At 45.7% G+C, this 288,358-nt stretch overlaps 1 protein-coding gene and 1 long non-coding RNA gene across 8 annotated transcripts; one reads left to right on the forward strand and one right to left on the reverse strand.

The window, feature by feature from the left end:
• The first annotated feature begins 6,333 nt into the window (after positions 1–6,333).
• LOC109551579 (uncharacterized) lies at positions 6,334–16,539 on the forward strand. Its single transcript, XR_002178390.3, has 3 exons — positions 6,334–6,582; positions 12,190–12,428; positions 12,508–16,539. It is a non-coding gene; the product is annotated as an uncharacterized lncRNA (long non-coding RNA).
• A 25,105-nt stretch (positions 16,540–41,644) lies between these two features.
• EXOC2 (exocyst complex component 2) lies at positions 41,645–197,109 on the reverse strand. 7 transcript variants are annotated; one of them, XM_073810234.1, is made up of 29 exons: positions 196,873–197,108; positions 165,737–165,855; positions 161,705–161,881; positions 159,594–159,720; positions 148,599–148,712; positions 147,032–147,156; positions 137,369–137,449; positions 129,459–129,604; positions 129,243–129,324; positions 128,403–128,505; positions 124,625–124,743; positions 111,057–111,182; positions 106,307–106,431; positions 100,669–100,734; positions 100,338–100,495; positions 99,848–99,969; positions 98,685–98,746; positions 92,391–92,471; positions 92,065–92,124; positions 91,322–91,383; positions 89,518–89,584; positions 85,644–85,760; positions 75,393–75,534; positions 54,280–54,335; positions 52,202–52,324; positions 46,946–47,007; positions 44,747–44,806; positions 42,899–43,030; positions 41,645–42,683 (listed from the first exon to the last, which is right to left on the reverse strand). In XM_073810234.1, the coding sequence occupies exons 2-28, from the start codon at positions 165,852–165,854 to the stop codon at positions 42,922–42,924; spliced, it is 2,790 nt and encodes a 929-aa protein (XP_073666335.1). In that variant the 5' UTR covers position 165,855; positions 196,873–197,108; the 3' UTR covers positions 41,645–42,683; positions 42,899–42,921. The 7 variants fall into 7 exon arrangements, with proteins under 7 accessions (XP_073666335.1, XP_019800547.1, XP_019800546.1 ...); XM_019944988.3 differs by having other exon boundaries at positions 165,737–165,896; positions 196,873–197,107; XM_019944987.3 differs by having other exon boundaries at positions 165,737–165,896; positions 196,674–197,107.
• Between the last annotated feature and the right edge of the window lie 91,249 nt (positions 197,110–288,358).

The raw sequence follows: 288,358 nt of genomic DNA on the forward strand, positions 1-288,358 counted from the left end.
AGGGCAGAGGCCTTGATGCCGTCAGCAGGCATCTGCCACAATATATCATAAAGTTCATTTTACCCCAGTCCTTGAGCGAATGGTCAGAAGTTTGGAATCTGCGGCCACTTCATGATCCTTGAAAGCTGTTACTTTGCTTCTTTAAAAATTACCATTCTCAGTTTCCCCCCTTTCCCATCTGGCGGGCATGATGGTGGCTTCGTAGAAAATCATCCCAGCAAATAAAACATCTTTGCCTCTTTTGTCCTCTCTTTCTGGGTCAGGTTTCCACAGCAACCTTCCTCTGGAGGAGAATCAGCAGGTCATCCAACACCTCGGTCCTCATTTCTCACCATCTCCTCGGTCCTGCTGAGCGGCCGCAGGGCCCCAGGCCCCTCCTCTCTCCTGGAAGACCTCTCCTGCTGCCACATGGCCACCCCTTTCCTCCACCAGGTCCCAGCTCTGACGGCGTCCCTTTCTGGAGGCATTTCTTCACCCCCAGGGAGCCTTTCCTGGTTGCACCCGCTGTTTGGCTCAAGGAAGGGTGATGTTGAAATACTGGAGAAACGCTCCTTCCATGTATACCCACCTTGCTCACTCGCAGGGCAGAAAGAGGACACTGTGGCTCTTGTCCTCCAAAGACACTGGCTCTTGTTGAGAAAGGAGTGGACTCAAGGAGACTGGAGTTTAAGAAAGATCAACCCTTTCAGCCCTTCTGGACTCAGATGCCCAGAGCCGAGGACAGAAGACAGAATGAGAAGAAGTGAGGGTGCAGTTGTCAGTGGCTCCCAGGTGAAGGAGAGCTGTCCTCTGTCTCCTGGAAGGAGGCTCTAGGGAGTGGACCTGAAAATAGCTTGTTGGAGGAGCAGTTCGCGCAGGTTCAGAGGGTGGGGGGCTGGACGGGAGGAGAGCTCCACGCACTCTGTGCGGGCTGAGCGGTGGACACTTGGGTGTGTCTGAGTGGAGATCAAGCTGAGGACCAGTGCCCCACACTTTCTCCCCTGCCCAACCACCTGGCATCACAGACGCAGCACCAAATGTAGTGCCAACTCAAGGAAAGGGGAGCGATCCAAAGTGAATTGAGATTGAAATTCCCTGGGGGAGTAAGAGCTAAAATGAAAATTACACTGTTAAAGAAAACATGAATTATATTGCTTGAAAACATTAGCCAAGGCTTCCATTTGTACCTGCTGCGTCTGTAGTATGACACTGGCCATTCTTTGTTGTAGTCGCCTATTCATTAATTTTCTTCCCTAAATAAACTGCTTGAAGACGGGTGTTGGGCCTCACCATGTACAGTAAATCCCCTACATACGAACCTGCAAGTTGCAAACTTTCAAAGATGTGAACGTGCGTTCACATGCCCAATCACGTGAGTTAGTTCACGTGTCTGGCGTACATTGTCACGTGCCTGCATCCTTGACAAGTGGTTGTACTTTTGTGTACTTTACTATACAGAGTATAGTAGTACAGTATCTTTATTTCAAGCCCAGGATGTCCAGAAGCAAGTGTAAAAGCTGTAGCTGGTACTACTCTACTTTCCAGAGTCCTGTACTGTAAGATTAAAAAGGTTTTCTTTATTTTCGTGTTTGTTTTTTATGTATCATCTGTGTGAAAAATATTATAAACCTATTACAGTACAGTACTACGTAGCCAATTGTGTTAGTTGGGTACCTAGGCTAACTTTGTTGGACTTACAAACAAATTAGACTTACGAACGCACTCTTGGAATGTAACTCGTTCATATATAGGGGACTTACTGTACCTGGTACCTGCAGGGCACCACACACGTGACTCGGAAGGATCTGTCCACTACATCCAGCAGTGTCCAGGGCTTGTGAGCTAAATGAAGGCCACATATAGAATGGGACACCATGTCCCATTTCAACATGTGCAGTGGAGAAATGTTTGTTACGTGGTTAGGTGAAAAGAAAGCAGGTTTTACAGCAATGTGATAAATGTTGAAAATTTTTATGAAATCCATGTGTGAAATTTTTTTGAATAGTCAAAAGTGTAAATTGTAACTCTGAGTGTTGGAGTGATGGAGATTTTTATTTTTCTTGTCCACTTTTCTGTATTTTCCAAAGTTTCTCCTATGATCATATATTTAGTACCAGAAGGGAAAAACAAAAGAGCACAAAGTGTAGTCCTTCTAGGTTGGTATATCCTTTTCAATGTGTGTGTGGGGGGTTTCTTTCTTAAGTCGCTATATGGGGTCCCCAGTGGTCCCGTTTCCAGGGGACACAGAGCACAGGGTGGCCTTCCTGCCGGGAAGCAAGGGACCCCTGGTGCTCAGCTCTCCCCTGGCCCCAGGGGCTGCCAGTATCCCACCTTCCTTGGGTCCTTGTCTTCCTGCTATTTCCCCTGGAAAGACGATCTCCTCAGAACCATCTGTTCTCCACCATGGACGGTCCATATTATGCTTGAGGCCCTCTCTGGTCCCTCTGAGGTCCTCCCTAAGCCTCCATCACATCCACGCTCCCTGGGGGACCTGCATTCCTCCTCCCCCCCCGCCACCAACCCTATTTGCTCCTGCAGCCTCACTCTTTGCCTTACTTCGTGTGAATGGCAAAAGGTAGGGTTGCTTGAAAACAGGAAAGAAAAAAGCCTTGATGTATATTTTTAATTGTGGTAAAATGTATGATCTTTAAGCCCACGGCTCAGTGGCATCATGTACGTTCACTTAACGCTGTGCAGCCTTCACCACCATCATCCCCAGAACTCTTTTCATGTCTCCAACTGAAACTCTGTCCCCAATGACACTAACTCCCCCTCCCTCTCCCTCAGGCCCTAGAAACCACCATCTACTTTCTGTCTATGAATCAGACTCTAGGGGCCTCACGTAAGTAAAGTCATTCAGTACTTGTTCTTTGTAGCTGGTTGATTTCATGAACATAATGTCCTCGAGGCCCGCCCGTGTTGTAGCCTGTGTCAGGACTTCCCTCCTTTTTAAGGCTGAATAATGTTCCATTGTGTGGATGGACCACGTGTTGACTATTCATTCACCCTTCTACGGATGGACATGTGGGTTTCCTTCACCTTTCAGCTACTGTGGCTAATGCTGCTGTCAATATGGGGGTACAATACCTGTTCGGGACCCTTCTTCTAATTCTTTGGGATGTATGTGGAATTGCCAAGTTGCCTGGTAACTCACTTTTAATTTCTGAGGCTCCTCCACACCGTTTTCCACAGCAGCTGCACAGCCTCACACTCCCACCACCAGTGCACGAGCGTTCCAATTTTTCCACATCCTTACCGACACTTGTTATTTTCTGAGGAGCATTTTTTTTTAAACTCTGTTCATTAACAAACACCTCCTGAAGATCCACTGTGTTCCCGGCCCTCTGCTGGCCTGCACAGCCTCCACAGGGCAACACCCAGGCTGTCGAAGGAGGGGCGTGGACTGAACAGGCGTTGTGGGCAGGCATCTCCACTGGCTGGGCGGCAGTGTGGCTTCCAAGAAGGATGCATTTTCATCCTTCATTTTTAAGCTGCAGAAACTGAGGCTCAGAAATCCTGAAGTCACTGCCCAGTGTTGGACAACTACTAAGAGGCAAAGCCAGGACTCTAACGTAGACCTAACTTCAAGCTGTAGTCGAGGGGCAGAGAGGCTGAGAGCGCCCATCCGCAGCCATCAAACCCAGGCTTTCTGAGACGTTTGGCCTTTTTCACCAAGACAACACCCACAGGTGGGGGCCGATCCCTTTAGATGGGAAAGTGACCAGAAGCAGAGACTTCCCTAAAGGGAGAAGAACCAAGGATGCGGGAGCACGTGCTGAGGTACGGCAACCCTCTCTCGGGTTCTCTTTACTGTTTCCCGGGTGCTAAGTTCCTGTGATCCTTGACGGAATCCTAGCGGACAATATTGTATTTCTCGCCTGTTGTTGGGGAAACTGAGAGCCGTGGAAGTAGGTACCTTGTTACAGTTGTGTGGCCAGCAAGTCCCCGGGAAGGAACCCGACCCCAGGTCGTCCTGCACCGTGGCCCCATCGTCCTGCTGTGAAATGCTCTGTTTTTGAGTTTCTTTTTTTTTTTTTTAATTTTAATTTTTTTTTTTGGCTGCGTTGGGTCTTCGTTGCTGCGCGCGGGCTTTCTCTAGTTGCCGCGAGCGGGGGCTACTCTTCATTGTACTGCGCGGGCTTCTCATTGGCTTCTCTTGTTGCGGAGCTCGGGCTCTAGGCACGCGGGCTTCAGTAGTTGCAGCACGTGGGCTCAGTAGTTGTGGTGCACAGGCTTAGTTGCTCCGCGGCATGTGGGACCTTCCCGGACCAGGGTTCGAACCCGTGTCCCCTGCATTGGCAGGTGGATTCTCAACCACTGCGCCACCAGGGAAATCCTGTTTTTGAGTTTCTTGAGCATCATTGCGCTAGATGCTGAGAGTTAGTGACGTGGAGATGTTGGTGGTTGTTAGGTTAAGCTTGGTACTTATCATGAGCTCCTTTGAGGGGAGGGAAGGTATCTTATTTCAGTGTTTCCTAAATTTTAGTCACATATATTCTGCCTTCAAAATTTTGTTTATAATTATGTAAATATTATCGAATTAACATTTATGATGACAAATATTATTTATTCAATATGCTATTATCTATGTAAAATGTGACTTCTCAAAATACATTTAAAAGTCCTGTTATTTTTTTTTTTTTTTGCGGTACGCGGGCCTCTCACTGTTGTGGCCTCTCCCCTTGCGGAGCACAGGCTCCGGACGCGCAGGCTCAGTGGCCATGGCTCACGGGCCCAGCCGCTCTGCGGCATGTGGGATCTTCCCGGACCGGGGCACGAACCCGCGTCCCCTGTATCGGCAGGCGGACTCTCAACCACTGCGCCACCAGGGAAGCCAGTCCTATTATTTTTAAAACAATCTTTAGGTTGACTCACTTTTCAAGTTTAAATGTCTGTTTTAGCATCATTGTAAGCAATGAAAACTTGTAAATACACAAAGTGGATGTGCTTGTTATATATCTATTTTCCAATATCCATTTAAAATAAATAATAACGACTGAAATAAAAAGGTCCACCCCTGAACCATCTGAAACACCCCTCCCGGGGAGACACCAAGTTCCTCAGGCCCCCATCTTCCCACAGCACCCAGCATGGTCTTTGTGTCAGTGTTTATCAAATGAATGGAGTATTTAATCAATTAGAAAGAATTAATTTCTTGATTGACTATTGACTTCATGGGAAATACATTCTATTCCTAACCTGGTCACTTTCACAAGCAGTGACATCTCCTATTAATGAAAATGCTGTAATACACTTGTTTCTTTTTTTAAAGAAGGTTCAAGGGTTCAGTTTGCAGAAATGGGACATGGCAGGTCCTAAAGACACGCCTCCCCCGGGGACCACGCGCCGTCTGCCCACTGGCCTCTCCAGGGCCCATGGGGCTCTCTAGCACTCAGGCGGGACAGGCTGGGACAGGCAGGCCCCTCTGACCCCCCACCCCCACCCCGCTCCAGGAGCGACCTCACCCCGCGGACTCTCTCTGTGATTCTGGTCTCACATCCCTGCTGCCCGGGGCCTGGATGGCTCCCGGGATGCAGCTCAGCGGCTGCTTTCCATGGCAACAAACAGCTGCAGCAAATTCAAGGTCTTCTGACACTTAGGGTCCCAGTCACCGTGTGGGACATTAAACTCTGAAGGAAAAAGAGAACCGCTTAAGTTTGGATAAAAGTGTCTCTTCCTCTTCTACTTTTGAAGCAAGTGTGAGGGCTGGCGACGGGCAATTAATTCTCTGTCCGTGAGAGGTGCCCGCCCCTCGGGCCACTTTCCTCCTCCCTCATCTGTGACCCGCGGGCGGCCCTGGGGTCCAGCTGGAGCCAGGGCTCCCATCACCATGATGACCAGGATGGGTTACAGAAGAGAAGGTTCTGCGGAGGGCGCTCTCCGACTTGAGGGTCTGGGGGGGTGGGGGAGGGGGGAGAGGCAGGGGTCGGCACACCTCCACTCATCCCACATGCCTTCTTCTGCCCCGACGACTCTGAAGGCAGAAGGGCCCTCAGAAGTCCCACTGGAGATGCCGGCAAAACACCCAGCTATTTAGCACAGCTATTTGGACAACAGCGAGATTTGTGGGACCAGAATATTTGAGTGAGAATAGGGTGGGCCCTAAGCATCCTGGTCAAAGCTTCCTTCTGGGGACGTTGGAGAGGAATATGGCCCCTTGAAGGATGGACCACAGGGGAGGAGAGAGGGGTTCGGAGGGGGGCGTCGGGGGCAAGGTTGGGGGAGCAAACCCGGTCCTTCCCAGGACGTTGCCCAGTGAGCTCCAAGGAACTTTCGGCCTCTTCCGCTGACAGGGAGTCGGAGAGGGTGGGGTTAAGGCCCTGGCAGGCTCCTCCCCCCGCCCCGCCCCGCCCCAGCAGGCGCCCACCGGGGACCCGCGGGAGCACAGGGTGGGGCGCAGTCGGCGTCAAGGCGCCCGCCGGTCGTTCACTCTTCCCGGGCTCCTGGAGGTTCCCTCACCCCCGCCTGCCGAGGCCGGGGCGCGAGCGAGAACCCCCGGCCAGCCTGTTCCTGGAAGCCCAGCGGAACCCCCCTGCAGCCCGGGGCGTTGAATGACTGCCTCGCAATTAGAAAGCAGCAGCAGCAACGAAAGCAAAACCTCAGGTCGGGGGAAAAACGGCCCTCTGCTCATCCGACAGCCCAGGCCTCGGGCCTCCCCGGTGCCAGCAGCGTGGGCCCCCTCGGGGCTCTGCGTCCCTGGGGGCCTGGGGCGGAGCCACCCTCCCCCGTGCGAGGGTTCTGCCTTTCCCCTGCGACCTCCCGCCTGGGTCTCCTCCAGGGTCTGGAGCCCTCGGACCAGGGCGCCCGCAGGCTTCCTCAAGCTGCGAGGGCCCCCGTGGGGCTCGGCAGGGAGCGACCGCCCTCGCGCTGCGGGGCTGCGGCGTCAGCGGGGCTGCGTCGGCGCGGGAGGGCCGCGGAGGGGCGGAACCTGAGGCCGGAAAGACGGGCCGGCGGCCGAGCCCGCGGGAGCCGCCCGTATAGCTCGGGCGGCGCGTGCGCTGCACAGAAGGCAGGAAACTCCGCCGCTGCCTTCTCCGGTGCCTCTTTGCATGTCTCCTGGGGTCAGTGCCGCCTCCTCGCCGGGAGGGGAAAATGAGTGCCGCGCGGGGTTTCCTGTGAGTCAGAAGCTGGTGTGCGCGCTGCTCTGGGTGGTGGGCGCGAGAGCACAGGACGGGGAAGGCCGCGGCGACACCCTCGGGGGAGGACGCGCCGGCATCGCTGGTCCAGCCTCTGCCTCCTGCCCCCGGCGCCGGGTCTGCTGGGTCCAGTGGCCGCTCCACAGAGCCACTGCGGAAAATTAAATTATATAAGCGTGTAATACACCATATTAAAGGAAAGACAGCAGGTCCTCCAAACACTCAGCATTTCCAAATTATTTGGCTGCCGTTTACTGTCGTCTCTGCCCTGGGGGCTATGTGCGTAACCGTGTCCGTGCTGCGGAAGCACCACACGGCCCTGAGCCGCCGCCCGGGTCTCCCGACTGCGCCCCTGTGACCACGGTGGGAGCGTTCGCCCCACGGCACTCGGGGGCCGTGGCACCTCCTCCAGCCGGGCCCGCGGAGAGGCAGGTGCAGGTGGGAAGGACCCGGGGCCTCCCGAGCGGGCCCAGGGGAGGTTTATAGGGGCGAGGGGAGAACGGGAGAATGCGTGCTGCTCCCAGCCTTGAGGCTGCCCCCCCTCAACGCCGCCGGCCACCTCCTTCTGCGGGGCCTGCTCTTCCACATCCGACGGCGGCCGCCCCACACTGTGGCTCGCTGGCCCTCTCTCTGTGGTCCCCGTTCCTTCTCTTGGCCATGGAAATGCGCCACGGACCTCTCCCCGGTGCGGACTCTCCAGTCCTCCCAGCAGTGTGTTTCCTGGAGCCCCTCCCTGGGCCAGGGCACAGGAGAGGCAGCCCACACCCCCCGCCCCGGGGCAAGGGACACACAGGCGTTGCCTAACGTGCAGTCTGTCACCCTAACCCTCTATGAGGCAGGAGAGGCGGTAGGGACCTGGGCAGGGTAACCCCCAGATCACTTCCCCATTTCTTTCCTAAGCGGGCTTCTGCTCGTCTCTGGTCACTGGCTGCTTCACCAGCCCGGTGCCCCACAAATAAGAGAAGAGCTCGGGAGAGACGGGGTGTAACGCGTGTGCTTCCGGGGAGGATGGGCTTGGATGGACCCTAAGCATCCCTCCTCCGTGGGGTGGGGCAGCTGCAGAGCGCCTGGCACAGGCTTGCGCGGGCTCACCCTGGAGAGCAAGCACGAAGCCTCTGCCCGTGGCCCGCACGTGGTGAGTGTCCTTCATCGTAGCCGTATTTGCCATCAGAAAAGGGACCTCCAAGGGCGGGGCCACGGCCACGTTTGTGCAGTGCCTCAGTGGGCACACATGCTGAGGAGCTCTGTCCCTTGGTGTTTGTGTGCGTGTTTTGGGGGGGAGGGTTCAGCAGGGACCACCCACTCCTCCAGGCTCATCACTGCCTGCAGCGCAGCAAACCTGCCCCCTAAGAGGAGGTGCCCCTGCAGGGAGGCCTGGTGAGAGGGCTGTCGCCTTCGCAGCCCCTTGTGGTGGGAGGAGTCACCAGGGCGGGCTCTCCAGGACACAGGCCCAGCAGCCCCGAGAGGCTATCCTCCACCTGTGGACTCTCTCGGAAAGGTCCAGGGCCCCAGGTGGGGTCAGCCAGCAGGAGAGATGCACCACGATGGCCTGGTTAGAGGGGAGTCCCTTGGGCCCAACAGAGCAGGTCACACCCTGCTCTTCCCAGACCTAACGGTTTAACTAGGGGTGGGAAGAGGGCTATACAAGAGGGCAAAAATATACAAGGGAGAGTGGCCCAGATGGCAGGCTCAGCCCATCTCCCAGCTGTTTCCATGGCACCATTGGTTCTGTCCCATGCTTGTCACCCAGGCCAGGAAGGCACGTGGCGATGAGGCGCCCAGGTGAGCGGCGTGGCTTTCTGGGGTGAGGACTGCCTCAGACCCCAGCCCTTGACCCCGAGACAGGCTTCACACCTTCGAGTGGGTCGTGTGCACCGCACGGGTGACCTGCGTTCTGTTCTGTCTGCCATAGCCTGTTCCTGAAACACTGAAGGTCAAGGCTGATTCTCCAGATGCAAACAGGGCCGCGTGGAACAAGGGGAGACTATCGCGTTGCTGTTTCTACAGGCCAGGTTTCTGCCAAGTGGCTGAAATAATGTTCGAACTGTCGTGTAGACAGAGGGGCCCCTTTCAGAGGGTGTGCATCTGGGGTCTGTTTTCCACATCTTTATTCCAATGTTATTCTCCTAATTTGGACACCTTAAATTCAGCTGCGTACCCATACCGCCGTTATGTCATTATTAGTAATCCCAACTTCTTGTTTAATTTGCATGCAAGATAGGGCTTGCCTGTAAAATGCATTGACAGAGGCAGTGTTCTATTTTTAGTGAAAGAGATGTTATCTCCAAATTACAGGGAAATGATTACATCAAGGTCCTCTGTTGATGAAATAAATAAACCACGAGAAAGAAATAATGTGTATGAGTCGCTGAGAACCGAAGCTCGTTGGCTTTCTTGCATCTGAAGGTCCCTTTGCCCACAAGTGTTGTCCAAGTCACATGGCCGTGCGCCCTTCGTGGTTCAAGGAACGGCGACTGTGACGATCCTCTACGTCCCAAGAAAGTCCTCGACCACAACCCACCAGGGCAGGTGACTGTGTTTAGGGGGACGAGAAGCAATATGTCCCTTTGGCTTCTACGTGCAAACTCGCGGCGGAGGTCCTTCCACTCTTCTGGACCCAGAGACGGAGGTGCAGGGCGGGGAGGCTGTGAAGACAGAGACCCCTGGACGCGGGGTCTCGAGCCCCAGCGCCACTTCTGCAGGGGTAACCTTGACAGTCTTCTGACATCCTTGGGCTCAGATCTCCCCAGGTGCAGAGCAAGGACGGCCTGGTCCCCTCCGCTGCCGTAGCCACACTCTCCCTGGGGCGGGGTCCTCCCAGGGTGACCTCCCTCCAGGGTTCTGGGAAGGACGCCCCTTCCTCAGAGGACCAGTCAGGTACTTCGAGTTGTTAAAAGTGTGTATCAGAAAGCTCCCATGTTCCATCTCTCCGATAATTGGTGATGTGGAGCATCTTTTCATGTGCTCTTTGGTCCTCTGGGTGTCTTCTTGGGAGAAACGTCTCTAGTCTTCGGCCACTTTTTGACTGGCTTGTTTGTTGTTTTGACACAGCGCTGCATGAGCTGTTTGCACGTTGTGGAGATTAATCCCTTGCTGGCCGCTTCGTTTGCGAACGTACGCTCCCGTTCTGCGGTTGTCTTTCTGTTTCGTTCCAGACCGGCTTGGGTGCGGGACTTGATGTTTACAAAGACGCGGCTCCTGTGAGGGGATGGGGTGGGAATGCTGGACTCCCTGTGCCTACGTTTCCTGTCAAACCTAAACCTGTTCTAAAAGATAAAGCCTGTGGATTAACAAGAAGATGGTACCACTGTCGTCTAGGTGATTGCAGTCCGCGCCATGCTTAGCCTGCTGGGACCTTTGTGCAAATTAGACACACATTTCTTTCTTAAGGCATTTTATTGCCAGCAACCAGGGAGTTGTGCTGGTAAATATATAAATGCTGTATACGTCTGTGTTTATAAATATGGACACAAGACTGAGGGCCGCGCAGTGTAAGACCTGCACGACAGTGCACGGAGGCGCTGCTTCTCCATCAGTCCACGGGGGAAGCAGACACACAAGTTAGTTACTTGACAGAAAGGCAGGATGAGCCAAGTCCAGTACGAGCGGAAAACAAAACCACGGGAAGGCAGAGGATGAAGGGAACTGCACGGCCGGGAAGACAAGTGTCAGAGGCAAGAAAAGAAGCGGGGCCGCTGAATGGACTGAACCCTCGCCGTCTGCGGTCACTGTTCGGGCAAGCAGAGGGTCTGCTGACGGGCTCCTGGCCCGGCTCTAAGGGCGAGGGTCTGTGCAAACCTCGAGGCCACGCAAACATGAGACACTGAGTGGCCTCACAACTCTCCTGGGCGACACACCAGGAAGGGGCTGTCCTCTTCACTCTGGCTGTCACAGCCCCCAAAGCAGCCTTGAAACTCACTCTGCCCCGCAGGGCTGAGGCCGTGACCGCAGCACAGGGCGTGCGCGGAACTGTCTCGTGGTGGAGCCTCGGCTCCTGCGCTCGCCTTTGCCCAGATGCCCACGGAAACATATTTGGAGACGGCCGAGCCCCGGTTGGCGCCCACTGGTTTCCGGGTCATGGCTTTAGCCTCCCTGCCCTCGTTCACGAGACAAACACGCTAAACCAGCCTGGCTCCACGGAGAGCGGCCCCGGGTCCGTGTCCGAATGAGCTACCAAAGCTCACGCCCAGTGGGGGCAGAGGCACCCCTGGAGCCCCCGCATGGTGTCCTGCAGGGCAGCCAGCCAGGGTGGGATCCAGCCCACGTGGGAGCGGGGCAGCCACGGCCGGGCAGAGCCCTGGGCAGAAACAGGGTGGGGGTGTCCCATCAACCTGCACTCGCCTGGCATCCCAGCCGCCCTGTCGAGGGAGAGGCTGCAGGAGAAAGGCCAGAGCTGCCGGAGCCCAGAACACACGAGCTGTCCTCACCACGGAGGCTGGGGAGACGTGGGCTCGAAGAGGTAGATCTTTAAAATTAGTGGCACTCTCCACGTCCATTGTGTTTTTCCAGAAATATTCCGTTTTCACTCTGACTCTCTAGCTATGTTGTTTGTGTATATTTACATGTAAGGAGTGAATGAACAGAAACAGTCATAGAAATTACACTCATCAACTTCAGGCCAGAAACTAAATCTTCTAGACGTTAGTGGGGGGTAGGCAGATGGGCTTCTGTTGTATTAGTATCTGCGTGTTTGAAATATTTCATTAACAAACAAACCTCCACCAAAGAAGCTATACGGATGGCAAGTAAGCACATGGATAGATGTTCAGTATCATTCATTAGTCATTAAAGAAATTCAAATTTAAACTATAACAAGTTCATATGCCTACTGGAATGGCTAAAATAAGAAAGAAAAAACCTGACAAGAGCAAGGGTTGACAAGGATGCAGGGCAAACAAAACTCTCATAGGTTGTTGGTAAAAAGGCAAATGTGAAAACCAGTTTGAAAAACAGTTTGGTGGTTTCTTATAAACATACACTTACCATATGACCAAAGTATCCCACTACCAGGTATTTAACCAAGAAAAATGAAAACTTATGTTCACATAAATTATTTCTTAAATGCATTTTTTAGGTGAAAGGAGCCAGACTCAGAAGCTACCTACTGTGTGATTCCACTTACATGACACTCTGGAAACGTCAAGAAACGATCAGGACAGAGAAAAGATCGGTGGACACCAGGGGTGCAGGTGTGGGAGTTTGGGGAAGGCTGACTGGCGGTGGCCACCCAACTGCATTTGTCAAAACGAGAACTGCACATCAAAAAGAGAATTCTACTGCATGCACATGAAGGGGAAAGAATCTGCATCTAAAGTAGGTTTACCTAGTGGCTTCAGATCTCAGGAAAATCATTTTCCCTTCTGAATGTCATAGAATTCTGTTTTCCTAATAGGTAACATTCCTCGAAGTGCCGACTTAAATTTCAGAAAGAAAAGCAGGAAAGAAGCTGACGTCACTGACACCTTCTGTGGGTCCCAACATGGAGGGTCAAGAAACGGTCGGAAAAGAGAGGCCAGCCTCCAGAGGGCCACGGCGAGCCCCTGAAAGCCACAGGAGGTTAAGTCGGAAGCATTTCTGAGATCGCAGTTTGTTTCTCCGTCAGTGTGGGCTGAGGACGGAGCGGGGAGAGTGGACAGCAGGGCAGGTGCCCCGAGGCGTGAACCTGGTGCTCCTCCTCTGTCTGTCACCAAACTCCCATGGCCCCTTCCCTTCCCTTGGCATTTCTCTCTTGCTGGACAAAGTTTCAAAATGCCAGGATCCAAGAAATCTTCAGCAGCCCCAGCCAGGTCCCCCGAGCATAGAAAAGTCAGAATCCCATGGTCACTCCTTTCTTGGCCTGCCCGCCTGCTGGCTCCCCCAAGACTCTGTGGGAGCCCGCGGTTTGAAGATGCGGTGGGGTCCCTGGGCGGTCGGCAATCTCCCTTCACTATAGTCCTGGGGCTGCTAGTGCTATATGGGCTGTGTCTCATTCATCCCACATCCCCAGAGACCGACAGATCGTTCCGGGTATCATTGATTTGTGAAGACGTGCAGAAAGAAAGAAAGAGCAGGGCACCTGGGCTCGGGCTCCTGCCTCTGGCTTTGCCTCTCCCAGGAAGGGGGAAACTCCTGAGACAAAAGAGCAGATCTTCTGGGGGAAAGCTAACTGATCTTCGATGGGTTATTTGCACAGCACCTCAGACCACACACACTCAGAATGAATATTTCATAACTGAAATGAGAATTACCTTAATTGCAGAACCAGCCAAGTGATTTCTAAAGAGAGTGCGTTCAGTTCCCTTTGGCCCAGCTAGAACACACAGGGGCTCCTGTGTGATGTGCTGTCTCTCCTCTATGCCGGGGGCCTTGCCGATGAGACCACTGGTCGTGCGGGGCAGCAGAGACACAAGGAAGAGCCGCGGCCAAGACAAGTGGTCAGAGCAGTGACTCATCTCACTCGCTGCAGGACTGATCAATGTTCGCTTTCACAGGGAAAACGCCCAGGTTAAACTCGGTTCTTCAGTTATTAGAATTGCCATGTGGTTCCCCAAATCCTTGGCCTTAGTCACTGGCATGAGCTGAAGTGCAAGAGGAGGTCTGCCTGGAAGCTGGCCTCATTTGTTTCTGATTAAGATGAACTTTGTGTTAGAAAGGGAAAAGAAACAAGTCTTTCTGAGGTCTTCGGGCCGGAGTGTGGGCTTGGGACCTGCAGAGGCAGGAGTTCTGGCCCAGAGGCTCTCCTGCTCCACAGGCTGCAGGAGAAACCTTGGAGCCGTTGCCCCGAGGGACGGGCACCTGCCAGCCCGGCTTGGCCTCCCAGCCTCTGGGCCCTGTGGCCTGGCCCAGGCTCCAGGTCTTGAGACACTCTGTGGTGGCCCCACGTGTGGGCCTCAGAGCTAAACACTGTCGTTGACGGGAACCTGAGTAATGTTTGGTGGTTTCCCCAAATTAATCTCTCCGGCAACTATTGTGAATACTCAAAGTAATGCATTATGTTCTGCTCTGGAAAGAGTTCCAGAGGAGGACACTGGCTGTGGCTCTGAGGTTTTATACACAGACGTAAAATTGACCATCTTGACCACTTTCAACTGAGAGCTCAGTGGCCTTACGTCATTCACACGGTAGTGCAGCCATCACCGCCGGACTCTCTGAAACTGAACCTCTGTCCCCGTTAAACTCTGACTCCCCACCCCCTCCTCCAGCCCCTGGCACCTACCCTCCTGCTGTCTGTCTCTGTGAATCTGATTCCTCCAGGGACCTCATGTGAGTAGAATCACACAGTACTTGTCTTTTTGTGGCTGGTTTATTCCACTAGGCATCTCGTTCTCAAATTTCATCCCTGTTGCACCAGGTGTCAGGATTTCCTTCCTTTCTAAGGCTGCAGAATATTCCATTGTTTGGATGGAGCACGTTGTGTTTATCCGTCATCCTTCTACGGATGAACACGGGGTTGCTTCCACCTCCTAGCTATTGTGAACAATGCTGCCGTGAATATGGGGGTACGAATATCTCTTTGAGACCCTGCTTTCGTGTCTTCTGGGTACACACCCAGATGTGGAATTGCTGGACCACGTGGTAGTTCCACGTTTGAGGAGGCTCATACTGGTTTTCCACAGTGGCTGCCCCGTGTCTCACTCCCATCCTGCCTTGGTCAGTGTGGGCTGCTGCAACCAACTACTGGGTTTTTAGAAACAAGAAGGATTTACTTCTCACGGTTCTGGAGGTTGAAGGCCAAAGGGTGATGCAGGCAGGCTTGGTGCCTGGGGAGGACCCTTCCGGGTTCACAGACAGTCATCTTCTGGCCGTGTCCTCACATGATGGATGGAAAGGGCATGGGAGCTTCCTGGGGTCTCTTTTACAAGGCCACTAATCCCAGGAGGTGAAGCCTCAGGACCCAGTCACCTCCCAAAGCCCCCACGTACTCATTCCCTAAGCCTAACCCTGACCCTGACCCTAACCCTAGCCCTAGCCCTGACCCTGACCCTAACCCTGACCCCATTACTTTGGGGTTAGGATTTCAGCATATACGCTCAGGGGAACACAGGCATTCAGACCACAGCACCCCAGGACTGAATTTTCTTTAAGTTAGAGACATACAGGTGCAGTTTTAAGCGAATGGAGTTGGTGGGTAACTGGGGGCTGGGGAGCAGGAACCCCGGATCAACCCACCACCAGCCATCCGGCATTTTCAGGGGCCTCTTCAAAAGATGTGTCCTTGGTGGAGTTTTGAAGGAAGGCACTTTGTCAGGAGGCAGGGAGGGACGCAGAGGTGCTGTGCAGTGTGCCCATTCAGAGTCCCCGGCGGAGTAGGGCCCTCCACGTCCTCAACGTGGACTGCGGGGAAAGCCCAGCGGGTAAAGTGCAGCAGCCTGAACCTGGCAAGAGCTGGGGGGCTCAGTGCACCTGGGGACAGATTGGGTTTTCGGGTTTTGGGGGTTTTTTTGGCAAGGAGGGTAGATCTAGGAGAATCAACTGCAGGGACCCGCTGATGTGAATTCAGACGCTTTGAGGATAATGACCACAGTACACATGCAAATAGCCACGATTCGCAGGTGTTAACTTACTGATTCCCTAACACAGCTCCACGCAGGAAGAACTATACGCCGCCACTTTACAGAGGTGAAGTGAGTCACCCAAGGTCACGTGGCTTACGGGGAGGAACCCGGATTCAACTCCAGGCTGTCTGGCTTCAGAGCCCAGGCCTCTGCGCACTGCTCTGTCTTCTCTGCAGAAAAAAGCGCCTTGAAAACCCAGACGCCTGCCCTCGAGGTGAGGGCGATGCAGGCGGGGAGACAGAAACGAACGAACAAACAAACAAGATACATAGCACGGGGGCTCAAATGTAAATATTTTTGGCTCTACAGGCCAAAAGGAAAAGCCGAGGGTGTTCAGTCCGTCTCTGTGGCAGCTACTCGGTGGCCCCACTGGGTCGAGATGGCATCAGACGACACAGCCGAGAGTCCCGTGACCGTGGCTCCAATTCAAGTCCGTTTATGGAAACTGACATTGCATGCCTGATGGGCTTGGGCCCCCAGAACGGGGGCGAGGGGACTCGCACCTTCATTTTTGTCTTAGATGCGTCTCTACCTGATACTATAGGAGGGTCTGCAAACCACAGTCCGTGGGTCCAGTCCCACTTCTTAGTTCCACCGTATTTGACCTCACTGAACAATTTCCATTATCTACAGCAGCACCAGGAGTTGCTCTGGTTGCCTTAAATGACCTTGTCGACCCAAAGTGTAAATAAAGTGACTTTTAAACCAACTATACCACATGCCAAGCACACAGCCTGGGGCATGTGCTCAGGGCAGCTCCAACAGTTCCTGAGGTTGGGGGGGACTCTTGCTCCATCTGTGACCTTCCTGCTACCCCCTCCGCCAGGATTATTGCAAAATAAATCCCAGGCATCACACCAAGAAATAAATTGGTTTTAAAAACACATATGCCTTAGAAAACTTTTTATTTAACATAAATATATCAAGCAAATCAATTAAGGGTTATAGTAAATGTCCATGAATTTGTATTGCTTTAGATTCATCTGAGTTTACCAGAAAAATCCTCAATATTTCCTGATATAAATGCACCAAAGACATCTGACTAATCTAGTTGAACTGAAATCAGATTCCAGGGCACATTCATTTAAAAAAAAAAAAAAGCCAAGGCCAAAGAGAACATCACGCAATATTAGAAAACACAGGAAGGTTTAATTTCCTCGGAGAGCCCTGCTGACCTGCGGGCGGGGTATAACGAAGCCACCCCTGCCGGAGCTGGTGCGTAACCAGAGGAGGCCCAAGGACGGGATGCTTGCAGCCGCTCCCCTGAGGAAGACGGGCTGACACACATGCAGCTCGGGCCAAAGTCGTCCCTAAGAACCAGCACGCTGTGACCTGTAACCTGTGGCCTGGGTCGCGATGGAGTATCCTACGTTCACCCAGCACTCTTCAGCCAGCAGGGCACTTTCTCTCCCACATCATTTCACTTGCGCCTCTAGGAACCTTGCTCAGAATCAGGAGAGCTTGGATCACAGCCTGTCCCTGTAAACCGCCGCATCTGGACACAGCCTCTCCCTCGCTGGGAAGGCCCCTTCTGGTCACATCTTTCTGCTGAACTACATTTGTCCTCAACAGCCTGGCCAGAAAGAGGCCTCCGACCTCGGGGGACGGGGCTGGGGCAGGGCGGCCACGTGTCCTGGAGAGGACCAGCCGGCAGTGTCCCCGGGCGGCAGTGTCCCTGCCTGCCCGGGGGATGGGGGGCAGGTTCCGGTCCCTCCACAGTGGCCAGTCAGGGCCTCGGACACCCCGTTGCCTGTGGTTGAGGGTGCACCTGCGAGCCTGTCCCAGCGTCACAGGCAAAACCCAGTCACCGTCGCGGACTCTTCAGGGCTCCTCACCTTCTTCCTTGCAACGGATGAGATGTGAGAGGAACTGCCACGAGCCACCCGCAGTGGCCGCGCAAAGAGACCGGCTTCGCTCTGCCCCGCGTCCGGGCTCAGTGTGGGGCCTCCTCCGCCCGAAGAGACGGGCTTCGCTCTGCCCCGCGTCCCGGCTCAGTGTGGGGCCTCCTCCGTCGGAGGCTGCAGTGGCCGAGCTCCGCAGCCTCGGGCTCCGCGGGGAACACCCGCTTCAGCTCCAGACGCACTTTTCCACCTGCGGACGAAGGTCGAGTTGGAAAGGGTGGTTTAGCAGTGGGGCGCTGTGGGGCTGCGGGCTCGGTGCGTCCTGCCCTGCGGGACCCGCGCGAGGGGCGCTGGTCTGCATGCTCCACAACGGGGCACACGGCCACCGGGACACCTTGTAGACGTGCGGCGACGGCCATCCCGCTGCCCCGTACATACTGAGGGGCGTTCCCGGACCCAGGCAATCTGTCTTAAGAATGGGACGGTCCTGGGCCCGTCTGGACAAGTTGGTCACCGCCACATGTCTGGGGACCCTTCCCTGCACTGCCTGCTCCCCCCGGGCATAGTTAACCCTCTCAGAGGGGGAGGGGTAACACTTTTCAACCCAGGCATATTCTTTTCCTCCTCCTACGGTACGCCGTTCCCTTTGTTTTCTTCCTCAGAATGAAGAGCCACGTGCACGGCGAGGAGCAGTGCCTGTGGCTCAGAAAGCGCGGGGCTGGGACCCCGCCCGCTCACGAAGGTCCAGACCCCTCTGTGTGTCCCGGAGCCCAAGGATGCGCGTGACGCCCCTGGTCCCTGGAGTCCACCGGCCACAGTGGCCCTGAGGATAAGCGGAGGGGCAGTGCAGGCTGCAAGTCTCCCCCCGTTCCGTCTGCTCCCAGACTGTGTCCCCAGAAAACGGAAAGAAGGTGGCTAAGTGCCCTCCTGCAGCACGGGACCAGGGAAGCTCTGGGCCGGATGACCCTGTTCTAGAGCTTTCTCGCAGGTGAACGGTCGGGGGAGTGCTGCCTTTGGTGTGGGGGGACGTTCCTCAAAACTCCCAGTTCCACCTTGGCGCCGGGGCGGCGTGGGCCCTCTCGCCATCTGTCTGTACCGTGTCCGTGCTGGACACACCACGAACGTGCAGGGTGACCAACCAGCCCCCGGCCCGAGCCCGCGGGGCTCCCGGGACGCAGGCTGGCCCCGCACGGAGGCTTTCTGCGCGTCCAGGTGCAGGGACACCGGCTCTTCACGGCTTGCATCGCTGGCCCCGTGGCAAGACCGGCCCATCGTCGATCCTGTCCGTGGACATGTGGGGCGCAGATGGGTTCAGGACAGACGGAGAAGCAGGGTGGCGGGAGCTCGCCTGGCACCTCACGGGGGGTGGGTGCCCATCTCACGAGAAGGTCAAGGCACGGAAGCAGGTAGCAGAGCCTCCCGGGAAGCTCTGTTCCCTGCCCGGCCAGCAGCTGGACACCACCTGTGAGCAGGGGTTCTGCCTGCGGCGCACACCTCCCACTCGACGCCTCACGGCCAAGGTCGGGCTGCTCCCGGGGCTGAGAAGCACCGCCTGCGCCGTCCACGTCCCCGACCCCGTCCCCGCTCAGAGACGCACAGGGAGGCAGCTCTTCCGCCCCCGCCCCCAGCTGCACCCACCTGCAGGGACCCCAGGCTCTTTGCCCTCCCCCGCTCCTGGCTCCGTGCCGTCCCTTGTGCCCCGCGGTGCCCACTCACCACTCCGTACCCCACAGACCTTCCCTCAGTCATCATGGGGGCCCGTCACTGGTCAGAGCACTTAGAGCCCTGGGAACCCGTCTGTGTACTCGTGTCGCCGAACTCCCAGGCCCATGAGGCTCCGGGCGGCCCTGCTCGGCCTGTGAAGCACTCCTTCCTCAGCCGGTCCCCCGACCCTTCACCACCGCCCCGCCCCGCCCCGGGCTCCCTCCTTGAGGGGCTGGCCCTTCTCCGTCTTCACATTTTCTGGCCACAGACCGGCTCGGTCCATCCGGCCGCTGTAGCAAAGCACCACGGACGGGGGCGGCTTGAACGGCAGACATTTCTTTCCCACGTTTCTGGAGGCTGAGCCCAGGTCAGGGTGCCACCCGGGCTGGTGTCCCGTCGCTCGTCCTGCTTGTAGCTGCCAACCTCTCGCTGTGCCCTCACAGGTCCCCTCGGAATGGCTTCGCATAAGGACACTAATCCTATCTCGGGGGACCCACCACGCGGCCTGATCACCCACAAAGGCCCCTCCTAGCTGCACACCTTGGGTTCAGCCTTCAGCATATGATTCTGGGGGGACACGTTCGTCCCATGGCAGAGGTGTCCCTCTTACAAGCGTCCCTCTGTCATCGCACGCTTCCTCCTTCTTCCAGTCATGCCTCCCGATGGCCGAGGCGGGCTGGTGCTTTGGTCCCACCTGGAACGTCGGGCCCAGGCACTGTTGAAGGGGGCACGCGCACCCTTTTGCTTTTCCTCATTCCTCTCCAGTGTTTGCCCATAGTCATGCCTGTCTGCGTGGCGGTCACTGTAGAATAAATTGCGGTACAAGTGACTCGTAATACAATCAGCATTTTCCGTGTTGCTGCAGAGAACTCGAACTGTGTGGCGTTAGTTCTCTGCTGTTAGCATGCAGTTTCCTCCATCACCCGCATTCCTGTATGTCCGCGATTATTCCCAGATGGTCACGTGGCGCGAACGATTCCCGGGAGGCCCGGGGCTCTGCAGGGCAGGCGTCTCCTCACCTCATCAACCTTCTCCCGCCGTTTGAATGGCTCTCCGATGTCTTCCTTCGTGTATCTTTAGTTTTGGACTGTTGTTTACGTTTGTCCTCCTCCTCCTCTTGGTGCTGGAAACACGCAGCTCATAAAACACCAAAGCACGCGCTGCTCTCTGACTCTCTAAAGGACCCCGGGAGGGAGGCGAGGCAGGACTGGTCACCCAGGAAGCCATCGCCCGGGTGATACCGCCTGCTGCTAACTGGCGAACCGAGAGTCCGGTTCCTCTGATTCTTAGTTCTCTGGTCGGTCTTTAAAAATAGTCATCAAGGTGACGGGCACACGTGGTAGAGACCGAAGGATGCCGCGTGGCTGCGGTGGAAGCCACACGGGCCGCACCTTGTCCCCGCCAGCCCCGTGTTCTCTGACCAGCTCCTGGCGGACGCCCCTGAACCCCGTCGTTTCCCACCGCCCTTCCCCAGGGCATGGATTTTAAGCGAGTTCCTGCGCTCCTGCCTGGGGGCCACAGCTGCTGGAGCTTTGGCTGCCTGTCTCTGAGACTCAGAACCATGCCCCCATCTGGCGGAGCCTGGAGACCCTGGCCTCCTCTGTGAGCTGCATGGTGGCCCCAGGGCCCACACATTCCCTCCATCAGCAAACTGGCCCTGAGGACGCGGACGTAATGCTCCGCCAGCCCTGTCCCTGGGGGGCTGACACAGCAGCCCTGCTCCCCTGGGCCATGGGCTCTCGCAGGGTCCCTGATGGACTCCTTGGGCCCAAGGTGGGACACGGTGGGAAACAGGACCCGGAAACGCTGGTCTTCGTTTCATCCCCAGGCTCAGCAGAGACCAGCGAGGGCCTCCTCGGAGCCAGAGGGCACGAGGGCACCCCTGGGGTCTCCAGCCCTGGAGGCGAGCGAGCCCGGAGGACACAGCTATGGCCAGGAAAGGCACGCAGATGGGGGTCACGGAAAAAAGGACGACTCACTGAAAGAAACGTTTGCACGTGAAATGACAGGGCTTCCTGGAGGCTGCAGGGGTGACCCCTCAACGCCCTGTGAGGCCCTTGATCCCACCCTGGACCAGAAACAACCATGGTCTTCTTTTCTATCGAGAATGTTAGTGAGATGATTGGTGAAGCCAGAACATTGCCTGGAGAGCAGATTGCAGGACCGAGGTGATGATTCTCGACGTGGGTAACAAACGGCGCCGGGCTGTGCGGGATGCCTTTGTCTTTAATTTTAGGGAACACACAAGAAGTTAGTGGTGAAGGAGTATCATGTCTGAGCTCCCAAATGGTTCAGGAAAAAAAACGTGCAGAGAAAGAGGTGGGTGGGGAGAGGTAATGGGAAGCAAGTATAAAACACCAACTCAGAAGCTGGGTGGAGGGAACATGGGAATCCTTTATACTATGGTAGCAACTCACGTGTAAGTCTAAATGGTTTGAAAATAAAATGTTGAAGAACGACCACACAGACAGGATGGGGTCAGACGAGGAACCCAGCCCGCAAGCCGTAGCGCGGATGCGCGAGCTAAGGGGCGGCGGGCGCCGGTGGGTGGGAGGTCCCGGGCTCAGGGACCCTTGTGGGGCAGGAGCTGCGGGGAAAGAGGCGGGTGGGCCTGGACCCTCTTCTGGAACTCAGAACGCTCTCCGCTGGGGACCCCACCACGCACAGTCCTGACTCTCAGGTGGTTTCCTTCCCTTCAGCTGAAGCTGTCTTTTTCCTCCACTGTCAATCCATCGGACTGGAGTTGATCCTTCCTCCGCCGTGAAAGGCTCCCTAGTTACTCAGCCCCTAATCTAACCTCATCTGATCTGATCTGATGCTCCCTTAGAAACCAAGGCCCAGCTCTGCTCCTGCACCGGAATCCCACCAGGGGACTTATTTGGCTTTTCGAGGTGGCCCCAGCTTCGTGGTCAGGCCTGTGTGCCTTTGTGTCATCCGAGCTCTGCTGCTGACCCACTGGGGCGACCCTGCTGGGGCTCTGCTGTCCATTAATCTGCCTGACAGTGGACCCCAGCCTCTCCCACCACTAGACGCTCGCTGGGACACAGCTGGGCCCAGCGCCAGCCTGCCCTCTCGGCCCTGCCTGGTGGGAGGATCCTGAGGGGGACAGTTGGCAGGGGAGAGCCTGGGGAGGGACAGCCTGGGGGTAGAACGGCGTGGGGAGGGGGCAGCCTGGAGGGGCGGCCTGGGGGACAGTGTGGGAAGGCGGCAGCCTGCTGAGGCACAGAAGCGGGTACGTGGGGAGTCCATGTGACAATGTGCTGAATGAGTGTTGAATGAACTTGAAATCAAAGACGAAACCACAGCCCGTGAGAGGAAATGAGGATGGTTCTAGAGAGAGTGAGGCTGCATACACAGCTCAGAAAGGATGGAAAAGCCGGGCCGGAGGGTGGGGTGTAGGGCAGGGCGGGGCGGGGGTGGGGGGCGGTTCAGAGGCCCAGACTGTGTGAGGCTTTGGTTTTTACTTTTCAGATGACGGCGGTGATTGTTTTCTTCTTTTTCAGACTTTGAAGTGACCCATTAGGGGGTTCATAAGAATCATGGTCAATAAACAGCCTGGGCACATCTTCACGACCTGCTGGTGGCCACCGGTTTCCGCGGTCTCTGCGCCATTGTTATGACACAGAGTCTGGAACAAACACGGGTAGGGGTGGAGAGCTACACCCAGGAGCCCAGGTCTGGGCCTTTCCAGAAGCCGTCATGGGAACTGATCAAAGAAAATGGCAAAAAGTGGATTGGCAAAGACAAACGCATCTTTCCTCAATAAAGTCCATCTTGTATTAAAATTAGAGATTCCAGTTGGGAAGCCACAAGGGCCATGGGCCCCTCAGGGAGCCAGGAATAGAGACGCCCTGATCCTCTGGGAGCGGACAGGCCCCCACCGGGGTCCCGCGCATCAGGAAGCTGGGGCGGTGGTCTACAGCAGGTCTAGCCCTTCATGGACGGGACAGCGGGCGGGGGCCATGGACACTGGGGTCACGTGGGCGTCCAGAGGTCTCCACGGGCTCAGCACCAAGGCACATTTTTAATGGAAATATTTGGAACCTGTCCCTTAACTCCTGCCCCAGGTTCCGATCTTGTGTGGGCCGGCCCGTTCCGGCTCTGGGCCTGGGCTTCCAATCCCTCTCCACCTGATTCCCAGGACCTGGCGCCTGCCTGCCCTCCAGAGCTACAGCTCCTCCCCCCAGCCCAGCCCCCATGCCACTCAGCAGGACGGAGAGCTGGATGCCCTCCGTGGGGCTGGGGGAGGGGCCCAGGCAGGGGAGGGATTGTTTTAGCTGCGGCACCTAGAAAATTCTAGAGCAGATACAAGTTAGCCGTGGGGCGTGAGGGCACGCAGATTTGAGTGACAAGAGGAAGGCTCCACTTTTGTCCCCTGGCGGCTGCCTGCCCGGGTCCCTGGCCTTCCGTGGCTTGTGCGGGCGTGGACACGGCATCACCCCCAGCCTGTCCTGAGCGGCGGCGCCGGGGCGGTGGCTGAAGAGGTGGAGCTCACCTCTTCCAGCCTCTACTTTGTGACTGACGCGGTCTTCACAAACGCACAGGACAGACACACGCAAAACAACCCCGCCCCCTGATGGCCCTGGGAAGGCGAGCGTCTCAGTGGAAACAGTGATGGAGCCGCGTTTGGCCGGCTCGGCAGCGAGCGCGAGCACCCGGCCTGACTCAGGGGAAGGAAGTAGTGTTTCCACTCAGCTCAAAACAAGTGGTTTGAGGACGGCTTGTGTGTCACTGGCATTTCCCTGTTGTGTTTATGAGACGAGGTGGGAATAGGCCTCGTGGTTACTCTAATCTCGTCTTTTACAAGAAATAAGAAGCCCCTAGTGGAACACTGGCGGGGGGCTGTGCGGCCCGGGAGACGCTGGGGAAACCCGAGGGCGCCCGCGGGGAGGGGCCCCATTTCAGGGTGGAAACCTGGGCCGCCTTCTCGGGCTGGGCCGTGCAAGCAGCAGGTGTCCGGGGATGGCGTGCAGCCAGCGGTGCCTTGGAAGACGGGTCAGCACGCAGCAGGCGTGCGGGGCGCAGTGACCCCTGTGTCCTGGGGACTCTTGCTGAGGTCGGCCGTTTCCCCAGGAACCAGATCCACGGTCCAGAGGTCCCAGTTCCCACTCTGCGGGGACAGGACTGCATTGATGAGGGTTGACGCGAGTGAACTGCCCCAGAGATGGGTGGACGGTTTCTGCATCCTTGGGGAGGCCGGGCCACATTCCAAGAATGCAGCGCCAGCGGAGGCCCAGACACAGGCCCGGGCTGGGGGCCGGGGGCTGGGGGCGGGGTGTCTGGGAGCCAGGGGGCTGGGGGCGGCAGGGCTGGGGACCGGGGGCTGGAGGCTGGCCTCCTCTCCCTGGAAGGCAGACTCCACCGGAATCTCCCAGTCCAAGCAGCCCCAAAGACTAAGCTGCCTTTGAAGTGACATCTCGGGTTCGTGTCTATATTTAAACTGGAGTGAAAGAAAATAAACCAGATGAAAGAGTTCACTAAAAACAGCCACCTCGGCGAGCAGCGACACCTGCCAGCCACGCCGTCTGGGCGACGCCCACGTTCCACTCACCTGTTCGGGTTGTGATCTGGCAGCAAAACAATGGGAGGAAAAAATCCCCCCATTTTCACAGGGAGGTTTAGTGGAAAATCTTCTAACAAACAGAGTCAGAAGCACAGCACAGCAATCTCGAAACCACCTTCTCATCGTTGAAATGTTGTTTTCAAAATCGCCCCTCTCCTCGGCCACCTCTGGTGGTCCGGCGGTCACACGGCCGCACCCCAGGCTGCACCGATATCACCCGTCAGGGGATGAACTTGTCCCCCCAAAATTCATACGCTGCACTACCTCAGGAGGTGCTGTGTTTGAAGACGGGGCCTGTAAGGAGGTGTTTAGGTAAGATGGGGTCACTAGGGTGAGGTCCTAATCCCACAGGACTGGTGTCCTCAAAGAGGCGATGAGGACACAGACAACAGGACACACACAGGATGACACCACCCGCAGTCATGGGGAGGAGGTGGCATCCCCAGGCCCAGGAGAGAGGCCTCGGGAGGGATCACCCGGCCGACACCTTGGTCCCGGCCGTCCAGCCTCCAGGGCTGAGTGGAAACAACCTTCCTGTGTGTTTAAGCCTCCCCGACTGTGGAACTTAGTTATTGGCGGCGGCCCTAGCAGACCCGTGCCATCTTCCTAGAGACTGTTTTTATTAAAAAAGGAAGCTTGGAGGTCAGCGAGCCCCCTCACTTTACAGATGAGGAAAATGAGGGAGGCCCCAAATCTCGGTGACTGAACCCACAACCACTGAGCAAACCGACAGGCTCCCTACTGTACAGAGTGGCCAGGAGGCCCCCGCAGGGTCCAGGCGAGGGTGGACAGGGTGGAAGGGAGGGTGCCAGTGGGGGCAGGTTGTGGACATATTTTAAAGGTAGACTTAACGGTATTTACCAGTAGAGCAGATGTGGGTGCAAGAGAGAAAAGAACAGCCAAGAATGATGCCAAGGGTTTGGCTGGAGCGCAGAGACCTGAGGTCCTTGGCTCGGACAAGGTCACCAAGGTCCCAGATGGGCCAGGGGCTCGGGCGAAGCTGAGCAGAGCCACAGGGCCCGGCCGTGGCCAGGACGCAGCAGAGGCCGAGACTCAGGGGCTGAGTGCCTGCTGCGTCCCTCCCACCCAGACGTGGATTCTGGGTCACGACACACGGCCATCCCTCAGTGTAAGAAGGTACGTTACCGTTTCCTCCTTCCCATCTGGTGCTCCCGTCATAAATCTTCTTCTACATGTTACAAAACCCCGTATTACCTTTTCCTACTTTTGGTTTAGACAGTCTTTTAAAGCAATCAAAAATAAGAAAAATGTCTTTGATGTATATTCTCATTTTGAAAATGTGCAGGGTTCTTGAGTGTGTGTGTGTGTGTGTGTGTGTGTGTGTGTGTGTGTGTGTGTAGATAATTTCCACCTGGCATCTTCCTTTTGATTGAAGAATTTCCTCTAGCATTTCTTGTAATGTAGGTCTGCTGTGCGTTCTCTCGGCTTCTGTTTGCTGGAAGAATCGCCTCAGCTGCCGTTTATCTGGAAACGCCTATATTTTAATTTTGCCCCTCATTCTGGAGGGAGACTTTGATTTGGTAAGAAATGCTGGATAGGCAATTGGCTTCAGTACTAAAGATGTTTACCCACTGTCTTTGGCAGGATTAGTCCTCCTCTAGTTTCCGCTCATTAAACCTACCCGTTTAGGCTAAAAATAAGTTCAATACATCTTGTACGTGATAGCCCTTCACATACTTGAAGACAAACATCATTCATCAGTATATTAATTTAAAGACTTAGTGCCAATGTGCCAGATACGAGAGTAACAGAAACTAGAGTCAGAGACGAAAACAGTAGAATTCTTGCTTTCTGGGACCTCGAGGTCTAGCAAAGACAGAAAACTATTGCAACATGGTAGGTGAACTTCCACAGAGAATTGGGGAGCGCAGAGAAAGGATACCCGGCTGGAGGGACCAAGAGTGTGAGGAACAGGCGCCTGGGAGGGAAGCAGGAGCTCGCTGGGCCTGGGGCAGGGGGTGGGGGCCCCTGGGCGCGGACGCTGCGACACAGCTCACGTGTGGGGTGAGGGCGGGGGAGCGGGCCTGGACCACATCGCGGGGCGCTGCCGTCTCCCTCGTGCGGCGAGAGCCGCTCACACGTCTGGGCAGTGGGGCAGCCTAGACACTGGGACAGACACACCTGTGACGGTGTTTCCGCGTGCAGAATCAGAAGGGCGCTGTTCCCGGCTGTGCTCTCAGGGCTAAGTCCGCTCCTTAGAAAGAGAATCTCTACACGCATGAGTCCGAACAGGGTTTCACAGGCAGAACAGCGTGGGGGACGCCCGGAGACGGCATTCAGTGGGCTGGGCCGGGGCCTGGGATGCAGAGACAAGCGCCATTGGACAGAGACCCAGGTGCGGGCAGCCGTCTTGGGAAGCCCCCGGGAGCAGGCGAGGCCGGGCTTGGGGCACAGCTACGGGTAGACCTGAGGCTGGGAGGGAGGAAGACGGTCATTTTTAGTTAAAGCTTAGAGGGTGAGGGGAAGCCGTGCCTGAGGACCAATACAGAGAAGGCAGGGATGCCTGGCACAGAGAAGGCTGAGCGCGTGGCCTGGGGCAGAGGTGACGGCTGAGGCAGCATCCGGGACGTGGACAGGAGGGGGCAGGACAGGACTGGTGGTCGGCCTGGGCACCAGCTGGGCGTCCGGCGGGGCCCACACGCCGCACACACCAGGGTAACTGCTACCATGGAGGCCTCGGGGAGACAGGGCTGTGGGCTCCTGGGGGTGCGGGCCGCAGCAAGCCCACCTCGTGGGAGCCTGGAAGGAGGAGGGTGCAGAACAGACTCAGCAGCGAGGCTGGAGGAACGTGGCTCAGGTCAAGGGCAAGGTCGCCCTCACCGCAGCTCCCGCCAGGCCTCCCGGTGCCCTCCACCTCCGGAGCCACAGTGGGGCTGGGTAGCGGGGCGGTGAACCGGGCAGGTGCCGTCCTGTTCCTGAAGCTCTCAGCACTCCACCACCTTCCCCACCCCCGTCCTTCGCTCTCCGGGCACCCTCTGAGCCCCTTTAGGTGGTGGTGGGGGGCGGGGGTGGGGGACTCGAACTTCTGGCATGTTGAGAACATGGTCCTCAAATTGCCCCCGAACTACTTCTTCTGAAATAATTTTAGGCTTCAGGAAGATGGCAAAGACGGTTCGGGGAGTCCACAGCCGGCGCCCGGTTCCCCTGATGTCAGGATCTTACACACGTGTCATCAGTGACCAGAACGAGGCCCCAGGCCTGTAGAAACGCGGCTTTCTATGCAGGTCTGGCAGCCGGAGGAGTTTGCGCACACCCATCCCAAGAGAACAAGCCCCAGGGATGGAGCGAGAACAAGCCCCCTTGATGTGGCCCTCGGGGAAGAAGCCGGTAGCTTCCACCCTGGACGGCGCCTCCCCACCAGTGGCTGGGGAGAGACGGGCTGCCCAAAGGTGCAAAAATGACTGAAGGGGCAGGCTCACCTCTGGTGGCAGGAAGGGCAGCTGGAGGCCGGGGCTCCTGCGGGGTCACAGCCCAGGGAAGCAGCTGCTCCAAGTTTCCAAGCCCATTTCTGTTCTTCTCCGTATTTCCCGGCTCAGGTGGGAAAACTCACATCGACGAGAACAGAGCTGATGTGACCGGGTCTTCTGGGCGTCTTGGCATCTGAGGTGCGGGACCGAGCGGGTGCAGGACCCGCTGCCACCCAGGCCCAGGGCAGGGATGCTCCGGGCTCTGGGCCCAGATGCGGACCCTTGATTCCTGGTTCCCGAAGCCCCTGACTTCCAGGGGAACCTTCCCGCTAACGACCGTGCTGCATCTTGATGTTTTAAAGATATCCCGAAGCACTTGAGTCTCACCTGTACGTGAAGGAGCAAACGTATCATCTATTTTTGTAAAGAAACTTTTCATTTTCTGAATGAAGTTGTGTTGGGATCTTCTCACAAGTGAAGTGACACAGAGGCTCCCCGAAATGAAGGAATGAGGTCCGCCAGGGTGGATGAGCGGGGCCTCAGCCCTCGCCTCGGGCTCAGCTGGAGGGAACCACACACCAGAGGCCGTTAGACGGTCTGGGCTGAAGGGCGATCTTCACCCCCGCTCAGCCGGCTGCCCCCCGCACCCCCTGTTCCGCAGACGCCGCTCTTCTCTAGGGTCTCCTTGAAAGCGGGGAAGGGAAAACCAGGGTCTTCTCTTGGCCAAGCCCCTCCCCCAGCCCCTGTTGTAAAACGCGGAGGTGGACACGGGGGGAGGGGCCCGGCTGGTGAGGCTGATTCCGGGGCTTTGGCCTCCTGCTCCTGGGGACGCCCCAGCCTCGCAGGCAGAATCGTGTATCCAGGTGAGAAGCCGTCTCAGAGGCCGGCCGGGCCCCACCCGACCAGGTTGAGGTTGGAGGAGAGGCTCAGAATCCGGGAATTTACACCGGAAGCCTGGCTGGAGCCGTTTGGGTCCATGGACGTGGATTTAATGAAACAAGATCCCTGCAGGGAGGAAGGCAAAGTAGAGGGGAGTCCGTTCTGGGGATAAGTGTGTGGCCACAGCACAGGTGCTCAGAGCAACGCTCGGGTCGGGTCAGGGACCCCAGAAATTCTAGGACACGGAGCAGCTAAATGACTAAGTTTGAACACGTTTTCTAAAAAGTAGACTTCGGTGCAATCCCTTCCTGTCGCCTTGGCCCCGGAGCCCCTGCGCCTGCTGGGTCCCCTGTGTCCTGCACTTGCCCCAACCCATGACCCAGGAGTCCTGTCCTGGACCTGCCCGTCTTCCTGTCTGACATGATCCCATCCCTCCGTGGCTTTCTTGCTCACAGCCCTGGGGGTCCTGAGTAGTACATATGATTTCTTCAAACCCAAACAGAAATGTCAGGGAGTTGGGGAAGAAGAGAATAAATGCTTACGTGTGAACTCAGAACAAGACTGACAAAGGGTAAGTGCTCCAGGCGATCAAGGTGCCCGAGGTCAGGGCGCCGAGTCTGGGAGGGCAGATGCTCAGACCGTGTGACCAGGGTCACCCAGTGCCTGGGCCCCCGGCCCGTGGACGCTGCGCATACTGACGTCAGAAGGTAGGCGAGTGGCTGGGCGTTGGTGCCCACATCCTTTTAATCAGCGGGAGGGAGCTGGAGAAGCCGGTGACGGGGACAGTGTGGGAAGCACACCTCACCTGTGTCTCCATATGTCCGGAGACACACAGGCAGTTTTCAGAGGTTCTGATGAGGAGCCTGCAAGTGTCATTCACACGGTCAGTGCAGGTAACACACCATGCACTCCCCCCCTCCCCACCGTGGAGGGTTTCCTGCTGTGCCCTGGCGCTGTGACGCTGAGGTGATGGGCCTCAAAGACCCCCCAGCCGCCTTCTCCTCACAACGGTCTCCCGTCTGACGAGGATGGAGGTTCTGTGTGAAGTGACAGGACCGGTCGGAGGGGCCGTTAGGATCTTGCTGGCTTGGATGTCCGCCCTCCCCATTGACCATCAAATCCAGGGCTAGGGGCTCAGTTTGATCACAGAATCGCCTCGTTTTAAAAAGCGGTTTATGTTTCCTGTTTCCTCCTTCTTTCCGGGCTCTGTCTCTGCTTCTCACGCCGTCCACCTGGCCTGTCTCTGTCCTGCCTTTGGACCTGGCCGTCCCCGTTGTATCTGTTTCTGTTTTCTTTGGGATCATTAACTTCTTCCTTTTACCTTCTGAGTTTGACACTTAGCTCATGTTCGGTATGTCTTCCTCCTAAAGTTTTTCTTCAGCTGCATCTCACACTTCGGTGTAAAATTTTTCATTAGTATACAGCTCTCGATTTTTTTCTAATTTTGTGATGGCTTCTTCTTTGACCAATATGTTCTTCAGAAATCTGTTCTAGAATTCTCACACATGTATGGGGTTTTAAAAGTTATCTTCTCATTACCGATTTCTATAATAAACTTTTATTGTGGTTAGGGAACTTGACACTGATTGTTTATTTCTTGAGGCTCTGTGGCTACTATGTGGCCAATTCTCTAATTAATGAATGTAAGCTTCTATACATTTCTGCCAGATTGTCTTCTAATTGTGCTTTTCAAATTTTCTTTAAATTTGATAATTATTTTGCCTACTTAATCCATTAATACTGGAAAAAAATGTGTTAAAAATCTACCAATCTGATTTTGGATTTCAGCAATTTAAAAATTATATACCTTGAGGTTATATTATTAAGTGGACCCAAATTTAGAACTATTTTATCTTCCTGGCAAACTATTACTTTTATCACTATGTAGTAGTTATTTTTATTCCTGAGCACATTTTGCCTTAGAGTGTCATTTGATAACAAATTAGCACTACTAGCTTTCTTTTTCATCAATATTTTCATGGCATTTTTTTTTTGGCCTGGCATTCTTTTGCTTTCAACCTTTATGAATCTTGATCCTTTAGGACCCAGAAATACCATACAGACGCAATTATTGTTGTTCTAATCTGAGGTTCTATTTTATCTGAAAACATTCGTTTGTGACATTGTGTCAATTCATTTAAAAATATACTTACCTTCGTGTTCACATTTTCCATTTTCTCTTTTTTGTGCTTCACCTCCCCCCAAATTAATTGTTTCTACTGTTTTTTTAATTCCTCACCAATATACACTGATTTGAAAGTTTTCTGTATTTTTCTTTTTAAAAAATTAAAACACAATTTTTCACTTTTAAATAATTTAAGACTTACAAAAAAGTTTCAAAAATAGTATAAAGAATTTGCGTATTCCTTCTCTTCACCCAACTTCTCCAAATATTAATCACTGCACAATGACCCAAACCAGGAAATTCACACTGATAGGATTAATTATTAACGCATCTGCAGATCTTATTCAAACGTCACCAAGTGTCCGCTGATGTCCTTTTCCCGGTTCAGGATCCCATCCAGGACCATGCATCACAGGTAACTGTCGGGTCTCTAACCTGGGACAGCGCCTGGTCGTCTTCTGTGACTCGACCCTCTGGAGACGATTAGTTTGGGATTTTGTGTAATGTCCCTTAGTTGTGCTTGTTTCGTGTTTCCTTGTGATTAAATTCAAGTTATGAGCATTGCTTCTCTGGCATTTTTGCCAAAAAATATGTTAATGCTGCCAGTTGGCAAACTGGAGGTGTTTCACTCCAGTGTGCGTTCTCCTCCAGATACTCTGCTCATCACGTCCTGTTCTGGCCACACCCCCGAATTGGCATCTGGAGGAGCGCAGGCCCAGGCAGCCCGCTGAACCCCACATGTCCAGAACTGCCCCGCGTAGCTGCCTGGGGTGTCTGACGGGGCGGCCTCTTGGGAGCCGGTCTGGAGAACTTAACTTGAGACGGTCCAGTACTACTCAGAAGGATGGCGATCTATTAAAGTCTGAGATTTCAGTGATGTGCTTCCTCCTGGACATCAGAGCCATATTCTAAATTGTTATTTTAGGAATCCAGTAACTTTAAGAAAGAACCTTATTTAAAGAGAGCTGGGGGCATATTAGAGATGCTCCTTGTGCCTGTCTTATCAGAATTTATTTTGAGGCAGAAAACATTTCACTTTGCCGAGTGTCTGATTAAATCTTAAAAATAATGCAGACAACTCATAAAGGGAAATAGACCCAAAGAACAAAGACAATGATTTTCCAAGGGCCTCAGGAGCAAGTCAAACAGAAATCAACTTGGACCTCCTACCCCTGGTTTGCAGTGACTGCGAGCACAAAGTTACCAGCAGGTAAGTCAACGGTCTTGTGCACGAGGCAGAGCCAATGTTTGTGTCCCATCTACGTCCCTGGAATACATTCCTGAGCGCTGAGAGAACACAAACCAGTCAATCTCACGCTTGGAGACGTGATCGCGTTTTGAGGCTTCATTTATTCAGCATCTTTACTGTGCAACTGCCAGTACATACCTATGGTTAACATCCCACTTCTGTTCCTTTTCAGCCTCGGAAGCACCTAGAAATCTAGAGCAGTGTGTGTGTCATCTGAGCCCGAACACTTGCTACACAGATGAGTAAACAGATGCATCGAAGGGTGAAGAGCTTTCCCAGCATCTGCAGAGCTGAAGCCGGAGGCTGCATGGAGCGGCCAGCTCAGAACCCTCCCTTACTGTCCTTCATCCCACCACGTGGGGCTTCCTTTTCCCTTCTTACCACGGGATCTTAGGTCGGCAGTTGACATCTGTTTTCTTATCTAACACAAGCATGTGAAGTCCGTAACTCTCCCCTAAGCGTTCCTTTAGCTGCATCCCCCAAATTTTCATGTTTAATGTTTCATTCCATTTATTTACTTTCCATTCAGTTCAAAATATTTCCTAAATTCTCTGGTGATTTCCTCCTCGACTCAGGTTATTTAGAAGTGTGTTAGTTTAACTTCCAAATATTTAGCTTTTCTAAATATTTTGTTGACTTCCAATTTAATTCTCTGTATGATTATATGCTATTATTTTTAGATTTGTCTTACAGCCCCATGGTCAGTCTATCCCGGCAAATGTTCCATGGAACTTAAGAAATAGTGTGTACCCTACAGCTGCCGTGTAGTGTTTCATAAATGTCGCTCAGATCAAGGTAGCTAGTAGTATTACTCAGAACCTATGTCTTTCCTGATTTTTTTGTCTAGTTGTGTCAATTGCCTAGGAGTTTAAAACTCTCCAAATAGGAGAATAACAGAATCGCACATTTCTCCCTTTAATTCTGTCAATCTCTGCTTCATGTATTTTAATGCTCTATTATTAGGCCAGACACATGTAGAATTATATCTTTCTGACCATTTTATAATTATGAAAAATTCTTCATCTGACACTTTTCGTCTTGAAACACCTACTTTCTCTCATATTAATACAGCCACGCCAGCCTTCTTTATGCTTAACTGTGTGCATGGTGTATTTTTTCCATCCAGCTACTTTCAACCTAACTGTGCCTTTCAATATAAAGTGCATCTCTTGTATATAGCATAGTTGGTTTATGCTGTTTACAATCCATTCTGACATCCTCTGCCTTTTAATTGAAATGTTTAGTGCATTAATGTTTGATGAAACTGTTGCTATGGTTTTGTTTGGGTAAACCATCCTGTTGTTTGTTTTCTACTGTTCTGTTTTCTGTTCTTCCTTTCATGCCTTTTAAATATTATTTGAATATGAAATACTTCAAATTGTAACTGAATTTTTCCGTTACAATTTTCCTATTGCTTTTTAAGCTATACTTCTCTATGTAACTGTCTTATTGATTGTTGTGGGATAATAATTTATCCCCTTTGCACAGTCCATTTGCAGTCAATTATTATTTCATGTAACATGTAGAAATCTTACAATCACATGTCCATACCCCCTTCTCTCACGTTACACCTGTAGGTGTTACAAACCCACATCAGACATATTACGAGTATGTCACATATATCATAAGAATCTTTAGAGAAGAAAGAAGCAAAGAAAGTTTTGTATCTCTCAGCTCTGAGACGTATTTATATCATGCACATAGGTGTCTGTACAAATGCTGAGGTGTATGTACCATCTCAGATGCTCTCTGTCCATTTCTGAAGACGTGAGGCTCCATCAGATGTCACCTCCTCTCAGTTTGAAGAACTTCATCATTTCTTACGGTGCAGGTCTGCTGGCAACACGTTCTTAGTTTTATCTGAAAATGTCTTTATTTTGCTTTCATTCTGGAAGAATATTTTCACTCGACATAGAAGTCTGGTTGACAGTTTCTTCCTTCTGTCACTTCAGACGTGGCTACTTCACTCTCTCCTGGGTCTGTAGTTTCTGATGTGAGGTCAGAATGAATTCAAAACCTGCCCCACCTGTGACAGCTTGTTTTTCTACTGCCGCTACTGGAGTTGCTCTTTATCTTTTTTGCCTCTTACTTGTTCTCCTTCTAGAACTCTGATTAAACATACGTCACACTATCTGGTTACATCTAACACTTTATCCTAAACATTCTCCTCTCTATTCTACGTTTTAGATGATACCCATTGGTCTACTGAGGTTGGTCTCAGTTGATTTTCCTGTTCTCTTGAAAATGTCCTCCATTTTCCGTGTTCTTCATGTGTCAGGTGATTTTGGGTGTTAATTCTAGACATTAGGAGATAAGCTGCTAATAATCTGGATCAGCAACCAAATGCAGTTGATTTGACTTGAATTGCAAACTCAGTCTTTGCATGTTTCTTGACCGGTAGCTTTCATCTCAGGCTGCGTCTTCATCTTTAGCTGAACTGTTCTGCTTCATTCAGCTGCTGTTCAGGGGTGTCGGCCAGAGAGTTAGACAAACAGAATTTGGGGGTCTCTTCTCTGGTTCCTTCTTTTCTAAAATTCTCCCTCTCTCTCCAGTAGCTGCACTTTTCTGGATACAATCTTCTAAGAGCAGAAACACACCAGTTTTCCCACCGGCGCCCCTTGTCACCCTCTTCACACCGGGTGTGCCAACTACACCTGGTTCCCAGCTAAAAGCCACAAAAATGGGAAATCACTCCATGTACCTCTGATAATATGAGTGTGGATTCTGCCTGCTCTGCTCACTCCTTAGTGCCTTCAGGTTGTTGCTTTATGAATTATGGCTGTAGTTTATGGTTGTTATCTGCAAGAGTGTCATCTGATAGGATTTCATCCAGCAAGGAGAAGAATCAGAACTCAGTACCTTTTGAAACATTAAGCTTTACTCTGACTATAATCATTGCCCCCTAAAATACTAATACTCCTAGTGTGCATAATGAAAGGGAAATACGTTCATTTTTCTACGTAAAATCACCTCCTTTTATAGAGATCATCCTTTTTCTGAGACTTACTTTGAAAGTATACCCACAACGATATGCTGGAACCTATGCCTGTCGCCATAGCAGCAGCCACCACCGCCCTACTTATGCTAAGACAAGACTGCAGCTCTGATTCCTCATGACGCGACCCAGGAAAACCTGCCTTAGCAGAGCTCAGCCCGCACCTTCCTGTTCAGCAGGACGTGCAGGCACACAGTGGTCCTCACGGTGCCTCTCGGCCCCTGCAGGCGTCTGATGCCCACTCACTCTCCAGTCATCTCTTTCCGGTCATGAAAGGGTTCGATATCAATTACCTGTACTTGTTCAGTTGATGACACTTTAGTATAAATGAGCTGGGTTATTCAGTGGCTATCTTTCTATGTCCATCCTCCTTAAAAATTTTTACTACGGAAAATTTCAAATATATCCAAAGTGAAGAGAATGATGTATGTCTCTCACTTTAAATTATTAAGCTTAGTGAGGAAGGCACGTCGAAAGGTGAGATAAGGCCCCTGTGCCAGTTAGCCAAGTTGTGAAGGCAAAGGAAAAGTTCTTAAAGGAAATGAAAAGTGCTCCTCCAGTGAACACATGAATGGTAAGAAAGTGAGACAGCCTTACTACTGATACGGAGAAAGTTTTAGTGTCTGGATAGAAGATCAAACCGGCCACAACATTCCCTTAAGCCAAGTCTAATCCAGAGCAAGGCCCCAACTCTCCTCAATTCTATGAAGGCCGAGAAAGGTGAGGAAGCTGCAGGAGAAAAGCGTGAAGCCAGCAGAGGCTGGTTCCGAGGTTGAAGGAGAGAAGCCGTCTCCATAACAGAAAAGTGCCAGGTGAAGCAGGAAGTGCTGATGGAGAAGCTGCAGCAAGTTGTCCAGAAGATCGAGCTGATATAATTCATGAAGCTCCACTGAACAACAGTCTTCAACGCAGAAGAAACAGCCTTCTACTGGAAGAAGATGCCATCCAGGACTTTCAAACCTTAAGAGAAGTCAATGCCTGGCTTCAAAGTTTCAAAGGACGGGCTGACTCTCGTTAGGGGCTCTTGCAGCTGGTGACTTTTAAGTGAAACCAATGCTCATTTACCATCTGAAAATCCTAGGGCCCTTAAGAACTATGTTAAATCTACTCTGCCTGTGCTCTATAAATGGAACAACAAAGCCTGGATGACAGCACATCTGTTTACCGCATGGTTTACTGACTATTTTAAGCCCACCGTTGAGACCTACCGCTCAGAAAGTAAGATTCCTTTCCAAATATTACTGCTCACTGACAAGGTACCTGATCACCCAAGAGCTATGATGTACAATGAGGTTCATGCTGTTTTCATGTCTGCTAACACATCCATCCTGTAGCCCGTGGATCAAGGAGCCATCCTGACTTTCAAGTCTTACCATTTAAGAAATACATTTCGCAAGGCTACAGCTGCAGTAGATAGTGACTCCTCTCATAGATCAGGGCAAAGGAAACTGAAAAGCTTCTGGGACGGATTCAGCAATCTAGATGCCATTAAGGATCTGTGATTCATGGCAAGAGGTCAAAATGTCAACATGAACAGGAGTTTGGAAGAAGTGGATTCCAACCCTCATGGATGACCTTGCGGGGCTCAAGACTTCAGTGGAGGAAGGAACTGCAGATGTGGTGGAAACAGCAAGAGAACCAGAATTAGAAGTGGGGTCTAAGATGTGACTGAACTGCTGTAATTTCAGGATAAAATTCGAACAGATGAGGAGTTGCTTCTTATGGATGAGCAAAGAAAGTGGTTTCTTGAGATAGAATTTACTCCTGGTAAAGATGCTGTGAAGATTGTTGAAACTCTAAGAAAGGATTTAGAATACTGCCTAAAGTTAGCTGCTAAAACAGTGGCAGATTTTGAGAGGACTCCAATTTCGAAAAAAGTTCTACTGTGGGTAAAATGCTATCAAACAACATTGCAGGCTACAGAGAAATCGTCCGTGAAAGGAAGAGTCAGTCCATGTGGCAAACTTCATTGTCTTATTTTAAGAAATGGCCGCGGCCATCCCAGCCTTCAGAGACCACCACCCTGATCAGCCTGCAGCCACCACCAAGCAAGGCAAGACCCTCCACCAGCAAAAAGATTATGACTCGCTGAAGGCTCAGATGATGGCTAGTGATTTTTAGCAATAGAGTGTTTTTTAATCAAGGCATGTACATTTTTTTTTTAGGTATAATGCTATTGCACACTTACAGTATGGTATAAACACAACTGTTATATGCACTGGGAAACCAAACAATCTGTATGACTCTCCCTTTTACTGCAGTGTCTGAAACTGAGCCCGTAACGTCCCCGCGGCCTGCCTGCAGTGACTCTGCTGGCTGTCCATGGATATGCTCTTCTAGCCCCTGTGCTTCCTGTGGATTAAGCAGATAGATCTAGGGGTTCAAGTTTGACTTTCTGGTAAGACTTTGTCGTCGTTGTATTGTGAGGCTTATTTCTAATCATGGGATAAAAGGTGTTTTCTGCACACTAAGGCTGATTTGGTACTGTCACCCCTGGGGGTGGGGAGTGGTGTCATCAGAACAGGAGGCCATGGCTCCTCTCCCCTAATATGCCTTTCAATTTTTGAAAGTTGCAGTAAATGATCATGTCTTGTGAGCAACAAACCTGAAGACCATGCACATGTAAGGAGTTTGGTGTTATGATCAAACAAAACAAAGAAACAAAAAGTTAACCTGAACTTTCAGTTACAGATGGCAGACTAAAACCGCACATTAACCTTAGCTCTAACCAAAACCCTACGAAAATGACAGTGCATTTGTGTGTGTGTGTGTGTGTGTGTGTGTGTGTACGTGTGTACATACAGCATCCATGCCCAGTACATGCACACAGTCCATCTACTGCACACAACAGTACAGATGTAGTTATACAGAGATAGTTAATAATACAATTAAATAAATATATATGTATATCTGCAAAGAAAAAGGAGAACAGGAGACGAAACAGCCACAGGAGTTTAAAAGCTGCCGAGGATATGAGTGAGTGGAAACTGATGTAGCTGACCTAAAAGTCAGACCCTAAACTGGCAGCATGAAAAGCAAGGATGCAGCCTAGTCTACATGGCAAAACTGAGCCCCAAAGGCTCAAGAACTTGTGGTGTGGAAGCTCCTGAAAGTGGGGATAAAGTTGGGCTAAAACTGAATGGTCGGCTCAAAGGCTGATAAGAAAGAGGCAGATGTTCCCAGGGCTCCTCACCTGTCCCCCTCAGCAGAGCCTGGGCTTCCTTCTCCGCGATGGTAAATGCAGGAGCTTGTGCGATACCAGGTCCAGGTGAGAGCAGGGGTGCTGCCCTGAAAACGTGACCTCCCAGCCTTCTTCCTGCTCTTGCTTCCAGACGCTGAAGGCACCTCATACCCACTTGGCATGAGATCAGAAGAACCCCCTCTGGGAAATCTGATCAGCCCCAGAGAAGTGACCTAAATGTATCAATTTAGGGGACTCCCCAATGAAAAGGCCCATCCAGACCACCCTGGTTGAAGCCCACAGTTGATAAGCCCCTTCCACCGCAGGGAGCTCACGATCCAATCCAGCTTTATAGTGCTCTACTGCTAAATATAAGTAGATATCCAAGCTTGCTACAGAGCTGAAGAAAGCTTATGATGTTTATTCTAATGCATAAGACAGAAGAATACAGCAAACTGGAGACTATGAAAAAAGAAAAAAGAAAAAAACTTCTAGAAGTGTATTATTATTCCCAGAGAAATAAGAAATAAACAGGACTCTACAAAAAAGAATATTCAGGGGACAAAAAACTCATACATTAAAATCAACATAGCAGAAATGGAAAACCCAACAGGAAGGCTGGACAGTAAATGTCAAAGTTTCCCAGGAAGTAGGATAAAGGCAAAGAGAAAACAAGAGGGAAAAGATTTTTAAAATTTTAAAAAGGTCCAGGATAGGAGATCCTAATACTAAAAACAAAGAGAAAAAACCAACAAAACCACACACACCAGGGGCAGAGGAGATTCAAAGAAACGATTCAAGACAACTTCCCAGAATCTAAAGACATTCGATTCAGCACTAGGAACCAAAAGGCATCACAACCCAGAGCAACGTCAGGAACTGAGAACTGGGAAAAGGAGACAATCCTTCAAGCAGAGAGCGACGGAGCCGGGCACTGGGGTCGACGGTGCAAAGGCTCGAGAGCTGGGAAGGAGGCCTCCAAGCCAGAATCCTCACGCGGCTATCACGGTCTCAGACACTCTCCTCCGCCCACCCTTCTCAGGGAGCTGCCAGACCAAGGAGGGATGGAGCGGTGGCTGCTCCAGCAGCGGCCGAGGCAGGGACCTGAGGGCACAGGCTGGGCACAGGCTGGGCGACCTTACTTACTCCAGGCGAACCTGAGCCCGTCTGCAAGGCCCTCCGTGGAGCTGGGGTGGAGGGGCTCTGGGGTGAGGGAAGACTACATAGAAAACGCAGCAAGGGCAGCAGCAAAGGCGGCGACCCGACGGAACTGACCGGACACCCGGAGCCCAGGAGGGGCCTGCAGGCTGACCCAGTGGCCGGTGGGCAGTCGGTGCCAAGTCTCCAGTTCCTCCGACTCCTTCCCTGTTGCTCTCTGGTCACTCAGGAAACCAGGAAGCTGCCAAGCCCAGCCACCACCTCTCCGCACTCATCCCCTGGACCCCCGCCCCGCCTGCCGACGGCCTCTGTTCTTCCCATGATCCCGTCGCTCCGTGACCGCTGTGGCTCAGCCCCACTCAAGTCCCTGGGCCTCCCGGGCAATCAGAGTCAGCAGTGGTCTCTGCTCTCAGGGGCTGCTGGTGCCCAGCTGGAGGTCTGTAGGCAGGGAGGGCGGGAAGGGAAATTCGAGAAAAACGTGACAGAAACAACGAAAACCAGCACAATGGTCAACAGTGGCCACAGTCACAAGCCGGGACAGTCATGGTTCCACAATGAGGAGGACAGTGCGGCCAGCTCCAGGGCCAGCCGGTCGAGGGGCGCTCCTGGCTTTCACCAACAGGCACACCCGCAGACCCAGCTCCTGTTTGGAAAACATTTTTGTTATGTATTTATCACCTGGCCAGGCACAAAAAGCCTTTCCAGTGATACCTACACCGAAACTGAATGAAAAGTGTGGGTGAACAGAAACTGAGGTGACATCAGTGCACAAAGAGCACGATGAACCTCATATACAACAAATATGCAACCTGCATTTAAAGCAAAGCTAGTCACTGAAATTGATGTTCTGTGTTATGCGTATCGGACATTCAATCCATGTTTTAGATTGCAGAGCGTATTCACCTTCACGACAGTACTGGTAGGTAGTTTTATGACAATTACTTTAACCACGTATTAAATAAAACCTAGTTGACTCTTACTTTAGAACCCTCATCTTGATGTAAAAGCTGGTTCAAACACACTGTGGCTCTCATACAACCACCAGCTGCACGCCTGACAGCACATGATCAGGACAGAGACCCAGCACCGTCTTGAACCAAATCAGAGTTGCAAGTGCAAGCTCTTTAGTTCTCCTCCTTCAAGAAAACTGGATGAAGGACGGGGACAGGACAGTGACTTGGGTGCCGCGCCCACCGCAGGGATGCTTGTCTGTGACGAGGGAATCATGTCTGGAACATGCACTTTCACGGGACACAGATACGGGGAGTCTCGGCAAGCCCAGACCACTGCCAGTACCTTCCTGGTGCTGAAGGCCAGGCCGACGTGGCTGTGCTGGACCCAAGGGCCTCTGGGCGCCTCGTGTCTTCTCGGCGCCTGTTTTCGCCTCTCGGCTTTCTTCTAACTTCACTACAGCCAGCAATCTCGTCTTAACCACTAAACCGTCTTCTGTAGCCCAAGCAGCTGTTCTTCCAGCAAGTCCTCCGTGAACCCCCTCCTTTGGGTTTGAGGTTCTCATGCTCCGACGCTCCATTCCGAGCCACAGAAGTGCTTCCCTGGTCCTCTTCTGCTTAAGTGTTATTGTGCTTCCCTGAGCCATGAAGTCCTCGTCTTGGCTCCTATGGGCCTGACAGGGCGGGGCCCCCAACAAGAGGCGAATCATCGGGACCCCTGGTAATGCTTTCCAACGACGATCAGACAAACACAAGGTAAACCGGGATTTAAGCACTGGGTTGGCCCAAAAGTTCCGAACAAACTTTTTGGCCAACCCAATATTTATTGTGAGGGTTGTAACTAGACATATAAAAAGTTACACAGCTAATGAAAATGCTGAAATGAAGATGCTTAGGGAAAAAACGTCAACTAACTTACATCTCGTATTAAAGACACACTCTTTATTGGCTGAAGGCTCTGCATCAGATATTTAAAATAACACAAACACTCAGGATTGCAGTTTTGTAATTTAGTTCTCAGCCGTGGCAGATACAATGGTTAACATGCTTAGGACAGATGACAGTCCGTATATTTCTTAATAAGCTTATCCAGCACATCTGTACAAGGTGAAACGTCCCCTTCTAGTTGCCACGCCCCATCCCCCAACAGCAACAAATGCACAAACACAACAGGGACTCACTTCAAACGATGGACACTGCACATGGCCATGATGGACCGCAGAGCTCCCCGTATTAATACAGACCTTAATGCCAGTGTTGAAAAGGGGATTCTGTGACATCCCTGGGAAAATCTAAAACCCTGACTCAGTTTTCTGAAGCAAACGGTGTGACGAAGTCAGGTCAGGGAAGCTGACTCTGAAGGAGGTCGCGGCAGCCTGACCTGCTCTGGTAACGGTGTAAGCGGCAGCTCCCACGCCTGGTGACACAGATGCCACCAGAGCAGACCCCCCGCGGCCACCAAGCAGGCCACTCGAGGGGCCAGAAGTGGCGCGGAAGGTGCCAGAGGGACAGCGCGGACGAGGCGCCTGGGCCCACCGTTCCCCACGCGTGCAAGGGGGTCCTGGGGCAGGAGGCACGATGCCGCAAGGCTCACGTCAGGTTCAGGGCGAGTCACACAAAAGAGGCCCGATGTCACGAGCGCTGTGAACATAGAAACCGGCAGCAGTTAACTCACGGATGGAGGACCACAGAAAGCACAGCCCAAATGTCACACCTTTTTATTCAGACCACACGTTTTTCTAAAAGTCTACTTGAATCGGGAGCCATCTGTATGAAATAAAGGTTTTAAGCACAGCTGCACAATTTAGGACAGCTGAAGCTCCAGATGCTCGCATGTAACTTCCCGATGAATCTCTCGTCGCCGCCCCAGGTGCCCTGGAAGCTGCAGGAGGCCCCGGAAGATGCTTCGGTGTAGGCCTGAGCCGCCCCGTCTTCCGCAGCCTTCACCATGCAGCATGCAGCTACGAGAGAAAACGCTGTGTTTTAAAAAGGCATTTGAAAGTCATACGGGGCCTAACGTAATAAAAGCGACAAAGCAAATGCCGCTTGGACGTTTTATATCAGGTCATTTTGGTTGAAATATAACACATACCAACATCTTCCTAAGCTACCAATTCAAGGGAATGGAAAGAGAGAGAGATCGCAAGCCTAACCGGAGCTTTCCGTCCAGATATACCTGTGGGTGTTCGGGGGAGCGCGTCATCTGGAAGGCACCTGCGTCTTCACAGCAGGCGGAGGGGCGGCCTGGAAGCAGGCGAGCTGCAGGTGCACGCCGCTCCTGACCCGGCTCAGCAGCAACTCCAGCAGCCTGTGGGGAGAGGCGCTGACAGCCACGGGCGGGCGGCGGGCGGGACCCAGACACGCTCACCCGGTCCGGTCCGGTCCCCCACACGCCCTGCCCCACGGTGCCTCCCTGGGCCAGGAAAGTCACTCATCTGTGGATTTTGGACTCAATGACAGAAATAAGCCGACCAAAGAAGCTAGCTGCAAGGACATACACGTGCAGACGTCTTCACCTTACACATAAAATCGCCCTCTGTCCCCTTCCCCTAGATTAGTTAGATGCTCCCCCAAACAGACTGATGTTTGGGTATTTGAGCCTCTAATTTTAAACACTTCACATACACTGAAATGTACTCTTTTTGGCATCAGCTCTGTGCCCGTTGCTAAACGCACCGCAGCAGCCTCAAGACCCCCGCCGTCGGGACAGAGCAGTCCCGTCACCTCCAAATCCTCCTGTGCTGCCCGTCTGTCGTCACCTTTGCCCTCACCCCACCCCGTGGCAACTACTGGTCTCTTTTCTGTTGCTCTTATTTTGCATTTCTGCCTTTTGCAAACACTGGAGAAGGGGACTGAAGGGGTGAATGCAGCACAGGAACACCCAGGGTCAGTCCCAACCCCAGCAATAACCTGCCTGGTCCCTGTGCTGGCCAGACAGAGCCGCATCATTCTGGGGCCACAAGGGACCTTACAGCTCGTCTGGCTCAGAGGAAGCAGCCAAGAAACGAGCTTACTGGGGTCAAGAGACTACTTCCTGGTTTCACGGCGCTCCCCGCAGATCTGAAACAGCCCCCGTCCTGGCCTTCACTGTGGTGTCTGCTGCTCCTGACTCCCTCAAAAGCACTGGTCTTTTGAGCCTAGCGAGCACTAGCTGCACATGTTAACGATACGTGGCTGCTTCAATCTTTCATGATGTTCATGCTAGAGGAATGGACAGCATTTGAACCACGCAGTCAGCGAGAGGAGCAGGAGACTAGGAAGGTCTCTGCCGCCCGTCCTCCCAGCCCCGTCCACACCCTACAGGCTCCCTCTGCCCTCTGAGTGTCCACAACATCCTCTGTGCTGCCCCAGGCCACACCGAGGGTGTCACGCAGTCAGGGCTCCGTAACTGTCTGCCTTGTCAGCCAGCTGCAAGGGTGGGCGGACCTTGGCCGGGCTGGGGAAGGGGCCCAGGCTGGCGGTGTTTCCGCTGTCTCAGGTGAGGGGAGCCCGGGCACTCGTGACCTTTGCCTGGCCTAGACTTTGTCTCGGGTCAGAATTTCCTGTTACGTGAGTAGCAAAGTTTGAGGTCAGGCTGAGACCATTAATACAATATTAGCGAAACGTATATAACTTTATGATGTCATGTCTACAAATTTAGTCTTAACACTTCATATTATAGAGCACAAAATGTACACTGCTGACCTACTGGAAGGAAAAATCAGTGAGTCCTGCATTTTACTATGCTGTCCTCTCCTTTACGGTTCTCGAAGTATTTTCTTAAAAATTTCAGATAAGAATATAGTTTACTGAGTGAGTCAAAATAAACTTTCTTATGGACGTTTAAGGGACTGGTACGGTCACTTAAAACAGTAAAAGAACCAATTTCTGAATCGTCATGAAACCCAGGTTTTACCTCCTTCTGCCGCGTGGGAGACAAGCTAACAACGCGTACCTGAGGGCCACCGAGTACCGCCTTCCTCAAGGCCAAGTCTCCACCTGAAGAGGAGGAGTTTAGGTCCCTGAGACCAGCACCCAGACTTACTTTCTGTCCGCTCCGCTCGAGAGCTGCGGTAGGGCTTCCAGAGCCTGCTTGAAACTGGATCTGGAACACAGACAGCATCCCAGGCAGGGACACGCCGGCCCCACCAGGAAGAGGAACGTCAGAAAAAGCGCATCTTACATACAGAGAAACATACAGCCCAGTAGAAGCAGGGGGAAAAGTGAAAGTGAAAGTGAGGGTTTGTAGGAGCTGGGCCAGAAGAATTCAACCAGCAAATAAAACACAACTTGAAAAGCAAAGGAGAAGCTGATTTTTACACAAGGGTGCTACTCACCGTGGTAGGTGAGAGCTTCGTGTGGAGTCATTAAATTTAAGGAGGTCTTTACTTTCAAAACAAAGCTGAAGTACACAGATGAAACAGCTGGTAAGGGAGGAAGAGGGCTAAGTAGAAACAGGGATGATCTTGTGCAACAGTATACAAAGGGGGTACTTCTAGAATTGACCTGTGCAGGGCCTGATTTCCAGCCAACTTCTTATAATAACAACATGTCTTAAGAGGATTTAGCTGTTATCATATTTAAAATTTGTACGATAATGGAGAGGGGTGTGTGTGTGTGTGTGTGTGTGTGTGTGTGTGTGTGTAATTCAACATCATTTCATTTCATGAAATACAGAAAAGGGAGTGGATTTAAAAACCACCAATTTGGTATGTTTAACTTTTTAAAGTAGAAAGTACCAGAAAAGTTACTAAATCAAATGAAAAGCATTTTAGGGGAGATTATTTGGTAATAACTTGTATTGTTCACTAAGGAACAGTTCTCATCTCTTTTTGTTTTATGACTATTGACTAAAGTAAAGAAATAAATGTAATTATTTTGACTTCAAAGTGGCCTTTGATTTTTTTCTTTTCGTAAAAACGTCTGCATCAGTGGACCAGGAAATAAACTTCTGAGCAATGTTTCTCAAACTAGGGGCAGGTATCAGAGCAACACACAGAGAGACAGCAAAGTACCAACAGGGCCCCAGAAATTGGCAGGGTGCCCAGCTGTTCCTGGTGGGTCAGGTATGGGGGGGTGGGGACAGGTCACAACTTGTGGGCACTCAGTCCTCTTCCCTGACGTGGAGAGAAGTCTCTACCGCCGCCTCCACTGTCACCTGATTTCCTGTAAACCTCTTCTCATTCGATGAAGAGCAATGTGAGGCCACTGCTATTTTTACATCACGACCAAGAAGAAGAGGATGAAGGTGACCCCACCAAGAGTTTACTGGGTGGTTTGACATAGTTTCTCATTTAATTCCCCCAAAACTTTGCCTAGAAAGTACTATTATCTTCCTGTCACAGATGAGGAAGCTGGGCTACGAAAGGTCAAGTCAGTGGGAAAGAACACACAGGTCTGTCCTCATGCAGAGCACCTCACCCATGGGTCCTGGGCGGGTGCTTTCTGGTGTCTATCACTCAGCACTTGTGCAGAGCAGCAGTGGTGGGAACGAACCAGAAAGGCTCCCGGTCAGCCGCCAGAACAGAAGTAAGAGGCTAATAACCTCATGTGTTAGGAAAAAATGGAAAAGTTTTCAGCTGTAGCAATGACAGTCAGGATGACGGCACGAGCACACCGTCTAAAGCTGGAAACGAACGGTAAGTACATCGCACATCGTGTTTAAGCAGTTCCCCTGTGGACCCAACACTTCCCAGGCAATACTGCCAATGGGGTAAACAATCTTCTGTAGGTAGTGCTGTTTCAGTTCACCTACTGATGTTTCAATGATAGGAAATCCTGACTTTCATTCAAAACAGCTAAGAATTATCACCAAATTTCCACTACAAAATTCTGCAGAGAAACCACAAGGTCTTCCTCTTATGCTGATACTCATGATGCTTGAACTGTCCTTCAGAGTCTGTGATGAATAGACTGACTCAATTCTTATTTTCTCCTTTTCAAAAGAAGTATGCAATGCTCTGCTACACCGCTTATGAGACTAAGACTTACCTCAGTGAATGAGAAACATGAAATTACATTAAACCTTTTTTCCTTCTGTGCTACAAAGGAGCAGTCTCTGGAATCCTTGGCTCACTGTAGGTTTGTGCTTTTAACAAAACAACTGATCGCACATGAACTATGAGACCACAGTCACAAGCGCTCGCTGTGATCAGTCACCTTCACCTGGGACCTCACGCCTGTACGACGAGCTTTACTACAGGGGCTTTCGGAGCACTCACGGCACGGCCACGGAGCATCTCACCTGCTCTCTGGCGTCAGGTGAGCAGCCACGGTGTCCCTCAGGGTGCAGATTTCGAGCCTTGCCTGGAGGTGAGAAAGGGACAGGTGACCATGGGAACTATGTTGTCTGTCAAACAGAAACAACGCGAGGGTCGGCCCCCAGCCTGCTCCACGCAGGGCAGACCCCCATGGCCACAGTGGCAGCTCGTTACGAGTGAGCAGACCTTCTAAATCAGCCCAAAGAAACCGGCCACAACAAAGTTCCCTTTCACTGAAAACTGTCTGAGAGTCAAGTCTGACTGTGTGGAGGCAGGTGTCCTGCTCTGAAAGGTAGGGACTGTGCCAGGGCCGTCCAGCCACCAGATGTCACCCTCCAACCAGTGCATCCCCTGGTCTCCCTGGGGAGACCAGGACTGTCCTGTCCTGAGACTGACAGGAGGTGGAAGGACGCGGGCTGCCACACTGCCTCCTGCCCTGCCCTTCCAGGCTCCACGATGCTAACCTCAGAGCTAAGCTCTGCAGACTCAGTGCAGCGCTATGAAAGTCACAGCTGGCTTTTCTCTTTCTTTTCTTTTTTCTTTTTAAAAACAAAACTTGACAAGTTGATCCTAGACACAACAATATGGAAATGGAATAGCACAGCTGGAGAAACTCAGACCTTCTCATTTCAAAACTTACTGCAAAGCTACCATAATCCAAACAGTGTGGCACTGGCACACGGACAGACATGTAGATCAACAGGAACATGGCTGCGTGCCCAGAAACAAACCCTTACATTTACGATCAGCTGACTTTCAACAAGGTGCCGAGACCATTTGGTGGGAGAGGTGGTCTCTCCAACACATGGTGCTAGGGACAGCTGGATAACTGGACGTCCACACTCAAAAGGACAGAAGGTGGGTCCCTTCCTTAAAAACTGACTCAGAATGGATCACAGACCTAAATGTAAGTGAAAAAACTATAAAACCCTTAGAAGAAAACAGGAGTAAACCTCTGTGACATTAGGCCAGGCCTGCCTTCTTAGGAATGACAATAGAAGTACAAGTGACAAAAGAAAAATTAGATAATTTGGGCTTCATCAAAATCAAAACATTCTGTGCTACAAAGGACACCATCACAAAAGTGACGACCCCACAGAATGAGATACTGTTTCACACACACGGGGACGGCTACGACCAACCAGACAGTCACACGTGCCGACGAGGATGTGGAGAATTTGGAAACCTCATACACTGCTGGTAGGAAAGCACATGGTATAGCTACTTGGAAAACAGTCTGGCAGCTCATCAAAAGACTAAACACAGAGTAGCCACATAACCTAGCGATTCCAGTCCCGGGGGTATCCCCAAGAGAAATGAGAACATGTGTCCACAGAAAACTTGTACACAATCGTTCACAGAACCTTTCTTTGTATCAGCCAAAAAGTGCAAACCCAAATGTCCATCACATGATGAGTGAACAAATAAAATGTGGCATATCTATACAATGGGACGCTATTCAGCCACAACAAGGCATGACACAGGCTGCAATAGGGACGAACCTTGCAAGCATTACGCTCAGTGAAAGAAGCCCGTCACAAAAAGCCATATTCTATGATCCCACTTTTATGAAATTTTCAGAAGAGGCAACCAGAGAAAGAAAGCAGACAGGTGCTTGTCAGTGGCTGGGGTGGGGGCTGGGAGGGACGTGGACAGTGACCGCTAACGGGGCTGGGGTTTCTCTCTGGGGTGATGCAGCGTTCCACAGTGGATTGTGGTGACGGACTGCACAACTCTGTGAACACAGCAGAAGAAAATCCACTGAACTGTATTCTTTTTATCTTGCAGACGCACTGTACGGCATATGAATTTCATCTGCGTAAGACTTTTAAGAAAAAACAAGCTAACCTAACGCTTCTACCTCTTGGCAAGGGTGGAGAGGGTGTGCTCTGCACACAGCTTGCTGCCCTCGGAGCCCTAGGGCCCCCAGCGAGGACACCCTCCTTCACCTCAGGTACCGCAGTGTGCGTGCTGCCCAGGAGACCGTTTTAAAGACACAGCCCTCACCTCTAGGCGTGCACAAAACACAAACAACAATGAAAGACGTGGCTAGTTTTTAAATTAACCAATCAAGATAAAAGCTGACTTACATAAGATACAGTACATTCAGTGAAATGTTCAGTTTGGAAAGCAATTGTTTGGTTTCATTTTTCAGGGGTTTAGAAGCCTGAAACAGTTTGTAATGACAAAGCGTAGATATGACAATTTGTCTCTCTTGTTTACATTCTAGTGTATATAAAAACGAACCTACAAGGAAAACATCAAAGAGAAAAAACAAGGTAGAACTTTCGGCTGAATATTTTAGGAGAAGGATTAAATCACTGTAAAACTAGTATCTGCTAGAAATTTTATTCAAACAAAGTGATAAGGAATTAACCTATGAATTATGCCAATTGTAAAAGCTGTGATTATTTATACAAAATACATGGACCGTTTGCCAGAAAACGCCCCTGCCAGCGGCTCTCGGGAAGGTCTGAGGCTGACGGCCAGGCCAACCCTTCACGCGGGCCTCGCAGAGCCATCTGATCAGGAGGAGGTCACACACAGGCATCCCGAACGGCAGTGGCCAACGTTTCACAACACAACTGACGCCAGTCTCCAGGAGGCACAGAGCTCAGGAGGCCGGGCTGCCAGCCGGTTCCGATGTCTCTTTCTGCCCCTTCCTGCTGACCCTCCTGCGAGAGGAACTCAGTCATCAGCTAAACAGGCTGCAGAAAAAATCTGCAGGGAGGGGAGCTTTTTGTTGTAATTCCAGGACCGCCTAGGCCCAAAGCAGCTACTGCAACTTCCTTTCAATTCATCTTCACATACACAACTCCTGTTACTGATCTCCTCCTGCACAACTATTAGAACAGCCACGATCATGGAAATATTATGAAGTTTCTGTGATGGATTTTCCCCTCGCCAGCTTGCCAGGTCAATACACACGCTCAATCCCTTTCACCCTGCGTTTCTGTGTGAACTTTTTCAAGTGCAGAGACTCTGGGAGAACTTTACGGCGAGCACCTGTGCAGCACAGACTCCGCCGCCAATGTTCTCCACAGCACACGCATCTGCCACAGGCGTCACTGCCTGGAGTAGGCTGTTGCAACTTTTTTGATTCTTTGAGTTAAAACTTACACACTGCACAATGGACAAATCTTCGAGTGCACATCTGGTGAGTTCGGGCTGCTGCACACACTGTGTGCGGGAACCATCCCGAGGTGTAGGACCACCGCCTGCAGAGCCCCCTCAGCTCCCCAACTGGTGTCAACCACCCAGGGGACAGCATCGTCCTGGGGTTTTCTCCACGAAAATGATATCCATCCAGTACAAGGCCCCCTTCACGCGGCTTCCCTGACGCCGAACGGTAATTGTTTTATGGATCCACCGTTTGTTTGTTTACCCTACTGATGGACACCTGGGCTGTTTCCAGTGTTTGGATGGGTAAGTGTATACTTAGTTTTCAAAGAAACTGCAAGAACTTTTCCCGAAGCAGCGGTACTATTTCACACTCCTGCCAACGCGTGAGAACTCGCTTCTCTACAGTCTTGCCAAAACTGGGTGCTTTCAGTCTTTAATTTTCTTCTTCCTGCTGGATGGGAACTCACTGTTGTGTCAGTTTTCACGTCTCAAATAACTAACGATGTGGACCATCCTTCACCTGCTGATTGGACATGGAATCACATGTCCCAGGGTCCCTAGAGCTCTGTTTACTTTTTCTCAATTATTCTTCTCTCTCTTCTTCATATTGGATAACTGATGTTTGGTCTATACATTCACTGATTGTTTTTCTTTTGTCCTCTCCATCCTGCTGTTATTACCATCAAGTATATTTTAAAATATTAATGTATTATACTTTTCTACTCCAGAATTTCTACTTAGTTCCTATTTTAGGGCTCCCATTTTTCTGCTGAGATTCCCTGTCTGTTCATTCATTAGGAGCATAGTCTCCTTTACATCACTGAACACAGCTGCTTTAAAACCCTTGTCTGATTTCTAACAACTGGGTCATCTCAGGGCTGGTCTCAGCTGATTGTCTTTTCTATTGAGAATGGGTCATGTTTTCCTGTTTTGTTCTGCTTGTGCATTTCAACTAAATTTGGATTGTATCCTGGACACTGTGAATGTTATCTTGAGAAGACTCTGGGTTCTAGAATATGCTTCTGAAGAGCTGATTTTTGTTTATTTTAACAAGCAATAAATGTATCTGGACTCAGACTGAAAACCCTCGGCTCTGGGGCAGCTTTTCAGTTCTTACTTCGGTTCTTGCCTTATGTGGGCTGCAGTGGAGTTTGACCAGGCGTGTGGTTTAGGGGCCAACCAGAGACCCAGGCAGTGTATACACAGAACTTACGGCTCCTGCTTTCTGCTCCCTGGGATACCTCCCTTGCTTTCCTGTAGTTGTGGCTGCCCTGAAGCCTATTCTTCTAAACTGAAAAGACAACAGGTTTTATGTAGTTTTAGTTTCCCCTGGGCCTGCATTCAGGCCAAAATCCATAAAAAGTGAGGAATTCACCCAAGTGCCATTTCTTCCAGAATCAGCCACTCATGTTCACTCTCTAGAGTCTTCAGGTTTTTGTTTTTACATTTTTTATTTTTATATATTATTCAGGATTAGAGTTGTTATCTGCAGGGGCTTGGCCTGATAGGAGGTCCTCAGGCCTTACTAGATGCAAAACTTCTGGTACTTTAAGAAGATACCCTCACAATGCCCTTGGGCATGAGGGCGTACAGGGGGGCTCACACCCCCACAGGCCTGCACACCCTGGTTCCTACTGATCTGGCTACAGGCAAACCAAGGCTCATCTGGCTTACAGAAGTTACCTTTGCTATTGTAATTACGTAGTTTAAGTAAATACAACATAAACCAATGGAATATGAGTAGAAAAACAGTTATTTGTTGTTTCTATGCAAACTGCATTTGAATGCTCTGGAAAGACTATTTACAAGAAGTTTCTAAAAATTTCCTGTTAAATTGAACGTGGTGAAGACAACTGTAAAACAGAAAAACTCACAGAACTTCAGAAGGAATCTGCATTCAGACAGTTTCACAAGAGTCACTGTACTCTAAAGGGACAGGAACTCTGGACCTGTCGACGTCATGGATATGGCTCACACAGGAGACCCTGTGGCTCTCCAACCAGCAGATCCACAGAAAAATACGAAGCCTGTCTGGACCTCCTGAGGCTGATGACTGAAAACACATCTCTGTGTTTTCAAACAACTAAGTTAAACACAGAACTGAGCGGCTGTTGTACCTGCAATGCTCCGTTTTTGCTGAAGGATGAGACGCACTGCATCAGCCTACTCAGCTCTTCAGAAACTGCTTCCACCACCCTAGACAGCACCCGAGGCACCAGGTCTTTGGAAATAGTGAACACCTGATAGAACGTTGAAAATAAGAAGAAATGATGCATTATGAGGACTTGCCTTGACCAGAACTTGTTAAAAACAAAGGGATGCACGTAGCAAAACACCCCCCAGGTCTCCTAAGCTGTATTTCTGCAGGATCAGAATTGACGAAGGAAAGGCAGACACGGGCTTGCACACAAGCTGTATTCACTGATTCGTTACAAAAAACATTCCTCTTAAAAAATATTGGCAAATGTAGTTTTGAAAGATATTGTTGATGGGGACAAACTGAAATAGTTTTAAAGATTTCTTCCTCCTCTACCCTTTTCACAAGAAGAAATACGATTTCTAAAGAGGAAATTATAGAAATAAAAACATACTGGGTCAGACTCTCCTTGGGTCAAAACAAATGCTACTTCATACTGGATACGTTATTCTGTATTGGCCAACAGAGTTCCCGATTTTACTCTTTGCTGAATTAAATATATATTTCCTTTCATTTGACAAAAACGTTGTTTTCAAGCTTTGAATTTTGATATTTGCAAACTAACAGTTTGGACATTTGGAGAAACATATTACTATCCTGATTTCTAAGTTAGACTAAATCGTATTTTCTTTCTAGCTTTTCCTTTTTTCAGATTCAATCACTAGTATTAAACCTTTGGGTCAACCCAAACATAACCTGAGTACTGAAGAAAATTTGGGGCAAGTTAAGATCATGTGGGAATAGTAAATGTTAAGTACAAAATTCTGTTTTCAGCCACTGGGATATATTAAAAAGGGCCTTGAAAAGCCTAATACAAACAACGTCATGGTTATCGACCGACAGTGGACGTTAATCAAAGTTGCCTCAGTGGGAATCACCATCATCACTAAAATGCCCACATATTCTGCAGCTCCTCTGATTACCACCTGCCCACCTACGACTGAAATGTCTCCACTGCCTGATGATTTAATGTTACACTCTAACTTTATCGGAAGCTAACCTAACAAAAAAGCGCTTTTATATGTCTTTGATAAAATCAGGGTTGAAAGTATATCACTCTTCATAAAAAGATGTACATGGCAAATTCCTGCCTGAGTCAGATCACATAAAAACTTTACTTTATGGAGAAACATGTATGCTCTGCCTCACTAGGAAATGAAAATTACAAGACACCCCACTCCGCTTTCTGCTCTGGCTGCTTCAGACTCAGAGCCAGGTGGAGGCTGCAATCTGTGTCCTTTGCTCGCTCTTCTGTTTCAGCCTTAATGATCCACATTTCTCCAGTTCACCTTGGTAACCCAGGCAGCACGTGTGCATGTGGAGGGTGACGTAAACCTGACACCCCCCGATGCACCTGCACCAGACGCAGATACTCAGAAGGTTCTCGAGCAGCGGTCAACTGTGCCTGAAATCTTCTACTGAGAACTTCTTTGCTGGGCCCATTTCATCTGGTGGACAACAGTTCACTGGCCACAGCCAACCTGGAAGTCCACGACTGCGGAATTACGAAGGCAGTCACAGCAGGGACAACGGCGGGACACTAGGCACAAAGTGCCACGGGAGGGCAGGCTGGGTGTGACCAGCAGCACCAACGTCCAGGGGCACCTCTGTGAGATGCTGAGGGGAGGCCACCACCTATCTTCTTCCCAACACGCCCCACAGCTGCGAGAGTAAGATGTCAGCGCTCATTTGTACACTGGTTAAAAACGGGGCAAGGAATTTTCCAAGTTAGGGAAAGACATCCTTTCAATTTCTCTTCTCTTTACCTTTCAAATATTCATGAGTTTAGTTTTAATTATGAGAAAAGAACATACCCAATTTCAGAAAAAGACTCTCTCACAGTTAAAACACACATGTGCGTGCGCTGAAACCAGAGTTGTATTTTATTTACACCAAAAATACATTCTGAAGGGAAAAAGACCTCCATAAAACCCATCGAACTGGCCTCTTCTTTCCTCCAGTTACCCACGTCCCTTAGAATAGCTAAGGACAGCTTACCTCTGCATGCACAGCAATTATATTCACCAATGCTTCTTTTAAGTAGTTTCTGACACCTGAAATCAGATGGGGGAGGGAAAGGCATTTAGTGGAGATACCAGTGTGGGTGCTGCTGTGGCTGCCCCTGCCCCGCACCTTCCAGGAGAGACAGAGGGGCAGCACTGGCCCAGGGCGCCTGAGAGCCAAATGGCCCGAGGGCTACGTTCGGTCAAGTTATTTTAAAAAAAGGTTAAATTAATTAGGAGTTTTCTTTCATTGTTTTTCCATTTCTGTCACTGTTCTGTTCTCTGTAATTGCTGATCCGCCTGTCAAAAGTGAAATTTAAAACTGCCCTTCAGTTTCTTCATACACATATTCTTCATATGTACACACACACACACACACACACACACACACACACACACACCCACCCCCGCCAGACAAAACCCAGAGGACAGAAGGAGGATATTTACCAAAGTTTATGAAACATATGCTAAACATCTACTATAGCATCTTACTTCCAAATAAAAGTCGAATTATTATGCAGAATGACTATTTTGATCTTAAAAGAATTAGTTCTGGGTGAAACTTCTGAAAAAGACACACTCCAACCTGATTCTGTAAAGCAAGTTAGAGACTGGACAAACCCATGACTTCAGGATGGCATGGCTGCCCTCCAGGGCGGGCACACACGAGAGGGCAGAGCGCAGTCTGCAGGCAGCGGGCATGGGTTCAGTCCAGCCTCCTCTCTACAAGCAGTGACCTGTGGCAGGAAGACAGGGACCCAGCTTCGCCTTCTATCGACAAGAGTGTGAGAACGCACCCGTGTGGGGCTGCAGTGAGGGGGTCCTGGCATTCACATGGCTCCTTAAGAGCTCCTTCGCTATTTTGCAAGAAAAAAAATATAAAAACAAAACGCTGCTTTATTGTAACTCTAAAACAATGGCTTTCACTTGGAGTGGAATTAATATCTCAGGATTCCTTCTAGAATTAATTGCACAAACTGACAATTCCTTCTCTACAAAACAGAAAATTCTACTGTATTGCAAAATCATGATGATGTTGAGGAGGCTCTTCTCCCATAATGTCGTCCAAGCTACTGATTATTCAGGGAAGTTGAACTGCAGTCACCTTGTTGGCGTGGCATTTGCAGATTCTCAATACACAGCCAGCTTCTGGTTCTGCCATGTACCCTGGTGTGTAAGGAGGCACACGGCTTTTCTTCTGAGGAGCCAACCTCATAAATATTTCTTGGGGATATGGAGGTGCAGGCATTTTTAATTCTATTTTGCTGACGGAGTAACTGAGAAAACTGGTTGAAGAATAATTAAATACAATCCAGAAACAGGTCGATTCTTCCTGAGAGAAAAGGACAGCTGCAGAGTAACAAGTCTTCATATCAGCGAAGGCGGAACACGTGACTTGTGCTGACGACCAGGAAAGCTTTCTGCCCGCAAGAGGAGGGCTGTCCCCCAGGGCCCCAGGCTGGGCGTGAGGCAGGCCACGAGCACGGGGCCCACAGGCCTCAGCCGCTGTGCTCGGGTCAACTCGTGACCACTGGACTCAGGTCTCGAGTCTTTAAACTGCAACAGTGTGGAGGGCTGGCTCACGCATGTACAGAGAGAAAACGCGGTTACTAGAAGTTCGGCCCGACACTGGGCCAGTGAGGGTCTAAGCCAGAGGAGGGGCTCCCACGGCCTCTGTCTCCATGAAACCGGGGTCCTGTCAGTGCTGCTGGGACCAGCACCAGGAGTTGGGCCCAGCCACGTGCCTGGAACATGAGGGCAGCTGTGAGCTCCTCAGGCTCTTCAAGGGAACAGAGACGAGTGGGGCCAGAGAGCTGCCTGAGAAGCAGAAAATCGGACTTAGGACGAAGCAAGCTGAGGTCATGTGTGGGCGACCGCTCGCCCTGGGCCCGATGCCCACGCTGCCCCAGAGAAGGCGGCTCCTGGCAAGAGCACGGGTCTAGGCGCAGCCATTAAGCCCCCCAAGGAAGAGGTAAATCTAACTCACTAATCCAACTCCAAACACACAGCTGTGGAGGTAAGAATAAGAGTGCAGGCGCTTCTAAGAGTCAGGACCATGTTTGCGTTGAAAGAAAATTTGAAAACGCAATCGAGCTTCCCGTTTTATGTGGCTACAGGGTAACACGCTGGGAGGAGCATAGCGCCTCAGCCTTGCACAAGTAAGAACACTTTATCTTTCCTGGAGACTTTCCTTTGATGAATAGAAAGAATGAAATAATTACCCTCCTCCCAAATAACTCTTTCAAGGAGTAACACTGGAGGGACTTCCCTGGTGGTGCAGTGGTTAAGACTCTGTGCTCCCAATGCAGGGGTCCCGCGTTCGATCCCTGGTCAGGGAACTAGATTCCACATGCATGCCACAACTAAGGAACCTGCAAGCCACAACTAAGGAGCCTGCCTGCCGCAACTAAGACCCGGTGCAAATAAATAAATATTAGGAAAAAAAAAGGGGGGGTAACGGAAACAGAGAAGGGAAAAGCTGTGGTCCTGGGATGAGAGGACATACAGCTGCTCCTGGACCATCACACGTCACATCAGGAGGGGGGTCAGGGGGCCCACAGTCCCATGAGGAGTGGGCAGGGGGCAGCGGCAGGTCTGAAAGAGCAGGCGGCCCCAGGGAGCTCGCGAGACGTGATCACAAACTCCGGAGCAACACACGTGCTGGTGTGGTAACAAGAAAAACTTAAAAACACAAAAATCAATCATTGACAGCCTCCCTCCAAACAGCTAATCGTTGTGCTGAAACTGGTTAGCGCTAAGGGAATGGATTCATTCACCCAGCGTGAATCTGCTGGTTCGACTACATGCCAGGCACACGTCGGAGGTGCTTGGGCACTGGGTCCTCCAGGCAGAATGTGCGTAAATCCCCAAAGTGCTAGTTCCCGAGTTTCACCCCAAGGTGCTGGGTGCTCATATTTGTGTCCAAGGGGCAGGGAGAAGTAATGCCAGGTGCCCACATGGAAGGGTTGTGTGCTGTAGAAACGATCGCTGTTCTCCGACGGACGCTAACCTGTGAACCATTTCCTTGCTGTCCCTGTTCTGTGACGTTCCTGAAAGGTGAGGGGTGGTGTGCGGGGGTGGGGAGGTGGAGGCCATCAGGGGCACTGGGCTGGGGCCTAGACGCCTCGTGTCCAGGGACTGAGGTCTGAAGGCCACAAGCGTGCAACAGATGAGACCACTGAGGTCTTCTGAGGTTGGAATCGCAATTCCTCCCTCTAAGGAGAGACACAAGGCCAGGTCACCCTGCTCGTGGCCCTGCTCCCCAGGCCCTGCTCTGAACCTCGCAGGGACCACACTGACGCTTTCAGGTGTGTTTCTAAAGCCTGAATGCAGATTTGCTCCTTGGGTTTAACTGCCTGTTGAGTTTCCTGCTTTGAAATGTTGCTCCAAACCCAACTGTAGGAGGATGTAGGCTCTTTCAAACCTGCAGCACAAGAGGCCTGGCACAGTGGAGGCACCAGAGGGCACCCCCGGCCTGGGGGAAGCTCCAAGAGGAGCTGCAGGCACATTTTGTCATCCGCGTGGCTGAGGCCTCAGGGGGCAGCCGGGGAAGCTGGGGATGCGTCCGCAGGGGCTGTGGTCAGAGGCCCGGAGTGGGATCAGGAGAGGATTTTGGTTACAGTTTTCAAAGGCTCCACGACACTGATGAAGGGACCATCCTTAGTGAACTTCAGTGATACACGCTCTCTCTCCACTGCATTTATCTGTATGCTTTTACTATTACGAACATTAATGGCTAATGACGACTTTCAAGTTCCTCAAGGTGACAGAAGGGACACTCAGTGTAAAGTCAGAAGACTCGGGGTCTAAGTTCTGGCTCACCTGCATACAAATGGTGCGGCCGTAAGACAAAAGTCAGTTCACCCTCTAGACAACTGCCTACTTCGCACAAGGCAGAGATGACAACATCTGCTTTGCTAACAAAGCTGTGATGAAAATGTGATGTGTGTTTATTCCCTTCTCCTTCAAACATCTGCTGGGCACGGCCAGTGGGGTGCACCCCCATGAGCCGAACAGGCGAGACCCTCCCTCCCCACTGAAGAGCACGCACGCACCCTGGGGTCAGGACTCCAGAGAAGCCTGCCTATTTCAGGTACCATTTCTTAAGACATAAACAAAAAGTCAGCTAGAAGCCATGACCACTAGAAAATATACACTGATTTCTCTTTCTGAAACACACCGTGCAGAATCTGGACAATGCATCTGGTCTCGCCTTGAAGAAAACAAAAAATTGTTTCTTTCTGAAACAATTTTTCAGGATCCATTTGAAAAATACAACTTAAATAAAGAAGGTATAGCAGGACAGAATATTGCTGAGGCTAAATACATTTGTTTTTAAAATACGATTTTTCTAGCTGCATCCTAAAGCAAAAGCTTGCTCCAAATAATACAACACTCAACACTTACTAAACGCTCACTGTGCCAGATACCTAGGAAGACGCTTGGCTTATCAGAACGTATGAACACTCGGCAAATGTGCTGGCTTCAGCTTCGGCTTCAACAGCAGCGGGTCATAAATGCTGACTTGACGGGACTAGCTGGCAACGTGAGCATGTGCACAGGAAGAATAAAGCAAACGGACAAGAGCTACTTTACTGTGATGCAGTAGTTAAGTGTTTGTAGAAAGGCTCCTCCCGCACAGCTTCCCATGTTATTTAGACACAGAATGAGAGCAGCTTCTAAGTATTTACAATATTATCTCCTTGACGCTCTGAACGTGAAATTAGAATGTGTCATGATATTTGACCAAAAAGTGCCCCTAACCACGCAGCCTCAGTCCAGGCCGTCACTGAGCAGTTCACCCAGTGGCCCAGGTGGGAATTCTCCACGGAGAAGGCAGAGCCCAGACCTTCTGGGCAAGAGCCTCTGGGCCCCTCGCAGGGTGGGCTTCTCGTAAGGGGGCCTGGACCTCAGAACATCTTTGCCAGCAATGGTCTTGTTTTTCATAAAACTCTATTTGTCAGTTACTTGTTTTAATCAAACAGGGAGGACACTTAATTCTGGAATAACTAGTAAAATTTTTATTGAGTGCCTATTAATATTACATGCCAGACTCTATTCCATGTGCTGGGGACACGGAATGACCTCAAGAACAAACCCACAAAACACAAAGGCCCCCTCCTCACAGGGCTTACACACCACCGGGGACACACCCAGATTGGAAAACATGGCCACCTTCCACAGGAGACAGCCTCACCTCATCTCTGAAACAGCCCCCAAGAAGGCAAGTGGCTGAAACAAAACTGTCTGGCAGCAAGAACAGAGGGCTTCTGTCTGATGAGAACCCTCAGCACTGTTTGTGGAGAAATGCTCCCCGACAGGTGGAAAGGAAGCAGCGCTCCTATGGCCAGTCCCAGCTACAGCCTGTAACAGGCGATGCACACGGGGGCACGGAATGACGTGGATTTAAACCCTGGCTGGAAAACCAGTTAATTCACTGAAACTTCAGGTTTTCCTTGAAGTATGGGAAAATGCTCATTCAATTAAAAAGTGTTACACAGGCAGATTTGAGTCTTCTTATAAGTTTGGCAAACCACTAGGCAGACCTCTCTAGAGAACGGCCACATTAAAGAACAGAACAGTGAACAATTTTGAATTGATCAAGCCTACATTCTTAATTTAATTTGAAAAAATTAATTGCTCGTAAGGAATTAAGATACAGAAGTGTAAGTTTCCTAATAACAAATACAAGTCCAATGAGCTTTCCCTTTATCCTTCTCCCTAGTTTGGTGTGTATTCTTCCAGATGTTTTCCAACGAATATAAATTTTTTCCCTAAAAAATGACATTACAGTACACACTCTTTTCTTGAAACTTACTTGCCTCCTTCCATGATGTACCACACACACTCTTCCATGCCAGTGTGCACACACTGACCTTACAGTTTTCAGTGGCTGCCTGGTATTCTACAGCACAGATCTGCCATAAGGTATTTATCTTCTCATTTATCTGACTTATTTGTTTTATTTTTCACTTTATTTATTCATAACTTACTCTCCTACTACTCGACAGTCCTGTTGCCTTTCAGTATTGACCGTCATAAATAACGACACAACCATATCAGACCTTGTATTCTCGTAGAATAACTGACCTAAGACACCTTGTAGAAGTGGAACTGCTGAGTCAAAGGTTTTGGGTTTTGACTGGTTCTGTCAACCTGTCATTGAAAAGGCTATTCAAGATTAAACTCCTGTTTCTTCATGCCTTTTTACTTTAACTTGGATTCTCTAATTACTATAATTAACAATAACCATAATACATGCTCCTCAACGATGATGATGACAAAACTTTCCATTAAAACACTAGAAGAAAAATTCAAGCGAAATGCAAAGGTCAAAGGAAATTTACTGTGTTGCACAAGACTTATACTCAATCTGACTGTATAAAGAGTATCTGAGAAAGAGCTGGACAGAAAGACGGCGCATGTACAGAAAACACCGGTACCCCCCTGACCTGTACCAGGAACACAAGCTTTCCTCTGAAGCATTTCCTGTCACATCCTCCAAACACAGACTGGTCTCTAGGTGCCCTGCCTCATGTTGTTTTGAAACACGACAGTCAGTAATAAAAGCAATCTAACTCTGGAAACTCTGGAGATGCTACCTACTTTATAAACCACACTTCCTGTTTTTAACCCTTATGCCCTAAATCAGCTACCGGTCCTAGTCTACAGATAAAAATAGATTGAAAAATACTATAAATATCCCACAGTGTACTTTTTTTTTGGTCAAACTGAAACACTACATGAAAGAACTTTGGGGTATTGTTTTTTTCAAGTAAATTATCTATTCAATTACAGTGTGAAAATACATTATTGAAATTACTGCCTATTAAAAAAAAAGGCAACCAGAACGGTATCAATACTGTTGGACAGATTGAAAAGGCCTGAACATTCTGCAACAAAATCAGCTTTTGTTGGAACAGAGAACGGGCTTTTAGGTCCAAGTCTTTATGTTTTAGTTCGCGCTTTCTTAAATTAATGACCTTTTCTAAACTGATAAATGTCTTCTGAAATGTGGAGGATTTTTAAATGAATACCTGGGGTGGAAAGGACACCTTTCACGTGTAGTATATGAATGAATGACATGGCCTGTACAGTTTTCTGTTTTCTTTCTCAGAATCCTTTTTTTTTGCTTTAATTAATATATCTCCTAGCTTTTAAATATGAATAAGGAAACTTTTCCCTATGAAGATAAAACAAAATATCACCAGCAGTGAAAATAACAGTAAAATTATTTCATAGCTTATTTTTTCCATTTGTAAGAAAGGATTTATATTCGTAAGAGTTTAGCCTTCATAAATTTCAGAGACAAGGAGCTTTGAAGAGTCCAATATGGGTAAGGGAGTCACAACCTCTCCCACTTCAAAGTTAAAGTCTGATGTGTAAAACTACATGAATTATGTAGTCTATGAATTATACTAACCTAAAATATTACAGAACACTTTATACATTTAGCATGAAATATCAGTTTCAACACTGATACACTGAATTTTAGACTTAAAGGTATAAAAATTTGATTTAACATAAATCAAATTCCTTTGTTTCAATTTCTTCTTTTGGCAGAGAAAAACTGTTTTCGTTAGAAGGCAACTTCAGTTAGAAAAGTGAAAGTGACAAGAAAGTAGAACTCATTCTACGTATGCAAATGTGTTTCACACTGTGAGGTGTTACAGTTGTATATAATACTTCATAAAGGTCTGTGGTACTGATAGCTTCAAATTTCAAAATCTCTAGGAGTACTTTTTTTCCCCCAAGAATGACTTCAGTGGACTCAAACTTAATAAATGCTTATGAGAGAAGCCAGGCCGAAGAACGTGGCTCTGGAGCCCGACGGCTTGGTTCAGGACTGCGGACCCACTACTCAGCCCGTGGCCGTGGATGGACACACGCGTGGCCACTGCAGGTGGCTCGGCCCGAGCGGCCCTGCCTCTGACGGTGGAGCCATCAAGGTGGAGCAGAGCACCGAGTCCTGGTCTCAGTACAGGGCTCCACCCACAGTGTGAGAAGTGAAATCCAATTAGGGTAAGTTTCTGCCATTGAACCAAAGAAAAGACCTTGGAGTCAAAAACAGTGGAGTTGGAATAAAGTGGAAGGCAGAAAAAAACATGAAAGCCAAGAGTTAACTTGGATTTTAGTCTTCCTTTACACAATAATGGGTCTTTTAAGTCAGCATTTGGAGAAGCCTAATTGTGAGGGAGGGACCCACAGGCCTGGCCTGCACCTGCGGGAGGCCGGAGACGTCAGGAGACGTCAGCTTCCACCCCTGGGCGAGCCCGGCTCCCAGACTCCCGCAGGGATACCTGCAAAGCCACAGGGGGCTCCCTTCATTGACAGGATGTTGCTTCTCTGATCCCAGAGCAAAATCTTCACCCCAACATCTCAGATCCACATAACTTTTTCTCTTGAAAATTTTACTGACAATTACTTAGCTGCTCTTCCACCTTCACCGCCAAAGCTGCTGTTACCACTCTACGGAATTCGTTGCTCAGGGCCCCGTAACAGGTTTGTGCAGATTCCTTATCCCAAAATGAATGCAACCCTTTATTCTTCCCAGTGTCTTTATCATTCATGACTATAAATCTCACAAGTCTGCCATGCTTTGAGATGATCCCGAATCAGCCACTGCTGGTCCAGGGAAAGGCAGGCCTGACATGCCCCGGCCTCCTGCCAGCCTCTGCCGGTCTCTGCAGCCGGGGAGCCTGGGAGGCTGGGGTGGGTGGGCCGTGCGCGGGAGAGAGGAAGACGCACCTCAGACAGAGGAAGGCGGAAAGCGCTTTCTAATCTAACTATTTACAAACGGTAGGACATACAAAGTTACACGGTACTGTTGCCCCTCTGGTCTGACCCACTTCCTCACCCCCCGCACCTCTCCACTCAGAAGACAAAGACTCTGGAGACAGAACTGGGCTGAAGACACAGTTGGACTGCTCTGAACAAGCCACAGACTTTTCTTACTCTCCAAGTTTAAAAAAATCTGCCCAATAGGGAAAATATTGTCTTAGGCCAATGGGGTTGTGGGGAGGTGGGTCACTCAGGCGTCTCAGCTCTCAGAGGCCCCCCTCAGCACAGGGCAGAGACAGCAGAAACCATGCGGCCCTCGGGCCCCGGCCTCCACAGGGCATGCCTGTCCTCCGCGGGCAGTGCAGGACCACCCCTCCTGGTGAGGAAGAGGGGACTCTGATGAACAGTGCATCACAGTCAATTTTTTTAAGCTTTACATTTAACCACACAAAAAGCATTTCTGAATTGAAATCAACGAGTTAAAGGTCTGAGTCTGAGCTGGCTTTCAGAGCTGAGAAAGTACAAAGCGCCGCACAAAGATGTGAGTTTGGAAGAGGTGTCAAGTGGCCATACTTGCTAATCATGACGTTTTGCTGTCGAGGTTTTTAAGTCTGCAAACAGGAGTTTTCTCCTCTTTTCAAAGTAAGTAGAACTCACACGTAGGGAAGCATGTAACTCCTGTGTACGACGTGATGCTGCGCGTGCCCCGCACACACAGGTAACCAGCATCCCGAGGGAGATGCAGCAGGCCCTCCTGCGCCCCGCCCCTGTCGCGCCCATACCCGGCAGCTCGCCACTACCTGACCTCGACCTCCCCTGGGCAAGGTGCTGGCTTTCACACAGGCAGAGGGATGAACTCCCACAGGAGGAGCACAGTTTGCGGCTCCCCTCAAGGTTACGGCCTGGTTTTGTGTGGGAGGGTCTCCCTGCCACACAGACCTTGACTGGACGAGGATATCGCGCTCACGCACCCACCCCACTGGCTGGCGGGCGGGCGGGCTCTGGAGCCGCTTCCAGCCTTCGGCTACCTCAGGCAGAGCTGCAGTGGAGGCTGCTGTCTGCAGAAACACCCACCACGGCGCCCTGGGGTGGGGCTGGGTCCCTGCCAAGGGGCTTGGTTGCCCCCGCGGCTCCATCAGTCTTCCCGCCAGTCTTCTCCCGCGGAGAGCAGAGCAGGGCCCTGAGCGCCACCACACACCCCGTCGTCCACAGCAGTTTACGTGCCGTCTTGCTGGATGGTGGCCCACGTATCCCAAAGCAGCACGTGCTCTAGTTTAAAGAAAGGGTTTCCACGCCTATTTTCCTTAGCATAAGATGAAAAAGCCACAGCACAAAGGAAAAAAAGAGAGAAAAGTCCAAGAATATACACCAATTTTTCCTTTCATTAATACAACCCGACCGTGCAGCACAGGCGGGTTCACTCCTTTGCCTCCCATCACGTCTAAAGCCTCTCAAGGTGTCTTTGTGATTTCCTAAGGCCTATCATCACACTCCTTCAGTACACAGACCTGCTCAGACCGACACGCGTTCCACGTGTCATCTGAAGTCCTTACTACCGTAATCAGAGGCTGTCACACCATCTGCAATCAGAAATGACAGCAACTGCAAAAATGAAAAACGCGTTTTCAAATACATCATGTTCATGAATCTACCTTGGTTGTCACTCAAACAGTTTGATTATTAGTATGAGATATTAACAGAAAATTGAAGTAAACTGATCCAAAAGAAAACTCACATCCCAAGTAAACTTCCTGCACAACGTGAAGATTTTATTCGCATCACCTTTCATTTGCTCCTAGGGACCGGAACTGCTCTGCTGACGTCTTCCTCCCGTCACCTAACACCTAGCCTCAAACCGTCCCACCACTGGCCTGTTTACACGGTGGAGAGATGGGGGGTTTGCCCGATTAATCCCCTCACTGATAGACGAGACAGAGAGACAGGTCCCAGTTTTGTCAACCAAGCGTCCTCGGCTTTAGGGGAGGGAAGCAGGTCTCCGAGCCCCTCCAGGCCTGTGGGTCTCCTTGCTACCGTGGACTCCCAGGAAACATTTGAGACATTATTGTTTTAAAAGCACACACTCACAAGTTTCCCACCGGAGTGTGCAGAATAAACAGCCCCCAAAGTGGCTGTTGTTAAGCTGTACTCCAAGTGGTTAGGGGTGGTTGGCCTTTGCTGCTTGTTATTAAGGGAAGATGGTTACGGACGTTTTTGCCTGGTGTTGGGAGAGACACAGACAGGGACGGCATTTCTAGCCCCGGCTGGACAGGCTAGAGGAAGTGAAGCGACCCGAGGCTGCTCTACGGTTTAGTTTTCTCACGGAGCCCAAAAGGTGTGCATCCTCCTCTCTTGGACGAGAGCAAGCCTGGCAGGTTCTGGGTGCGCGGTACGGTCAGGCCGTGACGCTCCCCGGCACACAGGGCCTGGGCCAGGCCGTGAGGGTCTGTCTGGCGGAGGAATCCCTTAGATTCTATTAACCACTGACTAATATACCAAAGCACTTTTTGGTTAAGAAGTCGAAATACAACATTTGGAATCATATGAACCTCAGCTTTCTATTGTGATAAATGATGTTTTAAGTAACTGGGAAAGTGAACACTTGCCACCATTTTCAGGTTAAAGCAACAATTTGGAGTTGTCTGCTCACTGTGCTACCAAGGCACCCCATCTATCCACACACTGAGACCACTACGGTACACCACTAAAACCCGCAGCTAACGCCGAGAGCAGAGGCATTCAAGTTAGTCAGCGTTCTGCAGCCATCTTCCTTACTAGAACTAGGGGAATATGAGCCATGGCTTTGGTTCTGAGGAGGAATCAGGGTGGAGACTAACGTAGCTACAACATCTAGGCTGAACTCACGAAAATGACGGCCCAATGCCCTGTCGGTCGAGCTGTCAGTGTCCCCAGTGGGGGGCCGGTGTGCTTGCCGGCTGGGCTGTGGCCAAATGGAGGGGCCGGCACAGCTGTCAGCTCACTGTGCCAGGGCACCGGGCCTCCACTGGCTCTCAGGTCGTGCCCAGAGTCGGAGACCAGAACAAAGGCAGACCCTCCAGCGCCCTTTCAAACTCCTCACACAGAACTGTCTGAAGACAAATACTTGTAAGTTCAGAGTGAGCATTAACCTCAAAGGTAGCCAAGGTCACAGGGAATAAAATAGCTGGGATGAAGAAGGCAACGCCAAAATGGCAGGATACACATGAGTATCCATTACTGTGCTGTTTCCCGCAGCACACACAGCTGTGAAGTGTGTAAACGAGTTTTAGAAGAAGACTCCTAGGGCATAATTAGACAAAATCAGGTGAAGTGAGGAAAAAAAATCCCTAACACTGTCCGTAGGACATAACTCGTAATTACAGAACATCCACGCAGCCTTCCTAAGGCCTCACTAGCCAGAGGGGACACAGCCCGCCACGAGCCGATGGGCAGGAATGTGATGTTAGGCAACAGGCCAGCTGGTGCGACCTGAAGGGAAGCGGCGGCACCACTGGGACACAGGGCCACCAGGACACAGGACCACCAGGTAATGTGGTGCTTGTCTAATCATGGACAAGCAACGGACTTTTGGGTGCGACTTAACAAGAGTGAGAGGGATGACAAAAAAGCCAGGGGGCCCCTAGGAAGGACAGAGACATAGTGTGGAAAGAGCAGAAGAAAGTTAAGAGAGAGGAAGTTTTTCCGTATTTCATATCATTTCATTCCCATCCAATGGCTGGTCCCACATCTGGGAGGAGAAGGCACACACTGGGTGGGACAACTGGACCACAGAAAGCAGGGAAGACCCGGGGCCCATGGGGGCGGCATTCCCAGCCAGAGAGGGGACAGCTTGATTACTAAAAAACACTGACTATGACAATGAATTGAAACTCATGAAATATGCTCAAGGTATGAATTAACGAAGATAATTAAAAAACACCTTGTTCATCACCTTTAATAAAAAAGAACAAAAGGGAACCAACTTACTCTGAAAACTCTAAATAAAGAGAAAAACCAAACATTTATCCTGCCTTTCCTACATGAACTGTACTTCAGAGTAACTAAATAGTTGATGACGTTTTTGACTTTTTAATTTCGTGCTCCAGCTACCAATCATTAGTTTGCAATCTCTAAGGAAACAACAGATCATGGCAACAATTACCCATGGGGCTAAAACCAGCAGATGACAAGTTTATGACAAAATTTTACAGGGTGGAGCAAGCTGGCAACACTTGAGTCCAGCTTTCAATCTTAATATCACAAACATGGAGACAATCAAACGTGATGGACCTGCTGGTGGCAGAAAACAAATTAAAACAAAATTGAACCTGAAACTGATAAGGCTTCTTTATTAGCCACAAGTTCATAGGAAACACAAGGGACAGAGGAACATGTGAAATGACACCATGAGGAAACAATAAGAAAAATTCAGAAAGTGAGAATATAAGAACCACCTGATTTAGTCAACAAATAAGCTGAAGAGGGGGCCCTAGAGAAAGAAAAAAGAAAAAAACTTCAGAGACACAGCAAGTAAAAGCAACACATAGACCTTGACAGAATCCTGATCTGAGCAAACGATCTAAACTAAAGCTCTTCTGAGAATTCTGGACACTGACTGGATATTTGCTAAAATTAATGAATTATTATTTGTTTCCAGATCTGATAATGGTACTGAGGTTATGTTTTTAAAGAAATCAGTCCTTATCTGATCTGTGTGTAGATGAAATGATCCTTCATCTGGAGGAGGGGGCAGAAGACTGGCCCTGCTGAAGCTGCCACGAGGTCAGGAGCTGCGCTTCCCTGCTCTATTGTGATAAATGTCTAGGAATGTCCAAAATAAGTTTAAACAATGGCCTTTGCAAAACAGCACGTTAGTTTACCCTGGTGCCAAACAGCTATCAGTTTCAGACACAATAAAATAAATACTTCAGCAGATAAAACATGCAACGAAGAAAGTATGTAGGGCCACAGGTCCTCTCAAGGTTAATACGTTTCACACTGAACACCATCAGAGCCAACATTTAGCTTTACTGAAGAATGCTTGGCAGACAAACTGTAACCAAATGTCCGAAGCATTGTATAAACGGTTTCACAGCACTGACACTGATGTATGAAACTGCTTATAAAAAAGGAGAAAATGGCTGGGAAAAAAAGTGAAGTTAAATGATGAAAGTGTGTTTAAAAAAAGATGACTGACTAGGACCATCCTCCTTTGAAAAATGTAACATTGCCTTTCTCTCATAAATAGATGAAATGTAAGTTTATTAATATCCACCTGACAGTATGTTTTAAATGAAATTAAGAAAAACAGTCCAAGGAATTGATAAAACTACTCCTTCTGAGAAGTTCAGTACCGGGAAAGACTACTGACTTGGATGTCTCTCTTCAAAGGTGGAGTTCACGCGACTGGCATGTGTTTCGATCAGAAGCAGATGCGATAGTGTGCCAAAGTACCCCATGACCAGGGCGCAGGAAACCTGCGGAAGACAGGCACGAGAGGACAGCCGTGTCACTGGGCGTTACCACCTGTGTTCCACATTCGAGAAGAGAAGAGATTTCTAGAGTGTCCAACAAACAGCACCAAGAATGTGACGCTCGTAAAGGCGCCCTCAGAATTCTGCAAGCCGCAGTCTTCAGAGTAATTCTGGAAAGGTGAAATGACATTCGGAGACCTCTGGTGTGAGGATTTTTTCATTTTACACATAGATATAAAATTTTATAATATTCTAATTATTTCTGAATGGGTAGTCCACATGTTATTTTTGGTAACAGTTTTCTTATGTAATCAACCAAAGTTCTCTTCTTTAACATTAGCTGAATTAAGAGACAATTCAATGCGACATTCTGTTGAAAATACCTACCAGGGTAAAAACTAAACTGTAAATTAGTATTTTACTTGCTTGAGTAATTTCTGCCGAGGTGTTTCTCATTCACCAACCAACTGATGGACCAAGTCTCTCAGGGAAGGATCTCCCTGTGCTGGGTACCACCAAGGGCTGCAGGCATGGAGGGGGGGTGGCCTGGGGGCCTGGAGACAGTGGGGTGGGGCTGAAGGGGAGCGTGGGAGGGAGCGAGGGCCTGAGGGCTGCCCCCCACCCCCGAAACCAGAGGCAGGCTGTGGGCTGCGGAGGGAAAGACGTCTTTGAGTCCCCTCCTTTTCTACAGACCGTCTCTGTAACTGACCCTTGCACTGCTGGCCGCGGTATTTTATTTGCAATAGGAATTAATATTTAGATTCTGAAGTAATTCTGCTTCCTTGTTTATTAATGGGACAAAACAAGTTTTTTGTTTGCTGAAATCAGCTCCTATCTCTTGTCCGCACACCCAGAGCCAGCCACCTCTTGCTGGAAGTTCACGTCTGGTGCTTTAAAGGAGAACGGCGTCTCCCCGCCCTTCTGGTTTGAGTGGGGCTTCCCAGAGGGAGGGACAGCCTTTGTCCACCTCTGGCAGGGTCAGCAGCGCATGGGGGTTTGTCCCCTGCTTCTTCGCTACCCCTGCCTGCGGGAGGTGGGGAGCAGGCAGAGGGGCTGCTTCTCGGAGGGGCTGGGCGAGGGGTCTGGGCTCTCACTCTGACCCACCGGCACCGGCCTTCTCACCTACTGACTCTTGCGTCTTATTCTTCAGTCGGTTCGAAACGTGGACAGAGAAGAAGACTGTTATTCATCGGGATTCCCCAGGCCCCAAGATTCAGACGGTGTTTTTCTTTCTTTCCCTCTGTGCAGGCGGAGGTAGCGATGGGGCCAGAGTCCCTTCTTTCCCCTCCTCCCTGATACTGGACACGACGACTCATCTATCAGGAGGATCCAGAAAGCAGGATCGCAACAGCCCTGTTCCAGCATTTAGTAAACTCCCCGAGAACTTTCAGAAAAAGATTTTCCCTACGTGTGGTTACAGTTTAACAACTATTGAGATGAATGTTTAAATGGAGGTGCTGATTTGATGAGATAAACGGCAGGCAGCCTGGCCACTACCTCAGAGTTCTTCATGCTAACTAAGTGCGATTAGTTAGAGGTAAGTGCAACTAGCTCGCTGAAATACAAGGATCCAATTAAAATCACAAGAGTATTAGGAGAAAAGTGTTGGGGGAAGAAAACATACAATAACCAATCAAGATACTCTTCGCATGGCAGTGGAAATATATTTTCTTTAGGTAACTGCAGAAACGATGATAACTTAAAAAAAATGAGATGATTAGACAGTCAATGAACAGCACAGAAGCTATTTTTCACATTCCCTCCTCCCCCAATAATGCACTGGATTTTAACTTTAAAGGATAAAAAAAATACCTCAAGGGCTCCAAGATGATATAATTTAAAAAAATAAATGGATATAAAAATCACAAGAGAACAACGGATCTATCTTAGTTTTTTTGCCACCTCATGCTGTGTGATCTTTTTCACCAAAACAGCTGCCCTCACACATACCGCCAACCACCCCATAACAAACACAGAACCACGCACCACAGGCACAGACGCCAAGGTTACGACGTGGTCTCGGGAGCTGCCCTGGGGGTGCTGGTGCCAGGGCTCCCCCACAGGGCGGGGAGCAGCGCTGGTCCCTCCTGAGTCCCGCCCTGCTCTCCTTGGTGCCACTGGGAGCAGGCCACATGACTTGAGGGGGGACACGGGTGCATCGCAACTCCCCCGGGTCAGAGCCACCATCTCACCTCACACGCAGCACCACCCTCAGCTTCTCTACCACCTTCTAACCTTGGAAGCAGGAACAACTTGGGAAATGTGTAGAGTGCCTCGGATGTTACCAGACTTGATAATACTGGCTGAATTTGTGAATGAAAGGAAATTCTCTATCTGTCCATGAGAGGAATATTTTCTTACAGATTTTGAGTAGTCTCAGTATTCCAAATACTGGATCTGACATATGATTGATGTGGAAATCGTTCTGCTCCGGGTTCCCTGCATCCCACACAAGTAGTCGGCTGACCACGCTAACACCCGGCACTCCACTCACTCACATCACCGATGACATAAATGTCTTCCCTCCTCCTGATAATGTCAATGACTACAATTAATAAAAAGGCCTTTGAGTTAAAAATCGGTTAAGTACTTTACCTTTATAAAAATGGTTAATTTTAAATTCATTTATTAAGTATCTTTAGGAATATATGTAAACTTGAATGCCTTTTAGACAGAACACCAATATTTAAGAGAAAATTTTAAGAAAGATTATTTTTCTTATTCAATATGTTTTAAAGATATGAACTTCCATGTGTATTCATAAATGAAGACTAAGACCATTCTCAATTTAGCTAAAACCTATCGGATGCAAATACTCAGAGCTCTTAATAACTGCAGATAAGAATAACGACACAGTCAGTTAAGTGACTCAGAAGTAACCAGAATAATCTTTCCTGACACATATACAAATAAAGAGGTGAGAATTTAAATATCCAACTGTCAGGTTAAAAAAGCACAGCTATGGGGCTTCCCTGGTGGCGCAGTGGTTGAGAGTCCGCCTGCCGATGCAGGGGACATGGGTTCGTGCCCCGGTCCGGGAAGATCCCACATGCCACGGAGCAGCTGGGCCCGTGAGCCATGGCCGCTGAGCCTGCGCGTCCGGAGCCTGTGCTCCGCAACGGGAGAGGCCACAGCGGTGAGAGGCCCGCGTACCGCTAAAAAAAAAAAAATAATAAAAAAAAAGCTTTAACGAATATCTCTTCTTGAATCGTGAAATTAATCACCTGAATTTTTTTTTAAAAATCACCACAAACAGTATCAGAAACTAAATTTATTGCTAACTAGTGCAATAAACAATCGGTTACCTACGTGATTTGTAAAATTCAGTTTTGGATGAAATTTTGGAGATGAAAATTCTAAAGATAATACTAAAGTTGTTAATTGAAATTATTTTGGAAGACTGAAGTCAAACTATTTTGGCTGTTCACCTTACACGAGGTCTCAAAACTTCAGTCATCTTTAAAGAAACTAAAAATCACTATATGACTATGCGAGACTGAAGTTCAGTTGGGGATCACGAAGTCAAAGCTACACCAAGAACAGAACTAAATACAGTTTATAAAAGTGAAACTAAAACCAACAATTTCTAAGAGGCTTTGGAACCAGAGAAATGGTAAATGAATGGCTGACAAAGCAGTGGTGTGTGCGTCTGCTCTGGAAGTTTATCTGAAAGACAGAGCCACAGGCCTCAATGCCACAGGGCCAGCAGAAGCTTCATTTTGTATAAAAAGTGGCCCCGATAATGATGACATCATTTTCTATCCATCATCACTCACGCTGAGGGCTGGGAAGATGGGAAGTGGCAGAGAAAGGACCCCAGGTCCCTTCAAGGCAGGATGTGGACAGTCTGAGTCAGTCACCCATCTGGAGGCAGTGGGACCCAAGACCCTAAGAGCCTGGCACTGCCCTTCCCACACCCTCGTCCTCACAGGGATTGAGCCAGACACACCTCAACTGTCCCTGAAGAGCACAGCGATGCTGCACAGAACTGCTCACATGTCAGGTATCCCTGACATGCACGTTTTAATTCAAATGCAATTGCTCAAGATTTAGGGATGCACAAAGCTTCCACAGGAAGCAAGTGCTAACATGCTCACTTCGGTTAAACAAATATGAACACCCACCGTGTTGTATTTATTAAAAAGTGAACAAGAAGATTAATGGAAACGAGAACATCACGATTTACTTTCCTATCGGAAAAACAACTGAGAAAAATCACTGTGAACCACAGAGCAAGTACTCAGAAGATAAACTGAGGCATGACCCACACGTCACTGAGGCTGTAACCTGTGAACTCCCACCCTCAGCTCGCAGCACAGGAGCCGGGGGCACAGTGACCGCCCACGTGCAGGACTCAAGGGCAGGCCGGGGAGCGGGGGGGGCAGGGAAGCTCCCGGAGGAGGCGTGGGAAGGGCAGAGTCCGAGGAAAGACTAGCAAGCCCAGAGGAAGCCAGCGTCCCGGGGACGCCAGGGTGCAAGGCTAGGCAGGGGAAGGAGACTGAGGGCCGGCCACCAGCAGTGGGACCGCAGGGCCCGCAGGAGGGCCATCTCTCCCAGGGAGAGGGAGCAGCCCGGGAGCACTCCGGTCACGGAGCACAAGAGCGAGCGTGTCCACGGACCCAGCCATGGCACAGAGGTGGAGTCGCAGGGGTGCCGGAGATGTCGGGAGGACACGAGAGGACACGGGGCCTCACATGGAATCTCTGAGGAACCACCCAGCCGACTTTCTGAAGCTGGGCTGTAAAGAGGAGTGTGACGGGGCTGTGAGTACAGTTAGGGGGACCAGAGCTTAGGGTTCAGTGCCTGATGTCCTAGCCACCCCTCCCCGACCCTCAGGAGGTCATAAGTAATTTGTGTCTTAGGATAGTTGAAATTTAGAAGATGGTAGTAAGTATTAAGTGATAATCATAGGCGAGGCACAGGTGTTATAGGCACGCAAATGACTGAAACTGTCTGCAAGGAGTTAACACATTTAGGATGTGCATGTGTGTGCATATGTACATACGTATGTGCAAGTGTGTGCACACGTGTGTGCACGTGTGCAGGGCCTGCTGTATCCTTCATTTGTGAACTGGGGATTGGTTAACTGCACAAGAGCTTGGTGCAGCAGGGCCCATGCGAGGTAATTCATACATGTCTCAGGGGAAGGAGAGAGGCCCCCAAGGGGAAGCAATAGCCAGGCTGGTCTGCAGAGGCTAGGGGCCAAGCACAGAGCACAGCTGATTACTGGGTATTGTTCCCTTGAGGAGAAAATGGAGAGATTTTATTGAAAAACATCCTGCGATCTGACCCTTGGAATTCTGAACCTTTCAGTCACTGCTCTATAAAAAACTTAAATGATGAGAAGTCTGGGAATGTGAAAGGAATCTCCTCACATCTTTGTTTAAAAATTTCTCCAAAACAGGGAAATAAAAAACAGATACAGAAATACATCTATTACGTTCGTGTACTGAAGAGTTACAAGAGAGATTAAAAGGACCCGAAAACAACCCCCGAGCGGAGCAGGGCCTGAGGACAAAAGTACACATGAGGGAGGATTACCGTCTAAGCAAAGGGAAGGACCTGGGGGAGGATGTGGGAAGTCTGGGCCACAAGAGGCCCAGTGTGCTGGAAGCAGCTGGAGGGGCCGCAGGGGGCGGGTGCCGGACTCAGCGCTGCCCGCTCTGTGGATTTTACCGCGAGTGAGCAGGAAGATGCCGCAAAAATTTTAAGCAAGTTACTGACAGGCTCTGACTTAAACTGTAAAAGGATATATTTGGGATGTGAACTGTAATCCAGTTTGGACACAGAAAAACATGGGTACACAAGAGTCCTGGCATTGCAGGAAAAAGATCAATTATGGTCAGCTGTAAGCAGAAGGCTCGTATGTCTATAATGATGGTGATTTCAGGAATTAAATACCTGCAGTCACATAAAATATTACTGATTTAATGATTCTGGCTCTTAGCTTAGAATTTTGGCATCACTGTATCGTTACCCCTAATATGAAAAATAACAATAAAAACCAAAGGTATTAAAGAGTAAACAATGTTATCACCATCTAATAAAAGCATCACACAACAAAAATGACAGGTGATCACAACAGTTAGTTGAAAGAACGAAGGTAACAACCTGCAAGCAGGTCACTGGTACAGCCACACTCGCCTCGAAGAACCGATGTCTAATATGAACAGAACCATTTCCACATCACGCTACATCGACATAACGATGTTAGTAGGTTGCTTGGCTTTATGTATTCTACAGTACTTCATACAAAGAAACAACTATTTGATCAATGAAAAAGTTTATTTCATTCAACAAGCAATAGTTAGTTCTAAAATATATATTATGAAGTGATTTAAGTGACTTTCATTTGATGTCAAAACGATAATACTGGAACTGTCAGTCATCTTTCTCCAGTTTAATGTTCTTTGTTAAATTATTATAATAATCTTACTCCCATACGTTTTCCTTGTATCTTTCACCTTTTTGGCATCAGCAACTGGGTCTTCCATAGAAGTGACCAAACGTCTTAAGTAAATTTTTTGATGACGGTTGCAAGGTCATTGCATAAAACTGTCACTCACAGTCTATTATTTCTATGAAGTAAAGAAATATCATAGGAAGCAAGTGTACGTTACTGAGATGATCACACATTATGAGGTGTAATTAATTATTCTCTGGAATTTAAGAATATCTTTAACCATTTTAAGTACTAATAACCCCAGGCTACCAAAAAGTGGGTAAGCTAATAAAAATTTAAATCAACCCCTCAGTAAACATGAAAAAAAAAAAAGGGAATAAACAGAAAAGCATCTTCAGCCTGTATTGAGAAAAGGAAATCCATATTTACCCCTCTGGATGCATCTGGAGACTTCAGTAACTTCAAACCACCCACCTGTCGGGGGCAGGCAGTCCTTCCAGTCGAAGTAGCCTGCATAAATTCCAGGTTCTAAGGAGCCAACGATGGGGTCTGCCTTCAATTCAATGTAGTTTTCAAAGAGTCTTTGGTCCAACTCTTTCAGTGAGGCCATGCTAACCTATAAACACAAAGAAGAGTAATTATGAGCTGTCTGCTTGAGGGTGAAGAAAAAAGTAAAACAATTTAAATAAATACTTCAGTAGATTTTAACAGTTTTTACCAACTTCTTACAAAAAGGCAAGATTTTTATTTTACTTTCAGTAATAAAGACCACTCTAGTGCAGCTGTGTAACAAGATAAGAATTAGTCCTCTGTATAGACCAGGGGCCGCCTTCACAAGAAGGTCAGCCCACATGAACTAGTTCTTGCTGGAAGAGCGGGTCAGTGTCAGCCCCGTGCGTCCATGCCTGGTCTCACCACCACCCAGGGGCCAAGGACTTGCAGAGGGGGTGGGCTGAGCCCTCAACATGGGAGGAGTGAGAATCTGGGGAGTGCAGGGTCGGGGCTGGCACTAGACTGTACTAGAGGTTGTAGACCATACAATACAGCATGAAAAGATACCAGGAAAAAAGAGCACAACTGTCCTTTCAATGCATACTATAAAGCTATCATAGTATACGTATAATTATAGTAATAATGAACACAATGTAATACTCAGTAAGAGACAGATCATCTCCCTGAAGATAACAGTTAAAACTACAAAGCCTCTGGGAAAAAGAAATTCAGGACATTGGAGCAGGTAAAGATTTTGACAGGATATGAAAGACACTAAACATTTTGAAAAGTAGATAAACCTCATCAAAATTTAAAATTTCTACTCAAAGAATATATATCTGACAAAGATATACACAGATTTCTAACATCACTAATAGAAAGGTAAACAACCCAATTAACAAATGAACAAGTGAAATGAACAGGCACTTCTAAAGACGGTACCTGAATATGAACAGCTAAATGCATAAGAAAGATGCTTAACATCACTGTTTATCAGGGAATGCCAACAAAAGCCAGGAGACGGGCTAAAATAAAACAGAATGTGAAGTGGTAGTGAGCAAGTGGGGCACCTGGACACTCACACGTTGCTGGCTGAGTGTAAAGGATATCCCCACTTGGGAATAGTCAGAGGTTCTATCAACTTATTCCATGACCAGCAATTCCACTTCTAGGTATATATGTAAAATAAGAGAGTACAAATGTCCACAGAAAGGCTTTTACAGCAGTGCCCACAGCAACTTTATTCATAAAGACCTGAAACTGGAAACAACCCAAAGCCCATTACCAAGAATGAGTAAGCAAAATATGTTACCTAAACTCTGCAATAAAAGAAACAGATTAGTAACAGACACACAATTTGGCTGAATCTCAGAAATGATTAGCTCTGAGCAAAAGCAGCCAGACACGGGAGGCTACAAACTGTACGGCTCCACTTCACATGAAGTTCAAGAAAAGGAGAAACTAACCTGTGCAGACAGAAGTCAGACAGCGGTGAGAGGGGTGCCCATGCAGCTGTCCCACTGCATGGGACTTGGCACAAGGAGAACATTTTATATTTTGATCTGGGTGGTGGGTACTGTGCAAAAAGTCACCAATCTAATACACTAAAGATTTATATGTTTTACTGTATATAAGGTATATCTCAATTTAAGAAAAAAGGTTGAAAATAAATGTACGCACAGAGAGGTACCAGACAAATGAAACAATGAGAATCAACGATACTCACCTCATAAATTTTTTTGTGAAGATTAGAAATGATAATTTATGAGCCTTGTGTAGCACATCTAAAATACATAATAAATGCTAGCAGCTATGATTATCATTTTTCAAATGCCCTGTTCATACCATCTGAGAAGCACAGATGTCAGCTGAGTTCACCTGACCCTATTATGCAAGGATGGGGTCTATCACGAACCCACCACCTGAGAGTGATGGATGAAAGTTACGTGAAAAAAAACTCTGTTAGGAAGGAAACCACAGTCCAGTAGGGCAGACAGACAAGAAAACACACGAAAGACAATGTTCACGGAATGTGGCTGATAAGGAAGCAGAGAGAGCAAGAGTGACCAGGGCACTGCTAAGGGGCTGAAAAGCTTCTCAGGGAAGGTGGGGCCTGACGGCTTCCAGGCCAGCCGTCTCTAATGGAAAAGGGGAAAAAAGGGTGCTAATTCAACAGTTATGTAATTAGAAATAGGTTTTCTCACACAGGTTTGAGCTGTGCAGGTCCACGGATATGTGGATTTTTTTCGGTAGTAAATACTACCATACTGTACGAACCCACAGACGGGGAGGGTGGATACGGAGGGCTGACTCTAAGTTACACGACTGGGTGGAGGGTCAGCACCCTAACCCCAGCGCATACGTAGTTCAAGGCCAACTGTAGTTCAACAACCAGTAATAACATGGAGAAATACAGAGCGTGTTAGGAGGCAGCATTTTAGAGGCTTGTGATGATCTACCAGCTCTCTCTTCGGCAGCAACGTGCAGGTCAAGGTGCTCTGATGTCACATGTGGTCACGGGGGGCACGTCCAGGAACAAAACGCAGATGGCAGATGCCCTGCTTCCCCGGTGTCTACACAAGGGTCTGTAGCTCACTCAAATAGTTAACGAAACGTAAAATCATCTCATTGTTGTGATTTCATGTTTCCAACTTAAATTTTCTGGTTTACTATTTTAAAAACTTTTTGGAAGGAATACTTCTAAGACAAATAAGTTTCTGAGAAAGAAAAAAACAGTAGGAAAAAAGCCCTGTTATTTTCATTTCAAAGATGACAGAAAGAGTGCATTTAACTGAGCCAGCTCTACAGAAATAAACTCGTCAAACTATAATCAGAATCTCTATGCAAGTGAATCTGGATTACTACTTTCAGTCAAATTAATATACTTTTAATTCTTTACAAACAGATGGCTGGACAGTGAACTGACATTCCTTCATGTTACTGAACCATAACTTGTCAAATGTGGACAAAATAAATGCCAAGTAAATAGTTAATTTTAAAAAATAAACCTTTAATCCCTAGTAGAGGTGGCACTATTAAATCAAAAGAGCAAACTGTGATAAAGCAGGACATCCTGTCACTCTGACACAGAAGGACCACCTAGGACTTGCTGTCGGGAGCCACTTCTCCTCATCTTCCTTCTGCCGTGGTTCTAACCTGTGACTGATTATGATCTATATATTCCCCAACTGTTGGTTTTCTGTGAATTTTTATAATCAAGTTAACCAGCTCACATCCCATTAATCAGGCTTCACCTGACTGCAAAAATCCCTCTCCATTTACTTGACTATAGCCTGCAGCTGACTTGGCCACCTACACAGAACCATCTGAGGGCCACTGGAAAGCACTTTACCGCCACCATCTCCTACACTGGTATAATGTTTCAAAGTGTACTATTCCAGAGTAAGTTAATTGTTTTCCCTGACTTAGTAACAAAAACCAAAAAGAGTTTCTGGGAATGAAAAACAACTTTAATAAAATGTCAACAGACAGCAAATTTCAGCAAGATTAGACATAACAGAAGCAGCAGTGGATGAGGAGAGAGATCTGAAGAAATATTCCTAACCATTACAGAGTATTTAAAGATGAGGGAAAAAACATGAAAGAAGAAGGTAAGAGACATGGAGAATATAAGGTCTGATATGATCCAACAGGAATTCTTGAAGGGAGAAAAGAGTGAACAGGGGAGAATTTTTTTTTTTTTTTTTTTGCGGTACGCGGGCCTCTGATTGTTGTGGCCTCTCCCATTGCGGAGCACAGGCTCCAGACGCGCAGGCTCAGCCCAGCCACTCCACGCCATGTGGGATGTTCCCAGACCGGGGCACGAACCCATGTCCCCTGCATCGGCAGGCAGACTCTCAACCACTGCGCCACCAGGGAAGCCCAAGGGGAGAATTTTTGATGAGGTGATGGCTGAGAATTTTCCAGGACTGCTTAAAAGTATCAATCAGAGTCAAGGCAAAAAGGCAAAAAGGCAAAAAAAAAAAAAAAGTCATACCAAGAGACACATCATAGTTGAACTACAGAATGCTAGAGGTGAAGAAAATATCTAAAAAGTAGCCAAAGAGAGACTGTACTACATCTTTCTCAGTAATGGACAGATTAAAGACCACACAAACAAACAAAAGGAACAGATATGAACAATTCACACCTTGGGTCTAACAGACGCAAACGGAACCTGGTATTCAAAACTGAAGGACAGTCTTTTCAAGCAAGGTAGAATATTTAAGAAAACCCACCATGTATCACCTGCAAAGCAAGTTTCAACAAAGTTAAAAATATGATATTCTGACATCAGAACACTTAAGTCAGAAATCTCTAACAAAGAAAAAACTAACTCCCAATATGGAAACTAGCTGCTCCCTCAATTTGGAAATTTAAAATCACACCTCTACATACTGATGTGTCAAAGGAAAACACACAACTAAAATTGGAACATATAAACTGGACAATCAGAACACCATGTGTTAGCATGCAGCACGCCACTAGAGAGAGGGAAATTCATAGCCTTAAATGTTCATATGAAAAAGGAGAAAGGTTTGGAATCAGTGAGCTGTGTAGACAAAACAAGTAAGCTCAGCACCCAAGTTACTGCCTCAGAAAACAAGGATGCGAAGAGAGATCAGTGAAGACAGAGGTTGGCTCTTGAAAAGATTCTGGCAAAGCTGATCGAAAAAAAGACTAAAATATTAAGCATGCAACATTAAGTATAAAAGGGGGTCATAACTGTAGATGCAGTTGAGATTGCAAGAATATGGAACTATTATAAAACGATTTTATGCCAATACATTTGAAAATTTAGGCAAAATGGACAAAGTCCAAGAAAAACACAGATGACCCAAATTAACAAGAGGAAACGGAAAGCCTGAATGGTTCTTTAACCATTAAAGAAAATGAACCAGTCATTAAAAACTGTCTCACAAAGAAAATACAGCCCCAGAAAGTTTTACCAGAATTCTTCTAAGTATTCAGATAGCGAATACTGTAATTCCAACTCTATATAAACTCTCAGAAGAAGAAAAAAGGAGACACTCTAACTTATTTTACAAATTAGCATAACCTACATGCAGCAACATGGATAAACCTCAAAAACAGTACTGAGTAGAAAGAGGAGTCACAGAAAAATGCACGCCTGTGATCCCACTGATGCTATTTAAAACTCAGAAACAGGTAACAGTAAACAACGTGTTAATCAGGAACCACAAAATGCAGAAGTGACTCTACAAGGGGAGGGAGGTGATGCAAATGTGCACCGAGGGTCCTGATCACGACACTGCATTTCTTCAGCTGCAATTTCTTCTAATTCACATCTACACAAGAGCTATTCCTCTGTAGGGATAAAACATTTCATATAGAAATATTTGAAAAGAACTCAGTCGAGAAAAGAAGCAAACCAACATTAAAGTAGTCACAACGTGAGGTGTCAAATGCGACTCCAGCATCTGAAGGAAGCACCACAAGAAGAGCAGAGGACCTCGCCCGTGCGCGCTTTGGGGGAACAGGACAGGGCCATGCCACAGGAGGCTCTCTGTGGGACGAGACACCTGCATCTGAGACGGGAGTTGCAGGATGGTGCAGAGCGAAGGGACTTAGGGCACAGAGCGCCAGGGAGCGAGGCTCCTGCGAAAGCACAGTGGTCGGCTGATGAAGGGCCGTGCCTGAGCAGGAAGAGCCAACCAGGTGGAGACAGGTTCAGAGGACGCTCATCAGCCGTCCCGAGAGATGGAGGCCAGAACACCCCCAGGGCCCAGCTGGCCGCCTGAGACAAGGACGCACAGAAAGGGGCTGGCATGAAGGCGGAGGGCCATTTTGGTTTGGACACAATGACCTGATATACCAGGGGAACTTCCAGCGAAGACGTCTCGTAGGAAACAGATCCGAAGCCTAGAAACGGCCTGCAGGTTAAAGATCACGGGCACCACTGACAAAGGGACGGAGGGAGTAGACGAGAAGAGACTGAGGAGGGCCCGGAGCGCCCGCATGAGGACGGAAATGGGAAGAGGGGTGGGGTAAAAGACAACTCCAGTGGTTGAATTTTATCTGCCAGGGTTCAAGGTTTTGACTTCGGAACCCACATCCTGCGCCCAAGTGGTGAATCAATGGTTTTACTCACTTATGCCCTGCACATCCCCAACTTTCCAAACAGACTTTGAGCTTCTCTCTCATCTCTGAAACAACATCTATGTGAAAAAACAGCAGCACTACGTACAACGGCCAAGACTTGAAAGCATCCAAGTGCCCACTGAAAGATGAATGGAGAAAGATGTGGTCTCTGTATACAATGGACTACTACTCAGCCATAAAAAGAATGAAATTCTGCCATTTGCAGCAACACAGATGGACCTGGAGGGCATCATGCTTAGTGAAATAAGTCAGACAAATACCGGATGATATCACTTATATGTGGAATCTAAAAAAAGACAACAAACTAGTGACTGAAGCAAAAAAGAAACAGACTCACAGATACAGAGAACAAACTAGTGGTTACCAGTGGTAGAGGGGAGGTACAAACTACTGGGTGTAAGATAGCCTCAAGTATATACTGTACAACATGGGGAATAGAGCCAATATTTTGTAATAACTGTAAATGGAGTTTGACTTTTAAAAGTTGTATTAAAAAACAACGTTTTAACTAGAATAAATAAAAACAGCAGCAAAAAAAGAGAATTATATACAATTAAGCTAAAAATAATCAAATATGTAAAATATGGTACCCATGGTTCAAGTGACTCAAAAACCTTTAAAACTGATTGCTGTAAAGGACCTTCCCTGGACATATTTAAAAAAAACAAAAACAAAACACCTGTCCTTTCTCCACCTCCATGTTGGAATACCTGAAAGAGATTTAGGGGCTTCAAATAAAACCTCAATCAAGCATTTCATGCCAGACTTTAATGGCCATTATGACTACATTCCTGAGTCGGTCAAAAATCTGCAATTATCCAAACTCTAAATTAGATAATTCCTTTTAAAAGACTGGCACAGGTTAAAATATATGTAAAAAAAAAATTCCTTGGAATTATGTAATTACAGCTACCGCGATAAAATTACAAGCTAAGGTTTATTAAGCATATAGCTCTGGTTTTCCTTTCTCAAAGGTCTCAAAGAGTTAAGGATTTGTGGTTAACCTGGGGTGCACACTTAGAACGCAAAATTCTGTAAACAGTCAATGAGCATATGAAAAAGTGTTAACCTACCAAGCAGAGAAAGGCATGCAGATGAAAATACCATGAAAGAGTATGTTTACCTATCAAATTAGAAACTATAATCGGCGATGATGGCCAAATGTGGTGAGACCGGCTTCTGGAAAGCAATCTGGCAAACCCCACCAGGAGTCTTTGGAGTTGTACTCCCAGTTGTAAGAATCCACTGTGAGGAAGTAAGAAATGTGACCGAAGACTATCTTCCCCTCTCAGTAACAACAATGAAAATAACCAGCAGGAAAAAAGTTAAAATAATAAAAATTAGAAAATGGTACATCTGCACCAACAAATATAAAGCCATAAAACTCATCTTTACAAAAATAGTTAATAAAAATGGAAAAGTGCTCACAACAGAAGAGCCGATAGAAAAAGATACATTCAAGGTAAACAGAATTGGGGAAAATGTTTCATATTTTTTTTATAACATATATACACACAGGTATACGGTATATATAAGACACTAAATTATTATATATACTAAAATAAGACAGTGTTCATCTTTGGCGCATTTAGATGATTTAAAAATTTTTTTAGATTTTCAGTATTTCTCTTTTTAAAAAATGATAATTAGGTCTTACTTGTATAATAAAGAAAAAAAATGCGTGACTGGAAAAACACTTCCAAGACTTGAGGAAAACTCAAAGGCGCTGGCCCTGCACGTGGAAACACACAGAGTACTCAAGGGCTGGCACCTGCTGTACGGGCTCCAAACAGCACATCCACTGAAGGCCTACAATGGGGCCTATTTTAAAGGACGTAACTTGTAGGGAAAGAGGAGCTGATACTCTGATCTGATAAATTTAATGTTTATTATTTAATGTTGTTTCATCAAGTCCGAAATGATGTACATTAACCAACCGGCTTCATGTCCTACTCCTTTGGTGTGCTTCCATGGAAACAACTTTGTTCTTTATCTTAATATATGTATGGTGCTTGGCCAGAAAGCATTCTGGATTTAGCACGAGAAAACTTAATTTTGAGTCCTGCTTTGCTCTGCTGTTTACAGGTCAAGGCATTAACCTCTCCGAGCATTTTTCTGCATGAAAAAAATGGAGTTAATAATACTTTCCTTGATTACTTCACAGAGCTGTTTTCATCAAATAAAACTGTGTATAAAAATCATTCTAGCTTTAAAGGATGAGTGATGATTAAATTTTAATAAACGCCTAACAAGCGTGATTATGCACGTACTGTTCCTATGTAAAAATTAATTCTACTCTTGAAGATGGAGACTGAGACAAAGGGGACTGAAGAGGCTGGCCATTTCTGTGCCGCTCCTGGTAGAGCTCCTGGCGGAGCAAGAAAGCAGAAGGAACTATGCCTGGAGGACCCCTGGCAAAGTCCCCACCTGCAGCCTGAAGGAGACCTGAGAGAGGTGGGGCCCATCTGGTAGAAGCACACCAGGCAGAGGCCCTCGGTGAGCACTTCCCTCTGAGAGCAGAGCAGAGCCAGAGAACAGATAACCAATGTTCATGGGACCCACGTGCCCTGGGATTGTTCTAGGATCTGGGCCTCCCGAGCTATCTGTCATTTGAGAAAGGAACCGTGAAAAACAGTGGCAGTTGGCAACTTTTATACCTTAATTCAAGAAATATATTTTACTTGATTGTCATCATGAAATTAATGAATTCACTCATAAAAAACAGAATCGGCACAAACACTATAAATCTAGTTTACTGTCTATTCCTTTAATACTCAACTGAATGATTTCAAAATATTCAATTCCAAATTCTGAGTGCCCAAAATAGCCCACCCCTGATCCTGCATATCACCTTGTCTCAGAACAATCTGGACAAAGGCTGGGAAGGACATCAAAGCCCATCTGCATGTCAATTTCATTCTTCTTCCTAATGATACAAACTGAACCTAACAGATAATTCCCACTCATAACTCTGTAAAAACCTAAAAATCTCCCTGCTTGTTATATGCAGTTCCTAATCACTTCATATATTTTTAAAATGGTAAAAGATTTCTTCAATAATAATGTTAGTGTCATTATTGTTACTGCATAAAAATAAAATGCCCACTTTCTACAAATACTAACTTTCTACTGAAAGAGAGCACCTTGCAGTTCTCAACACAAAAATTTCTGGAAATAAACTCGACATTTGGCCCTAAAGTCTTAAGTCACAACATTTCTCATCAGGATGATTAATCTTTACGAAAAGGCAAGAAAACAAGACACAGCCACCCACTCTGACATTTTCAATCTTTGAAAAAAAAATCCCAATCTAGTTCATGAACTGGAACCATCATTTGTAAAAAGTATGCAATCCATCAAGAGCACTTTTTGATTATAAGATTAACAAGATCACTATCTTTCTTATTCTTTGCACTGAGAAAACTGTACTGACATTAGAAAAGTGGTTCTAGCTTAGTTTTACTTAGAAATCTGATAAACTTTTGTCCAGGAACCAAGCAGCCTTTAATAATAACATGATTACTTCATTTTTTCCTTTTCTGCTTACTTGAAAAGTAGAATCAACAAAGTGTAACACTAAAAAAAACTACTCCATTGATTTATACAGGGCTCATTTTTGTCCACCTTTCTACAGGCAGGACTGAAGAGTGGAGGGTATGTACTTTTCAGGTAAGACAAAGCAACCTAGAGCTGTGCCCGCGTGCAGGAGTGTGTGTGCACGCACGCGTGTGTGCGTGTGCTCTGGCAGGCAAGCAGAAGCAATGCTGTGGCCCCCTGGAGCGGGAGGGAGGAAGAAGAGGTGGCTCTGCAAGCTCAGGGTTTGCTGTCGGCTAGAAGTAAAAGCTTTAACCTAAAACAAGCCAAATCAGAGATGACTCCTAAAGATCTGGCTTTGAAGCCTTTCTTTCCTTCTCCTCCCTCAGTTTTGAAAAGCTCTAACCTTGAGAGGGCTTTGCTCTAGAGAAAGAGGAGAGCATTACCTCAGTGACTCCAGTGAGCTGTGAGGAGAAGGGCCCGGGCGCGGGGAGGAGCGGGGGTGGGGGGCTGAGGAAACAGCTGGGAACGAAGCGGATGACACCACCACTTGTCCATTTAACGCGATCCATTTACCTGTGTTATTTTTTCTATTCCCTGGAAGTTGTGCTTTTCAAAATGTTCTGCGATATTTCGGAAGGTGTGACGTTCTAGGTAGCAGCAATTACTCAGGACTATTAACAGTCTCTGTTCCTAAAACCAATACAAATTTTTAGAAAAATATTTATAGTAACAAATTGAAAGTCTAACAGATAACATTTATCACTTGTTAAATTTAATTATAATCTCTTGGTGTTTAATATCAATATTCAATGCTTTGTTTTTCTTGGTTCCTTCTTTCCAGTAACAGGGAGAAACACAATACAATTCTATAATTCTACTAATTGCTCACTATGACATAACACACTATAGAGCCAAACAATGTTTGACTCAAATTCCTTTTGAAATTTATCAGCTGTATGGAAAAACAGATTGATGCAACACAGTAAACTAGTAAAACAGGATAGCTGCTTTCTTAGGAAAGGGATTCTACTTTATTGGTTATTCCACTTCATACGTTTTGCACCCCAAAAAAGCTATAAAAATGGATATTTAAAAATAACTACCAAAAAATGGAGAAACTCTCAGAAAATAATTTCTAAATTTCTTATAACTTGGAAGAGAATTGTAATGCCATCCATAGATGGGCTCCTTCAAACACCAGGCCTTCACAGAATTTCTTATGTAGAAGAGTCTCCCTCTTACGGGGACTCTCCCCCGGTCAGCCATGCAGGGCGCCAGTCTACACTCCCCAGGCTTCCCGCTATTTAAGGTGACTTCTTATCAAAATTACCAGACCCCCCAGGCTGATGAATCAATCATCCTCTCAGAGTTCAGAAGAACTGGCTTTCTAAATACAGTTCTAGGAATGGCACCGTCACTGTTCTTGGGGCTGTCTGAGCACTGTCCCTGCTCCCTCAGGCGTGAGGGCTTCTCTGGAACCACTGTGACTAACTTAGGCCCTTGGTTTAGATCCTTGACTAAAAACTAAGGCAGAACTCCTTCCTAGGAGAAGCTCTCACCCATACTTTGATCACTGCTGTGTACTAATCAGGGTAGCTTAGGTTAATGTCAGGAAGGCAGATGGGAATAACCAGGCCCTGGCAGGTGCACAGACCACAGGGCTAGGCTCACTGAGCCTGGATCACCCAAGAATTCCATTCAGCTCCCCCAAAATGTGTAAAACTTTCCATGTCTTTATTTAAAATTTTACTGTTTAGTTCTGGCAGAGTGTGGCCGATTTGCTGCCTTTTGTGGTCATCAACATACATAATTAAAAGGCCCAGGAATTATTACAGTGCTTTCAAAGCAATGGAAGTTTGTCAGTGGCCTGAATGACTCTATGGACAGGAAGTGGCGGCAAAAAAAAGCCTAAAACAAATGTGCTGTGCGTCTACTCCTCGTCCACGTTCTGTGTTCAAACCGCGTGAGGTGGGCACCAGGAGGTGACACGTGAGGCTGGGGGAGGCCCAGACCCCTGCCCACAGCTAACTATCACTGTTATGTGGCCCTTGTAAAGCGTGTGACATAAAGTCACCGTGACGCTTCATCAGCCACTCTGAGCAGTGGCATCCCAAATATCTCAACTGGTCTCTCAGCCCCACAATCAATCCTTAACTACCCTCCAGGCACCGCCTCCCAGCTGCCCACCCCAGCCTGCCACACCTTCTCTGCCCTCTTCATTAATTAACTCTGGTTGATTTTTACCCTTGTAATCTGAATGGTTCTTCCCCCAGAATGGAAAAACTATTTGAGTGATTTGAAGTCTTACTCTTAGTAAGTGTATTTTTTCCTCAAATATAACCAATCACAGGAAACAAAAGTGGGAAGAAAACCTGACAAATAATCAAATTCTTAAAATTGAATGACTCATCAAAAGCTGACAAACAACTCAGATGAATACACATGTTTGAAAATAACAACTCAACCTATCCATGGCAGCGCCTGCAGACTGAGGACTGCACGGCCTTATGTACTGTTCTGGCTACCCCACAGCATCTCTGTGATGCGGCCATCAGGCCACCCTCCGTGGCATGCCCGAGGTTCTTCTGTCAGTAAGCAGCAGACCAGCAAGCGAACCAGAAACCTAGCCCTCTTTCTTCCCACAAGGTGCCTCTCTGCTGGACAACAGGACAAGACCCTAAGAAGATCTCAATTACCTGGACCAAATCTAACACGGTACCATCCAATGGGGAAAAACACAGGAACTGAATTTGGTTCCAAATCTGGAACAATTTCAGGAGAGTGAAATGGGACAGAGAAGGTCCAGTGACCAGCAGAAGCAAGTGCGAAGCATGCAGGGCTCTGGGTGACAGAGGAGAGGAGGCGAAGGCATGGCTCTGCGGGAGTCCTGGGCTCAGAGCAAGCCGTGTTTGCTCGAGAAGGGAACATGTGAGCACACGGCAGCTGCTCCAAACACTGGAAAGATAGTCACGTAGAAATTAGGCTTGTCCCAAAAGACCCAGAAGAAACGTGGTTGGCCAGACAGGCAGCAAGGTCTTTCTCCACTGAGAAGGATCCTTCCTCGCATGTCCTCTCCCATTCACAGTGGGAGAACAGTTTGAACTCACCACATCGCCCTCCTCAGCTGCCACTCATCCCTGACCCAGCGCAGGCAGCTGCCCCTCGGCCATCCACACGCCCTCCCACGAGGCCTGGCTTCTGTCTGACCTGGCCTGATGCTCTGTCAGTCTGCGATACCGTTAAATATTCCTTTGCTTAAACGCGCTCTCCCACCTGTCCCTGGATTTCCTTCTCTGATTCTTCCTTCTCAGGGAACTTCCAGGCTCTCTGCCTCAGGCCTTCCCTTAAATACTGGCACCCTCAATATTATTTTTATATATTTGGCCCTCCTCTCCTCCTACTGTTTTCCCTAGTATTCTCATCCACCCCCAGGCCTTACACTGCTGACTCACAAATCTGTACCTAGATCTCTCTCCTGGGGTCCAATCACCCACTAGACATCCCACCTGAACATTTCTCATTCAACACATCTGGTCCCAAACTGAATTTTTAATCTTTCTTTAGAAACCATTTCCTTCCTGAATTCTCTTCATGAACAGTACTGTTATCCACCTAGTCACCCAAGTAATTAAACCTACAATAGCTTTTAAAAAAAAATTACTTTGATTAAACCCTATTTTTCCTAATATAACAAATCCTTATTTAGGAATTCAAACTTATAATAACTGTAGAAATTATATATGGCAGGAAATTTAGTTCACATGTTTTCTTTCTTGACAGGTACATACACATACACACACATCATTCAAGCTAATGACAAACCAGAGAGGGTTGTTTTTTTTGTTTGTTTGTTTTTTAGGATAGCTGGAGTTTGAATTTCAACAGCTGAATTCACATACAGGATAAAGTATATGTGTGAATCATTGCTAAACACATGCATATGTTTAAAATATATGTGTGTTTATAGAAAAGGTGATTTGGTTTTGGTTTTGCCACGGAATTTTGTGTTCAAATAAAATGCTATTAGGGAACTTAACAACAACAACAACAACAACAACAACAAAAAATAGAGAAAAGCAGAGCTTCTCTGTTTAAAGAGGGAAAATGGGGAGAAACGGTGCCTGTCCTTTGCCTGCTCTCCAGTTTTCAAGCACCAGGGTACCACACTCAGGATCTCCACACAATGCAGAGAGGAGACGGAGCTACTTAAGCTGCAACTTCAGCTAAAAGATTTTTAAGTGTGGAATATTTACAAAATTGTATTTTTACTAAAACTTTCACAAAATAAAACACAGCTCCAAAGTAAGAGTAGCATGCTACAGCAGTAATGTGGTAACAAAGTATTAATAATTTAGACTGAGTTGTGAAACAGTCATAATGACATGTTTTATAACAAATGACATTTTACTTTCTATTTATCATCTTAATTATCTATGATCTTACTTACAGAAGTCAAACTAAAGTCTTCATGGATACTTCCAAACAAATCAGGAGAAGAAACATCAACGGAGAGACTGAATAGAAAAGTAAGAGAACAAGTTAAAGCACTAAAATTAAAAATGGTAACATAATGTTATATGTCAATTATACCTCAATAAAAAATGCAATGAAACCTATGTAAACCTGACTTTAAAACCTCTTCGTCAAAAATCATATAACTTTCTGTTTTTTAATATTTAACACCTAACAGCTCAAAGTAGACACTGTGGACTATCTATTAACATGGGCCACATAAAATGTGCTTTTGGGGTCTTCCCAATAATTTAATTTCTAGGTATAGACTCTCATAACTGAAATGTTTTTGCCCATCAGAATCTAGAGGGGATTTTTTCAAGCTCACGTTCATAGTAAATGACTTGAGGTGAGCTGAGTTAGGAAATTAGTTAATTTCCTAACAAGTGACCAGACACAGAAAGCTGCAGGGGAGGAAACACCAAAGATCCACTGATTAATTACAGATACAGCAGAATCACAAGTAACACCTTAGCAGGATTCCTTTTCTTTAAATCTAACCAACTGATTTTAGAATTCATATGGAAGACTAAATAGATAAAAATATAAAATAAGTTTAAAATAAAGAAGCAATAAAAGGATAACAATCTGAAAAACATTTAAAAAAAAAACTACTGGGCTTCCCTGGTGGCGCAGTGGTTGAGAGTCCACCTGCCAATGCAGGGGACGCGGGTCCGTGCCCCGGTCCGGGAAGATCCCACATGCCGCGGAGCGGCTAGGCCCGTGAGCCATGGCCGCTGTCCAGAGCCCTGCTCCGCAACAGGAGAGGCCACAGCAGTGAGAAGCCCTCTCAAAAAAAAACAAAAACAAAAAGACAAAACTACTGATAATTAAAACAACAAACACTGATAGGAAACATTTGTGAACGAACAGAACCGCAGATAAAGTTCAGAAATACCTTCACTACATATTAGAATTCAATGATGTAAGGCACAGAAATTGTAACAAAACAAGAAGACAAGACTTATTTAATTCAAAACATCAGTAAACTGATTAACAATACAAATTCCTGGTAAATTAATGTGCTAATAAACATATAAAAATCAAAGAAAAACCAGAATAACTAAATATTTATTAGGTCTCAGAGAGATAAGTGTCTTATATACTGAGAGGCAAAAACCATGTAAACATGGAAATAGACAAACATGGAAAAAATTCCAGTTGTCAGTTATAGATTTAAGAGGCATTTATTTCAGTATCATCTGTGTCAGAGAGCATAAACCTTAGGTACACAGAAGTTACACATGCCAAACAGTCAGAAAAAGTAGGTTTAAAAAAAATCCCAGAGAGCAGCATTATAAAAGAATTATCACATGGATTTGGGAATATCAGGAATAGAGATGTGTCCTCTGGAGTTCAACTAACCTAGAATGGCCCAGACAGTGTCCCTTCAACAGGAGTGCCAGGGTAGCCCCCCGCACCAGAACCACAACAGCTCTCAACGAGGAGTCGCGCATTTTAACTCCCTATTTTATTATTTATAAAGCCTGTTCCTCTGGATAATCAGTAAGCTAACTGCGTGCTCAGTTTGTTCAATGTGCCCCTAGGAAAGGTGAGACAAGTTCAGAAGATGAAGAAATTGTGGAAAGAATACAGGCCAAATATATAAAAATATAATTCATATGACTACTTGCTCTCTCTTATTGGAAGCCCCAGGGTATAAGACCAAATACAGAACAAAAGCCTGTATTTTCAATCCTGGTAAATGCATCGGTGAGGCTACTCTCAGCTCTACTTACTGTGCAGTATCTACATCGGCATCAGGCTTGGTGCTCAACTGTTCCAGACAGCATATAAAAACCTAAGTCAAAAATAAGACGTTTCAGTGGTATGAACGCTTAGATACTAATCTATTTGGACATTAAAGATAATTTTACATAAATAACCAGAAATACAGTGTGTCTCTATTAAGTGGTGTGTATGCATATATACCTTCTGTAGGTGGATAGACTGTATGTCCCATATATAGAGTATACATTCACACACACACAGAAGTATGTAAGCACTGGGAACACACATCCCAACGTATAATGCCAAGTGATAAAAACATTTAAAGCACCTATGTTCTGATCCCATTGTTAAGTTCTTGAATGTATTTTATTTCCTTCCTCTCACTCATTCACTCATGCGTTCAACTGGGTTTATGTGCCCACAAGGCACTGGTCCCAAAGAACTTGGTGCTCTAGGTACAATATAAACAACTGTCATGTCATTTAATCTGTGCTCTAACAGATATATACACACAAAGTACTGTGAGAACACAAAAAAGGGGAGCATAATAAAAATGAGTTACTGGGGTACTGCTAAGCAAGGTGGAACTAATCTTACCTTGAACTTATTTACCATAAACTATTATGTTCTCAGACAAGAAGGAAAAAAGAATCCATATTTAATATCTGCTATACACTGATTATGAGTAGGAGGGAAGACTAATAATTCGCATTATTTCAGGCTTCAGGGCATCAGTGCTTTTACAAAGTACCTGCATGATGTTGATGCTTAGTTGGCAAACCTCTTCCTGGGTTTTCGGTTGTTGAAAGACCTGTAAGGAAGAATGAGAATTGTTGTACTTGGCTAAGAAAACTTTTTGTTTATGAAGTTCGATATAAGAAGTTAACATGTGGGAAAGTGTGTCCAGCGTGGGTCACCTGACTCTGAAAGGGGACAGGAATGGAGAGCTGGCCTCGGGCCGAGTGACTGTGGCCTGAGTGACAGGGCAGCAGCTCTGGCATCGCAGTGACCCAAACCTGCAAGGGGAGTCCCCGGCTGCCCGGCCCCCACCGCAGACGGCTGCTCTCAGACACTCACGCTGGCTTCTCCGGGCTTGCACTCCAGGACTTCTCGCAGCGACTGCAGGGAGTGCACCACGCAGCGCTCAAAGTGGCATGGCTGCAGAAGACAAAAGCAACAGGACCTGGGCATGCAGACCCCGAGCAGAAGCAAACTCGGCCCTGATGCCCAGATTTCCAGACGTGAGGAAAGGGATGGAGACACACACAGCCTCCCCGCCACCCGGACCTAGACCTGGCATGTTCTGCACTTGATATTTAAAGACCATGAACCCTGACAGTTGGAAGCACATCTAATTCAATTAGAATAGAAGTTGGGTAGAATGAGAATTTTTCTTCAAAATTCTACTCTCCTGAGAGGCAGATGCCGGGATGAAGCGCAGACGTAACATACTCTGGGACGAGCTCCATCTCCCGGGCCTTCCTCATCTCCCAGGGGACGTTAGTATGATGACCCAGAGGAAGGCCGACCTTTCATTCCAACCATCTCTACGGTCACCTTCTATGCCCATCAAGTCAGAAATGAAACCTGAAAATATGTCCAACAAATGGGCTTCAGGATGAGTCTGAATGAGCCCTAACTACACCTCCTCGTGCCAGGCCCACTCCAGGGGACGGTGACACGTGTTCCCGTTACGTGTACATTCTGGGATGGAGTCGACAAAACTGTCACTTCTACAAAAAAAAAGTACAGAAATAAAATAAGTGGACTGCAAAGTAGAGTAGGGGCCATGAAGAGAACAAGCGGGCACTCAGAGGAAAACTGATGGAGGGGTTCTGCCCTAAGCAGGGGAAGCCCCTGAGCCAGTGACAACATCCAAGCTGAGACCAAGGGCAAGAGGGGCCGCCCCCGGACAGAGACAGGAGGGGCCTGGACGTGCCGAGTCACCACCACGGGCCAGAGCCTGGTAGAGCCTGCACGGGGCAGGGCAAGGCTCAGTTCAGCTGAACCAGCTCTGGGCAAAATCTGCTTCAATTACTAAAAGAACTCAGGGAAAAATCGAACAGAAAAAAAGACACACCTGTATACAAACCAAAGAGAGACAAGTTTACTCTCTCACAAAAAGGAATCCAGGCTTAAGGAAAACTAATAGCACCTCAACTTAATGTCATTTTAATACTGCACTTTGGAGCCACCAGAGGGCACCATAAAGAACATGCAAAAGTCTTTAAGTGCAGAGAAAGAAGGGCGGGGGCGGGGGCGGGGGCAGGGGCAGGGATGGATGTGACAGAAAATACCGCCTACAGAAAGTAAAGTCCTGGTAGACACCGGCCTTACGAACCCACCTACCTGCCCCAGAAGGTAGGAAAATCTAAGATGTTACAATAATAACACTGGGAATTCAACCCCAAATCCAATGGCAGGCAGTTCAGTGTTCCTGTGCTGTTTCCTAACTGTCTTGCCTTAGAATGTGAACAGAGAGCCCGGAGAGCACTGCCAGTGGGAAAGGGAGCACATGAGTCTACATAGCTGCGATTTCTTTTTTCTGAAAAGAAAGAACAGGCACTATCTCTGCATTTTGTCAGTGAATCACCCAAGCTGCTGATTATAACATCATATATCATTCCAGTTATTCTGAAAGGAGAAAATTCTCAGAATTATCCAAACTGAAAAAAGGCAGAAAACATTTTCAACTAGAGTAGAAAACAGGATGCTCTCCAACGAGCTGTTTCAGACACTCAGCTGAAAGCACAGTCATGGGGGCAAAGCTCATGTGCATTTCTTTAACTTGATAAGGACTCACAGGGAAAGAAAAACATCCTTATTTCAAACAAACGGGATCAGTACTATGTAAATGCTAAGAAAATGTAAAGTAGTGTATGTAATAGCCTTTGAGACAACTGACTCTCTGTTCAAAACCTGAGAATTTCAGATGTTAGGTAAACACTCAAAGCTGGACCCTGGACATTGCTCTAAGCCTGGATGTACCTTCCCTCTCACGGGAAGTCTGTGCCCACAGCTGACAGCAGGCTCAGCTCCCAGAGGCCTATGGGATTATTAGCACGTTTCTTCAACAACGTCCAATAAGACACACTGGCTGGCACCAAATCACCAGTAAGTGGCTTTAGATCTCTGGCTTGTGCGTCACCAAACACGAGACCAGCTACGCTATGGATACACTATCTTACCATGTTACAAACTTTAAATTTATTAGAAACAAGCCTCTACAGTAACCACTTCGAAGGACTTTCATGGGGGCTTATCTACTACAAACAAACAAACAACCTTAGATGTGGCTGTTGTCTCACACGCACACACTGGGGATCCAGATTTGCAGCCATCACACACGCACACTAGACTGCGTGTACAAAAAACACTAACCTGAAGCCAATACCTATTTTATGACTAAGTTGTTCATATTTTGTCCTTTTTTTTTTTTAAATGAACATAAATCCTTGAAAACAGATGCTCCGTTTTCTCAAATTGAACACACATCTTTTTCTTTGCACAAGATGACCTGAAGCTGGTACTAAGAACCCAGGGTCAGGGCTGTGCTGTCTGCTCTGCCTGGCTTGTTTCATTTGGGGCAGTAATTCAGCAGTGCTGGTCCAGCGATGTCTCTGGCCTGCCATCCAGGCCTGCTGTGATAATTAGGGATGACAGGGGCATAGGATAGAGCTTTGATAATAGTAAGGCTTTACGTACATTTAAGGTATTTTTATCAGAGTGGTCCCAGTATTACAAGTATTAGTTTAATAAATTAAAGTTCTCTGTATGTGTATAAAGCTTTGTATTACAGCTTTTTTCTACAGCATCTCATTTAATCGTAACCAACACCACTGTGAACAAGCATTCTGCTTCTTTAACTAGAGGCAGAGAGGTTAAGTGGCTTCTGAAGATGCCACGGCTACTGAGACAGAACTGAGGACGTAACCAGACCAGACACTGAAGCAGCACAGGGCCTTCCCTCCACACCAGTGCCGCCCAACACAAGTGCAGTGTGAGCCACAAACACACGTCATGTACGTAATCTTAGATTTTCCAGGAACCACAATAAGAAAAGTAAAAGAAAAACCTAAATTTTAGTTTATAACGTGTAATATATCAAAAATTATTTCAACATGTAGTCAATACAGACAGTTGAGATCTTCTTTCTTTGGAGTCTGAAGCTGTGCCAAGTGGCTGCTGTGCTGGGTGGTACCGTCTGCTCTACGCCTCCTTCCTCTAAATACTGGGTGGGCCAAAAAGTGCCTTTGATTTTTAAGTAAAAATACAAGACACATTTTTCATTTTCACCAAGAACTTTACTTAACAATGTATTCGCCCTTTTGTTCCACTACCTTCTGCCATTTTCAGGCAACTTCATAATTCCATCTTCCCAAAACTTTTTATCTTTTTGAGCAAAGAACTGTTCCAGGTGCCTTTCACAGTCTTCCAGGGAATTGAGTTCTTTTCCATTAAGAGAATTACGTAAAGACCGATAAATGAAAATCTGAAGGTGCAATGTCTGGTGAATATGGCAGATGAATCAGAACTTCCCGGCCGAGCTGTAACGGTTTTTGCCTGGTCATCAAAGAAACACGTGGTCTTGCATCATCCTGATAGAAGATTATACGTTTTCTGCTGACTAATTCTGGATGCTTTTCATGGAGTGCTGCTTCCAGTTGGTCTAGCCGGGAGCAGTACTTGTTGGAATTAATCGTTTGGTTTTCTGGAAGGAGCTCATAATAGAGGACTCCCTTCCAATCCCACCACACACACATTACCTTCTTTGGATGAAGACCGGCCTTTGGTGTGGTAGGTGGTGCTTCATTTCACTTGCCCCATGATTTCTTCCGTTCCACATTATTGTACAGTATCCACTTTTCATCGCCCATCACAATTTGTTTTAAAAACTGAACGTTTTCATTACGTTTAAGTAGAGACTCGCATGCGGAAATACGGTCAAGAAGGTTTTTCTCGCTTAACTTATGTGGAACCCAGACATCAAAGCAATCCACATAACCAAGCTGGTGCAAATGATTTTCCAACACTTGATTTGGATATTTTGATTTGGATATTTTGAGATATGTCGGCTATCTCCTGCGTGGTATAACACTGATTGTTCTCAATTAATGTCTCCATTTGATCACTGTCAACTTCAACTGGTCTACCCAACTGTGGAGCACTGTCCAGTGAGAAATCTCCAGCACGTAACTTCGCAAACCACTTTAGACATGTTCTATCAGTCACAGCACCTTCTCCATATGCTGCACAAATCTTTTTTTGCATTTTGGTTGTGTTTTTATCTTTCTTGAAATAATAAAGCATAATATGCTGAAAATGTTGCTCTTCTTCTTCCATCTTCAATATTAAAATAGTTACACAAAAATTCACCAATTTAGATAAGTCTTTTTTTTAAATGCACGCTGATATGACAGGTGTCACATACAATCTAACAAAATTGTTTCAAATGAAGTTAAACACAACTAAGTGCTACTAGAGCATCTTACAGAAAAAACCGAACGAACCTTATGGCCAACCCAATATTTAGTTATAGGATAGTTTGTATTTAAACATAAATACTTCTGAAAAATAAACCAAATAAAACAAATTTTTATTAAAATTAAATCCTTTAAAATATAATTACAGGGACCTCCCTGGTGGTGCAGTGGCTAAGAATCCGACTGCCAATGCAGAGGACATGGGTTCGAGCCCTGGTCCAGGAAGATCCCACATGCCGCAGAGCAACTAAGCCCGTGTGCCACAACTACTGAGCCTGCGCTCTAGAGCCTGCGACCCACAACTACTGAGCCCGTGTGCTGCAACTACTGAAGCCCGCGCCCCTAGAGCCCGTGCTCTGCAGCAAGAGAAGCCACCACAATGAGAAGTATTCCCACCGCAATGAAGAGCAGCCCCTGCTCGCCACAACTAGAGAAAGCCCATGTGCAGCACTGAAGACCCAATGCAGCCAAAAATAATAATAAGATTTAAAAATATACATATATAATTATAAGACTTATTAAAAATAAATTCCCCTAATTTCAAGCATGATTTAATTTACAAAAATTTGCAAGTAAGCACTGCTGTTCCAAACACACACTTGTACAGCTTTGTATTAACTTAAGAAAGAACTTTGAACTTTGGAGGAAAAGAATAATTTCAACTTGTCAAAAATTCCCCAACTGAGATTGGGACTGACATATATACACTAATACGTATAAAATGGATAACTAATAAGAACCTGCTGTATAAAAAAATAAATAAAATTCAAAAAAAATCCCCAATTGTCAGAGGAAGGCTGTGGACAAGCACACAAATTCAAGGACATGAAGAAATGTTACAGGGGGTGGTTGCTCCTCAACAACCTGAGCCCCACTACTTTGTGAATGTGAGCAAGTCAGACCGTTTTATTCCACTGTACCTGTCTACTAAGGTAAGGCAGAAACTGTTGGGGCCAGGATTGTGCTCTGCTGAAAAACTACATTTTTTCCAGCCTCCGTTGCAGACAGGGGTAGTAGGCACGTGGATAAATTATGGCCAATTAGATGTAAGCAGAGTTGTCAGTTGTGGCTCCTGGGAAAATGCTGGACTTCCCTGCTGACAGGAATAAGGCTGTGGTGGCTGGAACTGCAGTGGCCATCCCGTGTCATGAGGCCATCCTGAGAGAGGAGCCACACTAAGGGTCACAAAGCAGGAGTCGGAGGAGCCCTGGACACTGCCCGTACTACATGACAAAGCTGCCACACCAGTCCCAACCTCTTTAGTGGGGGAGAAAAAGGAAATGCCCTCTTCTTTAAGCCACTGAATGTTTTAACCTTGCCTGACACCCACATACAGGTTGCTGTGGGATCCATGGGACAGACTCAAAAACACGAGAACTCACAAACTCTAACACTAACACTATTTTCAAGGGGATTCTGAAAATCTCAAAGCCCCATCTGAAAAGATGATTATTCCAGAGCGAACAGACCATGGTTTTAACTGCCCACCTGACCCCTGCATGCGTCTGGAGAAGTTCGCTGTTGCCTGTTTTGCCTTAGGGCCCGGCAACAGCACTGGTTTCCTATCGTGCTTTTCTGAAAAATTCAAATTGCTGGGTAACTTAGAATTACATTAAAAAATGTAACACAACAAAAAATAGTTAAGAGTCACAGGATGAAGAAAGATCACTCTAAAGGGGGATCCACTGTTTTTACTCAGTTTTAAATACCTGTGGTTAGTGTTAAGCAAAAATGACTCTGAGAAGGAAAACTTTAAGAAGTTTGCTTCTGCATTTCCAGAAACGTTTTAGAGTTGCAATAGAGAGCATATGCTCATTATCAAAATAAATCAATTATTTTGAATATAACAGACACTAATGATTAATCACCAAAAAGAATTTAAACTTACTAGGGATGTCAGGCCTTCACTGTCGACAACCCAGTCTTCCTTTTCAGCCAATCTCTTTACTTCTACAGGGAACACAAGTACACGAGCGCGTCTTATTATAATTATCTCACTGAACTTCAGAGAGATAAAAATGCATAAAGGTTATGGTTTTTAATTGTTTTATATAAGTTTGTAAAAAATCAGTGAAAGTAGGGAGAGAATATAATTCTGGTAGACTCAAGGATTTAAGTGTGTATCACTCACTGGATTTTTCTAATACAACATTAATGTAAATAAAATTGTCTACTGTGTAGCCCAATCTGGAGAATGCTGGGCTAGGTTCAGTGACAGCTTCAGACAGCAACTTAGTAGTTACTCAGCACTCCTGATAATATTAAACAGGTACAATACAAGACACACGGCATTTCCCCCTAAGATTTCTGATGACCAAAGTGGACTCTCTCTCAGTCCTGTATGCTCCCGATGATGACAACGTGATTCCCACGGAGGGAAGAACACGACCAGTGCACACCTGAGGGCTCAGCCCCGACCCGGGCCAGGGGCCGGTGCTGTGCAGACACAGCCTTCCTACAGCAAAGTCCTTGGGACAGATACCAACGGCTTGTGCCTTTCACAACAATATTCTTGATTGTTTTTGAAAATGTTTAATAACCCAAAAGGCTGCTTTGTAAAGATAACCTTCATTGTTTATGACTATATGCAGAAATCCTGAAAACTCTATAAAAGTATAAAGAAAATGAACACCTATAACTTCTACGGCAAAGAGAAACTGTTAACAGTCTTTCTTCTGATTTTATGCTGACATTTCTAAATTAAAAATTTTAAATATACATATATATATTTTCAAAATTGGGATCATACTTTTATACATATTTTATATTCGACTTTTTCCACTTAGCATTTTCCATAAGGATGTTCTTATATCCTTAAATATTTTTCAAGTATACCCATCTTAATTTATATATGGTCTGGCATCTCAAAGTAAATAGATTTGAAAAGTTTCAAAAAAGGAAAAAAGTTATCTTGAGCAGCTAAAGACAGTCTGAAATACTCAGATTTCTATCAGAGCATCTTTAATGTTTTTAAGGATTTGGAAGCTGGAAAGAGGTGGCATGTGCAAATAACTGTTGTCTAGCCAATGTCATCAGTTTTTCTCAACATACCTTCCGCTGTGTGCTGCAGTGTGACCACCACACAACGCACTCGAAGGTCCAAGACGAGGTCCTGGATCGTCTGTAACAGGTCATTAGGAATCTCAAGGGCAGTCAAGGATTCGTAAGTAAGCCTGTAGAACAAACACAGCAAAACAAATGTCAGCAGAGCAGGATCTGGAAGCAATTCCAGACATCATTTTGGCCATCCCACAACGATTCACAATGGTGCTTATAAGCTACAGCGTTATGTTGAAAACATGGAGAAAGTAAGCCCATTCACAGGGATATCACAGTGACACTGAACTAAACAATGAAAAAGGTGACATTCTCATCAGACAAAAGCACCAGCAAGGTTTAAGAGCTTAGTTATCAGGTGACACACGGGAAACAGTGGACACAAAAGGAGACAGTAAAATTCTGTGTTGAGTGTATTAAAAATCATATCCCACACTGAGTGTGTGGTGTTTCCTCCTTTTCCGGAGAACGCGCCCACATTTACCTCAGAGTCTGGATGGCGTGAGCGAGCCCCTGCCCAGAGAGCTCGGCCTTCACTTCCCAGCCTCTGCACTGCCGCCCTCCGCCCTCCGTGACGCTGAGCGGGAGCAGGGCCCCCCGGAGCAGCTTCACCAGACAGTGCATTACTTCCTGGATCATTTTCTAGACAACGATGAACAAACAAAACTACATTAAAAGGTATCAACTTGATTAAATCAACTGGAAGAGTCGGCCTGCACAAGACAAATGTCTTCAATGTACATCAAGGTCTCTAGTCACTTTGCTTGAGAAAACCCTACCCCAAGAAAAAGTCTACATACCTATCCTTAACTCACCTTAAAATCATTTTGTCTTTGCCTTACATTCTTTGATCTTTCAATGTGGCCTGACTTCTCAGCAGTCTTAAAAATTAAAAAAAAAAAATTAGTTGTCTTTAGAAATAATTTATAAAAAAAAGAAATGCTTTAGCAGTTGTATATAAAGAAAGCATGAAATATAGTTATAACTTGATTAAAAGGAATGTATAAGAAGTAATCTAAGTTTCTGATTAAAGGATGACCAATTAGAAAACCCTTCTTATTCCAACAAGAAGCTATTCATCTTCCTAAAACCTTTAAGTACAATTCTCATAAATAAACCTAAGTATTAAACTGAAACTTTCTGTAGGTGAATTTCACACGCTGTTTTCATCCACAGTTTTCTACAGTTAAGCCTACGGGCATTCAGTCCACGATGCCGCTCCAGCACCACTTCCCGGGCAGTGGGTGCAGAAACGAGAGGAGCAGAAGCTCTGGACAAGTGTCCGGACGCCTTTGGACACCCCGCTCCACTCCTCCCGACAGTTCTCGTGAACATGAGCATTAGCGCTGGCATTTTACTTTAAAAAATTCCACATCACTGCTCTTCTTCCAGGGGCCTCACAGTCTAATTTAGGAGGGAATGTATTCTAGAATTGGTTGTTATCTGTTTACTGATGGCCATGTTTTCCTCTGATTTCTTTCTCCTTAATGTGTAGAAGACCACTTTACACTGATTAAATGAGAAATCTGTTCCACTGGATTTCAGTTAACTTTTTATTACCAAATTTTCTAACAACTAAATATTATTATACAGAATGTCCTAGCAGAGCAAACTTAGGGAACTTTCCAAAGGACGAAGTAATCACAAAATGGTACAATGTAAAAGAAAATTCAGATACTTCACCAACATAATGTAAAAGTTACCCCTTAAAGGTAAAATACTGGTGTATTTGGTTAGAGAACTTTTTACTTAGGAACAACTGCATTATAAATAATTATGACATTGATGCCAAGGTAATTTTAAAATACTTCAAGGTATGCTATTTCTATTTAAGGTATAAGCTAGAGAAACAGTGTGGAGAGTTGGTCTACAGGATCAACACCATTGACGGGAAGGAGTAAGACAAGGATAAGGATTGCTGACGTCTTCAACAAAGTATCAGACACTCTGACAGAAGAGGCCAGCACACACAGACACACACACCTCTTCCGGAGCTAATTTACACTTATCGTGCAGCTTTTATCATTTTTTTCTTTGTAGAGATGCGCTTTTAAAAGAATTTAAGTTTAGTTTTTAAAAAAACTAAACCCCAAATTCACAATAATAATTCAATAAGCAAATTTCTAAGTTCATTGGCCAACAACCATCAAAATTCTTTGTATATCAGGATTTACAGAAATTGATTCTTTTTAGGACAAATGAGAAGTAACTGAAGCGTTTTAGAGCTGCAGTGAGGCATGACCAGAGGGGCTCATGTCGGAGTTTGACCAGCTACAAAGACAAGAGACACAGGGCAAGGTGTGGGGAAAGGGGTGGAGTCCCCTGCCCTCTGCAGGTGGGACACTCTCCCCAACCTCCACGTGTCCTTTGGGGGTTTTATGAAGGCTTCATTAAGTAGACACGATTGATTAGATCACTGGCCACTGGTCACTGAACTCAGCCTCCAGCCCTTCTCCCAGAGGTCTGGGGGTGGGACTGAAAGCTCCTACCCTCTAAACACAGGGTTGGTCCTCCAGATAACTAGCCCCCATCCTCAGGTGGGAGACACTCATTATCACAACAAAAGGCATCTTTTACCACTCCTCACTTAGGAAGTCACAATATCAAGGGTGAGCAAGATCAAATATATATTTCTTATTATAAATCTCAAGATCACCGTTCCAAATTTACACCTCCAGCCCAAATCGTTCCTCTGAGGTCCAAATTTGAATTTCAGGTTGCCTACTTGGTGTCCGCAGAAGGCCTGGGCAGAACAAGGTGAAACGGTGGTGCTTCTGGGTCCGGAGTTTGCTGGCCTCCAGCTGGGAACTGCAGGGTCTCCAGCGTGCTGATTGCGGACTTTGGGGCTTGCTACCCTCCACAGTCACACGAGCCAACTCCTTAGAGTAAAGCTCATTCTCTTTCTATACACGGTTGGAAACGGAGCCAACACCCTATTGGTTGTTCTTCTGAGCCCTGGCTCACTGTGCTGTGGAGGACGGATGGGAAGGGCCTCTGGAAGAAGGTGTCATCTGTTCCCGGGAAGGGTCAAGCCCACACAAACCTGCAAGTGTCCCGTCAGATGGGGTCTTTTCTGGTTTTATCTACCGTAGCACCTAACGCTGAATTTTTTATACAATGGGCTTGTTCAAGGGGAAGATTATTTCACAGTCCTTTCTTTGTTCTGTGAAATATTTTTGAATCAAAAGAGTGAAAATCAATTGTTTGAAAAACATCATACCAAAATTTAGGTTAAACTTTGCTAGAACAATTCTGCCCACCAAACAGGTGCTAATGCACGCATGATGACACCTACTGGACAGAATAACTATTTAAACATCGAGGGCCTGTCTCCAAACACAAAAGAAGTGGAGAGGGTAGGGGAACTACCTGTAAGGCATACCTCTTGCAATTGTTAAAAAAATCGTTACTTATTGTTTTAATCTGATGAAGAGTTGAACATCTCCAACATGCTGAATTATGTACACTTTGCCCTACTTTTAAAAGAAAATTTAATTTTGGAACAGAAAGGACACTGTAATTTACATACTATGAGTTATGCAATTTTTTAAAATGCTGATTCCTAAAGTTTAAAAATTATTTGGATACTTTAAAAGTTTTCACCTCAAAATACACTACATTTAAAATATATCTAAAGGTAAAATCTTAACCTACTATTAACCATTTTGCTAGCTAAAAACCTTAACTCTTTCCTGCACACACAGACCAAAACTACTTTGTGGTAAGACCAACGGCTAGATCGCACTGTTTTGATTCACATATGTTACCTCACATGGCCTTGACTGGTCTGAAGAACTATTTGTTAAACTGTTGGAAACTCCATCTAAATCTTTTAACAGATGAACTCGAAATAAAACAAAACAGTTTTACAACAAGAAAAAATAAGAAATTCCAAGTAAATTGTGTTTAAATATTAAGAGAGCTTTCTTGTATGAGATTGAAACCCTGGAACTCTTCCCAATATTAATTTAATTAAGTCTCTGGATCTCACTCATGACATGATTGGCACCCTTTCCTAACTCCTCCATTCCTTCCACTGTCCTCTGGTGTCTTTCTGGCTTTTCAATAGAGAGTCACTTAGTTTAAAAACATGCCCAAATCTGTACAGCGAATTACACTTAATAATTATTGCCATAAACTTTTAAGAAAAGTTTATGAGTATAAACTGTTGGAAATTCCACAGGCACACCCAACTCAGCACAACTGATCACAGTGATTTTCCAGTGCTGTGACTCCTGAGCTCATTTATTCCTCATCTGCAACCGAACACTTCACATCTAGACGTTTAGACAACTAGGTATAACCTGTGAGAAGGAGAATACCGTCCCTTTTCACTAAATCATCTCAGATCAAAAAACCCTAGAAAGATGCAAGATGAGGCAACTACTGTCCATGCGTGGGGGCCACCTCCAGACACCGCTCCAGTTGGAAGGAAGACACTCGGCTGGAAACAAAACTAGGTTTCCAGATGTTTCCTGGGTTCTGCTCCTTCACACGTGAGAACCCGCCTTGGCAACGTTCAGCATGTCTCTGCTCTACATCAGTCCCACACTTCTCACCACTACTGAGCTTTGTTCATGAAACACCTACTGTGTGCCAGGCCAATGACACTTCAAATACTGGAATAAATATTTACTCCAAATAATAAGAGCAAATTCTTTTTTATCTCCCCGACACGGTTATAAGCACTTCACTTAATATTAACTCATCTAATTCCCAAACCATCCCCCTGGAAGTAGGCTGAGAAGTAACGGTATCTGCCCAAGGTCACAGCTAGTAAGCGACACACACTGGGTGTTCTACTCTAACCCTGGCGCTCTGCAAGAGACGCTGTGAACACAGCTGTCCAGGCACTGGCGTGGCAGCACCTCCCCTTTCCAGTCTCACAAGAGCTCTGCTTTAGAGGGAGCAGGTAAGAGGAGGAGGGTACAACACGGCAGGAGGGGGTGGCTGTCCCCCACTGCAGCAAAAGGCAAGAAACCCAAACCTTCCCCACCACAGAGGCCGCCACTCTCATCCAGCTGCCATGAACAAAAATGCGGGCTGATCGGGCACGTCTGAAAGCACAACGCTGAGAAAACGCTTTTCAGGACACCTAAAGGCACTCTCTTCTTCAGGCAGCAATGAAGGCCAGCCAAACTCTACACATATTTTATGGAAGACTGACTTTCTCTGCACAGTGAACTTTTTAACAGAGCTTTTGTAAAATAACCAGGTAATACAAAATGGACATGAAAGAGTTGTGAGGTATGTTATTTATTGCTATACTATTTGAATGTGTCAGTAACTGATACACTGCTGAAATTAATGTCAGAAAAAAACAGAGGGATAACATGCTTAAGAGGTAGGTTTTTCTGCATGAAGGAGTCTGTTGTTTTGCATGCACTATTGTTTTTCTGTTTTTCATGTACTAAGTAAATTTTATGGCTTAGATAACTAACCTTTCATTTAAACAAACATCTAGGGATCTACCACGTTAAAAGGAAAAGAGATAGTGGCAAACTTCTTTAATAGCAGCATGAGCATGTATCCATGGTCAAAGGAGACTGGATGGATCCTGGAGAACCAAGACACCCACCACCTTCTGTCAAACTGCAGAGGTGTCCTTGGTGTAAAAGAGCAAAAGCAGTTTTGTGCTGGCAAGTGCACCAGCCCCAGGAAGACCCCGCCTCTCCCAGCTTCCCCAGGGCTGTGGAGAGTCTCCTCGGAGATACGAAACCAGAGCTGTCTTCTCCTGAGCCACCACAGCTCCAGGCAAAGGGCCTCAGAGTCTATATTCTGGGACCTGGAGGCCTGTCATGGGCACTTGACGTGAGACAACTGAGTGACGAGTCCGAATCTGTGTGCTACGCACAAAAGTCAAGAGTCGTTACTTTACGCTCGTAATTTCTGTGCTCCAATTATACATGATTAGGACACTAAGTACACGTGCAACTTGTGAGAGTGTAAAGCCTTAAACAACTTCTCCAGGCTGATCACATAGGGGCCAGAAAACAGGATCTTTAAGTTCTTTCCAACTAGGAAGTTCCCTCTCACTTGAGACCCATGTGCAAGATGCAAACATTTGATCCCTGTTGTATCACCTGTTCATCATCAATTGCACGACAGTTTCATCCACCACCTGGCCTGACTGGCATTATACTCAATTCAGATTCTTTTATTCTTTAAGCCACTGTTTCCCTGAGCACTCACCCCTGCCTTCTGAGAGAGACGCTCACTGTTCTCCTTTACAATCAAGGACAGTGACTCCCGGAAGAGCTGAGTAACTTGTTCAAGGCCATACAGCTATTAAGTGTTAGGGCTTTACAGCATTTTCTACTAATCTTAAAACATCTGACAATACTTAGAGGCTTTGGGCTTCTGAGGCTTTAAAAAAGTCACTTCAAAATCTAAAATTTTTAAGACTAGAAATCCACGACTTAGCTACAACTATAGTCAAATCTGTACACATACCTCACTGAACAGGCTTCCGTTAACATATGAAATCCAGAGTTTCCAGAAGTTGGGCAGCTGACTTAAAACAAGCTTGGTCAATTTTTCAACAAATGCCACCCGGTGGGGAGTTTGGTATCTCCATGCTAAAGAGGAAAAGAATAAAATACTATTAATATCCTTTTGAATCAAGACTAAAAATGTGTTTGGACATACTGCTGCTCCCCCACCTAAAAACGTGCCCCGTGCTGTCCCACTTGGGCTGCAGAGCTTTTATCTGCTGATAGACCAGTATTTCCTTTTCCCACCAACTACCAACGCCTGTGGCGGCACAGTGAGCAGAGGGGCCTGCTTGCTCAGCGGGTCTGGCGGGGCAAGTGGGGAGCGGAGGCAGGACAGGAGACCTTCACAGAGGAGGGGCTTCGGCTTTCCAACCCTGCTGTCTTCAGGTTGTAACTCAGTGGTGGAAACTCAGTAAGGAATCAAATTATCATAAAGGGACATATTCAAGCACAGTCATGTAAGTAAAAACACCTCCCATAACAAATACATTTAACAGAAAGTAAAAACACCGAAGCCTCTTGGATAACACATCATTTAACGCAGCTATTGTAGAAAGTGGGAAACAAGGTCTGACAGATTTCTTGTGGGAAGAGTAAGTTCGAGGGAATAAAGGTGAAAGTATTAGGTCTGCGAGCACCAACTATTTCCCAATCCCCCCACCCTTTATCACCTACAGACCAACTCAACATGGACTGACACGAGCTGCTTTCCAACGGTGGCAGTAGCAGACCTGGCGTGGCCACAGCTCCGGTATCACAGGCCAAGAACAAGGCAGGAGACAGGACAAGATCTAAAACCTGAAGCTTTAGAAGACCCACCTCATAAGGGTGCAAGCAGACTCTTACACAGGATAGTCCCCAAAATTAATTTCGAAAGACTAATTTTTTGAAAATTAGTTTCAAAAGATCCATGCTCCTGCAGCCGAACTGATCTCCGGTTTGCATCCCCTGCTGGGAGAGCTCATCGGGCTCCCGAGCTCACAGATCCTCGGCCAGGTCTGCGGGGAACACGTGAAAGTGACCCAAGCTGACGAGTCCCCCTTGGTCTGAAGTTGCGACACCCAGGTGGCTCTATGTGTGCACACGTCCTGCACACACACCGTCTGCTCCCAAGAGCAGTCGGCACAGAGGATGCCTCCACCCCAAGGGAAAGAGGGAACACTGCCTTCTCACCACTTAAAAAGAAATCTTTTTAAAAACCACAAAATAAACAAATAGGAAGTAAACTCAGCTTCTCTCTTGTTGAATCCACTAATTAGTAAGTATTCTGGGCTTCCCTGGTGGCGCAGTGGTTAAGAATCTGCCTGCCAGTGCAGGGGACACAGGTTTGAGCCCTGGTCTGGGAAGATCCCACATGCCGCGGAGCAACTAAGCCCATGCACCACAGCTACTGACCCTGTGCTCTAGAGCCTGTGAGCCACAACTGCTGAGCCCGCGAGCCACAGCTACTGAAGCCCATGAGCCTAGAACCCATGCTCCGCAACAAGAGAAGCCACTGCAATGAGAAGCCCGTGCACCGCAACGAAGAGTAGCCCCCACTCGCCACAACTAGAGAAAGCCGGCGTGCAGCAATGAAGACCCAAGGCGGACAAAAACAAATAAATAAATGTATATAAAAAAAGAAAAAAAATTAACAAGTATTCTATGTGAAACGACTTTATGATGGGAAAAGTATCTGGACAAGTATAAATAAAAACAAACCAATTCCAAAAGGCTTCCCAAAAGATTCTGGATTCTATTGGCTGACTCTTTCTATAGCAGATAAACTGATAAAATGATTTTGTCTGAATTCCCCTTGGGATGGAGCGTCCCCGCCAGAGGTGCACACTGGCTGCAGGGCCGTGTTACCGAGGGGCTGGCACTCAGGCACCAGGGCTCTCGGAAAACACACGGGCTCCTGCAGCCTCCTGCCCGGTGACAGGGAACAATTCTGAGGGTCATGTGTTTTTGATCTTTTTATCACCAGCAGATTCTTTACACCCACGTGTGTATGTGTGTACTGAGAGCCCTTTCCCCTTGTTCCTTCTAAGCCTACTACATCCAAATTCTGATCATTATAACTAAAAAATGATTTTGGATTTTCTTTTCTTATTGATAAATTCCCACATGCTCTATCACCGGAAGAATAACTTTAAGAGTTATCTCCTAAGACTGATGAAAAGAACTAAGGGAATATGGCAGGAGTATCTAATTTGTCTCAATAGAAGTCATAACGTAGGCTTTTTTTGATCACAAGATCAAGAATGAGCTTCCTCAACTTTATTCACAGCTATTGTTTACTGCAAGCAATCCCTCATAATGTTCCAATTTCAAGTAATAACTCTGGAGAAATTAAAGCTGACTTACTTTGCTTTCACTTCTAGCCATGCTGGAGTAACAAGGGCTGGATTTAACCTCTGGTGGTGAACAACTAGAAAACTGTGGGGCGGGGGTGGGGGTGGGGGAATATCTAAACAAGCATTTCATAGGCAGCACAAGACTGTGATCCCTAAGGGAAGGGGAAGTGAACAGGTGGGGAGCCCACAGCTGCTCTGGATTTCTGCCTGCCATTTCTAGACAAGAGAGGTCAAGGGAGGAGGAACTGAAGCAAAGCTCAGTGGGCTTTCGGAGTTGGAAAGATGGAGTTCAGGGCAGCGGGGGTGAGTGGATGATACATGGAAGAGTTCTGGAAAGGAGGGAGGAACTACGTGGGAAAAAAGCTCCCGGAATCCACATAAGAGTCTTCCTAAGTCATGCTCATGTCCAGTGAACTTCACAGCCAGGCAAAGAGCAGCCAGGGAGTAGTAAGGCCAAGGGTTCCCAGGAATCATACGGGAGGGGAGCAGTCCTCCTGAGTGACCCCAGGCCATTCAGGAGTGGTCTCAAGTCTCCCTAGAAGGCAGGCTACTGCTCCAGCAACTAACCACAGGCCTTGGATGAATCAAACTTATTTGCAAGTAACCAGTAAAACAAAGTCTCACACTCTTTAAAGGAAGAGAACAAAACCCCGACACTCAACACTGAACATTCCCAGTGTCTGAGAAACAATGAAACATGATTAACCAGGCTAAAAGGGGAAGGAGAATCAGAACCAGAAACCAGGGAGAAAACTAGTCAAGAGTAACAGAGCCACAAATGACAAAGAGAGAATTAACCTGTAAGGACAATGTTCAAGTAAAGGAAAACGTGAAATAATGAGGAAAGAAAGGGAAGATATTTAAAAGAACCAAATGGAACTTCTAGAGATGAAAAAGTACATGAAACTTTTACATGAAACTTCAGCTTAGATGCTGAAGATAAAAGATCAGAGAAGGCATAACAATTAACTCTACAGTGGAGCACAGAGTGGAGAAACTGGGGTGGGGAACAGATCCTCAGTGATCTACGGGATAATCCATTGGCTTAACATACATGCAGTTGGGATTCCAGAAAAGGAAGCAGAGCAGAAAGATATCTGACAAAATGATAGCCAAAAATTTTGCAAATTTGATGGAAATTTCCAGAATTAGATAAAATTGATGCAAGAAGCTTGACAAACCCCGGGCAGGATAAATTTGAACTGTTCAAGATGATGTAATTCATTACAGTCAGCCTCAAGTATAATTTCTAACTGTTTTAAGCCTGTCAGCATGTCCACGGGTGGTAGTGAATCACATAAGGGCAAGGAAGGGGTGTGGAAAGGGTTTTCACAGATCATGTGTCATCCTACTCATTAAAGAAAGGAAGTATTTTTTTGAAACTCAGGTGGGCTGCACTTCAGGGTCAGGCCCTGGCTATATCTGCTTAGAGGGCTACACGGTACCACAATGTACAGAATCAAACAGTTCTGCTCTCTCCAGTGTTTATTCTAGAGTTTGGTGGGCTGGGTGGAGAATGGAACAGGACAAGAAGAAGCCACACTGACAGTTATGGAATCCCTTCATTTAGTGCAAATGTATCATTTGATTTTAGTGCTTATGATGGACATTCATTCATATTATTAATAGAACTTGAGAAAAAAAATCTCTACTCCAGTACTCAGAAGAATGATATGAAATACTTTGAAATAATCTTTAGAGGTATTTGAACTTAATAAGAAGTAAGGTATTTCTATTACCTTATTTGCATTTCTTATATCTATTATTGAGGTTGTAAGTAACCAGTGACTAACAGCATCTAATTGGTACACAAAGGCATTATAACCAACATGTTTTGTATCTCATATAGGTAAACAATCAAAAGATCAATGTCAACCTCAGGAAGAAATGTAACACAGTTACAACTTGAGATGCCTTAGCGTAGAAAAAATGATTAGCAACTAATTTATGGGTAATAAACAAACAACTCTTTTCAAACCAAATTTTAAAATTCATTAAAAAGGTGTCTACTATTTTTCTGTACTGACTACAGAGATTCACTTTTGTTGCAACCTTCATCCTAAAGACGTTCTCAGATAATTTTTTCTGTGGCATATTTTTAAAAATTCAACCACAGAAATGTGTTGAATAACACTGACCTGTGCCCAATGAAATGACTTACTAAAAAATCAAATGGCATTTCTTTAATGTACAATGTAAAATTCATTTTAATTATCTAAATTTAATTACTGTGTAGTTGCTTAAGTAGAAGGGATGATGGCTGGTAATACTCAGCAGCAGTAACACAGGTGATTATGGAATTTTCCAAGAGAAAAATGCTGGCTATTACACGAGTACAAATTTAAAAGATACAGGTGGGAGGGAGACACTCACCGTCATCTCGACCAGGCTGAAAGTTGCTACCCCTCTTCAGAGACGCCGTCTGGCCTAGATGACCCGGCACGGAGGCACGCACATCGCCGTCCAGGTCCAGCGTGGCGCTGTGAAGGCCCGGTGGCCCTGGAAGAGAGAGGCAGCGTTTCCATGGACTCACAGAGCTTACTAAGTGATTTGATGGACCTCTTCTCTGAGAGATTTCTTGCTCAACCGTTCCATTCTTTTTTTTAAAGAAGACATCTACTAAAGTAAAACCAGAAATATTTTCTCTAAATAGCTTTTAAAAGTCACTCCCACCATACAGATTTGGAGGATTAAATCTATTACTCTGGCTTAATACAGACATGTAACTTACATATCATTTCAGAATGAATGTTCAGCAAAACGGAGGGGAGGGGGTTCCATAAACATAAAAATCAGGATGAAAAATTCTTTTTTGAAAAGCAACTTGGCACTTGGAAAGGAAGGTACAGGGTTTAGTGGAGCAGACTTAACAGCATAAATCTTTGACTTCCCCCTTAAAATTTACATCTCCAAATACCACAACTTCTTTCTTTGCAATGTGGGATGTGATTTCTTATTTCTATTCCCACTGCCAGCCACCTAGTTGGGACCCTTTTCACCCCACACTGTTAATATTCTAGAAGCCTAACACTTCACTAGAGAATGTCAAGACATTCTCTTTATTGTCCTGGATTAATACCACCAAAATACTGCTATCTTGATTCTCTTCTCAGAAGTCTTCCAGAAAACCCTCAGAATTCCAACCCAAATTATCTAAGAACCAGGAAACACTTTTTCTAAGATGGTTCTCCAGAGTCGCCAGGAATGGAATCCCGTGTTGCTAATCCTGTTAGTGAGAGGCTGGCATTATGGGTAGAATTCGCCTTGTCAGCCTGCAGAGGTGCTATAACCAGCACTCTGAGCTCTGCAGCTGAGCATTCAAAGACCTCCAAAACAAGCTGAATTCAATAAACATTTACAGGGTGCTTACGGTGCAGAGGACACTATGAAAATGCATCTTTCATTTTCCTGCCTCACTTCCTACCCTTTTCATCATCCTCCCCATCCTGTTAATAAACACAAGTCGCCTCCTGCTGTTCCAGCTCAAAGTGCTGTCTACTTTCCCTGCCCTCCGAATGAACACCGTCTCATTGACTCAACATTCTGCCTTCTGCTGTTCATTAACAGTTCCAGTCAGAACTTCTCGGGGATAAGGATCAATATTAAGTCTCTGTCCACAGCTGGATCTTCTGCATATAATTCCTTCAATATACACTGAGTGACTGATACTAAATTATTCAATAAGAATGCTCTTCCTTTGTTTTATAACTTAACAGAATATGAAAAGCTTATAGATTTGTTTCCAAGGGCAAAAGATGAAACCCGTTTATAAAATAATGATTTTATGCCAGTGATAGTGTCAGTTATCCAGTAGCATCAAACAAGTCTTTACTGAGCCCTCCCACGTGCCAGGAATTGCAGGCCCCTGGGATACGGCAGTGGGTTAACAGGTAAAGGCCTGTCCTCAAGGTGTTTACATCCTGGCAGTGGAGGCAGAAAATCAAGACATAAGTGAATACAATATAAGCAAAGAGTCTGCTTTCATGGCTCCTCCCATCATGAGCCACTCAGCATGATACAGTATGAGCTATCTCCCCGCCTCCTCACAGATTCTACCAGGCAGGTTTTACAGAAATAGAAACCAAGTCATTTGAACAGATAGTTTCAGTGGAACGGCATTTTATTAAATACCCACGATGTTTCACCTACTATGCTAAATGCTTTATTTACATGGACTTCTACTTCGGAACACATTAAATCTAGGATAAGACTTGTAGAATTCAATATTTTAAAATAGCAAGAAAAATGAGAGTTAAGAAAACACATAGATGAAGAAATAACATTTTTTATAATTGATTTTTTCCCCATCTCAAAGAGGGATTTGTGTGGAAGCTTTGAAGATTTATGACATTTTCCTCTGAAGTTTACAGAGTCACCACTGCTATTAATTGTAGAATTCAAGAAATTAATATCAAAATATCAATTTTCTGACATATTTTAAAAGGAAATGTAGGGACTTCCCTGGTAGCACAGTGGTTGGGAATCTGCCTGCCAACGCAGGGGACACGAGTTCCAGCCCTGGTCTGGGAGGATCCCACATGCCGCGGAGCAACTAAGCCTGTGGCCACAGCTACTGAGCCCGCATGCCACAACTACTGAAGCCCATGCACCTAGACCCAGTGCTCCACAAGAGAAGCCCGCGCACCGCAATGAAGAGGAGCCCCCACTCGCCACAACCAGAGAAAGCCCGCGCGCAGCGACAAAGACCCAACGCAGCCAAACACAAATAAATAAATTTATATAAAAAAGGAAATGTAAAAAAGCCCAAACTTGGCACCACATTAAATGTTTGTATAAAATGTGTAATTTATGTAAACATGTATATTGAAAGGTGCAAGAAGAGAATGCTTTAATTCAAAACGTTACAAGTTACTACCCTTGAAGGTTTCAGGACTACAAATTTTTGATTAGAAGGAAAACCTCCTAGTTTCCTAAATACACACTGTATACCATTCCTACAAAAATATACAATGATCATTAAGTAGATCCTCAGAAAAAGTTTTTCCCCGTAACATTAATTTAAATGCATGATATTAAGTCCTGTATAGTTTAATTTAAATAAACTTGAATTTTGAAACTGTTAAAAGACTGATTTATTTTTCCCTTTAATGGCAGAAACTATTAAGAACATGCGTTCCTTCTATTAGAAACCGTATCATCATTTTCTACGATATCAGGAAAAGAAAGCTTACCAAGAACTAATTTCTTATTTGGAAGTGTCTGTCGAATAGCAGCAAGGACAGCACAGTAGCAGGGAGAGGACGGCCCCCAGACCCTGGGGACAGATGCGTCCGTGGGCGTGCTGGGCCAAGGGTCCGGCAGGTGGTGCCCTGCACAGCCCGGGGACCAGCCGTGCAGTGGGAGCCCGGGCCTGAGCCCAGAACTCGCTCTCCTCTAACAGACTGCTCCTTTCTCTGGTCAGAAAAGTCTTGCAATGAGTAATCTTATGGGGAATTAGGAGGATTGTCCTTTGAGGAGAAAATTAATGAAAACATTTAAAATCTCAGTTGTCAGAAATTATTTACTATCAAGTGTCAAAAAAAAAAAAAAACTTGAGGATTCTGACACTCCTTTTAAACTTAAATTACATGACGATATTTATACCCCACAAAATTATTACAAATATGAAGTGCTTCTGATGATAAACAAACATTATTATAAAAGAAAGGAAAAGATGAAAAAAAGTTTCTGTAACATAAAATCAGCAAAAGGTTTTAACATATAAGAAATCCGTTCATTTGCTCTTGACTGTTTTACCTCACAATACGATAGCAGTACCTCTTGATATGTTTAAGAGAAATGTTATATAAAATATACTGTTATAAATGAGAGTAACTAGGAAGTTTCATAATATCATGCTCTTATTTATGTGCAGACCATACACAAATGAAAATTATGTTACTTCGTATATTTTCCCTGAAAACACTAAATTATCTGCCCTGATATCCACCTAAGGATGGTGTTCAATACATATATACACAGGACTTGGGTTTTTCATTAGAAGCTCAGTTTGCACTAAGCTGTTCTGCAGGTGACAGAGCCTAAAGTTTTTGTAAAACTGTGTTTGACTTTGTGTTTTTCAAACCTAAAACTGCATTAATGAGTTATGGGAGGTCATTTGTTTTCTTGAGAGTAGATTTTCTCTAGAAATGAACTGTTCCTACGATTTTATCCCTGACGAAAGTTTTTCTCAAATAGGATCACAGCCCAGCTTTCCCTCATCTGTGCTCACGCTGACAACTGCTCCCTATCCCAGGGGCCCCCGCTCTGTGGCAGAAGGACTCACAGGCGGCATGTGCTTCTTCACCTGTAAAAATCAGGGCTTGAACTACACAAGCCTTAGTGTCTTTTTCAGCTCTAAAATTCTGATTCTATGATACAAAATCTGAATTTGAAACTTTGAACCACCGCTTATTCCGCTCCCTGGAATAGTTTGAGACAACTGAGGGTGATGAGTAGCAGTGCTGTTTAAATGTATAAACAGTCTCTGCCCCTACACAGAGAGCACACGTGAGCGTTAAGTCGTAAAAGGAAATTTCATCAAGAAAATATTAAAGGCGACAAAAACAGTAACAGGGAAAACGTCACTAGGATTTCATACTTGTTATTGTGGACCTTACAGCTTGGCTATTTTAGAGGCACCAAGCAGAGTAACCAATAAACACCCTCAAATGACAGTGTGCTGATAAGATCAAGATTACTTGGCCGCAATCTGTCCAAGTTATCTGAGGAATAACTATGGGGAAAGATTGCTCTCCTGACAAAACTTCACACAGCAACACTTCCATCAGTACAGTATTTCCAGTCCTAAAATTCTATATGGTGTTTGTAGGGGGAAAAAAAAATAAAAAAAGGGATACTAAAAAAATTCTAGAACTAAATAATCCTAGGGTATAGCTGTATCTTCTAAATTCCATGAACTAATATTTGGGTTTTTACCAATACATCAAAGAAAACATATATATCTTATCTACATATGCTTGGAAGAAGCATCTTGGAAGAAAAACTCTTTTAAACACTTAAAATTAAAAAAAAATGACTAAGCTTCTTAATTACTGACCCTTGATAGAAGAAACGTTCACGTGTTGCGGTCTGGGGAAGACATTCTGGCTTATACACGCGTCAACTTGAATTTTATACTAACTGGAACAGCCTGTTTGTGGCTGTTCAATCAAACACACATTGTACGTCTGCTTTAATTATTACAGAAGAGGGCACAGTGGCCAGAAGTAAAGAATGTCCACGCTAAAAGTAAAGATGAAATGCCTGTCTCCCTGGGCCACCAATGCTGGTCCTTCTTGAATGGTGAGATTCCCTTCCCAGGTGCCAAGGCCACACTGACTCGCTGTGTACATGCTGGTCTGTATCCCTGACATGTTTGATGTTCTTTGTTCTGACAAGATATAAAACTGTGCTGAAAACCATGCTTCTCTGGAACAGTTCCTCAGAGTTATCTGAGAGGCTGTCTTCTGGGCTACAGTCCTCAGTTTGGCTCAAATAAAACTCTTTTCTATCAAATAAAATTCTTTTCCCATTACAGATCATTTATTTTCGTTGACACACTTGAGTCAACATTCTGTTTCTCCGGTTTAAATAAAGCTTCTAAAACATGCTACCAGCATTCTCAAAGGGAACTATTTTTCTAATTGTGAGTATGCAGGAGAAATTTAACAGATTGCAAATAAATATAAAATTAGAAAAATCACCTTTGGAATACTATATAAACAAAACAGAAATTTACTTTTAATAAGAGAAAAACAGAAAATCTGTCTTCAGAAGTTGCAGAAGTAACTTTCTTCAGAACACTAACAATCCTAGCTGCTTCACCAAGAGTAAAAGTGGCAGTACAGAAATCAAGTTTAAAGTGTATTACTTTTCTAAAAGAAAAACTATTTATCTTTCACAATTTGCTATGAACGAGTTGAAAGATTTGCTATTTTTTTCCAACCATGAGATTTTTACCAGATAAAAAGTCTTCAGCTTTATGCGAACTTCAGAGATATGGCAAGATTTTCTGCAAAGCTCAAAAACTTAAGAGTTTACCTTAAAACTCTGAGTACGACAAAAAACTGATAATGGCTTTAGGAAGATTTGTAAGAAATGCTTGTTATACCAAGGATTCCACATCACACATCAGCCAAATCCTCTCAACTCCAGCTATCTGGGTGCGCTCTCCCTTCTTTAAATGCAGTGGTCAGTATGTGTTTACCAGACTCCCTGAGACACAAAGGGCAGGAGAGGCTCTTCTGTGGAGGGGGAGGCCTGCAGACGTGGGCCAGGTAATACATCAGCCACGTGTACTCGGCCCCCGGCCTCCCGCCCAGCTTGCTCCCAGCCCACGTGGTACGGGGAGCCCTGGTCTATAGCCAACTCTCCAGGTGGCCCACTTCCTCAGCCCGAAACACCTCCAAACACACTTTCCTGCGCACAGCAGGCCCCTGTCCTGAGCAGCAGCCGGACCACCCCCTGCCGCTTGTTGACCGTGCTCGGGGCCAGGAGCCTCTGCAGACCCAGGCCTGCTGGACTCCTGTCAAGCACAGCACACACAAAGGTCGGTGACTGGGATGGAGTGGGTGCAGCAAGGCAGCTACCAACCTCCAGGAACGAGACTGTGTCCACAGATAAGAATGTTCTTTTTGATCTGATGCTTCTATACATACATTTGAAGTTCCTACGGGGTACTTCTTCAATTTAAAGGGGATCGTTTAATCCAAATTAAACCAAGGAAGGCGTATTTAACAGGCCGCATAACCTCACTCCACTTCTTAGGGCTGCGGGCCAAATTCTGAACTGTATTCCAACATCATTCGGAAAAAAGCTGAAAGGAAGAGACGTATTTTAAAAGCAAGACTACAGGTGTGAACCTTGAAGAAGCACTTCTCAGCTAACATTGGCTATATAAGCAAGAACCATACATTGTAACAAGCTGGTTAGGTGAATAACCAAAACCAAATTATTTATGCTTTTATTTAAGTACGACCCTTTTCTGCAGTTATATACAGATTTAAGTAGAGAGCACCTACTTAGACTGTATAAGCAATAGAATTATTACAAAAATGACAACAGGAGACATAAAATATCTGTACCCCTGAATATTCTAAAATTACCAGGCAATGCTAGCAATTCAAGGTGTGCGGGGCATTTACTGTCAAAACCGTTTTCTCTGAAGGCTGGAGGTGTGTCTCCCCCCAGACAGACAGTGAGCCAAGCAGAAAAGACCCAGCGCTGGGACGTCACGCGGAGAGGTCCTCCTGACGGAAGCCCTGCTGCCCTGTCTGACCTGACACAGACAGACGCTGCCACCAGGTGACCAGAACCGAGCACAAAACGAGGCAAGTCTCACTCCTCCGACCCTACCCAACAGCTGGGGAAGCACTGACAGGACCTGCGAATGAACGCTGTACTATTTGAACAGTAAATCAAATGCTCAAGTGCTAGTTTACTGACTTCTAAAAAACTGTTTAAGTTACTAGTATTAATTGCTAGTCCTCATTTTAATTTGGAAGCTAAATTTGTCTTTTCAAATTAGATTAAAAAACAAATTTACAATCACGTAAAATCCTGCTAAGCTGTCAGGTAATTAAAACTGCTTATGTAAACTTATACTGTTTACAAACAACAGCGACAATTTCTAACAGGATGCACTGTGAATCTAATTCATGGCACACTGAGTATCACCTAGGTTTCTTCTCTTTCTGAGAAAAAGGACAAAAGGGAAAGGAAAACCAGACCACCACTTTGCTGGAGAGAAGATCTTTGCTATTACAGTCATAAACTGGTACTTTTCTTCTAGTCCTCTCTCCTGAATCTACCTTCTTCTGTAATCCTTTATGGCTTACGAATCTCAAAGTAAGTGAATAAAATCCCACTACAAGTATTTAGAAGCACTGCCTCTTCTAAAGCCAACTGAAGCAACAGTGAGCAGGTAAAGCACAATTCACATCGGGAGGACTCAGTCACAGGGACGGGAAGGTGGAGACCAAACCAGTGTCGCCTACCTGTACTTGCAGGAGCTGTGCCTTTTCTTCTTTTTAAATCAACGTCTATCATTCTGGGTTCACGTTGGTATAATAAACATTCAGGAGAGAAACTACTTTTTAAATCTCCAAAAATGAAACTTCATAAAAGAAACTTCCTAATGTACAACCTCATGATAACAACTTTAAAATAAAAAATTAGAAATTTTGTTAGAAATCTATGTATAAACGTTTACTGTCTTTTTAAACATAGAAACATTTTTGTAGTTACGTAGAAGATCTGACAAATCTGCTGCCAATTTCTTAATGGAGGCTTGCAACCTAATCTGGTGCCCAGGAGCTACCTGATGCCAAATTGTGGAAATACTAGAATTATATTTTTTTAACCCCAGTGATTATCTACATAAAGGTCACATCTTTATTTTTTAAATATCAAGAAAAAATATAGTTTAGTTATACTAAATTCATGAAACTGTACAAAAATTTAAAATGTACTTTATGCATGTATTTGATGAGCTTGAATTGAAAATATAGTCTTTTTATTTCAGCAAGTCATTAATAATCTGCTCTGTTTGAAATAATTAAAAGAGTAGATCATTAGCCTCTATTCTTAACATTTTTCCTCTATAATAGACCCGTACTGTGATGGTTCAGAATAAACCTTTCAGGTGTGACGTATCTCTAAGTTTTCAAAGAGAACCTGAGCCACATGGAAATGTGTTCCCATCTGCTGTGTGACTGTCTGAAAGAATCTATGGCTTCCATTCTAAACGCGTCACTTGCCTCTGCTCTAATATGTCCTCTGGGAAGCCCTAGCGGTGCAGACAGCAGAAAGCAGAGATAACTGCTCTAGATGCTTCTCCCTGGAGTCACCACAAGTAGTCAGCACGTATTTTAAATGAGTTTAGAGTTAAACTCATTTTCAGAACAAAGGAAAAAACACACCTTTGAAGGCTACCTTTCAAAATCCTGTTTGAGAATGTCCGTAGGGGGTTAAACCAAAGGCTTTTCCTGACAGGAAACCTGAAGATTTAGTCTAATTTTGGCCCTATTTCACAGAAATTTTAAGAGACAAATGACACTTCTTATAAGGCAGTAAAAGTTTTGGAAGAGAAGCTGTAGAGTTGACTAGCTCAAGCTGGAAGAAAACAGGCCCTTCCATAGGTGTTTATGCTTTCAAGATGAATTTTTTTTTGAATGTTGATCTTTATTCTTGTTTTTTTCCTCCTATTTGTCTCCCCTTAGAAAAACGGAAAGATCACATCTGGGCTACAGAGGCGGCCGCAGAAGCGGAGTGAGGAATTCCTGGATACCTGGCAGGGTGTGTTGAGGCGTAATGCTCATCTCCTGTCTGTGTCCTGGTGTGCGACATCTAGGGGCACCATCTACCAGGTTCGTATGCGTTATTATTATAAAAATTGGAATCCAGAGAAGGCTCTAATGCAGTGTTTATAAAAATATCAACCCTACGACCTACCTCTGCTGAGCAATGAATGCTTCACATACAGAAGAATGTAACCTGGACAAATGTGGCTTTTTTATGTAGGACTGCTGTCTCTGAAAATCTATCACCATCTTGGCTCATGAACTTTTCTTGAAGACCACAAGACTAAATACAATTAACATTTTAACCCAAAGCATCATGTAAAGATTTAAAAAAAAAACAAACTTGTATGTTAATTAGGTTTCTTAAATTCATGCATAAAAACCAGCTTTACTTACAAAGACACAAAGAAGTCTTTTCCTGTCTAAAATATTTACAGTCTGTCTTTTTAAAATTGTATCTCACCTCACAAGACTGGGTTATCCACCAGTTACAAGCATTTCTCTGGTGGTAGAAGTCCGAGTACAGGTGTTACAAATAGAAGAACGTACAATGCATTCTTTAGGTTTAGAATGCAACAAGCTTTCATTCTGAAAACAGGTTCTGGAGAAGACCTGAATGAAAGCAATGCAGCTTCACAAAAAGGCACTGCCATCGTGCCATTCGTTCACCATGTTCAGAAACACACTTGATGAAATACTATCTTCAACCACAGAACACAGAGAGGTCTGTGGAACCACCGTGCAGGACACGGAGAAGCTGGGCTGTCTGTCACCTGGCTTCTCTGAGGCAGCTTCCTCGCGTGCAAAACAGATCCAAGTCATGTACCAAACCAGACAACTTCCCAGGTTTCTTCCAGACCCCAAATGTTGTGATTACGAGAGGACGGCCAACAGAAAGTCCAAATGATATTTAGGAGACTTGCCCTCATACTGACTGCACTTCTATTACACCTAACTAGGACGCTCATAAATATCAATTAGGAGTCTATCGGGAACAATCCGGTGTAGATTACATGAACGAAAAATTGTACTTATTCCCAGCAAACGTATAATTAAGGCCAATATCTTACATAAACACACCCACACATGCACATGCCTATGCTATATAATGACATTACCTGTACACGGGTAGGCAGGTGCACAGTAAAGAGCTGACGTGTCCAGTGACATATGCACACTCTGATGACAACAACCAGGAAGGCATCTAGGTGCCAAGTGGCCAAAGTGGACACTATGTCACCACGGCTAATTCTTCTAGGAAACACAAGTTCTGTCTCCATCTGTGTCACTTCTCGTATCATCTGCCTTTGCACTGGCTATTGATTAAAAAGCCACATTAAGTACATAGTATCCGTGTACTTAAAAAGATACTGGAGGTATTAAACTGCTTTTGAATTTGACAATTAACTGAATACTTGATATTAAGAAACCACATTTCAGGTAATGATAATAGTATTTTAGTTACAGTTTTCACAAAGCATCTTTACCTTTGAAAATTACATACTGAAATAATTATGGATGAAATGATGTGACCTGCTTCCAAAATAATTCAGGGTGAGGGAGGCGGTGTAGATAAAACGAGACTGGCTGTGAGGGGATAACTGTCGAAACTGGGCAGGTACACGGGAGGTTGTGGTATCACCTTTGGTGCTCTTAAGTATGTTTGGAATTCTCCAAAATAAAATAATAAGAACTCCTGATGGTGAGCTCAAAAGAACACACCAACTTTCCAACTGAAAGACAGTTATCTGTTGGGACTGTCTATACTGTTCATATTAGTCGTGTTTGCTGACAACAGGTGGGCACGGCTCAGGATGTTCCTCTGAATGTCAAGGACGATTAAATCCTAACCTATAAACATCTGGCTAATGAATTTAGGAAATTTACATTGTATTGTCACAAAATCTGTGGAGTAAGTTCAAAGAGTCGTAAACTGTTATGTTTCCCTTCCTAATTTTAAAGACCAACTTATGAAAATAACTTTAGGTAAACCTCATCACTAACAAAAGGATCCACGTAATGCACATTCCTCCAAGCACTTCATACGCGAGCGGCAACGTCTACAACAGGCTTGGTCAGAGTGAATAAAAAGGCAGGTCTCCAGTTACACGGAAGCTCGTGTCTTTTTTTTTTCTTCCAGAAATGCTGATTTTCAGCAGTTTTGGATAAATACATATAGCAATACATAACACCAAGATGGCAGGGCAGGAATCCATTAGGTAAGGGTGTGTCTCTATTGATCTTCAAGAAAGATTCAGACCTTCAGTGATGGAATATCGGTTATCAGATCCTTCAGGTATGGGTGCGACAATAAGGCATATGAATTTTCCTGGCACTTCTCCAATTTCAAATGGTCTATATGCTGTCTTCATAAATGACACATGCTTTCCAGAAATTCAAGTATTTTCAGAACTAAATCATACAGTTGGATTGTTTCTTATAAGCCTGAGTAGGGAAAACGTTTGTCAGACCGTGATCCTGTTTGTATCACTGTATTTACAGCCTCTTCACTGGAGAGGGGAAGGGTGGTACTTACTGAGCACCTACTGGGTCTCTGGACTACTTCCCCGTGGCTCCTTCCCTGGAAAACTCACATCCCTCATTTAGGTTCAGTGGCAACAACACCTCCTCTAGGAAACTTCCTTGGGCCTCCCGCTAACGAGACTGAGGCAGAGTTCTGCACTCCCCACTTTGCAATACCTTTCACAAGTACACTTATGTAATAAACAACATGTGAATTGTTTAAAGACATAGGTCTCTCTCACTAGACTACAAGCTCCAAGAGGCCAGAGACCTCTGGGTCTTGCTCATCACGGCTCTTCAGTCCCGAGAGCACATCCACCACACTGATTACCAGCCCCGGCTGCACCACAGTCTCCTGGGAGCTTTAAAAAATACTGCTGCGTGGACTCCACTGCTAGAGAGTCTAATCAGGTCAGGAATGGGGAGGACGCTGGGAAGTGACAATCTTTAAAAAAAACCCAGGGGGTTGTGACGGGCAGCCACGTTGAGAGTCCTGCCCAACAGAGCAGACTCAGTACACAAGAACCTGAGGACCTCTAAATATCCCCCAATGACCTCAGACTGTGCATATGTTGTTTGATGTCATTTTCACTTGCTAAAACTATAAAATAATTAATGACATACTAGAAATTTAGATATGGCATCAGTGAAGAGATATTTGGGTTTTCCTAAACATCAACAATAGAAAAGAACAGACTCATAGCTGGAAAATACTCAACTCCAAGCCACCTAATTCACGACAAAACTAAACTATAAATAAATAATCATGGCCTCTCTGTGGCACCTCCTTCTGTGCCAGGACTGCTCTCATGTTACTTCACTTTCTCGTCCAGAAACCTTGTAAGAATCGCTGCGCCTTATTTATACAATCTATTTGGTGTCTCAGGCCACTGAAACTGCATTTGCCAAGGTCATCAACAGCCTCAGCACAAAATCTAAAGGACACCCCTTTATCGGACTCTTCACCTTAAAACCCTTGCTGACCCTCCTTTCCCTCCCGGCTCCCTGGCCACCTGCAGGTTTCTCCTCCACCAGTGCTGTAAAGAGCACTCCCTAGGACTCTGTCCTACATTCCTACATTTTCTTCCTTTTTCTCCTTCTTGGGTGAATATGTCAACTCCCAGGGACCATCTACGTGCAGACCACACCCAAACCTCTTGCTCTTTAAATTCAGTTACCTATTGGACGCGTCCACTTGTTCGTCAGACAGCCGCACACCAACCGGTCCAAAGAGAAGGGAAGACCATCTTCTCCTCCTCGCCCCAGCCCCACGGCGCCCCATCCCAACCAGCTGCCAAGGCCAGCCCTCTGGGCATCACCGAACCCCTCCTACCCCTCCTTCCCTCACCAGGTCCTGGCGATCGCAGGTTCCGCACAGCTCTTGAATCCCCTCCTCCTCCACACCCACGGCCCCCGTGCCGGCGAGATGCCTGAATCACCACAGCAGCCTCCTAACCGGCTCCACTGTCCCCGTCTCATCGGGTCTTTCCCAGGCTTCAAACCCCTGGACGAAGGAGGCCAGGGGCCTCCTCACCCGGCCTCAAGTCCTGCCACTGTGCTGGCTGTGAGCCAGCTGTGACTCTTCCTCCACTCTCCTCAGGGCCTGTGCTGGAGGCGGCCCAGCAGGCATTCCTCATCCTCTAGGTTCTCTGCTAACACAGAGTCCTGTCTAAGACACGTCCCCAAACCTGCCATCTACCAGTCACAACCTGGTACTTGGTTAGTTGAGCTCCATGAGGGCTGGGACTGCGTCCGTGCACCTGGACTTGGCATGGTGCCTGGTGCGCAGCAGGGCTCAACATGCACTTGATGGAATAGTGAGTGTACTGTTCCTGTTGATCAAGACTAGTATCATTTCTACAACATCATGTCACTTCCACAAGAGGTAACTGTTCTGTAAGCCGAACCTCTGTCAACACTGCCAGTCAGCCATGAGACAGGCATGCTGAGAGGGCTTTCTCCCTCCCCTGCTCTCTTACTCGCCCAGGGAGGACGCTAACCGGGGTGGGGGGCAGGTATAGTTACAAAGGGAACGACTCATCCCTCAGTCTAGAGCGTCCCCAGAGTGTGTCGAGTGACGAGGGGGAGGACTCAGGCAGGGAGAAAGGGTCTTGCCTTTGAGGTCCCGCACGCAGCCCTCCTGGCAGCTGTGCATGAGCTGGAGGATCCATCGGTGCTGGGCTCCGATGCACTGCCACGCAGGGTCGCCTGGCGCGTGGAGGTCAGACAGGTACCTGAAACAGCAAGGCCAAGGCTGACCCAGTCAGCTTCTGCTGCACAGCCATAATGAGGACAAGAGGAAAGCTAGCATATCTTAAAGTCATCACTTTTAAGAAAACCTAAAACTTTGTCAATTAGTAAAGCATTCGTCAATACTAGTCTTTAATATTCAGTTCTAAATGAAATATATTCAGATTTCTTTTCAGGCAATTAACAAACAATAAACCTACACTTTAAGAAGTTAGGACTTTATAAAAATACAACCAAGGAGACAAAGACAACTTGCAATGCCCCTATAACGCCCAGTGAGAGCGTATCTTTATGGTTACATTTTGTTCACAGACTGTTTCTAATTAGTTCTCAGTCACACAGAAAACAGGTGAGAGCCAGCAGAGGCCTCAGCGTGAATATTTCTTCATTCCTTTCTGGTCTGAAATACGGCCACGAGGTGGCAGTGTGACCCTTTTTTCTGCAGGATCCAAACAGGGCAACACTTGATTACACAAAGAGATTTGGTGACAGCAAGCACTGACTTCTAAGTCTAAACTCTAATTCATGAGAAGATATTTCTCTAGAAAATACAGTATAGATGGGCATTTTTCTTAGTTTTTAAATAGTTCTTAAAATATTTAAAGTCTTCTTTCTCTGTAAAAATTCCAAACCCAGATAGACAACTTGAAAAATTTCTGCCAAATACCATTAAAAACTTGGCCCTCATGAAATATATAAATGTAACAAGTTAAATCCAATTAAATCAACCTCAAAAGCTGGACTTATTGTCTTAAAATAACTCTTAAACCCTAAGCTGTCTGTTGTCTTGGGGTTAAAAGTTTTGTTCAAGAATAAATTTTAATTAATGGTGACAAGCTGTGACCTCTAAACACGCAGGGACACACCTGGGCTTCTCTCCCCAGCTTCTGCAATACTGAGTATTTCCTTACTTAGCAGCTAATTAGAGGAGAAACAAGTTAGTGGCAAATAAAACACTGAGAAGAAACCTGACATCACATTCGGGAACGACCCACCTCCCCTGACCTCCACGGGCTAACGGGGAAGAATGGTTTCCGAGGACAGCGGGGTGTCCCGTGCGGGCTCCTCTCCTACCCGAGCCATGACCCTTTATTTATAGGGGCCAGGAGGCTGGCTGTGCTGAGAGTCTGGCAAATCAATTACCAGCATCCCCAGGAGGATCTAACAGGTGACGTTCAGCAAAGCCTTCAAAACCTAATCTGAGTCTTCCCCTCACACAGGCTTTCCTCTTCTATCCTCTGGAATGTAAATATGACAAATAGTACATTGTGTCATTTCTTTCCCCAAAACGTGAGCTTCCACCCTTCCTGCCAGGGCGGGACTGTCTGCCGGAGGTGCCCTCAGACAGGTCCTGCTGCACCTCCTGACGCTGGCACTCAACAGCAACCTCAGATCGGCAGCAGCAGTAAATATGGCACCGTCCCTGTCGGAGGGCGGCTTCCCTCCCTCTGTGTGCACACACCACCAGCAGCACACAGAGGGGCCGTCACAGGGCTCGCTCTCGAGCAGTACAGCAAGATCAACATGCCTTTCTGCTCAGCATCTTCTCAGATTATGTCTTTTTAGTATGCTGACTAGGTCCTCCCAAAATTTAATAATAATCCTCTTTCTATCATCTTGCTAATGGGTATTACATAAAAGAGTTTTATAAAGAAAGATAAATTTCTTGTCTCAGAAACTCTGCAGTGTCTCAGTTCAAAAGCACAACTTGTGCTAGGCTCTTCCTTGGTTAAATGACTTAATGCAATGAGCGTCTTCTTTTCTTTTAGTTTGTAGTTTCATTTCAAAGATCTTGGCTTAGCATATGATACAGGTTATTGCTATTTCTTTTAAATACGTGTTATCCGAGAACACTTTTTAAAAAACATTTTTAAAGGGCAGAAGGTAAGGAATGTTAATTATGATGAGCATAGGCTCAAAATTTTTAAATTTAAGAATTAAAGTAGTTAGCCATACTCGAACATGATTTTTAACAATTACCAAGGACAGAATCACACTGGCATGGAAGAAGTATGTGGTACTTTGCTTCTTACTTGAGCTACTAGCCTCACCAGAGTAAGGAGAGTGAAAAGAATCAGGATGTCTTTAGGTAGATACAGCAGTGAACAACAGCACAACAACACAGGGGTAATCTGACTCGCTCATTCCCTGCGCAACCTGGTTACGTGAGAGCTAAGAGATGGAGTTTTGCTGATGATAAAGTTGAGAGTCTCACCCCCACTTGGTGCTCAAAGGACTGCGCACCATAGATTCCAAAGTCCAACAGATATTTGGCCTGGTTGTGATGTTGTTTTTCCTATTCATTAATAATGAAACCCGTAATTTAAGAAGGGTGATAAAATTGCTCAGTATCTTCTCAAAGTATCAAAAATAAAATAATGATTAAAAAATAAGTAAATGACTTGACATTCTCAGTGACATTCTTGTTCTTTTCCCTTTAAAATGACAGGGAATAAAACATTAAATAGGCCATTTTAAAGAATCTTTTTTAACACCCACCATCTTTTAAACGGTATCCAGTAGGTTAACCAGTCACAGGAACTGTACATGAGTAATCTACATAAATGGTAATTCGCTACACAAAGAAATCCTGCACTCAATAAGGGTTAACGTATGACTATCAGCAAATGAAAAAGAGTAAGTGTAAACAGGTAAATAGACACAAAGCCCGATTAGTGAAGCAACACAGCAGAACACAGACAAGATGCTAACCAGCTATGTTTCCTACATGAGAGATTAACCTTCCTGGAACTCTGTTACTTTACATGTTAAAAAAAAAAAAAAAAAAAGGCGGTTGGATAACTAACGTGCAGTTTATTCGCAGCATTAGAGTTCTATGATTCTACAGGCCAGAAAAATCTCCCAAATGCATTCTTTCCTCTGGGGGCACTTAGAGAAAAGCAAAGACAGGCTGTGAAGCCAGACAGACAGGGAGGCCTGTGGCGGTGCGTGCTGAGCAGCGACCGCTCTGAGTCCCAGGTCCTCACCTGCGCGCCAGGTGTGATGCAGACACCGCATGGCGGCTGTGAGGCTCAGACACAGCTGCGCAGGCTTGTTTGGGGGGGGCAGTCAGCAGTTCCAGCGCCCCTGCGCCTGCTGAAGCCCCTCCCTCTCGGGCAACATGGTTCCCTCTATGCTGTGGTGTCCATGGCTTTTGCTGTTACTGCTGTCTTTTTCACGTAAGCCCTCCCACTTCCTTTTCAAGACTGAAAGCTTTCAGAATTTTCTCTGCTGCTGAGCCCTGGCCACTCTCGGGGCACCAGACACCCTCCCGCCTGTGGGACAGTGCCACCCTCGAAGCCAGTCAGGGAGTCCCCACCTGCGGGGGCCCACGGGGAGGGCCCCGCAACCCCAGGCTGGGGAAGGTGCTGTGGACGGGAGGAGAGGTGCAGTGAGGCTACTTTTCCTTTCTCCAAACCGGCAGGATTTCCTTGCCTTTAAAGAGTGAGTGCTCCCAAATTTTTGAGTACACAGAAGAATTTTGGTGTCCTACACTAGGTATCCCTAAACTTCTGCTACTTGTCTTCCCTTTTACCGTTTCATCAGTCTCCCAATTTCCCCCAAACCAGCTTTAAGAGTTACATGATGTATGCAGCACTATCCAGACACATGTGATTTGTCAAAATTCTTGCAGAAGGTTTACCTTATATAACGTTTTTGGTCATGTAAGGTCGATGGTGTCTCAAGCAACTTATCCAGAAGTAATTCTCTCAAAGCTTCAATCCGTGTTTCTACTTCAGCATAATCTGTTTAAAAAGGAAAGAATTACACGACTTCCAGAATGAAAATTTAAAATCCAATTACGGAAAGCAGAACAGTGGCTGCCTTGGGGTAGAGGGGCGACTGAGAAGAGGCAAGAGGGAAATTTCCGGAGTGATGAAAACGCTCTCTCCAGGGTGTGGGTTCCATGGGCGTGGGTATTTGTCAAACTCACTGAGCTGCAACATGTAAGCCTGTGCATATCACTGCATGTAAATTTATCACAATAAAAATAAAAGTATTTACAAATTTAATCAAGCCCTGTGATATTTCTCCTAGTTAATAAGGCATGACCATAAGGCATTTTAGGCTTTTCTTATTTTCTGTAACTCTAGCCTTAGAGATAATTTCAAAAGTTGTTTAGTTTACTTTAAAGTAGGGTTAGAATTCATAAATATATTGGTCTTTCTGAAGAGGGAAGATTAAAATGTAGATTTATGTTTCTGTAAAATATCTATAATTGATTCTTTCCAGTAGAAAAGACTTTAAATAGCAACATGATTAACAAGCAGCAAAGAATGTCCAAGACTAACCTATCCTACAGTTTTCACTCCATCTTAGTAAGAAAAGCCATCCTGTTACTTCTGAAGTAACTGTCTTACACCTGAGGAAGGGCACCATATAAACAAAAACTAAAACGAATGTAACATTCTTTGCAGACTACATTCCACATTCTTCCTGTAAAAGCAAAGTAGAAAATCTAAAAGTAATAAACAAATCTTACATTTCTTGAAAACTTGCACCTCCGTTTTCCCAAAAAGTGACTTGGCCTTTTCATAATCATTAATAACCACATCATAATCACCCTTTAAAATAAAGAAACATTTTGGAGACTGTCAGTAAAGTTTAATGAAGACATTTGGTTAAGATAAAAAACATCTTAACAACTCTTTAAAATTTATGACATCTACGACCATAGGTACACAAATATGCACTCTACCTTCTGGATATTCCTTTCAATACTTAGAGGAAGGTTGAAGAGAAACTTAAATCGCTGCAGCACATTGAGCGCATTTCTAGTGGAATCCGCCTTGTCCTTACGACCCAAGACTTCTTGAAATAGTGTGTCTGCAGTGTTACTTGCTCCTATTTTAAAAGGACAAAAAGAAACTTAGATAAAAACTAATTTTAATCAGAAAATGTGTCACTGGACAAAAGAAATAAAATGTTAAGACTGCTATTGCACTTAATATTAAAACTCAGTAAACTTTTCTAAAAGTCAGCTATATTGGAGTTTTTTTTTACGATTTGCTAAAATACAATTTCCTTTTTGCCTCTGAAGTCTTTTCATATGTGCATACCAGTTAATGGTATCCAATTAAGAATAACCACACTTACCGGGCCCAAATAAATTGTCTAATGTCAATCTACGTTTATTTTAGCTTCTTTTAAGTTTTACAGCATTATGGAACCTTAGGTTATTTCATTAATTCAGACAACAGGTTAAAACCCACACACATACACGCGTGCACACACAAGTACACTAGTTAAATTCTCTGGATTCAATATTTACAGATCCATAGTAATAAAAAAAAACGGAAAAAATTTTTCAGAAAAGTTGTTCAAAAGAAATATTTTAGACCTAATCCTACTTCTACATAAAAGTATCTAATTATGTAGCAGGCACAAAAAATGATACAAGCAATTTAAAGTGTCAAACTTTAACACACCACTATTAATGAATATTTCTTAAATCAGCTTAATATTTCTTAAAATGATACGCAGACTGGACATTCTATATATATGTATTTTTTTTACCTTAAAGGCCTCAAACTCTACGAATCACTGTATGAAAGAGTTTCTTTATCTAAAACAAAATTTACCGTGTACAAAAATAGTTAAGCTTTTTCAACTTGTGAATTATTTTTAATTAGTCACAAGGAAAGGGAAGAAAAAGGATAAACTTTTTTTGGCTGTTTGACCACTGCTCATAAAAAGTTTCTACCTTATCTGGTCTAGTGACTATACTTTAAGCAAAGATGAAAAAAAACGACCTCAGTCTCGCTGGGTGGCTGGCATGCCGCATTCTCTGGTCCACACTGTGGGTGGCCTGAGTGTGTTAAAAGTCATCTTTGTAACATAATTGTTTTATCTAAATAATGTTTAAATTCTGTTGAAATTTTAAAGGCCTGGTATAAAAACTTTGTTTTGTCAGGACAGCTATTTTCACCACCTGCTATTTAATGTAGAATACTAAATTTCTACTCTGAGAAAAAAAATATATTCCTTTCTTGCCACCAAACCATATAATGATGACTAAATGAATACTGGAAATGTGATTAAGGTTAAAAGTATTTTTCTTGGAAGAAAATTAATATTAAGCATTTGTTTATCATTTAGAAATAAACTTCACGAATTGAGGCTTCATGAATGAATTAGATACGTGAATGGGGACTGAATATTTTTAAAGGTTGATTACTTATGTGTGCGCTGCGGATGTTAAATCCCCAAGCACTTTCTCTACAATGAAGGAGTACAAGATATCAAAACTAGATTTTTTTTCATCTTATTTTAAAGACAATAAAAAAAGACAAACTAATAATTTCAAACTCCCCTAAAAGTTATAACAAGCACAGGTAGAAAATTTGCTTAAAATTAAATAAAATATAAATATTTAATACAGAAAAACTTATAGGCAGAAATTATAAACTATAAAATTAAAATTTAATTTAGTTACACAAAAATGTATACATATAGAGAATTCTAATTTACGTACAAATTTTAAGTCATGAAATTATGATTTTAATTTATAGATAATTTCTGTCCATAAATTATTCTGTTGCAAACTTTACTGCATTCACAATAAAATTCTGGGAGTTCATAGCTCTGATAACTGGATGATTATAGACAGTAAGAAACGAAACGAAAGCAGGGAAACCGAGATTTGTGCAAGCGGATAAAAAAGCAGCAGCAGCTCACCAGCCACAGCTGAGGGCAGCTGAGAGGAGAAGGGCGCGCTGGCCCCACGAGCGGAGGCAGGGCCGCCCTGAAGGCCACCTGTGCCAGCCCACGAGCAGCCCTGGGCACGTGCAGGCTGAAGGCTCTCCCCTTCCCCCCGCAGGGACACTGCATCATGGTCTGGGGGATGGATGCCCCCCCTGCACTGACAGCAATGACACTGGCCTCAGCTGGGCTGGCAGGGCAGTGATATTTTCCTCAGCATGAGACAGGGAGATGCGGATGGACCCGGAGGGCTCCACGCCACGTGCAGTCACAGGAAGACAGACCCTGAGTGGCTCCACTTACACGTGGAGCCTGAAAAGCCGAGCTCTTGTAAGCAGGCCGGGCTGGGGCCTCGGGGAGATGGATGCGCTCTGAGGATGTGATGCACAGCATCGGAAACAGAGCTAACAATGCTGTACTGTAGCCTGAAAGTGGCTTCAAGAGGAAATCTCAAACATTCTCATCACAAACAAATGGAATTACGTGTGGTGACAGCGCTGGCGGGGGTGGGGGTGGGGTGAACACGCGGCATCACAGACAGGTATCTAACCATCACACTCCGCACCTTAAACTTGCACAATGTCCTGTGTCAACTATATCTCAGCAGAGCTGGAGAATAAGATGGGAAGACAAGTCACTGCAGTACTGCCCACTGACCAATCAAACTCATACCTGCCCTCAAAGATGGAAAAACACTGTAACTGTGCCAGGAACCCGTCATCCACAAAAGCTAGTCATGTACTTCTGATGGCGCCTGGTCATTTCAAGCATGTTTATTAAAGTAAACACGAAGCTCTCTCTGGCCCCTTTTCATGGCACTGGCACCCAGCACAGAGGACAGTACGGGTGATGTATAACCTGCGTCTCTGCTTGATGGGAGCTGGGGGGAGGGGGGGGGGATGGGAGGAGGCTTCCCCCTACACACTCACGACACAATTTACCCCAGGAACAATGAAGCTGAATGAAATTTAAGGTAACTTTTCAACGTATACTTAAATTCATAGCAAAACCAGGACACAAAGAGACTGAACAACCTACTGTATGTCTCGTTTCTCTTAACAGACTCCAGAAAACGGCCAGACAGGCAGCTATCTGACATTACAGGGCGACATTACATGAACAAGGTCACTACCTGAGTCACCTAGTGCTTGTTCCCAGCCAGGCCTGACGCTGGGGTCCTACAAACCGCTGTCACGTCACCAGTGCACACTTCTACTGGTTTCTCTTCTGGTCTCTATCCAGCTCCCTCCAGTGCATTCTCTGGACAGATGACAGAATGTTTTTTTAAAAGTTCACCATGTGAATTCCTTATGTAAAATCCTCCCACGGCTCACCAGTATTCTCAAGATAAAGACAAACTCCACAACGCTGCACAGAGAGCTTGTCATGAGCAGACCCCTCTACCCGGCAGCCTCAGCCCTCACGTCTGCACCCCAGGGTACTCGGTCCTGCTTCATGGCCCACAGCCATCTCCCCTGAGGTCAGCGCCTTCCTCCTCGCGCGGCCTGCCCCGCCCGGGATGCACCTGGGCCCACTTAGTGCCCACCGGCCAATGTCAGCCTGCCTGGCCTGTCCCCCTCCTCTCCTGAGGCTCGCAGTCCTCCCCCGTCCTCCCTCCATCGGGGCTCCGGGACCCCTACCAGCAGAGCACTGTCACACCACAATTTAATCCCCTACCTATCTGGGCCTACTTTTTCACTGGATTATAAACTCTCGGAAGCAAAGCACAAAGTTTCATCCTCCTGTCCCTGAAGAGGAATAAGAGCGCTCAATAAACGCTTACAGGGCAAGTGCCAGAAACCAGCCTCAGAACCAGTGCCCAGGACTCTGTCCCCTGAGGGAGGGACAGCACAGGGCCCATGTGCAGGACCACGTCAGTGATCGGGCAGCTGAACCGAGCAGAGCAAGCAATCCTAATAATCAATGCGAAAACGACGCTTGTTCTGTGACTTAGAAAATTTTTGCTGAAACATTAAAAACTTGCTTACTGTTGGTTATAGATCAATAAGAAAATGAAAAAACAGTAAAACTAATTTTTATTTAGCACACTATAATAAAAAACATTAGAAACTGAAAATTCAATGTTTTATTTCTTTGTAAAATTTATCATCAAGATAGCCCGCCTCTTCTTGTCATAAAGTTTACAGCACGTATCAAGCATCTTTTCTGCGCTCTGACAAACAATGACGCTCGTTTCCACGTCTGTCTGCTGTACTTCCAGCTTCACTGGTCAGCTCTGAGCGCTCCGTCGGCCTCACTCCCTCTGGGACAGCCTTACCTCCTCGTCACACCTTCCTGGCTTCGGTGGGGAAGGCCACCCTCACTGAGCTCCTCGGGCCTCCCAGTGTCCACACCCCACCACAGCCACTTCCACAACCCAAGTCGTGCTGGATTTGAATTCCACTCACACTGTCATCACTTTCCCTTTCCTGATGCACTTTCATCTCTGTGGGCCAACTTCCCCTTCTGAGTCTCCATGTCTGCGGAATGTCTGCAAGCTTCTCTCTGGGAGACGAGGAGGCTGCCCACAGGCACACTCTGCTGTCTGAGCAGGACCTGGCAAGCGTCTGCAGTGGGTCCCCCCGACTCTGCAGGAAGAGCAGCTGGGCATGTTACTGCCGAACGTTCAGTGGACCGCAGAGCTAGCAACCAGGTGTGTGCTTGATGCAACGTGGCAAGAATACTGGTCACTGAAACCCACGCATCCCAAACCAGCAAGGCAGTCTGTAGTTTAAAGCGCAGGCTCAGAGCCAGATGCACAGACACAGATCCCAGCTCTGCCACTTACTGCTGACGTGACTTTAGGTAACGCGTTCAATCCTTCTGAGCCTCAGTTTTTCGTCAATAAAATGCGGGTTACAGCACAAGCCTCCCGGGGTTACCGCAGGGGCTGAGCATCTGTGGACTGTGGGAGCAAGCCCTGACACCAGTGAGGGGCACAGAGGTCTAGCTGTCCCAGCTCTGGCGACACACACCTAGACCACAGGGTCCCTCCCCGCACCTGCCTGCCTAGCCCAGCCGCACCAGCCACACGGGGCTACTTCGACTTAAAAGCCAAATTATTAAGATTGAATAAAAATTAAATTCCTCAGCAATACTAGTTCCATTTTAAGTGCTCAAGAGCTACATTTCCATCACGGCAGAAGTTCTGTTGGACGGTGCTGTTCTATGCTCTTGGAACAGGTAACAACACAGAGTGAGATATGTGGATCTGATAGAAATTAACAGTCATCACTTCATCACTGGCTTGAAATCAAGAAGGAATTATTAAATACCAAGGCAAATATGAGAAACATGTATCAGTGAAAACAAAAAAGAATTTCAATGAAAGGCTTCAACATTGATAAATTCTGAACAAAAGGGACTGAATTTCTTAGTCAACATCACCCTTTAGAAACAAAGTGGAAAAGGTTGCCCAAATTTAAAAAACTTTCATTTAAAATAACTCAGGGAAAATGCACATAAGTTAGTATGTAATTATACACAAGATTAAAGCATTAATATAATCTAAGCAGATGTAGAGAATGGACTTGAGGACACGGGGAGGGGGAAGGGGAAGCTGGGACGAAGTGAGAGAGTGGCATGGACATATATACACGACCAAATGCCAGTGGGAAGCAGCCGCATAGCACAGGGAGATCAGCTCGGTGCTCTGTGACCACCTAGAGGGGTGGGATAGGGAGGGTGGGAGGGAGATGCTAGAGGGAGGAGACACGGGGATATATGTGTACGTATAGCTGATTCACTTTGTTACACAGCAGAAACTAACACACCACTGTAAAGCAATTATACTCCAATAAAGATGCTAATAAATAAATAAATGGAGAAATAGAAATTCAAAAAAAAGAAAAAATATATAATTTAAGCAAACCAGACTACATTTGCACTCCTGCAAAATTTCTGTTTCAGTTCCCCAGCGGTACAGCTCCTGAAGATCGGTGAATCGGTGACCTGGGCACGCCGTCGGGGCAGGGGACCTGCTTGTTGGGCGGCAGCCACATCCCTCCCAGCTCCAAGCTCGACGCTGGACCCAGCACGGCACTTGACACAACCAGTCTTACAAATGTTCGCCAAGCTGACCTGAACTAACACGACTTACCCTAAGATAGCAAACATCAACATCCAGTTGACATAAAAATGTTTCTAGGAAAAACGGATTGTTACAAAGGAATATAATCTACAGGAAATTTTTATCCCAGAAAAGTCCTGAGTCTCAAAGAAGTGACACTCACGTTAAGCCAACTTTACCCAAAAAAGAGCAAATTTCAGTAGAAAGGTAAAAGGACACATTTCTAGAAAAAGTTTGTGCTTATAAAGGAACAGAAGTAAAACCATTTCCTTTACAAATTTTATACCACAAGTCCCAAAGGAGAATTACCTAAACTACTGAAAAGAAAAAAATTACATTAACGTACTATGCCAGGGCTCACCCATGAAACAGATCGTGATTTTTCCCAAACCTGAGCAAATATCCATTTTCTTCTACTGATACAATGAGATACTTACTAAGCCAGATTGTTCTCACAAGCCACCTTTTAAAAGTCACTGACATAATCTTTTTTTTAAACAGATATCATGGTTTGACGGCAACTTCTCCAGGGAAAATAACATCCCTAAACAGAAAATATCCATCCAAGACCTTAAAATGTCTATGTTAATATAGAAATAGCTTTAGTAAATGCTTACTTGGGCTGAATTCAGAATATAGCCATTTGAACAAAGCTGGTGACTTGGTTCTCAGATGAGAACGAGGAACGAGGTAAAATCCCAAGGCAAAATGGTGATGATGATGATAGTAATACCAACAACCAGAGACCAAAAAATTTAAAGTGCTGTTAAACTCATAAATTTGGGGATGAAATCCAAGTGCTCAAATTCTACTACCAAGGAAAGCCTGTATCAAATTAAAGCTTCTTTCTAGGAAACACTTTTATTATTAGAGCTATCCCCAGGTTTAGATATTTGTCATTGACAAATAGATATTTACAAAAAAGCTCAGAAACTTTTGCTGATGGGACTAAATTAAGCTAGACGTGCAAAACTGACTTGCTATCACAGTCCTGCATTTATAGAATCACTAAAGAGCCGATGCCGGGGTTCTTAAATGTTTCCGTTATTCTCGAGCCTACTCTACTTCCTGGAGAAATCATATGCTATATATGCTTATACTTGAAGACTAGGAGAGTCCCCTGGGCGTTACTGCTCCTTGTCAAATGTTTTTACTACATACGTGGAAGAGAATAGTTTACTTTTAAGCCACTAATATTATCATAGGGATTGATTTATCTGATGAGTTTCTTCTAAATCAGTAGGATAAGTAGCTGCAAGTACAGATGTCAGAAAAAAGAAGGGGAGGTGGACAGGGCCTCAAATTGCATGTATCAGTTTCTCTTGGCCTACAATTCCTACAAAATGTCTCAGAGTTGGAAACACTCAAGTATGCAGCTGCCTTAAAGTTGTTTTGGAAAAAGGTAAGGCACAAATAAATAGACAGCAGCTCGGTATCTGTCACTCTAGTAGCTGATGTTATCTGCATTGACGATGGCACGTACTTGAAGATGCTTTTTCAGGTTTTGGTCAATGACAATCTTGGTTACTGCTGCAGCATTTTTCTATCTTTGATGATGCTATTTATATTCTGGCCTCCTTTATGGTAACAAATTTTACTTTTTAAGAAGTACACTGGCTTGCTTTCAAATGATGAGTTCTCATAAATAAAATGCAAACAGAAAGAGAACATTCATTTTCAATGTTTTTATTTCCCTTTATGTTCATTAAATCACTACTATTTAGAAATAAATACTAAAATACAACTTACTGCCTTGTTCTGTGAAACCAGGTCCAAGAACTGTATCAAAGCGTGTTATGAAGTCCATAAATAGTTTTGGGTAGTAGGACAAAACTTACTGTTCAGAACATTCTCCAGTTTCTGCGTCATGGATCCTTCAACTTTTTCCGTTCCATCCGCTTCTAGTTTCTGATGGATGGCTAGAAAAAAGGATCTAGTTAAAATATAGGCTATTTTAATGGGTGGGAAAACATTACGTCAAAATGACATTTTTAAACAGCATAAAAAATGGTCATATTTTCAGTGCTAGAAAGAAGCACAAACACAAAAACTCTGCACAAACTCTGCAAAGTAACCAGCAGACACCAGTATTAAGTCATGGTAGTTTAATGCTATTAAAATAGTACATAATACACATACTTAATCATCTGATCACCAAGGCTGAGTGGTAAAGACGGTTGAATTAAAAACGAAAAAGTGAGGCTTAAATAACTAATATCTTTGATATCTGGCCATAAGAAAGTCATTCTATTTCTCAGTTTTACCAACTACAAAATAGAAATACTACTATTTGATATCTATCAACCTCAAAATATTTAATTTCAGCCTTGGGATTTAACATGGCAAAATACATATTATACATATTCTATTTAGTCTGTAATTATTTCCCTGGAGGTTCTCAAGAAATATCTAGTAACATCTACCAGTACGTCAATTTGTGGATGTACGAACTACACTGGAGTTGTTTGCTAACACTGACGCACATCTGAATGACTCTGATAAAGAGTATTAGGAAAGCGTTAATTTATATTTAAAAACTTTTACCTACTGAAGAGGAGGCTTTAAACAGCAGATCAGGCTTGCTCAGGTGACTCATTAAGAAAAATTTCAAAACAAATCTCCAAATACAATTGCAAATGCAAAACTGTGACACAGTAAAAGTAATAAAAATAGCAAGGCACATATTATCGAGACATGACCATAAGCAGAGCACCATGATAAGTTTCTAACGCACGACGCACATCTGGTAAGAAGCCAATGATGAGCTTCTAATGTTATTTCTATTTCATAGATGGGAAAACCACAGCTCAGTAAAATTAAATAAGTTGACCAAGGTCACAAAGCCAAACCCCAAATTTGAGCTCAAGCGGTATGATCCCAGGACCAGAAGCTTCACCACATCCTGCCCACACTGCATGGACAGGTGACCCAAACCCCCTCAGCCTTTGTTTCCACATCTGTAAACTGGGAACAACAGAACTACTATGTCAGTGGGGAACTGCATTCAGTTGCAAATACAAGACTTCTTTCCAAAATAACAGCTGCTGAGACAGCCAGGATTCTATGCCTTTCCCGGACATGCTCCAGCACACACTCCGCTGCAGGACAGCTCACTCCCCAGCATCCCGGCAGGACTCCAGGGCAGCAGCACTCCAGGACATGAGCTCTTCTCTAACATTCAAACTCCTCCTTAGAAGGAACTGACAGGTTCTGCCTCAACCCACCAGTCAGGAGTGGCAGATTTACAGGGGAAAAAAGTCTGTCTAAGCAAAACTGATGGGAAAAAAAAAAAAAAAAAAAAAACCTGATGTGTGTTTCTTTAATCAATTACAATTTAGTTGGTTTCCCTTGACTCACTGGTTAGGGAATTCTGGGTCAAATGAGCTTTGAACATCGACGACTTCTTTTAATTAGTTTCTACTCTTAATCTTGTCCTTTTTTATACTTTTTTGTAAAACAACCTCAAATTTTGCATGAAACTCTAAAAATATATTACTTCTCTGTTGAAAAAAACACATTCATAGGAAGAAAAATATATGTATTTGGGGGGAAAAACCAACTACTGCATTTTTAATTGTCTTGGTTGATTCAGGAATGAAAAGTTATTCATCTAATATTTTAAATTTGGATTATGTGATGACATAAAACATTTCCACATACCTTGAACTGATTAAGTTAAATGGAAAAGAACTTTCCTATCTTTAAGGAATGGAGATAAAAAAGCCCAAATATTAAAAAGCGAAACTAGAAGGACGCCTATGTTTCAAACAAGCACATCTGTTCGCACTGCTCCTGAGCAAAGGCTGCTGTGTTTCTGACAGTCCTGGCTGGAAGGGAGCCAGTGGCCACGTGGCATGTTATTAGGTGGTCATCGCTCCCGGTCTATCGGTGGCAGTTAAAAGGTTACACCTGAGAGCTTCCGCTCGAATGCTGCTTCTAAGTCAGAGTCTGCGCTAAATGAGTCCCCAGCCACATTCTCTGCTACTGACAGGCCCCTCGCCACTCCACAGGTCCAGGCTGCTGCATGGCTCACAGCCCTGTTCTGCCACAAAGCGGCTTCCTGGGCCCATCTCCACACAGCAGACCCGTCAGGCTGTCAGCCAGCATGAGGACCCAGAGACACTAGGATCTGATAAAGGCAATCCTATTTTCCAGAAAACTAATGCAAATAACCCAAGGTCTGGGTCACTTGACCTTTTATTTTCTCTGAAAACATTTTTAAATAGTATAACTCAATAAGCAACTTGGGGGCTTCCCTGGTGGCGCAGTGGTTAAGAATCCACCTGCCAATGCAGGGGACACGGGTTCGAGCCCTGGTCCGGGAAGATCCCACATGCCACGGAGCAACTAAGCCCTTGCGCCACAACTACTGAGCCTGCGCTCTAGAGCCCGCGAGCCACAACTACTGAGCCCTCACGCCACAACTACTGAAGTCCGTGTGCCTAGAGCCTGTGCTCCGCAACAAGAGAAGCCACCGCGATGAAATGCCCGTGCACCGCAAAGAAGAGTAGCTCCCGCTCACCACAACGAGAAAGCCCGCACTCCGCAACAAAGACCCAACGCAGCCAAAAATAAAGTAATTAATTTAAAAAAATTGTGACCTTGATAAGCAGGAAAACCTCAAGAAAAAAAAAAAAAACTCAGTCCACAGTCACAGGCTTGTTACAGTTGCTCATGTATTAAAACTTAAATATGTGAAGCAGCTGAACACCATAAATCTATATTTGGGAAACAAAAAAGTGTATGTGCAAGTTCTACTCAAAGAAAAATCAGTTACTGGAAGATTGCCTACTGATTCAAAGAAATGATTTGTTTTATTGAACTCTGACAGAAGAATGCAGACATCGAATTTTCTAATTTCAATTTAAGAATTCATAATATTTATGTAAGCATTTACATAACGCCCTTATTAGGTGAGCACTAAGGAAAGGCATGAGTGCAGGTGGAGTCCCTCGGGAGTGTCAGGCACACGGCCATCCACAGCTAGCTGCAGGCTCTAACCACTGAATGCTGTGACCGGCCCGGGTGCGGCAGGCATTTCAGGCTACACCAGAGACTGGCAAACTACTTTTGTAAGAAACACACTGTAAATACTGAGGGCTTTGGGGGCCACAGGGGGCCTCTAGCACACATTCTTCTCCCTTGTTTTCTTAAACAACTCTTGAAAAACAGGCATGTTCAGCTCCTGACGTGTACAAAGACAGGTGTGGCCCAACTTGGTCGAGTTGCCGACCTCTGAGGATAATACTAAGATAGGACAGTAGGCAGGGTTAGGTTGAGATGTATTAATAACTCAGATTTATATAGAACTTTTCAAACATTTAGTTCTCTACTTCTTACTCTACCAAATTTTTATCAGAGTGGCTAAATCATACATAAATCACATCTAAATTGGTTGGGTACTCTATGAATTCTTTCCTTCCTCAGTTATACTGAAAACAATAACAACATAATTCCCACTACTCCTTCGAAGACTGGCAGGTACAAAGGAGCCCACTTAGAAAAGTGGGTCCTGGATAAGCGCATGCCAAGGTTATCTGCACCCCTCAACAGAGTGGCACCCGCTCCTGGAGCAGCAGCAACGCACGGACGGAGGGAGGGCCACGCGCGTTCTGAGCAGTACGCGCTGCCACTCTGCCTGGGCCTCCTCCCTCGGCGACCCCTCACCTAGCGTATATGGTAAAGAAGGCCAGGCCCACAGCTGTTCTCACAAGGAGCAGCTGATGGGGCTGGACCTGCCACTAAAACAAATGATTGGCCAGGTGAGGGTCAGAGGGACTGAGGAACAGCCGGCCTTTCCTGTAAGGAGGCCCCACAGGCACCACCGCAACGGGGGAGAACCTGGGCTTCAAGGCTTTGAGGCCTGGAAGGGAACAGCAGGGTGACAGCCACGGGAAAGGGAAGTACGCTACTGGGAATATTTTTGCAGGATATGGTAAAGAAAAAACTATAATAATGAACACACCGAGGTTAACATTGGCAGATTAGTTATGCCAGACACACTTCTTGCCAAATTCTAATTAAAATACTCATGGTACACAAAGGAATAAAGAAAACAGCATAAAACCTTAAAGGTAAATAAAAGCCATACGAGAAGGTAATTGCTGCCAACTGTACACTGACTGGGATGCACTGAAAAGAATCCTTGGACTGTGTATGAAAAAAGTCCACTACAGTCAAGAGAAGAACACGGCTGATATCAAAAGGGCAGAGAAAGGTATTTATCCAGCTAACTCTGTAACACAGGGTGGCCCAGACATGACACACCTGCAGACTTTTTCCCAAGTCTTCAAGACTACAGAGTCTCCCCTACTGTTCTCACCTCCAACACCCCTTTAAGGAAAGGACTGTTTAAGAACACCATTTCCCAGCACCCAGCACGCAGGAGAGGGAGGGAAATTAGCAGAGGGCTCCTCCCCTGGGCACCGTGCAGGGAAGCAGCAGGGGAAGAAGCCTCTCAGAGACACCCCAGGGAGTGACAGCTGACCGAGCGAAAGAAAAGTGTCAGAGCCTGCAGGTGTGAGTCTATAGGCTCTAAAAGCTCATCAAGTGTTGGGTAAAATGAATAAAAACAAGACCTACATTCCAATATACCCTGAAAAGGTGTTTTGGGTTTTTTTTTTAAATAATTTAAGGCTAAACAAATATATCTTAAGCATTTAGGCAGAGAGAAAAATAAACAAGTCACCTACAAGTAATAAAGAATTACTCTGGCTCAGGATTTCCTCTCTGTGACACTAAAAGACCCTGAATCAATGTTTTAAAAGTCATTCTCTTATGGCCAAGAGACCATGCTTTGTATGAAAGCAAGAGACACTTCTGCATGCAGGAATTCAACAGATAACGCACAAGAGTTACAAAACAAAAAATCCGAAGAGGAAAGATGACACATACACAACTGGCAACAAACAGTAAAGCCAATGAAATGTATGTGTATAAATGGTAAATTTTAAGTAACTGTGGTAAATATGAAATTAAATGCAAAAGACAAGAATAAATCTAGAAACAGAATCACAAAATAGAAAAGGTAAAAAAAAAAGCAGCTAGGTCTATGACTTCAGATTAAATTAAGACCAGAAAAAAGGAAAGCACATGAGGAATGCAGATGTGACAAACTGTTGTCATGCACATCAGGAGTCAGAGACAACCTGTAACAAAATGTAAGACCATTTCTTCCAAATCTGCAAACAATATGGTCCATATAGCAGAGGTAAAAATGAAAAAAAAAAATTATAGAACAAAAGGACAGAAGTTTCACTTATGATAAATGTACATGGCTTAAATTCTTCTATGAAAAGGCAGAACCTCTCAGAACGGCATAAAAGAATATAAATCCTACCATTTCTTGCTTATAAGAGAGAAACAAAATCAAAATTTCTCAAGGTTAAAAGGAACTTAATGCATAATATCATCAAGCAAATGCATACAAAAAGAAGGGTATGGAATGTTAATCCTGTACAGTAAAGAATTTAATCTCGCCCAAAGAGGGGGTTGGCCTTTGCCCTCGGCTGCTGGAAGGTCACCTCTAAGCTCTTCAAGCATCTTCTGTGATGGGGCTGCACCACACAGTCTGACAACGTGGTTTATGGTAAGGGCTTTGGTCACTTGGCATTGGCTCGATCTGCAGAGGGACTGGAGATGGAGGTCAGCTGTTGGGAGTCAGCTCGTGTCTATGTGACAGAGTCCCGATAAAAACTCCAGACCCAGGCTTGGGTGCAACACTCCACGCCACCATCTCCCATCACTATCAGGAGGGTCGGTGCCACATGACTCCACCCGAGAGGACAACCAGGGCTCCCTGTGGGTGGGACTGCCTGGCCCCACCCCAGGTGCCCTTCCCCAGGCTGAGCTAAGTTGTCTCCCTTCGCTATAATAAACCACAACTGTGAGTACACAACTGTTGAGTTCTTCCCGCTGATCACCAAACCTGCGGTAGTCCTGGGAAGTGCCCCAATTTTGCAGCTATTATTATTACCTTACAGTGTAATATAGTATCAAGAGAATCCAAGCATCAAAAGTTACAAAGGAAACATGTTTTACATACAAAGAAAAACTGACAGAATCAAAATTAAAGAGGGAGATTTGTCTGGCATGTTTATTATAAATAACCTAGACTTAAATAACATAAGTAATTAATCAGGCACTGATAATAATACACCAATCAGTGTGCCCTGAAGAGAACAGGCAGTTGCAGAAAACTGGTATCTATCAAGAAACACATTTTCTTTTCATAATATAGTTAGACTAGAAACTAACTTTAAAAAACAAAAATCCACTACAAACTACTAGATCAAAGAGGAAAATTTCAAATTTTAAAAACACAGAAAAGGCATAACTGAAGAATCAACGTAAACAAAGAAGTAGGACACACGCGTGAATGAAACTGGCAACAAGGGCCTATTACAATGAATTTTTAATGACTTTTCAATTATAATGTAATTCTAAAAGGCATGAAAATCTTAATGAAATAGAGAACTTCAGGAGAAAGCCAAACCAAAATCCACAAAACACAAAAAGCAGAGATTTCAAAAGTGTATCTATATACACACTGCCAGTGTCTATATATACACCCCAGGGTCTCTCTCCAGTTAGAATAGACACTAACGTCTCCTGATGGGATAAGATCGGAAGCACACACTACCACATGTAGCCACAAGGGTCAAAACTGAATCCTAACTGGTATCCAATCAGGTAAGTCCCAGCAATACAATGGCGAGTAAAATAAGCTAATGGCACCATGAGGAAGTAATGAGTCAAATCCAGAATATGGGATATCCTACAGGACAAACAGCCTCATGTCTTCAACAAATCAATAGCATGAGAAAAACGAAGACGGGTAGCGAAGGTGAAAGGACTGTTCTAGTTTGAAAGAGCCTTAAGAGACTGAAAAACAAACAAACAAACAAACAAATGAACTGTCTGGGTCTTATGTGGATCTTGGTTTGGACAAACCAAGTAAGTGTAACTGGGGAAATTTGAATTTGGGGCCTTGAATGATACTGAAGGATTACTGGAACTTTCTGAGCTGTGGTCACGCGGCTGTGGTCGAGTACGTAACATCCTTATCAGGGGACTCACACTGAAGTGCACAGGAGAGAAAGGTCGGGCTGCCTGAGATCAGCAAAACACAAACCAGCCAACCTCAAAACCTGCGATGAGGCAAGTATGGAAAACTATGACCTGTTAAATCTAGGTGATAGGTACATACGGAAGTGATGGTACTATTCTCTCTACTCTTAGCATGCTTGAAATTTTTCATAATAGGAAAGTAAAGCTAATTACCTGAGCAGACAGTTTATTAGCTCTTTCAATGTATCAATGCTCTCAAATTTCAAATAATTCCTAATCTACATAACCCACTTCACAGTACGAACATATACTCGTACAGATCCACATGATTCTGTGTAACAGTAGCACCAAAACCTGACCGAAAAAGCATTTTTTAAAACTACAGTTCAATTTCAATTAAGACTACAGTTGAAAAAATTTTTAAAGAGCTACTAATAAAACAAATCAAATGCTAAAGTATAGTAAAATAATTACTCAGAGGAGCCACCTAACGTATAAAAGATTTCTAGCACACACAACTATATACACAATATAATTCCAATTTTTTAATAGGCACTCATATAAGCTGAGGGGAAAAAAGACCAAAAGGAAATACATCAAAATGTTACTGTGATTATCCCTACAGTAGAGTTGTAAGTCATTCTTGATTATTTGTCTGTTTAATATTTTTTGTAATGTACATTTACATCAAAAAATAGAAAAGCTAGATATATGTATGTTTAAAATTTTCTAATTTACCATTAAAATCATTTTCTATATGCCACAGAGTCACTCGCTTATTGGTAGTTGGTCAGCATTATCATCTTTGCTAAACTTTAAATTACCAGTATACTTCTAGGACAAATGTCTAATAAGTGAGACTAAATTTAATGCACCAAATAAAATCTCTTGAAATCTGCCAGGAGTGAAGCCATTTACATAAGTAAAACCATAAATAAATGAATACAAGTATACATGTGTTTACAAATACATATGTTAAAAAAAAAAGGGTGGAGGGCTTCCCTGGTGGCACTAGTGGTTGAGAGTCCGCCTGCCGATGCAGGGGACTCGGGTTCATGCCCCAGTCCGGGAAGATCCCACATGCCGTGGAGCGGCTGGGCCCGTGAGCCATGGCCGCTGAGCCTGCGCGTCCGGAACCTGTGCTCCGCAATGGGAGAGGCCACAACAGTGAGAGGCCCACGTACCGCAAAAAAAAAAAAGAAAAAAAAGGATGGAGAGAAAAGTCAAGCATGTTTTTGCTAAGGAAATATTGTAATTACAATAGTTATGAGAATTGCTAATCACATATGGCAAATTATCATGTGCACAGCTACCAGGCATATCGATAACTTCGTTCAACTCGAGAACACTAAACTCAGTTCATTTATGCTCAAGTTTCTGCTGCTGACATAGCACCACTGACAACTTAGAATATCAATAAGCACAAAGAAAGCAGCACAGCACACCATCAAAAAACGCAGGGCACAGAGACTTTATCAAAGTTTACCTGACTTCTCAGCTCCCTCCCAGGCATTCACAACTCACTCCTTCAAAGACCTAACTTCTACGTGCAGAGAGCTGTACCAGATGCACATTTAACTTGTCAAAAGGCAACCAAGCGTGTCTGGCCCAGGAGGAGAAGCGTTTTAAAAAAGCTAATAGGACGTCCGAACTTTAACAATACAAATTAATTTAAAAAACTAAGTCTTTCTGAACTGAGGAAGGTGTGGCCTCTTAGTCTACAGTTTGGGTTATAGGTATTTAGCTATACAGGTACTTAGTTATAGGTGTCTTTGTTTTTAAAAAGAATTGGGCTAACTTTTTTTTTAATATATCTTACTTTTTACTAGATAAACAATAATTTGATTTTTATTAATTAAAGGTAGTTAAAAAGAAAAAAATAAAATAACCTATCCAACATCTTCCCTTGAAATGTCTAAAGCCATACCATTTCTATTAAATACCATTTCCTTCACATGTAAGGATGAGTATGTGGGTGAGGGAGTTAGCTACCGTGCGGGGCTGGTGGGGCGATGGCTACAAAGAAAGGACACGTTATCACCAGTTCTTCCCAGACCAAACACACAATGGGTCACATCTACAGAATTAGTCCCATGTGCAAGATACTGATGGCTGTACAAGGATTTTTAAAATTCTAGAATTCTACCCTTGGGATTTAACTCCTTATCGTCCCTGGACACCAGACACTGCGGGGAGGCAAAGTGGTCTCCTACTTCACACGTGTCTGATGGGTGAGCAAAGCCTCAGGGACAAATACTTAAGGTACCAAGCCTTCAAAGAGATTCCAGCCCGGCCGCAAAGACTGACTGGTGGCCACTGCAGAGCTCCGCTCCCAGGGACACAGCCTCAGCATCACAGCCTGCAAACACTCCGTACGTGCAGGGCCTGGTGTCCGCGGGGAAGCCCCAGCAGATGGCTGGGGGTCACCTTACCTGAGAGGGCGTCCTGTGCCTCAAAGAAAGTACTGAGTCCCCCTTTCACGCACGCCAGGCTGCCCTCGCTCTTCTTGTTAGCCTGTCTCTTCAGGTGGGTGACGGCCATTTTGAGCTGTTCAAAACTGAAGTGAAATGAAGAAGCCACAAGAAGATGATGCATCAAGTGTGAAATACTGAAGCCTACCCTGGAAGGATACAGACTGATACAGTATGTAATCAGATGAAACCAAGCTTTCAAATGCTTACCTAGATCTAAACCTTTACATGTTATGAACACCAAAGTTACAGCAGCTATACAAGGAGATCTGTAGCCCTCATATGTCAGAACCCTGGGAAGTAAATACACATGGAGACATTCTTATAATCGACCCAAATCACACACAGGATTTGCCAGGTAAGGAGTTTTGAAGAGCGTCTCCCAGATGTGGAGACCTGGACCATGCAGTGCTGGGTGACAGGACTAAGAAGGACCCCCTGGACGTCCACTGCTATGCTCTGGACACAAGCTGCGCACGCTGTCCTCTTCAGCCCATCATGACCAGGCCCCGCCATTAACAGTGAAATTACAGAAAACCTGGGGGTCAACTCAAAATTTAAATAACTAAACAGATCACACTATTTCATCTTTATATCTCAGGCAGAGAAAAAACAGTCAGATCTCTGTATTTTAGAAGTTTTATTTCCACCTGAGCTAAGAAAATCTGGCTATATAAAATGTTAACTATATTCTTGAATGCCAAGATGGCCCTACACAGAGAACAGAGATCAATCCTGACATGGTGACAGAAAAGCACATCTATAATGTGAACTCAGAACCATCTTCCACAAAGAAAGTGACAGGCATTTGCTCTAAAAATTTATCAGGCCAAATTTACTCTAGGTATATACCAACTTTTCCTGTTTTCTATAATGGTTTTCATCCCAATAGGTGAGGGAAGGATTTCGCCTAAGGTATATTTTAACAAGTTGGCTTTTCAAGAATACAAATTTTAAACACTAAGCCACTGATTTATTAAAACATTTTTACTAAATATAACTGTTTTAAGCCAGTCTTGCGAAAAAGTTACAGATCTGCTCTTGTACAGAGGGTGGGTAAACTATACGTAGCAGATACAAAGGAGGACTTTAATTGGATATATGACCCTTGTTTATTTTTTGGCTAATTTTAAGCCAAGTCTTTGCGAAATGATAAATAACTCATCTTCCTTTGCTCTCTGGTCAGGGAAGGAGGTGTGTTCCTCGTTTTAAAGCAGCACTCGAGAATTCTGTTACTTGAGTAGGGAGGGGGATCACATTCAGACACAGGACACAGCTGAGACTCCAAAGTTTTAATGGGTGGCATAAATAACGAAACATATAGAAAGAACATGATAGTAGGAAATAGGGGTCCTCTTGATTAATGATCCCATTTTATAAATAAGGAAACAGATACTCTGAGATGTTCACAAGCTCACCCGAGGTCAAAGGGCTGCTAAGCAGCAAAGCCAGAGGGAAACCCGCGTTACCTGAAGTCTGATGAGCTGCACCCCGTGAAACCACACAACACAGCCCAGCACCCACTAACCTGGTGTTGGAGTGGTTCTCTATGAGGTACCAGGCAGCCGAAAAGTTCTCACTTGTAAAATCAGCACTCATTCCAGGGAACAGCATTTCTAAGTCCTTCTGGGGAAATTTACCTCTGAGGGAGGAAAAGGTTTAAGATATATTTTGAGTGCTATTACTACAAAGATGTAACCAACAGTAATAAACGTGAATACAAACCATTACAATGATACATGATACATCATGGAGCCTACGTTTGCATGTGTAAAAAAATATACTTCCTACACCTCAGCTAACTTAACATATAAACTTTGACTGTATATGTAAGATAGGAAATTAGTTAAAATACAGAAATTACATCAAAAAAAGAATATAAGATTTTTTTTTCCTTTTTTTTTTTTTTTGCGGTACGCGGGCCCCTCACTGTTGTGGCCTCTCCCGTTGTGGAGCGCAGGCTCAGCTGCCATGGCTCACGGGCCCAGCCGCTCTGCGGCATGTGGGATCTTCCCGGACCGGGGCACGAACCCGTGTCCCCTGCATCGGCAGGCGGACTCTCAACCACTGCGCCACCAGAGAAGCCCGAATATAAGATTTAAAGAGGCTGAGTTGATACTTCATGAAATCTATCCAAACATGAAATCATTTCCTACTCAGTAGATAAAAATCAAAATTTGGGTACACTGAAATTAAAAACAGTAAATCAACTTGTTACAATGGTTTTTGTTCAAGACCTATATGAAAGTTGTTTTAAGACACACTGATGCCTGATGACCCCTACTGATAAAATCAGATCTATATAGTATCCATGTTTCTATGCCCACGTCTAGATCAATTTCAAGAAAAGCTTACACTACCTGACACTCCCTTATCTGTAGCTCACTTTCTTGCCCACATTTTTAAGGTCAACTTCTCGATCAGTTCATTTATCTATTCATTCAAACACGAATTAAGTACCTACCACAGGTGTCAGGCTCCACACTGGAGGTGAGCAGGTTGTGTCTGAGAGCAAACAGAACTGGGCAGGACCCGGCCCACTGAGGGCTTGTGAGCGAGCAGCCCTTACAGTGCCCACGCTCCGCCTGCAGAATGAAGTCCAAGCTCTGCGGTCAAGTCCCTCCACTTCCCAAACCTGCTTCTCTCTCAGGACTCATTTCTGCTACCCTAATCCTCGAAGCTGAAGCTCCAGCAACTTCAAAGGGATCACAGTTTCCTGCAAACATCCTGGTCGTTTTTACCTCGTTCCCCTCTGACTGAAATTGTTCCCCACCCCCATACGGGACACACAATTATTTTGTCTCTAAAATTTATTCAGTGGGAGAAATTATCCCCAGCCTGGAAGAAAAGGTGTGCAGGTCTGATGACTTCTCTGAGAGTCCCAATGCCACATTATCACAGACACAGCCTCATTTAAGAAGTTAGGCAGCCTTGTCCAAGGGCAACATCCCACCTCCACCCACGAGCACTGCCCGCTGGAGCCCTTCACCTTGCAGGTGACCAGTCCCCTTGGGCACAACTGGCAAAGGCCTGGAGCCCACTCTCTCCAGGGAGAGGGAGGTGCTCACCTGGGCTCGGGGGCCCTGACCGGGTGGCCGGGAAGCCCGTCACACCCTCCAGCAGCCCTCGCCCACCCTCCTCTTCTCTACTGGCTCCTTTGTCCCCATTCTCCCCCAGAGGGCAAGGGACACAAGTCCAAAACACAGCTCTCCACGATCTCCCCTGGAAACCCGGCATCTGGACACGGAGGCTGGCACCTCGGCCAGGAGGTCCCATGTTCCCTCCTGCTACACTTAACCTCTCTCACCACGGAGTTTTCCTTAATTAGGGGAAGAAAAGGTTTAACATGGGAGTAACAGACAAGGTGAGATGAGACTAAGGGAGCCGTGGATACCAAGCTGGCATCACCTGAGTCTTAGTAACCTGGAGACCAAGTCAACCTTAATCTTTCCTCACTGGCTTCAAGAGTGAAGAATAACTGTAGCCTCAATCTTCTTGGGGGATGTGTGTGAGCAGGTGTGCCTCTGAGTGTGTGCTCCATAGGCACGCTGGTCACTGTCACCAGAGTCTTTGAGAGGGAGTTGGAGAACTGCATTTTTTGAAGTTTATTTTGGTTTAGATTCTTCATGCTGGTTTGATACTTTACTTAGTAATAAAATCCTGTCACCTTTGGAAGTTTTTATCATTTTATTTATTTATACTTCATGCCTCCACGCTGGAACTCTGGGGGAATATATCGCTGAGTGGAGATTTAGCTGAGCCCCAGGGAGGCACCCAGGAGCCTTCCGCTCGCTCTGAAAGGCAAGGGTCACGAGCCACAGTTCTACCTTCACCACCGGGAGGTATCTGCCCAGGAGCTGTCTAAGCTGGAAAGGACAGCCTGGTGCACCAGTGGGGCCTCATCAGTGCGAAGAAGGGCATGGCGGTCCACCTACTGCTTTTTCGTCAACGTGGCGCTCCATGCAGTCCTGAAGTTAAATAGTCTTAACAGAATCAAAAGTACCACAGAATCACCTGATACCAACTAAATCCCTGCTATTAACAGTCTTTATAAATTATTCAACTCCATGAAATTCTCACCTAACAAGGGTCAGGTCCACACTCAAGACACTGAAGATACAACTGACAAAAGAGCAGCAGAAAGGGCCTCTGGGAGCCAAACTGAGCTTCTCTCCCTCGCTCGGGCCCTGCAGCTTTACTCTCGTTGGGTGGTTCCTACCCATCATCAAAGCACAACGTGAGAAGAGTAGCTGGAGTTAAGTATGACAGGACAAAAAAGGCTCTGAGACAGTGACAGCAAATAAAGCAAAGAGGCACCAAACGCAGACACGAAACTAAAAAATACAGAAGCTGTATGCCACAGTGAGATGGCTAAGGCCACGCAGTTCCCACAGGTCTGACAGCAAGTACTACTCAATGGGTTTAGTTTTAAAGAAAGAAAAAAACTTTGTCTTCCTGTCTGGCATACTGAGATCAAGGTCCACCCACGTTGTTGCAGATGACAGGACTGTCCTCCTTCTCACGGCTGAGTAACGTTCTTGTGTTCCTGAGTAACAATGCGAGCCTGGGCACCCACACGTACAACTCCTTTAACCCCCTGTCCGTGGATGCACACTTAGGTTGTTTCCATATCTTGGCTATTGTGAATAAAGGTTGTTCCCATATCTTGGCAACTGTAATTAATGCTGCAAGTGAACACGGGGTGCAGATAACTTTGAGATCCTGTTTTCATTTTCTTTGGATAAATACCCAGAAGTGGGACTGCTGGGTCATATGGTAGCTCTATATTTAACTTTTTGAGGCCCTCCCTGCTGTTCTGCACAGTGGCTGCACCAATTTACGTTCCCACCAATAGCGCAGGAGGGTTCCCTTTCCTCCACACCTCTTCCAACACTTGTTATTTGTTGTGAGCCATTCTGCCAGGTGCGAGGGGATCTCACTGTGGCTTTGCTTTGCATTTCCCTGATGGTTAGTGATGCTCAGCACCTCTTCATGTGCGTGTTGGCATTCGTGTGTCTTCTTCGGAAAAACGTCCGGATCCTCTGCCCATTTTTTAATCAGATTGGCTTTTTTTTTTTTTTTTTTGCTATTGAGTTGTAGGCTTCTTTATATATTTTGGATATTAACCACTTGTCAGATGTGCAAATATAAGCCCCTTATCAGATGTGCAAAATATGTGAAATATTTTTTAAAAAGTCAAACTATAGAAATAGAGTAGGAGAGCGGTTGCCTGGAGATGGGGGAATAGGGAGAGGTAGAAACTTTCACTCACGAGATGAATACGGTCTGAGGATCTAATGTGTAATATGTGACTATAGGTGATAACACCATAGAGAGAATAGAACTTATATGTTCCCACCAAGAAAGTAAATATGTGAGGTGATGAATGTGTTAGTTACCTAGATGGTGGGACTCCTTTTACAATGTACACGTAAATCAAATCACTAAGACGTACACTTTAAACATCTTACAAATTTGTCAATTATTTCTCAATAAAGCTATAAAAAAAAGTTAAAAAACAAAAGGTTATATCCTATACTGTTAGGATGCTTAAACTGGTGGTATTGAAAGATAACAAATCCCAACCATCTAGAACTTCCCACACTTAAAACTGATCTGATCCCTAAACCTTAGTAACACCTCACCTGTAATGCCCTATGTTGTTGTTTTCACACATGTACAGGGTCTGCTTCATCACAGGATAAAGGCCTGAAGTCTAGTGTGGGCTCTACGAGAGGACTCTGCTGCCCCGGGAGCCCCTCCCCACACCGTCCTCCGCAGGACTCCATGGGCTCTGCACCCCTGTGCGTCCCTTCAAGCGCAGCCGGGGGGCAGGGGCTGACCCTGAGTGCTGGCATTAGTGTGAGTGGCGACATTTGGAAGGGGCCACGTGAGAGCTGTCCACTGAGATCTGAAGCATTAATCCACCCCACCCACTGCACTTCTTGTACACACAGCTCCTTCACGCACCTGAACGGGTCAAGACTTTGAAAGGTACTGGATCTCTCTTGGTCAGAACACTAAGTCCTAGTTCTCAAACCCTCATAATCACCCCTAAGAATGAGTTTATTTTAGAGTGATTTCTTCCTGAAGACATTCAACTCTTACCAATCTTACTATACATTTAAATTAGAAAAAGAGTGATTAGGAATCAGCCGTACAAGAATAAGACAAGTTACACTAAAGATGACAACACTCTGTCACGGAGTCAGACAGTTCGATCCAAACCACACAAGTGGCCCGCCGTCAGCCCAAGACCCGACGTCCCCTCCCCTTTCGCGGACAGAACCACCTGCAGAGAGAGTGGGGTGTCCACGCCTCACTGAGTACGAACACCAATAATCCTCAGCAGTTGTGCTTATCGTGCTCCCCTTGCTATTGATCGAGTGATTGGATTTTGACCACAATGTCTGAGGAAAGAGCTGCTGGAGCATTTCTGGGAAAGGCCTCCACACTTCTAAGGAGAACTAAGAAAAGACGGTGTCTTTCTGCCCTCAGACTTTACCGAGCTTCGTTATCTCCTGTGTATTATTACAGTTTCTGCAATACTGGATCTTTATTTTAACACTGTTATTTCCTGTGTATTACTGTCGTCGCAACACTAGAAACCTCTAACGCCACTCTACAGTTATGAAGGAGATCAGTGCCACTCAAAGAGCAGCAGAACAGCAAACCCAGGCTCCTTACATCTCAGTGACACTTCTGAGCCACAGACTCAGCCAATCGTGGAGTCCACCATCTCTGGACTTTGTATATTATGAGAAAATAAATATCTTTTTTGCTTAAACCAGAATGAATTTTCGTTTTTGCTACTCACAGCTGAAGGCATCCTGAGTCAAGAGTCTATCCCAAAATAAGATCTTCTTTGCAAACACCTCAAAATGAATGTGAAACAGAAGATCCAGAAAAAAGAGACAACGAACGACAACACGGGAAGCAATGATGCTCTGTGGGGAGTGTACCCACAAAAGCAGAGACGGCCCACGGCAGTAGTTACAAGTTGGCTAGCGTTGTTGGAATAACCTTGAGGAAGGTATTTAACCTCTCTAAGGTTCCATTTATTCATGAGGATAATGGGATCATAGTATCTTCCTCTTAGGAATATTTTGAGGATTAAAGTAGGTAATGCAGTGTGGAAGGCTTAGCAGTTTCTGACATGTGATAAATGCTCAAAAATGTTACCTGCTGTTATTTTTATTCTCTCCACTTGGTTCTCTATATTTAACAGACTCTTCGTAAGAACCATTTTGTTTGATTCTCGTAACAACATGAGTTATGTATTCCCATTTTACAGTCAGGAAACAGCCCCGGAGAGGTTGCATGTAAATAGTCAAGAGCAGGACCCCACACTTCTATTGCCAATTAAAGAACCAGAGAATCTCAGGCATGAAAAAAACCCCACAACTACAAATCCAGAAAGATAGAAACTGAGGGAGACAGTGATTCAGAATGCAGAAAATTGCTAATGGTCTTGGTAACAGCATGAGGAAGGGCAGAAACACTGTGTCAATGGAGCACGAAGTCTGGAGAGTTAAAACTTAAACCTCTGTCCACAATAACTGGATCTTAGGCTCTGACCCTCCAAGTGAAGTGATGGCTTAGCAAGTCAGTAACAGCAAGGTATATTCTGAGTGATTCAAACTAAACCCACTAACTGGAGGATGAAAGCAACACAGAGTCTACCATGTAAACATGGGAAGTGTTTTCATTAAGGAACCAACAGTTTCAGTAGCTGACAAGCTTCATGCCCCTACAGCGCAAGCTCCCCATTAGATGGCAGTGTGAGCTCGGATTACACCTTCCAAAAAGGATTAGCCATGAAGCCCCAGGTACACGGACCTGACTGACCCAGTGGTCAGATGCAAAACAGGAATGCTCTCAACACAGCAGCATTCACTTTCAAGTACGAGAACGACTGGCAGTGATGACCCGCGAGCCAGCAAAACAACAAAAACCCTTCTGAGAGAAAGTCTAACTACCTGCGCAGAGGAGCCTGGGTACGGCTGCATCACTGTGCTCACACCAAGGGGAACACGCTCTCCTGACCTGCAGGTAGAAAGATAGGAGGAAAGGGGGCTCTTCCAAGTGTGTGTCACACTCAATTCTCATAGCTTTCACTCCAGCACCAGTGTTACTCTGCACCTTAAATATTATGAGCTTGTTTTACGTTGTGTGTTTTTTTTTCCTTTTTTGGTCCAGTTTATGGATCTAGGCACTACATCACAGCCCACAAATCTGTTTTCATAACATTTCTGAAAATTTACCCAAGGCTTTTTTCCCTTCCACACTCATACTAAGAATTATTTTGTCACCTTTCCTTGTCTTCTAAATGGAGCAGGAAAACTGGACACCTTTTCTTTGTACTGGAAAGTAAACTGATGAGGAGCAAGTCAGACCTGCATTGTTCATGAAGCCTCTGTGGAAATAAAGATACTAGTGGTGCATCAACTGACTACTCTAGACAGCTCTTCCCAGGCAGTAATTTCACAAAAAGGTTGCAGATCCCATAAGAACAGGAGGGGCAAAGCTCCATTTTAAGGCCCTAACTCCCATGTATGTACTGTCTCCAAAAACATTACTTATAGATATTCTCCTAGTAGGCAAAGAGTACTTTTAAGAAATAAAACAGAGTGAAGGCTTTTACTTATTAATATGAACCTGTTTTTACCTTCTTTTTCAGTTAAGTTTGTCTCCATCATAATTTTAAGCAGTGCAAAGAATGCGTATTTGTGACAGTATAGTAAATCAGAAATACAGACTTTTTACAAGCAAATCCTAGTCTCAGTTCAAAGTGAAGTTATTTTTTTCTGAGCAATTAGTAACATTTTTATAAGTATCAAGGCACCATGTGTGCAGAACATCAGTTAAAACTCTAGGGATATGCAGAACTTCAGCAGACGAAGGAGGCCCATAAACGCCAGGTGTTAAGCCTGTGGGCTGAAAGACGGCAGCGTGCACACCGAGCACACCAATAAAACATTTATTAAACTCTGCCTCACACCAAAGAACAACACTGTATTCGGCTACTCGTGCTTGCTACTCATGGTCACATGAAGTGGCCACAACACTGCAAGGCTCCTCCTGGCTCCACCTTGTGCATTTGACTGTGGGCTGAGCATTGCCATGAACACTCAGCATTGTAATTACCAGGAGCTGATTCCTCTTCCAAAGGCGACCTCACTACTCTAGTCTGGTAATTCATCAGGACCACGGTACTTTATAACAAGCAGTCATAATTCTTCAAACCTTCTCAATTAGTATATTTCAACAAGCAAGTAATTAAATCCTGTTATTCCTTCTCTGATGACATTTTTTTAAAAATTTAAAATAGGTCCTCTCCCGTCTTTTAATTATAAAAGAAACCCCAAATGACATTAAGAAACAGAAATAAGAGACATAGTAAAAGGAAATGCTCTCAGGGATTCTAACCTCAATGTTAACACCATTCTCTACAGGGACCAAAGCTTTTATCTAAAAGATATTAAGAGAGTCAGGGAAATAAAACCCACACCAATATTTTAACATCTGCTTTTCCTTTCCTACTCTCTTTTTCTAAAATAAGGCTTCTCTATCTGAAGTCAGACTTCAATAAAACAAATGCAGTTTTCCTGACAGTATCTTTAAAAGGTGAAAAGGAACCTGGAAAAACATTTTTCTGGCCAAACTATATACTCTTCTTCTTGGTTTCTATACCTTTTCCTACCTTCACCTTCCATTTTCTTGCTTCCTAGTATCTCTATGCACTCTTTTTTTTTTTTTTAAGTGAACGCTGTTGTTGTTTTTTAAATTTATTTATTTTATTTTTGGCTGCACTGGGTCTTCATTGCTGCGCACAGGCTTTTCTCTAGTTGCGGCGAGCGGGGGCTACTGTTCATTGCGGTGCGCATGCTTCTCATCGCGGTGGCTTCTCTTGTTGTGGCTCACGGGCTCTAGCACGCAGGCTCAGTAGTCGTGGCGCACGGGCTTAGTTGCTCTGTGGCATGGGGGATCTTCCTGGACCAGGGCTCGAACCCGTGTCTCCTGCATTGGCAGGCGGATTCTTAACCATTGCGCCACCAAGGAAGCCGTCTATCCACTCTTCCTTTTGACCAGAAAACTTGCGAAAGACTTTAAATGGGCAAAAAGATTCCTGGCCATCCTTTCACTGTCTGGAGGGCCTGCCCAGGGTCCCCTGATCTTCCCCCATCCATGCCTTGTCTCTGCTCTGCAGCTCTGTTACAGAAGCAGAAGTGGAGGGTTGATGGTGACCAGGGATGCCTGGCACAGAAATACATGTCAGGTGAAGATGCAACTGGTTACTGAGGAGAAGTGGCCGGTGTTGCACCTTTCAGCATTCCTCACTGCCCATTATGTCTGTCCTCTGGAATTCCCCCTGAACTGGTTTTAACATTTCACTGGTTTTCCCATTAATTAATGAATTAAATAAAAGCTTGGACACGTGCGCATTTTGTATTTGTATGAGAGTCAAGCTTTTACCTTTTCAAAAACTATCCTTTAGTTATTCCATGGCTAAGCAGATTATTTCTGAAACTTTCAAGTAACAACTTCAAAGAAATATTACTGTAAATTTTATCACCATTTAAGCACTTCTTGAATGTACATAATACTATTTTAAGATCTGAATACAATTCATCACCCTGAAATCTTAAGTCATAAGAAGATTCTTTCCCTGGGGGCACAGCACTGAGTAGCGCACATGTAAGAAGAGCAGGGGATCACGGTGACGACGACGAACATCCAACCAGCGCCCACTGCGAGTAAGCGTCCCCACTGCTGAAACGCACACGCCGCGTGACCCAGGCCGCCCAGTCTGCACCTTGAGGAAGCTGAGCAGACTCCAAGTCACCCTGCAAGTAACGGGAGGGCCAAGATTTAAACTGAGAGAGGGGCTCAGACCCAACTAGACTGCCTCAGAGAAGAAGAAAAACAACTTCTAAAGAGCCAGGCACTTTTAGTGCTTCTGGCTGATTACCAACGTTACCTCGGGATTATCCCGAAATGTATTAAGAAAAAGAGCTGCAAGAGAGGGTTCAAGCCGAACCCCTGTGTGAGCAGCGGCAGTAACAGGAACAATCAAGACAATCAAAAAGTAAGAGGACATGAAAAGGTAAAGAGATCAAACGAGGGGTGAGTTACATGCTAAACTAAAAATTAGGGAAATCCATTTTATGATAGTAAATAACCAATTTAATCCTAACTTTGATAGTTCCATCTAAGGCTCAGACAAAAGTCACACCATATTCCTATAATCCTGGTACAAGGGTGCAAAACTGTATCTTCCTTACAAAAGAACAATCCAAAGAACGCTTCTGCTCCACACTTCCTTTGTGGTGGGCCTTGGAAAGAAGCCGAATCCAGGCCACTGAAGCAGGCCACTGAGAGGTTTACTCTCAGCCACAAAGTCCATTCATGCAGGAAACTACGCGCAAATAAAGACCCAGCAATTACCTTTCTTTCCTGGACCTTCTTGATCCTTAAACTCTTAATTTATCGGGTACTGAAACCCTTAAAACAGCTCCAGAATGACCCACGCTGGCCAAAGAGCTTCCCAGCTGTGACCCAGGACAGTCCTCGCTCACTAAAAGCTGCCAAACCCCAGGCCTTTTTCAACACAAGACAACTTCCCAAGACAAACACGTGCTCCCTCCCTCTCAGCCAGGGCAAACCCCAGCAGGTGAAAAAGAAGCTTACTTTTGATTTACTAATGGTCTTCAAGTGTAGGCTTGAAGGTTAAATATATAAAGATCAGTGGACAACTTTCTCCATTCCTAGAAAAACCTAAAATAAACTATGGCTAAAGCATTAGCAGAACTAATCTGTCACCTGCAGAAATGCTTATGGAGAAACGCTCAATAGTAACTTCACCAGCAGAGTCACTAAGGCCGAGAGACAAGTCAGAAACAACTAACGTGTCAGGTGAACTGACTACGGAAGCTGCAAGGATAAAGGCACTGATTATAAAATCTACGAAAACACTGTACTAGGGAATGAGAACAGGGAATTCTAGATTTGGTCCGAGACATCTTGTAAGATTTACCTGCCACAATTCTGGTAAAGTAAGTCTGAATTAAGTATGAATTACAGGTAGGGGTTGTAAACAAAATGACAGGACTACCTTGGTTCTACTTACTGCCAAATATATCCTGAAAAATCAAGCACATGGAAAATTCTGTTTTAATCTCAAGTACCATCTAAATATTTAAACTTACCAACTCCAGACAACCCGTTAATTCTCATATCATTAAAAGTATTAGTTATTCAAAATTTCAAGATACTTTTCCTCTTCACAAAATGTAAACTCAAAAACTGAAGAGGTAAGTAGCTTTCGCCAACAGTTCTAACCAGTTGGAAGGTTCGCTCTAGCAAAGCTGACCAAGCTCCTAGAGATGATGCCCGACTCCCAACAACAGAGTGTCTTCAACTGTGCTTCCCTGGATGTTCCTGGAGCCCGACTCTCTTCACTGAGTGCACAGAACTTTTCAGCAGCTAGAAATAAAGACAATGGAGGCAAGGCGGTACTCACTTTTCAATCTCGATGCCGAGTGGATTAGCAGGACGCAGGGACAAGGGAGGAATCCCTTTATTCCTGTCAGTGCGCATGTCATAGTAATTCATCTCATCAACCCACACAGCAGACTGATCCAAAATACCTACCAAATGAGGAGCACAGCCTTAATAAGATACACACTCCCCAGGCACTAAGTCTTACCATACTGCTTTACTGTTGAAACACCTAATACAGAATGCATGCTACAGTAATTTTTTAAAGATCTGAAGGCACAAAAGCTCCAGATTTTTTTTTTTTAATGGCTGGTAGCTTAATTAAAACCACTAAAAATCTATAGAAAGGCAAAAATAACACCTCTTGATTGCACTGTACATTATTCAATACAGAAGACAAGTTAAGCCTCTGAGAAAAAGTTCTCTAAAACAAATGTATTTTACAAATAATAAGCAGTACAATTAATTTGGTACATCAACAGAACACCCAACAATCCTTATATCAATATAAAGAAATCAAACACCTTCCACGGAATGCACGGCTTGTGTGATGGAAATGACTAGGATATTCAGGAAAAACAAAATATAATCTCTGAAAACAGTACCCTCTTTCCTGTGGCTCGGACTGGGCTGAAACAGAGGCTGGGCAGTGTGCGAGGGAGCAGAGTAGAGCGCAGGGCCGGGGGACCAGAGGGCTCCTCGTGAGCCTTCTAACTCTATGGGCACCCACAGGTCTACCAGGATGACACAAGGAAGCTCTGTCAGAGGGTAAGCTCAGGCCCAGACACTCCCAGGTTCAGGTCTATAGGCCTTTCCTGAGCCTGTGCTGTGCTAAGTCCTGGGCAGAGCGTTTTAGCATAAAATCAATACTTTCAAATAAGTTTTCTTCACCTGCTGTACAAACATGATACAAGATGATGCTGGATTCTGTCAAAATGTTTTTAAGTTCCTCCAGAAAACGGGAAACAAGTTCCTGCTTTAATTTCACAGTTCAGTTTTCAAAGACATTAAATAAAAGTGAGTAAACAAAAACAAAAATATTGTATGTATATATATGTACATACGTTTACATACACACACGTACATAAATGTAAATTCCATTTTTGGTTTTCCCTTAAGTTCCTCAAATTTTTATTAAAAAGAATCAAGGAATTTAAGGATATAATGCTGAAGAAAGGCTTTATGCTCTAAGACAGAAAACAAAATTTGCAAAACTCTTTGCTTTTCTATATGAGAGAAGGCCTGGGTTTAATTATGCCTGTGATAGTCCTACATTACACAAATATTTATTAAGTACTGACCATGTGCAAGTCATTACAGGACCACAAAGATGAATCTAACAGTATTCTTACTTTAGCAGAGGAGATGCCATATACATAAAGAGCTAGGAGACGAATGATTAAAAACACTAATTTATGGAGCCCTTAGTTTGTGTGAGGACCTATGCTAAGCACTTTCTCCAATGTTCTAACTCATTCAATCCTCTGAGGTAGGTGATTCTGTGACTCCACTCCACCCACAGCTGGCTGCTCGTGTGATCAGAGTCCCAGCTTCTCAGACCAAGCTCTGTGCCCCAAGGTGAGGAAGCACGGGTTAAGGGCACAAAGGGAACACAGGAGGGGCTCTAGGGCACAGGAAGAGTGTGATTTCTAGTTTGGAGGCCAGAGGCACACCTAGGTGGGCAACATCTTGTCGGGGCCTCAAAGGACGCAGAAAGTGAAGGAACACGGAACATTATTTAGGCATTACTGGCTAATTTGGCCAAACTAGGTATGTATTTCACCTCAAATCTTATCTGTATCACAGCAGGAAATGCAATTATTGTATTCAAGATCAAGAAACTAAAATCGGCATTTCGGACGTGTTACATGAACAGCTTTTATACAGGACAGAACAGCAGTTCTAATGATTAGTTAGCATCCTTAGGGTTTACCGTCAGCTCAGCTAACTGCCTTTTCAAAAGTAATGCAGACTTTAACCAATATCCCATTCCTGAAAAAATAAACATAAACTGAATCTAAGTTAATGACATATGAGAGTAAGTAAATTTTATACTAATTTACCAGTTGTCAGTTTTAAAAACAAAACCCACTTTTATTTTCTTCTTTAGAGTAAAGTCATGGGAGATGATACCTATTTTCTCAGGTCTGAGCAGCTTGAAGGAGACTGTGGAGGTTCCTTTGCCACCTGACTTGGTTGTGACAATAATGTCTCCTTTGTCGTTCTTGGCCTGTCCCACGCGACATACAATTTTACTCGCAGACATCCACTCTGCTGTCAGAAGGCAATTATGCCCACAAATTGTCAGACCTGAAAGTAAAAACATGCATGAACATAACAAAGTCCAAAGAACAGCTATTTCATGAAGAGACAATTCTTCTGTCAGTATCGCCAGGCCTTTTTCCTGAACTGAAAAACAGAACTAGAAATAGCATTTCCTGGTTCATCAGTTAGTTATTTCTATTCTTGAATATACCCAGTATCATTTGCAAATAAACGACTGTCTCTACTGAATTTGCCTATTTTTTCTCTAATATTTAATACTTCTTTTAGATTATATTTAAGTGTCTTCAAACATCATTGGAATTAGAAAATAATAACCATAATAATGTCTAGGCACTCCAGATTACTTAACTATGAGAATCTTAGATTGCTTTCATAGGTATTAGAAAGGAAATTATTGTTACTTTTAGAAGTCCAAGTTCGGGCTATAAAGCTCTAAAGCGTATTAATAAATGTGTACATCATTCCCTAAAAAAATATTTATCATCTTCCTGAAAATAATCCACACATACTTTTCCTAGTGTTCAATTATACATGATACTACAGAATGAACTAAAGTTTGTAGTTTATGTTAAGCACAGCCTGAAGTCTGTTAAATCAGTAAATGTTCTCAGGCATTACTGGATTACTAGTGCATTTTTCATGTCTGTACATCACTCCTGCAACGGCAGTCCACGCTGCCTAAATGTTTCCCTCATGGTCCTGTCGCTGTACTACACTCTGCTCCCCAAATCTCAGCCCACGCCTGGCATCTCTGCCCAGACCCACGTAAACTGCGATGCAGACAGGGAAGACGTGGCCCCAGGCAGAGGACCACCATCCCACCACGTGCATTTCTGCTAAACAGAGACCAATGTAATAAACATTCATGGAGAAAATAGACCGAAGTGTATTCAGCAAACACCCAGACACTCGCACTTCCTTTTCTCACCATTTAACTTTTGATACTGCTCGGCAGTCAAGTTTAGCAAATGCAAGCTTTTTGTTTTGTTTTTTCAATCAGATACCAGGAACACCTCAACTTATGCCAAATTCGGTTGAAAAAATGTAGGGAGGGATTCAAGTCATCTTTTGTTACAACTTAAAGCACTATTTAGTAAGAATGTTATACTAACCATAAAGGAATAAAAACAACTCCATTTTAAAGATGTTTATTGAAATAATTAATTTCAGAGATTTCCCTAAGACATTACTATTTATTCATGTAAGGAATTCAGTTTTTCTAATGACAGCACTTCAAAGTTCCTTTAGGACTAAGTTTTCCATTGGCTTTTTAAATGTGTAATGACATTTACACATTTTTAAATGCATTCATAATTCAAAATTATTTTTCAAAATGGGAGTGTTTGTTAGTTTTCTTGATACTCAACTTTTATTATGAAAAACTTAAGCCTTTTAAGAGGTTGAAAGCACCCCCTGAAACTCCTCTCCATCTCCAAGGTAAGCCTGTGAAACACTTCAATACAGACAGTGCTCTAATAACTTTTATGTGCACATAAATCAGTCTATGTATTTTTTATATAAATGGGAAATGTTTTAATTTATGAACTGTTTAGTTATAGATGGTATATATTTCAATATCACTCCAGGTCAATACATAACTTGATATTTTTAAATTTTACAATATCAAAAACATTTTTGTGATTTAAATACTAACTTTAGAAAGGAAATAACGCAACCCAATGTCAGGACTTAATGTATTAAAGTTCCTAATATAAGTCCCCTGCTGGGGAGCTATCTTACGATTAAAACTGAGAAATGGGAGATTTCAGATATACAGACATAAAGTCTTAAAAACATGTTCAGATGAGCAAACATGTATGATATCCATGATGATGGAACTTTGGGAAAAAGCACCCGGAATAACAGTTTATTCATCTCGTTGTAGCTGCTATCGAGGTTCCTCAGATTTAATATCTGTTCTGCATTTTAACTAAAAAAGTTAATAATCACCATATAATTTAAAACACAGATTTAAACAGATCATTTTAAATGCATGGAAATTAAATAAGATCATACGATCTATTTCTTAAACATGTTTTGCCAAGAAATCTGCTTCATGAAACATAACATCTTTTTTTTTTTTTAAGTAACTTGTAGAATTCCAAATAAAGTGTTTTTGTAGTATTTTACTTGGCTAGTGTAGATGTCACCGGAGTTATAAAAATGCTTAAATTATTTAGTAGGTTAAGTTTGCTTTTTTAAAAAGTGGTTTCTTGGCAATACATGGGCAGGCTGAAAGCTGAACTAGCAGGTTTATAAAAGTCGTGCGCACTCAGTCCAACAGGAATCGCGCTGCCTGAAGCTAAAGAGAGATCAGCGTCCACACAGACGGGCAGCAGTCACGTGTGAGGGCGCAGTGACTGCCAGTTAAACTGAACCTCCATCTAGATGGTCTATTTCCATGAATTCTAGGGATTTTTCCACTTTGGATAAAGAACAACCTGGAATGAGCTTTGTCAAGAACCAAGACATAGGATAAGACAGACTACCTTCATAAGGATAATAAACTTAAGTTTTATTTACTGAAGAATCAAAAACTGTGGCTAGAGAAAACAGTATAAAATGAGACACAGTTAAGTAACACTAGTGAAAAGAACGAGCTGGGGAGGGCAAGACTCAGTAATTAAACATGGTGCCCAGCTCTGATCAACCTTCTCTTTTCCAAGGGATTTCTGGATGGCCAAAAACCAATGTGTCAACCAGCAGCTATAATGCAAGAAAAACAAGCTCTAACTCATAATCTCTAGTATTTACCAAGGGGTCCTTCATGAATTAAGAAATGAGTCAAATGAATGTCTGGATCCAAATAAATTAACATGTGGAAAATCAGAATACTCATTCAGCAGCACATATTGAGTTGCCTCCCCGCTCTCTTATTCTGAATGTATCTGCACACCCTCATGCAGAGTTCACATGAAAATAACCCAAACTGACCACACACTGATACTTATGGTTTGCTCTCTATCCTGGCAGTGCTTTACACTCATCTGTGTTTTAAAAAAGCAATGATAAGGCTCCATCTTTAGAGACTGAGACTTAGCAGCTAAGGCAAGAGCATTTTTTTAAGTTCTAGAGAAGATGAAGACAAGCCAGGTGAGAACCACTGACAGACCAGAATAATGAAATAACCAGCAGGAAAGGGTCTCCCCCAGAAGAAGGGGGCACACTGCAAACCAAAATCAAAAAAACTCGCGCAGTGCCAAGTGGATGCAGTGTTCTATTGCTCGCGTCCTTGGGCTTATAAAGATAAACAGCATAAACTGATCCTAAAAACTAAAACGTAGCTTGCTCTAAATATGTAAACATTAGGGGAGCCTAATGCAAACCATGGGCGGGCATGAGTTTGCAGAGAGCCTGTGGCTGTTAAGTTTGGAGGCTCAGTGCTCCCGCCCCAATGGGCATCGGGTGTAGACAAATGCCCACAGGTCCCAGGGTGCGGCCCGGCAGAGCGCACAGGCTCCTCTGGGTGGAGGGAGTTTAGATTTGGTTCCGAGAGCAATAAGGAACAGAAGAGGCCTAGCTCACCCGGCACCTGAGAAGTACAGACAGCTGTATGAGGGGAGGCCAGAAGAGCTGGGCGGCTGTTTTGGCAGTCTTGGCAGGAGAGGCCGACCCCGAGGAAAGGAGGCAAACCTCGGCTGTGGGGGGCTTTCTCAATGACCAGGAGAAAGACAATACAGGCAAGATCTGACAAAATAATGATTTTAACAGAAAAATCAGAAAACCAAATAATTCTTTCATTTCTATTCAGATCATCCTGTACAGACCTCAGGGGTGTTTTTCTATCACCTTCACTATTTCAAAATAGTATATCTTGCCTCAGTTGCCCAACATAAAAATGCATTCACTATGAACACACAGCATCGTCCCTGCCCTTACCTATGAGGTCAGCTGGCCCAGTCCCCAGGTTTTCTCCCCTAATCGTGACCTTTGTCCATGGGATTCCTTCATTTGGAGAGATGCCTGTCACAAGCGGGGGTTGTCGTGTTCGAGACATTCTGCTTGTTGAGGAAAGTAGAGGTCAAGCTACAGAAGTAATCTGTAGAAGAGAAAGGAAAAAAGGGTTAGTGCCTACTGAGATGAGCAGCAACTAGAAACGCCAGAACTAGACATTCAGTACCAAGACACAGCAGTATTCTGCAAACATACAGCGCCAGGTTTTTTAGCTGTCAGTTAGCCTGTCTGCCAACAATTCCTGCACATGAAGGTGACTAAGGACACTAGCTAGTACTGGGAGGGAGACATCAAGAACATAAACTTCTGATGCAAGGACAGACAGAACCTAAGGTCCCCCTGAGCTCCATGCCACCACCTGCTGCACCCAAAGTATATGCTGGAAGCTCCTGAAGGAGCACATTCTGAACTAATCAGATTCATAAAATTAAAGAACATCTCCATTCTCATAGGTATACTGAATTTCATTTTATTTTTGTGTTAGACTTAGTGTAGCAACTCTTTTAAATGTGCTCAAATCAATACACTGACATCTTCGACACTGAGACAGAAGCAGAGACTTGCTAACTGTCCCAGTGCGGAGCCGGCAGAAGTGCAGCTTCTGAGTTCAGATGCCCTGAGCTCTAGTCCTGGCGCTCTAATTCCACTCCAAACCTCTGTTTTCATATACGGACACTGCGGCCAGTAACAGAACCTTCCATAAGGCTACAACAAAGATCAGGTACATAATCCCAGCAGGGCAGAGCACCTAGTGCACAGCAGGCAACCAGGAAATGAGAAAACCTCACTAATAAACCCACAGAACTCCTCAAGTGCTCGAGGCTTCAGATGCTCCAGAAGACAAGGGAAGGGTGGGTTCAGAGAAAAACAGCTGCTGGTTGTCTGTCTTTTCACAGAGCGAAGTTAGACAGTGGCCCCTGCCTTCACCCCACCGTTAGCCAGATCAGTTCAATCTCTCACGAAACCAAACAGAAGGGACCAGGACTGAGGGACAGACACCAGGCACAGAGAGGAGGGCGCCAACCCTCTCACCCAACTCCGCTCTGTCCGGGTAACAAGAATCACTCTGGAGAAACTAAGGAGCCCTGGAAAGACAGAACCGAAGACTCTAACATGGAAGGGTCCTCCCAGAAAGGACTACTTGCAGCCACATCACCCAAGGAAAAGCATATACAGACCAACTCTGCCCATGCATAGACTAAACAAGCAGCCGTCACAGCCTCATCCTAAAAGGCACAAGGACAAAGATTGTAAGGTGGTCAAGGAAAATACGTGAGCGAGAGATGATAGTCACATTAAAAACAAAGATCCAGGGCTTCCCTGGTGGCGCAGTGGTTAAGAATCTGCCTGCCAATGCAAGGGACACGGGTTCAAGCCCTGGCCCGGGAAGATCCCACATGCCGTGGAGCAACTAAGCCCGCGCGCCACAACTACTGAGCCTGAGCTCTAGAGCCCGCGAGCCACAGCTACTGAGCCCACGCGCCACAACTACTGAAGCCCACGCGCCTAGAGCCTGTGCTCTGCAACAAGAGAAGCCACGACAATGAGGAGCCCACGCACCACAACGAAGAGTAGCCCCCGCTCACAACTAGAGAAAGCCCTGCACACAGCAACGAAGACCCAACACAGCCAAAAATAAAAAAACAAATAAATTTAAAAAAAATTAAAAAAAGATCCAGAGGAAACAGAGATAAGGCTACAGGCTACAGTGCTTCCCTGCAAATTACATTGAAGTACTAATCCAGGACCTCAGAATGTGACTGTATTTAGAGATCGCGACTTTAAAGAGGTGGTTAAGGTAAAATGAGGTCACTAGGATGGGCGCTGATCCCACAGGACCAGTGTCCTTATACGAAGAGGAGATGAGGACACAGACACACACAGAGGGACAACCCCGTGAGGACACAGGGAGAAGGTGGCATCTCCACGCCAAGTAGGGAGGCCGCGGGAGAAACCAGCCCTGCCAACACCTTGATCTTGGACTTCTAGCCCCCAGATCATGAGAAAACACATGTCTGTTGTTTCAGCCTCTGGTACTTTGTTATGGCAGCCCCAGCAAATTAACACAGTGGATAACAGGAAACACACACACACACACACACACACACACACTTCAAAAGTACTGTAAACTCTGACCCCCAAATAAATATCTGCAGAAGGAGAAAACTTTTATGCCTAAAAGAACAGGATGCCATGAAAAGGAATCAATCCAAGAATAACAGCTCTTGAAACTTTCAAAAGAGGCAAAAGAAAAGAGATTTATATTGTCCTGTTAATGTAAGAACTGACCGTTGGTTTAACAGAAGTGGTAATAAGGCTGCAAATAGGCAGATGTGTATCTGGGAAGAGGGGGAGGGAGTTTTAAATTTTATCCAGAAGTGACTATCCAGATATTGGCAGATTAGCCACAGAATCTGGAAACATGGAAGTGGGTGCTGGCAGAGTGAGCTAAACAAGTCTGGGCTGTGCTGGATAATACAGAGGTGACAGACCTTTGTCCCTGGTTTCTGGGAGAGAGACTCAAAATCCAAGGAGTGTCTTGGCTCTTCATGAACCCTCAGTACCGCTCGTACGTAGTGCTCATGGCAGCCCAGTACCAGGACTGCCAAACCAGAGACGGCAACCCTGTGATTAGAGGGCTGGGGTTCTGAGCCAGGTGCCATCAGCTTGGCTTCCTCTGAGAAAGGGGAGGGGGCTGGAGACTGAGTTCAATCATGCCTATGTAAACTCCTTTAACGATTAAAACAGCAAAACAACAGCAGCAAAAAGCGAAGAACCACAGGAGGTTACCATTCACCTAATAAGCCAAATGAGGCAACCCAAAATTATCTTGAACTCCCCTCCCTCCCCATCACACCCCCTGAATCAAACAGAATCCCCTGGCAGAGTCCAAGGTCCACTGCTTCTCTCCCTGGATACTGAAGCCAGCCAGCTCCCAACTGGTCACTCTGCCCCTGTTATCCCTTCGCTGCAATCCCCCCTCAGCAAACACTGGAGTCAGTTCTCCAAACTACAGATCTAATCATCATTCCTGATTCAAAAAAACATCTCCCCCACTGCTCAGTGGTCTCCAGTCCCCATGACATCCTTAGCATCTTATTAAAACCTGTCACCATCAGACTCTTCTACACTCCTAGGTCATCCTCAGTCATTTCCCTCACCCATCTGACACTAACCACACAAGCCCACTCACCTCTTAAGAACCACCAGGTACTTTTTATGCCTTCCTGATTTCATTTACCTTATTTCGACTAAATAGAAAGACTTTCCAAGTTTGTTAAATCCCTACCAATATTTCAAAGTCAAGCTTAAATGTTACCTTCTCTAAAAAGTCTCCCTGATCCCTCCTCCTTCTATAACACTTCTGTTACATAAGTGTTACATCTTAGATACCAAGTCTGTATCTCCTCATTGAAAACACATAATATTCAATCAACTCTACTTTTCTAATACCTGTCATACAGTACCTGACACAAAATAAACATGCCAGATGACTGCTGACAGAAGTTAAATAAATGTTTTCTGAATGTTCATGGTATCAGTGGAATACTGGAATTAAAATAGGATGAAGAGGTACAAGGGGTAGAGAATAGGGATGGGGAGAGGTATTAGGTATACACGTGAAAAAACAAAAAAAAGTTTAAAAGATACTTGTATACAATAGCATCAAAAAGAATAAAATACTCAGGAATGAATTTTACAAAAGTGCAAACCTGTACTTTGAAAATTATTTTAAAATGTTGAAAGAAATTAAAGGCCTAAATAAATTGAAAGATGTGGACAGGAAGACTTAATATTGTTAAGATGGCAATACTACCCAGAGTTAGGGTTGGGCCATTTTCAAGGTCACACACCCAATTCGTTGTAAAACAGACCAGACCCTTGGTTTCCTGACTCACAGGAGTCTGATACCACTCTTTCCTTTAGAGCATCCTGCATCTTACTAGGTCATCTGTGTATGATAGTCACATTCTAAGAACCTTAGTTGTTTCTTACATGACTGGGGGCACTGGCTCATCCTGCTGCGAAATAGAGTTGAAATTAGAATACCTCTGGTCTCAAAAAAAATAAAAGGGCATGCACGCGCACACACACACACACACACACACACACACACAATTAGGACAAGACACTTTCAACCTACTCCCAATTTCCCAAATCCATTCTGAAGGTGTTTACAGAGGATCATAAATCTTACCTATGTTATCCTCAAAGTTTGTCCACGTAAAACAAAGTAGGTCTGGTAATAACAGGTAATGTCTGGGCCACTATGGAGAGTCATGAATCAAAAACTATGATCTATTTTCTTATTTATGATTGAAAAGTACAGCTCTGTTCCAGATATACACATCAAAGGCAGCTGAAAATCCAGTGTTCATTATGTTGGTTCATATACAAAAATTAAATGGCATTTCCTTACCATGAAGCATCACCTACACATCCCCAAGCATGGACAAACCCTTATCTCAGGAAGATCAGTGAGCCATGTAACTTACAAATGTAAGAATATGTACTTTCTACACTACAATGTCCACAACACACACAACAGTACCTACCCACAAAATATGCGCTCAATAATTATCTGTGGAATGAATTCTGGAAAGAGATGTCTCTTTTCAACCCACCTCCACTTAGAAACATTCTGCATTATAGGTAACGTTCTTACATTTAAAATCACAAATAAATGAAATACATTATCATCACTCTCAGGAAAAAGTCTAAGCCTTAAGAAAAGAGAATTTAGTTTCTGAACATGTTCAGTTTCACAACTCATGCCGAATCAACAAGGATATTTTTAAAGGAAAACTTTCATCTAGAGTTGTCATTAAGTGCCTATACATCTTCCTCACAAGCATTTTCCAAATGCAATAACGCAACAGTCTTTGAAATTCTGTCATAAGATCTTTCTTATATAAATACACTGAACAGAGGTTAACAAAAGTCTGACGTTCCTGTCATAAGCCTCATTTTTTAATTAAAACAATATCCAGCGTTTACATTATACAGCCATATAAGATAATGAAAGAGGTAAGGAATAAAAAGTGAAAGAACCTACCCTAAAATTACACACCACAAGCTAATTTTATCTTTTGAAAGTGGAATGACAGAGACAGGAGGTAAAGTAGCTATTACTTACTCATGTAAGGAAAATTGTTGCAGACACAGAATAAGCCATTTTTAAAGGCAATATCCTCACCCAAGCACACTAATAATAAAGGATTAAATTATACAAATGGACAAATAATAAAGGCTGACAGCAGCAGAGTACTGTATTGGGAATTTTACATATATACATAGGTACACTTAGATGAGCTGCAAATTGTTACACACTGGCTCTTAGCCTAAGACCATACTCCATGCTTAAAACCTGTTAGGTACCAAACAGGGTTATAGATTTGCTAAAAAGGAATCATACAGAAATCTGTTGTGTTGCTAAACACTAATAATGAACTATAAGAGAAAGAAAGAAAATAGTCCCATTTAAAAACCACATCCGAGAGGGCGTCCCTGGTGGCGCAGTGGTTGAGAGTCTGCCTGCTGATGCAGGGGACACGGGTTCGTGCCCTGGTCTGGGAGGATCCCACATGCCGTGGAGCGGCTGGGCCCGTGAGCCATGGCTGCTGAGCCTGCGCGTCCGGAACCTGTGCTCCGCAGCGGGAGAGGCCACAGCAGTGGGAGGCCCGCATACCGCAAAAAAAAAAAAAAAAAAAAAAAAACACCACATCCGAAAGAATAAAATACCTAGGAAGAAACTTAACCAAGGAGGTGAAAGACCAATACTCTGAAAACTATAAAGCATTCATGAAGGAAACTGAACAAGATACAAAGAAATGGAAAGATAGCCCGTGTTCATGGATATGTTCAGAAAGAATTCATATTGTTAAAATGTCTGTACTACCCACAGCAATCTACAGCTTTAATGCCATTCCTATCAAATTATCCATGACATTTTTCACAGAACTAGAACAATCCTAAAATTTGTATGGAACCACAAAAGACCCCGAACAGCCAAAACAATCTTGAGAAAGAAGACCAGAGATGGAGGAATCATGCTCCCTGACTTGAAACTATACTACAAAGCTACAGTAATCAAAATAGCATGGTACTGGCATAAAAACAGACACACATATCAATGGAACAGAATAGAGAGGCAGAAATATACCCACGGTTATTTATGATAAAGGAGGCAAGACTATAAGATGGGGGAAAGACAGCCTCTTCAATAAATGGTATTGGGAAAACTGGACAGCTACGTGCAAATGAACGAAATTACAACATTTTCTCACACCATAAACAAAAACTCAAAATGGATTAAAGACCTAAATGTACAAAAACATAGGAAGTGCACTCTTTCACATTGGTCTTAGCAATATTTTTTTGGATCTGTCTTCTCAGGCAAGGGAAACAAAAGCAAAAATAAACAAATGGACTACATCAAACTGAGAAGCTCTTGCACAGCAAAGGAAACCATCATCAAAACGAAAAGATAATCTACTGAATAGGAAAAGACATTTGCAAATAATATGTCTACTAAGGGATTAATATCCAAAATATATTCGTACAACTCAATATCAAACAAACAACCTGAATAAAAACTGGGCAGAAGACCTGAATAGGCATCTTCCCAAAGAAAACATGCAGATGGCCAACAGGCACATGAAAAGATGCTCAACATCACTAATCACTGGAGAAATGCAAACCAAAACCACAATGGACATCACCTCACACCTGTCAAAATGTCGATCCTCAGAAAGACAAGAAGTAAGTGTTGGCAAGGATGTGGAGAAAAGGGAACCCTCATGCACGGTTGGTGGGAATGTAAATTGGTGCAGACACTATGGAAAACAGTATAGAGGTTCCTCAAAAAATTTAAAAATAGAACTACCATATGATCTAGCAATTCCACCCCTGGGTATATATCTGAAGGAAACAAAAACGGTAATTCAAAAAGATACATGCACCCCAATGTTCATGGAACTTTATTTACAATAGCCAAGATATGGAAGCAACCCAAGTGTACATCAACAGATGAACAGATAAACAAGATGTGGTACATATATACAATGGAATACCACTCAGCCATTAAAAAGAATAAAATTTTGCCATTTGCAACAATATGGATAGACCCGAAGGGTATTATGCTTAGTGAAAACAGTCAAACAAAGAAAGACAAATACTGTATGTTTTCACTTATATGTGGGATCTAACAAAGCAAATGAACAAATAAAACAGAAACAGATTCACAGATACAGAGAACAAACCAGTGGTTACCAGCAGGGAGCGGGGGAGGGGATGGGTCAAACAGGGGATGGGGATTAAGAGGTACAAACTACTAGGTATAAGAGAAATAAGTCACAAGGATGTAATGTACAGAACAGAAAATATAGGAGTATTTTATAATAACTTTACATGGAGTACAACCTATAAATATCGAATCAATATGTTGTACACCTAAAAATAATACTGTAAGACAATTATACTTTAACCTAAAAAATAAAAAAAAATTTAAAAAGCAATCATAATTCTGACATGTCTCCAGACTCATGTTAATGTGTCAAGAACATTTCAACTACCTGGACCTGAATGGGAATAAACGGGACTAAGAGGACCCTTTTAGGAATTAACCAGGTAATAGACACTTGTCTGATTTCTTTTGATGTTGGTATGGTGTTGATATAGTTACAGTGAATAAACATACACGTAAGAGTGATTTTTTTTTCCTTTTTTAGTTAACGGAATAAAAATATATCACCGTTATCATATGAATTGCAGGTCTAGTTTACAGCAAATTATATTTAGTGGGACAATAAAAACTACACTGAAACATTTCTGGATTTAAGGAAGCACTTTTTCTTTTCAATGTGTTACTTTTAAAATTTATTTATACAGTCGTGATTTTACCCTTAAAAAAATAATAATTCTTAACAGAACCAAGGAAAGAAAATGGATCTGCATTAAGAAAGTAAGTTTTTTCAGTTTCTCTAGGTAGACTGAAAAAAAGAGAGAGAGAGAGGGAGAAGAGAGTGGTAGGTGCAAGGGTCAGTAAATCATGACAAGAGAATAAAGCTTTATGTGAAGGGACCAATGAACTGTCCCAATGGCAGGTACAACCCAGAGACTTTTAGAATGGGAGCACTAACACTTTTGATTGGCTGTGCTTTTTTTCCCTCTCCCACTCATACTCCCAAACTTTTAATACATTCTCCTGCTCACACTGCACGTATACAGGCCAGTGCCTTTTAATAAGGAACAGAGCAGGTAGCTGGAGAAGGCAGAGCTGAGGTTGGCAACGCAGCAGAACCTGAAGTTAAAGCTAGAAGAGCCCAAGTCTAAGAGAATTCTCCAAAACTTGCCAGATATCTGGAGGGATGCTGGGCTCTCTACCCAATGTGTGATGGACAGGTGACCCAACTAACATTTATTCATGTTATTTTTTAAATTAATAAGCTTTATTTTTAAAGCAGCCTTAGGTTCACAGCAAAATTAAGCCAAGAGTACAGAGTCCCCAGATTCCCACTGCACAACCCTCCCCCACACCACACACACACAACCTCCCTTATGATGGACACCCTACTCCAGTGGTATATCTACCACTGGTATACACACTGGTATATCTACCACAATTCATGAACCTACATTACACATCAGTGTCACCCAAAGTCCATGGTTTACATTAGGGTTCATTCTTGGTGTTGTACATTCTGTAGGTTTTCACAAAGGTATAATGACACATATCTACCACTGCAATATTTAATGTTAAATTTTAAAGGACACAATAATACCAGTTGAATGACTCAGTCATATCCCATTGCCTGACGTCCAGGTACCACATTTCGCATCTTCCTTTAAGCAGCCAGACAAGGTAAGTCTTATCAGCTCTCCTGCCTCCAAGAGGAAGCCGAGGCTCAGAGAAGTAAACAGACTTGTTGGAGCTCAGACAGCACGTGAGGGGCGGAGCTGGATACACTGCCTGACTCCAACGTGCCCACTCTTGACCTGATTTTGTGCTACCTCCTAGAGCGTCTGTACTCGTGGAAATAGGACCAGGTGAGATATTTTGTTTTGTTTCACTGAGGTACTAATAAGCAAGGCTAATGTTTTGGCTGGAGCTTCACTTGCTTAGTACCTCAGTAAGGAAGCACTTTAATACGACATTTTGTCAATGATTTACGTTCTGTAGACACAATGAAAATAAGAGCGTAAGTGTTTTCTTGCTTCTCAGCAGTGTTTCTCTAAAAGAAAGAACTGGAAGAAGCTGAAATAATTTCTCAACTTGATGCGTTGATTTTTTTAATGTGAGGTTTTGCTTTACCATGGAATTATCATTTTGTGGCAAATACATTCCTTCCTATGTATACGAACAAAGGACATCTTCACTCAAGGACAACAATTCCCTTCAAAAAGGTTTCAGAATTTCATTTGAATTTTATCTTTTTAGATAAGTAACAGTTTCACATGGTAATCTAGATATATTTTAATAAACAGAAGTATATCCAAGCTGTAAGTCGCTGAATGAAGCCTTGACAGAACAACCTCAAAAACTTAACATTTGTGAATAGTCTGGAGATCTAGGTTCTAAGCTGGGCTCTGGCATTAACAACTAAAAGCCCTTGGTTACTCTTATGTGCTCTGAAACAGTTTTCTCATCTGTATATAAGGTGGCTGGATGAGATTATTCCTAAGACCGCTTTTTAGTTCTCGATTCTATGAGAGTCTTATAGGACAAAGCTTTTAAATTCAGTTACCAATGTTAAGACTATAGAAACTGGCCTCCCTAGCTTTTCACAATTAAACTAAACTATGATAAAAGCATGTTGTTATTCATTTAAAAATTCTTGTATTTATTATAAAATATTTTTGATATATCATTAGAAGAATCTGAGTTTTTAAAATCTTATATTTGAATATTAGGGTATTAGATAGCCTAATTATCCCTTTCATTTTCGAAAGTTATATTGCAAAGACTAAGCTACAAAGCTTTTACAGATACTCTTTAAAAATAAATTATTAAAAGTAAACCATTATAGTTACCAGATTAAAATACACAATTATTTATTTTAAAAAACAAACCACAGGTTTTTTTTCATGTCCCCCATTTTATTAAAGGAGAAACAGAGAAAGAGAGAGATGAACAGACAGACTGAGGGAAGGAAGGAGGGGAGAGGGAATGCAACATTTAGGTAAAAAGAGAGACTTTTACTATGGCTTAGAAATTCTCATTAAATAAACCAAAGAAAAATATGGAAAAGATACTAGAAACAAGCCTGGTAAGTCATTCCTGTGTGACGGCACAACTAAAAAAAAAAATCTGCATATCTTACAAGTTTCTGTGTTAAAGATTTGTTTTGCATTTATTTTCTTTTTTTTAAACAATAAAAATTTATTGACTATCTACTAACCTTACATCATAAGGCATTATGTCATAAGTAGGGTTTGTATATGGAGAAAAATACAATCGTAATAAATTGTTTTGCATTTTTATCTTGCATTTAAAGTCTACAAAAATGCCCATGAGGTCAAGGATTTTAAAATGTTAAAAGCAGATTTTTGTAAAAATCTTCACAAACAGCTTTGAAAATATTCACCAAGCACTTCTGTATAACTCAGAAGTCAGAAAGTAAACAGCTTCACAAAGCTTAAACTATAACTCTGAAATGGTTATGTATTATTAATTTTAAGACACTATTTTTGAAATACTTCTGAAAACAACTGTTTAACTGTCCGTATTATAACCCTTAGAGTACTACTGAATCACAATCTATTCAAAACCGAAAGAGACTGCAGACGAGTTCCTGTGACTTGCCTAGGTCTTTTGTTTCTGTGTTCTTTCCATAACACCATGAATGGAATTCAGAAATCAGCAAAACAAAATAAATTAACAAAGTATTTTTATCACCAAATCTAGTAGGAAATTATTCATTACTGATGGAAATACAGTCATGGGAATTTACTGAGTCGGCAAAAATAAAGGCTGCCAAGTTAGTGGTTTATCTTATTGCATGAGCCATTAAAGAATGAAAATTCAACGTGAAAGAATATGAACGTCCCTTCTTCATGAGACTTTAACTCACTGTAGTAGCCCTTTAAAAACCCCTTCTTCCTCTTCTCAAAATAATGAAGCAGTAAGAATCATTTTCTAAATGGAATACTGGAATACTACGGGAAAAAAATGGAAACTTGGGGCTTCCCTGGTGGCGCAGTGGTTGAGAGTCTGCCTGCCGATGCAGGGGACACGGCTCGTGCCCCGGTCCGGGAAGATCTCACATGCCGCGGAGCGGCTAGGCCCGTGAGCCATGGCTGCTGAGCCTGCGCATCCGGAGCCTGTGCTCCGAAACGGGAGAGGACACAACAGTGAGAGAGGCCTGCATACCGCAAAAAAAAAAGGAAACTTGGTTTATATAAAAGTTATCTTGGTCCACATCAACTTGACTATTTCTTCGAATCCTTGTGTGAATAAGAAGCATTATTATCAAGCCTCACGAATAACCAATTCAAACTTTGTAGATGATAAATCTAAACCCATGAGTATACACTAACATACTTTGACGAAACACACACAGCTTGACAAGGACTATGTAACACACGAAATGCTAAACATCTTCTATGTTTCAGGTATCATACTGAGCTCTCTAAATTAAGAAAAATCCCTCAGAAAATGTTTATATTTCTTTTTTTAAAAAGAGAAGTTCCCATTTTACACAGGAGCATTTTATAATAAAATACTGACCAAACTGTTTCAGGATTCAAAATTATTTTTATTTTGTTACAATCCTTCCCCCCCCCCCGCCCAAAAAAAACAGAGTTGAGTTAGAAAAGCTTTTTCTTGTTGGCACCTTAAAAAGCAAGAAAAAACTGACAGTGAACATAAGAATCAACTATCCAACTCTCTTCACCAATGATTTTTCATGAAAGCTTTACAAAGGAAGAGGCTCAACAAAAGGTACACCTGTATAAGACAGTAAGGGTCCAGACTTTCAACCCAATTAGCTCAGGGTCTGTGTCCGTTTTGAAAAGCCCGTAAGCTTTATGAAAAACAAAACCAGGCCAAGATGGCAGAGTAGGAAGACCCTGACCTCACCTCCAAAGGTCGCAAGAAACTGCAACTACATACAGAGAAACTATTGATGAGAAAACCGGAAGCCTACAGAAAAGATCTTCTGTAACCAAAAACATAAAGAAGGAACCACACAAGACAGGTAGGAGGAGTGCAGATGTGGTGCAGTTAAGACCCACAGAACGGGGTCCCCAGGTGGGCGACCCACAAACGGGAGGGTAATCACAACTTCAGAGGTTCTCCCCAAGGAGAGTGTGGTTCAAGCCCCAGGTCGGGCTCCCAGACTGGCGGTGCTACACCAGGAAGACGCCATAGCTCCCAGGTCGTTTGGCTTTATGATCATGGGGGTTACTTTTGGGAGTGCCAGAGGGCTGTGGGAAATAGACTCCACTCTCAAAGGGCGCACACAGCATCTCACAAGAACCCTGGATCAGACCTGCCTACTGATCTTGGAGAAACTCCCAGAGAGAGAGGAGGCAGCTGGAGCTCACCCTGGGACCACAGACCCTGGGACCACAGACCCTGGGGCCACAGACCCTGGGGCCACAGACCCTGGGGCCACAGACACGGGCGGCAGCCACGTTGGGGAGCTCGTTCTGTCAGGAGGACACTGGTGCTGGCAAGGGCCATTTTGGAACCCGTCCTCTAGCTCATTAGTGTGGACCTGGCACCGCCCACCAGCCTATGGGCACCAGTATGGAGTGGCCTCAGGCCAAGCAACTAGCTGAGCAGGGACACAATCCCGCCCACCAGCAGGCCTGCTGCCTTAATACCCCCTGACCCCCCAGCCATCCCAGGACCCAGCCCTGTTCACCAGAGTCCAGGACCCAGCCTGACCCACCAGTGGACGGGCACCAGCCCTGGGACCCCATGGGCCCCAACTCCAGCCACTAGGGAACACAAGCTCCAGGACCACCAGCCTGCCATGTCAGGACCCAGCCCACCCACTAGCAGGCCAGCACCAGCCCCAGAACCCCCTGGGCGCCAGCCCTGTCCACTGCAGGCCAACACCAACTTTGGAATACCCTGGACCCTGCAGCTAGCCATGTCAGTAACTGGTCCCACCCACTGCTGAGGGGACATCAGCTCAAGGACCCCCCAGGACCCTGCAGAAGACACTCAGGAGCCTGGCTCTGCCCACCAGTGAGCTGGCACTAGCCCCAGCACCTCCTGGGCCTTGTTCGTGCCCAGCAGCAGGGCACCACCAGCTCTGAGACAACTTGGACCCCTCGGCCTCAATCCTCACCTTCCCTGCTCCTCCTCCTCCCTTGAGAGGGGCTTCAGGGTTCCCGCCTGGATTGAGAAAAGGACAGGCACGTCCATCGCAGAAACCCGTGAACAGTCCAACTACACGAAGGGATTAAAAACCATCCCTCAGGGCAAGGAGCCACCTTCACCTTTAAGAGCAGGCGTCCACACACAGCCGCCTCAGTCAGGATGCCCGTGGCGCTGAGGCCACAGGTCCTCCGTGTACCAGGGCGCCTAGCTGTGTGCTCTGCAGCCTCGTCTACAGGTGTCACAGGTGCCATGTGCTCTGCAGTGTCATCTAACACGTAAATGACACGAGGGACACCTTACTGTGTTTGTAGATACAAATCTACACCGGCTTCAGGCTCCTTGGTACCCCACTGTATGGGTGTATAATTAAAGTGGCACTGAGATGGCTTCCAATTTTTTCCTATTGGACCACGACAATGGACACTTGACTGCAAAAGATTTTTGCACATTTACCCAATTATTTCCTTTCATTACATTCAAAGAGGGATCACTGGCCAAAGGATGTACATTTAAGAGCCTAACGTAAAACCCAAACTGGCCTGCAGTGCTATCAGCACATCTCCCGCAAGCAGCAGTGGGTGTCAGAACCTCTGCAATCTGCAGTGATCTGACAGGCAAAACAAAATAAATGGTTTCAACTTGCACTGTGTGTAAATTCCATTTTCATCACCTTTGCATCTTTTTATTAGGCTTAATTTCCTTAACTGTAAGATCTCTAATGGGAATGTTCACCCTGTGTCCACTGTCCAAACCTTCCCAGTTATCACTGTCTTTTCACATTGGTCACGGTGCTCTTGGGCCTCGGGAAATCTTGAGTCTTTTAACATCAAACCCATTGACCTTTTCTTCGCCACTCTAGAGTCACGCATTCAAAGTCATGTTCCTGGTACTTTAATGCTGGTTTAATCTTTATGATTATTTACCTCCTCTGGAATCTATTTTGGAATTTAACTCCTTTGGAATCTATTTTGGAGTACTGAGAATAGCTGGTCGACCACAATACCATCTCACTGAATGACCCACTGTTCTCTCCACTGATCTGAAATGCCACTTTTATCTCTGACAAAAATTCTCATTTTGAGTCTGTTTCTGGACCCTCTATATTTCACTCCACTGATTTATTTTGCACCTATGGCATAACTCAATTTTATATTATAATCAATTATCTGATAGGACAATTAATCTTTTTTTTTTTTTTTTTTTTTGCGGTACACGGGCCTCTCACCGCCGCGGCCTCTCCCGTTGCGGAGCACAGGCTCTGGACGCGCAGGCTCAGCGGCCATGGCTCACGGGCCCAGCTGCTCCGCGGCATGTGGGATCTTCCCGGACCGGGGCACGAACCCGTGTCCCCTGCATCAGCAGGCGGACTCTCAACCACTGCGCCACCAGGGAAGCCCAGGACAATTAATCTTTAACAAGTTATCTTAGCCATCTCTCAGAGATATTGGTCCAGATGAACTCTAAAATACTTTATTTGATTCTAAAACTAATCCTACTAGAATTCTGATGGGAATTATCACCACCCTGACATACTCTATTTATACTTTTTTGTCTATCTCTACTGACTAGAGTATAAGTTCCAGTAGGGAAGGGGTTTTTGTCTGTCCACACACTGCTGTACACCCAGAATTTAGAACAGTATGTCATACAACTGATGCTTAACACATATTCGTTAAATGAACAAATGTATAAATTACACAGAATTTCTGGATAATTTCAGGGCATTTAAAATAGCTACAACATTGAATCTTCCCACTTACTCATTTTTTATGACTGTCAATAAAGCATTCAGCTCTGTTCACAGGGAGCGTTCATGTAATTTATCTGAAACCAACTTATTGAGCCTCTCTCAACTGAAATAATTTCCCAAAAGACCTTCTATGTTTTCTCTGCAGAAAATTTCATCACCTTCAAATACTGTAACAGCCTTGGCTCTTACTCTTCAATATTTGTGTCACTTATTTCAGTTGCCTTATTGCATTTGCTGTAACATCCCAACCAGTGCGAACTGTGGTATTCGCAAGCACAGGTGTGACCGTAGCAGGCAAGCCTCTAGAGCAACGCTTCTCCACCTGTTTGCCTTCCTACCCCAGGAGAAGCATTTCTATTTAGGTCTTTTTCTCAGTCACTCCCAAGAAGTTTCAATATCATAATGTAAAACCTGTATTAGGTACTGTATGTCTATCTGCACTTTATACATAAAGGTTAAGATGTTCCTGTCCCCTCAAGAGCTAATTTTCAGTTATTGCTCCTGTTGAGAATACATGCTCTAGCATTTCACCACTAAGATGTCTGCTATTGATATTATGTAGTTATCTTATAGAAAATGTCTTTATCCTTATTTACTGAAAGTCTATTTTTTAAATCAGAAATGAAGTTTTAATTTTATCAAATATTTTTCAGCATCTTTCAAGATAATTTTTTTTACTTATTAATACAGTGAATTGAAATAATTTTCCTATTAATGAATTAGTGGGCATTCTAGGAATAAACATTACTTAGTTCCATTTTACTAGTCCTTTAGGTATTCCTGGATTTGATTTGCTAATACTTTATTTAGGAGTTCTACGTCTTTAATCTTATTTACAATTAGTCAGAAATTATCTTCTCTTTTACTCCATTGCCTGTTTGCTGTAGTAGCAGGAAGCACTCAGCAGTTTACAAATATTATTAAGCATTTACTGTATCCAGAGTGCTATTGCTACCTTATAGAAAGAATCTGAAGTTTTCGATACTTGTCATCTTATAAATAGTACAGGAATATTTTTCCTTGTAGGTTTCCTATTACTGGCCTATAAAACCATCTCATTCTAGTACCACGCTGGGTATGATTATTTGGGAATTTGCTTAATGATTATGGGTATGTATTTTATAAATCTTCAGACAATTTTATTATATTTTTCAGAAAGTCAGGTATTTTGCTCTGATTTTCAAGTTTAATATCATACTATTTTCTTCCACAGCTATCATTTTATTACTTTTTCCATCGTCTTGAGTATCTGTAAATATCTCTTTCATGGTCAGACTGGTCAATATTTTGTTTTAATGACCTTTTATAATAACAGTCCTTGATGTAAGCTATAAATTCTACCTTCTTTTTCAGGAGCACTGTTACTAATTCATTACTGACAGCTTCAACATGTACTAATTCCTCTTCCTTGCATTTTATTTTGCTTTTCTTTTTCTATCTGTCTGGACTGAACACTTAGTTCATTTGTTCTAATCCAATATAATTCTTACTCTTGGTCCCCCCCAAGGGTAAGGCTTTTTTCCTCTAGCTTACTTCAAGATTTCCTCTTTTTGATTTTCTGCAGTTTGAATATAATACGATTAGAGGCAGATTTTCTAGTACTGATCCTACTTGATATTCTCCGAGCTTCCTGGATCTGCCGTTTGTTGTCTAGTATTAACACTGGAAAATTCTCAGTCATTACTGCTTCACATCATTTGCACAGAGAGGGGGCAAATGGAGACTCACCCACCCTGTCCCCCAGAGACCCCCCTGACACCCCATGATCATGCCCCCACCCTGTCCTCCACCTTGCCCCCTAAACTGTACACTGAATAAGAAAAAAGAAATTTTATAGAGAAAATAAAGAGAAAAAAATCACAAAAAGGAAAGAAGCCACCTGTGGTCCAAGTCCCTCTCACCAAGCATCAGCTCCCTAGGTAAAAGAGCCAAGACTCTCACACAGGAGCCTGGAGCTTCCTAACGGTGGCTCCTTAAGCAAGAAATGAGCCAATAGTGGCTGGAGATAATCCGCAGTGATTTTCTCACTTTTTGGTCACAAGAACCCTTTACTTTTTTTTAAAAAAAAGAGAGGGGGCGGCTTCCCTGGTGGCGCAGTGGTTGAGAGTCCACCTGCCGATGCAGGGGACACAGGTTTGTGCCCCGGTCCGGGAAGATCCCACAGGCCGCGGAGCAGCTGGGCCCGTGAGCCATGGCCACTGAGCCTGGGCGTCCAGAGCCTGTGCTCTGCAACGGGAGAGGCCACAACAGTGAGAGGCCCGCATTACGCAAAAAAAAAAAAAAAAGAAGAAGGAGAGGGGGGACCCCAAAGGGCTTTTTGTTTATATAAGTGACAGCAATTAATAGTTACTTTATTAGAAATTAAAACCTACAGGATGCTTCAGTGGCTTTTTTATTTCTAGTGTGAAAAGCTGCAGTAATTTTTGCCTTTAAGAAGCTCATAATGTCTACACGTAAAACCATTCAACTCCTTTTTCTTCAAGCTCTAAATGATTGGTCTCAAAGTGATGCCACGGCTTAACTGGCAGGATGATCCTCTAAAAAAATGTTCTGAAAAGTATGCAAGACCAAGAGAACACTTAAACAAATTGGTTAAAAATAATGACATGTGGGGGCATATATATACACACATATATATATTTAGCTAACTATTTGCCATTTTAGAATACTTACTGCCAGGAACTTTTTCTATAAATTTAAATCATTTTTTATATATACATTTGTATATGTATACATATTATGCATATTTATATAATTTATGTATAAATATGTACATATAACACACACATACACACACAAATACATATGTAACACAATATATAAAGCTTCCATGGGACAGTTTCCTGACCAGATGTTTAGAAGAGCTACAGCCTGCATATCAAGTGACATTTCCTGGACAAGACCCTATTGTGAAGAGAGAGAAAAACCTACCCAACTGACACAAGCCTAGCACAGAAAGCTTCTAGTAAACAGGTAAGCCTGGTTCTGACCTTGGAGGCCTACAATCTGGGCCACACTGGGGGGCTGCCATCCTCCAGCAGCAACGCCAGGCCAACACCACTGTCCCTCCTGCCCCCAGAGCCAAGGACAGCCTGCAGGTCCAGATGCAGGGAAACAGGTCGACCACCTCAGCCAGCTGTGCTTGAAGAGTATCAGCTTCCTCAAAAACACCCTCAAGGCCTAGAAAGGGCCCCCAAACCTGACAAGAAATGACAGACTCTTGTTTCCTGCGATGGATCCAATGGAAATTCAAGCTCTGGGCTAGTAATTTATATGAGCGTTTTCAATTTTTGCCAATAAAAAAATCTAATTTCTTTCTTTAAAAATTAATAATTATGGGCTTCCCTGGTGGCGCAGTGGTTGAAAGTCCGCCTGCCGACGAAGGGGACACGAGTTCATGCCCCGGTCCGGGAAGATCCCACATGCCGCGGAGCAGCTGGGCCCGTGAGCCATGGCCGCTGAGCCTGCGCGTCCGGAGCCTGTGCTCCGCAACGGGAGAGGCCACAACAGTAAGAGGCCCACGTACTGCAAAAAAAAAAAAAAAAAAAAATACTAATTATATAATCTATATATTTACAACTGTGTTACTATATAATTTTTATATATATTATGATTTTAGAATGTATAGAAAAAGTTTAGTTTTCTAAAATACTAAGTAGTTTTATTAATAATGGTAAGATTATCAGAGATTAAACAGCTTGTCCAAAGTCACAGCTAGTGAGTGGCAGAGTTGGGATTCAAAACCAGTCCTCAGAGCCATGTTATTCTGATTCTCCATGTGGTTTTTCTTTTCTTTTTTTTTTTTACTTTTTATTATGGAAATTTTAAACACACATAAAAGAAGAGAGACCAGCATAATGAACCTCCATGTTCCCATTTTGTCTCTTTTTCAACTACATCTCCTCCTCAACACACTTTTATGTTGTTTTTGAGGGAGTATTTTAAAGCAAATCCCAGATATCATACCATGTCATCCATAAATATTTCAGTTTGTGTCTCTATAAAGGACTTTGTACTCAGCCCAAGTCCAACTGTTCTATATTGTCTCAAAAATTATTTGTGACAGGGCCTTCCCTGGTGGTGCAGTGGATGAGACTCTGTACTCCCAATGCAGGGGGCCCGGGTTCAATCCCTGGTCAGGAAACTAGATCCCACATGCATGCCACAACTAAGAGTGCACATGCCACAGCTAAGGAGCCCGCGTGCCACAACTAAGGAGCCCACCTGCCTCAACTAAGGAGCCCACATGCTGCAACTAAGGAGCCCGCCTGCCACAACTAAGACCCGATGCAACCATATAAAAATAAATAAATATTAAAAAAAAAGTATTTGTTACAGTGGATGTGGTAGAATGGGGATCCAACCAATGTTCCTAAGAAAGGGAAGGAGGGAGGGAAAAAAACCAAAACCAATGCTACCTTTGTACATCTATTTGATGAATATGGACAAAGGCTGAGGACAGATTCCAGAGGTTAACATTCTTGGGAGAGGGTAGAGGGTCAGAGAAATCGTGCTTTTAATACATTTTTATATGGCTTTCCCTGTGGCAATGAGCACATATGTAAACTTTTGAGGTGCAGTCAGCCTTGGGCTGTGCAGAAAGGCCAATTCTGGAGCACAGTACAGAGCAGCCCTCATGGATGGGGACCCAGGCAGTCTACCACTTCCTTAGGAACAGTGACCACAGTTTCCTCTTGGTAGTTCTGGACCTGCTCACTACTCCTGCAAATCCATTTGCATAGGAAAGGGATAACAATAGCATCCCCTACATTTAAAAAAAAAAAAAAAAAGGAGAAAAAAAGAATTATTGTACCAAGGTCCCTGATAAAGAACAGTCCTCAGTGGGTTTGGTTAGGACTGCATCGTATTCTTTTCTGTACTCCCAGCACCCAGCCCAGGGCCAGAACAACGTGGACACTTGGCAGATAGTGGCTGGGAAAAGAGACCAGGGAACACATGGGCTCACTGGCGCTCTCTTCTTCTGGCTCTTCAAGGACAGCAGCAAACCTCAGGCCATGTGGGATTCCAGCTATAAGACACCACCAAGAGGTGGCCTTTGAGAGGGATGTCGACCTGATTTGTCCCACTGCAGGACAGATGCCATTCCTTGATTCTGTGCTGTATCCCATTGTTTTTTTTTTTGTTTTTTTTTTTGTTTTTTTTTTTGTGGTACGCAGGCCTCTCACTGTTGTGGCCTCTCCCGTTGCGGAGCACAGGCTCCGGACGCGCAGGCTCAGCAGCCACAGCTCACGGGCCCAGCCGCTCTGCGGCATGTGGGATCTTCCAGGACCAGGGCACGAACCCACGTCCCCTGCATCGGCAGGTGGTCTCTCAACCACTGCGCCACCAGGGAAGCCCTCCCATTGTTTTTTTTAAACCAATAAATCTGTGCCACAATAGCAATCACCAAACACTACTACAGAAACTGAGTCCTCTAACTGTATCCTAAAAGTTTACTCGATCACCCTATGACAGCTCCTCTGGCCACCCAGCCCAGTGGCGCTCACTTTACAGGCAGGTTATAGTTCACACCACAGGAAGGAATCAGAGGTGAATCCAAATTAACTACCAAGACCCGCTCAGAACAACTCCTCTTCTTGGGCTGCCTCTGGGAGGGGTGGTCTCCAATTGTAATGCCCAAGAGGTGAAAAGTTTCCTATTCTATTACCACTTCCACAAAGAATTACCTGAAGATCAGAAATCTAATGTGTACGGTCAGATCTTTAATACTGAGTCCCCTTTTCCCCAAAAGTACTTAAAATGTTTAAACCAAAATGAGTTTTACCCCTCATAAATCTCTGATTAGAAAAATATTTATTTTTCACCATCTTTTATTTCTACAAAAACCAAGCCAAAACTGATTTAAGTTTGATTTTTCAGTTTAAAAACTCCACACATAAAAAAAGGAGCAGTACTGAGAATATAAAAAGAATTCCAAAAAAACCCCACAAGAGATTCCAACTCTTCAGGTCTAAATAATGTAAAGTCCAAACAAAGACAGTAATTTTTCCCTTAGACTTAAAGACGAATTTGTCTCCAACAGAGAAGCATTTGGAGATGCTATTTTTAAAAACGCTGCCACGGTATTGTGGCTCTACAGATGCTTTCCTCTGCCCTGCAAAGGACTCGCTGCTCTTGAGGGCAGTTTCCACTCCAGTGGCCCCTTTTCCTGCTTCCCTGCTCAGGGCTCATTCCTGGAGGACTCAGCCCAGTAAATTTGAAGCAAGAAATGGCGGGACTCAGTCCAATCAGGATTTATCCACTGAGAGTTCAAACAACCGGTTAGCAATGACACTGTGCAACTCAGGACCCTGCAGGGCTGCTGCGGCAGAGGGCTGGGTGACAGGCAGTACACAAGTAGCACTTCTATCAAAGATAAGCCTAGAACATTTCACAGCTCCTGTTAAATATTTGTTTCCAAAACATAAGTTCAATTTTATTTTTAATGATTACTTGACTGTAGCATCTATTTATCAGTGTTTTCTCTCTCTACATAATTTTCATTTGCTACGTGAAAGACATAATGAAATTACTAACACTACACACATTTTGCCATAATCGACACACAAGGTTACATATTTTATGATTCCATTTATATGAAAATTCAGAACAAGTAAACCCGGAGAGACAGTAAGTAGATTAGTGGTGGCTAGAGGAGGGGAACGGGAAAGGATTGATAGTGGAGTGATGAAAATGTTAAAGAATTCGACTGTGGTGATGTGTACACGATTTTGTGACTATACTAATTTTGCTTCAAAATTCCTAGGAGCATTAGATTATCATTATCACCACAAACACAGAACCTCCCAAAAATGGACACAAGAGGAAATACAGGATGGCAGTATTTTTTTTTTTAAAGCATTTGACACTACTAAGTTCTAAAATCTTCTGATACAAGATCAAATGAGATTAAGGAAGGCCAAGGCCAGGACTGAAAGGGAGCAAGGGAGAGGAGGAAGGCTTTACCCTCCCAGCTCATTTACTGAAACCCAGGGTTAAAATCAGCGGGAAAAGCAGTCAAACAACAATAAGCCACCTATATTAGCCCCTCTGGAAAGCGTCAGTGGCCTAGCCTTTCCAGGCCTGAACAGGCATCAGCAACACCAACTCCATTTCAGCAAGACTGTTGGGAAGACAGGGAGAGGAAGAAGTAAACAATGGAAAATCCCAATGACATCAACAGTCCACATGTGCTCACTTTAAGTCACAAGATATTTAACCATCTCTATGAGAATGTTCAGGAATGAGAGAGGAATAAAATCAAGAAACTAACCTAATTATAATGAAAGAATTAGGAAAAAAAGGGGCTTCCCTGGTGGTGCAATGGTTGAGAGTCCACCTGCCGATGCAGGGGACACAGGTTCGTGCCCTGGTCCGGGGAGATCCCACATGCCGCGGAGCGGCTGCGCCCGTGAGCCATGGCTGCTGAGCCTGCGCGTCCGGAGCCTGTGCTCCGCAACGGGAGAGGCCACAACAATGAGAGGCCCGAGTACAGCAAAAAAAAAAAAAAAAAAAAAAAGAATTAGGAAAAAAAGATATTATCCTAAATATATATTATTGCATGAAAACAAAGTTTCATTTGTCTCATTTTAAAAAAATTGACTGAGTAAATTTAAAGATCCAATTGGCTTTATTCAGCAATTCATGAATTGGGCAATACCCCATCTAGCAAATAGAAAGGCGGTCCTCCTCAGAGCTGTACCCAGTGTAAGACTTCTGCAGGCAGAAGGGGCTGGATAAAGAAGTTACCAGCATAGAGCTGTTTCAGGCAAGGTCACCTTCCTCCGGGGAACAGCAGGGATTACCTCACTGTCCTGACCAGGCAATTTCAGACTGACTGGTTAAGACTATCTTCCTGGGAAAGCCTGAAACTGCAATGAAATTAGGTATTAAAGTCTCAGTTTGGTGACATGGGTTTTAGCACAAGTGCTTCCATTTGGGGCCTGTTGTCTCTTTTTTTAATAGTCTCGACTTGTCAAATCTTTACCATGAAATAAGCCAATATGACTGCTGACAATATAATAACTACAGTAAACAGGCATGCCAAAATCAATGTAGATTTTCACAAAAGGTCAAGGAATCAACTGTCAGCTTAAATTGGTTACTTTTATTAAAATTGTTATACATGACAGGATGTCACTTAACTCCCAGATTCCTTTACATAAGCAGAGCTGGATTAATTTGACCCAAATTTTGTATAATAGCTTTCCCAATTTCTAAAAATGCATCAACTTTGTCACTTATCTTGAAATTTCTGCTTTACTTCCCTAGCTCTATCTCAAAAGAAACTTCTCCAAGGCCACATATCTTGGCACAGCGAAAGCAAAATCACCCCAGCACTCAGCAGTGCCATGAGCCTCGGGGATCAAACAGGGAGACAGCGCAGGCGGAGGCTGCAGCCCAGCTGGGAGGGATCGAAGCTGCTCGTGCTTAGGAGAAACTCTGGGCACAATCCCGGCATCCGAAAGAAAGTAAAGTAAACAGTCGTGCTCTCTCCCATCCACCCTGTTAGCAGCCTCTCGGCTGAGGGAGACCACACACTCAGACCACACAGCGCCGGCTCAACTCGCACGCAACGTCCAACAGCTGTCACTCGGGGCCCGAAGCGGAGGGGGAAGCGGGGAGGGAAGGAGAGGGGAGGGACGAGGAGAGAGATGGGAGGGGGGGAGCGGGGGGGGAGGGAGGAGGGGATGGAGAGCCAGAAAGGGAGAGAGTCAGGACAGCGAAGAGTGGTTTCCCTGAGAAAACAAGCCAGTCCCGGCCTTGTGTGGCCTTGACCTGTACTCCCCCAACCAATTTAGTAGCTGATGAAGGATTAACAAAGCATCCATTTAACATCAATTAACCTCCTATCCATCACAGGTCAAAAGAGAAAATTACCATTATGAAAGCATTTCATTAAAATAAAGACAAACGTATTTTCTTATAATCTATAATATATACTTAAATAATGCATTTTCTTTTAGATTTATATTACGTTGGTTTTAACCCGCCTGCCTCTTTTCCTCTAATGAAGCCCACAGCATCAATATCAAGTGTTTCTGCAACAGAGGTCAGAAAATTTTAATTTTATAATTTTCCCATATTTCACTGTGGCACAATCTTTAATTTTCCAAAAGACTTATTGATACAAAAAAACACAGTAAATTATTTTTTACATAATTTCAGGCTAAATGTACGTAGAAAAAAATAACAAGTAGCAGCATTTGGGGGGAAAAAACAGAAAACGTAACCACCAAGGTAGCTTTAAAAGGATTAAACCAAAATTTTTTACTATTTAGTAAGGAAGAATTTTGATTGGAATAGCAGACAAGAAATCTGAACAAAACGAGTGATCAGGTGTTCTTTCACTGTCAGGTACCCAGAGGCCCAGCTCAGCTAAAGGGATTAGGCCAGGAGTTGGAAAAACAGAAGTTCTGACTCACTGAAGACTTGGAGAACCTTCAGCAAATAGGCCAAGGAAAGCCTCCTGATGCTGAAGCACTATTTTCTGAGGTCAGGCCGTAGAAAAGTGAGTTTCCCCCGCAAACCACCAAATCATAGTAATAATAAACTCCCAAACTCCTCCGCCACCACCCCACCCCCCGCCTCCACCCCACCCCCCGCCTCCACCCCCATGCTACTCAAATGAGCATCACCAGGGAGCAAATCAGGAAGGGGGACTCTCAGCAGCCCAGCCGGACCCACTAATACACATCTAAGCCATTCTGTGCACAGGAGTGTCTGAGAAGCACTCGGTAGACCTATCCTGCCCAGAGCCGCCCTGGATCCAAAGGACCCCCAGAAAAATCTGGTTGCAGAGCTGCCTAATGAGTCTGAAGAATAAAATCATACTCAACTAGACTCTTGGGCCACCCACCAACAGACCCAAACTGCAGAATTCACATCTTCCTGGAGCCACTTCAACCTATCCTAGGATAGACCTGCCCCCCATGGCAAGGCACGGCAGGGGCAGGTGGCCCCAGAGGGATCTCCCAGAGACCTGGGGAAAAGTCTCTGAGAATGGAGATTTACCTCCTTCTGTCCTCTGTAAACTCTACTGTTCCTGAGCAAGGTCAAGTTCTATCACACTGCCACACCCTCCACCATCTCAAGCTCAGGGTGGGACAAGTCTCAGACACAAGGTCCTGAACTCCTGTCCAGTGTCCTAAGTTAATCATCTCCCTCCTGCTCCGTCTCAAAACCATGGTTAACAAAAACAGAGTCATGCACAAATCCGAAAGAATCCGTGGGGTACCAAGTGTACTAAGAAGGCTCCTGAGGTCTCAGAAGGGATGTCAGCAGAAGAGCTGGACAGACAAGAGATAAAGCATCCTTGCCTTCCCAGCTCTCCTTATACCTCTTTCCCTTATTACTCCCATAAAGAAAGTATAACTGAGGTATACCGGGTTTTTTAATGAATGTATAAGTTTCAACTCATTTGGGGAGAAAAAATCCAATGATTTAAAAACTATAACTGATAGGGCTTCCCTGCTGGCGCAGCGGTTGAGAGTCCACCTGCCGATGCAGGGGACACAGGTTCGTGCCCCGGTCCGGGGAGATCCCACATGCCGCGGAGTGGCTGGGCCCGTGAGCCATGGCCACTGAGCCTGTGCGTCCGGAGCCTGTGCTCCACAACGGGAGAGGCCACAGCAGTGGGAGGCCCGCGTGCCAAAAATAATAATAATAATAATGTTTGGAGGTACGTACGGTATTAAAGGGAGAGAAGGTACACAAGGCGACTAGCAGGGAATGCTGGAAGCCAGACAGTCCACAGGGAAAGCCTGACAATTCCACCCTCCAGAGCTCCCACACACCTCATCTGTCACATAAATACTTGATTACCCAGCTATTCCCTTAAAACAAGCACTGGATTCCATCTTAATTAGAAGAGTTTATTAAAACACTCCTTTATTTCCCAGAAACTATAAACTCTCTGCCTCAGCAGGCTAAGTCTCCTCTCCTAGGGGACAATTACCTTCACTACATTTCAAAGCGAAAAGCTGTGGGTCCAAAGGTGACTGGTCCTCTAACTCATGCCACTGGACACTGATGACATATCAAAAATGAAACAGAACAGTGCAAATCCATCCCCTCTACCACCACCCTTCAAAAAAGAAACGTAAGAGCAAAAACGTCCAAGAAGATACACTACTTATTGGAAGGAAGAAGGAGAGTGCTTCATGTCAAAGCACGGCATTATTCGTTCGTCAAGTCTATTGCCAGCTGTCCCCATGTCCCTACCACTTCCTCTTTACTAGATCCACATGGGGTGGACACAACATAACTTCTTGATATTTTAGGAAATGTAATTTTTTAGGGAAAAAAATGTCCAGGTCCCCCTGGAAAGACAGGTCACCTGGACAATACTGAAAAGGTCATTATCAAATAAAACAGATTTCTATTTGTTTAGTGGACCCAGAAGATTTGAGATATATAGAGAGACTAGTTACCCAGCACCTCAAAAGATGACAGTGTCAGATTCCCATCCCTAAGAAAAACAAAGAGGGGACTTCCGTGGCGATCCAGTGGTTAAGACTTCGCCTTCCAATGCAGGGGGTGCGGGTTCTATCCCTGGTGGGGGAGCTAAGATCCCACATGCCTCGCGCCAAAACAAAATACAAAAACAGGAGCAATATCTGTAACAAATTCGATAAAGACTTTAAAAATGGTCCACATCAAAAAAATCTTTAATAAAAAAGAAAGAGAAAAACAAAAAAGATGCAGATAAACCGGGATCTGAAACGAGGGAGTACCCTCAGATTGTTCAGTCAAAACAAGTATCTATTAAGCATTGGTTGGGTCTCTGGCACTACACTAGGGAAATGACAGGAACAAGACCTAGTGACAAGGGGGTCCCAGGTGACCTTGGCCTTCAGCAGAGTGGTGGGCACCTAACCAGACAGCAGTGGGGTGACTGATGCGGCGTATGAACAACTATTTAAGAAATCTGGCTGGAAGGGAAGGAGAGAGAGAAACTTTAACAGGTGAATGTGAAATCAAAGGAGGATGCTACCTTTTTATTGTTGTTTTTCTATTTTGCTTTGCTGCTGTCTGTCTAAGCACGTTTAAAGGCTGACTGGAAGGAGCCTTTAGCAAGAGAGGAACACTGAGTGAAGTGCTCCCAAAGGCAGGAGTGCAGGGGTACAGGGATCCGTCCTGGGGTAAAGGCAACCACTTTCAATGTAACTGGGAGGAGGAAAAGTTCTGGAAGAGAGCCCAGGGTTCTCCTCTGAGAGCTCTCATAGTTCTCAGGTGGCAAGATTATCTGCTTAGTAGAGACTATGTGTAAGGACGAGAGGTTTGACAAGAGTAGAAAATGCTTAAAATAGATTCTGCAGAGAAGCAGCAAGTGGCTAACAAAGAAAACTCTAAAAAACTCTTTGATGGCCACTTGCAAGTGGTGACCACAGATTTATAGGGGTACAAATCTAGACGCTACGATTTTCCCCTTCTGGTCTCAGAACCTCAGTTCAAGCATTTAAAAAAGGCAAAGAGTTGAGATGGTCCAATACTGATAATCTGTCGGCCAGATGCCACAGAAAGATGAGGGAGGACACAACTGAGCATCCTGGTAGAAGGGTGACGGAATATCGGGTAAAGGAGCAGAGGGAGGTAACTGAGTGAGGGTCAAAAAGACAAGAGACTGCCAGCAAAGAGTGGGTGGTCTGAGCTCCGGATTTCAGAGGTGAACCAGTCTCAGGTTGGGGCACCTCTGTCCTGCTCCCCCAGCCCCCAGCACCACACCTCTGGCAGCAGCCACCCCTCCGCCGAGGCTCCAGCTGGGGCAGCTCTGCTTTCTCCTTTGCCCCCTCCAGCTGTTTAGTAGCCCTTTGGGCCTCACTATCCCGTTTGTTCCCTCACTCTGCCCACACCTCTGCAAGTGGTTTCTTTATTTAAATCTCATTATTTGAACCATCTGGCATGAATTCTGATTCCTGACACCCAGATATGTCAATCGCATGGGGCTTTCATTAAAATTAAACTAAAACCAAATATTCCTTGCTTTTTACCTTGTTTTGTCTTTCAGTAAAATTATAATACAACAAAAGTTAAAATCATACACCCCGCACTTTACAAGCGGACATGGCCGTAAAAAATGCACCAAAGCTTACAGATGAAACTAAAGGTCGAGCCTGTCCAAAGCGGCACAGCTAGCAAGTAGCAGAGGCAGAGCTCAGTCAGCGCTGCACAAGGACTTCTGAAAGCGCACTGGTGCCAGACAGCACCACAGGTCGTGGCGAGGACCCGCCCTGCGCAGCTCACATCCTAACTAAGATCCAGGTTTCCTAAGTCCCAGTGTCCACTGCTCTTTCCATCCTGGCACCAAGACTGACTGTAAGTGGCAACTAGTAAGTAGAAGGAATTACTCAAACCCAAACCGAAAATTAAGCAAACTGTAGAGTCCACCCCAGTCTTAACTGCTACCAACAGTATTAAAGGATGTTAATGAAGCTTTTGAGCAAACCTAATACAATTTTCCAGGAAAAAAAAGCCTCGTAAGTCAGTTCCAAACTCCTCTGCCTGAAGTTCAAGGAACTCCATAATCCAAAATGCACTCACTTCCCAGCCTATGGGCCTCTGTCTCTCATAAGCCACCCAGACGTTCACATGCCTTCTCTCGGAAGGGCCAAATCCTCCCCCATCAAGTTCTGATCTCCATGAAGCCTTCCCAATTGCTCCAACCCCAAAAGATCCTTCCCCCCTCTGAATTCCTGCTGTACTTACACTGAATACTGCAGCTTAGTTCTTGGCTATTTAATGGAGAGGGCAAAAATATCCCCTTTCTGAATACAGACTAATTTTATTTCTAACATGTGTCAGGCATATGCCAAAATTGGGATACAAAAATGACTAAGGCTAATCCCTGTCTGGCAAGAGCTTAGTCTGTTGACAGACGTGTAAATACCAACAATAGCTACAACCCCTAAGATACCACAGGACAGGACAAGCGCTAAGTGGTTATAGGATTCACTGAGTTGGAAAATTTCAAAGCAGGAAGAACTCTGAGATAATCTAGTTTTATATATCCTCAGGTACAAGGAAACGGAAGCCCAGAAAGGCTGCTAAGCAGCTCAGCCCATGCTACAGAGCAGGTGGTGGTAGCACACGGACCAGTAAATGGTGCTTCGACTCCATAATTTTCAAACTGAGGTCTAAGGATACCTACAGGTGTGTCCACAGAGATGCATCATTTCTCTACAATTACTGTAAGCTTGTGTTTGTATCAACAATTCTTTCCAATCGGCATAAACATGCACAGAATCATGAGAGTGTAACTAACACTTCCACCTTGCGGTCTCACCAGGCACTCCCGGGGATCCAGGAACACCTTCCCCAGCGTCTGAGAACAATCAAGGCCCTAGCATTCTGCTCAGCAGAGTGACGGACGTTACTTCCCACCCCAGTCAATTTACAATCCTCTCTACCCAACACGGGCCTAAAACCCACGCACTCGGAAAACATGTCAGCTCTCCTCTGTGGCAGGCGCTGAACTAGGAACCCTGGCGAGACGACAGGAGTAAGGTGGAGAACGGGTGAACAGTAACGGAGAGGCTAACCGTACAACCAGCATTTCCTACATGGCCTCAGGCTGCCGGGCCCAGCACTGGAAACTGGCCGAAGTGCTTTATTAAAAGGCTGCCTGTGCAAAAATTTTAAGTACTAGTCCCCCTTCCCATTAGAGTCACACAGCACGGGCTCTCCAGTATTTGTGGGATGAATGAAAATTCGACTTAGCATGCTGGTAAACCGTCTTTTAGAGAGGTAACTTTCAACACGATATTCAGCTCGGGAAATTAAATGCCTGACAAGAAGAAAAAAATCATTTTCGGAAACTTCCAAGAATTGTTCCAAGTTGCGCTGGGGGGCCCTCTGTTTAAAACTACTAGACTTCTACTGAACCAGACAGAAGAGAGCATCTAAGTACCAAGCACGCATCGTCCTCTTTCCATCACCCCTGTGGATCCACCACGTTGGACACACAGGCTCCCCGGGAAGCTTCCGGCTGTCAGTTCCTGTCGTTACACCAAGCCTGCCCAGAACGTAAGCAGAGCATCGTCAGGCATTCGAGGAGCGGTGCGCACACCCTCAGCGAGAAGGAGCTTTTCAATACAGCGCATCCAGGTGACTTACTTAAGCGTTTTAAAACACTTTGTTAAAGCTTTCCTTGCAAGTTTACTCAGATTCATTAAAAGAAAGAAAAAAAATGAAAAGAAAGGCACACGTTTCTCAGACTCGCTCTCGGAGGGGAAGCGCCTGCGCGCGGTTTCCCGCCCGCCTGAGCACGCCCCGGCTTCACTGGGGGAGCGCCGGCGTCCGGGCGCGGCCGCCAGGCAGCCCGCGCCGAGACTGACGGCTACGCGCGCCGCCACGATGAGCTCCGTCTAGCCGGCCGTCAAGTGGGGATAACGCAATCGACCCGGAGGCAAGGCGACGGGCGCTAGTAAACGCTCGGCGCAGCTCTCCAGTGACGCGACCGAGGAGAACAAGCAACACCGGCCTCTTGACTTCGCTCCGCGCCAGTGAACCCCGCAACCCTACGCTGGGACAGGTAAGCAGGCGCTCCAGGGAGCAGTTGACGCCAGCGGCCACCCGCCCCCGCGGCTCGGCGCTCGGAAGGCGCACGCCGGGAGCCGGGGCGGGGCTCCGAGTCCCCAGCGGGGGCCCCGGACGGCGGGGAGGGGGCGGGGCTCCGGGACCCGCGCAGGGCCCCTCCGCACGGTCGCGGCTGCAGGGCGGCGCGGGGCTGACGGCGGCCCCGGCCGGCCTCAGCCAAGGCCTCACCCCCCCACACCTACCTGCAGGCCCGCACGGACAGGGCCCCGCGCTCGACCAAGGGCTCCCTGGCCGCTGCCGCCCCGCCGCCAACGCCCTCACTTCCGCCACCGGAGCGCCGAGGGCGTCGATCCGCCGCGCAGTCGAGCGTCGAGCGCCCGACGGCCGAGCCCCAGGGGCGGGGTGGGGGCGGGAGTTGGGAGACGGATGGGAGCGGAGTACCCGTCCGCGACGCCGGTTCCTCAGGAGCCTCAGGCTGAACCTCCGCGTCTGGGCGGCAGGCGACGCGCAGGCCGGAATGCCATGGTGCTCGCGGCCGGGACCCCTGAGCGTGGACAGTGCTCGGGTTCGGTGGGCGGGCGCTGCCGGGAGCCGGCCTCCGACGTAGAAAGGCGGCCCACCCGGGCCCGGCCAGGAGGAACCGGCTGCCTGACAGGGAGCGGCCGCCGCGGGCCGGCCGGAAGTGACGCGCAGCCCCGAGCGCTGCGGGACGGAAGAGAACGCGCTCTTCCGGCCACTCGGTTTAGTGCGGAAGGAGTCGCGCGTTGTGTGTACCAGGGGTGAGGGCTGGCTGCGCTTCTGCTTCCCCGCCCCTCGTCTCCGCTCGCCTGTGCGGGTTACTCCAGCCGACGGGCCGGCCTGTTTGCTCCGGGGCCTGGGAGTGTGTATCCGTGGTGACGGCTATGGAACTGCGCGCTGCGTCCGCCCTTCCGGACGCGGAGGCCGAGGTCCAGCCGGGGAACGGGACCTTCCCTCCCGGAGGCCAGGCAGCCACTGGGTGGCAAGCGGATATTCTCAGACCTAGATGCAGATCCGGGTTCGGGTTAGTCTTCCCTGCCTGCAGGGCTCTGGCAGTCATCACTGTGCAGTTGCTCACTGTGTCTGATTTATCATCAGGGGGCTTCCCGTGATATCACCTGGGACAGGGACCCGTTTGAGAGTGAAAGAGGTATGACAGAGGGGCCAGTACCGCAAGATGCACTGGGTCTGCCCTACTTCACACACCCAGAAGGTGCCACCCTCGTAGAACATTAGAACGGCCTCAGGGGCACAACTGTAGCTCTGGCCGGGGATAACGTTTTGCGGGGGTGGGATGCTGTGCTATGGGATGCAAGGTGTATTGTGAACCTCATACCAGCGTACGGTGCTGCGTCCCCAGTAGAGCCCTGGCTCCTGCGGCAGGGAAGGATGCTCCTCCAGGGGACACAAGGTTCCACTCAATCTAAAGACCTCTCCTCCCCTGGGCTCCTCATACAGGCGACAAAAAAAAAAAAAAAAAATGACCTTTATGATCAGTAGGAAATAGGGGCAGGGAGGATTACTTCTGGACTCAGGGCACTCACTGAGCATCTTTTCCGTGCCTGGTGATAGCAGCAAATGGATAACGCAGCACCCCTGGCCTGACAGGGGTATGGCAACCAGGGGCTCAGACCCCACAGGGACGAAACAAGCAACATCATCAAGCAGGCAACCTAGGCCAGCAGAAGTGCTGCTGGAGAGTGAGGGACATCCGGAACGAGTGATAAAGGAGGAAGATGCTGAGAACCTCTGTGGCCCCAGGACTAACTGCAGCAGGAGCCCACAGCTCAGCCTATCAGCACTCCTGGTGCGGGTGTAACTCCGTGAGGCACCAGTGACAGGACCAGGTGAACACAACAGGGTGTAGCAGTGCCCACCAGAGCCCACCCGTACCCCCTCTGCTGCCCCTGTGCTCTCTGGCACCTGCCGCCGTGCCTTGGGTCTTTCTTCCTGGACACGTGGTAGGCTGGAAGCACTGGAGAGTTTCCTGGCCCGGAAGCAGGCTTCAGCCAAAGACGGGCGAGGAGTTGGTGTGGAGCTCCCGGGGCGGCTGGGAGGCACGGTATGCAGCGTGCCCAGAGCTGCCCTCGAGGCTGGGCCCCAGTACCCTCAGGACCACCTTCACCCACACCTCCACTTGCTTCCTCCCCTTTCCCACCTGGCTTCCCCATCCCCTCCTGATGTTTCCTGGTATCACCTCCCAAGTTAAATTCGAGCCTGGAAACCATATCGCAGGGTCAGCTTCCGGGGGAGTCCAGCCAAGACAGGCGTTATCACAGAAAAATAAGCAGCCTATTTTTATTATAATTTGAATACCTTTACGTGTTGAATTGCACACCTATATTAGAGAAATACATCCTGAGAAAAAGAAGGTAACATTTTGGACAAACGTTCGCAGTTGTGGGACTTGGCGTGACTTCGTTTTTCTCCCCTTTACCTCGGAAGGAGTGCTTCCGTGTGCAGTAACTCAGCTTTCCCAGGATCATTCACTTTAAACACAGGAAGCACGAGTCAGCGGCCTGAAGCACAGGTCGGCAGTGGTACCCTGCCTCACAGTGAAACTGAACCTGTTTCTCGTCTCTCCTTTGCTCTCGGCGATGCATCGTTTCCCAAGTCAGGCGATCCTGCCATTAAGCTGGTATGAATGACTCTTGAGGACTCACAGGTCTTTCCTGGATCAAAAAAATGATAAATAATACTGTATCCCTGAGACAGAAACACTAGAAGAAGAAAGAGAGTCTTTTGCTAATATAAAAATTACTGGTAGTGTTTCTTTTTTCTTAAACTCCTGGTCCACATTCTGAAGCCAGCTGGCAAATGTTAGTGCAATACGTGCAGAAGCTGGCCGGAAATTAAATCATTAAACCCGAAATTGCTGTAGTAGCTGCCGAGGCAGTGAAATATCACTGTAGAGCTTGTGTTTGCGATTCTGCATCAGATTTCGTTTGTCCTAGAGAGGAAAAAATCACTTTGAAACATGGAATTCCTTTGGTTTCAGTCTCAGCAAACACTGTGATGGCACAGCTCCCCATTCTGTAGATGTTTTTTACATTAAGTGAACACCTGAAGTGTTTCATGCTACATGGTATATCAGTCTGTAATGGACCATAGTTAGTACAGATTCTAATCCTCGAAACAACTGTATTTTGCCATATCTAGTGATCCTTTTTACCAAAGACTGACGATGGTTTGATGTGTTAACGCACAGCTTAACAAAGCCCCTTGATGGCAAATTCCTGTCTCCATTGTAGATAGCACAGGGCCTTACACAGCAGGTATTCAATACATCAGGCCAGCCACTCAGTAATAGCACTAACCACAACCTACGTCAGTGTTGAGTGGAAAACGAAAAGTTAACAATCATAACGATACATCATGATAGTGGCAGAGTTGGGGGAGATGGCTGTTTCTAGCAGTCAATTTCAGAACGTGCTTTATGGTCACTTAGAGGCAAACGTGAGCCCAGCTTACTGTGTCCATCTTGACAATGTATGAATTGCTGAGAGGTTTCATCGAATACCACCCAGCTTTGTCATTCTTTGCTGGAGTCTTTTATGATTTAAGATCACAAGGACAATTTGAAATCCTCCAAGGTTGTAACAGTTATGACGTTGTTTTAGCAATTCTCAGATTGGGCCTGTTGGTTAAGGAATCTGGCTACCCTGTACTCCTAGCAGATGCCTTTGTGTGGACTTCAGCGTCTGTGTTTCTTGTCAGCTTCAAAGCGCTGTATCTGCAAAGGCCTCAGAATAAATGTCTCCAATTCTACAGCAAAGCAGAGCCCTTGTGTTTTTCTGCTTACCTTCTCTTTGCATATTTTGTTAAGCACCCTGTAAATAAAGCTGGGTCTGCGCAAGATACCGTGTTTCCACAGCGTTACCCCGTTGCTGCCACCAGCACAAAGACACAGCTGTGTTTATTCCGGGGTCTCTCCCGGCTGTCTGTAGGTGGTCTGGAAGAGGACAGATTGAGGACAGTCACTGGCTGCCAGAGAGACATGAGAGGTGTGGCACCTGGAGAGAGGGAACAGGGTTGGAGTGAGGCCTCCCTGCCCTGCTAGGCCCTGCTGCTGCTGAGGTTCTGTGACTAGGAATTTAGACCTCTTTATGTTCTAAATGAAGGACTTATCACTGAATGAAAGGTAGCATTAATTTGTTTTAAATTGCTAGGCAGCATTGGGGGTTGGGAGCTTTTTCGTTTGTCTTGGGTTTTTGAGTTGTGTGTGTTTTGTCTTTTCCGACTTTCCACTTTAAGGTCCTATGTGCTTTGCATTTATCAGTAGCCGTAGAAAATGGTACCGTGTTCCCAGTTTACTCCACTGACGCGATGCTTGTCCTAACGCACGGGGGCTCGGCGCAGCCGGCTGCCTTGGCCTGCTGCTCTTTGTGCCCTGCTGTAAAGGCAGATGTCGCCAGCTCCGGCTCTACTTAGGCAGGGAGACATGTTGTCGGCCTCTCGGCTGTTGCGTAGGATTTCAGTCCTCTGGACACTTCTTTATGAAGGCTTCCCGCTTCCCAGGAGTTTTAGGAATGCCTTGAATACGTGTAATCTGCCTGGCCTCAAATCTCATTCTTTTTTATTCTAATGTGACACGATATTTATGAGTCCTTTCATTGCTCGGCTAACTCCTTGGTTTCCCACCAAGCTGATAAAAGATTTTAAACTCCCTGAAGGCAGTTTTCTCACCCTCTGTTTTCAGTAGATTTCGCCTACATTGTGAACTAAGCTATACCCAGCTTGGGGTAGTGAATGTGTTCCCGACAGCAACAGCAAGCATCAGTGTGCAGGACCTGCTCACCACACCCGTGTCCCGGCTCTCAGGCCTGTGCATCCCGGAGGTTGGTCCTGCCCCCCGCCCCCTGTGAGCTCCGCTGCCAGCAGCTGCTGGTACTCTCCCACGGCCCAGTATCCTGGGCCATCCCCCAGGAAGGCAGAGCTCCCTATACACTTTCCGTGGTACAGAGGGACGAGGAGTACACAGAAAATTGAAAGCCAAAGAAAATATCCAGCCCACACTTTAGACAACAGTCTGAACCTTCTTCCTTTCTGACTGGGCCCTTATAACAAAAGTGATAACATAGAGTTCTGTCCCCAGCCATCTACCAAAGAGAACTGTGTCTGCATTGGCACAAAAGATGTGCCAGAGGACATTCACATCGGTGTGTGTGAAATGCCTGAACACATAAATAGTGGCATATTTATGTCATGAAGTACAGCAGAGCAATGAAAATCTACTCACAGATAATACAGCACAAAAGAAGACAGACACAAAAGAATAAATACTGTATGATTTCAATTATATGGGCAAACAGTAATGTAGGGGTGGAGATGAGACTGGGACTGGACAAAAAGGAGACTTTGGGGTGCTGGCAATAATTGAATTTACTTTTTGACCTGTGTGATAATACAGGTGTGTTCACGTTGTGACGGTTCATCCAGTTTTTCATTTATGATTTGTTTACTTTACGGTATGTGGTTTTTTTTTTTTTTTTTTTTCTTTCTTAGCGGTACGCGGGCCTCTCACTGTTGTGGCCTCTCCCGTTGCGTGCTCCGGACGCGCAGGCTCAGCGGCCATGGCTCACGGGCCCAGCCGCTCCGCAGCATATGGGATCCTCCCGGACCGGGGCACGAACCCGTGTCCCCTGCATCGGCAGGCGGACTCTCAACCACTGCGCCACCAGGGAAGCCCTGTATGTGGTTTTTTTTTTTTAAACCTATGCAGGTCCTGAATAAGTACCTGAATTAAATAAGTACCTGAATTTGAAAAAAAAAAGAAGTGATAACAAAGTATAGCCAATTGATTTGAGTAAGAACTTATTTTTGTGCTCCTGGTGGAGTTTGAGCAGTGACATACTAAAAATAAACAAATATCAATGGTCCCTGAAAAATCAAGAGTTGACTATACTGCTGTTGGTTTAAATACACATAGATAGATAGATAGGTGATAGGTAAATAGATTGATAGATGGATAGATGGATGGATGGATGGATAGGTAGGTAGGTAGATAGATAGATATAGAGAGAGATTACACTGAGAGTCCAGAAACCCACATTCTGGGCCAACCTTATATGGACCCTGATCAGGTGCATTCTTTGACCCCTTGAGAGGTCCGGTGATCTCATTTTTGAAATAAGGTGGTGGGTAGGAGCCACCGTAAAGCCCCTGTAAGCCCTGAACTCATGGCTCTGTTTTCCAGCAAGCGACTGTTCTGCAGTGAATTTGGGCCTTCCTCTGTGCATAGGGCAAGACAGGTGGGGCTGTTAGTGGGGATTTTCGGAATAACTATATGCCAGTGGTAGCAGGTCACACTAATTTTTCTTGGTATTCAATTAAAGGGATCTTTTTGTTCTTTGAATTTGTCACCTATAATGCAATCCATTTTAAAACAGAACTTCTTGGTTGCCTTCTCTGAACTTGAAGCAGATTGTTGATCCTTTTCTGTTTCTGTAACTTTTGCCCCCTGTCCTGAATCGCGTCCACACCTCCACAGCCCCCAGCCCCCGTGAACTAGTATCTTTGCCTCTTTGTCCCTGGCGGTGGCACTGGAGTGGAGCTGGAGCGGAAAGTCAAACTGTAGGAGGTTAGCTGTGAAGTAAAGCAATGAGAGGAAAACAATACAATGTAAACATGTGGGTTGATTTTCAACGTTGTGTTTTTATTGAATTCCTACTTTTCCATAAAGTAATTCCTTCCAAGCTTGGCCACATTTTTTCAGAGCCCAGATGTGTGAGGCTGTGCTGATTTGCATCATTGTGCTTTACATACATTTATCATGCGGCATATCCATCCCGCTAACAGAGACCCTCGAATGCACAGATATGAATGGCGGATTTTCGCCTGTGCGCATGCTTTCTTTCCAATAAACAACAGCTTTTCGAACTGCAGACTTTTGAGGCTCCCTAACAAAGCTTTGTTTGAGAACTAGTGGAGACTATCTCTCTAATGCTGTAATTATAATTTTATCCCAGAAATTTATATGCTCTGCTTGCTGATTTCAAATTGTGGAAGAAAACTTCAGTGACTGCTGTTAGCCCTTTTGTGCCATGTGTGTGTCGGATGTGTTTAAATGTCATTGTCACTGCTGTGAACTGGCCTTCTCTTTGGAAGCTTGTATTTGTCAGAACACATTTAGAAGGAGGTTTTCATTCTTTATGAAAATCAGTTTTGAACCAGAATTTACAGACCATATTTTCCTTGGTTACAGTGCTGGCTTGCTCTGAAGCGCCAGTTCTCTTCCACTGTCCAATGGAAGAGCGACCAGCCATGGTGTGACAAGACACAGCATGGGTTAATAGCCAGGAAAAAAATTAAACACCATCCAGTTGAATAGTTTTTGCATAAACATGCTGCTAACCACTGACTCTAAATGTGGCAGCAATTTTTCTAGTAAATATAATTTCAGACCAGAAACTGTAGTGTAAAGTGGAGCATCGTCCAAATAAAGGAGGAGCAATGCATTGCTGTACGGCCCTGGCCGCCTCCGACCCATGGGGTTGGCATGCTTTAAGAGAAATAAGAGTTAAATTAATTCTCAGAGAACTGAGAATGTTCTTCCTGAACAAGACCAGGCAGCTTCCCACGTCAAACAGAGAGGCAAGCTTTTTGCATTTTTAGTTGATTTCCTATACTTACAGAATTTTCACATTGCTTTCCTTTCTTGGTTTACACACCGTAATTCTTTCCTTTCAAGATGTGTAACTTCCAGACTCACTAAATTGTATACATTAAATGTGTGCAATTTTTGTATTCAAGTCTACCTCAATAGAGCTGGTAGTAATTTTTTAATGTCTAAGATATCTGTTTAACTGGTTCTAGAGGCAGTTGAATTCTAACAGGCACTTTCAAAAAAAGGTTTGTTTTCTGCACAAAACTAATCATCTAGCCACTAATTCAGAGAGGTCCTCTGTACATGCATTTTGCAGCAATCCGAGCTTGCTTTGCAGATCAACAAGTATAGACACAGTGCCTCATAGTCTGGGCATTGCTCTTTCCCTACACGTCCTCTCTCTGTTTCTATAAATTAAGCTTATCTGCCATTAAAGACATTCTAATTATTTGTTCGCAATATTTATTTTCCAAAAGTAAAATAAGAACAACATATTTTGGACTGTGGAAGGTGATGATGATAAATAAAACATCCTGTTTTGTCTTTTTATTTTTTGCATGCAGGTCTTGTTTCATAAATATTTACAATTAGGGCTGAAGCAAATTCATTGTCTGAGAGAATCTTTGGGGGGAAGATTTTAACAAATAAGAAAATAAGAGCTAGAATTCTGAAGAATCTGTCTTTCCTGCTTGTTTTTCAAGCATACTCTAACATATTTATTTATTTTTGCGGCACGCGGGCCTCTCATTGTCGTGGCCTCTCCCATTGCGGAGCACAGGCTCCGGATGCACAGGCTCAGCGGCCGTGGCTCACGGGCCCAGCCGCTCCGCGGCATGTGAGATCTTCCCGGACCGGGGCACGAACCCGTGTCCCCTGCATCGGCAGGCGGACTCTCAACCACTGCACCACCAGGGAAGCCCCACTCTAACATACTTAAACCAGCAAGTTTTGAGCAGAACCATGTAAAGGACTGGGGTATTGGTTAGGTTTGAGTTAACACAATTATGTAAGCAGAGTTAGGGGTGGAAATAATCCCAGGCACAAGGCTATTGACACAACTAATCTTGTTACAATGCTAGCCCAGATAAACACTGCTTTAAAAGTGAGCGACCTGTACACTATTAATCTTTGAATTTTTTAATGTGAACTTATTCGTGTAGGAAGAAGTCTATATGTTATAATTCACATTATATGCACACACATTCACATTATTGTGATCTCGGAGATACAGAAATATAGGCCATTTGTAAGCTTCATACGAGAATACAATTAAATACACATTATCACCACCTTTTTCTTTGTAAAAGGACAATAACAAATCAAATGCACTTTGAAAGTATGTGCCCATCCTTATTAGGAATCTAATAACTGCATGTTAAACATTTTTAAATTACCATAAATGTTATATATTTCATGACGTTTAATGAACCTAAATAACTAACTTAGAATACTGACCTTGCTTATAAAATATAATTAGAGGATGCAGGTAGCTCTTTTATGGAATCAAAGCTTTCTCCTTCATCCAATGAGATTTCATGTTGTCTTAGCATATCAACAGCAACCGCAAATTAACTTTTACAAACTTGAGAGACCTTACATTTTTTAAAGAGGGAATCAGAATAGTTCTCATTGTAGAGGCACTTAATGAACTGCACTTCTAAGAAGACTAAGCAAGCAGCTTATTTAAAGGTGAAAAAATTAAAAATGTTAGCAACTCTGGTATATGAATTTAGGCTGACTTATCTTTTCAGCATATCTGTAATAGTTATAATAAAATTAATATTGCTAACAATATTTACAATTACTAGTAGTCTGCAGTCGCTGAGAAACACTTAGAGACAAAAACCTTTCATGTACAAAATCTGTGGGAGTCTGAGGTGTAAACATCTCCATCCAGTTTTGGAGTTCTTTTCAGGCCATCGTGAACATAATCATATGGAGAGCCTCACGGCCAGTCCAGGGGGCACCGCACCCTGGGGGGCAGGAGGTGGTGGCCACTGGTCCAGAAGACTGAAGCAAGCACTTGGACCTGCCAGAGACGGTAGCAGCAGGTGTCAACTTCTTATCCCTTTTGCATAAATAATTTGTCTTAGATTCACAGGGGTTGATTATATCCTGTGGCTTTTTATTACTGAAAATCACACTTTCATAGTGAAGAGAAAAATGGTTAGAAAACCAGAAGAGGCAGCCGCAGGCAGGCGAGGCCCCTCAGCTGACAAGTCATGGTGCCTGGGGGAGAACTGAGTAGGAGGGGACGGGGACGCGAGCGCACAGACCAGGGCCCCTTCTCTCCTGCCATCCCCCTCCCTTCCCTCCTTCCATTTCCACTTCCCAACAGAACAAATGCCTCTGAGAGAAGTGGAAGGAAGAGTAGCAAGTGACTGCACGGACTTACTGATGCTTCGGCTTTCACCTTATAAAAGCCACGGGAGGTGGCGGGTGGAGGCAGCCAACCCAAGGGCAGGGCTGTGCCCTGCGCAGGGGCCCCACCTCGTCTGCGGGCAAAGACTCGCCTGGCAGGTAGGCCAGGGGCTTGCTGAGCTTAGGCCGGCGGTGTGCACCGTGGGTCACTGCCCGCCGCACACACCCACGCATACGTGCACGCACACATGCACACGCACCCACACCCTCTAAGAAACGAATGAAAACTTAAACCGAGCTTGGAGGTATCAGCCGCTGGGAAGGGCTGCAGGGGTGAGGGTGGCCCCTGGGGGTCGCAGTCCCATGGACGGCGGGTGTGAGGACCGGGGGGCCACCACGGGGGCTGCAGGCTTCTGATGTTCAGACTCCGCTTGTCCTAACCCGCTTCAGCCCACCTGCCTCATCCTGTCCCTCAGTCACAGTTCAAATACTTGTTTTCCTCGCAGCTCTTTCATCTTTTCTGTAAATTGAGGCCTTCGGCAGAATCCTCTGTGAAAGGAATGCTGACAGCAGCATTCTAATGTTTAAAACATTCTCCGATTGACACACTTCTCTTTTGCGGCTGGCCTCCTCATCACAGGAAGGTTGTAAACTGTGCTTTGCTTTCAATGGCTCTTGAGATTGTCTGAGGCCGTGTAACTGGAGAATCGTGTTTGGGAGGGTCTGGGCTCCACTCCCCGACTTGAAGGGAGTGGACGGTCTACACTGGCAGATCCTTGGCCTGGAAGTCTGTTAGGTGCCTTGTTCTCTTAGTTATGCACCGCTTTTTGCCTCTATTACAAGAAAGTGTGCAGAAGAACCAGCTTATTTTCTCAAGAAAAAGAAATCAGGACCTGGTTTATTTTGCCTGTGCTTTGGATAAACTAATCCAAATCAGGTAAGTTGTCAGTTGTATACAGTTGGATGTCAGATGCAGAAAACCGATACATAGATCCAACGAGTCTGTTCTCCAACACTGTCCATGTACCTCATTTGCTGTCCAAGTCGTTAAGTTTCCAGAGAAAGCACAGATGAGAAGATGTTCGTACTCAGGCTTTCGGTTTTCTGTTCTGTGCAGTCCCCGCAGCAGCCTGTTCCCCTGCAGGTAACGGCCCACCCCTGTCATGGAAATAATCCTCCAGCCCAGACTTCGCGGTTTTATTAGGAGTAGTTTCGACATTTTAGGAATTAATTTCTGTTGGGCAATTCCTAAATTCGGCTGTGAATTCTGTCTACGCACAAGTTGTAAAATATACTCTGGAGTCATCCTACATCCCTACCTAAGCAAGCGGCAGCTCCGCCAGACGCAGGGAAGGGCTGGTCACCAGAAGTGGTTTGGTTCTCGTTTGTTCTGTGATGTACGTTTCTTTTAAAAAATATTTTGCTATTTCACATCTAGGGAAGAAATCATCAGCCATACTAAAATGTACTGTTAATTCCAGCAAAGTGGAAATGATACTGGGAAATATTAGAAATATGTAATTTTTATTTTTGACACTTTGTGCAAGTATATCTTTCCCCATATCTGTTCTGACTCAACTACAAACGGCGAGTCTCCTAATGGACTGCATCTCAGGTGGCATATATTTTCCTAAGGTGTAATTTAACATAACAAGACAGACATAAGAAGAGGCCCACTGCTGGAAAAAATGATGTGAGTGTGAATAATGCAATATTTCCTTTTATCGTTTTATTAAAGTCAGTGAAATGAAAGGAAAAATACTACATAAAATATATTTGAATTTACCAAGCTAGTGAAGTTCTGCTAGCTTGTTTTCTAAGCTGTTCAGAAGGTCAGAAGAGCTGCACTGGAGCAAACATTTGACACGGCCATCCAAGGCCAAGTATCTTCTTTATTTAAACTGTAAAATTTTTGTGTTTTTCATGCTTGGTTCTATTACTATGTCTATGTTTTTAATAAACATACACTTACTTTCCTTTAATACCTTTTCTTAAAACACAAAATTTAATGTGCTTTTTAAGCAAGTGAGCCTCAAAGAATTCTTATGAACCTCAATTACATATGTTGAAAAATACTTTTGAAGTTTATGAAGACCTGTGTAAACATGAAGCGTTACCACTATTACATGCACAGCATTTCTTATAGAGTGAGTTTCAAATACATCATCAGTAACACATGAAAAACTATCATTACGTTATTCAGCTCACATCTGTATGTTCAAAATCAGTACTTCAGCAATATTTACATAGTCCAACAGATTTTGTTCTCCTCTTTAACACCCTTAATTTTAAGACAAAACGTGTGTGGAAGAGAAATCCTATTCATGAATTATAGTGAAGCTTTAATAAGTTTGTTCACCTGAGAAGCCAGATACCTTTAGTACTTATTTTTATGGGAAGATATGTGCCATTGTCATTTATTCTTTGGCAATTTAGCACTATTTCCAATTTTTAAAAAGTAACTCAGAATAGCAACTTAATATTATTAATTGTTTGATTAAAATGAACAGATGAAATTTCTTTATTTCCCAAATCATCTGCCCAAACTAGTTCAGACGTTTTTGAACATTTTACTTTCAGATCATAGCGTGGCAACTTTGCTCCATGAAAAGGTCTCATCAATGTCCCATTCTGAGGTGAACTGATGTACAGTTAGTGTGCCCGTCAATCACACCAATGGCAGAAATGCATACAGACCAAGGGAAGGTAGCTCTCAAGATTAAGAAAATGACCTAGACTCAGCCCTATTTAAGACACGAAATTGGAAATGTATTTGCCCCTCAACTGGCACTTTTTCAGGGAGTTTTATTAAAGTAATTGTCTTTGGTAAATAAGTTTATTTAACATGTGCACATATTTTCAACCATTCTAAAGTTTTCTTTTAAAATATTTCATGCAAAATGTATCAGATATTAAAAATTCACTCTCTATATACTGTTATTTCAGAAATGAAAGATGCACACATTCAGGATGAAATCGAAAGGCAGTTTTAAGGTGTAAACTCTCTAAGCCATGTGTATAAATTCAATTTTTGCCAAAATTGTGTTTTTACACAACTTCATTGAAATAGATTCCTCTTTAAATATTAAGCAATACAAAACTTACAGCAGTGGTAGATTATTAGAATAACATGGGATAACATCTTGATAAAATTAAAAGTTCCACCGTTAGCCTTCATATTGCTGAAGAGAAATGCCCATGCAAACCAGGATGTGATTTGTACAAGACTCCAGTGCTGCTGTGAAGCCTTCTGACATGCATGAATCCAACAGAAAATTCGAGCCAGTGCATCTTATGAAGATTTAGACATGGACAGTGAATTGCTGAATTTTACCAAATAGTTTTGAATGTTACCTTCTATTTATCTTTCATTTTTTGTGGTAACTGAGCCCATCACCATGTTGTTGTTTTTTTTCTTTTTAGGGAGAAAGTCAACTTGTCTCTTTAGTTTCCTGAAAAAAACAGGCATTTCTGATGGTTTATGTTTAGTCACAATTTATACACGCCATCCTGCAAATCCAAACTGGGTGCAGTCGTCTTTTGCTGATGGGAACTCGCTTTTCTTCTCATTGTCCTAGTTTGAAATTGAAATGCTGCACTGCTGAGAAAATGCCATGAAAATATAACCCGCTGCATTCCAGGAAAATAAATAAGCAAGGCCACCCAAATTTTCAATTAGTGCTTGTGCAGAGTGCAGGAAACGGCAGGAGATCCGTCCCAGGCGCCCCAGGCAGGGTCGTGCACACAGAGCAGTGGCAGGAGGGCTGGAAGGGGATGCAGGCACAGTGTGAAGATGGCCCGTCTCCAAGGAAAACTGCAGACCAACGGGGGGATGTGACGCCAGAGGCAGGCGGCGGGCATCACGTCCTGCCCGCGGAGCTGCCAGGCTCTGTGATTCGGGGGTTTAGTGGTAAAGTAGCACTTGAAAGTTCTTCGAACGTTATATATTTAAAGCCTAAGCTTCCCGAACGTTCTCAGTATCGCCCACATACAGAGTTTTAGCCGCTGGAAGCAGAAATACTCCAGACAGTTGGTGAAAAGTATAAAATGCTCATGAGTTAGAAGTGTCAGGCTTAAGGGTGGGTTGTCTCCCACTTGGTGGTACGGCTTGTAGCCAGTGGGTGTGCCATGAGGTAGGGAGACGGGGCGCCTTCCCTCCCCAGAGCAAGGGCCAGTGTCTCCTGAGTACAGATTTCTGAGGGAGGAAAAAAGTTACGCTGTAGAAGTGCCTTTCCTTAAATGTGTTTCTCTGAAATGCTCAAATCACTGATTTGAAGGTAATACTTGAAAGCCACAAAAGGAAAGCTGGAAAACAAAGGACCCTTCAGGGTTTGTGCGTTCGTACCCCGACTCCTGCGTTGTTCCTTCACTTGCTTTCTGTTTCACTTCTCAGATTTCACTACAGCATGTGGAGTTTTACAGCTCATCATGTTGGAGTTAGTTAAGGAAAAAGGAAAAAGCGTTGGTTTTCCAGCTGCATGATGTTGGTTGAGCTTACAAAACAGCCCCTATTATTCGGATGGATTTTATCTGTGTTGTGGGTCTACTTGTATTTAATTTCAAGCCACACAAAGGCTTGACGCAAAGTGAATCTACACATCCGATTTACGCTTACAACCAAGGAGTGCAATGACTGAGGAGTTACTGTGGGCTACAATCCTTAGAACAAGGAGTTAGACTCGCAGGTGACCTTGCCAAGCTGCACCTCGGGGCGGGACCGGCAGGGCTGAGCGGAAGACAGTGCCCATCACTCACTCCAGCTGAAGATAAAATGTGAAACCCAAATCATGCTTTGTAATTATTGAAATAAGAATGCTGTGTATTTGTCATAAATTTAGGAGAGCTTTAAAAAATGATTATTCATCACCTTACAAAAACAGAGTAAATGGGACCCAAGCACTGACTATTTTTCTTCCTGGCGGATTCCTTCTAGCTGAGAGCATTTTCTTGGCAAATCAGCTATTTTGTTAGGTTCGAAAGGCTATCATTTCCTTTTCACAGTAAAATCAGGAATTTCATTTTTGCATAATACTGCAGCGTTTCCTATAATTGAATTCTAATGATTTGGGAGTGTGCTCTTTACCTACTTTCCCTACACAAAACACGGAACAGGGAAAAAAAGAAAGAAACCTCTTTCCATTTGCAATAGTTTCAAAATACATATGCCTTTAGATTTAGTAAGTTAAGCAGTTTTCAGCCATGGGGAGATCCAGGGCTGAGTCCCGTGGTGACGGAGCTGCCCTCAAGGGGACGTCCCAGGAGCCGGGAATCCCCAGGCTGCGTTGTCGGGCCTGCCCCCCACCCCCAGGCCCTCTTGTGCTGCGTTTTTGTTTCTTCTCCTTCTTTTCCTCCTTCTCCACCGAGGCGGGGGCCGTGAACCTGCTTCCAGGAAATCATCTATTGAATTCCCACTAAAGCGTGAGCTATTCATTGGGTTTAACTTATTTATTCAGCCCGTGTTCTCACCGCACTTGGTGAGAAAGAGAGAAATGACACTGGCGCTGGTCCTTTGGATAAGAGAGCAAAACAGAGAACCGTGAGGCAAGGCTTCGGGCTCCACGCAGAGTCGGAAGAGACCTTGACACCACGTGGCCCAAACCTCTGATTTTATAGGTGAAAATGGTAAAGCCTAGAACCAGACAATTGGAGGGACTGTATTTCCAGTAAAACTCAGTAGGAACCTGCTCGTCTAGCGTCCTTTCTGGATTGCTTCAATAGCACATCTTTCTCACAGGTTGTGGCGGGTGACATTACTGTTTAGGACAGTCCCTGCCCCTCCTACAGGCTTCCCGTCCCCCTGGGGTCCATCTCGGCCCCGGGCTTCTTTCCATGGTGGAGCAGCAACAGAGGAAGCCTGAAAAGCAGTCCTGGGACCTGTCACCTTCTTTCCCTCCTGGAGAATGTCTGCATCATGTCTGCTTCTTCAGCCAAGGTCCTGGGAGAAAGACTGGGTGGGGCAGAGCTGCAGCCAGGACGGGGTCACGGGAGTGAGAGAGAAGTGCTGTTGTCGTCACTCCTGAGGGTTCAGGGTTGTTTGTTTTGACAGCAAAGCACAGCTCAGCCGACGTGGTGCTGCTACGAAGGCAGCGTGGTTCCCCGCCTTCAGCACAGCTTCACCGTGGTCGGGGGCCCTTCTGTACATCACCATCCTGATTGTTTGCACTAAGCTCAAAAAGTGGGCTCGTGGAAGGCAGACACCCATGTGCTCGGCTCCAGGGCTCCGTGGACGGGCCCACAGGGGCCCAGCAGCAGCAGCAGGGGCCCCCTGCACCAGGGGGTGCTCTCCTTTGACCAAATGTCGAAGCATCAGCTGGGCTGCCATGACAGGATGGTCTCGCAGGAGAGCTTTCTCTCTTTGATAACTTCAGGTGGCCTCTGCCTGGGCCACATGTTCCCACAGGCAAAAGGCAGAAACAGTCGCCATGGCGGGCTAGAGAATTATCTGTTTCTAAGACAGCAGTAGAGCCGGCCACAGAGTGTACTCAGGATATCCAGAAGGTCCTTTTGGAGGAGGCGGCTTTTCTGCTGGGCTTTGAGGAATGTGCAGGAGCTCAGCATTCAGAGAGCAGGAAATGGCCACTGGCCCCATGAGTCCTCTGTGAGGCGGAGCCACGGAGGAAGGCCTGGAGAGCTTCATAAAGTGTGTTGCACCTTCCGGAACGAATCTTTGACTCAGAGAGTTAGTAGTTACTACATTGGGGCAAGCATTTGCTTGTTTCGTTTTTGTTTCGATGGGAGAGGAGGTTCTGAAACGTGATCTCTCCCAGCGTTTTTTTCGCTGATAGTTTGGCTCAAGTCCTGCACTTGGCTGTTTGCTCTCACTCCTGCGTCCCACCCACCACTGGGCATCAGTACAGGGCAGCGTCTGGCCGAGCTGCAACCCTGAAACCGAGCACAGCTCTTGATACAGGCCCTTAGTGAAGCGCAACCCAATCCACGCTGTTGGCCTCCCTCACTTCTACATTACACTTTATGAAGTGAGGGAAATCCAGGCCCATCTTTAGCATGTAGAAGAAACATCAGAATCATCGTCAAGCGTTCTCCCAACATTTATGATGACTTCTCCTGAACAGCAAGTCAAGTGTCTTCTTTCCTTGAAGGTCACAGCTAAGCCACACATCTTCTTATTTTATACGTAACTGCATGCGCCTTTACAAATTCATTGGTGACTAAAATTTAAAAAAGAAAACAAAACTGGAAAAAGCAATGTCTGTTTGTCCTTTGGAACTGACTGACAAACCATGGCTTTATTTCAGCTCAGTGTTTTAAAACGATATCCTCAACAATCTGAATTTCTCGTCCTGTCTCAGCTCCTAGAGGATCTGTGTACGTCCCTGAGTCCAGAGGTAGAGCCTTAGCATCCAGGGAAAGCTAGTCCTTGGAGGGATTGCTCATCTGAGAACATCTGTCTGCTGGCCAGTGCGCAGCTGGTGGGAATTGCCAGGGTAACATGGAAAGAAGCACAAAGACTATGTAGTCTAATACAGATTTTCAAGAGGTCACAAATTTACTAGCATAAAAATGGCCAGAATGATTTACGTAAACCAAATAGGCACTGCAGAAATCAGGGTCCATTGCTGCTCTCCTCATTGACGGCTGTGTGGATAAACATACAGAGATGGAAAATGGGCTTTGGAATGCAGGAGACTTGAGCCGAAGCCCTGGTTCTGCCCGGTGTTGCTCTGGGCAACAGAACCCCTCCAAGCTTCAGTTTTCTGAGGAGCCGCACAGAGACCACGTCTTCTGTTTCCCAGCATCGTGGTGTCTGGCACAAAGCAGATGCTCCTAAGGATTTGTCTCCTTCTCTTTTTCCATCATACGTAAGCACCCACCGTGAGCCTGGTAAATACGAAATCCTTAGCAAGTTCCTTCTTGCGCGAGGCGCTTGGCTCAGGGCACTGTAGCCAGTGCTTTTTCTTTTCCTGCCCTTCAATCTCCCCCTCCCCGCCCCCACTGAAAGACAAACCCAAACCAGAGCCTGTCTAGAGGTCATGGCACAGGGCCACCTCCAAGAGAGAAGGCCACTCTGAATTTAAATTTGTCACCGTTTCCCTTAGAGGGAATGAGGGAGAAAATGAATTTAATTTAGTATAAAAAATAAACATTTCTGGGTGCTGGAAACGTCTGTGGGGTTTTAGAGCTGTTATCATTAATCAGTCAAGCGTGTTTACCCGGAGTCCTGACGGCTGTGAAGCTGAGCCGCTCGCCCGAGCCCTTCAACGGAGACGCCACTGCGGCCGGGACACAGGGACACATGTGTCCCCAGCCACCACCTGGTGCCCACTGGCTCACGGATGTGGTCCCTTTCCATGGCTCGAGGGGGAGGAACAGCCGGGAGGGTGGCCTGGCCGCAAAGCCCGGCTGCCCTGGGCTTGCCTGCGGGTCTCGACCTGCAGCTAAAGCTTTTCCTTGCGGTTGTGTTTTTAATAGTGTCTCCTGCTGCAGTTTCGAGAGGCAGTGTCTTCTGTGAGCTCTCTGTTCCCTGGGTGTAAAAGAGCGTGGTAGTTGTTACCATCAGCTAACCCTCCCTAGGAAGGGGAGCACGGCATTCCGGGGGCGGGGCGGGGTTGCTCAGGTGCAGACTTGCAGCATCCGTGGTCCAGCATGGGTGGGTGAGGGCTGCAGCGGGAGGGGAGCTCTGATCTTGTCCTGTGGCTGTGCTCCTACCGTGTACAGAAGAAACCTTCCAAGAAACTTTCCAAGGAAGCTCAGTGTAGAAAATGGGAAGCCTTAAAAATGAGCAGGTTTCCTGCTGAGAACAGAATTTGGCCTCCAGTAGACACACATGTGTTAGCAAGTATTATTCTCATTATTATTAGTGAGTTCAGCAGCTCGGTGGCTTCGGTGCCCATGGCTGCGATGAGAAGGTGGAGGGAAACATCGGGAATTCCGCTTCGGAGGTGTTGCGTGGAAGACGGTCGAGCTGGGCAAGGGCAGAGCTAGAGACATGGATGTGATCTTTAAAGGAGGGGTCCTAAAGGAGATCGTGGGCATCGAGAGGCTGGGGAAGGGAGAAGGAGCCAGAAGGAGGGCCCCGTGTGCTGGAGGGAGATCGCACATTTTCTGCGGGAAATGGTGCTTTGAGCCAGAGGCATGTTCAGCTGTGTTGCTTCTCCTTCAGCAGTCGGTGAAGTGGGCTCGAGGCTTGACCGTGGAGTGTGGTGCGTGGCAGTCCTGGCACTGGGACAAGAGGGGCTCCTGCAAGGTCGGAAGCCCATGTGGCGTGTGTGCAGAGCAGGAGGTGACGAGTTGCAGGTGGCCCAGCTGGGACAGCACCCCGGCTCCGTCCTGCATGCCCTCCCACCTGGGGTATGCAAGCTTCACTCTTCAAACCCTCAGCCTTCAGTGGGCACTTCTGTAGGGACCACAGTGTCCTCAGCTCCTTCCCAATCTTTTCAAGGAGAATTGAGAAGCAGCAGTGATGGTTCAGGTGCTGAAAACGAATGAAGCCCCCTGACACACTCATCAAAATGATGCAGAAATTGGCTCAGGGATTTTGGGGTGGAATTTGGAAGTTGAGGGATCCTGTGTCCTAAAACCAATCTATAGATTGTGCTCTGCAAGCAACAGAAGGTTTTCCTGCCCTTTAAAATGATCATAATATGCTTAATATAGAAAATAAATAAGACATAAGTAATAGCAACAAAGAACAACCAAGCAATTCACATAATTCTGGAAGTCATTCTAGATGCTCCCTAACCTCCACAGGCCTCCTTATGGACTAAATCTTGTTCCCCACAAATTAACATGTTGGAGCTTAATTCCCAATGTGACTGTATTTGGAGACGGGCCTTTAAGGAGGTAATTAAGGTTAAATGAGGTCATAGGGTGGGGCCCTAATCCCCTAGGACTGGTGTCCTTGTAGGAAGAGAGACACACGCACTGTAAGGACATAGCCACCAGCAAGTCAAGGAGAGAGGGAGGCCTCAGAAGGAAGCAGCCCTGCTGACACCCTGGTCTCAGGCTTCCAGCCTGCAGAACTGGGAAAAATAAACGTCGGTTGTTTAAGCTGTGCCCCATCTGTGGAATTTTGTTGCAGCCCCAGCAGACGAGAACACTCCCAACCCACTTACCTAGAGACTCGATTCTACTGCTACAGCATCTCTCGAGCTTATTCACTCTTCGCCTGCCCCTGCGGGGGCCTCGGTTCAGGCACTTAATCTCTTTCCTGGACCATTGAAATCGCCTCCGTGTTGGTCTCGTGTCTGCCGTGATCCACTCATCCTTCGTCTGTCTCGGGGACCAGAGCCAGGAATAGTCTTCCTTTGAGGAGTCTCCCTTCGAGGCTCTCCTGGTGTTGGGGCATGGAGGACGTGGGAGCGGGATGCTCACCAGGCCCAGGTCCTGAACACAAGTGGTCTAGCGGGGAGGAAACCAGCACAGCCCGGGACATGCCCGGGAAGGGGCAACTCACAGCACCACTGACGCGTTCGTTGATTTGTTCACTAAGTAGGCCGCGTCCTGAGTACTTGGCGCGCAAACCCAGTGGTGGCTGAACAAGAGGAGATCCCTGACTCGGCCGTGCTTACGTTCTCGTGGTGGAGACACCACACACAGGAACCGACGAGACGATTCAAGACGGGGAAGGTGCCGTGCACGCTGAGAAAGGTGATGGATGAGGTGGGGGCTGCTTTGACGGGGTGGTCAGAGGAGGAGAGGCATGCAGCGGACCACGTGCATGCAGGGGGAGCAGACGGTGCAGGGGCACAAGGGCGGGCGTGGGGACACACGTGTGGAGGTCTGGCGAGACTGGATGGTGCAGTACCTTGTTGGCCATGGGGGGGAGCTGTATTTCCTTCTGATTGGAGCGGGCACCCGCTGGAGGGTCATGAGCTGGGAGGCCAGAGGAGTCCAGTTCCCCTCAGGAAGTAGGAAGGAAACCCGAGGGACCACTGGATGTGGGCAAAGGAAAACGGTGGGTGCGTTTGACCAGTGCCGGTCCGGCCGATCATGGGATGGAAGCTGCCCTAAACTAGCATGTGTTAAAGACAGCAGGGGAGGGTGAGGATGGAGGAAGAGGGGAACGCGGGCAGGGCAGCGGCGGGGACGGGGCGCAGGAGAGGACGTTTGCGATGAGCAGGATGGGCCTGCTCGCCCCAAGTGGGTTGGACCTCGAGGGACTTGGAGCATAAGTACTTGCGCCCAAGAAGCCGACGTCGGAGAATTGAAGTTTTCTCCCAATTTTAAATGTTTTAAACCTTTGCAAAGATATAAAGTTTCTGTCTTATCAATTTTCGTGGCACAGACAATTCATAATTAAAGAAATAGCTTTTGTCTTTCTGCATCGTGAATGTTAAACACTGTCTCTGATAGGGATGTATATAAATGACTTATAAGTATTAACATCAACGTTATAATTTTAAGGAATAATTTAAAGAATTTAATGACTATTCAAATATTGCACTAGAGTTTGCCACAAAGTAAAACCCTCTCCCGGTATTTCTAGTGAATTAAGGAAAAGGTACTTTTGTTTTGGAGGCAGGTGGGCATTAGCAATGGGGCAGGTTTGGATTTGAAATTTCACATGAAATTCTACTGTGCAGAGTTCTGAGATGCCTGTTCTCTCCAGCTCCAAAGGAGCTGCCACCAGAGGGAGTCTAAGGGCTCCTCCAGGACAAACGTGGAGCGAAATCTGAAGAAATCTCCCCCCTAACAGTTACCACTCGCTCACCTGTCTCCTAGGTGGCTGATTTGACAGTAATGGTCAAATGCTGAAGTTGGAGAAGTGGAGTTTTCTCCTTATTTAAATATTCCTCTTGTAAAAGCATGTCTGTTATAGAAGTTTCTGTATTTTTCAACATTTGCAGAGACATATACATTCCTAACGTCTGTAGAGATTTTAAAATGCAACCAAAATACGAAGTGAAACAATGACATATTCTGAAATAACTCCTCTGTTGTATTATGTTCTTAACCAGCCTTAATAAGAAGTAAAAATATAGGCTTGAACTGCTGTTTCTTTGTGGAATTCAAGCCTAGGAGGTCCCCTTCCCTTCTTAGCCGTCTGTTCCCTGACTTTAAACATTCAATAGGGTCTCAGCCAAGGAATGCACTTTTCCCCCTTTTGCTACTTTTCTGTGGTTCCTTATTATCCTTTGCAGAATGTACTGTGGTTCTGTTTACCTCTGCCCGCCGTTTCCAGACCTTTGTGGTTTCCTCTACAGCTGTCGGTCTTTCCCATGTGAAACCACAGGTCAGTCCAGAACCACAGAACTGATCCTGGCAATTAGAATTTTAGCCACTGTCCTGTGGGGTTTTTAGAGCCGCAACTGTCTCCATACTTAAATCCAGATCTTAAATGACTACCATCTGATGCCTGAAATAATCACGATTCCTCCAGGGGGCCTGGGTCAGCCTTTCTCAATTTTGTTGCACATTGGTGGGTGCCCCTCTCCAGCTGGAGCTCTCTCAGACAGGAGACCCACGGGAATGAAGATTCCACCTCCTCCGAGCACTCCGGCACCTACCTGGTCACCCAGGGCCTCGTCTCTGCAGCAGGAAAGTGCCCTGTGTAGGGTCTCCGTCTGAGCAATGGGTCTCAAACGTGTGTCATCACCCCAGAACCCACCGAGGGCTGGATAAAACCCGGGTGCCGTGCCCCACTCTCAGAGTTTCCGCTTCACTAGGTCTAGGGAGGTTGTTAGAGAAAATAGCGATTCTGCTGCTTCTTAAGGACGGTAAGGAAGACGTCACTCAAAGGGGCACTTCCACAGGCCCTGTAGCTGGGAGGAGAGGTGAGGCTCACTCAGAGCGCCACAAGGAGAGTGCGGGTTCACAGCCAAGGAGCAGGGGGCTGGGGAAGGAGGGTTACTCGGAGGAAACCTCGCGGCAGGGCGGCGGGGCACGCTGGCTGAACTGACCCCACGGGATCGCCACTGAGGGCGATCGGACAGCCTGGGGGCTCCGGGGGTGAGGAGACCAATCAGATGGCGGCTGTGAGCAGATGTGGGTGGTAGGGCTCTGGCTAAGCCCACCTGACAGGCTTCTTGCTAGAACTGGACAGCGCGGAGAGCACAGGAGCCGAAATGAGGGCCCAGCTGAGAAGAGGGCTCGGAGGCCAAAGCTGGTCCAGGAGAGAGTCTCGGTCTCCGTCACGGTCACGGGGGAGAACTTGTTCTAGGTGATGCGGATGCTCTGGGCCCGGGAACCCAGTAGGAGCCCCGCGGGTCTGGGACATTGTGAGCTCCTTGGGGAAGCAGAAATGCACGCGTTGTGGGTTCCTCCATTCCCCCTGAAAGCGCTGGCATCGCTGTGACACCTTGGGGTGGAGCCCCGCACTGATAGGACAAGAGCCACCTGTGTGTCAGGGCCCGTGTCAGGCGTGGGGAGGGGGCATGGAGCCGTCAGACGGTCAGTCTGGAGTTGGGTGGTCCCTTGTGCTATTAACACTGCATGCGCTGTTAGCTGCTTGTGCTGTTTGACACAGAAGTGTTTGCTCGACCTCCCAATCCATCTCTGTGAGGGGCGGGTTTGGCCCTGGAGCCGCCGGCACAGGAGACAGGAGAATGGCCGCATCACCCCGCATCTGTCTGGGCCGCAGCCCGGGCTCCTGGGCTCTGCGTGGAGGCCGCTCGGCCCTCATCCCCATATCAGACTCCACTAACGGCCTGGGGTCCTTTCAACCTGCTTAGCTGTTTGTTTCAAGGCACCTAGATTCACAGCACCCAAGGCCACGCTCCTCCAGCAGGTGTAAGTGGTCCCTCCCAGGCCGGGCGAGGAGAAAGCATGGCGCCGCCCCGACCGAGCAGGACCCTTGGCGGAGCCAGGAGGCTGTCTGACTCCCCTGGGGGTGCAGGCGCCCCAAACTCCCTCCCCACCGAGCCCCTTCTCCTCTGGCTCCTCTGCCCGGGTCCCTCCAACACAGTCGGACCCCGGGAAGTGCAGGAGGGGTAAGGCCCCGGGGGCAACGCCCGGTGTGTGTGCTGGGGGCACTAGTGCACACTCCCCCGGCCCCAGGTCTTGGAGAGGAGGGTCTGCGGTGGTTCCTCGGCAGATCCCACTGGAACTGGCTCCGTCCCCAGAGGGGCAGCCCGCTCAGCTACCCCTGCCCACCTTCCCTCCTTCCCTGTCTCTCCCTCTGCTCTCTCGCTGCACCCAAATCTTTTCTCGGTCTCTGCACTGAGGAAGATTCAAAACTAGAACACAGACTACTCAACATCACTCAACTGCAAAATAAGTAGGGTGCAAAATAGACGCAACAACTTGCGGTCCACAATAGCACTTAAAGATTGAGGGAGGAGCCGTAACGACGTAGCAGGCATTCACTTTTCCTTTCACAGGGAAAAAGAATGGAGAACGGTTGCTCTAAATTCTGCATAAGATTCTCTGCTGTCCCTTTTCCTGCTGCACATTCACACCTCAAACCCTGCACTTTGCCTCAGACCCACCTCGTAGCCGGAGCTCCTAATCAGTGACTTCTGATGAGCCGCTGCCTTTGACAGCGATGCCGCCGTCTCCTTCTGGAAACTCGCTCCCCCTGTTCTGGACACAGACTCTGTGGTCTCTGCACCTCGTTCTTCCTTGTGTTGCTCACGTTCCTCAAGGATGGCTTTTCTGTCACTTTGTCTGGTAAATGAAAGCTGCTCTCCCCCCACCCCATGTTCCACTTATTTGGGCTGTTTATTCTAGAATGTAAACTAAAAAGCAAACCATTTAAAAACAACTTTCCTTGGTTCATATTGTTTTCATTGGTATCGGGATAGAAATAGGGTTGGAACAACGTGAAAATTCATACTTGACCCCAGACATGCGGAACTTGCAACAGCCCAGGTGCAGAGTGATTAACGTGTCAACTGGTGTGATTTGTCATCTTTGAACTATGTGTAAATAGTGATCTGTTAGACACATAGTAAACTTCATAGAAGCTGATTGTATCATGTCATCCTGTGTAAGAGACTGTGGTGACGTGTATTTAATCATGAGAATAATGATGGAAAAAAATTGACACTCAAGAAATAAGATTTAGATGTCTGAATAAACATAATGTGGTTCTTCTGAAATGTATCTGCTATGATAAGCGAATGCATCTTCAATAGAGTTATTTTTATGTGAGAAGATTGAAAAACGTGTTTTAGCATAATACTGCCAAGCAGGCTGTCATTTTCGGGCCAGGGATGCCTAGAGTTGACGAGGCATCAAAATACGGGTGTTTTAAAGATAAGAGGGAAGAGTCTCAACCCGGAGATGAAAAAAAGAACTTGCGCCCATGACCATAAAAGTGCTGACGAGACCCAAAAAGTGCAGACTGAGGGGTTATTGCTTCATTGGAACATATCTTATTCCAAGGATCTGTTTTAATAATCATTTAAAATTTTTGTTCAAAGTTAGTAGAAACATCCTGTCTTCTCCAGCAATAACTGATCTGTCGTAGGAAGGGCATCTTCATCGCACAGAAACAAGGTCACGCATCAGTCACCCTGCCTGCGTCTGCTCTCCTCTCCTCCACCCCCACCTCTTCTTCACGCTCAGATGTTTGCGCCGGTGAACTATGCTCGTCCCTCTTCAAAAACATCACGCTTTTCTCTTTAGCTCATAACTGAGTTCCTCGGCCAAGAGCTTTATGGGCGTCAGGCAGGAAGTGGGAATGTCACATAAAACAGATTGGGTTGTGAAAACAGGCAGTTCCCATCTCTCCCAAGACACGCAAATCTCTGAACAACCTCCCGGGAGGAGAGAACCAAGGGCATATTCCGATTTTATAGCATGAGGCTCAGGATATCTAATGAAATAGTTATGACATGATTGAAAATGAAATGCATTTCAGAAAGACTTTAAACGTCCAGTGGCGCTGAGATGAGTTTTACTGTATTCATGATTATTCCTTTCACTCTTTCTCTTCCCATGTGAACCGCATGGCAGAATGAAACAAAGCACTATTCCTGCTTTCCAAAGGGCTCAGTCAATACATTCAAAGCTGTTGTCATTTTCCTCATCAAAGGTGGCATTGTTGGAGGGAGCATGTATAAACTTTCCTTCCCGCTGAGTAGACCACGTGGAAAAACGCTTCTTTTATTTTTTCTTGTAGGAATAAAATTGCAGTCTTTCAACAGAACATGTTGATTATGCCATCTGGCACATAATTTCCATGCTTAAATTAAGCTGAGAAATCAATTCAGCGTTGAAAGATATTATCCGTTTAACATTTTTCACCCCCAAGCAATTCGAGAAAGTAGGGCAAAAATAAGTTGTTTTCATTTCTAAGTATGTGAATGATACAGGTCTGGAATATTTTCTTCCACACAGAGGAAAATTATAATTTATAAGTGGATCTCTGTGATCTACTGGGATTTTTCGTCCTGCAGTTACGCTCGGCTCTGCTGTGCTACTAACCGGAGCCCAGCCTGCAGGTTCCGGTGACGGTCGCAGGGGCAGCTCCAGTGAGTGGATGTGAAATGATCCAGTTCGTGTGAGGACCTGTCCTAAGAGTCGTTCACATTTTGTTCAGACTTTTCTTAGTTAAGCAGTTTGTGAGTCCGGTTGTTGCCAAAAATAAAGCACAATAAACAGTATAATATGCAAATAAGGGCTATTAGTGAAGCTAAGTAACTAACGGGTGGTGGAAACTCAAAACAAAAGGAGTGAAAATGGCCACTTTCTACCTGGGGATGGAGGGTCCTTCGTCAGGATCTCCTGAGGATGTAAGTCACTGCCCAGGCACCTGAGAACTTCCCAGCCAAGAGCTGAAGCCACAGTAACGTTTGCCCAGTGCCCTGAGCGGTGGAACTGGGCAGCCCAAACAGTTGCCACAGACTGCCAGGATGAAAGAGCTTTGAAACTGAAGGTGTAGATTCATACGGTAGAAAATGGGGGAAAGGTAGCAATTGGTTAGAATTTCCTCTTTCATTTCTTTGAGGGATTTTAAAACGTCATCTATAAATAATGGTTAAACTTTAAGTTTTGCTGTTTAGATAAAGAATAATTTTTTTAATTAAGAAAGAAAGAATGGGAAGTTCCCATTTATGGTGGAGGAAGAGTTACACAGCTTTAACCATCTGGTGTCACCCTGTCCCTAGTCTTTGACTCCCACCTGCCTGTCGCGGTTAGGGTGCACCTGCCCACTGCCCAGGGGCCCCAGGAGAACAGAAGGGTTAAGTGCTTTCACACCAAAGGGAGCTTATGAAGACGCTGCAAGTGGGCAAGTGGAGTTTTTCAGGAAGTCTAGAGTCTAGCTCTAGTTCAGCGGTAGATTCACAGTCTATCTGGAAAACAGATACTGAAAATTTTGCTACAGGGACTTTGCTAATAATAGTTCCAATGGCCCTTGACATTACTGTGAGGTAACCGGCTGTGAGCTAATGCAGCCCAGGGACACTGACCGGGGCGGGAGCCAGGGTTTGGAGCTGAGGTGGGAGTCCTGGGTCTGCTGTCTACTGGGCTTGGGAGAAGCTCTCTCACTGTGGTCCTGATTTAAAATCACGGGGAATTTCTTGCATTTATAAAAACAAGAGCAGCGTGTCCAGGAGTCTGGCCAGGGAGGTTCTCAGGCGGTGCTCCGTGCGTTATTGAGCCTGAGGCACGAGGACCAAGGAGCAGGCAGACAGAAACCCCTTCCCGCCTGCGGCTCCCGGCGAGGTCTTTGCGCTGCCTTACATTCCTCCCGGACACAGTCTGTACGTCGTGGGAACTGGACGCCAATCTTTTGGCCCTCGGCTATCGAGAGAGATGGAGATGGAGAGTCAGAGACAGAGAGACACAAAGACAGAGAGACAGAGAGAGATGGAGAGAGAGGGGTGCCAGGCAAGAAGCTAGAAGAGACATAGGAGCATTGGCAAGGACAAGTGCAACGCAGCTTTCTGGCTAGAAATCTCCAGCAGAGGCCACGTTCTGGAAGGACTGGCACAGAAGTGCGCCTCGGAAGGAGTTTCTCTGCTTGATGCCTTCGCTTTGGGAGGCTTGCAGCAGTGGATCAGGTCCCACCTGTGGAAAGAGGAAAGCAAGTGATGGAGTGATGCAAGCTGGGGGCTTAGGAGCCAGACCGCCTTCCTGCCCTAGTCCAGGGTCAGGGTCAGTGGAGCCACCGGGGGCTCCTCCAGTTTGCCCGTTTGTTCAAGAAATTAATGTAAAAGTGGATTAGAAGACTATTAAGTTCAAACTCATCTGGTTCACCTCTTCGCCATGTTTCACAGCCCAGCAATGTCTCCCAGCTCGCTGACCAGTTTGTCGGCTGCCACCAAACTCTCCGAGTTACAAAGAGTGATCGAAATGAATTGCCCACATTTTCAAGGCTAGGAAAAGGCATGAGTCAAAGAAATTCTAATAAAATTCTGACTCTCGTACAACTTGAACTTTCTACCTTTGCAATATGAAATGCATGTTTTATACACAATTTCCATGGCCATTTATAGGTGTTAGATCAGAAGCAGGAACTGGGACAGACAGGGGATAATCTAATAGAACAGCTACACGGTTCAAACAGAGTTTGTTTCCTTTTTATATTATCATCTGGGTATCTGTGAAATTTCATGCAAATCAATCTTAATTTACCACGTGTTTTGGGTCTTTCATAAAATATTCTGACTACGGTATTTCTACATTTTAGCTGTAAAATTCTCCATAAGTGGGGGCACAAATTACATTTTTTAATATGTGGGATGATTCAGTTAGTACGGAATCCAGAAGAAGAAACACTTACCCCAGGTAGAGAAATGGACTTTCCACCAACTCCCAAGAGAATTGCTAACAGACTCGGGGGAAGGCAGTGTTGGAAGGTGCTGCCCCTCGTAACTCCCTAGTGTATTTTTCTACCACAGTTGAGGTTGCCTGTGGCCCGGCTCCGCAGATCGACAGGTTGTCAAACTATGTGAGCACTTTGCAAGAGCACTCAGGTAAGTTTGGGCTGAACCGAAAAGTGTTGTTGGTCACCTTGGTCACACGTTCCCGTGTTTCAGTGAGTCTGGGCTTGGCTGTCCTGAGATTCACCCAATCACGCTCATTTTGGAGGCTGGTGAGGAGAGGCCGCCACAGTTTACGGTTAGAAGAAAATCCAGTATGAAGCTGGGAGGTTATTCTCGGATGGGGGTTGATTAGGCCGGTCAAGTAAATATCCAGTTAGGAAAGCACAGCGAAGCCCAGCACTTGGTGTTACTTAGGGAAAGTTTGAGAAGTCAGAGGGCTCTTCAATTTGAGTCGGAAGAATTGGGGACAGCACAGAGATTCGCAGAAGGCCTCCTCAAGGGGTCTTTTAGGCATGTGTGTGTGTGTGTGTGTGTGTGCAGGCCTTTGTTCTCACAGGAGAATCATCTTGCAGACCACCCGCCCGTCTCAAGCAGGCGAGCACGTCGTGGTCCCATCTTCCAGGAGGGAGGGGAACATCGTGGGGCTTCTGCTCTGGTGCTGACCTGGGAGGAGCAGATCAGCGTGGGGATGTTTGGATTTAGTTGCTCAAACTCATTTCTTTTCCACATTCCAAGAGGATTTCTTCCCTGAAAAAAAGGGGGCACAGGAAAGCAAGTTCCAGTGTTTTTATTCAAACATAATCCCCAATATCCTTTCTGCACACTCCCCAAAAGGACTGTTGTTTTTAAAAGGAAAGTATCAGTTAAGACATACCGTGTCAGTAAAGGGACCTTTAAAGAGTCATTGGGTCTCTTGGCAGGACCACACTCAAAGCAGAGATCACAATCTATCCCTTTCTTGAAAATCTCCAAGGTGCTTTTGAAATAGTTAATAATAATAAACGCGATAAGGGAAGCCAGGTGGCCCGGCAGGTGTCAGCCGATGTGTGTTCTGAGAACCGAGGGTTACGTCCCTTTCAGAACACGTGCTTCTGTTCATTCTTCGGGGGCGGCTGGGGCACTTGGGTCAGCTTTACCCACCGCACTCAGACTCTTGGAGGCGGAGAGAATTCTGGTCGTCCCAGCTGTGATTTCACCTGCGGGAGCACAGGAGCAAAAGCCTCCTGGGACACTGAAGCCCTGAAATTATTTGGAAAACACCCCCTATATTTGGAAAGTATTACTGCTGTTTATTAAATGCCCAATTAAAAACAAAACGTGGCTCTTCTTAAGGGTAATAAGAGCAGCAAGTAAAGCTGAGCGTGCAGTCCGCGTGGGGCTGGTTATCGTCGCCGTGGGAAGGGCAGGGCTCGGTCCCGTGTTGCTCACGGACACTGGGGCAGCCCTTGCTTATTAGCCGGCAGGAATGCGCTGAGCAGGGCCATACCCATCTCGCTGATACCGCCGGGGACCCCGTGAGACAGCTCTCGGCATCCTTGGTATCCAGACAAAGAAGGAGAAACCTGCAAAAGATGTGTCAGGCAGCAACTCGGGCAGCGGGCCGGACCTCGGCAGCCCGCCTTCCCAGCCTGTGGTGCGGCCTCCCGACGGCCGGACCCAGGAACCCTGCGATATGCGTCCACACAGAACGTGGAGGGACCGCAAACCTCCCCTAGTAGTCGTGTGTTCATTTTGGTGTGTCTCAGAGAGAAGAATAAAGCTAGCTGGCTCATCCATCCGCTTCCCCGCCCCCATCCCCGTGGGAACCCTGAGTGGTGCCCAGAACTGCTCCCCAAGGTCTGTTCTTCCCGCAGGAGCCCCAGTGATGACGATGACAGAACCCCCCCCAATTACGCACAAAGGAAACCCGAGCTCCTCCCCGGGGCCTGTGAGGCCCCCGCCTGGCCCCTGATCCCGGTCCCCAGGCTCTGCCCCCGACTCTGTCCCAGACCCCACCTCCGCTGTCCCCTGGGAGCATCTTCCCTCGTCTCCCACTCGGAGGCCGCCTGGGCTCGCACTCAGGTCTCCGCTGAGATGTCCCCCCTTCAGAGGCTCACTCAGCCCACTTCTCTTTTCCCCTCACCTTCCTTTAGTTTTCTTTTTCTCACGCAGCTGACATGGTGTTTCTGGAACACCCTGTAAGTACTTGTTTACTGACTCTCTCCTCCTTCAGAATGTAACCTCCCTGAGAGGGGGTCTTGGTCCCCCGTCATCACAGCTATATTTCCAGCTCCCAAAAATGTGTCACAAGGTACACACTCAATAAATATTTGTTAGATGAAAGCATGAACCAAACCAATGATCTGGTAGCTACTGTTACTTGGAATGAAGGTAAAGGTGGGTTTGTAAAGAAAATTATTCAGGAAATTTAAAGAGTGTCATAGAAATGAAGTACATTGGAGATGACAAAAGTTCTGAAAGCAGAATGAGAATGCCTAAAGTTTGGACAACACTGGGTATGCTGTATTCCACATTATTAGCTAAAAACGAGGTTCTTCCATTTTCTGTAAACTCTAAGTAATGAATAAGATTCATATATAAAATTATCCCCGCCAGTTAAAGACCTGCACCTGCCTATGTAGATGACTAGATTTCTGTAGAAGGCCAGGTTTGCATCTGGACTTCGAGTGACTGACCAGCGTTATTAAATCGGTGGAGAAATCGTGTTATACTCCTTTCAGAATTCCCCAGGACAGGTGACGATAAAAGACTGGCAGATGAATAAATAAATTTCCGTCTGCCTTAAAGACGGAGCAGTGGCTACTTGGTGACATATTTCTGTTTCCACTGTGGACAAATGCCACCTGACTTCACTCTACAGATTAGGTCAATTGTGCTGAATTAATAGATAGATGGAACCAGTTAGAAACCAGTGTGCTGATTATCCTATTCCTACTCATTTTCCTGTTGAGCCAGCCATGGAAAGTGGACTGAAGCCAGAGCGCAGGGAAAGGCTTTTCAGCCTGAAACACCCCACACGGCTCTATTTCTCCAGAAGGAGTACATGGAGGAGACCCATGCAAATTACCATTTAGTTCTCACGCTGACGTTGCTCTAGGATTTTACAATTGAGCGTGTGAGGAAAGGACTGACTCTGTCGGGCTTTGAGCTGCTTTGCAAGCATGAGCTGCCCGGGGTGGGGGCTCCGGCCCTGGTGGGTCTGTCGCCGTCACTCAGGGCTCGTGGTCACCGTGGCAGGACTCAGCCCTCTCAGCCCCGATCCTAGCCGCTTTCATCGTTCCTGTAGTGAACATGCACCACTGAAAATACCAGTAATTAAATCTCTCACCAGGAGAAATGAGCAGATCCGGAAGGTTTAAGAATGAGGAGAAAAACACGGCGTGGAAAGTCCCCGAGAAAGGCAGCGGCTGACTGACCGCAGGCTCCTTCCCCGCACGGCGCTCCTGCCAGGGGAGCTGGCGTTGGAACATTGTTTGGAGAGTTATGGCAAGACCTACTGGAAATAAAGGATGTTTCTATAATGTTCATTGGGTTCGAAAAGTGGGCAAAGAGAGAAAAATCTCTGGTGCGTGTGCCCTGCTCTGCAATCCTGATTTGGCCGTGAGGCTCAGAGTCCAGAGGATTTCTGCCCCGGGAGACTCTGCCGACCTCGGTGACTGAAGACCCGGCCTCTCCCGAAGGTCCATAGGTGGGAGTCTTCCTCTCGTCGTTATTTGAAACAAGTGAATGTGGGCGGCTGCCTTCCACTCATTCACTCAGGAATATTTCCTGCCCGTCTGCTAAGTACTCAGCCCTCCCCCTGGTGCTGGGGACGCAGCAGGAACAAAAGGACAAAAATCCCTGCCCCCACAGGGCTTACACTCTAGCGGGGAACGCAGACAATAAAAACACTTAAAAAGTGTGTAAGACGATAGATGTGACAAAGACTGTGGAGGAATAAAGGGGTGAGGACTTTAAGCCAAAGACTGTAAGAAGAGACAAAAAAGTTATTATATGACAATAAAGGGTCAATCCAACAAGAGGATGTAACATTCGTAAATATTCATGCACCCAACATAGCAGCACCTAGATAGGTAAAGCAAGTGTTAACAGCCCTGAGGAGAGACTGCTAGGGAGGGGTGGGTACAAGGGCACAGCCCTTCAGCCATAAGATGAGAAGGTCTGAGGGTCTCATGTTAAAACATGGTGACAAAACCGTAATGTATGGTTGAAATTTGCTGAGAGAGTAGCACCTAAATAGTCTCACCAAGAAAAAGAAGAAGGAGAAGGAGAAGGAGGAGGAGAAGAAGGAGAAGGAGAAGAAAAGAAAAAAAGATGAGTGTAAGTATGTGAGGTGACGGACATGTTAATTAACTCAACGGGGCAAATCCGTTCACAACGTATATATATTAAATCACTATGATGAGTGCTTTAAAGGTCTTACAATTTTATTTGTCAGCTGAGTCCATAAAGCTGAAATTAAGAAGAAGAAAAGGAAGAGAAAGAAGGAATGGGGGCAGGGAATGCTGGGGGAGGGGGCTCACAGAAAAAGATGACATTTGAGGAAAGACCCAGAGACCTGAACAGAAGCCACGTGGGCTTCTGGCTGGAGATGCTTCTGCGGAAGGAACAGCAGGTGCAGAGGTGCTGAGGCAGGAATGCCCTGTGCGTGTGGGGTGTAACCAGGCAGCTGACGTGACCGGCCTGGAGTCCTGCCTCTAAAGGCAGTGCTGGGAGAGAGGGGCATTTACTCTTGGCCTACAGCTTTCCTCAGGGTGCCAGGTCTGAAGCCTAGGGCCACATTTCAAGTGAATCTAATTAAAATTGCAAATCGCAACATCTCTTGATTTCTTCAAGTACTTAACAGAGAAAATATTAACTTTAATATTTCAACAGCTGGTATTTTCTATAAGTGGTTTGTGGGCTGTCAGAAACATCTCTCCATTAATAAAGCATTATTTGGGTATAATATGAATTAAGGAAATTGATTCTTTAAAAACATAACACAAAGTTTTTGACTTTTGAGTGAATGTTGGCCTCTTCAGGGTTGTCGTTTGGGAAGCTGGACACATATTCTGGTGAGTGGCCAGTCCTCAAAATGCTTTGCATTTCCTATTTAGGACTGTTTTCAAATATTGGAAAATTAAAATAAAACCTTATTTTTGGTCATTCTCTGTTTGAGGTGTATGAATTTGATTTTTGAAAACTTGCAAGTCATTCTCAGCAACGCTGGTGATTACAGAGGGTCATCTGTTACAATCTGACAGCAAAATGAGGAGTATAGTGGATTCGGTGACAGAGTTGAGCTTCAGCTAATTGGACAAACCAAGGTTTGGTATTCCTCTGATTCGCCAAATGCAGGATAAAGCAGAGGAGGTGGGTTATTGCAAAACTGTTTTAAAAGCATGTCCTCTGGGGTGACTGTATATTCACAGGTATTTTAACATATTAGCTGTGCTTTCTGTGGGCAACAAAGGTCATTTTCTAAATTGAAATTGCCCTTATATTTTGACATGGATTTGACTTTAGCAAAGTTTTTTCACATCAAACTAAAACAACCTGATGGAAAGAATGCGTGTATAATTTGGGGAATAAAAAGAAAGTGAGTCCCTGGGTACCCACCACTAAGGTAAGAGTCAAGTGTCCACATGCAGTGGGGTCTCCTCTGTTCCTGTGTTTCTCCCCTCCCCAACCTCCTGACCAGAGCAACCCCCCTCCTCCAGCGCTCTTCTAGTCTCTCAGCGAAACTTCCAGCTGTGCAGGTCCTGGCTTTCTCTCTCTCCCCCAGGGTACAGTCCACTGAGACCCAGAATCGAGGCACCAGGACTGAGTGCAGACCCAAAGGCCCCCCGGGCTTCAGAGCCTGCTTCTGTCCGCGGATAAGGGGCCCTGCCCTCTGCCAAGCAGGCAGGCGTGCATCCCCCGAGACCCTCCCACTTCCGTGATACCGCCTGCTCCCTTGGGACTGGTTTCTGCAGACATCCAGTCGACCGGGTCTTATATTAGACTTACACTTTAAGAATAATAGCTAGTTCTGAAAGATGATCTTGCAATAACTTTGGCTTCTTTTTATTCGATGTACACTTTTTGGATTACGTGACTCCAATAATTTCATGATGGAGGAAAAGCAAGCTTCAGGGCACTGACATCAGCTGAACATTCTGTAGCAAGGGAAAACAGTGGTTTGTAAAGAAAAATCCTAGAATGTGGCAAGGGGAATAAGAGCAAGTAGAATTTCAGTGCCACTAAGGTCAAATAATTTCAAAAGTAATACGTTTCTTTCTAGGACTGATGTAGTGACAGCATCAAAGCAAGATACCTAATCATTTGGTTTTCCTGAGGCATCAAATTAGAGTCTAGGAAAGTCTCTAGTGGAAAGTCCTGTACTCACTTCATGTTAGAACTCTAGCAGTTTTCAAATGTGTCACCAGCTTACAAAGCTTCGCTGTTGGAGAACATGCTTCTTACACGGGAGGAGACTTAAACCTGGGAAAGTGAGTCAATTCACGTAATTCCATCACTGTGTTCGAAGTTCTGGCAGAAGGGCATTTAATGCTGCCTTCAATTAGAATTCGTTTGACAAGATGTAGGGCAGTCAAGCTAAGTTCTTGATTTAAAATTGTAATTTGCAAAGAAATGACCTAACAAAGTATTTACCCCACATCAGCATGTAGAAACCAGGTGAGGAGAAAAGCGTAGGAACCGCCATGAGTATGTGGAAGCAGGGAAATGCTTGGTTTCTGGAACACGGCTCATGGGGCTTTTGCTTTCACTAATTAATTCCTTATCTAAATATAAGTTGGACTATTCTTGTGAATTCCTCATTTAATTTTTAGTGAACTCCTCTATATCCTGAACATTTTTTCAACGTTTTTCCTACTTCTTCATCTGAAGCCTGGCTTTCCCTCCGTGCTTCCCCCGCAAACCCTCCCAAAAGGGGGCTGGCCCTTCTCTTTTCCCAGGCTCTTTCTTTATCTACATCTCTCCTGTTTTCATTTCAGGGGACTGTCCTGCCATCTCTCCTTCCATAGGTGCGTTGTTCACTTCTCCAACTTTCACGCTGTCAGAACTGACGCCCTGGGCACCCTCCCGACAGCTAGGCAACTTGTCTTCCTCCCTGACCTCTTGTTACTGAACTGAACTTGGGTCTTCTCACCTGGCAAAGCTGCTCTACAGACACGGGGTTGTGGAGAAGGCAAGCCCAGCATTAATTGCAGGGTTGCCAGCAAGGAGAACGGGCAGCTCGTGCTCAAAGGACCAGAACTTCCTGAGGGCTGTCAGAGAAAGGATTTTAAAGGCAGGGTGAGGGAGCGGGTTTCAGGGAGTGGGACCAGCTCGTGGACCTTATTCTGCTTGGCTGGTGCTGAGATGACAGGGTGGTATTTCAGAAGTCAGCATCGTCAACCTTCTCGTCCCAACCCATCTGGGGTCTACGGGCTTATGGTCAGCAGTTCCCATCTGGTGGGAGTCCGGTTTCTGTACAACAAGTTAGGGGTGAGCATCAGACATTGTTGCCTGTGCGCTTCAGGAGGAGCTAAGGCTCGTAGGACTCTGCTGATCTGCCATTAAAATTGTCACCAGTTTCCAGCCCAGCAGCTCTTCTTTGTTTCTACACATTCACATTTCCCTCATCATTAACTTCTGAGCCAGACTTTTGAGACTCAGGGGAGGCCTGATGCAAGTCCTTTGAGTTCATGAGACAGAGACATGAGGGTGGGGCTCTTACACCCAAGAGGGTCTTGAGGGGCCTGCTCCGGTTCACTCCCTGCTGCTGAGACTCAGCCCCATTTCTCAGCCTTCTAAGCCCCAGACGTCACCTGCACGTCGCCCCACAGACACGGCCTCACAGTCTCTTAGACCATGTTCCCCTGGCCCCCCTCCAGCACCTCCTGGCCTATCCTACCTCCCCAGCCCTCAGTAATAGGGAACGAAGGGCATTTGAGTGCACAGGTTCTCTATCGAGATCTTGGTGGTGATTACATAGGCCTATTACGGTACATGTGAGAAGTCATCTAGTTGAGCACTTCATGTGAGGCACACCTCTACACAAAAGAAAAATTCGGGCTGGTTTGGAAAGAGGCTGGAGTGCGTACGTTCTACGTAGGTGAGAGGTGCCTGTGGAAATGGTAGACGCTGACTTTCATTCTTGCCTCAAAGAGGTTCCACCTTGTTGCGGAAGTTAGCTGTAGAGTTGACCAAAGACAGAGCCAACTTCTTCTCAAAGGAAGTTTGGATTTGCTCATGTATGGGGCGATTATTACTTGAGATCGTAGAATTCCATACATAGGCAACAGAAAATTAAAGGAGCAGGTGTTTACAGGTAGTTGTGTTAACAGTGGATGAGCCCAAGGCTATGAGGCTCCGGGTACTGTTTTCTAATGGGCCTGCTGAGACAGGCGAGCTGCAGAGATATTCCCGTGGACCTGAAGACTGGATTTGGTTGATATGAATGTTATTTCGATTCTAGTGCAGTGAACACTGAGCTTTTCCTTCTCGTGGTAGCTCAGTTTCTAAAGGTCATTTTCTGTTCATGACAGTCAAACTACATCCTGTCTACAGTTTAGTTTTACTTTTAAGTGCATTTTATTATATGATAAACCTTTGAAAGTGTATGCTTCACGTGTGAACTAGACGGCAATTGTCATTCAGGACGTTTGACTATTGAGTCTATACATCCAGCCCCATTTCAGATCTTATGTTTTACACTTTGCTGATTTTCCTAAATTTTCTGAAATAAGCTTCTGTTACTTTTAAATCAGAAGAATAATTCCATATATAATACATATTTATATATTTTAGTTATTGTGTGTATATGTGTGTGTGTGTGTATATATATATATATATATATATATATATATATATATATATACACATATACACACATATATACATATTTGCTCCAGTGATCCTTCCCGAATTCCATCCCCATCTACTGGGGATTCAGCTACAATGTTTTTTTGTTTGTTTTATAAATTTATTTATTTTATTCATTTATTTTTGTCTGCGTTGAGTCTTCATTGCTGCACTCCGGCTTTCTCTAGTTGCGGTGCGTGGGCTTCTCATTGCGGCGGCTTCTCTTGTTGCGGAGCACGGGCTCTAGGCGTGCAGGATTCAGTAGCTGTGGCTCACGGGCTCTAGAGCGCAGGCTCAGTAGTTGTGGTGCACAGGCTTAGTTGCTCCGCGGCATGTGGGATCTTCCCGGACCAGGGCTTGAACCCGTGTCCCCTGCACTGGCAGGTGGATTCTTAACCACTGTGCCTCCAGGGAAGCCCTATACAATGTGTTTGTTTTTTGTTTTTGGCAGCGGTGAGCCGCTTCCAGGATCTTAGTTCCCGACCAGGGATTGAACCCGGGTCCTCCACAGTGAAAGTGCAGAGTCCTAACCACAGGACTGCCAGGGAATTCCCTCAGCTTCAATGTTTAACAAGCACCTCTCTAGACTACCCTGTCTCAAACCAAACTCCTACTTCTCCCTCGTATCTAAGAGGAGCACCTTCATGGAGACAGTGACCCAAACCATCTTCCTCACCTTTCTCGTGCCACCCAACAAGGAGGCCTGCCTGCTCCACCTTTTAGAATTTCTCCTCCCACTTCATGTCTTCTTTCCTATATTACTGTCCCTCCAGCCCACCCTCTAAGTCATGGGGGTGATCATTCTGAAACACAAAACTCACCAAAAATACCGATGCCTCTTGGATTAAATTCAAAGCCCTCAGCATGCCTGGAGACTCGATTACCTGACTCCTGCTGGTGTGAACCGGTCCCCACCCACACCCAGAACTTACGCTCCGGCTGGCCAGACCTCTGGAAATTACTTCACCTGCTGGGCTAATTTAACTGTCCTGCCTGTTCTCTTTAATGTTCTCACCGTCCACCCACCACCATCCACCTACACATCTTTCAAGACTGAAAGTAACCTCCTACTCTGAATAGTTCAGCCCACTCACTTTTCACCAGATAGGCCCTATGGTTTTCAGCGCCTCTGCTTGTGATGGACTCAAATGCCTTTAGCAGTTCTCCTCACATTTCCAGGCCTACCATATTCAAGACGCTCAAGAACCTGTTCTGGGACTGAAGGATCGGGATCGCCCGTTTGGTTCGGGCCATCCTAGCACCTGATATAAGCAGCCCTGCCGATGAGCAGAAGAGTGGGGACCAGATCTTTGGTCACATTGTTATGCCTTGGCTCTGCAGGAATGTGCTTTAAAGCAAAGTAAAGCAAACAGGATGCTGAGAAACTGGCCAACTGGAGACTTTCCTGATAGTCATTCTGGATATTTAAGATGAATAAATGCCTTCAGACTTGGGCTTGGATTAAGGGAGTCGGTTTGCCGACTGCTGCCTTACTGTGTGGACACAGCTGGTGCTAGACATTCACATTTGATTATATTTGACTTACTCTGATGTCTAAATCTATTTTTTGACAGGGAGACCTAAAAGAAAAAAATCTGCCTTGGAGATTCTTTGTGAAACATTCAGGGCTATATTCAACTTCTTTCTTCCACACAAATCAGAATGGTGCCTTTAAATGAATAAGGAGTTCTAAGGTCACCCTCTGTTACACAGTGGGAAGCGGGACAGAGAAGAAAGGAATGTGTCGGAACACAGCGGGCCGACCTTGCCACTGATCCTCTTCCTGTGGCCTAATTACAGCTGCTTTGTGGAGGGCCAATCATGTAACAGACAAAATTGAGAGATTTTTACACTAGAACATTCTGCGTAGAGAAAAAAGTCTGCAGCAAACTGACAATTCCATCTGGAAATTAGTTTTGTCATTTGCTGTGGCGTCTTGAGTCCTAATAAACATGTTTTACAAAACATTAAGCTTCTGGCAATGTTATGATGAATGATGATTGTATTATGTCTATTTTAAAAATCCTTTTTTCCTTTTTCTATCACAATAATTTGAAATGAATCAAGCAGCTGCCCCACGGTTTGAGAAGCAGCTGTTTCAGGGCTAAATCAACCCCAACTCCAGCAGCTCCCTAGGGACTTACTTTGAACGTTTCAATGGTAAGTGACAAAGTCCTCATCTTTAAGTATATTCTGATATGAGTCACACCCAGAGAACTTGGGGAAAAGGAAAAGGGAGAAATAACACAAATAGTCAAACTTTTTGTTTGTTTGTTTCAACTGCACACTTTAGGTTACTGCCAGAAGGCATGTTCATTTCTCCTGACCGAAAACCTTCATTCAAAAATGTCAATATCATTTAACAGCAAAAGCAATATAATTACTCAATTCAATAAACAGTTAACAAGACACAGACATTTTCAGCTAAAAGAGGACTTACAAGAGTGTACCTTTTAGTAATTTAGTAGTTAATTAGTAAAAAAAAAAAAATCTTTTTTTTTTAACAACATCTGGTGAACAGTCAGTCTCTAATTTCTGAAGTTTGGGAATGAAAAGCCACGGCACAAATTAATTGCTATGAACAGCCTGCCAGCTGTTTACCTTTATGCCAATCTCATCCCTACCAGACAAATACATTTCAAATGTGTTTCTGTATTAAAAACCAAAACAAAACAGAAAGCAATTGCAGATTTCTGGGTATGATTCAATGCCATTCAGTTTACTAAGTGCCCTCCATGGGTTACGATGCCTTCATGGCTTTGGTAGTAAAATCAGGCGTGTCGTAGAGAAAAAGGGTGAATGGCGATCGCTTCAGTTTGCTGCATCCTCCAGACAGGCCACGCCCAGGAGCGGGGTGGGCAGAAGTGGCGCCAGATCACCTGCCTCACCTCAGCTGGTACCTCCCATGCCCTCTTTTCCCTGTGAGAGGGGTTAGTGTGAACGATCTCATGAACAGATTAGGACAAATCTACCTCTCACAAGAGCCAGTGGTCTGTGCCACGCTGTCAATGCCGCAACAGTAACGGACAGGATGGCAGTGGGTAGCACCAACATCCTGAAATACTTATATTGTTCTGTAGTTTAATGACTTGACAAAGCCCGTCTCTTTTAAAATTTTTAGGAAGTTTTACGGCTGAGTTAATTTACATGCCTGGTTTACCCAGACAATATCGGGCTACATTTTGCTTCGAAATGCATGACATCAGCCACTGACATGTAACCGAGGCCAAAACTTGATCTTGGTTAGAGCAACACCTTGTATTGATTAGGTCTCTTTCTTCTAAGAAACACACAGTATGTTCACATTCATATTATGCGTCCTCACAGAAGCCACTTGAATTTTCAAGGATAAGGCGTAGCTTCAGTTTATGGATGAGAAAATAAAGATGAAGGACCCACTTCAAGCAGAAAGTTTGTCCTTACTGGGAGGCGCTCTTCAGTGGTAAGAAAGTTGGGCTGTAAGTCAAAGGGGTTAGTGTGACCTTCCACAGTTTGCCATAAGCTTTGAGAAATTGGACAGGCCACCTGTTCTTCCACTGCCCTGCCTTCTCCATCTCTGAGCGGAGGTAAGTTCAGTTCATTTTTGTATCTTCAGAACTATAGATTCAGAGTGGCAATGGGTAGCTAGCTACATGATTTCTATAAAAACCCTTTTGAAAAAAGTACAATTTAGACACTGTGTGGGAAAATGTCTTCTAAGAGAGCAAACCTGGGTCTTGTCTTTCCGGAGGTACGCTGTGGCAGCTGCCTGTCCTGGGAGGCGAGATCCCTCGGGGAAGGGTGGATTGTCACCAGGAGGCTCTGAGTGGGTTCTGCAAAGCGAGGGTAGGCGCACCATGTGTGGATTTGGGGGAAGCAATTGTCACAGGTCTTCTAGGGAAAGAGGCGGCGAGAACTGAGGTCGTCCTTAGGGAAGGGAGCTGAGGGAAAGAGCAAAGCTGCTTCACGGGAACTTTATTTACCTCCTTTGGGGGGTGTGCAGCTTGAGGCTTCATCCACGTGCCCGGGTCCTGAGTGGACAACCCGGTGTCAGCCACATGGGTCTGGCCGGACTGCCATGAAGCTGAGGAGAGGGGCTGGCACGTGGGGTTTCCGGGGAGGTTGCCCCCGGGGGCTTGCTTACACCCAGGAGGCAAATTTGTCAGGGAGGAACGAACATCTGACCAGAAACCTGCAGATTAGCTGCAAAATGTGTCCCATCACTGCGGCAGAAGGAAAGGTGATTTTTAAAATATTTGCATCATGCATTTAAGTTCTTCATAATTTAGGCTTCGTGAACAGGGACCAAAAGAAACAGTCATGCAGATTCGTCCTCTTGTAGAGCGCGGATAAATGAGATGCTTTGATTTTGTCTCCAGTTTAAGTCTAACCAAGTGCGTGGACTTTTCTTAAACAGAAGAGGAAGTGGCTCTGCACGAAGGAGCTGAGGACACAGTTACAGACGAAGGGGTTGACGTTTTACTGTAACTTCTGTTACACAGTAAGAGCAGTACAATTGTTAGCCTTTATTATTATTGTGCCAAAGACTACTTGTCAAAAATATGAAATAGGAGAAACACATCTTCCAGTTAGAGAGAATTACCTCTTAAACTAAACTCAGAATTGTCCAAGGATTCTGATTTCATTGGCCTGGACATTTTTAGAGCTCCCAGGTGAGAGAATGCGCAAAGTTGAGACCCACTGCCTTCAATAGACCCATAGCTGAATTCTTTCAGTGAGAGGGGGGAAGAGAGAAAAAATCTCTAAGAGATGGGAACAGCTCTACCTGTACAATGTTTTCACTATGGTAGTGCTGGTTGAGGGATGGGGCACTGATAATATTTACAGGAAATATGACAGTTACAGTTAGTTTGGGGTGTTAAGTATTTTATTCCTCTGATCAGTACTCACGCGGGTCTTTGGCTTCTTGTCAGTGGTCTGGTTGGTTTGTCTGTTTTCTAGTTTGGTTCAGATTCTATCATAGGAGACAAAAGATTCACTCCCCTGGCTGGCAACAACGTAATCAAAGTGCAAATCTATGTTTACTCCACAGGTAAATGATAGAAATCTCTGTGTTACTATTCTCATTGTGTGACACTCTCATAGTTGTGTGGAGGAAGCTCACTGTTATTTTAACGTGTGATTCCCTAATCCCTGTGATGCTGAGTATCTTTTCATGTGCTTATTTGCCATCTGTACATCTTGTTTGGTGAGGTGTCTATTCAGACCCCATTTTGTAATTGGGGTGTTTGTTTCCTTTTTTCCTATTACTTTTGTCATTTATTTACATAGTTTTTGACAAAATTGTATATATTTAAGGTGCACAACTCGACTGATACATGTACACAGAGTGAAATGATTCTTATAGCCCAGCTACTAACATATTAGTAGTTAACATATTAGCCATGGGCCATGGGTCACATGGCCCATGGCTTTGGTGTGATGAGCGTACCTAACGTCTACTCTCTTAGCATATTTCCAGCATTCTCTGCAGTATTATTTAGCCGTCATGCCGTTCACTTGGTCTCTAGACTTGTTCTACATACCGTAACTTCGTGCCCTTTGACCAGTGTCTGCCCCCTGCCCACCCTGTGAGCCAGCCATGGTAACCACCTTCTACTCTCTGCTTCTATGAGTTTGATGTTTGTTTTCTTCTTATTTTTTTTTTTAAATAGTGCATCTTTTATTTTCTATCTCTATTTCTACTTTGAGGTTTATGTAGAAAGCAACCTTTTGAAACCTCACCCCGACAAGACAAAATGTGATCTCTTTTCTTGCCACCCACAGCCTTTTATTTATTTATTTGTTTGTTTGTTTGGCTGTGTCAGGTTTTAGTTGTGACATGCGGGATCTTCACAGAGGCATGCGGGATCTTTTGTTGCGGTGCACAGGCTCCAGGATGCGTGGGCTCTGTAGTTTGTGGTGCTTGGGCTCTCTAGTTGAGGCGCACGGGCTCAGGAGTTATGGTGCACGGGCTTAGCTGTCCTGCGGCTAGTGGGATCTTAGTTCCCTGGCCAGGGATTGAACCTGCGTCCCCTGTATTGGAAGGTGGATTCTCTACCACTGGACCACCAAGGAAGTCCCTGTTTTCTTATTATTGAGTTTTAAGAGAAACTTGTATATTTTGTATACCAGTCCTTTATCAGATATGAGTTTTACAAATATTTTCTCCCAGTCTATGCTTTGTCTTCTCAATCTCCTGAGTGTCTTAAGCAGAAGTTATTAGTTTTAATGAAGTTCCACGTACCAACTTTTTCTTTCATGATCCTGCTTTTGGTGTTGTACCTAAAAAGTTATCACCAAACCCAAACTCAAAGTCTCCTAGATTTTCTCCTATGTTATCTACTGGGAGCTTTATAGTTTTGCATTTTCATCAGGTCTGTGACCCATTTTGAGTTAATTATTATGAAGGGTGTGAGGTCTGTGTCTGGATTCAGTGTTTTGCCTGTGGGTCCCAGTTTCTCCGGCACCATGTTTTAGAAAGACTGCCCTTCCTTTATTGAGTCGCCTTCACCCCTTTGCCAAAGGTCAGTTCACTGCGTCTGTGCTGGTCTGTCTCTGGGCTCGCCGTGCTGCTCCACGGATCTATGTGTCTTACTTTTCCACTAGTGCCACACTGTCCTGATCACTGTAGCTTTGTAGAAAGTCTTGAAGTCGGGTAATGCCACTTCTCCAACTTTGTTCTTCTTCAGTCTTTTGTTGACTATTCTGGGCCTTTTGTCTCTCCATATAAACTTCAGAATCAGATCGTCAACATCCATAAAATAACTTGCCGAGATTTACATTGGGATTGCGCTGACCCTATGGGTCAAGTTAGGAAGAACTGACATCTTAATTTTATGTCTTCCTGTCCATGAAGATACTATCTCTCCATTTATTTAGATCTTGATTTCTTTAATCAGTTTTGTTGTTTTCCTTATATAGATTTTGTACATATTTTGTTAGGTTTATACCTAAGTTTTAATTCTTTGGTGTTAAATGATGTGTTTTTAATATCAAATTTCAGTTATTTACTGCTGATATCTGAGAAAGCAATTGAATTTTGTGTATTAACCTTGTATCCTGCAACCTTAATATACAGGCTTATTAGTGCCAAGAGGTTTTGGTTTTTTTTTTTTTTTTTTAATCAATTCTTTGGGATTGTCTACATAAACAATGGTATTATCTGCTAAAAAAGATAGTTTATTTCTTCCTTCTAAACTTGTAAACTTTTTATTTCCTTTTCTTATTTTATTGCATTAGCTAGGACTTCTAATACAATGTTCAACAAGAGTGGTAAAAGGGCAAATCCTTGCTTGTTCCTAATCTTAGGAGCAAAGCATCTAGTTTCTCATCATTATGTATGATGCTAGCTGTGGATTTTTTTATAGATGATCTTTATCAAGTTGAGGCTGCTCCCCTCTATAAATTTTTAATTAGAAAATATCATACAAATAATATACATGAACACATTCTCAGTGCAAAGAACTTAGTAAAGAACCATATATGATAAAACATTTATTTTACACTTTCGTCATCCCTGGTCTCCATTCCCAGTCATACTTACATTCTCAGAGGTGATGTTAGTGGGTTTATGTATATTACTCCACATAATTTTCTGTGCACACACATTTATATCTGCTCGGCAGTTTGGAGTTATTGCTTGGTTTTCCTTCTCATGTATGGAATCATGCTATGTGGCAAGAACATCTGTTGTCTCGCCATTATGTACTAGGCACCATTCCACACATACTCACTCATGCAATCTTCACAACACTGCCTTTGAAGTAGATGCTATTATTATTCTTATTTTATGGGTAATGAGCAGATGGCAAAGTTAACTAGTCTCTGTTCAACCGAAACTACTCCTTCCAAGGTCAGCTATGGCCTCCGCACTTGCTAAATCCAGTCCTCGTCTTTTTGATCCATCAGCTGGTGATCCCTCCTTCCTCTACGATGTGCACTTACACTTGGCTTCCAAGAAGTCGCGCTTACTCAGTTTTTCTTCTAGCACACTGGTCACTCTTTTTCTATCTCCCTTGCTGGTTCCACCTATTATCACTGAGTGAATGAATGTTGGAGACCACAGGGCTCAGACTTCAGTTCTTTCCTCTGTTTAGCCACATGTATTCCCTTGGGATCTCATCTAGTCTCTCGACTTTGAAGACCAGCTACGTGCTGACAGCTCCCAAACTTATACCTCTGTCTCTGAGCACCCTTCCAAATTCACATTTGTAAATCCAGTTGCCTATTCAGTGCATCCAGTTGACATTTAAAAGACAATTGAAACTCAACCAGTCTAAAATTGAACTCCTGATATTTTCCCCCTACAGGCTCCACCTATGGTTCCCTCTGAGACTTTCTAAATCTCAGGCAAATGTGTCTCATTGGTGGACTCTGCTACATACACCAGATTCCCATGTTCAGGGGAGTACGGGAAATGTTGTTCTTTATTTTGTATCCTGTCCAAACAGAAAGGGGGTCAAAGAGGGTTAAACGAGCCATGCCAAGTGTTTACCACTGTCAGTTTACTTATTTATTTTTCAAGAAATAAAAACGTTTGAAAATTTTATAATTTATTCATTAATGCCTTTATTTTAATTTTTCTTTGCTTTCCTTAAGTTTATTATAATGTTCTTTTTCTAAATATTTGAATTGGATGCTTAATTTATAGATTTTCATCCTTCTTATTCTGGTATATATATTTAGGGCTATATATTTTCCTCTGAGCAGTACTTTCTTGTATCTTATAAGGTCTGATATTTAGTGTTTCCATGAAAACTTACAGTAATTGCTATAGTTTCATGAAAAGTTTATAGCTATTCTTTGTTTAAATGAGAGTTCTAAAATTTTCAAGTGACGGATTTTTTGTTTCCTGTATTATTATTAATGTATAGTTTTATTTCCTTTTGTTCTGAGAATGGAGCCTGTGTTATACTTTTTAAAATTTATTGAGCGATTTTTATGACCTACTATACGGTCAATTTTATGAATGTTCCATGTTTATGTGAAAATAAGATATATTTTTTTCTTTAGGGCACAGAGTTCAATGTACATCCATATATATGTATCTCATTATATTAATTAGATCTTTTTTGATCACTTGATCTGTCCTGGGTTGACACAATGTGAAATAAAGTTTCCTGAAAGTAATGTACCTCTGTATATTTCTTCTTATATTAATTATATAATTTGATTTATGAATGTAGGTACTGTATTATTTGGTTTATAGAATTTAATAAATTTACCTTCTTTACTTGACTTAATACTTTCGCTCTGGGACTTCCGTAGTGGCACAGTGGTTAAGAATCCGCTTGCCAATGCAGGGGACACGGTTTGCTCCCTGGTCCAGGGAGATCCCACATGCCGTGGAGCAACTAAGCCTGTGCGCCACAACTACTGAGACTGCGCTCTAGAGCCTGTGAGCCACAACTACTGAAGCGCGTGCGCCCTAGAGCCCGCGCACTGCAAGTACTGAAGCCCGCGTGCTCTAGGGCCCACGTGCCACAACTACTGAGCCTGCGTGCTGCAACTACTGAAACCTGCGCACCTAGAGCCTGTGCTCCACAACAAGAGAAGCCACCGCAATGAGAAGCCCACGCACCGCAACGAAGAGTAGCCCCTGCTCGTGGCAACTAGAGAAAGCCCGCGCACAGAAACAAAGACCCAACACAGCCAAAAAAAAAAAAAAACCAAAAAAACAAAAAACTTTTGCTCTTAAATCAGTCTTAAATCATATTAAATCAACAACTTTTGGGGGGGTTTGTATTTGCCTAATATACTTTTACCATCATTTATTTTAATGTTTAGATTACAAATGGCATAATGTGGTACAACCTTTAAATCTGCTTCTGTTATTAAGAATGTTTTGTCCATTTGCATTTTCTGACCTGACCCTTATACCAATTCCTATGTGCCACAATATTTAACATTATACCTTCGATTTAAATTTAAATTTTTTTCATAATATGGTTTGTATTTTCTTTATTCCTTTTTCACTATTTCTTCTGATAACTTGGATGGTTTGAATTTTTGTTCTGATGGTTAACTTTATAAATTTACTTTACATTTCTTTAGACAATATCCTTTGACTTGCTTCTGTGAACATTATTGTAATTAATATACTTTCCTTTCTCATCTTTTTTCGTTCCCCTCCATCATGCAATTTTATTTATTTTATTCTTTGTGTTATCTTCTATCTTTAAATATACCTTTATTACTTGATTCATCAGCTTCAGGTGGCGTAACTGTCTATCCAGCGTAAAAGGCAAGGATGAAATCAGCATATTTATTCTTTTTTGCACCTTCATCTTTTTTTCTTCTCACACCTTTTGTGGTATTATTTCTACATTGAGAAGATTTATAAAATTTACTGTATTCAGCCCATATTTCCTTTAATCCTAATCCTGCAGTTTGATGGATTCAGTGTTCACTGCTAGTTTTTGGCCAGAGTCCATCCTTTAATGATTTCTTTAGTAAAGGGTCACGGGAGCTGAGTTCTTGCCTATTGTGAACTTTTGCTGTTGCCTTTTTATGTGAGTGAGAGCTCAGTTGACCTCCTTCAGTTACATTCTCAGACCTCCTCTTACATCACTGAGGCCATCACAGGTACTGGCACCTGTCTCCTGATGTCACATGTGACTGTGAGAGAAGCTGAGGCCGGCCTGACCGTTTCTTCTTAGAGATGATCCACCTAATGTGTGTCTCTCCTTTGTTTGCTTTGGATGCTCAAGAGATTCTTTCTTTTTTTTTTGTTTTGTTTTGTTTTGTTTTTGCGGTACGCCGGCCTCTCACTGTTGTGGCCTCTCCCGTTGCTCCAGACGCGCAGGCTCAGCGGCCATGGCTCACGGGCCCAGCCGCTCCGCGGCATGTGGGATCCTCCCAGACCGGGGCACGAACCCGCGTCCCCTGCATCGGCAGGCAGACTCTCAACCACTGCGCTACTAGGGAAGCCCCCCTGCATGTGTTTTAATCCTGGTATCAAACTTGTGCTGTCGGAAGTGCAGGAAGTGTGCCCACATTATACTCAGGTTACTACCTGCTGCAGTTGTGTCTAGATCTGCTGGTCAGACGGTGACATCCTGCCACTTTGGGTGGAAAGTAGGTTATCATTGCATAGTCTCTAAACATCTGTTCTAGGCTGTAAGTTTTGATACACACTGGACGTTTTTGAAGGATCTAATTTGACCACAAATTAATAGAGATAATTACTGGGGAGGAAAAGGGGACTTATAAACCAGAAATGTGAAAATATAAAGTGTCATGATGTTTTGAATTTTATATGTATATATATATGTGTATATGTATCTCCGTGTGCGTGTGTGTGTGTGTGTGTGTGTGTGTCTACACACATTTCTGGATTATACGTGTGTATGTTAATGTATGTAGGTGTATATGGCAAAGCATGTTTGAGGAAATACGCTAAAATGTTGAGAGGATACCTCTGAAGTGGAATTTTATATGATTTTTCTTCTTTTCTTTACTTCTTTGCATTTTACAAATTATCTAGAGTGAACATGTATTATTTTTGTAACCAGGAGAAATAAAGATTCTTTTTAAAAGTAAAAAAAAAAATCAAGTGTGCTTTCCTATGATATATGTACATGCTTTTTTTTGATGCGGTACAAACGTTATACATTTGCACGTTGGGTAGGAATACCTTTGTCTCCCACATTTTCAATCCATTTACATCTTTAAGCTGTAAGAACTGAGACAAGTCAGCTGGTTTTCCTTTATCTCTGAACTTTGATTGGAAAAAATGATGCTGTTGCCCCTAAAAGTCACATAATAATTTCATCGTAGGCCCAACTGAACCTTAAAGTAAGTGAAATAGCGACCACTCAAATATGGACAAACGATTTTAAATCTTGGGGTCTCATTACATTGGGAATGTGCAATGTTTAATTTCATGTGTCAGTTTGGCTCGTACCCAGTTACCTAATTAAATGCCATGAAGAGATTTTGTAGATGTGGTTAACATCTACCATCAGTTTACTTTAAAAAGTAAAATGGAAAACGTAGGTAGGCGTCACGCTATCAGGCAAAGGCTGTTAAGAGCAAAACTGAGGTGTCCCGGAGAATTTATGCACAAGACTATGGCGCTGACTCCTGCCTGCCAGCCGCACACATGTTGGACCAGCCGAGTTCCTTCAAAGCAGTCAATCTCTTTCTCTCCCACTTTTCTATCTGTCTGTCTATCATCTACCTACTATCTACCTATCTACCTACCTATCTATAACTAATCTATGTATCTATCATCTATCTATCTATCTAATCTATGTATCTTATCTATCATCTATGTATCTATCTATCTACCCATCTACCTGTCATCCATCTATCTCTCCTATTGAATGATTCCATTTCTCTAGAGAACCCTCACTGATACAGATTTTGGTACTGGGAAGAGGGGTTCTACTGTAACAAACATCTAAAACTGTGGAAGTTCCTGCTGTCTTAGGGAATATAGATTGTCATGATCAGAACGTTGCTAGAGATGTGAACCTTAAAGGTACCTCCGGTGAGACTTGAGAAGGAAGTGAGAAAAATGTTATTGGACACTGGAGGTGAGCCTTGTTATGTGATGGTAGGGAATTTGGCTGAATTAAGTTCTATGTTGGGTGGAAAGTGATGAACCTGGATATTTAGCTGGGGAGATTTCCAAGCAAGGTGTGACGGAGGGAGTGGCCCGGTTACTCCTTGCTGTTTACAGTAAAATGCGTGAGGAAGGAGATAAACTGCAGAGGGGACTGGAAAACAAAAAGAACAAGCATTTGATGATTTGGGAAATTCTCAACCTATCCATATGGCCGAAGATGCCAAGGTGTGCTCTGGAGAAAGGGCTGAGGGTGAGGCTGGACAAGCTTTGGTGGAGAGATTAGGTTTAACCCTTGTGGGTCCCTGAACCATTGCAGCAGGAGTAAGGGACAGGGATCGGTTGGTCCGGGAAAAACCCACGGAGGACCCTTGTGTCTGGCGACATTGGAACCTATGATATCCATGGAAGACCAACCGGATTTATGAGAACGTCACTCCAGCAGGAACACTGCCAGCTTGGACTGGAGTGGACAGACACAGAATGAGATGAGGGAAGCGTGTCAGGCTTCTGGGCTCCACGGGTGGGAACGCATCGCCCAGAGAGCAGGGCTGATCGGACTTTTCCTGGGGCCTCCGTGGGCCTGGAGGTCAAAGCGTGGAGACCCATGGGATTATTCCCAGGCCTTGAAACCTGGCGGAATTTGCCCTGCTGTGTTCTGAACTCGCTTGAGACAAGTGGCCCCCTTGTCGCCCATCTAGGACTAGGAAGCCTATCCCCTGCCTGTCCCACCTTCGCATTTTGGAAGCAGTTAACTTGTTTTCTAGTTTCCCGGGTCCCCAGAGGGAGAGGCATTTTTGTCCCAGGAAGGCTCATACCCAGGGCCTCATCCATATCTGGTTTAGACAGTGAGACTGGGGCTTTTTGAGCAGATGGTATTTATTTGAAATTTTGGGCTTAGAGGTGATGCTGAGATAAGACTTTTGGGGAAGTTGGGATGGGGTGAATGTAATTTACACGTGGGATGAACGTACATTTCGGGGCCAGCAGGGGGCCTCTCCAGGGTCGAAGGGCATCCCTCCAAAAGTCATGTCCACCTGGGAGCTCAGAACGTGATCCTATTTGGAAATAGGGTCTTTGCAGGTGTCAGTGGTTAAGGTAAGGTGTGGTCACACTTGAGTAGGGTGGACCCTAAGTCCAAAACGTCGGTGTCAGAGAGGACCCCGGGTGACCGCAGAGGTGGAGAGTCCAGCTTCAGAGTCACGGGGGAGAGAGTGAACACACCGCTGCTGTTCGAAGTTACCCAGTGCGTGACGGTTTGTTCTGGCAGCTGTAGGGAGCTGACCCAGAGTGGTCATGCATTTCCTTACGTCCACAACAGGAAGCAGTAGGAGGAAGGGGGGCTCACCTTGCTTTCTCTAGCCCGGGGCGCGTGTTCCCCAGCAGGGCTAGTTAAAGGTGAAGTGAAGTGTTGAGGGTGCGACCGTCCAGATGGCCATCGTAGCCACACGCCGCCCGACTCACGCGCTGATTTGTGCAGCCAAAGCAGCCTGGGGAGGAAACGCGGCGCCCTCCTCCCAGGAGCTCCCGAGGTTCCGAGAAACACGTCTGCTCTGGTCATCACTGGTTTTGGCCCCAGAAGAAGAACGAGTTCTTTGCTGGTATTTAAGCTTCTGATTTTCGTTTTGTTGCTTTCTAATGCTAATTGCCTTGACCGAGATTTCCTCTGGGGATTCACACACGTGAAGCGTGGGCAGCCGCTCGCGGGGCCGGCACCCCACACTCAGGCCAGAGTGTTTACTCGGCAAAATGCAACTTCCTGTTTCAGAGAAAAAGGATTTAAAAAGGATTTTTAATGGGCTCCCAAGGCTCCTTGAATAGCAAATAGCTTTTAAAAGACAACGCTTTAATGGGATATGGGTAACCAGTTCAAAAACAAAAGTATTGAATATCCCTTTAAATGTACATGGGTTGAAAACACAAGAAGGGAATAGATTGGGCAGCTTCTTCTGGATTTTACAGAATTCAAAATGCTTGAAAAATTTCTACACATACGCCCAAACACAACCGCAAAGACTTTATCAACGACCTGGGGAGGTAGCAAAAGCGATGGGTGCAAATCCAAGCAGCTTTTGGGCGGCCGTGCCGGATGGAAATGGTTATCTCTCCTGGGACCCCCTCCTCGGAGGGTGAGGGGCACCGAGAGAGCCGGGGCGGAGGGGGAGAAGCAGCCCCGTGCACCGCCGACCTGGCTGACCTCAGTCCTGCGGGGCCATCTGCTATACATTTTATTTGCTCACGTTTGGAAGATAGCGGACAACGGATCTTCGTGTCAGCCGTGGATTTTGCGACAGCGAATTAGCACGTTCATTCGGCAGAAAGTAAGCAAGGCTTAGTGCAGAGCTGGTTCGTTGTAGAGCCTCCCTTTGTGCTGCTCAGTGAAGTGGTGCTGATGAAGCCCAAACAAATAGCTTTGTGCCCTGTAAGCCCGGGGAACGTACTTCTGGGCTGAATCCCCGTGGGCAGTGACAGGTGGGTACCTGGCGGGACCACAGGCTTCTGAGTGTGCAGCAGCCGCTCCTTAGCAACCTGGGTCTTGAACTAACAAGTTACTACACTGGCTTTAGGACAGAGAAGGAAAAGGTAGATACAGTCAGTTCTGACAAAGCCCAGCCTCTGTTAAGTGCCTACTGTGTGCAGGAAGCAGGTGAGCCACCGGGACTCCAGGGAGCGCGGGAAGGCGGGGCCTGCTTGTCTCAGTTTGGGCCGCAGAAGCAGATGCTGACATGAGGATTCGAGGACCACGGGTGTATTTAGTGTGATCCCAGGAAGCACGGGCAGAAGCGTGGAACACATGAGACCAGCTGCATGGTGGGCGCCTGCTAGTTCCACCGGGATTCCAACGGGATGCAGCCTGAGGCTGGTCCACCCAGAGCGAGGGAGACGGGGCAGCGCACCCGCCATGGCTGCTTCGGGAGCACCACCGGCCTGGAGGTCCAGCTTTCCCGAGCAGGCGGGGCGGGAGCCGGGGGCTGCTCGGCAGGTGCTGAGGGCCGAGCATGGGGTGAAGGGTGCCCGACAGGTGCAGGAGTTCAGAGGAGGGAGCGCGTCATGGGATGTGGCAAGGGGGCCCTTTACGGACAGGGTGGGGACGGAGGGCGCAGAGAGTCAGGGAGGTGGGGGGTTCTCAGGGGCTCCCGAAAGCCTGAGCTGATGGCGGAAGTTTGACTGAGGTGCATCTGCTCAGGGGTGCCCTGTGGGGCACCCGGCTGGCCGATCATGGACCGTGTTGCAGGACCGCAGATATTCAGCGTGAAATTTGAGCAGAGACACGTGAAGAAGAGCTTGGGTGTGGAGACCCTCCTGCTTGTCTCCCAGTATCCACCTTCTCACCGCCCAGAGCAGTAGGGTTTTCAGCTGGGTCCATAGCTGGCTGGACACGTGCAGACGTCATCCCAGCCTCTCTGGCCGCCAGGTGTGGCCAGATGCCTAAGTTCTGGCCGAGGTGTGTCGTGGGGGGGGGGGGGTGAATGGAAGGCGTGGAAGCCCTGTGCCCCTGCTGGACAGCTCCCCCCTTCCTCTCCCCTCCTCCCTCGTGGCTGGAGTGTGCGCTTGGTGGGGGAGCATCAGGCGGATGAAGGTGGCACTTTGGGTAGAGCAGAGAATCAGGGCAGGGGGACCCTGAGCGCCTGGAAACCTTATGGAGCACAAGCACCCGTCAGCCAGGCTACACCTGTGTTCAAAAGTTAGGGTGGTGAGCCCAGCAGGAATATTCAGAGCAAGCCTGGGAGGGAGGGAGGCAGGAGGGCCACGCGTGCTTCTCAGCAGTCCTGCTTCTGCGGCTGGTGTATCTGTTACGCTGAGCTTTTGCATATGGTTCTGATGCTTAAATCTTCGATTGTCACTCCTTTTAGACCTCAATTTGCATATTTGCAAACTGACATTATGGTGACAAGAGTCCCTAAACTATTGGAAGGGGGGTCAAGACTGAGAGACTGATGGAGAGGAGAGTCCAGGAGGTTCACGGAGGGTCTCGGGAGATGGCCTGAGGGAGAGAAGACGCTGAAGACCACGTCCTGGGAAATGCTGAAGGCGAAGAGCCAGTGGGACGGGACCCTCAGCCCGCTGGGCCCACGTATGTCTGTGCGTGCGTGGGGACGTCTGTGAAGGAGGGGCATCTGGCTGAGAAAATGGCTGGGGTCGGGGTGCCTTGGGAGGCTCTGCAGTAGCAATCATCTTAAACGAATTAAGCTGACATTTGGCAATTAACAAATTGTAATATTGCCCATTTATAATCTAATCGAATAAAATAGCCCAGATTTGTGTAACACAGCACATCAGAGATGAAGATCGCACGTGCCTTTACTCTCAGTGGCTTTGTGATGCTGACGCTAATGTGAGATTAGAATTGAAGAGCGGGCGGCTGTGCTTAGGCCTCGCCTCTTGGCCAGAGGCATCAAAACAGCATCCTCTGCCTGCATCCTAGGGACGGTCCCAGGCAGTGAGCAGTGCCCGGAAGGCACCCTCTGAAGACCTGGGAGCTGAGTCTCCTCCTTCAGGTGCCCCACGTGGGCGCACGTCCCTGGAGCATTCAGAGCAGGGGCCTCAGTGCTGTGAGCTGAGCTACCTTGTGTCGAGTCCTGTGCCTTTGGGAACTTTGTGCCTAAACCCCAAAAAGAGCTTCCCAGGGATCGCGATGCTGGCACAGGGTAGAGACTCAGGAGATGTGTGGAATAAGTCAGCCCATGGGTGGACCACAGGCTTGGTGGGCCGTCAGGGCCTGTGTGATGGGTCGCTGAGCAACCCAGGCCTTCAGGAAATGTGTGCTTGCTAGAACCTCTGTTCCTGGGGGGGTGGGGGGTGTACATCCCAGCTTTTGTTCAAGCTTCTTTTCTCTGTTGAGGGTTCAGAGAGACTCTGTGACCTGTCCCTTGCCTAATCAGCCTCTTTCTATAGATCAATACGTACGTTCATGTCTTTAACTTTTCTTGGGCGGTAATTTTGCGACCCATATGTACTTCATTAGTATGTAAAATGCTCTGCTATTTGAGCCGAAATGATATGCAGCCTGTCTGAAAAGTCTGGCAACAGAGGATAAACTTATTTCAATAGTTTATTAGTTACATTTTCAAAGGATATACTTAATACGTTTCCCCTCAACCTCCAGACACCTTTTTAGGTAAAGTAACTCAATTTAAAACAAGAAGTCTGATCGTTAGCCTGAAAAAATACAATAAATATACTATTTTCCCCGTGTTTCCAGAATATTTGGAGTGTACTTATTGCGATTTTGTTTCAGATTAACTATAGGATCATTTTTAATTTTAAATTTAGAGGTACTTCATCTGAAAAGCTGTCTGGAGGTTGAAAAAAAACATATTGAAGATTTTTTTTATAATGTAAATAACATGTTTAAAAGTAAGATTTTCATGTGTTTGTGGAATTTTTGTACATCGTGTAATTGATAAGCGTCTCGGAAAGTTTATTTTAAATTCTTTGTTATTGGTTTGGTTAAAAGAGACCAAGTGCTTCGACATTTATTTTCAACTGTCTACTCATAATACGTTCAGAAATAAAATATAAAGATTGAGGTTTTGGCTTGACCCAAACTTTACACTCTGCAAAAGATATTTTAAAAGGAGAAAATAATAAATTCGAAGTAGGAAATAGGGAGAAGCGCCTGACAGTCTCCATCGACGACCTGTCTTTGCGATAGAGCTCCACATGCTCTGTAAACCTTTACGAGGACTTCGTGCCTGGGGCCCGCAGGGGGTTGAGATGAGGTTGTTTTAAACTGATGCAGTGTTCACAGGCCAATGCCCGTCTCTGAGTGAAACCATCTTGTTTGCAGATTGGGGTACATTTCACCATCAGCGTGGGTCAGGAGACCACTCAGATCCCTGGGTTGGGTGGTGTCGTAAACAAATCCCAGTTTTGTTCCCACAGCTTATCAGGGTCTCATCCAACCTTTGATGTATTTATGTCCAAGTTCAAGGATTCTGGGAGAAGCTCTGCCGCCCTCTCTGCACAGCGACGGTGGCTCGGGCTAGACCTGTGTCCAGGAGCCCCTTCGGATAAAAGTTTGTCTTTGTGTGTAAACCCGTCCCAGGGAGCCAGACCGAGCGGGGCTACCCCCGCTGGGCTCATGGTCATCAACCACAGACCCGAAAACTGCCACAGTTGGCGAATTTGAAGTCCCAGCAAAAAGTAGGGATTAGAGAAAATCAGTAGAATAGTAATAACCATTGAGACATTCTGGAAGAAATTTGCTTCCAAAACAAACTGGGTTTGTTAATCTACACCCTGCTCGCGGACTTGACCCTTCCCGAGTCCTCCCCGGCTTCGGGGGCAGAGCTGGGCAGACTCGCTCCCAAGCTCACTTGTGCAGCCGCACCTCTTTAAATCTTTTTGAACCAGCGCTTACTGGCTTGAAATGTAATATATTTTATACTTGCATTTTCCTCTAGTTTTGTCTACATATGCCTCAGGGGGAAAATGCTTATATATCCCCCCAACCTTTTAATAAATTACTGCTGGGCTTCGAGACACGTTTTCTCTGCACCTCGTTTTCCTGCCCTGTGGACTGAGATTTTCCTGTGAAAAGTTTTCCAGGGAAACTAGGTGCAGAGATTTTCTTTGCCAGCGTGTCCGACACCCACCTCCCACGCGGGTGGAGGGGCCATGACCACAGTGGTGCTTGGTATTTTAAGGGGCACATCCGTGTAGACTGAGACCTGTCAGTCGACAAGCCCAAGGCTGACTCTCTCAAGGTGGGTGGGATTAACTGTCACGTTGGTGCAGAGCTTTATAATCTCATAACTGATGCCAGCATCATGGACTGTGAGACATGTGACCGACTGTCTGAAACCCCTCCTCCTGGGAGTTGCGAGTTGGGGGCCCCATTCTGGCCACTGGGTCCTTCTTCCCTCCCTCCTTCCCCATAATAGGAATAGGCTTATATGACAAATGCAAACTCTACGTAAAAATACAGTTATAGCCTCAGCTGCCTACAGAGTTGTTCAGAAGCCATAAAGTGTAATGAAGTGTCTCAGACAAGACCCTCTCTGACGACGCAGCTGAGAGTCACCAGGACCCCGAGCTGCGGGATCCATGGCCAGAGGCAGCAGGATCATCTCCTTGTGAGAAGAGGAGAGCCAGGCAGGGAAGGCGGGATTTGAACTTGGCCTTGAAATGAGTAGGTTGTCATGTTCTTAAAGCTGGAATGCGGGCGAGACCTCGTTACGGGGAAGCAGTGCTTGTCGGTGTGGCCAGCGTCTGGGCAGCGGGGAAGGACGAGGGGAAGCGGCAGGCGTGGGGCAAGTGGCAGGCGGGGCCCGGGACGGCCTGTCTGACACGTGTGCCAGGGCTTCTAGGGACCCGTGACGGGGACTCTGTGCTTCTGGCCACGGCTGCCTCTGTTTATCTCTTTGAAGCAGTTGCAACTCATCCTCAAGCCTTCCTCCCAAGCTGGCTGCTACCTGCACTGGAACTGTGTAATCATTTGTGAGCCTCTGAAATCAGAATTTTATATTTTTTCAACTTTTATCTCTAATAAATTGATCTGTTTGTTTTTCGCTCCTCGCTCAAGGCCTGAAGATCGTTCTGGTGTAGATTCCATCACCTGGCGCGTCAGCCATCTGCACAAGCCTGGCCTTACAAGGCTCTCCTCCAGGCCACTGTCACCTGAGGGTCCACACCCGTGGGTCACGGGAGCCCCTCAATTACAGACACGTGTGATAACCAATCTTCAGTCACTTCACGTGGTTGGACGCGTTGTTTATTCCTCTTCAAGTGCAGTCAAGCTATCAATAAACTGACTATTCCATTAGAGCTCTTCTGTATCTGAGTCCCATGTGCCAGTTGAGAACCTGAGATGCGTCTAGTTCTTTCTTACACAAAGTTGGCGCTTTTGTCGTTCTCCGGTATTCACGCACCTCTCTTTGTTCAGCGTGATTCCTCAGATGTGACTAAACGTGGTCAATTTAAGATTTCCGGAAGAGGATTATATCCAGATGCGCGATAAAACGTGCCCGGGGAGGGATTTCCAGGACACGAAGGAGGTGGCTGGCCATTGCGGCCCTCGGGTTGCACCCTGCATCTCACCTGCCCCGCCGGTGCCCCTGCGGCTCAGGTGAGGTCCCGGGCCCCCCACCCCGTTCCCAGGAGACCAGGGTGCAGTGATTGGTGGAGTCACCCTGGCGGGAAGGTTTCAATAAATTCAGCCACTCTCTCCAGGACGGCCTGAGAGAAGCAGGGTCTGGAATCAATTTGCAGCTTTTCCCTGACTCCACTCTGACTGACTTCTTTGATGGGCAGTTTTACAGAATACTTGCCCTGCTCTGCCGCAGGCCCTGCTCCCGGGGGGCTGTGCGCCCGCCGAGAAATCTGGGTGTCTCTGGGCTCCAGGCCCAGCAATGCTGAACTCAGGCCCGCGACACCCGTGCTTGTGGTGAGAGCAGCTTTATCTGTGTGCTAACGGTGCCCCGTGATGAAGATCCCTCGGGGAAGATGCAGGGCCAGATCGGGTCTCTTTCCGAGGGATGTGGACCTTATAACATTATCCCGTCCCTGGGCGCCCGAGGAATTTATGAAAACACCTACCAGGCAGTTACGCTACATCCAAACATGGATCATTTCTCTTCTTCCGTTTTTTCTCTGTTTAAATGCAGATTCTCTTTTGCCCAGCTTTTCACACGCATTTGGACTGGCTTCTCTTGGTGTGTGTCCTCTTTTGTTTAACCACCGGAAATTGGAGCTTCAGGGCTTTTGTTCTCACATAAAACCGTGGCTGCTTTTTCTCCCAATATTTGGAAAAGTCAAAAGGTGCCACGTGGGCTGCCCACACACAGGGTGGGGCGTGCAGGGGTCGGGGGCCGTGCTAGTTCCTCTCCTTTCCTCTGCCGCCCGCTGGGAACTTCTGTGTTGTCTTCCAAGGTCGGTAAAATTCCCTGTAAACTTCCATCCTTTAAACACTTTCCCTCAAAGAGGCTAATTCCAGAATTACCCACTAATCTGGACTGGATTAGCAGTCAGCTGTGTAGACAGACTGGCAGGGAAGCTCCTAGAAATGACCACCTCCTTGGCAGGGGTGCTGGACACGGACGTTAGTGGGCTGGCTGTTGGGTGAAGGCTGAGACCCAGTTTCCTTTTGATTTAATGGGAAGAGGTCAAAGGGCCCCTGAACAGTATACAACACTCCAGTTCAAAGTAGATCTTGGAAGACACTGAAAGGAGAAGGAGGAATGTGGGAATGCAGTGGGACAGTGTTCTTTCATCCTAACCCAGTCGGGCTTTTGATTAGCTGTAGATGTTGAGACCAAAAAGAGAGCACCCCCAGAGCAGGCTCCCCCAAGCGAAGTGGAAGTTCCGAGGAGTGACGCACTTGTCCCGTTTCCAGCCGAATCTGTCAGGAGATTCTGGGAGACTCTGAAAGAGAAGTCTTCCTTGTTTCTATGTATTTTGAATAAATAAAGTTGTTGGTGATTCAGAAGTTGTCCTTACAACAGCGAGGATTGTTAGCTGTGAATTCTCTGCTGTGTGTTACACACACCATGTAATGGGGAGAACTGCCCATCCTCTCTCCCTCCCCTGCCCTCCCCCAGGTCCGCCCGAGAGCTCTGGGTAAGATCACAGGCAAGGAGCAGCTTCAGGAAAGAACCCGGGACCTTCCGGCCCTCGGAGGTGGAGCTGAACTGGCACAGGTGCCTAAGGCAGCAACCGGAAGGCGGAAGGCGGCGCGGAGGTGGGCCCCACCTGGAAACAGAGCATGCTAGAGGCGCTGGGCCCAGGCTGCTGAGAAGCGGGCTCAGGCGAAGCCAGCAGACTGCAAGAAGGAGGCCCTTGCGGAGCTGGACAGGAGTGACTTCTGTCAATTCCATTCAGTTATTCAAGAAATAGGCATGTGCGTTGCTTGCAATGATGACAAATTTAGGAAAAAGATCCGATGTGACCTCCAAGCCCCCCCCACCCCCGGGACAGGATCTCTGGTCCGAATTCCCGCCCTCCGGCCCAGGGGGGCCGTGGCCATTACACAGCATGCCAAACCCCGGGTCCAAACTCTAAGATGTCTAGGAGATGAGGTGACACAGATGAAAGTAATATGGGGCAGGTGGATCCTTCTCGGGGACGGAGATGCTGTCGCCCACGCAAAGCTGGGCTTTATGGGAGGATGCGAGGGAGGGGGGCTCCCACCAAGGACTGCACTTTAATTCCTCTTTGTGACTTGTCCCAACTCTTCCTTTCACTCCTTCCTTTATTCAAACAACCTTTTGGTCACTCATTGTTGTCACTATGAGAGAGAGATGCTGGGGAGGAAAGTAGCCCACAAACCTTCCAAGATCTCTGCCTTCACCTGTCATTATTCCCAGACAGATACCTGTATCCCGTGCCCACACATAGGATGTGTGGCAGGAGGGCCAGCTCAGGCACGGGGTGCCCGAGGGAGTCACGCGAGTGCTCAGCCCTCTCCCCAGTGGATTGAATCATTACGTCTCGGGGAGCCCCAGGCACCAGCAGTAGTCTCCCCAGGTGATGTCCAGGTGCAGCCAGAGCTGGGGCTGCCGCGTAGAGCAGTGTCCCTCCAAGTGTGGCCTTGGTCCAGCAGCAGTAGCCCCTGGGACTGCAGAGGTGCCGTCCCACCCAGACCTGTGGAATCGGTGTCACCGAGCCGTCTGGGGGTTCTGACCTGCACTAACGTCAACTCCAAGAGTCAGACGGGGAGAGGCTGGTGCAGAGCTGTCACGGGGCACATATACTTACACACAGGGTGGAGTGCCTCCTATGAGCCAGGTCTACGAAGAGCAAAAGAGAAACATGCTTGCCCTCCAGGGATTTGCAGTCCGTCCTGGGAAACATGCAGAGCAATTGGACATCAGTAACAGGACAGACTAACATGGAAATAATCGCAGACTTGGATGGTTTTCTGGTGACGTGGGTGACATTCAGAGGCTAGTTTTTAAACTCCAATCACAAGCTGACTGCGTGCATTAGTCCACAGTCACACTTCCTTTCCTACTGAGTTTTGTGGCCTTTTTTCCCTTGGTCTTTGGCATTGCTTGTTGGAAAACTGAGCCTGAAAGGAATTTTCCCCCTGGTAGATGATTTCCTTTTTCTGCTTGTATGTTGGGAAAAAATGTTCATGATCCTTGCAATTTGATAGAAATTCAATAACCTCACCAGGATGTGTCTCAGTGACTGACCTCTATTTTTTTTTTTCTGAACAAAGATATGCTGTTTTCATCTGCAGATTCAGTACTTCACTCATTTCAGAATAATTTTTGTGTTGTATCTCTGATTTTTTAAAACACAACTCAACAATTCTTATGTGGCTAGACCTAGCCCTTCATGGCTATTAAAAGTTGCTAGAGGTGTTTAGAGTGGGATATTCTCATAGGCTGGCATTGTTTTCTCAGATATGACACCAAAAGCACTAGCAACAAAAGAAATAAACAGATAGATTGGACTTGACCAAAGTTAAAAACTTTTGTGTTTCAAAGGACATTATCATGAAAGTGTAGAGACAAACCACAGAATGGAAGAAATATTTGTAAATCACAATATGATAAGGGTTTAATGTCCATAATATATAAAGAACTCTTACAATTCAACAATAAAAGGCACCCCACTTTAAAAATGGGCAAAGGATTTGAATAGACATTTTTTCAAAGAAGGGATGCAAAGAAGGTTTACAGGAAAAGATACTCAACATACTCATCAAATACAAGTCAAAAGCACAATGAGATATCACTTCACAGCCACTTGGACGGCCACGATGAAAGGGTGAACAATAGCTGGTGTTGCAGAGGGCGGGAGATGTTGGAACCTGATACAGTGCTGGTGGGAGGGCAAGGCGGTGCGGCCACTTTATAAAACAGTCTGGCAGCTGCTCAAAGCTAAGCTGAGTTACCACGTGACCCCGCGATTCCACTCCTGGGTATATACCCCCCCAAACTGAAAAGCCCTGTGTACACAAAACCTTGTGTACATGGATCTTCATAGCAGCATTATACACAAAAGGCAAGAAGTGGGAAAAACCCAAATGACTATGACCTGATAAACGGATTAACAAGATGTGGTGTAGCAGTACAACGAAAAGTTATTCAGCCTTAAAAAGGAAGACTACGTAGAAAGGAAGGTTGCAACATGGACGAGACTTGGGAATGTTGTGCCACGTGATCGCAGCCAAACGCAGAAGACCCCGTATTGTAGATGATTCCTCACGTGCGAAGCTTCCAGAACGGGCAGATCTACAGAGACGTTAAATAGATCAGGGATGGCCTGGGAGAGGGCTGGGGGCAGGGGAGGAAGTGGGCGTAACCCCAGCGGGCACGGGGTTTCTTTCTGCGGTGAGTAAAGTGCCCAAAATCAACTGTGGTGAGGACTGCGCCACTCTGGGACTGCACTGAAAGCCACTGAATTGTATACACTGCATGGGTGCCGCTTGTCGTCCGGGAAGTATATCTCAGTAAGGCTGTTAAAAACTTAGTAGGTGTCTGACCTACGTGCTTCTGGTCACTTCCATATGCCACTAGCCACACCCAGAGGATATTTCAAGAACAATTCTCAAAGTTGCTTACTTTCTCCGCTTTCCTGCCCTCGGGACCCTGGCCCCTCCCCCCCATTCTAGCTGGGCTTCCTCCACTCCCCACCCCCCGCCCCGCCCCCAGCCAGTTTCATCCCGGAAATAACCGTGGAGGCCACACCTCCGCGTGCTCTTAGTCATGTTACCAAATGGGTGGGGTTTGCGCCTTTTGCTCTCGAAGGCTCTCCTGGCTGCCTCTGTTCCTGCTCGGATCTGGAATCGCTTGGTTTTTCCTTTCCTTAAGGCTCCACATTTTGGACTTTCTCCATCCACTTTCATATCTGCTTGCTGTGTTCTGTACCAGCCTTTCCTGAGACCAGTTCTTTCTTGAAACGCCTTGACGAGTGCAGCCAATACGGCCAACACGCAGCACTCACCTAGCTCTTTTAAGGTCTTTAAAACTTTTCTACTTTGAAAAAAGAAGCAGAAACAGTACGATTCAACTCCCATAAGCCGAAAACCAGGTTCACCATTTCCTAACATTTTTGCCCTAATTGTTGGAGTACTGTAAATTGTGGCCTTATGGAAAGAAGAGGGTACAGTAATGTCATACTAGGAAAGTCCACTAACAACATAAACCTACCAAACCATCAATCAGCCGGTCAGTACTTGGTTCCAATTTTGTGCTCAACGTTCTGAGGACACAGAAGGAAAATGAAGTGTGGCAGCCACCCCCTGAATTCTGGGTGGGGAGGCCTGGTAACTTACTCGAAACCAGTGTGGAAAGGAAGAGACTGTAAAAGTAATAGAAGTTCATAGAAGGCTGGAAGAATTCTAAAATTATCATTGTGAGGAAACTTAGAAATTGTCCTCCAAACTCCTATTCTGTGGACAAATCCTCTCTACATCTTTTCTTACCAGTGATCCTACAGTCTTGGCTAAAATATTTTCAGTGTTGAAACCCACGACCTAGGGGTGCAGTCCATTCTGCCTGCCCTGTCGGCGATTTTCCTCATTCTCGATCGGAAAGGGCTTTGCTCTAAGCTTCACCTCTTGGCCCCAGGTCAGTCCCAGCACGTGGCTCCCGGCTGACTCCATCCCTTGGTGGGGCTTGAACGCAGAAGGCAGGGCAAGCGCAGACTCCGTACCGCACCTGCAGCCATCTGAGGCCGTCTCCACCCCCCATCCCAGCGGAACATTCTGGATTCTCTCTGACCATCCCCAGCATCCACGGTGAGGACCAAGAGCTCCGCGGGCTGCAGGGCAAGACCACCGTCTTCCTCAGCCGTCTCCCCTCCCTCGGCCATAGGGATCGGGGCTTTGGGGTTCGGAACGGAGCCCTAACAGCCCGTAGCTGAAACCCCTCCTCTTCCGGCCCCATATCACCCTGTGGGGTGAAGGGGTGTGGGACTCAGGGTCCTCCAGCCCCCATGGCCAAATTCTACCTCCGGGTTTGCCTCAGACCACCAGGCTCTTCATCCCACTCACATTGTCTCCATGAGAACCCAGGCCCCTGGGGTCACCCCACACACACGGCTTTGTGGATCCTCTCTTCCCACGACTGTTTCCCTTCTCCCCTCAACTCCTGAGGCCATGACACTAACCAAGCTTGGTTTCAGGGCCCTCAGGTTGTATGTCCCTTCCAAGGCTGGGACCTTAATCCCCAAGGCAGGGTGCTGGAGGCCTGACAGTTGTCCGCCTGGGGGCCCTCTGAGTCCCAGGGGTGGGGAGAGGGGGGTCTCGAGCCTTTGCAAAGGGTGATGCAGGCCAAGGTCCCTCTAGGACCTCCTGGTGGTGAGGTGACCTCAGTAACTTGGCAAAGACTGCAGTGTCAAACCAATTGCTGCTTTTTTTTTTTTAAGGTAGAATTTTAGTTATTCCCTTCACATTCTAGTTTTTTATTTAATTGGTATCATAAGCCATGGCTCAAAATTAACGGAGGCATTGCTACAGTATTAGGTAGATACTCCATATTAATGATTGAGTAAAATGAATTAGGAGCAAAGTTTTCTGAGGGGCATTTTGCCCACTGAAACCTGAATAACTAATAAGGATTCTAGAAGTCAGAACGAGAAGCAAGAAGCTAGTGGATCTATCAACATAATAAGAACAAACAAAATGATCTCCGCAGGGGCCCCAATCACAGCATTTGAGAAACTTGAGTATTAGATAAAGGAAAATTGAAGAGTTTAGTAACAACAACTGGTAACAGTATACAGATGGATCAATTCTCCTGTGTTCAGATTAACGAGGAAAGTTGAGTTATTTCGAGCGTAAATATGCCAGCTGCATATTAATTTACATAAATTTGGATGCTCGCAGGAGAGCTCATTTTTGCCTTTTATAGACAGCAAGTATGGCCAAGTCTTTTGATATTTATTGTGCTTCCCAAAAGGAAAAAAAAAAAAAAAGGTAGACTCCTCTTTTAATGGGTCATAACTTTCCAACACGAGAGAGAAGACAGAGCTGTGTGAGCACGCTGTCATGAATGGCCGATGTGTCGATGACCAGAAGAAACGTTGTACCAGAAGAAGGCATCTCAAGTGAAGTTTATATCCGTGTCCACGAAAAGGGCAGATGAATGCGGATGGCGTGGAGCCGTCCGCAGACAAAGGGAGCTGTGGGCAGCCAGTCCTGTCGGCTTTCAAAAGCCCGGCTGAACTCCTCAGTGCCAAGTGTCTGGAGGACACACTGATTTAGCCGTAATTCCGGACGGGCTACGGCCAGCTGTGAGCTGCAGATGGAACTCAGTGTGTGACTTGGAGGACTCAGGAAGGAGGAGAGGAACAGGTGGGCGCAAGACTGGGCTTCTGAAGTGACCTGGAGGGGAAGGAAGTGGCCCCGGGGACCAGCGTGGGAGTTGAGGCTTCATGCAAGGCTGAATATCAAGGGGCAGTGGTCTAATCCCTTAAACACGTGGCATTAGCGGTGCCTTCCACTCTGTGGAGGGTGATTTATTGCCTGACAACCGTGATGGCTGGGCGTCCAACAGCCAGAGCTGGCGATGATGAGAGGCTCATCTGGGTTTCCTCGAGGCTGGGCCTCTGCTTTTGAAGATGAGAGTTTTCTAGTCTTTGAGGATGAAGATTGAAATTTTGATGCTCTTTTTTCATGCTTATTCTGCTCATGACGTATTTACAAATGCTAATTCTGAAATACCAGTTTGTCTTGAAATGTGTTAGTTTTTATTTCCTCTTCCTATTTCAGTCCTGTGCAGCATGACATTATATTTCCTCCAAAATTTTTTTTTCTGTATTCTTCATAACAAACAATTTTGTCTACATACACTCTAACTACCTGTTTAGGAATTCATTCAAAGTTTTATTTTGCTGCCTTTCTGAATAAATTTTTATTGCTATGTTTGCCTCTCATGTGTTCTGTTAAACGTCAGTCAAAGTGATTTTATAACGTGGCTTTTTAGTTCCTAATATTCACTAGATACAGTAACGCTATTTGCCCTTGCGATGGCCGTGGCTAGTGTGAGACAATTTCCCAGCAAATGTGCTCTGTTTGTTACCTAGTATATGTCCGTATTGACCATGAGACACAGTTTCTTCAGCGTTGTGATGTCATATTTTCCTTTCAGAGTTAATGGATTAGGTTGCATTCCCAGAACTTTAAAATTGTTCTCAATACAAGTTACATTTTTTCAAACTATTTTCTTACAAAATTGGGGTGCATTTTATACATTTTGTGTGAAGTAAACATGATGTTTATAGCAAATAATTAATAATCTGAGTATCAATTTCCCTGTGACCTGAAATTGTCTCATTAGTGCAAAAGCATAAATATACTGATTTGTATTTATCTTACTGTGATTTTCATCTTGATGTAGTTGGTTTGACAATGAAGAGGTTGGCAATAGAGAATTTGAGGAACTATGGACATTTTGTGTCTATTATAGCTGCCGTAGAAAACCAAAATAATAAGTAGCAAACGCTACTTTGTGATTTCTGAATTCTTTCTTCTTTTTTCCAGGGAGGAAATATTCAAGTTATTAACAAATTTAGGCATAGAAAAATAAAATACATATCTGATTTTAAATTTTCTAAGTTAAAAACCTCTCAGGAAATCTTAAATTTCTTGTTTTAATATTTTGTGTTTATTATCTTTTGCTGACTTTTCTATCGCAAAAACAAAACGTACAAATACTGAAAATAATATGACAAAAACTCAGGTTCTCACCTTTCAAGATGAACAAATGCTGTGTGTTAAAATATTTGCTTCAGTCCAGTCTGTGTACAAGGTAAACAAAGTGTGTAGGTAACAGCAGAGCCTCTGGGTCGCTTTGCTACTGACCTGCTACAGCTGCAGCAGAAGAGGACAGAGGGAGCCCCTGCCGCGGGCTTTTCCTTCTCCAAACGGAGCCACTGGCGGCGCCACAGAATTCGGTACCGTCCGAAGCTCTCACTCAGGCCTCGTGCCCTTAAACTTTGCAGGCTGTTGGGAAAAAACACAATAACAACCAAAAGGACGGTGAGGCCTCGAGGACGTAAAAGCCCGAGGTGCTTAGACTTTGGGGCAAGTACTTTGGATCCAGGCCGCTTTGCTGCTCACTCGCCCCGGGCAGGTTTGTTCAGGAGCCGCAAAGGCCCAGGCGCTCAGAGCCCTGGGCTCGAAATGCTGCTCGTGAGGTCAGGGGTTTGGAGATTGGGCCTGGGTTATGCCTGGGTGAAACCTCCCCCACTTCACAGGTGAGGACACTGTGGCCGGGGTAGAGCAAGCTCTTTGGGACGCACCGTGAAGGTGACAGTGTGAGGCTGACTCCATCCTCCCCTTCTCAGCACCTTCCTGTGAAGTCAGCTCTTCCCTAATCGATCTGAACCAGCGCCAGCAATTTTAACATTCAGTAGGTTTCTGGACCATATTTCTTATACTGGGCTTAGAATGGAGGGGAAACCGAAGAAATGTATTATTCTGCCTACTACCTAATGGGGCTTGAGTGCCAAAAGGAGAAGCTGTAAGAAGCAGCAGAAAGGGCTTCTGTTTCCAAGTAAGTGTCACATGATTAAATGGTTAACAGGTCCAAACTTCCCAGAGGTCGTGGACGGCCTTCAAAATGCTCCTGGGGATGAAATAGCGTTGGCTGCATACCCAATGCTAGAAAAACAGTTAGTGCTGTTTGCTGATTCTAGCAGGTCTCTGTGCCCATGGAGGGGTCGTTTATGTAGATCTTCTGAGAGAATCCTGTGCGTCGTCTTCGTGCGTTTTTCATCAACTTTGCTTATCATTAATGTAGCCTTAAATCCTGGTCCTTGTGGGAGGAGAGGTGTACTCACCTGCCCATTTAATCGTATGGGAGCCTCCAAGTGTGTGTTATTCATCAGATTATAAGCATTTTACAGACAACAGCCTCAGGAGAGAGTTCCTTCCTTAAGAATGCCTCCTACTCACCCACGATGGGGTCACAGCTGTGCATACCCTATACCCTCTGTAAGTTTGGTTTCTGTGGTATAGATTTGGAAATAGTTTATGCCAGTGATCAATCTGGGGACCTCTTCCAATTCTACCACCTGGTGATGTGACATGGTTACAGTAGACAGGCTCAGAATAGGACACGACTGGCACAGTTACAAGCTGGGTGAGCTGCAGTTTGTTCTGTACCTTCTCATCTGTAAAATGGGCACAGGGCATCTTGATTACCATGAAAATCAGAGCAGGAGCTGTTGTTGTTGTTACGCAAATATTAACACAAAGTGGGCCTCGTGGAAAGATGCGTGAGTGTGTGCCAGGAGGAGACCCAGGTTAGACTCTAATCTGGGCCTGATTCTCCACAAAAGGGCACTGCTTTCTCCTAATTCTGCATTTTCTGCTCAAGGGTCCTACTGACGGCACCTGCTGCTGGGACGAGATTCTCCTCTGGGTCTGCATGTCTCCATGGAAACGGCACCGTTGCCAATGGTGCTTCTCAGAGAGGACGTGGGGCCGATGCTGCAGCTTCCCGGCCGGTGGCTTTGCTGGGGTCAGTCACTGCCTCCCGTGAGGCAACCGGAAATCCTGCGGGACTTCAAACACTGGTGTAACCGGCAGGCTTTCTGGAAAAATAAGACGAATCCTCAAAACTCTGCACAGAGGCTTGGTACCAGACCGGCTTGGGGAGGATGGGTGTCTTCATCTCGGGAAGGACGGGGGTGGCCAGCTTGTTCAATGTGCCCTCTTATCTCCTTGGAGGAAAATAAATGATATGAAAATCTGCCCATTCTCATGCACTGCAGCAAGTTTCTCTCTTTATCTCTTAGCTAAGAAAAAAAAACCACAGGAGCAATCCAGAATAATGACCATCCAAAAATTATGTGTATCTGGCTTTGGGTTTTGCTTTTGTAGGTACATGTGAACGTGCGCCTGAAGTTCTGTCTGAAATTTTGCCTTTTACCAAATAAAGACCCCCCCCCCCCCCATAAAGCTGGGGAAGAACAGGAGAAGCCAAGATGCTGTCCACCTTCTGCCACAGCCCGCCCTCCACCCTGGCCAGCTCTGAGGGCCCCCAGAACTGCCCTCCCTGCCCCCCAGACACACCTCTGCCCCCCACCCCCCAGGAGAGAGGAAGGGCAAACCCTGCGATGCGAGACCAGCATAGCCGAGATGGGGCTGTGAGGAAATCTTCACATGAGACTCGCCCCCGGTCCAGGAGTCCACGTGGTGGAGGGTCAGGTCCACTGGTCACTGGAAACCTGCCTTTGTGATCCCGCCCCTCCGTGATCACCGGCTCCCCCGACCCCCCGACCTCACACTGCAGTTTTCCAGCACCATCAACGAGCCCCAGCACGTGTACAATAAACGCTGCTCTCTGACATTCAGTTCTGACTCAGCTTTTTAAATGGCATTAAATGTAACTAATGCAATCTCTTTCTAACCTCAGTATTTTGTATTTCACTTGTAAGCTCTACCACGGAAAATGAGATTTTCTTAGATCATAGAATCTAGGAATTAAAATGCACTTTGAAAGACTTCTGTGGGTAATAGTCACTAAAATATTTTACTTTTGATTCATACACTTAAATTTTTTAATAGAAATGTTATTCAGTGTTTTTACCGGAGTTTTCTGTAGAGTATTTCAAGACCCTAGACCCTAGTTATATTCTGCATAGGAAAAATGATTTTCTTTTAAAAATGGTATTTATAAACCGTTTTCATACTTTTAGCAAAGTTAAAGGAATTAATTATATTGTTTTTTCATATGCGTATATAAATACATGTATCCATGTAACTTTTTATTGCATTTGTAGGAAGCACTATGTGTTCTAGATCAGCATGGGTTTGTGATATGCACCCTGATCTGGAATGTGTCCCAGGGTGCAGTGGTAAGTTTCAAGTTTAAATCCAGTAACTGGGCTTTTTCCACAAATTAGTAGCCGCTGTGGTCAGGTGCCTCCTTAACGCTGGACGTTCCCGCGTGATTTCTGTGATGGTGGCTTCACCCCTGTTCCCTGACTTGGCCGCTCTGTTGCGGGGCGGTGTGGGCCGGGCTCGGGGTAGCCCGGGTGACCTTGACATCCACTCTTGGGAGATGGCGCGTGGCTCTGCTGGAGAAGGTCGGTTTAACGGGAGCGGCCGCTCCAGGCTGAGCCCTTTCTGCTCCCTTCCCGTCTATGTATCTGTTGAGGGGCGGGGAGGGGTTAGCGCCTTCCCGGAGCCCTGGATCTTGTCAGGCCCCAGTCCTCAGGTGCAGAGAGCAAAGAGCAAGAGGGTGAAGCTTTGACGTTATACTTTTACATGTTGTTGGGAAGTTAAAAAATAGGTTCATAGGGCTTCCCTGGTGGCGCAGTGGTTGAGAGTCCGCCTGCCGATGCAGGGGACTCGGGTTCGTGCCCCGGTCCGGGAAGATCCCACATGCTGCGGAGCGGCTGGGCCCGTGAGCCATGGCCGCTGAGCCTGCGCGCCCGGAGCCTGTGCTCCGCAACGGGAGAGGCCACAACAGTGAGAGGCCCGTGTATCACAAAAAAAAAAAAAAAAAAAAAAAATAGGTTCATAGATATAATGGCACCTAGGGCTTTGTGTCCATGTACATATAAGACACATTTAAAATATTCACAGAAGGTTTTCAGGGAACATCATGTTCACAGATGTCACTGGTTCACAAGCAGATGCAAGTGTCTATCGTATAGAAGGAGTTGTGATTGTGGTCACTCGGAAATCTCCCCGTTTCCCCTGGGCCTCTGCCCCCAGGCTGGAGACGCTCCTGTCACTGCCGTCTGTTTCAATGTCCCCACTTGGACGCGTCCAGTGACGGATTCCTGCCCAAGACACAGAAGCAGGAACAAATCCAGGCTGGTAAGAGATGAGAGCTACAAGCAGGAAACCCCAGCACAGAAACAGGAGCCTCTGGCCACGTCTGGCCGTGCGTGCCCGTGACCTCGGCAGGGTCATTGGGAGGCGGCACCGGGTTTCCTGCCGCAGTGAATTATGTTGGGGGGCTTGGCGGGGGCCACAAGAGGCCAGGTGTCCCCACCCAGGCCTGTGTCCTGGAGACTCACTTTACCCACACCCTCCAGCCAGGTTTCTGGTTTCGAACTTCTCCCTCGCTTTAAGAAACATCCTTGGAGACAGCTCCGAACTTGGCTGCTTCTGTCACCAGCCGTCTTTGTCTTTTGTCCTCAACCTCTGCATCTCAGGAGCTGATGGGAAGGGTCGGGTTTCAGCAGAACATGTGTTTCCCTGCACTGAAATGTGGACTACTCCCTGGCGTAAACAACGGTGTATCTGAGGCCAGAGACAGACTCACCTATGGGTATCAAAGCCTGCTGGAACCGCAAAGCGTTACTGGTTGTTTTCTAAGGAAAGGTAGTTCCTGCAAGACAGGCCCCCCATCCTCGGTAGCCCCTTACGACTAGAGCAAGCACCTAGCATCACCGGCCAAGAAAAGAAAGCATCCTCTAACTGTTAGTTCTTTTCTTTTCGTAGGAGGGATGGGCTGAGTAAAGGACCCAACAGCACAGAGATATTTGTTTTAAAACACCCACAAGAAATGAGGGAAGCTAATATTCTTTGTAGGCCTGAAATATAGGAGAAATGAAGGCTGCTTTATTTAAGAGGCGATGGGTTGGATCAGTCTTGTGGGCAGTGATACATAATAAAGAAGGCAAGGGGACCCATCCAGCATTATTTTCTATATTAAAATGTGTGAGTTTTGCCATGCTCAAGAGGAACCAACAGTAGTGAGTAGAGAAACATGCTTTAAATACGGGAAAAATAATCAGTGTGGGGCTTCCCTGGTGGCGCAGTGGTTGAGAGTCCGCCTGCCGATGCGGGGGACGCGGGTTCGTGCCCCGGTCCGGGAAGATCCCACATGCCGCGGAGCGGCTGGGCCCGTGAGCCATGGCCGCTGAGCCTGCGCGTCCGGAGCCTGTGCTCCGCAACGGGAGAGGCCACAACAGTGAGAGGCCCGCGTACCGCAAAAAAAAATAAAAATAATAATAATAATAATAATCAGTGTGAACACGTTCTTCACCTCCAGCTTTTCCTTTACACACAGGACGTGTAACCCTGAAATGACACGTCCTCCTCTGCGGTGATGGATGCTGAGGTCCCTGTGTTCAAAGCGCTGGGATGGGTTTCCTGAGCCTCGTCATGTTTGTCAACCTTCAGAAACCAAAGCTTTTTGTCTAAATGCAGATTTAATGCAAAATTCCTCTCTTCATTGTACTTTACCTATACATAAAAACTCTATTTTTCAAAGGACATAATTTATTATCCATATCTTATTTATACATTAAACATTTTATTTAAAAATAAAGTACGGTAAACCCAATTTGCATCCTTCAACGCAAAAGTTTATTTATTTACACATAAACTGATTAAAAATTTCTTTGCCTTAGGTGCTACACGGATATGTTTTAAAATCTCCGTAAAATAGAATAAAGTACTCCCTGGGGACTACTCTTACCTGGGGCACACAAGTAATAGTAAAATAACTGAAAGTCTAACACATGTACTCATTCATCTGCCCCCAAAGGAATTTTTGATGTTACTTCTTTGTTTTAAAACCAGGAGGGAAATTCAGAGTAACATGCTAAATCAAACCTTCACTTCTGAAAAATTCTTAAACTTTCTGCGAGGTTGGAGATAATGTTTTTAAAATGGCTAAGTGCCTGCTGAGACTGCTAAGCATAGATGTTGAAGCACTAGTCCTAGGATTATGGAGTTTTAGTAACAAATCAGAAATAATTTTACTGTATACAAAGATGAAGCACTAGACTATTACATTATGAAGACCATAGAAAGTGGTTTGTAAATTTTATTTTCTTTTACTGTCTATTTAAATTTCAAAAAAAACCCAACTCTTAAGGTTAGGAAAAATATTCAGTAAATAGTAAAGTTTCCATTTTAAAACCACTTAAAAATTGAGAAATACTCAAAGAGCAATAGATACCTTAAATAACTAAAAATAACTTTCACACGGTTCTAAGCCTTAGGGGAACGTACTGTTATGTATGCATGTTTCGAATTTTTATATTTCTTTCTTCCATTTTTATTAGTAGTCTTCACACATGGTTTTAGTAAAATCTTTATCTCTCATGAGTTGTATTCATTTAAACAGTGAAGAAAGAGCTTTCCAAGTTCATGTTTTTGTTAGGACTGAAATAAAATTCTTTAAGGTTCAGCATTTTCCTTGTGAAAAATAAAAAGTGTTAAAAAGGCGACATTTTTGGACGAGGTTTTGATAAGAGTTTTAGGACTGACTCAAAGCTTTCAAATTTCTAGGAGAAGAATAGGATACTTACATCGGAGCGACCACACTGACGTTTTACACCGGTTAATAGTCCTGTGCTCTGTTCAGTATTTTAAGACCTAGAAGGGCGAGGAGTGACTCGGGAACGTGCGGGGGCAGCGCCAGCAGGGGGCGGTGGGGAGCAGAGCCGCCGGCAGAAACCCGAGGGTAAGACCGAAACCACGGGTCACGGCCGGAAAAACGAAGCTGAACTTGCTTTGAAGGTCTCCTGCATTACTGAAAAAGAGAGAAGAGGAGAGATTTGAAGAAGTGTTTCTGATCGTGAATTTTGTTAGGACTTTAAAAAATGGCTTTCATTAGTTTAAAAACTCCATATGGTTTGGTACCATTTACATGAAATGTCCTCAACGGGCAAGTCTACAGACAACGCAGGTGGTCGCCTGGGGCTGGGATGGACGTCTGGGGGATGCCGAGGGGAGGAGGGTTTCCGTGGCGTAGGCACCAATTAAAGTCGTGGAGGTAAGTTCAGAACTCTGTGAAATACTAACGGCCGTTGAATTGTACACTGTAAATGAAAGAATTATGTGGTGTAAGGATTGCATCTCGACAAAACTGTTGCTTTAAACTTACGGCACTTTAGAAATCTCCAAATTTATTTCTAACGAGTATTAATGTGTTTCTGGATAATAAATTATAATTGCCCTAGTGACTGAAATTTCTGTCAGCAGTTTCATTTCAAGCAGATGTAGGTTAATTTATATCATTTTAGGTGAACCCAGGCAGTTTCTCAGGAGCCCCGGGAGAGAGCAGGTCTGCGGGCAGAGCTCCCTGGTGGTCCTCTGCTCCCCTCCGGGGCCCCCTTTCCCCTCTGTGGACGGACCGAGGCCTTTACCCCTCAGCTGTGGTTTTAACTCTGCCATCACAGCACTTCCTCTTGCCTCTGCTCACTTGTGACTGAGTGGAAACCGAGAAGACCTTCTGTTCATTTCCAGCAACTTCTGTACAACCTTTGCACATTTGAGTGAGGGGGGAGAAACGATTTTATTGTCGAACATTTGCTAAGCCCGCTTTGGAAGCAGATGTTTGAACCTTCTGTTAAATTGCTCGGGTTTGGACGTCTGAATAAAACATTACTTATATTTTAAAGTTTTAATAAAATTAGTTTTTTATTTAAAATATTTAATTAAAACTGTAAGAATTTCCAAAATTGGGATTTTATGTGTAATAAATGATAGAGCAGGCAGTCAGATTCATATACATTTAATAAATATATGTCTAACTATACCTCCTGACTTTTTAACTCAGCATTTTTAAACTTTGCAAAGTGGTGATATGTATTTTTCAGACATAGGACCATTTCTGGAGAAATGTGGTTTGAATCACAGAAAGGAAAATTCCAAGTTGATTAACTTTATACTCTGTACTCTTTTCTTTATGAAGAAAGATCTTTTGTGCTCACTCTTGAATTCTTTCATTTCACTGGATCTCTATACAGCCAGTAATTGGAACATACTAGCTTATTTGTTTTCTTTTCTTCTTCAGGATAAATACTTTAAAGACATCAAAACAAAAAGTCACCCGTCTGGTTCTCCCAAACGGTGGTCTGTCTCACAGAGATGTCCAGCCCCCATGGCGTCCTGGAGATGAGATGACAAAGCGGTGACTTTTTTTTTTTTTAACATCTTTATTGGAGTATAATTGCTTTACAATGGTGTGTTAGTTTCTGCTTTATAACAAAGTGAATCAGTTATACATATACATATGTTCCCATACCTCTTGCGTCTCCCTCCCTCCCACCCCTCTAGGTGGTCACAAACCTCCGAGCGGTGACATTTTCCTTGACAGTTTTCACTTTGCAGGTTTACCCAGCTCCCCAGTCCTTTCCTTTTCTCATCTTACTGCCCACCGCCAGCAGCCAAATATGCAAAAAGAAGGTTGAAACCCCCCAAAGTATTGACGTAGAAGAGCTGCAGGAGCCTGGCGGAAGCAGCCTTCCGCGATGACGTGTTTACATGTGTCTTTGCTGATCTCCAGTCCTCACAGTCTGACTGCGGTGGCCATGTCCGCCCCATCTGTCTTGAGGCTTATTTCTCTGTGTTGAACATGTCACCTCTCGGAATGTGCAGAGCGTCTCCCATTTACGGGAGAATCTTAGCATCTTAGAACTGGCAGAGTGGTCTGAGGCTGTGTGGTCCATCTCCCACCCCATACGACAAGTGCTTTCATGAAACTCATCCTGTGTGGAGGATGTGGCCTTATTTTTTCCGGAAACAGGCGGCCTCTACCTGCTTAGGCTAATGGACGGCTCTCATGGTGACACAGCGTGACCTTTCTTGTCACACAGGGGGCCTCTCCACTTGTCCATGGCTGTCTGTCACACTCAGGCCATCGAACTGCCCCCCGAAGCAGAAAGAGGGTCACCATCTCAGAGCCGGGCTGTGTCGTCTTAGACCCGAGGTAAGGTCACCAGGGAGGACCCTTGCCGTCCAGGTACAAACCTGTGCTCCCTGAGCAGTGGCCCCCACTTACTCACATATTTTGTATTCTAGTGTAATATACGATAGTAACCCTGCTGCCGAATATGCCTTCTGACTGTGGGATTAGGAGCACAAATGCATCCGTGTACTTTTGTCAGGAACAATTGACTTCACATTTCTTCTTCATAATCAAAAGGTGCTTCCTGAGCAGTTACAGGCTCGGTGCTGCTCTGTGGTTGAAACAGAGAACACTGCTTGATTTGCGTTCTGTCCTCTGGTCGAGGATGGTTTATACAGTCAGAAGACTTGGAATCACCTGTAATGATGCAGAGATGGCAAAACAAAAGGTCAGAGCTGCGCCTTATCAGACGTTGATGTAAGATCGTCTTCGTGACATTAAGCCTCACATCCTGTCCGCTTTCTAGTCTGCCCTCCAGATGCTTTGAAGGGGGCGGAGCCTAAGCGTGAACTGAATGCATCTATGAGTGACGAATGAAGGAGAAGGCCTGTGTGCACACGGGTGGACACGCACGCACTCAACACATGCGCACACGCGTGCACACACAGACGCCCCCCTTCCCCACGCACAGTTCCTGGGTTCTGATGCAGATGAAGCCAGCCACGCAGGCGATGTTGAAAGTGACGAGGAAAAGCCAAGTCGTGGAGGCGTCGGGTTCACCTGCTGAGGTTTCTCGGGGTCCCCTGGACGTCCCTGGCAGGGACACGTCTGGTGTCACAGAGAATCTGCACTCAGCAGGTGAAGGACGGGCACCCCGACCGACCCGCTGGAGTCGGGACTAGGGGTATCTTGGAGAAGTAGAGGTGATCTAACTATGCAAACAATTTTATGTAAATATTTGTAGTCGCTTTTGAAGTTAACACGGAAATCAATCCGTGAACTAGAACTACAGAAGTAACTTTTCTCACGGGATATTTACACAGTATGTTTATGTTGCAAATCGCAAAACGATGATAACTTTTAACCACATCTAATCATGCCTAATGTTCCCCCCCCCAGCTGCACTCAGACGGTGGGGTGTCGTCTGTTGTATTTATTTACCAATTCTACACGCTACAATTTGCTGTAATTTAACCCAATTTCAGAAATTATATGATATGCACAATTTTCTCTGAGGAAAGACAACTGAATTTGTTTTTAGAGTTGCCAGATGTCCAGTTTTAAACGAGGCCGTCTGGTATCTGAGCTTTTACCCTGTGAACAAATTGGGACCCGTCTGCACACAGCTCCCCAAATGGGTTCTAGACGAGAAGCCTCCGTGGTTCCAGGGCCCAGGGCATCACGGGCCCTGGGGACAGAGGGTGGCCGGCCCGACACGTCCCCGCCAGGAGACGGGCAACCCGTGGAGGAGAAACATGTTCTCATTCTCAAGTTGTGATTCATTGAAGAAAGTTTTCATTTTATTGGACAGAAGGAGACATTTGAGAAATGGGCTGGTCAGTGATGACCACGCATCCCGAGCTCACGGCACTCAGTGTCCCGAAACTTCAGCTGAAAACGCAAAGCACACGTGCCCGCTTGGCGTCTGGGCCCGAGGCAGATGTGCCGCGTCCTGTTCGATCCCAGCTTCCGGTTTCTGGCCGAATTCAGCTTGCAGAAGCAGCGGCTGCTGGCCGTGTGGAACAGTTTCTTGTATAGTTTTGCGGCCTCATTTCTGGCCACGTGCAAAGTCCAGTTCTGTTTTTACAGCAATGGGCTTGTGCTCTGCCTCTCGCCCAGCACTTTGCTTTTTCTCTTACATGCACGCACGTGCCGTTATACACACACGCTGCTTACTGCCCCGTCCCCCTTTCTTTCCTTCCTGGACCCTGTTCGCTGGGAGCCGGGAGCCACTTTGAAACAGGAGACAATTAGCCCAGCAGGGCTGCTCAGAGCGCCGCCTTCAGCTGCCAGCCTTCGATAGCCGCATTAGCACATTCACAACGTCAGGGTTTTCCGGTGGTTCCCTTCCTTTCTGTGACCCTGGTAATGCCGCCCTCACTGTGACGGGTGACAGACGCTACCCATAAAAACACCTGGCTCTCACGTTTTCTATGTGGAATACTTTGAATTACAGATCCATTTTATTTCATTATTCTCAGAAAATCAATGTTTTAATTTCTTCCTAAGTCAGTTTTGTCATTTTTCCCCTGGGAAAAGTATAATACATTTCAAATGTATTGACAAAACTTGTTAGGAGTATTCTCCGATGAACTTTTAACACTTCTGCTCTCTCTGGAGCTCTGACTGCAGGAGGCCAAGGCCTGGAAGGGCCGGTCTGTGGCCTGAACTCCCAGGGAGGCTCCTGTCTCTCCCTGGAGCCCAGGATGAGCTGAGGAAGCTGCTGGCCTTCTGCTGGGCCTGGGCTCCTCCCCCAGGGCCGGCCTCTGGGGAGTCAGGCTTTCTCCTGGTTTCTTAACGTGAGTCCCCACCTCCCTCCTGCCGAGCCCGTCAAGGTCAAGACCACCCGCAATGGTGGATCCCCTCCCCCCGACCCCCCAGGAACCAGCGACTCCAGAGCTGTGCTTCCCATTCCCGTTCCCACTTCATTTCTGGCTGCAGGAAGTTTCCTTACTCTCTTCACAGCTTATTCATACATCAGAAACAGTGCTTCGTGTATTTTCCCCTTCTTTTTGTAATGAGGGTTTTCTGTGTTTGCCACGTAACCCGAAAGAGGGTTCTTTCTCCCGGCTCATAGGTGAGTTTGGGTACTTTGTACCCATAGTAGTTCCTGCCGGAAATTTGAGGATTCCCGTCCGTGGTTTTCTGGCCTCTTTGACGCTAAGCTAAGCGACTGCTGCCGTCCTACTGTGGCTCCTCTGTGTGTTGTCTGTCTTTTCTCTCCGAAGCTCTAATAATTTTCTCTTTACCGTGATGTCTTCAGCTCCACTGGGTTGTGTCTGTGCATGGATTTAAAGGAAATCATCTCTGCGGTCCTGGACAGGGTTTCTTCCCTCATTCTTTCACGTTCTCACCCGCTACCTCTGAGTGTTGCTTCTCTGCCCTTCTCTCTATTCTGTCCCCATGGAAATCCTTCTGGAAAGGAGTTTCTTTTTCCATATACCTCTCAATCTCTAATTTGTATTCCTCATCTCATAACTACAGTACATCCTGGAACAGGCGCTCTGATTTATCTTCTAATTCCAGCTACACATAGGCTACTATTTAATTTAGCTGCAGAGACTCTTTCTGATTCTTTTCAATATCTACTCAGTATTTTTTCTTACTTTTTATTTCAATGGGATTCCTTCATGAATTTCTTTGACATGTATATTTAATTAAAATATGGAAAAGTACTAATGACACAGAGTCATTTCTGGGAAAGTGAGGCCTCACCTTGTGATGGTCATACCCATTCACTGGTATCGCTTTGAGCATTTCCTCTATATGTACGTAATTCAGCTTTCAGTGATGTCTAATTTACACACTGGTGTTTCTCATATATACTCTCATTATACAAGGGTTTCTTTTAGCTCTTAATATGTTTCATTAGATCTGAAATGCAAACATTTATTCGACAAATATTTATTTATTTTCTAAGGACCAGGCACAGTGCTATTCATTCAATCTTATCTCCTGATTTTTACACTGTTTTATTGAGTCAGTCACCTGATTACTTTGCCTTATAGAATGCAGTTGTGCATAATTTTCTTGTTTACTTGGCACGTGCGTGTGTGTGTGTGTGTTTGGAATTTTTATCTTTTGGTTGGTAAAGTCTTTCTTTTTAAAAATAAATTCACTTTTTCTGATATATGTTACATAGTTGCTGTGACATTTGGTAGCTCTGTCCTGACATTTTGGTCACTCTTCTGTATGAAGGTAACTGTTACCACTCTCCTTCCATAAGGCTACTCTAACTTCTCTTCGTGAGGACCTGGCAGTGAAATGTTGGTTGGGAGGAGGGGGGGCTCTGCCGAAGAGCTGGGTGGTCTTTGTCAGAAAATGTAGGCCCTAGTCCTTCTTCCGAGGCACGGTAAACGTACACACTGGGGTATCACCGTTACCCAATTAAAAGTACGTTTTACTGTGGTAAGAACACTTAACACAAGATCTGCCCTTTCAGCAGAGTTCGGAATGCACACAGCGCTGTTGACTGTAGGCGTCTCTCTACAGTTCATTCATCGGCTGAACTGAAACTGTGCTCCATTTCCCTTTCCCCAGTCCTGGAAACCACCATCCCGTAATTTGATTCTATGAATTTGACTATATCAGATACACCATATAAGTGGAATCATGCATATTTGTCTTTGTGACGGGTTTTCTCATTGAGTGTGACGCTCTCAAGGTCCATCCATGTTGTAGCCTGTGTCAGGATTGTCTTCCTTTTAATGAACAGTATTTCATTGTGTGTATGGACCACTTTTATTTATCCATCATCTCTCGATGGACACTTAGGTTGTTCCCGCATCTTGGCTATTGTGAAGTGCTTCAATGAACATGGGGTACCAATATCTGTTTAAGATCCTGGTTTCAACTCTTTTGGATAAATACCTGGAAGTGGGACTGCTGGACCATATGATGGTTCTACTCTTAATTATTGAGGAACCTCCATACTGTATTCCACAGTGGCTGCACCATTTTGCATTCCCACCAACAGTGCACGAGGGTTTCAGTTTCTCCGCATCCTCGCCAAAGCTTGTTGGCTTTTGTTTTTTTGATAATAACCATCCTGAAGGTGTGGAGATGGTATCTCCTTGTGGTTCTGATATCTGGTATCTCCTTTGCATTTCCTTGATGTTTAGTGACATGCAGCATTTTTCATATACCTGTTGGCCATTTGTATGTTTTCTTTTAAGACATGTCTATTCAAGTCCTTAGCCCATTTATGTATTTATTTATTTATTTTTGAATTTTATTTATTTTTTTATAAGCAGGTTCTTATTAGTCATCCATTTTATACACATCAGTGTATACAAGTCAATCCCAATCTCCCAATTCATCACACACCACCCCACACCCCTGCCGCTTTCCCCCCTTGGTGTCCATACGTTTGTTCTCTACATCTGTGTCTCTATTTCTGCCCTGCAAACCGGTTTTTTCTAGGTTCCACATATATGCGTTAATATACGATATTTGTTTTTCTCTTTCTGACTTACTTCACTCTGTATGATAGTCTCTAGATCCATCCACGTCTCTACAGATGACCCATTTTCGTTCCTTTTATGCCTTAGCCCATTTTTAAAACCAGTTATTTGTTTTTTAGCTGTTGAGTTGTAGGGGTTCCTTATATATTCTGGATATTAACCCCTTATCAGTTATATGGTTTGGAAATATTTCCCCCATTCTGGAGGTTGCCTTTTCATTCTGTTGTTTTCCTTTACTGTGTAGAAGCTTTTTAGTTTGACATAGTCTCATTTGTGTATTTTTGTTTTTATTGCCTTTCCTTTTATGTCATATCCAAGAAGTCATTGCCAAGACCAGTGTCATAAAGACTTCTCTCTATGTTTTCTTCTAGAAGTTCCACAGTTTCAGGTCTAAAGTTTAAGTTTTTAATCTATTTTGAGTTGATTTTGTGTGTGTCATAAGATAAAAGTACAATTTGATTCTGTCGCATGTGGATATCTAGTTTTCCCAGCACTAGGGACAGGCCTTTCTCCCTTGAGTATTTTTGGTACCTTTGTTGAAGATCAGTTGACCTTATATGTATGGACTTATTTCTGGGCTGTCTATTCTGTTCCATCAATCTATATATCTGTTTTTTGCCAGTACCAAACTGTTTTGATTACTGTAGCTTTGTTATATGCTTTGAAATCAGGAAGTGTGATGCCCCCAGCTTTGTTCTTCTTTCTTAGGATTGATTTGTCTATTCATGATCCTTTCTGGTTCCACATGAATTGTACAATTTATTTCTGTAAAAAATGCATTGGGATTTTGACAGCAATTGAATTGAATCTGTAGATAGCTTTGGATAGTGTGGCCATTTCGACAATATTGTTTTCCAGTCCACAAACACAAGATGTATTTCCATTTGTTTGTGTCTTTAATTTTTTTCATCAATGTTCTGTAGTTTTCAATATACAAGTCTTTCACCTCCTTAGTTTACTGTATACCTAAGTATTTTATTCTTTTTGGTGCTATTATAAATGGGATTGCTTTTATAATTTCCTTTTCAGAAAGTTTGTTTTTAGTATATTGAAATGGAACTGATTTTTGAATACTGATTTTCTATCCTGCAACTTTACAGAATTTATGTAATAGTACTAACAGATTTTTTAGTGGTGTCTTTAAAGTTTTCTGTATACGGGGTAATGTTATTTACAAAGAGGGACAGTTTTACTTCTTCCTTTCCAACTTGGATGCCTTTTATATCTTTTTCTAATTGCTCTGGCTGGAACCACCAGTATTTTGTTGAATAGAAGTGTTGAGATTGGGCATCCTTGCCTCATTCCTGATCATAGGGGAAAAGCTTACAGCTTTTCACTGTTGAGTGTGATGTTAGTTGTGAGCTTTTCATTTATGATCTTCATTATCTTAAGGTACTTTTCTTCTATTCCTAGTTTTTGAGAGTTTTTATTCATGAAAGGGTGTTGAATTTCATCAAATCCCTTTTTTTCTTTTATAGAAAAGATTGTGTGATTTGTATCCTTTATTCTGTTAATGTGGTATAGCGCATTAATTGATTTTTGTGTGTTGAACCATCCTTGCATCCTTTATGCTATTTTGACTGCTATTTCGACTCCTGTTGCTTGAGCCATTGTCAAAACCCCAGCTCCTGTGATCCCCTGTGCACTGAGTCTCAAATCCTGCTCACTGCTGTGTGTTCCTCTTCCTTTAATGCTTCGTTCCATGCTCTAGAGATTGGCTCTCAAGACTTCATATTCTACACGGCATTTCCATCTGTTCAGAGAGGAGCGGGGGGACTTCAACTTGTGCTTTATCTGCCATCTCAACCCCAGGGTAAGCCTCACAGACACAAACTACCTGGAGTCGCAAGACAGAACCAGGGCTGGGAAATAAGCGATGTTAATCGATATATTACACTCAAACTATTCACGCATAAAATAAAACTTAGAGAATAAGGGAAATGTACAGATGAATACACAGGACGGGAAAATGAAGCGCTAAGCCTCGAGGCTGGCCCTGCCACTCAGCCTGGATCAGAACCAGAATAGTAATGAGAGAAAACAAGTCGAAAGGAATTGTTTTTCAGGCGAAAGGAAAACACGTTCTGCAGCCCGAGTGGAGCAGATTTGTACCATCCAAGCACGAAGCACGGCAGGAGAAGAGAGGAACGATCGTGAAACCACCTAAGTTTTTGCAAAAAGCCAGATGTTCTTGATGGAAATATTTACCTACTATAATTGGGCCTTTAGGATACATTTCTGCTCTTTGTTGGAAGAAACCATACCTAAATATGGTGAATAAATATCACACCACACCCTTCTTTGAAAAAATACTTTTGTGATTTAAGGATGAGGCTTTAAAAGGACACGTGTAAGCGTCTCACAGATTTTAGAAGCTCGCATGCTTCTTACTGTGGTTTCTAAGCTTTTTAGACTGATTTGACCGTTGCTTGAGACCTGGGAATGTCCATAAGAAAATTAGTGACTAACAGTCTTCTCGGCGCTACAGAATAAAGTTATGAAGGCGTCAGAGCAGACAGTTACACATCTTGAACATTTGCGCTTAAAGTCATGAGAGCAAGTTTGTTTACAACTTTGTTTAATGGGATGTACACAGGCATGGAGAGGTAGACATGACAGTCAAATGATTGATTACTCGACCGAATTAATTCACTTTACAGACAGTAAACAGAGGCCCTGGAGGAACCACGTGATTTCTGTATGTTATGTGGTCAGTGAAAACATCAAGCTCTTCTGTGGGCAAACAACCTTGTTAATATGTTAATATGAATTTCTTTTTGCCCACTTTCATCCTTTATCTCATCATCATGGACATTACTTTTAGCACTTAGGTATGTCAGAGAGCTCTCCGGGTCAGTGTCCGCATTCTCTCCTTGCAGGGTTTGAAGGTGCCGCCCCTCTTGAGCTCTCTCTGCCCTTGGGTCCGGCGGTACGACGTTTTCTCGATTCTTCTCCGTTTCCAGCCACTCCTTGTATGTGTTTCAGCCAGGGCCCCATCGTAAGCTGTTCTGAAACACCGGCATCCCCAGGCTGTGTCTTTGCATTCTCCTTTTGTAACGCAGTTTCTTCTCGGGGAATATTCACTTCCACCTCCTCCTGGTCTGTTCTCTGCAGATGACTCACAGGGCTTCACGTGCAGCCCCAGGAGGCGTTTGAGCTTAAATCCTGTGGAATGTGTGTGTGTGTGTGTGTGTGTGTGTGTGTGTGTGTGTGTGTCCCCGCATCTAGTCTTCCTCAAGGACAGCTTCCTCTCCCGCCCTCGGGGCTTGATTCACGCCACCACCAGGGAGGGGAGAAACCCTCTGATCATATTTACCTCTTCCCTGTCATTTGCAGAACTAGCCAATTTCTCTTTATTTATTTAAATTTTATTGAAGTCGAGTTGATTTACAATATGTTGTGTTAATTTCTGCTGTACAGCAAAGCGATTCAGTTATATATATATACATATATACACACACACATATAGATATTCTTTTTCATTATGGTTTATCACAGGATATTGAATGTAGTTCCCTGTGCTCTACAGTAGGACCTTGTTGTTTATTCACCTTGTACATAATAGTTTGCATCTGCTAATCCCAGACTATCCAGTTTCTTGATCTTTATCAGCTCCATTCAGCAAATACACCTTATATCCTATCTTTAATCTACAATATTGCTTCCTTAGTCTGAATTTTTACTGGACCTGATAAAATCACAATCTTCAGTCTCCCCTTTCCCAATCCATAGTCTTTATGTCACCAACATTCTTTCTAAAATGCAGGTTGAAGCATGATTTCCATTGCTACACAGGGAAGAGCAGACACCTTACCATGGATCTGAAAGCTCTCTATACAATCAGCCCACCTGCAATTCCAGCCTAGTCTCCATTACCCACACCTTCTACAAGCACGCTACTCTAGAACTAAATATTTCCTTCCTTTCTTCCTTCATTAATTCATGCTAGTGTAATTTGGTGAGTGCTATGGGTACAAAACATATGCTTTCCTAAATATTCCAAAATTTATCTGAACAAGTATTACTTGGATAATCATGAGCAACTAGTTAAAAGCCTGTATAAAATGGTGGAAACAGGCAAGGAAACAGAGAATTGGGATATCGTCTGTTAGGTGTTAAGACAGAGGGACTCGTGGGGCTGAGTCAAGATTCAGGGCCCGTGATAGAGAAGGGGTTGGGGTGCCAGAGGGTGCGATGCATTAAAAATGCACAGAGCGGGCTTCCCTGGTGGCGCAGCGGTTGGGGGTCCGCCTGCCGACGCAGGGGACGCGGGTTCGTGCCCCGGTCCTGGAGGATCCCACGTGCCGCAGAGCGGCTGGGCCCGTGAGCCATGGCCGCTGAGCCTGCGCGTCCGGAGCCTGTGCTCCGCAACGGGAGAGGCCACAGCAGTGACAGGCCCGCGTACCGCCAAAAAAAAAAAAAAAAAAAAAAAAGCACGCCCATTTTTGTGACTTGAAATAAAGCAAATCAAAACAATTGTCTGCATTGAGACCCTTCTGCCTTTCAAATCTGTAGCAACGTGGATGAAGACCAACGCTGCGAGGAGAGCGGATGCCTCGGCCCTCGGTGCTGCTCAGCGGCGCTCTCAGCGTGGCCGCCTCTTAACGTGCGAGACGAAATAGTGGAATCTTTCTCCAGGAAACAGCGCCAAGAGTTTCGAGAGAAGCATATTAGTCATATTTTTTAAAAGATTGTTGTGAAGTGCTTCCAAGTGGGGAAGATTTAAAATCTTATAACCAAACCCAGGTGTGCACTCATACAACCAATTTTTTTTTTATTACAGTGAAGGGAAATAAGAATCACTGAAGTTCGTAGTTGACCATAAAATCTCTAACTTTAGCTTTTATATAATTATCTTGCTTTCCGATATTTTGCAAGAATTATTGAATATCAGTGAACCAGAATTTGACGGACTTGACATTTTTCCCTTGACCCTGCTTACCTTCTATTTATAAGCCATGGTGAAATGATGGTTCCAGAGGAAGCTCTACATGCTAAACTGGCTTTCTATTTGTCCATCCAACCGTCCATCTTCTACCTTCGATCTCTCTTTATTTAGGGAGGCACTGAAGCTCAGAGCAGGCCTCAAGATCCAGAGAAAATCTGTCTTTAACCTTGGCTTCAGTCTCAGCCTTTAGAAGACAAAACAGAAAATGCACATCTAGTATCATTTCTGACCTTCTGTGTGGTCAGTGATACAGGTGATCGTCACACCTAGAGGCTTGACAAGGTCTGTAATACTTACGAGGCATTCATGTTTATTGTCAGTGTCTGAATATTCACTCTCAGGTAAAAGTGCCGTTCGAAGATGTAACTCGGAGTAAACCAGCATCCTTACAACATCCTTTAGAGGTTGGAACTGTAGGGCTCAGTAAAGCACGAATGCCTGTTTATAACTGCAAAAGTAAACTGCTTTAACAATTAATGATTATTGTGTACAAGGCTGTTTGTCCCCTCATGCAAGCAATGCTTTCTGGTCCAGCTTCTACCAACATAAAAATAGTTGTTTACGCCTGCATCTCTCTCCATTGGTTCTAAACCCGGGGGTGTGTTGAATTCTTGACTAAGAGCAGATGCGTTTGGTGGCCCCCAACCCCTAACTCCATGGGCTGAGGTCTCGGTGGTCTCCTGACCTGTTACTTCCGTTTTGTTCCCCTCATATTATGGGACTTGTATCCACAAAACAAACGGTTGTGTACCTGAGCTGATTCTAGCCGGCGTCTGTTCCTGCGCCTGCACTTGAGACAAGAAGCCAAGTGCCTGTTTCACGCAGCGACTTTGGTTCTTCATGAGCTCTACTAAGTGGTGATGAGAACGGTGATTTCCGATGGACTGAAAAGGACTCTAAAAACCGGAAAAGGAAGTAACTTTACCAAGGTCACGTGAAGGAGCCTAGAAAAGGAGTCGAAAAGCGGGGTCTGGAAAGAGGTGTATCTGACCCCGGTCACTGGCTGTGTGTGAGCCCACAGACAGTCCAGGGCCCACGGCCTCTGGGGCCATGGCCATGCACTCAGCTCGGGGCTGAAGGCTCTCGGTCTGAGGGTTAAAGGAACAGGATTCAGGTGTAATAACTTAATTTCTTCCCTTAGCTTTAAAAACCCTAGTCTATTTTGTGCAATGGCAATCCTTGTAGGAACTTAAAAGCGTAAAGAGGGCTTGATGTTAGCTTTGTTACTCCAGGCGTCTTAACTTCAAGCGGTGGAGAGCTGGCAAGTTCCAAAATGAACTTTTATTTATTTCAGTTGGACCTGTCCAGGATTTCTATTTCAAACTATTATAAGATAATGTAACCCTTGCTATAGCCGTGTAGTCTCGTAAAGCCAATCTCCAAGAGTCAGGTACTGAATGTATTCTTCTCGACTGGGTTTTAACTATTAAGGTTTGGGGGAGGGTCAAAGAATAGCACTTTCCCCCCTTCTGTGTTTGGAACCAAGTGGGAGATAAGGCCCAGGAGATGCTTGGGTGGAAATCAAAATTCCAAGTGTGCTGCTGACAGCGCAGGAGAGGCCCCGGCCTGGACGGTGACCACCTGCCCACCCCAGGCGGCTGGACGCACGACAGGAGGATCTGACGGCTGCGGGACCGCGGAGCGAGCTCTTCCTCTGCTGGTCAGTTTCTCCTCGAACTCACCGGTCTGAGAACCGTCGGGCAGGGGCAAGTGAGGACCGGCGGCACCCAGTCCCATCCCAGCAGCACATCAGCACTGCTGAGCGGCTTCAGAAACCTGGGTGCCCGGGCCCACTCTCCATGAGTGACGTTTCTGCGGGTGAGACCCGGGCATGAGCACTTCTAAAAGCTGTGCCCCGAGCCCAGCGTCCAGCCAGGGCTGCGATGGACTCTCCGCGGGGGACACAGGCCGGGGGTACCCCACCTTGGCCTCACCCAGAGAGGCCGACTGAGCCAGGGCTTCAGGCGCTGTCTTGGGTCCTGCCATCTTCCTTTCTGCGTTTAAGGTTTTCTCCTTAAATAAATCCAGTGTATTTTAAAACTTTTTATTTTGAGATAATTGTAGATTTACATGCAGTTGTAAGAAATAATGTGGAGAGATCCAGGCACCTTCCCCCCAGTTCCCCTGGGTATGGGGCGGGGGACATCCTACAAGACCACAGCACAACACCCCAGCCAGGAAACGGACTCTGGTGCAACCCCGGTTCTCGCCCGCTGTCACCTGCTCTACCTGCTCTGTGCTGGGTGTGCACTGAGCCCCACCATGAGTGCAGGGTCCTGAGACACAGTCAGGACACAGAGCAGAGCGGTTCTGCCCCAGGACCTTTGTGCTGCTCTTCAGAGACGCAGCCAACTCCCAGCCACCCGTCCCGGACTCCTACGACACAGACTTGCTCTCCATGTCTGTAATTTTGTTATTTCAAGGTGTTATATACATGGAATCACACAATATGTGATCTTCTGAGACTATTTCTCACGGACCATATTTCCTTTGAGATCCATCCGCACTGTTAAATGTATCAATACTTTGTTCCTCTCTATTGCTGAGTAGTGTTCCACGGTACGGAGGTACCACCATTTGGTTTCTTGTACCCCCATTAAAGGACATCTGGGCTGTTTCCAATTAAAACAGCAACGTGCATTTGGCATCTATATTAGTCAGCAAGACTCTACGTTGTTACCTCAAACTTGCCCCTGTTTGGTACTTTCTCATCCCCCGTGTCTGCCCTGTGAGGCCACTTGAAAGGAAGAATCTTTTTCTAAAATCCGAGGTAAAGCTCTTCTTTGACCTCAGGATAATTGCTCATTTTCTCTTTGCTCCATTTTCCTTCTATATATGGAATGAGCGTTTCTACTTCTTGTGTTGAAAAGGTTAATGCGATCACCTCTGTTTACACAGCCGAGAAGAAAAGTGTGATAGAGATTATGCTGACATCCCGGTGTGAGCTGGGGTCCCGGGGACTGGAAACCAGCGCCCCCCGCGGCCCCTCCCTTCCTGGGATCACTTAGTTCCCAGAACCTTGTCTTTCCAGGACGTGGCGCTCAGACTCTCTGCAGGCGCGGACCACTGCGTTCAAGTTGGCAGGTGCCCCAGATGGTTCATTATCAGCTACTTAAGCAGGAATGAGCTGAACCTACAAAGGCTTGGACTTGAAACTCGATTAAGATGTGAATTAGAGACGTGACGATAAAGTTCAGGCAGAACCCACACGCACGCTGTCTTCAGGCTTAAAGTTTGCCTTTTTCGTGCACTCTGTGGTTAACGTGTCTTATTTTTGTTCATCCTCGTGCCCAAAAGAGATGCTTGTGCATTTAGGGTCAGCACGCTAGAAGTTTGGAAATTCAGACTCAGTGGGATTCCAAGCAGGCTTCGATCTGGATGAGGACAGAATGCCCCAGGTTGCAGGACCGCCATCTGGACACCGGGTCCCGGGAGCCACAGCCCGGAGGGCACTCAGAGCCCTCCTCCTGGGCTTGCCGCTGGAAGCCCAGCACCATCGCGCCAGGCCTGGGTTGTAGCAGGAGGCTGGTTTCTAAATTTCCCCAGTGATGGGGAACCTGTTCTAGGGACATCGCAGGGAAGTGCGTCCACATCTGTGCCTCGTCCTGGGAACATGCAGCGTTGGGAAATGATGCAGCGATGCAGACTGAGCCGCATCAGAAGGAAGCAGAGGTGGCTGTCTCAGAGGAGGCTGTGCAGCCCCAGGCGGGGGTGTGGGGCGCCGAGGCAGAGCCAGCGCCAGATCGGCCACTGATCAGTGGAGGAGGTTGGGAGGGACGCTCTCAGGTCACTTCTGGATCAAACGTCCTGCAGTCTGATTGGTACAGAGCTTCCTTGCACAGATCAGTGAGGGCAGTGACCCTAGGACCCTGGGAGGCTGAGCAAAGTGATGTGAACACGTCATAGCTGGGCGCCCGCAGACCTGGCTGTATCAAAGGGCAGTTGCCTGAGAGGTCTGGGTGCTGGGACCACCTGACTCAAGGCTCACAGAGCCTCCCCACTTCCGCCTCCTAGGACTGAGGTCGGGAGGGACGTAGGAAGTTTGCTGAGGTAGGGACTCTGCTCTGTCATTTCTATGCCGTCGAGGGGGATTCACTAATGATAAATCGACAAGTGAGTTTGTCCCCAGAACTCTGCAGTCCCATGTGTTGTCCTGCTGGTCCACGGAACCCCATCAACGCCTCTGTGAGGTCATCCCGCACAGCAGCCAGAGACTGTAAGCTTTCTGTGCCGTTAGCACTGGTGACAAAATCTCACTGCAGCTGCGCCCTGAGACCCCGAAGCACGGGGCATTTGGTTGTAAAAGTAGTAACTTGTGTCAACTTTCAAAGTGAAAATATCTGCAGTCCTGTGACGACCCCGGTCAGAGAGGCTTCTGGTCCCAGAGACATCTCTACACATAGTGGGGAGGGTCTGCTTAACTAAGGAACAGAAATCTTACAAGTGGGATGTGTTGAAGGGCTCATATGATGCTGGTACATAGCTCAGAGCGTCAACTGTGATACTTAGGGTGGTAGTAATGCGTTAGAACAGAAGTGCAGAGGGGCCAGCGTTTTCACCTCCTGGTACCTAGTGTGGGAGCCTCCTTGTTGAAATTTTACAGTAATTGCTATAGAAAATTATCATGGATTTGAAGGACATTAGGAGAGCTCTGATTTCTAGAAAATTAAAAGCAAGCAAAAGGAACTTTATTATAAAAGAGGAAAAGTTCTATGAACACTGACATGGAAGTAATGTTAATCTGTGAAGCTCGTAGATTCAAGGTCAATTGCTGTTTGGCCCAGAGTCCAGATACCTTGGTTTATTTCTAAAAATCACATGGCAGGTAAATTTACAAGTTACATTTTTCAGATAATTATCAATCTGCTAACTTCATATACTTTTTAAGTCTCCTTACTTTTAAACGAGTGAAGCTACAAGGCCTGGTGTTTTCTGTCGTATCTGAAAATCGTGTAAGGTGTGGCTCATCTTGCTGTGCAGGCCAACCCCGCGTGGGTCTCACGTGCATTTCCAGTTTTGAAAATTTCAGGGGCTTGATATATATTTCTGAATGGATGAGTCAATGGATAGGGTTGCCTGTCAGCAATAAAAAAAAGTTGCTTTGGGCTTCCCTGGTGGCGCAGTGGTTGAGAGTCCGCCTGCTGATGCCGGGGACACGGGTTCGTGCCCCGGTCCGGGAGGATCCCACATGCTGCGGAGCAGCTGGGCCCGTGAGCCATGGCCGCTGAGCCTGCGCGTCCGGAGCCTGTGCTCCGCAACGGGAGAGGCCGCAACAGTGAGAGGCCCGCGTACCGCCCAAAAAAAAAAAGTTGCTTGTGTTTATCTTGCTTTAAAGAGAATAGAATTACCTGAGAAGAATATAGATGACATCATACAGACAATGGCAAAAGGAAGGACTTAGTGGTCCCAAGCGTCTGACCACCTTGTCTGCACAAGCGCAAGCCAGCAATGTATGTTTGATCAGTTAAAGTGCAGATATTTTCGAATCATTCTTTACTCACTGTTCTAGGCTTTATTTTTCAAGTTCCACGGCTGTGATATGTGAGACCAGTGACACAGGGTCATGGCTGCCTTTTTTTTTTTTTGTCCCTGTCATCCAGAGACACTGGACTGGGGTAAGCCCGGGAGGTCCTCCCGCCTGCTCGTACATCCCGCTTTTGTTCAGCCCACGATGTAATTTCTCAAAATGGTTGTGTAGTATTTAAGAGTATGGGCTCCAGAGCCATATCATCTGAGTAACTCAAGTTTTGTTGCTTTCTAGCTGGGCGCCTTGGCTCAGCTACTGAGCATCTTGGAGTTTCAGTTATCTCATGTATAGAGTGGTCACAATAATGAAACACAGCCACGAGACGTTGTCGTGAGGCTTATGTTAACGGACGTATGCAGGGTCTTGTAAGTTTTCAGCAGGTGTCAGTGTTATTCCTTAAAGTGGTTCTCTGAATGGACACCTATCGGTAGATAAACGGAAGAATTGGAATAGAATTTTAAAATTTATTGTCCTTTGAATGTGGGCTGTTCTTTTTTTACATATTGCTGGAAATCTGTCCTACGTGGTATCAACCCAAAGTCCACCCTTCCTTCCTTCATTTTCCTCTCTCTGTTTCTTCTCCCCCTCCTTCTTTCCCTCCCTCCCTCCCTCCCTCCCTTCCTTCCTCTTTCTCTCTCTGTTTCTTCTCCCCCTCCTCCCTCCCTTCCTCCCTCTCTCCCTCCCTCCCTTCCTCCCTCCCTCCCTCCCTCCCTCCCTTCCTTC

This window comes from Tursiops truncatus, chromosome 10 (genome assembly GCF_011762595.2).
Source record: "Tursiops truncatus isolate mTurTru1 chromosome 10, mTurTru1.mat.Y, whole genome shotgun sequence".
NCBI classification, from domain to species: Eukaryota; Metazoa; Chordata; class Mammalia; order Artiodactyla; family Delphinidae; genus Tursiops; species Tursiops truncatus.

Coding starts and splice junctions, on each gene's coding strand:
- EXOC2 (XM_073810234.1), bottom strand. CDS start 165,854: ATGTCTCGAACACGACAACCCCCGCTTGTGACAGGCATCTCTCCAAAT. Junction 129,325..129,458: donor TTGAAAGGAATATCCAGAAG/GTAGAGTGCATA, acceptor TTTATTTTAAAG/GGTGATTATGATGTGGTTAT. Junction 47,008..52,201: donor GCAAAAACGGAGCATTGCAG/GTACAACAGCCG, acceptor TCTCACCTCCAG/GCAAGGCTCGAAATCTGCAC.